Source organism: Staurois parvus, unplaced genomic scaffold, assembly GCF_062004578.1.
Source record: "Staurois parvus isolate SC_StPar_1 unplaced genomic scaffold, SC_StPar_1.0 ptg001509l, whole genome shotgun sequence".
In the NCBI taxonomy this organism is placed as follows: domain Eukaryota; kingdom Metazoa; phylum Chordata; class Amphibia; order Anura; family Ranidae; genus Staurois; species Staurois parvus.
Genome location: NW_028319305.1, coordinates 1 through 229,368, shown reverse-complemented (window position 1 = coordinate 229,368; position 229,368 = coordinate 1). Strand labels below are relative to the sequence as shown.

General features: G+C 49.9%; 1 protein-coding gene across 4 annotated transcripts; it reads right to left on the bottom strand.

The window, feature by feature from the left end:
• Window positions 1–39,597: 39,597 nt before the first annotated feature.
• Window positions 39,598–209,549, bottom strand: SLC4A5 (solute carrier family 4 member 5). Of its 4 annotated transcripts, none has more exons than XM_089662644.1 (27): window positions 209,452–209,549; window positions 187,917–187,978; window positions 187,646–187,834; window positions 148,980–149,109; window positions 141,614–141,774; window positions 139,781–139,936; window positions 137,237–137,332; window positions 134,814–134,869; window positions 134,352–134,509; window positions 123,148–123,235; window positions 118,569–118,723; window positions 113,927–114,070; window positions 110,477–110,651; window positions 105,499–105,632; window positions 100,391–100,662; window positions 93,762–93,823; window positions 87,808–88,008; window positions 87,568–87,681; window positions 84,392–84,505; window positions 76,879–77,040; window positions 76,138–76,316; window positions 70,536–70,608; window positions 65,561–65,629; window positions 60,498–60,671; window positions 50,655–50,810; window positions 45,377–45,444; window positions 39,598–41,330 (listed from the first exon to the last, which is right to left on the bottom strand). In XM_089662644.1, the coding sequence occupies exons 2-27, from the start codon at window positions 187,966–187,968 to the stop codon at window positions 41,165–41,167; spliced, it is 3,504 nt and encodes a 1,167-aa protein (XP_089518770.1). In that variant the 5' UTR covers window positions 187,969–187,978; window positions 209,452–209,549; the 3' UTR covers window positions 39,598–41,164. The 4 variants fall into 4 exon arrangements, with proteins under 4 accessions (XP_089518770.1, XP_089518772.1, XP_089518774.1 ...); XM_089662646.1 differs by having other exon boundaries at window positions 93,762–93,796; XM_089662648.1 differs by lacking the exon at window positions 84,392–84,505.
• Window positions 209,550–229,368: the final 19,819 nt, after the last annotated feature.

Below are 229,368 nucleotides of genomic sequence, written 5' to 3'. Positions count from 1 at the left end.
AGTCCAGGGTCCCCGCAGCCGTCTACCAGGAAATTTTGGAGCACTTCATGCTTCCTTCCACAGACCAGCTTTATGGGGACGCTGACTTCATTTTCCAGCAGGACTTGGCTCCGCCCACACTGCCAAAAGCACCAAAACCTGGTTCAATGACCGTGGGATTACTGTGCTTGATTGGCCAACAAACTGGCCTGACCTGAACCCCATAGAGAATCTATGGGGCATTGCCAAGAGAAAGATGAGAGACATGAGACCGAACAATGCAGAAGAGCTGAAGGCCGCTATTGAAGCATCCTGGTCTTCCATAACACCTCAGCAGTGCCACAGGCTGATAGCTTCCATGCCACGCCGCATTGAGGCAGTAATTGCTGCAAAAGGGGCCCCAACCAAGTACTGAGTACATATGCAGCTTCTACTTCTCAGAGGTGCGATATTGTTCTATCTACAATCCGTGTTTTATCGATTGCATGGAATATTCTCATTTTCTGAGATTGTGGATTTGGGGTTTTCATGAGCTGTAAGCCATAATCATCACAATGATGACAAATCACGGCTGGAACTATCTTGCTTTGCATGGAATGAGTCTCATATATTAGTGTCACCTTTTAAGTTGCTGCACTGAATTCAATGAATGAATGATGAATGAATGATGAATGAATGCACCAGAGTCTCGTTTCTCCACTTTCACCTGTATGTGTTGTGTATATAATGTGTGTATATATATATATATCTCTCCTCTCTCAGCCTGAATCTGGATCTATGGCCGTGGGCTCTCGATTGGCCGCCTTTACATTGTGAATTCTGCGTCATGGTTCCCGGCAGGAGGAGACTTGCGGCACAGATATGACTTGTGGTATACGGCTAGGCTGTGACATCATTTCCTGCTGGGGGAGGTGTGTGGTCACCCGGGGCTGGTCCTCTCCTGGGTTCAGGTTGGAGATATACAATCTATATATTCCGGAGAAGGCCGAGGGCCCCCGAATCTCTGGTACAGGATGGGTGACGCTCCACACCCCCAGATCTCTCTATAACACATAGGGCCCCCCATATCGGGGCCCCGGGGAACAGGAAGTAGAATAGTGAACCTTTTAGCCGCTTACAAGCAGAATCCGCAGAGGAAGCAATTACTAATATTATAACTGGGGATCTGTGAGAACTAACCCCTTCAGTACCAGGCACTCCCCTCCCCCACCACCCTGTCCAGGCCAATTGTCAGTTTTCAGGGCTGTCACATTTTGAATGACAATTGTACGGTCATGCAACACTGTACACAAATACGTTTTTGGTTTTTTTTGCAACAAGTAGAGCTTCCTTCTGGTGGTATTTAATTTCCTGGGGGGGGGGAGGGGGGTTAATTATTGCTAAACAAACCAGAAAGACCAAAAATTAAAAAAAAAAAGTTTTTCTTTTTGGTTATAAAGTTTTGTAAATAAGTGATTTTTACTTAATAATAATAAACTTCCTTTACAATCACTTTAAATTTGGGGTGACGATCCATTCTGATTGGTCAATGCTTCCAGATGAAGTTGGTTGGTCAGAGAGCTTACCCATAGCTCCTCCCCCCCACCCCTGCCCATCCAATCCTGCAGCTCTGTGACCTCACTTCCTCTCCCACTTCCTGTTTAATCGGCCCTTTCAGATTGGCTTAACAAGGTCATTAGCATTTCAAATGCCCCTCCCCCTTCCAAAGTAATCCTGACTACCTAGAAGACGTACTTGCCTGGTGTCTCGGGGCCCCTGTCCATCATGGACCCCGCCTGGTGGGGTACAGCACATGTGTAAGATGAGGTACGTGATTGGTGTGACATCATACATGTGTCCTACTGAGGACAGGCGTTCCCGGGGTCTCTGGGGTCCCTGAAATGTATTTTATATGAAGGGTGTCAGAGATGAGGTCATGTCCTTCCTGTCACCCTGAATGACACCAACCTGCACAATCCACTTCTTTGTTTTTCAAGGTCCCTCGGGAAGGAAGGGGATCGCCCTGGAGGCACTGGGGGGTTAACTGGTGACGTAGCCTTCCCAGGGGGCATCCATGTGGGTGGGGCTACATCACTGTGGGCGGGGCTACATCACTGCTGCCTTCAGTCACACCAGGAAGTGGAAAGGAGAACGGGCTTTCAATGAAAGAGGATTTCCTGGGACCATGCTGAGCTCCATACTGATGGGAAGGGAGGAAGCCCCGCCTCTCCCCTCACCGAAACTCCACCCTTTACCTCCCACATGGCGGCAAACATTCCAGATTATCATAAAATCACTAAACTCTCCAGAGTACCACAAGTCTCAGCATGGACCCATGGCGGCATAAAATGGCTCCTGTGCAAAGGGGTGGGGAGTTGTGACATCTCAGCCAATCAGCATGGCTGAATACAGCGAACCTGGAAGAAGATGGAGGACAGCAGAGACATCCGAGTACCAGAAGGAGCACCATGATGTGTGTCCACAACATGGCCGAATGCCCCCCGGGGCCACATCCAGGGTCATGTCCATGTAGAGTCAGGACCTGTCTGGCAGGAGGAAGGGGCCAGGAGCACCGGCGGGGGAGCCGAGTCAGACGGAACACAAGCGGACATCCATTGATAGCAAAACTGTCCACAGGGATGATGGTCGACCCGGGTCCCTCCGTCCATCCATCCCTCCGTCCATCCATCCCTCCGTTCCCCCATCCGTCCCTCTGTCCATCCATCCGTCCGTCCATCCGTCCTCCATCCATCCCTCCGTCCATCCATCCCTCCATCCATCCATCCCTCTGTCCATCCGTCCCTCCGTTCCCCCGTCCATCCATCCCTCCGTCCATCCATCCATCCCTCCGTCCATCCATCCCTCCGTCCATCCATCCATCCCTCCATCCATCCATCCCTCTGTCCATCCGTCCATCCATCCATCCGTCCCTCCATCCGTCCCTCTGTCCATCCGTCCCTCTGTCCATCCGTCCCTCTGTCCATCCGTCCCTCCGTCCCTCCATCCATCCGTCCCTCCGTTCCCCCGTCCATCCATCCGTCCCTCCATCCATCCGTCCCTCCATTCCCCCGTCCATCCGTCCCTCCATCCGTCCCTCTGTCCATCCGTCCCTCCGTCCATCTGTCCCTCCATCCGTCCATCCGTCCCTCCATCCGTCCATCCGTCCCTCTGTCCATCCGTCCATCCGTCCCTCTGTCCATCCGTCCCTCCATCCGTCCCTCCGTCCATCCATCCCTCTGTCCCTCCGTCCATCCAATGTGTGTGATTTGTGTCATCTAACAATAATCTGCTACAGCGCCCTGAAGAAGTCCCCCCCCAAAATACCCCCCCCCATGTTGTCATGTTACAATATATTCCCCCCCCCCAAAATACCCCCCCATGTTGTCATGTTACAATATATTCCCCCCCCCCCCGAAATACCCCCCCATATCATGTTACAGTGTATTCCCCCCCCCCTGAAATACCCCCCCATGTTGTCATGTTACAGTGTATTCCCCCCCCCTGAAATGTCCCCCATGTAGTCATGTTACAATGTATCCCCCCCCCCCGAAATGTCCCCCATGTTGTCATGTTACAATGTATTCCCCCTCCCCTCCCCTGAAATGTCCCCCCATGTTGTCATGTTACAATGTATCCCCCCCCCCCCGAAATGTCCCCCATGTTGTCATGTTACAATGTATTCCCCCTCCCCTGAAATGTCCCCCCATGTTGTCATGTTACAATGTATTCCCCCCCCCCGAAATGTCCCCCACGTAGTCATGTTACAATGTATCCCCCCCCCTGAAATGTCCCCCATGTTGTCATGTTACAATGTATTCCCCCCTCCCCCCTGAAATGTCCCCCATGTTGTCATGTTACAATGTATCCCCCCCCCCTGAAATGTCCCCCATGTTGTCATGTTACAATGCATCCCCCCCCCCGAAATGTCCCCCATGTTGTCATGTTACAATGTATTCCCCCTCCCCCCTGAAATGTCCCCCCATGTTGTCATGTTACAATGTATTCCCCCCCCCTGAAATGTCCCCCATGTAGTCATGTTACAATGCATTCCCCTCCCCCCATGTAGTCATGTTACAATGTACCCCCCCCCATGTTGTCATGTTACAATGTATTCCCCCCCCATGTTGTCATGTTACAATGTATCCCCCCCCCATGTTGTCATGTTACAATGTATTCCCCCCCCCTGAAATGTCCCCCATGTAGTCATGTTACAATGCATTCCCCTCCCCCCATGTAGTCATGTTACAATGTATCCCCCCCATGTTGTCATGTTACAATGTACCCCCCCCATGTTGTCATGTTACAATGTATTCCCCCCCCATGTTGTCATGTTACAATGTATCCCCCCATGTTGTCATGTTACAATGTATCCCCCCCCATGTTGTCATGTTACAATGTATCCCCCCCATGTTGTCATGTTACAATGTATCCCCCCCCCATGTTGTCATGTTACAATGTATCCCCCCCATGTTGTCATGTTACAATGTATCCCCCCCCCATGTTGTCATATTACAATGTATCCCCCCCCCCATGTTGTCATGTTACAATGTATCCCCCCCCCCATGTTGTCATGTTACAATGTATCCCCCCCCCCATGTTGTCATGTTACAATGTATCCCCCCCCCCATGTTGTCATGTTACAATGCATTCCCCCCCCCCATGTTGTCATGTTACAATGTATTTATTGGGATGGATGTGATGGACCGACACAAAGTGGCACATAATTGTGAAGTGGAAGGAAAATGAGAAATGGTTTCCAACATTTGTGACAATAAATCTGTGAGAAGTGTGGGGGACATTTGTATTCAGCCCCCTTTACTCTGACACCCCTAACTACAATCTAGTGGAACCGATTGCCTTCAGAAGTCTCAGTATAAATCCAGCTGTTCTGTGAAGCCCTCAGAGGTTTGTTAGAGAACATTAGTGTACAAACAGCATCATGAAGGCCAAGGAACACACCAGACAGGTCAGGGATAAAGTTGTGGAGAAGTGTAAAGCAGGGTTAGGTTATAAATCAATCTCCCAAGCTTTGCCCATCTCACGGAGCTCTGTGTTCAATCCATCATCCGAACATGGGAGGAGTACGGCACAACTGCCAACCTACCAAGACATGGCCGTCCACCTACACTGACCGGCCGGGCAAGGAGAGCATTCATCAGAGAAGCAGCCAAGAGGCTCATGGGAACTGTGGAGGAGCTGCAGAGATCACAGCTCAGGGGGGGAATCTGTCCTCAGGAGGACTATTAGTCATGGACTCCACAAATCTGCCTTTATGGAAGAATGACAAGAAGAAGCCATTGTTGGAGGAAAGCCATAAGAAGTCCCGTCTGCAGGTTGTGAGAAGCCATGTGGGGGACACAGCAAACATGGAAGAAGGGGCTCTGGTCAGAGGAGATCAACATGGGACTTTACGGTCTCAAAGTAAAACGCTATGTGTGGGGGAAAACTAACACTGCCCCTCCCCCTGAACACACCATCCCCACCGTGAAACATGGTGGTGGCATCATGTGGTGGGGATGCTTTCCTTCAGCAGGGACAGGGAAGCTGGTCAGAGTTGATGGGAAGATGGATGGAGCCAAATACAGGGCAATCTTAGAAGGAAACCTGTGAGAGTCTGCAGAAGACTTGAGACCGGGGCGGAGGTTCCCCTTCCAGCAGGACAACGACCCAAAACATCCAGCCAGAGCTACAATGGAATGGTTCCCATCAAAGCATCTTCATGGGTTAGAATGGCCCAATCACAGTCCAGACCCAAATCCAATGGAGGATCTGTGGCCAGACCTGAAAATTGCTGTTCCCAGACGCCCTCCATCCAATCTGACAGCTTGAGGGATCCTTCAAAGAAGAACGGGCAGAAATGTCCCTCTCTAGATGTGCAAAGAGACATCCCCAAAAAGACTTGCAGCTGGAATGGCAGCCAAAGGGGGTCCTACAAAGTACTGACTCCGGGGGGCCGAATACAAATGTCTGCCACACTTCTCACAGATTTATTGGTCACAAATGTTGGAACCATTTCTCATCTTCCTTCCACTTCACAATAATCTCTGTATTCGGACATCTCCAATCAGAACACTCAGCCAGTCTGTGGAGACGTTCGTTCATCACCGATCCTCTGCAGGTTCCACCAATGATAACGGGTCCTCGGTGACACCACTTCAGGATTTTCTATAATCGACATTTTATCACTCGGATTTTATGATCATCTTACTGATGGGTTAAAGTGGAACTCCGGACACAGAGACTTTCCCCATTTCTGATGAGGTCTCTCCCTCCTCCGGCTCCTCTGGAATCGAAGAATATGAGATTGGCAATGAAGAGCGGAGATCCGGGAGGGACAAACCTCAGCAGACAGAAGAAAAGTCTCTGCCCGGAGTTCCACTTTAGCCTCTGATGGCGACCACCATTTACATGAAATTCTAAGGACATGAATGGGGAGTTGAAAGGCCCTGAGTGGGCGAGGGAGGGGCAGAAAGGCCCTGAGTGGGCGAGGGAGGGGCAGAAAGGCCCTGAGTGGGTTGGAGAGTGATAGGCCCTGAATGGGGGGGGAGTAGAAAGGCCCTGAGTGGGAGGGGTGGAAAGGCCCTGAGTGGGCGAGGGAGGGGCAGAAAGGCCCTGAGTGGGCTGGAGAGTGATAGGCCCTGAATGGGGGGGGGAGTAGAAAGGCCCTGAGTGGGAGGGGTGGAAAGGCCCTGAGTGGGCGGGGGTGGGGTAGAAAGGCCCTGAGTGGGCGGGAGAGTGATAGGCCCTGAATGGGCGGGAGTAGAAAGGCCCTGAGTGGGCGGGGGAGGGGTAGAAAGGCCCTGAGTGGGCGGGGGTGGGGTAGAAAGGCCCTGAGTGGGCGGGAGAGTGATAGGCACTGAATGGGCGGGAGTAGAAAGGCCCTGAGTGGGAGGGGTGGAAAGGCCCTGAGTGGGCGGGAGAGGGGTAGGCCTTGAAAGGGCGGGAGTAGAAAGGCTGTGGAGGGGTGGAAAGGCCCTGAGTGGGCGGGGTAGAAAGGCCCTGAGTGGGCGGGGGAGGGGTAGAAAGGCCCTGAGTGGGCGGGAGAGTGATAGGCCCTGAATGGGCGGGAGTAGAAAGGCTGTGGAGGGGTGGAAAGGCCCTGAGTGGGCGGGGTAGAAAGGCCCTGAGTGGGCGGGAGAGTGATAGGCCCTGAATGGGCGGGAGTAGAAAGGCCCTGAGTGGGTGGGCAAGTGATAGAAAGGCTCTGAATGGGTGAATGGGGAGTAGGAAGGCCCTGAGTGAGCGAGGGAGGGGTAGAGATGCCCTGAGTGGGTGGGGGAGGGGTAGAAATGTTGGCTCCGTCCAATGAAATGCATTTCTATCCCATTACTGGGAGGGAGGTGGTGGAGATACGCTGGACAGGTGGAGCTGGTGATGGCTCAGCGTGTTCCTTCTCCATGCTCTGCATGTCATTGGCGAGGTCCATGGACTTGGTGCTGCAGAGAGTCATCCAGAGTTCAGTCATCTGTACACGGTGGACGGCCATCGTTGAGTTGGTGGACGGCCATCGTTGAGTTGGAGGACGGCCATCGTTGAGTTGGTGGATGGCCATCGTTGAGTTGGAGGACGGCCATCGTTGAGTTGGAGGATGGCCATCGTTTGTTTGGAGGACGGCCATCGTTGAGTTGGTGGACGGCCATCGTTGAGTTGGTGGATGGCCATCGTTTGTTTGGAGGACGGCCATCGTTGAGTTGGTGGATGGCCATCGTTTGTTTGGAGGACGGCCATCGTTGAGTTGGTGGATGGCCATCGTTGAGTTGGTGGATGGCCATCGTTGGTTTGGAGGACAGCCATCGTTGAGTTGGAGGACCGCCTTAAGACTGCATCGTCCCTGAAAGCACCCCCGCCTCGTCCCGGGGCACCGATGAGCACAGCGTTGTGAAGGAATCCCACATGTAAGGTGAGTGACCCCATCCAAGGTGCCCAGTGTGGCCCAGAAGAACCCACCCCAGGGTACCCCCTCCATGTGACCCACACTTGGAGGGTCTCCCATCACAGATCCAGATATCCGGAGTCCATTCCTTATTTTTGGGATGGTGGGCGGAGCCATGCACATCATCAGAAATAAAACCTGGATGAGCACCGAATGATCCATTCATTCCAATCAGTACATTGATGTATAGATTGACCTGGTATCGACTTCAGTCCTGTCCAGCAGGAGTCATGGAAGCACCGGGGACTGATCATGAGGAGCGAGCAGAAGGATGACCTCACCAGGATTCCGCTGCTCCTTCATTCCCCAATGACAGGCTGGGGGCAGGGAGGTGACTGCACTGTGGAAGGCAATAGTCAGGTCTCCAGCCTGGCTGTGTATATCAGAGGAAAGGATGGACAGAAAACACTTCCATCTGCTGGCTGCCAGGCCGGAGTTCTCCTTTAAGGTCTCAGCATATAGACTCTCCGGAGAATTGTTTGACTTTCTTCATTACATAACAAATGGCTGCAGAGCGTCACCTCCTGAGAACAAACATCTGCAGATGAAAAGTTCAAGGACCCCATTGATGTGGATATTCCATCGCTGTGCAAACACCGTCCAATGTGTGAGCGCGGCGCCGGGATCCTGTATACCATTCTATTCCGGGACACAAGGATACATTATATATACCATTCTATTCCGGGACACAAGGATACATTATATATACCATTCTATTCCGGGACACAAGGATACATTATATATACCATTCTATTCCGGGACACAAGGATACATTATATATACCATTCTATTCCGGGACACAAGGTATACATTATATATACCATTCTATTCCGGGACACAAGGATACATTATATATACCATTCTATTCCGGGACACAAGGATACATTATATATACCATTCTATTCCGAGACACAAGGATACATTATATATACCATTCTATTCCGGGACACAAGGATACATTATATATACCATTCTATTCCGGGACACAAGGATACATTATATATACCATTCTATTCCGGGACACAAGGTATACATTATATATACCATTCTATTCCGGGACACAAGGTATACATTATATATCCCATTCTATTCCGGGACACAAGTATACATTATATATACCATTCTATTCCGGGACACAAGGATACATTATATATACCATTCTATTCCGGGACACAAGGATACATTATATATACCATTCTATTCCGGGACACAAGGATACATTATATATACCATTCTATTCCGGGACACAAGGATACATTATATATACCATTCTATTCCGGGACACAAGGATACATTATATATACCATTCTATTCCGGGACACAAGGATACATTATATATACCATTCTATTCCGGGACACAAGGATACATTATATATACCATTCTATTCCGGGACACAAGGATACATTATATATACCATTCTATTCCGGGACACAAGGTATACATTATATATACCATTCTATTCCGGGACACAAGGATACATTATATATACCATTTTATTCCGGGACACAAGGATACATTATATATACCATTCTATTCCGGGACACAAGGATACATTATATATACCATTCTATTCCGGGACACAAGGATACATTATATATCCCATTCTATTCCGGGACACAAGGTATACATTATATATACCATTCTATTCCGGGACACAAGGTATACATTATATATACCATTCTATTCCGGGACACAAGGTATACATTATATATACCATTCTATTCCGGGACACAAGGATACATTATATATACCATTCTATTCCGAGACACAAGGATACATTATATATACCATTCTATTCCGGGACACAAGGATACATTATATATACCATTCTATTCCGGGACACAAGGTATACATTATATATACCATTCTATTCCGGACACAAGGATACATTATATATACCATTCTATTCCGGGACACAAGGATACATTATATATACCATTCTATTCCGGGACACAAGGATACATTATATATACCATTCTATTCCGGGACACAAGGTATACATTATATATACCATTCTATTCCGGGACACAAGGTATACATTATATATACCATTCTATTCCGGGACACAAGGTATACATTATATATACCATTCTATTCCGGGACACAAGGATACATTATATATACCATTCTATTCCGGGACACAAGGTATACATTATATATACCATTCTATTCCGGGACACCAAGGATACATTATATATACCATTCTATTCCGGGACACAAGGATACATTATATATACCATTCTATTCCGAGACACAAGGTATACATTATATATACCATTCTATTCCGGGACACAAGGATACATTATATATACCATTCTATTCCGGGACACAAGGTATACATTATATATCCCATTCTATTCCGGGACACAAGGATACATTATATATACCATTCTATTCCGGGACACAAGGATACATTATATATCCCATTCTATTCCGGGACACAAGGATACATTATATATCCCATTCTATTCCGGGACACAAGGATACATTATATATCCCATTCTATTCCGGGACACAAGGATACATTATATATCCCATTCTATTCCGGGACACAAGGATACATTATATATCCCATTCTATTCTGGGACACAAGGATACATTATATATCCCATTCTATTCCGGGACACAAGGATACATTATATATACCATTCTATTCCGGGACACAAGGATACATTATATATCCCATTCTATTCCGGGGACACAAGGTATACATTATATATACCATTCTATTCCGGGACACAAGGTATACATTATATATCCCATTCTATTCCGGGACACAAGGATACATTATATATACCATTCTATTCCGGGACACAAGGTATACATTATATATACCATTCTATTCCTGGACACAAGGATACATTATATATACCATTCTATTCCGGGACACAAGGATACATTATATATCCCATTCTATTCCGGGACACAAGGATACATTATGTATACCATTCTATTCCGGGACACAAGGATACATTATATATACCATTCTATTCCGGGACACAAGGATACATTATATATCCCATTCTATTCCGGGACACAAGGTATACATTATATATACCATTCTATTCCGGGACACAAGGTATACATTATATATACCATTCTATTCCGGGACACAAGGATACATTATATATACCATTCTATTCCGGGACACAAGGTATACATTATATATACCATTCTATTCCGGGACACAAGGATACATTATATATACCATTCTATTCCGGGACACAAGGTATACATTATATATACCATTCTATTCCGGGACACAAGGATACATTATATATACCATTCTATTCCGGGACACAAGGTATACATTATATATACCATTCTATTCCTGGACACAAGGATACATTATATATACCATTCTATTCCGGGACACAAGGTATACATTATATATACCATTCTATTCCGGGACACAAGGATACATTATATATACCATTCTATTCCGGGACACAAGGATACATTATATATACCATTTCTATTCCGGGACACAAGGATACATTATATATACCATTCTATTCCGGGACACAAGGTATACATTATATATACCATTCTATTCCGGGACACAAGGATACATTATATATACCATTCTATTCCGGGACACAAGGAATACATTATATATACCATTCTATTCCGGGACACAAGGTATACATTATATATACCATTCTATTCCGGGACACAAGGATACATTATATATACCATTCTATTCCGGGACACAAGGTATACATTATATATACCATTCTATTCCGGGACACAAGGATACATTATATATACCATTCTATTCCGGGACACAAGGTATACATTATATATACCATTCTATTCCGGGACACAAGGATACATTATATATACCATTCTATTCCGGGACACAAGGTATACATTATATATATACCATTCTATTCCGGGACACAAGGATACATTATATATACCATTCTATTCCGGGACACAAGGATACATTATATATACCATTCTATTCCAGGACACAAGGTATACATTATATATACCATTCTATTCCGAGACACAAGGATACATTATATATACCATTCTATTCCGGGACACAAGGTATACATTATATATACCATTCTATTCCGAGACACAAGGATACATTATATATACCATTCTATTCCGGGACACAAGGTATACATTATATATACCATTCTATTCCGGGAAACAAGGATACATTATATATACCATTCTATTCCGGGACACAAGCATACATTATATATACCATTCTATTCCGGGACACAAGGATACATTATATATACCATTCTATTCCGGGACACAAGGATACATTATATATCCCATTCTATTCCGGGACACAAGGATACATTATATATACCATTCTATTCCGGGACACAAGGGATACATTATATATCCCATTCTATTCCGAGACACAAGGATACATTATGTATACCATTCTATTCCGGGACACAAGGATACATTATATATACCATTCTATTCCGGGACACAAGGTATACATTATATATCCCATTCTATTCCGGGACACAAGGATACATTATATATCCCATTCTATTCCGGGACACAAGGATACATTGTTATAACCTTTTTGTGTTGAAATTACATAAACCTATTAATATACAAATCCCATAACAATGAAAACTCAAAAAGAAAAAACAAAAACAGAATTTGTAAAAAAATTCAGAAAAAAGTGTCCCAATAAAAATTGTCCCAAGAAACAATAATAATGTCCAAAAATATATCCCAATGTTCAAACTTTATCCTCCAGTAGAAAAAATCTCATTGCATCCCGTGGTACCTCAAAAAAAAACAAAATAAATAATCTAGTGCGTTACCTTTATAAAAGATAAATATTCACTCCGTGCAAAACACAAACAACAAAAACTGTGCAAAAACTGTATACATATATATCTCCTGTGCACGTATGGATAAACTGTGACCACTCTGTGAACACTGCAACACTGTGTATCCACCGACACCAATAGTATAAAATACTATTACCCTCTGTATCAATATACCAGCAGGGATCTTCTCATTCTCTCCAAAGAAATTTTCCAAGGTCCTCAAAAGACAAGAAGGGTCTCAAGGCTCATATTCAAGGTATAGGTAAAAGATTTTAATATCCACTTACATTAAAATTTCATATATCCAGCTCCCCACATGGTTCCTATGCAAGTTCTACCAAACAAATGCGGTAAACCATGTGTTGATAACCCACAAAATGGCCGCGGCGACACTTCCGGTCTGCGTGCGTGCGTCACGACGTCACACCCTTAACGCGTTTCGTCACTTCCGGACTTCGTCTGATCCCTTCAGACGAAGTCCGGAAGTGACGAAACGCGTTAAGGGTGTGACGTCGTGACGCACGCACGCAGACCGGAAGTGTCGCCGCGGCCATTTTGTGGGTTATCAACACATGGTTTACCGCATTTGTTTGGTAGAACTTGCATAGGAACCATGTGGGGAGCTGGATATATGAAATTTTAATGTAAGTGGATATTAAAATCTTTTACCTATACCTTGAATATGAGCCTTGAGACCCTTCTTGTCTTTTGAGGACCTTGGAAAATTTCTTTGGAGAGAATGAGAAGATCCCTGCTGGTATATTGATACAGAGGGTAATAGTATTTTATACTATTGGTGTCGGTGGATACACAGTGTTGCAGTGTTCACAGAGTGGTCACAGTTTATCCATACGTGCACAGGAGATATATATGTATACAGTTTTTGCACAGTTTTTGTTGTTTGTGTTTTGCACGGAGTGAATATTTATCTTTTATAAAGGTAACGCACTAGATTATTTATTTTGTTTTTTTTTGAGGTACCACGGGATGCAATGAGATTTTTTCTACTGGAGGATAAAGTTTGAACATTGGGATATATTTTTTGGACATTATTATTGTTTCTTGGGACAATTTTTATTGGGACACTTTTTTCTGAATTTTTTTACAAATTCTGTTTTTGTTTTTTCTTTTTGAGTTTTCATTGTTATGGGATTTGTATATTAATAGGTTTATGTAATTTCAACACAAAAAGGTTATAACATTGTATTACTTTCTGGGGAGAAAGTGTGACTTTTTGAGGAATTTTGAGGTGGTATACACATACACAAGGATACATTATATATCCCATTCTATTCCGGGACACAAGGTATACATTATATATACCATTCTATTCCGGGACACAAGGATACATTATATATACCATTCTATTCCGGGACACAAGGTATACATTATATATACCATTCTATTCCGGGACACAAGGATACATTATATATACCATTCTATTCCGGGACACAAGGTATACATTATATATACCATTCTATTCCGGGACACAAGGTATACATTATATATCCCATTCTATTCCGGGACACAAGGTATACATTATATATACCATTCTATTCCGGGACACAAGGTATACATTATATATACCATTCTATTCCGGGACACAAGGATACATTATATATACCATTCTATTCCGGGACACAAGGATACATTATATATACCATTCTATTCCGGGACACAAGGATACATTATATATCCCATTCTATTCCGGGACACAAGGATACATTATATATACCATTCTATTCCGGGACACAAGGTATACATTATATATACCATTCTATTCCGGGACACAAGGATACATTATATATACCATTCTATTCCGGGACACAAGGATACATTATATATACCATTCTATTCCGGGACACAAGGAATACATTATACTGTATATACCATTCTATTCCGGGACACAAGGATACATTATATATACCATTCTATTCCGGGACACAAGGTATACATTATATATACCATTCTATTCCGGGACACAAGGATACATTATATATACCATTCTATTCCGGGACACAAGGATACATTATATATACCATTCTATTCCGGGACACAAGGATACATTATATATACCATTCTATTCCGGGACACAAGGATACATTATATATACCATTCTATTCCGGGACACAAGGTATACATTATATATACCATTCTATTCCGGGACACAAGGATACATTATATATACCATTCTATTCCGGGACACAAGGTATACATTATATATACCATTCTATTCCGGGACACAAGGATACATTATATATACCATTCTATTCCGGGACACAAGGTATACATTATATATACCATTCTATTCCGGGACACAAGGTATACATTATATATACCATTCTATTCCGGGACACAAGGATACATTATATATACCATTCTATTCCGGGACACAAGGATACATTATATATACCATTCTATTCCGGGACACAAGGATACATTATATATACCATTCTATTCCGGGACACAAGGATACATTATATATACCATTCTATTCCGGGACACAAGGATACATTATATATACCATTCTATTCCGGGACACAAGGATACATTATATATACCATTCTATTCCGGGACACAAGGATACATTATATATACCATTCTATTCCGGGACACAAGGTATACATTATATATACCATTCTATTCCTGGATACAAGGTATACATTATATATACCATTCTATTCCGGGACACAAGGATACATTATATATACCATTCTATTCCGGGACACAAGGATACATTATATATACCATTCTATTCCGGGACACAAGGATACATTATATATACCATTCTATTCCGGGACACAAGGATACATTATATATACCATTCTATTCCGGGACACAAGGATACATTATATATACCATTCTATTCCGAGACACAAGGATACATTATATATACCATTCTATTCCGGGACACAAGGATACATTATATATACCATTCTATTCCGGGACACAAGGATACATTATATATACCATTCTATTCCGGGACACAAGGATACATTATATATACCATTCTATTCCGGGACACAAGGATACATTATATATACCATTCTATTCCGAGACACAAGGATACATTATATATACCATTCTATTCCGGGACACAAGGTATACATTATATATACCATTCTATTCCGGGACACAAGGATACATTATATATACCATTCTATTCCGGGACACAAGAATACATTATATATACCATTCTATTCCGGGACACAAGGATACATTATATATACCATTCTATTCCGGGACACAAGGTATACATTATATATACCATTCTATTCCGGGACACAAGGTATACATTATATATACCATTCTATTCCGGGACACAAGGATACATTATATATACCATTCTATTCCGAGACACAAGGATACATTATATATACCATTCTATTCCGGGACACAAGGATACATTATATATCCCATTCTATTCCGGGACACAAGGTATACATTATATATACCATTCTATTCCGGGACACAAGGATACATTATATATACCATTCTATTCCGGGACACAAGGATACATTATATATACCATTCTATTCCGAGACACAAGGTATACATTATATATACCATTCTATTCCGGGACACAAGAATACATTATATATACCATTCTATTCCGAGACACAAGGATACATTATATATACCATTCTATTCCGGGACACAAGGATACATTATATATCCCATTCTATTCCGGGACACAAGGTATACATTATATATACCATTCTATTCCGGGACACAAGGATACATTATATATACCATTCTATTCCGGGACACAAGGATACATTATATATACCATTCTATTCCGGGACACAAGGATACATTATATATACCATTCTATTCCGGGACACAAGGATACATTATATATACCATTCTATTCCTGGACACAAGGTATACATTATATATACCATTCTATTCCGGGACACAAGGTATACATTATATATACCATTCTATTCCGGGACACAAGGATACATTATATATACCATTCTATTCCGGGACACAAGGTATACATTATATATACCATTCTATTCCGGGACACAAGGATACATTATATATACCATTCTATTCCGGGACACAAGGATACATTATATATACCATTCTATTCCGGGACACAAGGATACATTATATATACTCAGGGGCCAGCGGTGTATTTAGGTTTTGTGCTGCCCTAGGCAACACAGAAATTGCCCCCCCCCCCTCCCATGGAGAGACCCTGACACCGACCAGCACCCCCTCCCCCACGAAGGGAGTCTGACATTGACCAACAACACCCCAGCCCCCACCTCCACGAGAGAGCCTTCCACTACCACGTTCCCCCATACACTGGCAACCCCTCCCCCGACCCTGCGAGAGAGAAGACACACACCTTCACAGCTCCGACATCCCCGGGAACAAGAGTCGGGCTCTGCATACACCGTCAAGCAGCCCGTAACCTCTCTCGGATCCCACCTGGTCCCCATGCCGCATGTGTCCCTTCTTTTGGGGGGTGGCTCTGTCCCCCTGAAAAATGTTGCTGCCCCCCCCTGAAAAATTCCACCCTAGGCAAATGCCTTGTTTGCCTTGTGGTAAATACGCCCCTGCGAGGGGCAGACTGACCATTCGAGCACTCGGGAACTGCCTGAGGGCCCGGGGTCAGAAGGGGACCCCATGAGATGCCCCTGGTACCTTTCATAGGCTTTTTTGGGTGTGGTTGGAGTGTGGGCAAGGACACAGGGGCCCCATGATCCTCTATTGCCTGGGGGCCCCATGAGCTGTCAGTCCGCCTCTGTATATACCATTCTATTCCACAAGGTATATATTATATATATTTATTATACGAGATTCTCCTGATCCGGGAATGACGTTCCCACTGAGCCACGAATGACGTTCCCGCTGAGCCACGAATGACGTTTATCCAGAATGTGTTGATGTCGGGTGGATCTTCTCTAATAATAATACTCTATGGATATTCCCCGGACACGTACCCCGAACACGTACCCTGGACATATTCCCCGGACAAGCACCCCGGACACGTACCCCGGACATATTCCCCGGACACGCACCCCGGACACGCACCCCGGACACGTACCCCGGACATGCACCCCGGACACGTACCCCGGACATATTCCCCGGACACGTACCCCAGACACGTACCCCGGACACGTACCCCGGATATATTCCCCGGACACGTACCCCGGACACGCACCCCGGACACGTACCCCGGACATGCACCCCGGACACGTACCCCGGACATATTCCCCGGACACGTACCCCAGACACGTACCCCGGACACGTACCCCGGATATATTCCCCGGACACGTACCCCGGACACGCACCCCGGACACGTACCCCGGACATGTACCCCGAACACGTACCCCGGACACGTACCCCGGACACGTACCCCGGACACGCACCCCGGACACGTACCCCGGACATGCACCCCGGACACGTACCCCGGACATATTCCCCGGACACGTACCCCAGACACGTACCCCGGACACGTACCCCGGATATATTCCCCGGACACGTACCCCGGACACGCACCCCGGACACGTACCCCGGACATGTACCCCGAACACGTACCCCGGACACGTACCCCGGACACGTACCCTGGACACTCACCCCGGACACGTACCCCGGACACTCACCCCGGACACGTACCCCGAACACGTACCCCGGACACGTACCCCGGACATATTCCCCGGACACGCACCCCGGACACGCACCCCGGACACGTACCCCGGACACGTACCCCGGACATATTTCCCGGACACGCACCCCGGACACGCACCCCGGACACGTACCCCGGACACGCACCCCGGACGCGTACCCCGGACATATTCCCCGGACATGTACCCCAGACACGTACCCCGGACACGTACCCCGGATATATTCCCCGGACACGTACCCCGGACACGCACCCCGAACACGCACCCCGGACACGTACCCCAGATATATTCCCCAGACATGTACCCCGGACACGCACCCCGGACACGTACCCCGGACATGTACCCCGAACACGTACCCCGGACACGTACCCCAGACACGTACCCCGGACACTCACCCCGGACACGTACCCCGGACACTCACCTCGGACACGTACCCCGGACACGTACCCCGGACACGTACCCCGGACACGTACCCCAGACACGCACCCCAGACACGTACCCTGGACATATTCCCCGCACACGCACCCCGGACACGCACCCTAGACACGTACCCCGGACACGCACCTCGGACACGTACCCCGGACACGTACCCCGGACACGTACCCCGGACACATACCCCGGACACGTACCCCAGACACGCACCCCAGACACGTACCCCGGACATATTCCCCGCACACGCACCCCGGACACGCACCCTAGACACGTACCCCGGACACGCACCCCGGACACGTACCCCGAACACATACCCCGAACACGCACCCCGGACACGTACCCCGAACACGCACCCCAGACACGCACCCCGGACACGTACCCCGGACACATACCCCAGACACGCACCCCAGACACGTACCCCGGACATATTCCCCACACACGCACCCCGGACACGCACCCCGGACATATTCCCCGGACACGTACCCCAGACATATTCCCTGGACACGCACCCCAGACATGTACCCCGGACACGTACCCCTGACACGCACCCCGGAAACGCACCCCGGACATATTTCCTGGATACGTACCCCAGACATGTACCCCGGACATGCACCCTGGACATATTCCCCGGACACGCACCCCAGACACGCACCCCGGACACGTACCCCGGACACATACCCCGGACACGCACTTTGGACACGCACCCCAGACACATTCCTCGGACATATTCCCCGGACACGTACCCCGGACACGCACCCCGTACACGTACCCCAGACATATTCCCCGGACACATACCCCGGACACGCACCCCAGACATATTCCCCGGACACGCACCCCGGACATATACCCCGGACACGCACCCCAGACACGTACCCCAGACACATACCCCGGACACGCACCCCGGACACGTACCCCAGACACGTACCCCGGACATATTCCCCCGGATATGCACCCTAGACACGTACCCCGTACACACTCCCCAGACACGTACCCCGGACACGTACCCCAGACATATTCCCCGGACACGTACCCCAGACACGTACCCCGGACATATTCCCCGGAAACGCACCCCGGACACGTACCCCAGACACATACCCCGGACACGCACCCCAGACACGCACCCCGGACACGTACCCCAGACGCGTACCCCGGACATATTCCCCGGACACGCACCCCAGACACGTACCCCAGACACATACCCCGGACACGTACCCCAGACACGTACCCCGGACATATTCCCCCGGATATGCACCCTAGACACGTACCCCGGACACACTCCCCAGACACGTACCCCGGACACGTACCCCAGACATATTCCCCGGACACGTACCCCAGACACGTACCCCGGACATATTCCCCGGAAACGCACCCCGGACACGTACCCCAGACACATACCCCGGACACGCACCCCGGACACGTACCCCAGACACGTACCCCGGACATATTCCCCAGACACGTACCCCGGACACACTCCCCAGACACGTACCCCGGACACACTCCCCAGTCACGTACCCCAGACACACTCCCCAGTCACGTACCCCAGACACGTACCCCGGACACACTCCCCAGACACGTACCCCGGACACATTCCCCAGACACGTACCCCGGACACATACCCCGGACACATACCCTGGACACGTACCCTGGACACATACCCCGAACACGTACTGTGATGGGAGTCACTTTGGGTGGGGGGCCCATGGAACACAGCTCACTTTGGACATATTCCCCGGACACGCACCCCAGACACGTACCACGGACACGCACCCCAGACACGCACCCCGGACACGTACCCCGGACACGCACCCCGGACATATTTCCCGGACACATACCCCGGACACGCACCCCGGACACGCACCCCAGACACATTCCTCGGACATATTCCTCGGACACGCACCCCGGACATATTCCCCGGACACGTACCCCGGACACGCACCCCAGACATATTCCCCGGACACGCACCCCGGACATATACCTCGGACATGCACCCCAGACACGTACCCCGGACATATTCCCCGGACACGCACCCCAGACACGTACCCCAGACACATACCCCGGACACGCACCCCGGACACGCACCCCGGACATATACCCCGGACATGCACCCCAGACACGTACCCCGGACATATTCCCCGGACACGCACCCCAGACACGTACCCCAGACACATACCCCGGACACGCACCCCGGACACGCACCCCGGACATTTACCCCAGACATGTACCCCAGACACGTACCCCAGACACATTCCCCAGACACGTACCCTAGACACGTACCCCGGACACACTCCCCAGACACGTACCCCGGACACGTACCCCAGACATATTCCCCGGACACGTACCCCAGACACGTACCCTGGACATATTCCCCGGACACGCACCCCGGACACGTACCCCAGACACGTACCCCGGACACATTCCCCAGACACGCACCCCGGACACACTCCCCAGACACGTACCCCGGACACACTCCCCAGACACGTACCCCGGACACACTCCCCAGACACGTACCCCGGACACACTCCCCAGACACGTACCCCGGACACACTCCCCAGACACGTACCCCGGACACATTCCCCGGACACGTACCCCGGACACATACCCCGGACACATACCCTGGACACGTACCCTGGACACATACCCCGAACACGTACTGTGATGGGAGTCACTTTGGGTGGGGGGCCCATGGAACACAGCTCACTTTGGACATATTCCCCGGACACGCACCCCAGACACGTACCCCGGACACGCACCCCAGACACGCACCCCGGACACGTACCCCGGACACGCACCCCGGACATATTTCCCGGACACATACCCCGGACACGCACCCCGGACACGCACCCCAGACACATTCCTCGGACATATTCCTCGGACACGCACCCCGGACATATTCCCCGGACACGTACCCCGGACACGCACCCCAGACATATTCCCCGGACACGCACCCCGGACATATACCCCGGACATGCACCCCAGACACGTACCCCGGACATATTCCCCGGACACGCACCCCAGACACGTACCCCAGACACATACCCCGGACACGCACCCCGGACACGCACCCCGGACATATACCCCGGACATGCACCCCAGACACGTACCCCGGACATATTCCCCGGACACGCACCCCAGACACGTACCCCAGACACATACCCCGGACACGCACCCCGGACACGCACCCCGGACACGCACCCCGGACATTTACCCCAGACACGTACCCCAGACACATTCCCCAGACACGTACCCTAGACACGTACCCCGGACACACTCCCCAGACACGTACCCCGGACACGTACCCCAGACATATTCCCCGGACACGTACCCCAGACACGTACCCTGGACATATTCCCCGGACACGCACCCCGGACATGTACCCCAGACACCACGTACCCCGGACACATTCCCCAGACACGCACCCCGGACACACTCCCCAGACACGTACCCCGGACACACTCCCCAGACACGTACCCCGGACACACTCCCCAGACACGTACCCCGGACACACTCCCCAGACACATACCCCGGACACACTCCCCAGACACGTACCCCAGACACGTACCCCGGACACACTCCCCAGACACGTACCCCGGACACATTCCCCAGACACGTACCCCGGACACATTCCCCAGACACGTACCCCGGACACATTCCCCAGACACGTACCCCGGACACACTCCCCAGACACGTACCCCGGACACATTCCCCGGACACGTACCCCGGACACATTCCCCGGACACGTACCCCGGACACGTACCCTAGACACATTCCCCGGACACATACCCCGGACACGTACCCTAGACACATACCCCGGACACATACCCTGGACACGTACCCTGGACACGTACCCTGGACACGTACCCTGGACACGTACCCTGGACACATACCCCGAACACGTACTGTGATGGGAGTCACTTTGGGTGGGGGGCCCATGGAACACAGCTCACTTTGGAGAGGTGGGGAGACCTCTGTCTCAGCTCCCCATATCCCTCTTATGTGTAAGTCCCCCTGTGCCTGTTAGGGGTACAGGGGGATCTGTCCTAATATTGGGTAGACATAGGTGGGGGGGGGGGTTGTGGATTGTTTAGTGTTACGTGGCTGTATCCCATTGCTCTATTGTCTGTCTTGCTTGGAAGCAAACTATTATGGGATGTATGTGTTTGTGTGTATCTGCTTAGTGGGGAGGGGGGGGGGTGTCTTCAGCAGCCCTCCCTCCTGATGGGACTGTCTGTTGGTGTGTCTCTTGTTACTAAAGGTAGATTGCCCCGCCCTGTGTCTTTATGCAGGGAGGGGGGATTGCCCCGCCCTGTGTCATTATGTAGGGAAGGGGGATTGCCCCGCCCTGTGTCATTATGTAGGGAGGGGGGATTGCCCCACCCTGTGTCATTATGTAGGGAAGGGGGATTGCCCCGCCCTGTGTCATTATGTAGGGAGGGGGGATTGCCCCACCCTGTGTCATTATGTAGGGAAGGGGGATTGCCCCGCCCTGTGTCATTATGTAGGGAAGGGGGATTGCCCCGCCCTGTGTCATTATGTAGGGAAGGGGGATTGCCCCGCCCTGTGTGATTATGCAGGGAGGGGGGATTGCCCCACCCTGTGTCATTATGTAGGGAAGGGGGATTGCCCCGCCCTGTGTGATTATGCAGGGAGGGGGGATTGCTCCGCCTTGTGTCATTATGCAGGGAGGGGGATTGCCCCACCCTGTGTCATTATGTAGGGAAGGGGGATTGCCCCACCCTGTGTCATTATGTAGGGAGGGGGGATTGCCCCGCCCTGTGTCATTATGCAGGGAGGGGGGATTGCCCCGCCCTGTGTCATTATGTAGGGAAGGGGGATTGCCCCGCCCTGTGTCATTATGCAGGGAGGGGGATTGCCCCACCCTGTGTCATTATGTAGGGAAGGGGGATTGCCCCGCCCTGTGTCATTATGTAGGGAGGGGGGATTGCCCCGCCCTGTGTCATTATGCAGGGAGGGGGGATTGCCCCGCCCTGTGTCATTATGTAGGGAAGGGGGATTGCCCCGCCCTGTGTCATTATGTAGGGAAGGGGGATTGCCCCGCCCTGTGTGATTATGCAGGGAGGGGGGATTGCCCCACCCTGTGTCATTATGTAGGGAGGGGGGATTGCCCCGCCCTGTGTGATTATGTAGGGAGGGGGGATTGCCCCACCCTGTGTCATTATGCAGGGAGGGGGGTTGTCCCACCCTGTGTCATTATGCAGGGAGGGGGGATTGTCCCACCCTGTGTCATTATGCAGGGAGGGGGGTTGTCCCGCCCTGTGTCATTATGCAGGGAGGGGGGATTGTCCCCTGAGTGTATATATCTTGTATCCGTGTTCAAATAAAGTAGTCTACTTTCTGGCTTACTTCCAATCTGTGGTGTCTGTGGTCGGTGTTCGGACAGGGAAGTGGGAGTCTAACGGAATTACCCAAGTGCGTTCTGGGGACGGTTCCATTACATTGGTGCAGTTGGGGTCCGGTTCCGTTACATTGGTGCGTTCTGGGGACGGTTCCATTACATTGGTGCAGTTGGGGTCCGGTTCCGTTACATTGGTGCGTTCTGGGGTCGGTTCCATTACATTGGTGCAGTTGGGGTCCAGTTCCGTTACATTGGTGCAGTCGGGGTCCGGTTCCGTTACATTGGTGCGTTCTGGGTCCGGTTCCGTTACATTGGTGCAGTCGGGGTCCGGTTCCGTTACATTGGTGCAGTCTGGTTCCGTTACATTGGTGCAGTCTGGTTCCGTTACATTGGTGCAGTCTGGTTCCGTTACATTGGTGCAGTCTGGTTCCGTTACATTGGTGCGGTCTGGGTCCGGTTCCGTTACATTGGTGGCAGTGGTGGGATTGTGCTTCCAAGCTGTGAACACGTCCAAACCACCACCAGGATCCAAGCTCAGGAAAGGAGACGTCGGTCACCCCAGTGGAGATATGGACCTGACATCAGAGTTCCCGGGGCTGCTGAGGATCGTTCTTGCACCATACCCCAGGACTGTGTCTGCGGATCAGTACCTGGAGCTCAGGCAGTGGATTTGGGAGGTGCTTTGGAGAGGAGCCCTCCAGGCTGCTGGTATGGACAAGGGCAAGTGCTATCCAACCCCAGGGGAACGGGCCGGGGACCATCGGAAGTTATGGATGCCATTCCTGGGACAGCGACCCCAGGAGCAATGGGTGACTGAGTTGGACAGGCTGGTCCAGCAGGAGATAGAGCTGGACAACAGATAGCAGGCTCTGCAATGGTACTCAGAGCAGGAATATTTCGGGGTGACAACAGAATGCTCTCCGGAGGGATATGACTTTGGTGGTCCTGGATTGCTGTGGGAGAGCCTTACAGATCTTTTTGTTTTTGGTGATGAAGGAGAACCTACCCTGGAGGACCTGCGAGAAGACAGAGAGGCTATGTTCGGTCTCACAGGGGTCTCAGAGCTTGAACCCGATCTGGAATACCTGCTGATGAAAGAACAGGATCTGGAAAGGACATACAGGCAACTGCTAGAACATGTTCAGCAGCATGCCCAAGAATCGGCAGTGGAAATTCCAGAGATTGCCCCAAACCTGAAGTGCTGACAAAAGGGCCGAGCTCTGCTAGCCTCCACCCAGCACTGGTAACATCTTCTGGGCTCCACAGACAGGAGATGGTGAACCCCCAACCCCAGACACCAGTTCCAGAGACTGGGGATTTGACTGACTTTTCTGCAGAGGAGGAAGCAGCCGGTGAGCCTCCAGCAGAAGAGCTGACATCAGGGCATGGCGTGGTTGACCTCTGCCCACAACAATCAGCACCACAGGAGCTACAGGAAGAGGAGGCAATCGGCACCTCACAACGGCAGCTTGAGCTGATCCATGGATGGGACTTCGGTCTCCACTGACACAACCCCAGAAAAGGGTCCGGCATTGGGACAGGAGGATGTCAGCCGTACTTTGCAAACACTGGGGGGTGTCCATCAAGTCAGAGTGGATGAGACTACAGTCACCACCTGGATACCCCAGGGATGCTGTGCAGTCGGCCCAGATCCCCCACCGCATGATGGAGTCGGCCCAGATCCCCAACAGCATGATGGAGCCGGCCCAGATCCCCCACAGCATGATGGAGCCAGCCCAGCCACCCTGTCTTCTCTCCAGCGGCTGAGAGGACTTCAGGGAGAAGGACCAGTCCGTACTTCTCCCCAGCGGCGGGTATGTTCTACGGGAGAGGCAGAGGTTGGCTGGGTGAGTAATGCTTTGTGTGGGACCATTTGTTTGGGGTACTGTGTGGGTGCCGGCATTGGGGGGCTGGAGGTACAGACTAACTTCGGGGTCCACCCGTCTGGGGTCTCCTCCTGTGTTAGTCTCCTGCTGAAAGGGGAGATATGTGACGGGAGTGACTTTGGGTGGGGGGCCCATGGAACACAGCTCACTTTGGGTGGGGGGGCCCATGGAACACAGCTCACTATGGAGAGGTGGGGAGACCCCTGTCTCCGCTACCCATATCCCTATTATGTGTAAGTCACCCTGTGCCTGTTAGGGGTACAGGGGGAATGTCATAATATTGGGGGGGGGTTGTGGATTGTTTGGTGTCATGTGGTTGCATCCCATTGTTCTGTTGTGTGTCTGGCTTGGGAACAAACTATTATGGGATGTATGTCTTTATGTGTATTAGCTTAGTGGGGGGTGTCTCCAGCAGCCCTCCCGCCTGATGGGACTGTCTGCTGGTGTGAAGTTTGAATACCTGTGTGTCTCTTGTTACTAAATGTAGTTTGCCCCGCCCTGTGTCATTATGCATGGAGGGGGGATTGCCCCACCCTGTGTCATTATGCATGGAGGGGGGATTGCCCCGCCCAGTGTCATTATGCAGGGAGGGGGGATTGCCCCACCCTGTGTCATTATGCAGGGAGGGAGGATTGCCCCGCCCTGTGTCATTATGCAGGGAGGGAGGATTGCCCCGCCCTGTGTCATTATGTAGGGAAGGGGGATTGCCCCGCCCTGTGTCATTATGTAGGGAAGGGGGATTGCCCCACCCTGTGTCATTATGCAGGGAGGGGGGATTGCCCCGCCCTGTGTCATTATGTAGGGAAGGGGGATTGCCCCACCCTGTGTCATTATGTAGGGAAGGGGGATTGCCCCGCCCTGTGTGATTATGTAGGGAGGGCGGATTGCCCCACCCTGTGTCATTATGCAGGGAGGGGGGTTGTCCCACCCTGTGTCATTATGCAGGGAGGGGGGATTGTCCCCTGAGTGTATATATCTTGTATCCGTGTTCAAATAAAGTAGTCTACTTTCTGGCTTACTTCCAATCTGTGGTGTCTGTGGTCGGTGTTCGGACAGGGAAGTGGGAGTCTAACGGAATTACCCAAGTGCGTTCTGGGGACGGTTCCATTACATTGGTGCAGTTGGGGTCCGGTTCCGTTACATTGGTGCGTTCTGGGGACGGTTCCATTACATTGGTGCAGTTGGGGTCCGGTTCCGTTACATTGGTGCAGTCGGGGTCCGGTTCCGTTACATTGGTGCAGTCGCGGTCCGGTTCCGTTACATTGGTGCAGTCGGGGTCCGGTTCCGTTACATTGGTGCAGTCTGGTTCCGTTACATTGGTGCGTTCTGGGTCCGGTTCCGTTACATTGGTGCAGTCTGGTTCCGTTACATTGGTGCAGTCTGGTTCCGTTACATTGGTGCAGTCTGGTTCCATTACATTGGTGCAGTCGGGGTCGGTTCCGTTACATTGGTGGCAGCGGTGGGATTGTGCTTCCAAGCTGTGAACACGTCCAAACCACCACCAGGATCCAAGCTCAGGAAAGGAGACGTCGGTCACCCCAGTGGAGATATGGACCTGACATCAGAGTTCCCGGGGCTGCTGCGGATAGTTCTTGCACCATACCCCAGGACTGTGTCTACAGATCAGTACCTGGAGCTCCGGCAGTGGATTTGGGAGATGCTTTGGAGTGGAGCCCTCCAGGCTGCTGGTATGGACAAGGGCAAGTGCTATCCAACCCCAGGGGAACGGGCCGGGGACCATCGGAAGTTACGGATGCCATTCCTGGGAGAGCGACCCCAGGAGCAATGGGTGACTGAGTTGGACAGGCTGGTCCAGCAGGAGATAGAGCTGGACAACAGATAGCAGGCTCTGCAATGGTACTCAGAGCAGGAATATTTCGGGGTGACAACAGAATGCTCTCCGGAGAGACATGACTTTGGTGGTCCTGGATTGCTGTGGGAGAGCCTTACAGATCATTTTGTTTTTGGTGATGAAGGAGAACCTACCCTGGAGGACCTGCGAGAAGACAGAGAGGCTATGTTCGGTCTCACAGGGGTCTCAGAGCTTGAACCAGATCTGGAATACCTGCTGATGAAAGAACAGGATCTGGAAAGGACATACAGGCAACTGCTAAAACATGTTCAGCAGCATGCCCAAGAATCGGCAGTGGAAATTCCAGAGATTGCCCCAAACCTGAAGTGCTGACAAAAGGGCCGAGCTCTGCTAGCCTCCACCCAGCACTGGTAACATCTTCTGGGCTCCACAGACAGGAGATGGTGAACCCCCAACCCCAGACACCAGTTCCAGAGACTGGGGATTTGACTGACTTTTCTGCAGAGGAGGAAGCAGCCAGTGAGCCTCCAGCAGAAGAGCTGACATCAGGGCATGGCGTGGTTGACCTCTGCCCACAACAATCAGCACCACAGGAGCTACAGGAAGAGGAGGCAATCGGCACCTCACAACTGCATGAGCTGATCCATGGATGGGACTTCGGTCTCCACTGACACAACCCCAGAAAAGGGTCTGGTATTGGGACAGGAGGATGTCAGCCGTACTTTGCAAACACTGGGGGGTGTCCATCAAGTCAGAGTGGATGAGACTACAGTCACCACCTGGATACCCCAGGGATGCGGGACAGTCGGCTCAGATCGCCCACCGCATGATGGAGCCGGCCCAGATCCCCAACAGCATGATGGAGCCAGCCCAGCCACCCTGTCTTCTCTCCAGCGGCTGAGAGGACTTCAGGGAGAAGGACCAGTCCGTACTTCTCCCCAGCGGCGGGTATGTTCTACGGGAGAGGCAGAGGTTGGCTGGGTGAGTAATGCTTTGTGTGGGACCATTTGTTTGGGGTACTGTGTGGGTGCCGGCATTGGGGGGCTGGAGGTACAGGCTAACTTCGGGGTCCATCTGTCTGGGGTCTCCTCCTGTGTTAGTCTCCTGCTGAAAGGGGAGATATGTGACGGGAGTGACTTTGGGTGGGGGGCCCATGGAACACAGCTCACTTTGGGTGGGGGGCCCATGGAACACAGCTCACTATGGAGAGGTGGGGAGACCCCTGTCTCCGCTACCCATATCCCTATTATGTGTAAGTCACCCTGTGCCTGTTAGGGGTACAGGGGGAATGTCATAATATTGGGGGGGGGTTGTGGATTGTTTGGTGTCATGTGGTTGCATCCCATTGTTCTGTTGTGTGTCTGGCTTGGGAACAAACTATTATGGGATGTATGTGTTTATGTGTATTAGCTTAGTGGGGGGTGTCTCCAGCAGCCCTCCCGCCTGATGGGACTGTCTGCTGGTGTGAAGTTTGAATACCTGTGTGTCTCTTGTTACTAAATGTAGTTTGCCCCGCCCTGTGTCATTATGCATGGAGGGGGGATTGCCCCACCCTGTGTCATTATGCATGGAGGGGGGATTGCCCCGCCCAGTGTCATTATGCAGGGAGGGGGGATTGCCCCGCCCAGTGTCATTATGCAGGGAGGGGGGATTGCCCCACCCTGTGTCATTATGCAGGGAGGGAGGATTGCCCCGCCCTGTGTCATTATGCAGGGAGGGAGGATTGCCCCGCCCTGTGTCATTATGCAGGGAGGGGGGGTTGTTCCCTGAGTGTATATATCTTGTATCTGTGTCCATATAAAGTTGTCTATTTCCTGGATTACTTCAAGATTGGTGTCGTCTAGTCTTGTATGGTCTCTGTGGTGTCAGTGGTCGGTGTTCGGACAGACTGATGTCGTCTAGTCTTGTATGGTCAGCGGTGGTGTCGGTGGTCGGTGTTCGGACAGACTGGTGTCATCTAGTCTTGTATGGTCGGCTGTGGTGTCAGTGGTCGGTGTGGTGTCAGTGGTCGGTGTTCGGACAGACTGATGTCGTCTAGTCTTGTATGGTCAGCGGTGGTGTCGGTGGTCGGTGTTCGGACAGACTGGTGTCGTCTAGTCTTGTATGGTCGGCTGTGGTGTCGGTGGTCGGTGTTCGGACAGATTGGTGTCGTCTAGTCTTGTATGGTCTCTGTGGTGTCAGTGGTCGGTGTTCGGACAGACTGGTGGCGTCTAGTCTTGTATGGTCTCTGTGGTGTCAGTGGTCGGTGTTCGGACAGATTGGTGTCGTCTAGTCTTGTATGGTCGGCTGTGGTGTCGGTGGTCAGTGTTCGGACAGACTGGTGTCGTCTAGTCGTGTATGGTCTCTGTGGTGTCAGTGGTCGGTGTTCGGACAGATTGGTGTCGTCTAGTCTTGTATGGTCTCTGTGGTGTCAGTGGTCGGTGTTCGGACAGATTGGTGTCGTCTAGTCTTGTATGGTCGGCTGTGGTGTCAGTGGTCGGTGTTCGGACAGACTGGTGGCGTCTAGTCTTGTATGGTCTCTGTGGTGTCAGTGGTCGGTGTTCGGACAGACTGGTGGCGTCTAGTCTTGTATGGTCTCTGTGGTGTCAGTGGTCGGTGTTCGGACAGACTGGTGGCGTCTAGTCTTGTATGGTCAGCGGTGGTGTCAGTGGTCGGTGTTCGGACAGATTGGTGTCGTCTAGTCTTGTATGGTCGGCTGTGGTGTCGGTGGTCGGTGTTCGGACAGATTGGTGTCGTCTAGTCTTGTATGGTCTCTGTGGTGTCAGTGGTCAGTGTTCGGACAGATTGGTGTCGTCTAGTCTTGTATGGTCGGCTGTGGTGTCAGTGGTCGGTGTTCGGACAGATTGGTGTCGTCTAGTCGTGTATGGTCTCTGTGGTGTCAGTGGTCGGTGTTCGGACAGACTGGTGTCGTCTAGTCTTGTATGATCAGCGGTGGTGTCAGTGGTCGGTGTTCGGACAGACTGGTGTCGTCTAGTCTTGTATGGTCTCTGTGGTGTCAGTGGTCGGTGTTCGGACAGACTGGTGGCGTCTAGTCTTGTATGGTCTCTGTGGTGTCAGTGGTCGGTGTTCGGACAGACTGGTGTCGTCTAGTCTTGTATGGTCAGCGGTGGTGTCAGTGGTCGGTGTTCGGACAGACTGGTGTCGTCTAGTCTTGTATGGTCTCTGTGGTGTCAGTGGTCGGTGTTCGGACAGACTGGTGTCGTCTAGTCTTGTATGGTCTCTGTGGTGTCAGTGGTCGGTGTTCGGACAGATTGGTGTCGTCTAGTCTTGTATGGTCTCTGTGGTGTCAGTGGTCGGTGTTCGGACAGATTGGTGGCGTCTAGTCTTGTATGGTCTCTGTGGTGTCAGTGGTCGGTGTTCGGACAGATTGGTGTCGCCTAGTCTTGTATGGTCAGCGGTGGTGTCAGTGGTCGGTGTTCGGACAGATTGGTGTCTAGTCCTGTATGGTCAGTTGTGGTGTCAGTGGTCGGTGTTCGGACAGATTGGTGTCTAGTCCTGTATGGTCAGTTGTGGTGTCAGTGGTCGGTGTTCGGACAGATTGGTGGCGTCTAGTCTTGTATGGTCTCTGTGGTGTCAGTGGTCGGTGTTCGGACAGATTGGTGTCGCCTAGTCTTGTATGGTCAGCGGTGGTGTCAGTGGTCGGTGTTCGGACAGATTGGTGTCTAGTCCTGTATGGTCAGTTGTGGTGTCAGTGGTCGGTGTTCGGACAGATTGGTGTCTAGTCCTGTATGGTCAGTTGTGGTGTCAGTGGTCGGTGTTCGGACAGATTGGTGTCTAGTCCTGTATGGTCTCTGTGGTGTCAGTGGTCGGTGTTCGGACAGATTGGTGTCTAGTCCTGTATGGTCAGTTGTGGTGTCAGTGGTCGGTGTTCGGACAGATTGGTGTCTAGTCCTGTATGGTCAGTTGTGGTGTCAGTGGTCGGTGTTCGGACAGATTGGTGTCTAGTCCTGTATGGTCAGTTGTGGTGTCAGTGGTCGGTGTTCGGACAGATTGGTGTCTAGTCCTGTATGGTCTCTGTGGTGTCAGTGGTCGGTGTTCGGACAGATTGGTGTCTAGTCCTGTATGGTCAGTTGTGGTGTCAGTGGTCGGTGTTCGGACAGATTGGTGTCTAGTCCTGTATGGTCAGTTGTGGTGTCAGTGGTCGGTGTTCGGACAGATTGGTGTCTAGTCCTGTATGGTCAGTTGTGGTGTCAGTGGTCGGTGTTCGGACAGATTGGTGTCTAGTCCTGTATGGTCTCTGTGGTGTCAGTGGTCGGTGTTCGGACAGATTGGTGTCTAGTCCTGTATGGTCTCTGTGGTGTCAGTGGTCGGTGTTCGGACGGGGAAGCGGGAGTCTACCGGAAGTACTCAGCGCAGGCTGGGATGGTTCCGTTAGACATTCCCCGGACTCCACACTCCCGGGCCGGGGATGTCATCCTTGTGATTGGCTCATATGACTCTACATTGCCTTCATTAGTAATATCTGCACATCTGGTATCCTCGGGACCCCGCTGGGGGGTCAGGAGGACAACACTTCAGATTTGCCCCAACAGACATTTCCTGCGGTGCATCCAGCTCAGCGTTGTCCTGCAATTGATGGAAGATCATTGGATAAAATACAACCTCCATTGTGTGTAGAGCCACCCTGAGAGGAGCCGCTGAATTGTGTGATTTCTCTGCACACCTGAAGATGACACACCCCACTCACCCAGCACTTACTGACACACCTCACTCACCCAGCACTTACTGACACACCTCACTCACCCAGCACTTACTGACACACCTCCCTCACCCAGCACTTACTGACACACTTCACTCACCCAGCACTTACTGACACACCTCACTCACCCAGCACTTACTGACACACACCACTCACCCAGCACTTACTGACACACCTCACTCACCCAGCACTTACTGACACACCTCACTCACCCAGCACTTACTGACACACCCCACTCACCCAGCACTTACTGACACACCCCACTCACCCAGCACTTACTGACACACCTCACTCACCCAGCACTTACTGACACACCTCACTCACCCAGCACTTACTGACACACCCCACTCACCCAGCACTTACTGACACACCCCACTCACCCAGCACTTACTGACACACCTCACTCACCCAGCACTTACTGACACACCCCACTCACCCAGCACTTACTGACACACCTCACTCACCCAGCACTTACTGACACACCTCACTCACCCAGCACTTACTGACACACCCCACTCACCCAGCACTTACTGACACACCTCCCTTACCCAGCACTTACTGACACACCCCACTCACCCAGCACTTACTGACACACCTCACTCACCCAGCACTTACTGACACACCCCACTCACCCAGCACTTACTGACACACCTCACTCACCCAGCACTTACTGACACACCTCCCTTACCCAGCACTTACTGACACACCCCACTCACCCAGCACTTACTGACACACCTCACTCACCCAGCACTTACTGACACACCTCCCTTACCCAGCACTTACTGACACACCTCACTCACCCAGCACTTACTGACACACCTCCCTTACCCAGCACTTACTGACACACCTCACTCACCCAGCACTTACTGACACACCCCACTCACCCAGCACTTACTGACACACCTCACTCACCCAGCACTTACTGACACACCCCACTCACCCAGCACTTACTGACACACCTCACTCACCCAGCACTTACTGACACACCCCACTCACCCAGCACTTACTGACACACCTCACTCACCCAGCACTTACTGACACACCCCACTCACCCAGCACTTACTGACACACCTCACTCACCCAGCACTTACTGACACACCCCACTCACCCAGCACTTACTGACACACCTCACTCACCCAGCACTTACTGACACACCCCACTCACCCAGCACTTACTGACACACCTTGAGGTTCTTCAAAGAATGTGAAATTACCAAAAGATTCTTGTGTTGTGTAACAAATGGCGTCCACTGAGATAACCAATCACTGACTATAATATATATATATACAACCACTATTGGACGTGTTAGCCGTTTTCAGCTGATGATTTCAACAGAATATTTGTGAATGAATTGACAACAAGTCCATAAAGAAATCACAAATAATTCCCATGAACTACATTGTCCATCTATTGAGTCATCCAGAGAATTGTGAGTTCCACCAAAACACAGCCTCTTACCAGATCTAAAGACCCCAAATGATAGGAGGTCCGATGTGGCTCCGGCTGTGTATTGCGATCCTGTGATCCCGCGATCCTGTTCTCCTGCGCTTCTGTGATCCTGCGATCCTGTGATCCTGCGATCCTGTTCTCCTGTTCTCCTGCGCTTCTGTGATCCTGTTCTCCTGCGCTTCTGTGATCCTGTGATCCTGCGATCCTGTTCTCCTGCGCTTCTGTGATCCTGCGATCCTGTGATCCTGCGATCCTGTTCTCCTGCGCTTCTGTGATCCTGCGATCCTGCGCTTCTGTGATCCTGCGATCCTGTTCTCCTGCGCTTCTGTGATCCTGCGATCCTGCGCTTCTGCGATCCTGTGATCCTGCGATCCTGTGATCCTGCGATTCCGCGATCCTGTGATCCTGCGATTCCGCGATCCTGTGATCCTGTACTCCTGCGCTTCTGCGATCCTGTGATCCTGTGATCCTGCGATCCTCGGCAGCTGTGAATTGATTGTCCAGTGAAGAGGAATTTATTTATTCCAAAGTATGTATTAGGCCAAGTATAGGCCAAGAGGAGGATTAGCAAGTGGAGTTCTACAACCAATCAGTCCCATATGGCCGGGATCTTATCAGAACCTGGACCGGATCTGTGTCGTCAGCTGGAAACGGGTCACAGGAGTGCAGAACTAACTGCGATCCGTAGGAGAAGTACAGGCAACATTGCTTTGGCGATTCTTCTCCTTTAACATCATAGAAGTAAATCTGATGCCTGATGGCAGCCCAGGGAGGGGGGGGTGGGGGGTTCCATCAGTCACTGGTCATTGGGACCAGCAGGGACTGTTATAGGAAGTCAGGGCCGTCTATTGATACCGTTGTTAGATAAAAGCAATTCAGTTCTGTCACTGAGAATACTTCCGGAGTTCCTCCATATCTAGAGGAATGCTAATGTCTGACTGATGGGAGAGATACATTCGCCTTTCATACACCACAGGAGCAGCCATGTCCTTGGCACACCAGGTACTACAGGAGCAGCCATGTCCTTGGCACACCAGGTACTACAGGAGAAGCCATGTCTTTGGCACACCAGGTACTACAGGAGCAGCCATGTCTTTGGCACACCAGGTACTACAGGAGCAGCCATGTCCTTGGTACACCAGGTACTGCAGGAGCAGCCATGTCCTTGCTACACCAGGTACTGCAGGAGCAGCCATGTCCTTGGTACACCAGGTACTGCAGGAGCAGCCATGTCCTTGGTACACCAGGTACTGCAGGAGCAGCCATGTCCTTGGCACACCAGGTACTACAGGAGCAGCCATGTCCTTGGCACACCAGGTACTACAGGAGCAGCCATGTCCTTGGTACACCAGGTACTACAGGAACAGCCATGTCCTTGGCACACCAGGTACTACAGGAGAAGCCATGTCCTTGGCACACCAGGTACTACAGGAGCGGCCATGTCCTTGGCACACCAGGTACTGCAGGAGCAGCCATGTCCTTGGTACACCAGGTACTACAGGAGCAGCCGTGTCCTTGGTACACCAGGTACTGCAGGAGAAGCCATGTCCTTGGTACACCAGGTACTACAGGAGCAGCCATGTCCTTGGTACACCAGGTACTGCAGGAGAAGCCATGTCCTTGGTACACCAGGTACTACAGGAGCAGCCATGTCCTTGGTACACCAGGTACTACAGGAGCAGCCATGTCCTTGGCACACCAGGTACTACAGGAGCAGCCATGTCCTTGGCACACCAGGTACTACAGGAGAAGCCATGTCTTTGGCACACCAGGTACTACAGGAGCAGCCATGTCCTTGGTACACCAGGTACTGCAGGAGCAGCCATGTCCTTGCTACACCAGGTACTGCAGGAGCAGCCATGTCCTTGGTACACCAGGTACTGCAGGAGCAGCCATGTCCTTGGTACACCAGGTACGACAGGAGCAGCCATGTCCTTGGCACACCAGGTACTACAGGAGCAGCCATGTCCTTGGCACACCAGGTACTACAGGAGCAGCCATGTCCTTGGCACACCAGGTACTGCAGGAGCAGCCATGTCCTTGGTACACCAGGTACTGCAGGAGCAGCCATGTCCTTGGTACACCAGGTACTACAGGAGAAGCCATGTGTTTGGTACACCAGGTACTACAGGAGAAGCCATGTCTTTGTTACACCAGGTACTGCAGGAGAAGCCACGTCCTTGGTACACCAGGTACTGCAGGAGAAGCCACGTCCTTGGTACACCAGGTACTGCAGGAGCAGCCACGTCCTTGGTACACCAGGTACTGCAGGAGCAGCCATGTCCTTGGTACACCAGGTACTACAGGAGAAGCCATGTGTTTGGTACACCAGGTACTACAGGAGAAGCCATGTCTTTGTTACACCAGGTACTGCAGGAGAAGCCACGTCCTTGGTACACCAGGTACTGCAGGAGAAGCCACGTCCTTGGTACACCAGGTACTGCAGGAGCAGCCACGTCCTTGGTACACCAGGTACTACAGGAGAAGCCATGTCCTTGGTACACCAGATACCACAGGAGCAGCCATGTCCTTGGTACACCAGGTACTACAGGAGAAGCCATGCGTTTGGTACACCAGGTACTACAGGAGAAGCCACGTCTTTGTTACATCAGGTACTACAGGAGAAGCCATGTGTTTGGTACATCAGGTACTACAGGAGAAGCCATGTCTTTGGTACATCAGGTACTACAGGAGCAGCCGTGTCTTTGGTAAACCAGGTACTACAGGAGCAGCCATGTCTTTGGTACACCAGGTACTACAGGAGCAGCCGTGTCTTTGGTAAACCAGGTACTACAGGAGCAGCCATGTCTTTGGTACACCAGGTACTACAGGAGAAGCCATGTGTTTGGTACCCCAGGTACTACAGGAGCAGCCATGTCTTTGGTACACCAGACACTACAGGAGAAGCCACGTCTTTGTTACACCGGGTACTACAGGGGAAGCCACGTCTTTGTTACACCGGGTACTACAGGGGAAGCCATGTCTTTGTTACACCCGGTCCTATGGGGGAAGCCATGTCTTTGTTACACCGGGTACTACAGGGGAAGCCACGTACATTTGCACTTAGGTGCCCAAGTAATTGGAATGTCAATAATCTGTTTTGTGGTCATGCAATGTGGATGGTCTCGGTCTTCCTTGTAGGTAGAAATAGGACGTTTGGCCATGTGATATCTACACTGACTTGTCAAGAATCGTTCTTACAGAACTAGATGGAGGACTCGGTCCAGATACTAAAATATGTTTTATACAAAAGTTCGATCATTTAAGAAGGATATACATTAGAAGCGGCTGGGTGAGGGTGTCTGGTCCTATCACTGACTATAGAATGATTACCTGGAAGGATCCAATGACCATGCTGAGTTCTTCTCCCGGTGGCCAGGTGTTGGGTGGGCCATACATATAGACATGGGGTTGTCTTCTGATGACACCATATCCACCTGGATTGAATGAACTTCCCATATAGATCTATATTGAAGGCCAGTCAGTATTCTTAAAGTAAAGGCAATTGTTTTTTGGATGGAGTGGCGAGGGGTTAGAGCTTCTGTCAGTTTTTCTGTCTGTCCTCTGGCCAGAGAGGTTCACCCTCTGTATTTGTCCTGGTGGCCTTTGACTGGAACCGAAAGTGAGGAGACATCGAAAATTCTGAGTAGTCACAAGAAGCAGAATAGAGGGAGATCCTCCAATGTGGGAACGTGGACACGTGTTCTGTGATACGTCTGCAGACCTCACATTGGGCAAAATACGTCTCACTTCCTGTTGTGCTTACATGCTAGGAAAGGAAATCTCTGATATGGGGCACGGATGGAGAAATAAACACCAGACGGGGATTTAACCCAACACAGCTGTGTGAATCTGGCCTCATTCCTTGTGAATCACCATCCATCATTCTGTGTGAGACATTCACCCAACGAGTCCTAAGGTGGCATCTCCTTATGGGTTCAATAGGCCGTGCAGACAGCAATCCTGATCTACAAAGTACATTGACAGATTTCTGTCACATTTCTGTTCTGAAGATCTGAAGTATGACGGAGTTCTCTGGATGCCTTCTATGGACTTCCCTTATCCTTGTGAGCAAACCATGAATGGTGGAGTGTCATGGAGGCTGGTTATGGGTTGGAGGCCTCATTGTATGCAGTCACTGACGGGGAAAAACACTGCAAGAAGAACTAACTGGGGTGCCGATGACTTGTTTCTATGTTCAGTGAAGAGTGGTGAGGGACAATAATGGCCGACACCAGGGCTGTGGGGTTCCAGCAGTCCTCCTGTACGGGGCCGAATCCAGCAAGGGGGCCCAGGCAGCTGGGTGAATTGGATGTGGGCAGGGAGATTGATCGACATGGTGGGGGGCAGTTACTGGAACCGATCCCCTGTACGGCTCTCACTGCAGCAGCTGAAAGCCGGTTTCTTCCCCTCCGCTTCCCTGCTGCAGAGAGAGCCATACAGGGAAGCAGTTACAGTAATCCCCCCCCCCGATGCAGCCATCACCCACCCAATACATACATTTCCCTCTGCTGCCCCCACCCCTGAAATGTTTCCGGCTTCCCTCCTCTCCTTCCCACCAGCAGCTGCAAGCACATAATAGGATCCTTCAGGATGGAGAGTGGGGGAAGGGTCTGGTAAATATGTCACATTCCCTCAATGAACACAATGAGCAATTGGTACCAATCAATCACTGTGTTCATTCATAATTGCAGCATCGTAAACTGTTTTTTTTTTTTGTGGGAATGGGGGGGGGGGGGGGGGGTTGTCAGGTTGGCTTTATGGGGCCCCATGGTTTGGAGGGCCCTGTAAAGTTGGCTGTATGAGGCCGCATGGTTTTGAGGGCCCTGGCAGGTTGGCTGTATGGGGCCGCATGGTTTGGAGGGCCCTGTCAGGTTGGCTGTATAAGGCCGCATGGTTTGGAGGGCCCTGTCAAGTTGGCTGTATGAGGCCGCATGGCTTTGGAGGGCCCTGTCAGGTTGGCTGAATAAGGCTGCATGGTTTGGAGGGCCCTATCAAGTTGGCTGTATGGGGCCGCATGGTTTGGAGGGCCCTGTCAGGTTGGCTGAATAAGGCTGCATGGTTTGGAGGGCCCTATCAAGTTGGCTGTATGGGGCCGCATGGTTTTGAGGGCCCTATCAGGTTGGCTGTATGGGGCCGCATGGTTTGGAGGGCCCTGTCAAGTTGGCTGTATGGGGCTGCATGGTTTGGAGGGCCCTATCAAGTTGGCTGTATGGGGCCGCATGGTTTGGAGGGCCCTGTCAGGTTGGCTGTATAAGGCTGCATGGTTTGGAGGGCCCTATCAAGTTGGCTGTATGGGGCCGCATGGTTTTGAGGGCCCTATCAGGTTGGCTGTATGGGGCCGCATGGTTTGGAGGGCCCTGTCAGGTTGGCTGTATGGGGCCGCATGGTTTGGAGGGCCCTATCAAGTTGGCTGTATGGGGCCGCATGGTTTGGAGGGCCCTGTCAGGTTGGCTGTATGGGGCCCCGTGGTTTCTAACAGCAGCCCTGGCTGGCAGATCTTCCATGTCCAGGAGAGGCCAGTCTTGAGCAGAGCTATGGATTCATGAGTGGTTCTGCCCGCTATGGATGGTTCTCTTTGCCGTATTGTGATGTTTTATAATAGAGCGGTATATAAGCAGCTCATTATCTTTATTCCTCAATTAATATGTGAGACTTCATTCGGGACCTGCGGCCCTTTTACTAATAATCAATAATACAGACATCACAAGTCACAGCATTCCTTCAGAGATATTTTTGTTCTTTGTATCCATTGTTCTCTATCATTCTGCAATTTCATTTCTATACAGAGATTTATCTTATACATCTTCTGTTTGATCTCATCAAAAACAAACAAGTATTTATATAAAGAATCACATTTCATGAGTCGCGGTGCCCATACAATTCGTGTTGCCTATCATTGCCTCATTGTGCTTGGTGGGGTTTGGCTTGGTGCTGCCCTTCGGGGGCCATTTCACATTGATGAGTTCTAGCCGGTGCTGCACCTCACATGTCATTCAAGCAAAATCAATTTACAATGTACCATCTGGAATTGTGGAATGGCCCCAACATGGAGAATGTTACTGAAATTAGGGAGATGACACCAGCCGGTGCTCTACACTAGAATATCGGGGAAGTGAGGAGTCTCACATAGTGTGAGGTTTGGGGTTTCTTCCTTCCATACACTCCTCCTAGAGCTCATTTCCTGAATTAAACTAGATGTGTCCAGAGGAGATCAGAAAAGACAAAAAATTGTAGTGAAAATGATCACTGATTGTAAATTTCCCCCTCTAGCCCTATTGCCCCAGGCCCCAACCCACAAGAGCCATTATGGTAAATACAGCCCAGGCCATGGTGGAAAGGTACGTATCTGTTTCTAAAAGTGTCTGAAGTAAGACCTGTCCTTGCTGCCATAGCAACCAATCTCTGCTTTGTCTTCAGCCAATGGGAGGATGCAAGGAGGAATCTGATTGGTTTCTATTGGCAGCAAAAGCAGTTCAAGGAACAGACACTTCCAGATCTCAGGACTGGTGGCAGATGTGTCTATGGAGTCATTCACTTGTTGAGTCATCTGAAGGCTCTCTGTAGGTTCCTTATGGGGAGATGCCAATCGTGAGTATTGTATCTGAATAAAATGTATTAGAAGCCTCTACTATGAAGGACGTGACCTCAACTAAGACAATCATTCGGGTCACTTATATAGAAGATAACCACAGAGGACAGGTTCTGTTCTCATTTCCCCTTTTTCAGATAGTCAATCATTCCCTTCATTGACAGGGAAGGTGGGTGACTGCTGACCCCAAAGTATGGAGCAGAAGACAGAAGTGTTGGTCATGAAGAGCCATAGACAATGTCCTTCATCCACCCTGGAAATATTGTGAAGATTGTAGAACGTCATGATTAGAAGACAATCAGTTCCTTATATGCAGCTTTCCAACGCGCCCAGCTTGTCCGATACGCATGGACAGGATTGGTCGTCATGGTGGTATTATTTTAGGAGAAGTTCCATGTTTTGGCTTAAAGAGCTCATTTAACTCTGAGCTGGAAAGTCCATAATAGAAGTTCTTCAGTCTGTTCCATTGCTGGGTAGGTGTTCCTTGCTGAAGTCACACGCAGAAATGGTCCATTCTCTAATAGCAGTTCCAGGTTACAATAGACCATCCTGCCGCTCAGGTGTGACTCTGTCATTGGTAAAGTCACTGCTATAAAGTAGTCTCACTGCCCCGGTCTCTGGGGTTCTTGTCTATGTCAGAGTCCTCATAGTCTGAGTCCATCTCAATCTTCACTTGGGGGACGGCATTCAGGGGGTTTCTGGGATAACTGATAGCAGGAGAGGAGGGACAGGAGATCTTCAAATGGAGAGTAATGCTGGAATATGGAAGACAGAGAGAAACTCAATTATAATGGATAATCACAACTCTACGGTCATATTTGATGGGATCACAGGGTGGTTGGTGCGAAGGTTGGGGCTATAGGAAAGATAAATGTGAGGGTTACAAAGAGGGCTAGTGTACGGGATTGGGGTTAGAAGGAGAATTAGTGTGGGGGTTGGAGTTGGAGGGATAGTTCATGTGAAGATTTGCAATTACAGGAAGAATAAATGTGAGTTTTAGAGTTCCGAGGAGGGTGAGGATTGTGTTTTGGGATGGTGAATGGAAGGGTTGGGATTATAGGGTGGGCTAGTGGTCGGGTTGGCATTACAAGGAGGGTTAATGTGAGGGCATTGTATCTCCCGATATCTGCTTGGAACTTACAGCAAAGTTTAGAGTAAGGGGAGATAACCGTCCTGATTGTTTTCGGGGCTGTGGTAGAACTGGCACATTAATACATATATGGTGGGATTGCCCAAAATTAAAACGTTTTTGGACGGAAGTTTACAAATGATTATATTCAGTTTTAGGTATGACTTTCCCTATAAAACCTAATGGGGTTTGGCTGAATTTGAACCCTTCTTCTTGTACCTCTAATCAGTTTAAATGACTTTCCTTTATTTTTATGGCAGCCAAACAAACATGAAGCTATAAAGCTTGGAAATCAGATCAAAAACAACACGGCACGGGACTTCACTAACGAGAAATTAGCTGCCATTCATGCAAATCCAATTGACCCAATATGGTCCATAGACCTTCTTATGTTACACAACTTTGTATTAATGGCAGGATATACTCTGACAGGCTCCACCCTTCCACTCTTCCTTCCCTACTCCCCTCCCTACTCCCCTCCCTCCCCCTGTTTTGTTCTTCCTTTTTATTTTCCATTCTCATATACACCATATTGCCCCAAGTATTGGTCCTTGGCCTTTCCACACACATGACCTTTAATGGCCCCCCAGTCTTAGACCGTAGGGTTCAATATTAAGTTGGCCCCGCCCTTCCCACACACATGACCTTTAATGGCCCCCCAGTCTTAGACCATAGGGTTCAATATTAAGTTGGCCCCGCCCTTCCCACACACATGACCTTTAATGGCCCCCCAGTCTTAGTCCGTACGGTTCAATATTGAGTTGGCCCCGCCCTTCCCACACACATGACCTTTAATGGCCCCCCAGTCTTAGTCTAGTCCGTAGGGTCCAATATTGAGTTGGCCCCACCCTTTCCACACACATGACCTGTAATGGCCCCACAGTCTTAGTCCGTAGGGTTCAATATTGAGTTGGCCCCGCCCTTCCCACACACATGACCTTTAATGGCCCCCCAGTCTTAGTCCGTAGGGTTCAATATTGAGTTGGCCCCGCCCTTTCCACACACATGACCTGTAATGGCCCCCCAGTCTTAGTCCGTAGGGTTCAATATTGAGTTGGCCCCGCCCTTTCCACACACTTGACCTTTAATGGCCTTCCAGTCTTAGTCCGTAGGGTTCAATATTGAGTTGGCCCCGCCCTTTCCACACACATGACCTTTAATGGCCCCCCAGTCTCAGTCCGTAGGGTTCCATATTGAGTTGGCCCCGCCCTTTCCACACACATGACCTTTAATGGCCTTCCAGTCTTAGTCCGTAGGGTTCAATATTGAGTTGGCCCCGCCCTTTCCACACACATGACCTTTAATGGCCCCCCAGTCTCAGTCCGTAGGGTTCAATATTGAGTTGGCCCCGCCCTTTGCAGCTATAACAGCTTCAACTCTTCTGGGAAGGCCGTCCACAAGGTTTAGGAGGGTGTCTATGGGAAGGTTGGACCATTCTTCCAGAAGCACATTTGTCAGGTCAGGCACTGATGTCGGGGGAGGGGCACTGATGTCGGGGGAGGAGGCACTGATGTCGGGGGAGGAGGCCTGATGTCGGGGGAGGAGGCCTGGCTCGCAGTCTCCGCTCTAATTCATCCCAAAGGTGTTCTATGGGGTTGAGGTCAGGACTCTGTGCAGGACAGTCAAGTTCCTCCACCCTAAACTGGCTCCTCCATGTCTTTATGGACCTTGCTTTGTGCACTGGTGGGCAGTCATGTAAGAACAGGAAGGGGCCATTCCAAAACTCCTCCCACAAAGGTGGGAGCATGAAATTGTCCAAAATGTCGCCTTAAGAGTTCCCTTCACTGGAACTAGGGGGCCAAGCCCAACCCCTGAGGAACAACCCCACACCATAATCCCCCTTCCACCAAACTTTACACTTGGCACAATGCAGTCAGGCAAGTACCATTCTCCTGGCCACCGCCAAACCCAGACACATCCATCGGATTGCCAGACAGAGAAGCGTGATTGGTCACTCCAGAGAACACGTCTCCACGGCTCTAGAGTCCAGTGGCGGCGTGCTTTACACCACGACATTCGATGCTTTGCATTGCACTTGGTGCATGCGCTGACCCCGCTCTGTCATGTGACGTGGCCTACCACTTGGTGGCTGAGTGGCTGTTGCTCCCAGTTGCTTCCACTTTGTTATAATCCCACTAACAGTTGAGCGTGGAATATTTAGTGGCCAGGAAATGTCACGGATGGACTTATTGCCCAGGTGGCCACCTATCACGGGACCACGCTTGGAGTCACTGAGCTCCTGAGAGCGACCCATTCTTTCACCAATGTTTGTAGAAGCCGTCTGCATGCCTAGGGGCGTGATTGTATACACCTGTGTCCATGGAGGGGATTGAGAAACCTGAATCACATGATATGGAGGGGATTGGGACACCTGAATCACGTAATTTGGAGGGGATTGGGACACCTAAATCACGTGATATGGAGGGGATTGGGACACCTAAATCACGTGATATGGAGGGGATTGGGACACCTGAATCACGTGATGTGGAGGGGATTGGAACACCTGAATCACGTGATGTGGAGGGGATTGGAACACCTGAATCACGTGATATGGAGGGGATTGGAACACCTGAATCACATGATTGGGAGGGGATTGGAATACCTGAATCACATGATATGGAGGGGATTGGAACACCTAAATCACGTGATATGGAGGGGATTGGGACACCTGAATCACGTGATATGGAGGGGATTGGGACACCTGAATCACGTGATATGGAGGGGATTGGAACACCTGAATCACGTGATATGGAGGGGATTGGAACACCTGAATCACATGATTGGGAGGGGATTGGAATACCTGAATCACATGATATGGAGGGGATTGGGACACCTGAATCACATGATATGGAGGGGATTGGGACACCTGAATCACGTGATATGGAGGGGATTGGAATACCTGAAGCACATGATTTAGAGGGATTGGAACACCTGAATCACATGATTGGGAGGGCGGGGCCAATACTTGGGGCAATATAGTGTATATAACAATTTATGAAATGTGTTTCCTCGGATTTGAATTGTTTGATTGTATCTATATGCCTTTTAAACATCTTATTGTGGTTTCTCATCTCTCCCTTCGATGTTATTACCCCAAGTGATGCTTCTGTTAAATTCTCTAAAACTCAATAAAACCTCATTGAATATAGTGTACGGGGAGGGTAAGGGGGAGGGTAAGGGGAGGGTACAGGGGAGGGTAAGGGGGAGGGTAAGGGGGAGGGTACGGGGAGGGTAAGGGGGAGGGTAAGGGGGAGGGTAAGGGGGAGGGTACGGGGAGGGTAAGGGGGAGGGTAAGGGGGAGGGTACGGGGGAGGGTAAGGGGAGATCTCGGGGTACAGTGTAGTTTGGAAATTTGCTCTGATAATGACCAGCGCCAATCTCACAGGCGGTTCCGTGCCAGAAGGGCGTGGCTACAAACGGGGGTCCATGGTCCAATTGTATTTCAATACTACTACTACAGGGCCACTAGAGGGGGTCATATTTCCAATGGGGTCACCCTTCCATCCCGTCTGAGGGAACCTCTCCAGCAGGGTAGTCATGTTACAGAATCATACGTTACTATGGGGCCACATAAGTGAACAAAGTACTAGGGGCTCCCGTTCCTGGGACTTTACCCTCCCCCATCCATATGGACACCTATCAGTGGATCACAATGGATCACTTTCCACATACCTGCGGTCCATGTCTGATCCATTGGCAGAAGAGTCTGAATGCACAGCTCCAGGGTGGCCGGCTCGCTCCTGCAATTGGAAAAAGGTCATTTTCCACCAATCGTACGATTCGGATTCTATGAACACATTTTGCAGTTGTACTGAGAGGGGTAAGTATGCTGCCATTGAAGACCATAAGAGGAGACCCAGACAGACAAGGAAGGGGTCTACAGACGCACCAACTTCTTGACCCCCTTGCGTGCACATTATGGGGGGGTCGAGGTCATCGGGGGTGGGGAAATTTGTTAAAAAACGACTTGTCCCGGGGGCTAAATCGGGGTCCCAATCTACTTGTCCTGATCTACAGAAATCTTCTTGTCCCAGGATGGAGGATCTGAAGGGTGTTATCAGCAGAGGAGCCCCTAGGAGTGTCTGGAGCTCTTTACCATTGCGTGGTTTATCTTCTTCCCACCCCCCCCACCTGTCTCCAGCCCCGCCCCCAAGGACTAGCAGGGAGGGGAGGGACCTTGCAGTGTACTGCAAACTGATTGAGTGCTCGTCAGGAAAGGGGCGTGTCTTGCTCAGAAGCACATCTGAGCAAGTAAATGAGGTGCCGGCTGGTGCCGGTTCACACATTGGGGTCCAATACCCAAGTGTTACTAAGAGCACCTCTGGGGTGACCACCCCCCCAGGGGGCACAGACACCGTGGACTTTCTGCCTCCCTGGCTCCTGGACAGACAAGGTAGACCCATTCAAACCAGGAGGAACTGGACCGGTTTTCCCGGGGGAATTACTCCCGGGCTCCAATACCCCAGTTCTTGCTTCAGCCGGTACTAGCCTTCAGAGCCCCCATCATTCCAGCGGGGGTAGTATACAGCCAGCCATTCTCACCTAAAAGGCCAGAATGCCGGCGGAGCGCCCCCTACTGGACATTGATAAGAACAGATACTACAGGTGACACTAATCTATGAGACTCATTCCATGCAAAGCAAGATAGTTCCAGCCGTGATTTGTCATCATTGTGATGATTATGGCTTACAGCTCATGAAAACCCCAAATCCACAATCTCAGAAAATGAGAATATTGTGAAAAGGTGGAATAATCTCGGCTCAAAGGGTCCCACTCTAATCAGCTCATTCAGCCATAACACCTGCAAAGGGTTCCTGAGCCTTTAAATGGTCTCTCAGTCTGGTTCAGTAGGAATCCCAATCATGGGAAAGACTGCTGACCTGACACCATCACTGACACCCTCCATAAGGAGGGAAAGCCTCAAAAGGGAATTGCAGAAGAAGTTGGATGTTCCCAAAGTGCTGTATCAAAGCACATTAATAGAAAGTTATGTGGAAGGGAAAAGTGTGGAAGAAAAAGGTGCACAAGCAACAGGGATGACCGCAGCCTGGAGAGGATTGTCAGGAAAAGGTGCACAAGCAGCAGGGATGACCGCAGCCTGGAGAGGATTGTCAGGAAAAGGTGCACAAGCAGCAGGGATGACCGCAGCCTGGAGAGGATTGTCAGGAAAAGGTGCACAAGCAGCAGGGATGACCGCAGCCTGGAGAGGATTGTCAGGAAAAGGTGCACAAGCAGCAGGGATGACCGCAGCCTGGAGAGGATTGTCAGGAAAAGGTGCACAAGCAGCAGGGATGACCGCAGCCTGGAGAGGATTGTCAGGAAAAGGTGCACAAGCAGCAGGGATGACCGCAGCCTGGAGAGGATTGTCAGGAAAAGGTGCACAAGCAGCAGGGATGACCGCAGCCTGGAGAGGATTGTCAGGAAAAGGTGCACAAGCAGCAGGGATGACCGCAGCCTGGAGAGGATTGTCAGGAAAAGGCCATTCAAAAGTGTTGGGGACTTTCACATGGAGTGGACTGAGGCTGGAGTCAGTGCATCAAGAGCCACCACACACAGGCGGATCCTGGACATGGGCTTCAAATGTCGTATTCCTCTTGTCAAGCCGCTCCTGAACAACAAAGAACGTCAGAAGCGTCTTACCTGGGCTAAAGAAAAACAGACCTGGTCTGTGCTCAGTGGTCCAAAGTCCTCTTTTCTGATGAAAGCAACTTTTGCATCTCATTTGGAAACCAAGGACACCGAGTATGGGGGAAGAATGGAGAGGCACAAGGACCCCGAGTATGGAGGAAGAATGGAGAGGCACAAGGACCCAGAGTATGGAGGAAGAATGGAGAGGCCCGAGGACCCCGAGTATGGGGGAAGAATGGAGAGGCCCGAGGACCCCGAGTATGGAGGAAGAATGGAGAGGCACAAGGACCCAGAGTATGGAGGAAGAATGGAGAGGCCCGAGGACCCCGAGTATGGGGGAAGAATGGAGAGGCCCGAGGACCCCGAGTATGGAGGAAGAATGGAGAGGCCCGAGGACCCCGAGTATGGAGGAAGAATGGAGAGGCACAAGGACCCCGAGTATGGAGGAAGAATGAAGAGGAACAAGGACCCCGAGTATGGAGGAAGAATGGAGAGGCCCGAGGACCCCGAGTATGGAGGAAGAATGGAGAGGCCCGAGGACCCCGAGTATGGGGGAAGAATGGAGAGGCCCAAGGACCCCGAGTATGGAGGAAGAATGGAGAGGCCCAAGGACCCCGAGTATGGAGGAAGAATGGAGAGGCCCAAGGACCCCGAGTATGGAGGAAGAATGGAGAGGCACAAGGACCCCGAGTATGGAGGAAGAATGGAGAGGCACAAGGACCCCGAGTATGGAGGAAGAATGGAGAGGCACAAGGACCCCGAGTATGGAGAAAGAATGGAGAGGCCCAAGGACCCCGAGTATGGAGGAAGAATGGAGAGGCACAAGAACCCCGAGTATGGAGGAAGAATGGAGAGGCCCAAGGACCCCGAGTATGGAGGAAGAATGGAGAGGCCCAAGGACCCCGAGTATGGAGGAAGAATGGAGAGGCACAAGGACCCCGAGTATGGAGGAAGAATGGAGAGGCACAAGGACCCCGAGTATGGAGGAAGATTGGAGAGGCCCGAGGACCCCGAGTATGGAGGAAGAATGGAGAGGCCCAAGGACCCCGAGTATGGAGGAAGAATGGAGAGGCCCGAGGACCCCGAGAATGGAGGAAGAATGGAGAGGCACAAGGAGCCCGAGTATGGAGGAAGAATGGAGAGGCCCGAGGACCCCAAGTATGGAGGAAGAATGGAGAGGCCCAAGGACCCCGAGTATGGAGGAAGAATGGAGAGGCCCAAGGACCCCGAGTATGGAGGAAGAATGGAGAGGCCCAAGGACCCCGAGTATTGAGGAAGAATGGAGAGGCCCAAGGACCCCGAGTATGGAGGAAGAATGGAGAGGCCCAAGGACCCCGAGTATGGAGGAAGAATGGAGAGGCCCAAGGACCCCGAGTATGGAGGAAGAATGGAGAGGCCCAAGGACCCCGAGTATGGAGGAAGAATGGAGAGGCCCAAGGACCCCGAGTATGGAGGAAGAATGGAGAGGCCCAAGGACCCCGAGTATGGGGGAAGAATGGAGAGGCACACACTGCAAGATGCTTGAAGTCCAGTGTGAAGTTTCCACAGTCTGTGTTGATTTGGGGAGCCATGTCATCTGCTGGTGTTGGTCCTCTGAGCTTCATTAAGTCCAGGGTCACCGCAGCCGTCTACCAGGAGATTTTGGAGCACTTCATGCTTCCTTCCGCAGACCAGCTTTATGGGGATGATGACTTCATTTTCCAGCAGGACTTGGCTCCGCCCACACTGCCAAAAGCACCAAAACCTGGTTCAATGACCGTGGGATTACTGTGCTTGATTGGCCAGCAAACTCACCTGACCTGAACCCCGTAGAGAATCTATGGGGCATTGCCAAGAGAAAGATGAGAGACATGAGACCGGACAATGCAGAAGAGCTGAAGGCCGCTATTGAAGCATCCTGGTCTTCCATAACACCTCAGCAGTGCCACAGGCTGATAGCTTCCATGCCACGCCGCATTGAGGCAGTAATTGCTGCAAAAGGGGCCCCAACCAAGTACTGAGTACATATGCAGCTTCTACTTTTCAGAGGTGCGATATTGTTCTATGTACAATCCGTGTTTTATCGATTGCATGGAATATTCTCATTTTCTGAGATTGTGGATTTGGGGTTTTCATGAGCTGTAAGCCATAATCATCACAATGATAACAAATCACGGCTGGAACTATCTTGCTTTGCATGGAATGAGTCTCATATATTAGTCAAATCAAAAATCTCTGTGTATCCCCAAAAAAAAGTAAATCTTTCACCCTTAAAAGTACAAATATCATAAACCTTTTCTGCACAATGGGTTCACCTCACACACATTGTTTATAATATTGTATCATTTGAGCTATTTATATTTATCATTTTTGTTTTATTTTACAAATATATTATTATCCCTTTTTTTTTTGTCACGAGTGTTTTTGCGTGACATCACAGATTATTATATTATTGGAAAGATAATGCGCTATATTCAGTTTACATTTTTTTGAGGTATCTTGGATTGAAGTGGCGAATTGGATACTTTTCACATTTGGAAGATTGAATAGTGTGGACATTTTGTGGACTTTGCATTCTGGACATTTCTTCGGATTTATTTTGGAAATTTGGGGTAGAATTTGAGTTTTGGGGAAGGATTGCAGAAAAGGTTTATGATATCTCATATATTAGTTTCACCTTCTAAGTTGCTGCACTGAAATAAATGAATTTTCACCAGATTCTCATTTTTCAGTTTCACTTGTACATCTGATCTTAGTCAAAAGTCGGAGAAGTTCACTCTAACCCGTGAATCTGCTCTACAGTAACAGCCGGAAGGTTCTTCTGGCCAAAGGTCCAAGGTGGTGTCAGCCGGAGTTGGGCTTCCAAAGTGGGCTCAGGGACCTGAAAACGACTCAGCGGCCCTTGGGGGGGGGTTGCTATATTAGGCTCTGCAACAATTTCACTGACACAGCACTCAGTCTATTCGCCTTTAGGACCCCCCGTGCCCCCATATGTGTGTGCTGAACGTACAGAATCAATGGGGGGATTTACTAAAGGTCAGACACTCTGCAAGGGAGCACACACTCACTTTCCCCAGATTTTGGCCTGATTTTTGTCTTTTTTGTATTTTCCTTAATTGGGTAATCTTTGTAAAGTGAACTTTTACCTCATTTACTGAGTTGTGGAGCTCCGACTATTTGCCTTTAGTAAATCCCCCCCCTCCCCCCCATTGCTCTCATTACATCTCGACCTTTCTTGTTTTGCTGAAGATGAATTCTACAGAGAAAGCAGATGAAACCGGAATGGAACTGCCTGGAACTGGAACACCCCTCCGGCATCACATCACCATTGTCACCATAATACCTCGTCACTCTCCAGATCTTCCTTCCCTTTCTTCTTCTTGTTCTTGTCTTCTTGTTTCTTCTTGTCCTTTTCAGGTAAGATGTCATCCAACCAGGCAAGGTCGTGCTGGCTGAACACCCAATCCAGCATCTTCCTCACCATCATCAAGCCAAGGATCTGTGGGAACAAGTCAAGGTGGTGAGGAGAGAACGCGTCAAGGTAGTGAGGAGAGTACGCGTCAAGGTGGTGAGGAGAGAACGCGTCAAGGTGGTGAGGAGAGGACACGACAAGGTGGTGAGGAGAGAATGCGTCAAGGTGGTGAGGAGGGAACAAGTCAAGGTGGTGAGGAGGGAACACGTCAAGGTGGTGAGGAGAGAACACGTCAAGGTGGTGAGGAGAGAACACGTCAAGGTGGTGAGGAGGGAACAAGTCAAGGTGGTGAGGAGAGAACACGTCAAGGTGGTGAGGAGAGAAAACGTCAAGGTGGTGAGGAGGGAACAAGTCAAGGTGGTGAGGAGAGAACAAGTCAAGGTGGTGAGGAGAGAACGCGTCAAGGTGGTGAGGAGGGAACATGTCAAGGTGGTGAGAGGACGCGTCAAGGTGGTGAGGAGAGGACGCGTCAAGGTGGTGAGGAGAGAACGCGTCAAGGTGGTGAGGAGAGAACGCATCAAGGTGGTGAGGAGGGAACAAGTCAAGGTGGTGAGGAGGGAACAAGTCAAGGTGGTGAGGAGAGAACACGTCAAGGTGGTGAGGAGGGAACACGTCAAGGTGGTGAGGAGGGAAAAAGTCAAGGTGGTAAAGAGAGAACACGTCAAGGAGGTGAGGAGGGAACACGTCAAGGTGGTGAGGAGGGAACACGTCAAGGTGGTGAACACATCCACAGCAACGTCTTCTCTATTAGTTTCCACCAAAGATGATCTCTAGACTAAAGGTGGCCATACATCATACAACCTCCTAAAACCAGCCGACTAGATCTATTCATTCTGCCTCAGGCCCACCAAAGACGATCTCCGGACTGAAAGCCTTCTCTGTCCACTTGAAGATTTACCCCTCCCTTCATTTTCTGCTGCACTACTTTACCTGACAATTGTGCGGACATGCAACTCTGTACCCAAACAAAATTTATATCATTTTTTTCACACAAATAGAGCTTTTGGTGGTATTTATCCCCACTGGGGTTTTTTATTTTTTATTATATAAACGAAAAAAACAGACAATTTTGAAAAAAAAAACCCAACATTTTCTTTAATTTCTATTATACAACATATCCAATAAAATCAAATTTCTTCATAACCTTCAACCAAAATGTTTTCTGCTCCGTGTCTTCGGTAAAAAAAAGAATCCCAATACGTGTCCGTTGATTGGCTGGTGTGAAAGTCATAGCGCCTACACACTATGGGATGGATACTGGAATTTTTATGTATTTATTTTCTTTTCTATTAGTAATGGAGACGATCAGCGACTTAAAACGGGACTGCGGCGGTCAATCCGACACGAAGGCATCAATTCACTAAAGGTCACCGCATGCGATAACACGGTCACGTGACTCATTTACATAACTTATTGCATGTGGTAACAAAATGTCCAATTCACAAAAAACAAAAAAACAAAACAATTCTGCGGTATTTAACACAAAATAAAAAATGTGTCGCAAATACCGCAAAAAGAAAAAGCATGCAGTGCGCTGTTAAAGCGACGTTCCAGTGAAAATAGTAAAAAATAAAAGTCATCAAAAACTACAAAAAAAACTGCAGCTGCTGACTTTTCAAAAATGGACACTCGCCTGTCCCGCAGTCCCACGGTGTCCCCCCGCCCCCTCTCCCCTGCAGCCCATTTCACCGGCTGCCCTGTGTTCCCGATGCCGGCATCTTTAGTGTGGGCCCCCAGCTGCGGCCTACGGGCTTCACTGCTCACTGCACATGTGCGAGAAGCGCTGCGCCTTGTGAATTGTCCCGTAGTCTGTCATGTGACCCAGAAGACTATGGGGAAGGGGGGGACCTGTCAAATTCGGGTACCCGCTCCCCCCCTACTCCCCAAAGGTGCCAATCCTCAGCAGGAAGCGGGGGACCAATCCTTCAAGTGGAATTTTCCCTTTTGGGTGGAGCTCCACTTTAAGTCCAATTCACAAACAGAAAGTAAAACAAAATGTGATATTTATCCCTAGGGGTCTGGTATGGATATTAAGGGGAACCCCACGCCAAAAGAAAAATGGTGCGGGGTCCCCCCCCCCAGATCTATACCAGACCCTAAATCCCTTAGCATTGTGAGGGACCCGCACGCCATTTTTTTTGTTTATTTTGGGGTGGGGTTTTTCCCTAAATCCATACCAGACCCAGATGTCCCAGTAGGGATGGGGGGGAGGGGGGCGCACGCTGTTTTGTTCATCATTTGTAATTGCCAGCAGGTTTGTGTACATTCAGCTGTCAGTGGGTCCCCCGCTGAGAACTGATGAATCATCCGTTGTTAAGGACGCGGCGGCCGGCTTCCTTAACAACCAGCGACCGTGCGATAAATTACCGCGTGAAAATATACAATAATTACCGCAATAACGATACTTTACCGTATGAGTTATTTACCGCCAAATTCTTTGTGAATTGCGCATCTGCAAACAGTGTACCACATGCGTTATTTTACCGCATTTTTTCAGTCTTTATTTAACTCTTAGTGAACTGACCCCAAAGTGATGCTGGGGGGGGAGGGGAACTAACTGCCACTGATATCACCTGTGCCATTCTGACAGTGATCAGTGTTCAGTGCTTGTAATCTGCACCGTCCCTGAACTAATGACACCACATGGAAGAAAAATATACCTGAAATGCTGCAATTTTGGCCGTATTCAATATATTTCAATAAATAAATATATATATACTGCATGTTGAAATGCGTTTTTATTACCAAATATATGAAAAATATGTTTAAAAATACATTTCACATATACTGTATGTCTTTACAAGTACAAATCTACATTTTTGGAATGGATTTACAAATATATGTTAAAATGACTTTTTATATGTAAAAAACAATTTGAAGAATATATTTAAAAAATATATATTTTTAAAAATGTTTTTCATATATTTTGTAATATATAAGAAACGCATTTCAACATACAGTATATATATATAGATTTATTGCAATATATTTTGAAATATATTGAATACGGCCAAAATTGTAGCATTTCAGGTATATTTTTCTTCCAGGTGGGTGGGCAGGAAGGGGTTAACATCAGGGGTTACATATGTGCCTAGTATGTGTGTTGCGTGTCGGTTTTATTGGGGATCTGATTGGCTTTTGTGCTGTTTATACTGACAGTCGTCTTCTATGAGTCTGAAAGCTGATCGCTGGGCATCGGTGGCCAATCAGCAGCCGGCAACTGGTGATTGGCATGTGCTGTGATGAATCACAGCACAGGCGGTTGGGCGGGCAGCCACACCTATGCGCCCCCTACCCAGAAATGCAGAATGGCGTCTATATACGTGATTGTGCGCAGAGCGGACGCCCTGTAGCAGTAAAGCTGGATATTACCTAATGGAGGAGCTCCTCAGATCTGATCACATGACAGTTAGCAGACCTCCTGAACCAGCCAACTGGCTTCAGGCCCACCAGGACTTGGAGGACGCTCTGCTCCCATGATTCCCTTCCTGTTCTACAGGAGGACATATTGGTGGTGGCTGGACAGACCAATGTCCAACCCGGCACCACCAATGGTGATGATTGAGGAACATACGGCAGGAACAGAAGGTCCCAGAGGAGTCATGGGAACTCCCTCAGCCATAACACACACAGAGGAAGGCTTCCCACATGCAGCTCCTGATTCTTTCAATCCCTCCACATGTATGTGGTTTTGTTGGTTGGTATGTATGGACATCAGTCAGCCTACAGACAGGACATCCTCAGGTTGCTATATGGAGCAGGGCAGATCATTGGCCGGGACATCCTCAGGTTGCTATATGGAGCAGGGCAGAACATTGGCCAGGGCATCCTCAGGTTGCTATGTGGAGCAGGGCAGATCATTGGCCAGGACATCTCCTCAGGTTGCTATATGGAGCAGGGCAGAACATTGGCCGGGACATCCTCAGGTTGCTATATGGAGCAGGGCAGAACATTGGCCGGGACATCCTCAGGTTGCTATGTGGAGCAGGGCAGAACATTGGCCGGGACATCCTCAGGTTGCTATATGGAGCAGGGCAGAACATTGGCCGGGACATCCTCAGGTTGCTATATGGAGCAGGGCAGAACATTGGCCGGGACGTCCTCAGGTTGCTATATGGAGCAGGGAAGAACATTGGCCGGGACGTCCTCAGGTTGCTATATGGAGCAGGGCAGAACATTGGCTGGGACGTCCTCAGGTTGCTATGTGGAGCAGGGCAGAACATTGGCCGGGACGTCCTCAGGTTGCTATATGGAGCAGGGCAGAACATTGGCCGGGACGTCCTCAGGTTGCTATATGGAGCAGGGCAGAACATTGGCCGGGACGTCCTCAGGTTGCTATATGGAGCAGGGCAGATCATTGGCCGGGACATCCTCAGGTTGCTATATGGAGCAGGGCAGATCATTGGCCGGGACATCCTCAGGTTGCTATATGGAGCAGGGCAGAACATTGGCCAGGGCATCCTCAGGTTGCTATGTGGAGCAGGGCAGAACATTGGCCGGGACATCCTCAGGTTGCTATATGGAGCAGGGCAGAACATTGGCCGGGACATCCTCAGGTTGCTATGTGGAGCAGGGCAGAACATTGGCCGGGACATCCTCAGGTTGCTATATGGAGCAGGGCAGAACATTGGCCGGGACATCCTCAGGTTGCTATATGGAGCAGGGCAGAACATTGGCCGGGACGTCCTCAGGTTGCTATATGGAGCAGGGAAGAACATTGGCCGGGACGTCCTCAGGTTGCTATATGGAGCAGGGCAGAACATTGGCCGGGACGTCCTCAGGTTGCTATGTGGAGCAGGGCAGAACATTGGCCGGGATGTCCTCAGGTTGCTATATGGAGCAGGGCAGAACATTGGCCGGGACGTCCTCAGGTTGCTATATGGAGCAGGGCAGAACATTGGCCGGGACGTCCTCAGGTTGCTATATGGAGCAGGGCAGAACATTGGCCGGGACATCCTCAGGTTGCTATGTGGAGCAGGGCAGAACATTGGCCGGGACGTCCTCAGGTTGCTATATGGAGCAGGGCAGAACATTGGCCGGGACGTCCTCAGGTTGCTATATGGAGCAGGGCAGAACATTGGCCGGGACGTCCTCAGGTTGCTATATGGAGCAGGGCAGAACATTGGCCGGGACGTCCTCAGGTTGCTATATGGAGCAGGGCAGAACATTGGCCGGGACATCCTCAGGTTGCTATATGGAGCAGGGCAGAACATTGGCCGGGACATCCTCAGGTTGCTATATGGAGCAGGGCAGAACATTGGCCGGGACATCCTCAGGTTGCTATATGGAGCAGGGCAGAACATTGGCCGGGACGTCCTCAGGTTGCTATATGGAGCAGGGCAGAACATTGGCCGGGACGTCCTCAGGTTGCTATATGGAGCAGGGCAGAACATTGGCCGGGACGTCCTCAGGTTGCTATATGGAGCAGGGCAGAACATTGGCCGGGACGTCCTCAGGTTGCTATATGGAGCAGGGCAGAACATTGGCCGGGACGTCCTCAGGTTGCTATATGGAGCAGGGCAGAACATTGGCCGGGACGTCCTCAGGTTGCTATATGGAGCAGGGCAGAACATTGGCCGGGACGTCCTCAGGTTGCTATATGGAGCAGGGCAGAACATTGGCCGGGACATCCTCAGGTTGCTATATGGAGCAGGGCAGAACATTGGCCAGGACATGCTCAGGTTGCTATATGGAGCAGGGCAGAACATTGGCCGGGACATCCTCAGGTTGCTATATGGAGCAGGGCAGAACATTGGCCGGGACATCCTCAGGTTGCTATATGGAGCAGGGCAGAACATTGGCCGGGACATCCTCAGGTTGCTATATGGAGCAGGGCAGAACATTGGCCGGGACATCCTCAGGTTGCTATATGGAGCAGGGCAGAACATTGGCCGGGTCCTTCTTATAAGTCCATATTATTACATTGTCTCTGTCACATACACAGTCATGCGTCTGAAATGCAGCAAATATATATGTATGTGCCCATTATAAGACAAAATAACAAAACACGCCTTTGCTGCAATATTCAGCTTCAGCCCAGAGAATTCCCCCGCAGTACTTTACTTCTGCTGCTAGATGTCCTCAATCTGATGGACAGCATCCATTGGCCCACTTCCTCTGAGCCCAGCTCATCCTGGACCCACCCTCTGCCTGTGATTGGACAGTGAAAGGAGAAGCAGCAGAAAGATGAGCTCATCCCTTTGTCACTCCGCTCTCTCCTCCTATCAGCATACTGGTTCCTTGTGCTGCTTCTTCCTCTGCTGGTCCATGGACTGTGAGAAGCTGTTCCAGGTCACAATCAGGAACTTTCACAGCTTACATTTCAAATACAATGTTCCAGAGCTCCATTAACCGCCTCCCACCCGCCGTATAAGGTAATGACAGGCGCAAGGCGGTTCTCTCGTTCATATGACGTCCTCCCTCTGTAACCGCGTGTGCAAGGCTCCGGGAGCGCGCAGTGCGGTGATTGGTGGCGCGCTGTGTCCTCGGACACAGCGGATCATGGATCAAAGAAAAGTGCCGAAGATGTCGGTTCGGTCATGTGATCAGCTGTGTCCAATCACAACTGATCACATGTAAATAGGGAAATGCCGGTTATCGCCAGTCCTCTCCTCACAAGCCGTCACGCTGACAGAGGAGAGGAGCAGAGAGCCAGTAATCGGCATTCCTCAGAGGGGACATCTACACTGATCATCAGTGTAGCCCCAGCAGTGCCACCTGTCAGTGCTCATCTGAGCTGCCTTTCAGTGTCACCTATCAATGCCAGTTAGTGCTGCCTATCAGTGCGTATCAGTGCCGCCTATCAGTACCAGTCAGTGCTGCCTATCAGTACCAGTCAGTGCTGCCTATCAGTGCGCATCAGTGCCGCCTATCAGTACCAGTCAGTGCCACCTATCAGTGCCAATCAGTGCCGCTAATCAGTGCCAGTCAGTGCCACCTATCAGTGCCAGTCAGTGCTACCTATCAATGCCAGTCAGTGTCACCTATCAGTACCAGTCAGTGCCACCTACCAGTGCCTCCTCATCAGTGCCCATCAGTGCCACCTACCAGTGCCTCCTCATTAGTGCCCATCACTGCAGCCTCATTAGCGCACATCAGTGAAGGAGAAAAATCACTTATTTACAAAATTTTATAACAAAAACTAAGAAAAACCGTGTTTTTTGTCAAAATTTTCAGAGGTTTTTGGTTTGTTTAGCACAAAAATAAAAAAAAACCCAGCGGGGAGTAAATACCACCAAAATAAAGCTCTATGTGTGTGGAAAAAATGATAAAAATGTCATCTGGGTACAGTGTTGCATGACTGCGCAAATGTCATTCAAAGTGTGAGAGGGCTGAAAGCTGAACATTGTCCTGGGCAGGAAGGGGGTAGAAGTGTCCGGTAGGCAGGAAGGGGGTAGAAGTGTCCTGTATGCAGGAAGGGGGTAGAAGTGTCCTGTATGCAGGAAGGGGGTAGAAGTGTCCTGTAGGCAGGAAGGGGGTAGAAGTGTCCTGTATGCAGGAAGGGGGTAGAAGTGTCCTGTAGGCAGGAAGGGGGTAGAAGTGTCCGGTGGGCAGGAAGGGGGTAGAAGTGTCCTGTAGGCAGGAAGGGGGTAGAAGTGTCCTGTAGGCAGGAAGGGGGGTATAAGTGCCCGGTAGGCAGGAAGGGGGTAGAAGTGCCCTGTAGGCAGGAAGGGGGTAGAAGTGTCCGGTGGGCAGGAAGAGGGTAGAAGTGTCCTGTAGGCAGGAAGGGGGTAGAAGTGTCCTGTAGGCAGGAAGGGGGTAGAAGTGCCCGGTGGGCAGGAAGGGGGTAGAAGTGCCCGGTAGGCAGGAAGGGGGTAGAAGTGCCCTGTAGGCAGGAAGGGGGTAGAAGTGCCCTGTAGACAGGAAGGGGGTATTAGTGCCCGGTAGGCAGGAAGGGGGTAGAAGTGCCCTGTAGACAGGAAGGGGGTAGAAGTGCCCTGTAGGCAGGAAGGGGGTATAAGTGCCCGGTAGGCAGGAAGGGGGTAGAAGTGCCCTGTAGGCAGGAAGGGGGTATTAGTGCCCGGTAGGCAGGAAGGGGGTAGAAGTGCCCTGTAGACAGGAAGGGGGTAGAAGTGCCCTGTATGCAGGAAGGGGGTATTAGTGCCCGGTAGGCAGGAAGGGGGTAGAAGTGTCCTGTAGGCAGGAAGGGGGTAGAAGTGCCCTGTAGGCAGGAAGGGGGTATAAGTGCCCGGTAGGCAGGAAGGGGGTAGAAGTGCCCTGTAGGCAGGAAGGGGGTAGAAGTGCCCGGTGGGCAGGAAGGGGGTAGAAGTGCCCTGTAGGCAGGAAGGGGGTAGAAGCGCCCGGTAGGCAGGAAGGGGGTAGAAGTGTCCGGTAGGCAGGAAGGGGGTAGAAGTGCCCGGTAGGCAGGAAGGGGGTAGAAGTGCCCTGTAGGCAGGAAGGGGGTAGAAGTGCCCTGTAGGCACGAAGGGGGTAGAAGTGCCCGGTAGGCAGGAAGGGGGTAGAAGTGTCCGGTGGGCAGGAAGGGGGTAGAAGTGCCCTGTAGGCAGGAAGGGGGTAGAAGTGCCCGGTAGGCAGGAAGGGGGTATTAGTGCCCGGTAGGCAGGAAGGGGGTAGAAGTGTCCGGTGGGCAGGAAGGGGGTAGAAGTGCCCTGTAGGCAGGAAGGGGGTAGAAGTGCCCGGTAGGCAGGAAGGGGGTAGAAGTGTCCGGTAGGCAGGAAGGGGGTATTAGTGCCCGGTAGGCAGGAAGGGGGTGGCAGGGCCTGGTAGGCAGGAAGGGGGTGACAGTGCTCGGTAGGCAGGGAGGGGGTGACAATGCCCGGTAGGCAGGAAGGGGGTGACAGTGTCCGATAGGCAGGGAGGGGGTAGAAGTGTCCGATAGGCAGGGAGGGGGTGACAGTGCCCGGTAGGCAGGAAGGGGGTGACAGTGTCCGATAGGCAGGGAGGGGGTAGAAGTGTCCGATAGGCAGGGAGGGGGTGACAGTGCCCGGTAGGCAGGGAGGGGGTGACAATGCCCGGTAGGCAGGGAGGGGGTGACAGGGCCTGGTAGGCAGGAAGGGGGTGACAGTGCCTGGTAGGCAGGGAGGGGGTGACAATGCCCGGTAGGCAGGGAGGGGGTGGCAGGGCCTGGTAGGCAGGAAGGGGGTGACAGTGCCCGGTAGGCAGGAAGGGGGTAGAATTGCCGGTGGGCAGGAAGGGGGTAGAAGTGTCCGATAGGCAGGAAGGGGGTGGCAGGGCCTGGTAGGCAGGAAGGGGGTGACAGTGCCCGGTAGGCAGGAAGGGGGTGACAGTGCCCGGTAGGCAGGGAGGGGGTGGCAGGGCCTGGTAGGCAGGAAGGGGGTGGCAGGGCCTGGTAGGCAGGAAGGGGGTGGCAGGGCCTGGTAGGCAGGAAGGGGGTGACAGTGCCTGGTAGGCAGGGAGGGGGTGACAATGCCCGGTAGGCAGGGAGGGGGTGACAGTGTCCGGTAGGCAGGGAGGGGGTGACAGTGTCCGGTAGACGAGGGGTTAATGAGCGTCTTTTATATCGGCCTGGAGTTCTTCTTTAATAGCTTCCCTTAAACTCTACAGGCAGGTGAATGAAGATCTTCAGACTGACCACACCTGACATTTCCCCGCTTTGTGGTCATATAACGGGTGAGGAGTGAACTGTCACTTTCGCTTCCATCATTCATTACACCTACAATGGATATGAAGAGATCCCATCCCGTGTATCCTTCTAGAATAGCAGAATAATGGGGGAATATATGTTCTCCTTACCATGACGGGGAAAATGATGGCGGCAACAGTAGACTTGAGTATCCACAGAACTGTCAGGCAGATGATCTGAACGATGGTGAATAGATGGACCCGGCGCAGAGGGACGTGCCGGAGATATGCATAGTCAGGCTGATGCTTTGCTGGCATTAGGAAGAGCTTGCAGCGATCCCAGAACTAAGAAACGATAAATACACAATTTACTTCATTTTGCTTTTCCATTTCTGTAAGAATATTTTTGTTTTCTTATTAAACTTTTTATTGAGTACAAACAGCAAATAATACAAAAGTAACGTGAAGACTGAAGGTCGGAGTATAAAGACGAAGGTCGGAGTATAAAGACGAAGGTCGGAGTATAAAGACGAAGGTCGGAGTATAAAGACTGAAGGTCGGAGTATAAAGACGAAGGTCGGAGTATAAAGACTGAAGGTCGGAGTATAAAGACGAAGGTCGGAGTATAAAGACTGAAGGTCGGAGTATAAAGACGAAGGTCGGAGTATAAAGACTGAAGGTCGGAGTATAAAGACGAAGGTCGGAGTATAAAGACGAAGGTCGGAGTATAAAGACTGAAGGTCGGAGTATAAAGACCGAAGGTCGGAGTATAAAGACGAAGGTCGGAGTATAAAGACTGAAGGTCGGAGTATAAAGACGAAGGTCGGAGTATAAAGACGAAGGTCGGAGTATAAAGACGAAGGTCGGAGTATAAAGACGAAGGTCGGAGTATAAAGACTGAAGGTCGGAGTATAAAGACGAAGGTCGGAGTATAAAGACGAAGGTCGGAGTATAAAGACTGAAGGTCGGAGTATAAAGACCGAAGGTCGGAGTATAAAGACGAAGGTCGGAGTATAAAGACTGAAGGTCGGAGTATAAAGACGAAGGTCGGAGTATAAAGACGAAGGTCGGAGTATAAAGACGAAGGTCGGAGTATAAAGACGAAGGTCGGAGTATAAAGACTGAAGGTCGGAGTATAAAGACGAAGGTCGGAGTATAAAGACGAAGGTCGGAGTATAAAGACGAAGGTCGGAGTATAAAGACGAAGGTCGGAGTATAAAGACGAAGGTCGGAGTATAAAGACTGAAGGTCGGAGTATAAAGACTGAAGGTCGGAGTATAAAGACTGAAGGTCGGAGTATAAAGACTGAAGGTCGGAGTATAAAGACTGAAGGTCGGAGTATAAAGACGAAGGTCGGAGTATAAAGACGAAGGTCGGAGTATAAAGACTGAAGGTCGGAGTATAAAGACTGAAGGTCGGAGTATAAAGACTGAAGGTCGAAGTATAAAGACGAAGGTCGGAGTATAAAGACGAAGGTCGGAGTATAAAGACGAAGGTCGGAGTATAAAGACGAAGGTCGAAGTATAAAGACGAAGGTCGGAGTATAAAGACTGAAGGTCGGAGTATAAAGACTGAAGGTCGGAGTATAAAGACGAAGGTTGGAGTATAAAGACGAAGGTTGGAGTATAAAGACGAAGGTCGGAGTATAAAGACTGAAGGTCGGAGTATAAAGACGAAGGTTGGAGTATAAAGACGAAGGTTGGAGTATAAAGACGAAGGTCGGAGTATAAAGACTGAAGGTCGGAGTATAAAGACGAAGGTTGGAGTATAAAGACTGAAGGTCGGAGTATAAAGACTGAAGGTCGGAGTATAAAGATGGTGGGTAGGAGGCGGAGACAGGGGGTGACTCAGAAGGGGAGTACCTGCACCTATTCTCTGAGTATAAGAAGCCCTGTGTGTTATCAGGGAGCTCCATACTCCGGTACCTCCATACTCCGGTACCTCCATACTCCGGTACCTCCATACTCCGGTACCTCCATACTCAGGTACCTCCATACTCCGGTACCTCCATACTCCGGTACCTCCATACTCCGGTACCTCCATACTCAGGTACCTCCATACTCCGGTACCTCCATACTCAGGTACCTCCATACTCAGGTACCTCCATACTCAGGTACCTCCATACTCCGGTACCTCCATACTCAGGTACCTCCATACTCCGGTACCTCCATACTCCGGTACCTCCATACTCCGGTACCTCCATACTCCGGTACCTCCATACTCAGGTACCTCCATACTCAGGTACCTCCATACTCAGGTACCATGGCTGCCTCTATTACCTGTTCACCTCTCCCCCCCCATTGAAGTTTGTCCACTGGGATCCTGGGATTGGAGGAAGATGCTGACATCTAGGGGACATTTCTTGTACTACATTTTGGGAATAGAACTGAAAGCGAAGTATGTTTTTTGGTTAGGCTTCTCAGTGGGGAGTTTTACTTTTTTGGGTTTTTTTCTCGCTCAACTTTCTTGCATTCTTTTCCTCTGGAAGGATAATTTACTACCAGGTTGAGGGGTTGGCGACCCCTTTTACAGACCTCCCAGGAGGACCCGAGGGGCTCATGTGATTATATGTCATTATTATGGATTTGTTCTCGTGGAATATTAGAGGCCTTCATAATAAATATGATCTGTGATGTTCAGATATCTGCAGGCCCATATCCCTCATATCTAATTCCTCCAGGAAACACATCTGACGGGTAATAGAATCCAAGCGCTTCGCAAGGCCTGGGATAAACAAGGTTTCCACGCCACCTATTCCTCCTACACCCAAAGGGGTCACCATCCTGCTTTATACATCTTTACCATGTACAGTTATGGGGGTCATGACTGGCCCTGGGGGTCATGATATTATTTTGTTGCTGGAAGTCAGGGCAATGGTAGGGGGGCATTTCTCAATATATACCTCCCACCCCCTTTTGATCCTACCATTCTCTATCTCCTCCAGGAAAAATTGGCTCCATATCAGCCCGCAAAGGTGGTATTGGGAGGGGATTTTAATGCCATACGTGATGAAGTCCTAGACACGTCCAGTCCTAGTAGGGGTTCTGCTCCAGACTTAGTGGGTTGGGCGGATGGTTTTCAGCTAACGAAGCTTTGGGGTTGGAAACACCAGGAAGAAACGTTTTATTCTCATCTCTGCACCTCATAGATCTGGGCCTCACATTGACTTAGTGTTTGGGGCCTCCTCAGTTCTACCAGCGGGACTGTCCGATCACTCTCCTCTCGGCTTGTCCTGAGGTTCGAGGACCAGCAGGACTCTGGTTGCTGGTGGCCAGCCCCAGGGTGGATTCAGGTCCCGGAGCTGGTCAGTGCACACTTGTCTGATTTCTTGCCTTTGAATGAGAGCTCAGCCTCCTCGATTATGGTCTGGGAGGAGCACAAAGCCACTTCCAGAGGGGAGTATATCTCTGCAATTAAAGCCACACGCACAGAATATCCTCCCCAGGGGCGGACTGACAACTCCTGGGGTCCCCGGGCAATAGGGAATCATGGGGCCCCTATGTTCCCACCCACACTCAAAACCACATCCAAAAAAGTCTATGAAAGGTACTAGGGGCATCTCATGGGGCCCCCTACTAACCCTGGGCCCTCGGGCAGTGCCCTAGTGCCTGAAAGGTCAGTCCGCCCCTGATCCTCCCAGACTACTTGGCTTGAGGAGCAGGAAGCCGAGGCTGCGAATGCCAACCCCAGAGAACTACTGCCACATGACATAAACCAGACGGGACTTGAAAATGCCCCTCACTACCCTTACTCACTCGGGCATCAGGGCCTTGGCAGGGAAACTAACCCTAACGAATCAGGAGGCAAGAATGGGAGGCTCCTTGCCAATCTCATAGCGGGCCCCTGCAACCAAAGAGTAGTGCCAGGTAGGTAGGTAGGTATGGAGGTGAGAACACCGACATTGGCCACTTACATTGGGTGGATGTGTCACATGGTAGGTATGGAGATGAGAACACCGACATTGGCCACTTACATTGGGTGGATGTGTCACATGGTAGGTATGGAGGTGAGAACGCTGACATTGGCCACTTACATTGGGTGGATGTGTCACATGATAGGTATGGAGGTGAGAACGCTAACATTGGCCACTTACATCGGGTGGATGTGTCACATGGTAGGTTTGGAGGTGAGAACGCCGACATTGGCCACTTACATCGGGTGGATGTGTCACATGGTAGGTATGGAGGTGAGAACGCCGACATTGGCCACTTACATTGGGTGGATGTGTCACATGGTAGGTATGGAGATGAGAACACGGACATTGGCCACTTACATTGGGTGGATGTGTCACATGGTAGGTATGGAGGTGAGAACGCCGACATTGGCCACTTACATTGGGTGGATGTGTCACATGGTAGGTATGGAGATGAGAACACGGACATTGGCCACTTACATTGGGTGGATGTGTCACATGGTAGGTATGGAGGTGAGAACGCCGACATTGGCCACTTACATTGGGTGGATGTGTCACATGGTAGGTATGGAGATGAGAACACGGACATTGGCCACTTACATTGGGTGGATGTGTCACATGGTAGGTATGGAGGTGAGAACACTGACATTGGCCACTTACATTGGGTGGATGTGTCACAAGGTAGGTATGGAGGTGAGAACGCCGACATTGGCCACTTACATTGGGTGGATGTGTCACAAGGTAGGTATGGAGATGAGAACACCGACATTGGCCACTTACATTGGGTGGATGTGTCAAAAGGTAGGTATGGAGATGAGAACACGGACATTGGCCACTTACATTGGGTGGATGTGTTCCAAGGTAGGTATGGAGGTGTGAACACTGACATTGGCCACTTACATTGGGTGGATGTGTCACAAGGTAGGTATGGAGGTGAGAACACTGACATTGGCCACTTACATTGGGTGGATGTGTTCCAAGGTAGGTATGGAGGTGTGAACACTGACATTGGCCACTTACATTGGGTGGATGTGTCACAAGGTAGGTATGGAGGTGAGTGTGTGCACCGGGGTATAGACAGATGTTCCATTCAGCTGCATACAACCATCATGACAAACTCGATGACAGCGGCTGTAAGAATCTTCCTGCACATCCAGTCTTCACATTCATACAGAGAAGGACACAGTCTGCTTTCTGTGAGCCCAGGTCGTCAATAACATCTCTTGGAGGTACATCATCATGGCGACCTGGGCTCAGAGGAGGCTGTTGGCTTCATTCTAGAGGTGAAATAGAGATGAGTATTAAAAATATGGAGACTTACCTGAATTCCATTGAGCGATGCGACTCCCATGTACAGAAAAATGCCGTACAGAACCGGCATTGGAATATACTGGAAGAAAAATGAAAAAATAAACAGATAGATCTACAGGAAGCTGCCTGATTGTCACGTCATCGGGAGCAGTCATAGCAACCACACGTGGCCCCATGGTGCTGGTCTGAGGGGGCAAATCCCAGACCTGGTTCAAGAAAGGTTGACCTTTTCTTCTCATTGGTCAGTGAATGTCTCATTATCTTCCTATGGCTCTCCATATGAAGGTCATACAGTGAGGAGACCTCCACATCGGGGTTCATATATGTTTTCTGGGAGGCTCACGTGAAATTGGAAAAGACTAATTCTAGAGAGTTAAGCAGATTTAAAATGATAAAACTATCAGGAAAGCGAATTTTATTGATAATATTTGTTATAAAAGGAGCTGAACGGAATTGTGTGAAATACGTCGTGACATGTTCCATCATTATCACCTCTTCTTCCAGCACGATGACGTCTTCTGATGATTCGGGATTGGGTATGTACAGTTGTGTTGAAAATACTACCAGACATCACTAACCGGATCAATCGCTGTTTTTGGTGGAAATGATATTTCTACATGGCAGATAATTTCCTAGCAGGTGTAGTAGAGTCATAGAAATCCAACAGACCCGACAGTCATGACATGCGTGCTGCTGATTCTGTGTCATTGAATCACTCATTGAGTGGCGTGTTCACAATAATAGCCGTGTGGAGTTCTATTAGTGACGTCATTCATTCTTTGAGAAACAGGAGGCAATTATTGCCCTTATTTAACTACCTGCCGACCGCAGATAGCCGAATGACGACTGCACTGCGGCCGGCCAGTTCTGAGTGGACGTCATATGGGGCGCGTACCGGGCGATCTCCGTGATCGCTGTGTCCTACGGACACAGCTGATCACGTGATGTGGTAAAAGGCCAATCACAGCGGCCTTTTACCACGTGATCAGCGGTGTCCAATGACACGCTGATCAGAGGGAAATGCAAGTGCCGGTTCTCGGCTGCACTTTCCTCACGCTGTCAGATCGTGAGGAAAGGACTGCTGAGAACCGGCAGTTGTCAGAGCGGGGATCGGCACCGATCATCAGGGCACTGATGATCAGTGCCTGATGATCGGTGCCCAGCAGTGCCACCCGCAAGTTCCGCCCACCTGTGCCCAGCAGTGCGCCCACTAGCTCCGCCCACCTGTGCCAGCAGATCACCCACCTGTGCCCAGCAGTGCACCCACCTGTGCCCAGCAGTGCACCCACCTGTGCCCACCCACCTGTGCCCACCCACCAGTGCTGCCCACCAGTGCTGCCAGTCAGTGCCACCAGTCAGTGCCCAGCAGTGATGCCAGTCAGTGCCGTCTATCAGTACCCATCATCAGTGTCGCCTATCAGTGCCGCCTATCAGTGTCGCCTATCAGTGCCGCCTATCTGTGCCACCTCATTAGTACTGCCTATCAGTGCCCTTTAGTGCTGCCTATCAGTGCCCTTTAGTGCTGCCTATCAGTGCCCATCAGTGCCGCCTCATCAACGCACATCAGTGAAGGAGAAAAAATACCTTGCACAAAATTTTTTGCACTTTTTTTATTTATAGCGCAAAAAGTAAAGCGCCCAGTGGCGATTAAATACCACCAAAAGAAAGCTCTATTTGTGAGAAAAAAATGATCAAAATTTCATATGGGTACAATGTTGCATGACCGCGCAATTGTCAATCAAAGTGCGGCAGCGCTGAAAGCTGAAAATTGGCCTGGTAAGGAAGGGGGTAGAAGTGCCCAGTAGGCAGGAAGGGGGTAGAAGTGCCCTGTAGGCAGAAAGGGGGTAGAAGTGCCCGGTAGGCAGGAAGGGGGTAGAAGTGCCCGGTAGGCAGGAAGGGGGTAGAAGTGCCCTGTAGGCAGGAAGGGGGTAGAAGTGCCCTGTAGGCAGGAAGGGGGTAGAAGTGCCCGGTAGGCAGGAAGGGGGTAGAAGTGCCCTGTAGGCAGGAAGGGGGTAGAAGTGCCCGGTAGGCAGGAAGGGGGTAGAAGTGCCCTGTAGGCAGGAAGGGGGTAGAAGTGCCCGGTAGGCAGGAAGGGGGTAGAAGTGCCCGGTAGGCAGGAAGGGGGTAGAAGTGCCGGGTAGGCGAGGGGTTAAGGAAGGAAGGCAGCAAATGTTGGACATGCTGGTTACAGTGCATTTCTCTCTGAAATTCTGAGGAAAATGGGTCGTTCCAGACATTGTGCAGAAGAACAGCGTACCGCGATTAACCACATGCCGCCCAATCACTGTATATATACGGCGGCGGGGCGGCACGGCTGGACAAAAGCACGTTTCAAAATGTGTGTTTTGTAAACAGGTAGAGGGCGCACCGCCGCCCTACCTGTCCCGCCGATCACAGCCGCGGATGTCAGTCGCCAGGTCACAGCCAGTCGTTACCGGCTATATCTTGGCGATCGGCTGTAATCACTGACAGAGAGCAGGGCTGCAGTAGTTGTGCTTTCTGTCAGTTCCCTGACAGCTCCTGACAAGCTGATCGGGACAGAAGAGTTTCTCTCTCCCGATCAGCGGTGTTCCCTGCAGTACACACCCCGCCCCCTAGTAAAACACTCCCCTCACACAGTTAACCCCTTCCTCCCCAGTGCCATTAGTACAGTGTCAGTGCTTTTTTTTTGCACTGATCACTGTATTGGTGTCACTGGGGATGTCAGTGACCCCAAGTCAGTACCCCCCAATGTCAGAATGTCCACCGCAGTCCTGCAGTCCCACCATAAGTCGCTGATCGCCACCATTATTAGTATAAAAAAAAACTAAAAATCCCCGTATCTTCCCCGCCATTTGTAAACGCTATAACTTTCATGTAAACCAATTAATTTACACGTATTGGGTTTTTTTTACCAAAAACATGGAGCAGAATACATTTTGGCCTAAATTTATAACCAACTTTGAGTTTACTATATATTTTTTATAGCTGAAAGTAAAAAATATAATTTTTCTTCAAAATTTTTGGCCTTTTTTTGTTTATAGCGTGAAAAATAAAAAGCGCACAGGTGATCAAATTACACCGAAAGAAAGCTCTATTTGTGTGAAAAAGGGCGTAAATTTCATTTGGGTGCAGCATTGCATGACCGCGCAATTATCAGTTGAATTAGTGCAGCGCCAAGTAGCAAAAAGAGGCGTGGTCATTAAGGGGGGTAAATCCTCTGGAGGGTGAGGGGTTAAAAAGTTGATTGGAGGGGAAAACATATAAAGAAGTGCAGAAAATGATCGGCTGCTCAGCTAAAATGATGGCAAATGCTTTAAAATGGCAACCAAAACCTGAAAGACGCGGAAGAAAGCGAAAAACTACCATTGGAATGGATAGAAGAATAGCCAACATGGGGCGGACTCAGCCAACAATCAGCTCCAGGAAGATGAAAGAAGGTGTGACGTTCCCTGTGAGGACTCAGCCAACAATCAGCTCCAGGAAGATGAAAGAAGGTGTGACGTTCCCTGTGAGGACTCAGCCAACAATCAGCTCCAGGAAGATGAAAGAAGGTGTGACGTTCCCTGTGAGGACTGTTACAATTAGAAGACGCCGATGTGAAGCCAAGCTATCTGCAAGAAGTCCCCGCAAAGTCCCACTGTTGGGAAAAAGACGTGTGCTGAAGAGGTTACAATCTGCCAAAGAGCACATTGACCGGCCTAAAGAGAAATGGGGCAACATTTTGTGGACTGATGGAAGTAAGATTGTTCTTTTTGGGTCTAGTGGGCGGAGACAGTTTGTCAGACGACCCCCAAACACTGAATTCAAGCCACAGTACACTGTGAAGACCGTGAAGCATGGTGGTGCAAGCATCATGATATGGGGATGTTTCTCATACTACGGTGTTGGGCCTATTTATCGCATACCAGGGATCATGGATCAGTTTGAATCCATCAGAATACTTGAAGAGGTCATGCTGCCTTATGCTGAAGAGGAAATGCCCTTGAAATGGGGGTTCCAACAAGACAAGGACCCCAAACACACCAGTAAACGGGCAACATCTTGGTTCCAGACCAACAAGATGGACGTTATGGAGTGGCCAGCCCAATCCCCGGATCTTCATCCAATAGAAAACTTGTGGGGTGACATCATAAATGCCGTTTCTGAGGCCAAACCAAGAAATGGAGAAGAACTGTGGAATGTGGTCCAATCATCCTGGGCTGGAATACCTGATCACAGGGGCCAGAAGTTGGGGGACTCCATGCAACACAGATGTACAGCAGTTCTCAGAAACAGTGCGACTACAACCAAATATTCATGAAGTCATTCAAAGGAAAGCAAAATCTTCAAACATTTCTCAGGTTATATAGTGAATGTTGGAGTTTGTAAAGAAGAATACAAACACGGCCATTTTTTTGAACCGTCTAATATTCACTTTTCTTCCATTTTTTTAGAGGAACAACACAAATTTGATGTATTTTTCTTCATGTTGTGATTTGGAATAGAATGTGTCGTGTTCCCAATGCATTTGTGTGGATGGAAATAAAAGGATTAGAAGGATTTGCAGCTTTACTCACTTTTTTCATCACACGGATATTATTTTCAACACAACTGTAAGTGAATACAGCTGCGTCAGCTCATGTCAGCTGCCATTCCGGGGAGGGGGAGGGGTGACTGTGATATATTCCCCTCCCCCATGACAGTGTGATCTAGTGTCCCCCCTTCCCCCCATGGTATGCTCTATATGGGACATCTATTGCCCCGTTGCCACCTCTCCCAACATTCTCTGGATGCTTCTCTTCCATCTAATTCTACGAGTTTGAAACGTTTGCCTTTGCTGGTGGCATGCTGTTAGGAAAGAAGCCTTTTAGGGAAGGATCTCCTTTCTCCCCAATGAGAAGGGTGGGGGTGGGGGCTTCCATCAAACAATCACCTTTCACTGACAGCTCTGAATGGATGAAAGTTTGGTCGGTCATAACGCGTCTCAGATACTTTAAACCAGACTGAATATAGAAGAAAGATACCTTCAGTATGGGAGCCAGGAAGACGGAGATTCCAGTGAGGACAAACACAATGATCCCGGTCACCCTCTGTTCCCTGGAAAGATAAAAAATGATTCTTATATATAAATCCCGCTTCAGCTGACTATAAGAAAACGTTAATGTAACTTCAGAGCCATGACCCCAAATATCCCATTACAATGGCTATATACGATAATTTGCAGAAGAGCTGAAGGCCGCTATTGAAGCATCCTGGTCTTCCATAACACCTCAGCAGTGCCACAGGCTGATAGCTTCCATGCCACGCCGCATTGAGGCAGTAATTGCTGCAAAAGGGGCCCCAACCAAGTACTGAGTACATATGCAGCTTCTACTTGTCAGAGGTGCGATATTGTTCTATGTACAATCCGTGTTTTATTGATTGCATGGAATATTCTCATTTTCTGAGATTGTGGATTTGGGGTTTTCATGAGCTGTAAGCCATAATCATCACAATGATGACAAATCACGGCTGGAACTATCTTGCTTTGCATGGAATGAGTCTCATATATTAGTGTCACCTTTTAAGTTGCTGCACTGAGATCAATGAATGAATGAATGAATGAATGAAGGCACCAGAGTCTCATTTCTCCAGTTTCACCTGTATACGTCCCTCTAGAAAGTCCATGGCTACACTATGCACATTATATATATATATACACTGAACTACCAGGATGAGGGTAAGTAGCACCCAGCACCTTGGTTACAAAATGAGTTCAGACTACAAAGGCCGCGTGTTCTTGGCCTGATCTTGGGGCTTCTTGAAGTTAAACTTTCCTTGTACTCCTACTGGAGGTCCTCAATGGTATTCATCATCAATCTTCACCGAGGTTCTCCTGGAGTAGCATCCACCCCTCGCCCCATCACAGAGACGGGTCCCCCTAACCCATGACTACCTTTATGAAATGTTTAGACTGGAAAAGCTGCCTCATTGTTCATTAATCGGTGGCGCCTCCTATAAATGATGTAATGATGAGTGTTTGTATATCCTTCTGAATGCAATATGTACACTGAACCTCTATATTCCCAAATCCATGATATAATCTCTTGGGAAAATGCCATTTCTCCTCTCAGATTTCATACTCCTCCATCGCTTCAGCATTCCCACTCTGCAGACATTCAGCTACTGCAGTTCAATGATACCTTCCATATCAATCCAGATTTCCAGCTTTGCCTCTCCCTTTGGGGGGTCAGTCACCAGGTATAGAAGTTTCTCGGGGTGCTTTTTCCTAAATTCTTAGTAATGTTCAACATTTTCCTGCTTTTGCTTTGCACATGTGAGGTTCCACCCTCCTTCACAAGACACCAAACCTTTTCTCAGAAAACCGTGTGGGCAGTCTGATAGTCTTTGTTTCCCAATCATTGAATTCCTGAACCTTTGCTTCTGTAAGATCTCCTGCTGCTACTTCCTTCAACCTCCAATATCTCTCTGATGACTCTGGAGACCAAAATCTGCTCTAAAGCCTTCCTTCACCCTGACAGCTTCCCTTATCTAACTCCTCTTCACCCCTGGGAGGCAGATAGGGACCCCCAGGCAGCTCAGCGGGACGGCTTATCAAACCCCAGGGCAGAATCATTGACTATTTGTGGGTGGAAACAGTGGATACCAGTAACTTTAAGAAGTTTATTATGTACAATAAAGTCGGGGAGAGGCTTTAGGGGACCTCTAGCCACAGTCACTATAGAGAAAAGGGCCTTCAAGCCGAAAACGGCGCTCTGTGCTCTTTATTCAGGCAGCACTCGTACCCCAAGGAGCAAGTAGTCATGGACCCCCTGCAATGTCCACTGGCAGCAGAGAGAAGCCAGCTCTCCAGGACACAGCAATCCATTGATAGACGTGTGTGATGTTCATAACAAATCAAAATTCTGACAAAAGTTTCATTATCCGGAGATTTGGATGTATCATCATTTCTGAATCACAAAAGTAACAAAATTTCAACAAATCTGAAATAAATGGTAAGGAAATACATTATTTGAATTCGAATTTGAAAATTAATTTGAATTTGAAATGGAAACCTATTGCAATAAACACAGTGAACGTCTCCAAAAAAAAACCGACCGTCCCGACCTATAACCAGCCTTAGCAGTAAGGTGCAAATGGAAGGATAACGCACATCACAGACAAAGGATTTCCCAGCAGCACTTCCAGCCAGCCTGGAAAACAACCAATATGGCCTGTCTATAAGTCTGCATTATAAACAGGGTTTTGTTTGCACACATTTGCAGATACATGTGTTAGCCGCAGTCCCGTGTACAGGGTCCTCCGTATACTGTGGACCTAACTCTAACATTTCCAGAGCCTCCATAGTAGGAGCACATACAGTGGGGCAAAAAAGTACTTAGTCCCCACCAATGGTGCAAGTTCTCCTACTTAGAGAGATGAGAGAGGCCTGTAATTGGCATCATAGGGAGACCTCAACTATGAGAGACAAAATGAGAAAACAAATCCAGACAATCTCATTGGCTGATCTGGAAAGAATTTATTTGCAAATTATGGTGGAAAATAAGTATTTGGTCACCTACAAACAAGCAAGATTTCTGGCTCTCACAGACCTGGACCTTCTTCTTTAAGAGGCTCCTCCTCCTGCACTCATTACCTGTATCAATGGCACCTGTTTGAACTTGTTATCAGTATAAAAGACACCTGTCCACAACCTCAAACAGTCACACTCCAAACTCCACTATGGTGAAGACCAAAGAGCTGTCGAAGGACACCAGAAACAAAATTGTAGACCTGCACCAGGCTGGGAAGACTGAGTCTGCAATAGGCAAGCAGCTTGGTGTGAACAAATCAACTGTGGGAGCAATAATTAGAAAATGTAAGACATACAAGACCACTGATAATCTCCCTCCATCTGGGGCTCCACGCAAGATCTCACCCCGTGGGGTCAAAATGATCACAAGAACGGTGAGCAAAAATCCCAGGACCACACGGGGGGACCTAGTGAATGACCTGCAGAGAGCTGGGACCAATGTAACAAAGGCTACCATCAGTAACACACTACGCCGCCAGGGACTCAGATCCTGCAGTGCCAGACGTGGCCCCCTGCTTAAGCCAGTACATGTCCGGGGCCCCTCTGAAGTTTGCTAGAGAGCATTTGGATGATCCAGAAGAGGATTGGGAGAATGTCATATGGTCAGATGAAACCAAAATAGAACTGTTTGGTAGAAACACAACTCGTCATGTTTGGAGGAGAGAGAATGCTGAGTTGCATCCAAAGAACACCATACCTACTGTGAAGCATGGGGGTGGCAACATCATGCTTTGGGGCTGTTTCTCCACAAAGGGACCAGGACGACTGATCCATGTACAGGACAGAATGAATGGGGCCATGTATCGTGAGATTGTGAGTGCAAACCTCCTTCCATCAGCAAGGGCATTGAAGATGAAACGTGGCTGGGTCTTCCAACATGACAATGACCCCAAACATACCGCCCGGGCAACGAAGGAGTGGCTTCGTAAGAAGCATTTCAAGGTCCTGGAGTGGCCTAGCCAGTCTCCAGATCTCAACCCCATAGAAAACCTTTGGAGGGAGTTGAAAGTCTGTGTTGCCCAGCGACAGCCCCAAAACATCACTGCTCTAGAGGAGATCTGCATGGAGGAGGAGATCTGCATGGAGGATGGGCCAACATACCAGCAACAGTGTGTGCCAACCTTGTGAAGACTTCCAGGAAACGTCTGACCTCTGTCATTGCCAACAAAGGATATATAACAAAGTATTGACATGAACTTTTCATATTCACCAAATACTTATTTTCCACCATAATTTGCAGAAAAATTCTTTCCAGATCAGCCAATGAGATTGTCTGGATTTGTTTTCTCATTTTGTCTCTCATAGTTGAGGTCTCCCTATGATGCCAATTACAGGCCTCTCTCATCTCTGTAAGTGGGAGAACTTGTACAATTGGTGGGGACTAAATACTTTTTTGCCCCACTGTATATCAATGGATAGGTTAAGGGCAGGTGGGCCTGGAGGAGCCCATCCCTCCTTAAAGGTAAAAGGACGCACGTGACGCCCAGCTATCATCACGTGTGCAATGTGCATCACCCTTCCATGTGCACCTTACTGCTAAGGCTGGCTATAAGTTGGGACGGTCGCCATTTTTTTTTTGTGCAGTTGGCTGAATTGGATTCAGGGATGCATTGGATGCCTTTGCTGCCATTTTGTTATAGTTGGGCGTCACGTGCGTCCCTGTACCGTAAAGGAGGAAAGAACCCTTCTAGAAGGTCATATTTATATCAGGTGACTTGAGCCCAGCAGCACTCTAGTAGTCTAGGGACACTGCTGCTTAGGGCCGGGTCTCTACATTTGTCACTAATGACTACCAGCAGTGTCATTGAAAGAAACACCAACTTCCCTCTGGCTGCAACTTTTCACAGCTGCTTTTGCTGAGGTTTTGAACTCGGCCCATATGAATTCACAGTCCCTGATCTCACTCAGAGCTCTGGAAATGATTGCTGTGAGTCAAGATTTGTTCTTTCACAGAAGCTTCCGTCAGGTGTTCCCAACAGACCATAGGAACGGACTATAAGGGATTGGCATGGACCTGCAGGGACATACCCTTGGAGCCAGGTTTGCTTTAGCAATGTTCAAGCAGAGTGCCTTTTTGTTGGGTTATCCACAAAATCTGAATCAGCTCAGCCCATAAAGGAGCCGTGGAGACACCTAACATTCCAACATTTAGTGTGAGTTGTGGAGATAGGATGGCAATGAGGTGGTACATTTGACCCTTGTCCTCCATACATATGGTGCATGCTGGAGCCAAAGATAGAATATACTGGGGTTAGACAAAAACATTACTTGTTTCCTGGAGGGTCATTAGTGTCCTTTTTCCTACTTGAGGACTTTCATCTAGAGGAACTCCTGAGTAGGTGAACATCTACAGAGGTTGGACCAAAATATAGAAACACTCCATGATTGGCAGGTGTGAAAGCGACACCATGTTTGGTGGTGAAAGCGAAAGTGATGTAACATTCTTTGACTTCCACTGTGTGATGAGACACCTAGCTAACAGTTGGGAAGCATCACTTTCCTCATTCACTGTGTGCGGCTAGTAATATGAAGTCACTTCAGAGCTTACTGAGCTTCACTGAGTCTTCCCTGGACTGAGATTGAGCTCTGCAGTCACTTTTGTTGTTTTCTTATTCCGGGTCACAACTGTATACACCGCCATAACCTTTGACACTGTTCCTGGCAACATGGCAAATAAATTGGTGACTGAGGCACCAGCTAAGCGGCACCAACAATTCGCCCTCTTTGAAGCTCATCAAGCTCTGACATGACTCTGTATTACTAGCAGCGCACGCAGCGAATGAGTAACGCAAAGCTTCCAACCTGTTAGCTAGGTGTCTCATCACACAGTAGAAGCCAAAGAATGTTCCATCACTTCCGCTTTCACCGGCAAACATGGAGTCACTTTCACACCCGCAGATCATGGAGTGTTTCCGTATTTTGGTCCAACCTCTGTAGATGTTCACTTACTCAGGAGTTCCTCTAGATGAAAGACCTCAGGTAGGAGAAAGGACACAACTGATCCTCCAGGAAACAAGTCATGTCTACAACATATAAGTCTGTTACTGACTCACCTCACTCCTAAAAACTGAGGCTGTTCTCCGGGGGCGCTGGTCTCTGTCTCCATTTTCAAGCTGTCAATGTGAGCGATGGAGATGACAGTTGCTGCCACATACCAAGGAAGACCCATGAAGGAGCAGACAGCCATCAGGATGCCGACCCAGAAGAGATCCAGGTGATACCCGCAGGCTTTCTGAAAAGAAAAAAAAACTATACTGCAAAAGTGTTTTTTTTTAAACGTACTAAATCATATAATGGACACTTTGATAAATGTCATATATTTAAAGCATATGTCAAGGCAAAGTAAACATAAAACATCTGCAGTACATATCTGAAGTACACATTTCCATCCATGTGTTTTATCTCTATACAGGACCTCCAAGTCGAGAAAAATATGTTTTGATCTGCTAGAAATGCACTCAGCAACTCCTGCTGCAGGCTGACAACACACAGCTTTTCTATGGACTGAGTGGTGTCAGCCCTGCCCAGTTGTCTTTTGCCAAGTTACTCAACCACTCCCACTCTCAGATCTCCACAACATAAAGGCCGATCGTTCTGTAGTCCAAGGTAAGAACTAGGAGAGCTCTTTGAGACAATACAGGGAGTGTGGAGAGAACATGGGACAGATCTGAATTGTTGCCAAGATCAACGCTTATCAAACAGATAAAACAAAATCTTTCTGCTGGGAGCCAATAAGAGAAGTTCATTCTTTTGGGTTCCATACACTTTACCTTGTTGTGAAGAGAACGGCATACCTTCAGCTTGTTCTCCTTCCTGTTGACTATGACGGCGGTGATCTGTTCATCCATGAAGATCAGAATGGTCACCAGCAGAGCCGGCAATGCACTGGCTAAATAGATCCACCAAGGGTTCTTACCAAACGGGAAAACAAACCAACCTCGGTCTGGACGTGTAGGCTGGTAATAGAAGGATACAGAAAATGTCTACCGTGAAATGAACTCAACACGAAGGTTTTATAGATCAGAAAGACAGGAGTACAGGAGCAGGAATACAGAAGCATCGTGCCTTGGCATACTGACAGCTCAACTTCATGGACCAACGTTTGTACACAACGTTTTGTTGAGAACTGTTCTAGAGCATGGCTTCTATAAAGACTGAACACAACCAGAATAGACAAGCCTTTCATGGAACCAAGGGGCACCATGATGATATTATGTCTGAATAATGACCTTGGCACAAAATAATACAGAAGCCCAATTTTCAGGAGATGGTCCATCACAGCCGAATTTCATGGCGGCTTGAGGGACCCTTCCAGAGATATCGGCAACTCATGGCGTGAAAGTGATTTTCACAGGCAGAGATCTCCTGAAACTGAGGAGTCGATGTGAATGTTGGGTGAATGTGACTTCATGGGGAAGTCTAACCTTCATTTTCAAACAATTAGATCCGAACGTTTGTGGGACGTTTTGCTTGTTAATGTATTTCATTGCTTTATGTGTTGTTTTTGAATTTCAACATTAGTAAGCAGTTTTGTTCCATTATTTCAGATGGGAGGGGTATCACATGCTGGCAGAACTGGTGTTGGCGAATGGTGGTATATAGAATTAGGCTTCATTTACAAAGCAGCGTACATTGGAAAGGTTTTGTTCAGATATGGATGGACGGCTCATAATAAAAGCTGAGTGACTGAGATTAAAATTGTGTTCAAAATAACGAATATTACACGGTATTATATCTCTTATCACTGGAGAACCTCCTTAGACCTGAACCCTAAGCTCATAGACATTAAAGAGTGCTTATCAGACTTGGGAACGTGCTTCAATGGCAAGATGGTGACCAGCCTCGCATCTTCAGAATGATCACTTTACCAGCATTGTTTCGGCCCATGGAGGAGCGAGAACCTGAATGCTGACTAAAATCAGGAAAAATAATGACTGGTTGGAAAATCCATCCCAACTGTTCATTCAATTTCCTGAGAGTACTCCCCGGACCAGCAGAGACAAGACACTTACAGTTGTGGCCAAAATTATTCAACCCCCACTGAAATTGAGTGTTTTGGCCAGTTTGACATTGCTTTTGATCATTCAGTCATCTTGCTTACATTTACATTAAAGAGGCACTTGTAGGTCAGACAAATATAACATAACAGTTATAATGAAATAACCACAAATGTCTTTTCTGTGCTCACAGCATTATCAGTTTTATTCAACCCCCAAGTGACATTCAATCTTAGTACTTAGTACAGCATCCTTTTACAGTTATAACAGCTTTTAAACGTGAAGCATAGCTTGACACAAGTGTCTTGCAGCGATCTACGGGTATCTTCGCCCATTCTTCATGGGCAAAGGCCTCCAGTTCAGTCACATTCTTAGGCTTGCGCACTGCAACTGCTTTCTTTAAGTCCCACCAGAGGTTCTCAATCGGATTTAAGTCTGGTGACTGCGATGGCCACTCCAAAATGTTCCAGCCTTTCCTCTGCAACCATGCTCTAGTGGACTTGGAGGTATGCTTGGGATCATTGTCCTGTTGAAAGGTCCAACGTCTCCCAAGCCTCAGGTGTGTGACGGACTGCATCACGTTTCCATCCAATATCTCCTGGTACTGAAGAGAATTCATGGTACCTTGCACACGCTGAAGCTTCCCTGTACCTGCAGAAGCAAAACAGCCCCAAAGCATGATTGACCCTCCACCATGCTTCACAGTAGGCAAGGTGTTCTTTTCATCATAGGCCTTGTTCTTCCTCCTCCAAACATAGCGTTGATCCATGGGCCCAAACAGTTCTAATTTTGTTTCATCAGTCCACAGAACACTATCCCACAACTTTTGTGGTTTGTCCACATGGCTTTTGGCATACTGCAGTCGACTCTTCTTATTCTTTGGAGACAGCAAGGGGGTACGCCTGGGAGTTCTGGCACGGAGGCCTTCATTACGCAGTGTGCGTCTTATTGTCTGGGCTGAAACTTCTGTACCCACATCTGACAAATCTTTTCTCAGTTCCTCAGCAGTCACACGGGGACTTCTCTCCACTCTACGCTTCAGGTAGCGCACAGCAGTCGAAGTCAGCATCTTCTTTCTGCCACGACCAGGTAGCGTTTCAACAGTGCCCTTTGCCTTGAATTTGCGAATGATGCTTCCTAAGGTGTCTCTTGGTATGTTTAACATCTTTGCAATCTTCTTATAGCCATTGCCCTTCCTGTGAAGAGAAATCACCTCTTCTCTTGTCTTCCTGGACCATTCTCTTGCCTTCACCATGTTTGTAACCACACCAGTAAATGTCTAGAAGGAGCTGAGTATCACAGTCATTTTAAAGCTGCCTAATTGGTGCTTATTATGCTTGATTGCTGCTCGGTGACATCCACAGGTGTTTTCAATACCTGATGGAAAGCACCTGTATGAACCTCTGTTCTTCAGAGTGGTAGTCTTTAAGGGGTTGAATAATTGTGGCAATGAAGAAACCACATAAGAACCATTTACTACTGTATTACATAAACAATTGATGTCATTTTAGTTGCATTTGGGTAGTTACAACGTCCTTGTAGGATTTGATTCTGAATACAATTCCAAATGTACACTATAGTCCCTAAACCCCTTTACAGCATTGGGGGTTGAATAATTTTGGCCACAACTGTAACTGTCTGGTTTGGGTGGATCTCCTCTTATGAATGTACCTTTAGACCAGGTCTTTCATTGTTAGCACTGGGATCTCAGCACAGGACTGTTGGCACCAGTGATTCCGGCACTTGATTATATACAGTAAGTATGTCCTTGTTGGGGATACTTCAATGTTTAACATTCAGCTAAGCATCTTAGAGCCGGTGGCTTAGGGGGTGAAGTAAAAGAGTTCAATAAACCCCATAAAGTCACTAAAGACTTCCTGCAAAAGAAGACCTCCTATACCTTCTGGCACTCCGTGTCCCCCATCTTCCCATGTTCCTGTGCTGCAACCTCCGCTTGTGTCTTGACATTCAACAAAGCCAGCTATGGATTGATTTCCCTTCCTCTGACCCCAATGACACTACAGAACTCAGCAGTAATGTGGGGGTCAGAAGAAGGTGCTATGGTTTCCAATGGTCAGTACAGGCACCTTGTAGGCAGGCGCCTAGCCGCATGCCACCCAGCCACTGTACATATACGGCGGCAGGGCGGCACTCGCAGGCAAAACCACTTTTTAAGACGTGTGTTTTGTAAACAAATAGGGGGCGCGCCGCCGCCCTTTCTGTCCTGCGGATCACTGCCGCAGATGTCAGTCGCCGGGTCACAGCCGCTCATTAGCGGCTATGTTCCGGCGATCGGCGGCAAACAGTGACAGAGAGCACAGCTGCAGTAGCTGTGCTGTCTGTCACTTCCCTGTCAGCTCGAGGATGAGCTGATCGAGAAAGAAGAGTTTCTCTTTCTCAATCAGCGGTGTCCCGTCCAGCACACACCCCCGCCCTCTAGTAAAACACTCCCCCTCACACACCCCCGCCCCCTAGTAAAACACTCCCCCTCACACACCCCCGCCCTCTAGTAAAACACTCCCCCTCACACACCCCCGCCCTCTAGTAAAACACTCCCCCTCACACACCCCCGCCCTCTAGTAAAACACTCCCCCTCACACACCCCCGCCCCCTAGTAAAACACTCCCCCTCACACACCCCCGCCCTCTAGTAAAACACTCCCCCTCACACACCCCCGCCCCCTAGTAAAACACTCCCCCTCACACACCCCGCCCTCTAGTAAAACACTCCCCTCACTCCTATAACCCTTCCCTGCAAAATAAAGTTAACCCCTTCCTCCCCAGTGCCATTAGTACAGTGTCAGTTTTTTTTTTTTTGCACTGATCACTGTATTAGTGTTTTTGGGGATGTCAGTGACCCCAAGTCAGTACCCCCCAATGTCAGAATGTCCGCCGCAGTCCTGCAGTCCCGCCATAATTCGCTGATCGCCGCCATTATTAGTATAAAAAAAAACCCTAAAAATCCCAGTATCTTTCCCGCCATTTGTAAACACTATAACTTTCACGTAAACCAATTAATTTACACGTATTAGTTTTTTTTTTTTAGCAAAGACATGTCGCAGAATGCATTTTGGCAGAAATTTATGACTAAATTTGATTTTTGCATTTTTTTTACTGGACATGTTTTATAGCAAAAAGTCCAAAATATTGTTTTTTTTTCCTCAAAATTGTCAGCCTTTTTTTTTATAGCGCAAAAAATAAAAACCGCACAGGCGATCAAATACCACCAAAAGAAAGCTCAATTTGTTGGGAAAAAAAGGATGTAAATTTCATTTATGTACCATATTGCATGACCGTGCAATTGTCCGTTAAACCAGCGCAGCGCTGTATAGCAGAAAAATGGTGTAAATTGCAGTATCTCTCCCATAGTTTGTAGACGCTATAACTTCACACAAAGCAATCAATATACACTTATTGGGATTTTTTTTACCAAAAACATGGAGCAGAATACATTTTGGCCTAAATTTATAACCAACTTTGAGTTTATTATATATTTTTTATAGCTGAAAGTAAAAAATATTGTTTTTCTTCAAAATTTTTGGCCTTTTTATGTTTACAGCGTGAAAAATAAAAAGCGCACAGGTGATCAAATACCACCGAAAGAAAGCTCTATTTGTGTGAAAAAAAGGACGTAAATTTCATTGGGTGCAGCATTGCATGACCGCGCAATTATCAGCTGAATTAGTGCAGCGCCGAGTAGCAAAAAGAGGCGTGGTCATTAAGGGGGGTAAATCCTCAGGAGCTCAAGTGCCTAGTAAAGGTATGATATTTGCCTGCTGTATCAGTTCTTTTGTGTTAAGTTCTGGCTGATAGTGTAAGGGGTTAGGATTTCGATGAAGTCACTTCTTCCCCTGTGTATGTGTCCCTTCCCCTGGTGAGGAGTATATACAGAAGGAACCAACCTCATGGTGCGCAGTCCAGGCATGGGAATGCCTCTAAAAGGACCGGTGCTGTGATGTACGTTGCTCTGTTGGAGATCTACCCTTTAGCAGGACCCTCTCCAGGTTCATGTGCATGAATTGATATTCAGAGAAGGGCTTTGCTTGAGATCAGGTATGGGCCAGCACCACGGGAGGGGGCAGAGTGCAGCCAATGGTAATAGAGCTTAATGCATCGCACAACCAGGAGGGATGTTATACTGGAATTGATTTGTTGTGTAATGTAAGCTTCCTCAGCATGTTACGTGATGGGAAACAGCAAAGATGATTCTTGAGAAAGAAAAAAAGTTCCCTGGTATAAATTACTTCTAAGGATCTGAAGTGTACTACCAATGGGTGTATTCAGAAGACCTGGGAGCTGGAAGCAAGCCATGGGTATCCCTCTGGATTACGAAGAAGGCTAACTATGCAGTAACAAGTCTAACCAAGCTAACCCTTGAGGTTATGTATGAACTTTGTGGTCAACCTTTATGGTTGCAGAAGTGTGGTGGTGTAACAACAAGGAGAAGCAACCATCTGGCAAAGGATATGGTGACAGTGGCAAGTGATGAGGACTTGGTTGTGAGGGAAACATTAGTACTTCATGTTCCTCTAAGTGGCAGGGTCCCCATATTGAAGCCCACTGCTATACAAGCGCCCTCCATAGACCAAGCTCCTGGTCATGGGGTGCAAGGCCTTGCAAAGTGAAGTATGTTGTCTTCCCTGTGTGCCCAATGGCTGGATTTAATTATAGGTATTGATCTGAAATGCGAGAGAAGCTACATCATTACATAGGTTGAAAAAGACACTAGTCCATCTAGTCCAACCAATTAAAAAACTGGTGAGATTCTGTACTTGTTCAGCAATACCTAACGCTTCAGAGTCAAATGTCCGGACAGGTAGGAACAGACTTAGCTGCCCACTGGAGAAGAGACTTGGTTCTTCTATAAGCGTGTGGGCCTCAACGGGTGAAGAAGCCTCTGGCCTGAAAGTGTTATCGCCCCATAAAGGTAATGGCTTGAGTGTAAACTGTGAAGAGGCAATGGCTTGCAGTTCCCCAATGTAAAATACCAGAACCATTGATTTGGAGGGGGAGGTAGGAGACAAGGCCATCAATGAGGTGAATATGCCAGACTCATTCACCTTTCCAACCGCTCCATTTCCGCCACCCCCCTCTGCCAATCCCTCCACTGGCCTCCACTCAGTGTCCTCCACCCCCCTCTGCCAATCCCTCCACTGGCCTCCACTCAGTGTCCTCCACCCCCCTCTGCCAATCCCTCCACTGGCCTCCACTCAGTGTCCTCCACCCCCCTCTGCCAATCCCTCCACTGGCTTCCGATTGCGCAACGGATCAAATTCAAAATCCTAACACTGACGTACAAAGCTGTCCACCATACTGCCCCGAACTACATCACTGACCTAATATCCAAGTACCGCCCAACACGCACACTCCGCTCCTCACAAGACCTCCTTCTCTCTAGTTCCCTGGTCTCCTCCTCCCATGCCCGCCTCCAGGACTTCTCCAGGGTGTCACCCATCCTCTGGAACTCCCTGCCCCAACCCATCAGATTATCACCTACTCTCCTCTCCTTTAGGCGCACCCTGAAAACCCATCTCTTCAGGGAAGCCTACCCCACCCCCTGCTAACTTGCTGACCTCCTCCACTCTTCCTACCACTCCATCCCCCACAGCTATCTCCTCCTGTGCCACCATCCCCTCCCTCCTAGATTGTAAGCTCGAAAGAGCAGGGCCCTCAATCCCTTCATGTATCACATTGTATTGGTATTGTTCTGTCACATGTTCTGTCCCCCTTTGTAATGTACAGCGCTGAGCCAACTATTGGCGCTTTATAAATACTGTATAATAATAATAATATACTACGTGTTCTCCTACAAGGAGCTGCCATTTCTTTAGTGATCTGTCAGGGTGACTTTAAATGTTATAATACAGTTTTTTTTAGGGGCTGGTGATGTGTTCAGGTTACATTTTGTGATCTGGTTGAGTATATGGGTTGGGTTAAGGGTTGAAGTTAAGTCTTAACATGCAGGATAAGAAAAAATGGTTAATTTTCGGGGATCGGTGAAGTGCCAGGACTCAGGTAAGGGGGTTGCTTAGGTGTTTGGGTTAACAGCTAGGGATAGGTTGGTTGCTGGGGACATATGGAGGTCCTGTATTATGTTGACTTAATAAAAGCTTTGCACTTAGAACGACCACAATGGGTTTCAAACTCCAAAAACGAACATAATGTAGAATGAGCTCTTTCTTCGAATGACTTTTCTTCTTTTTTTGGGCTGGTTGATATTCCGGTAACCCAAGCAGAAAGTAATGTGATCTAAATGGGAAGTCACACAGGACCACACCGTAGCATGCAATTACCATTGAAGGGGTGTTTACCTTAAACTCAGTAGGCACTTGTAGTTTAGGAGTATTTAATCCAGAGAGCATGTCCAGACCAACAAAGATCAGAATGGACACGAAGATGGAGAAGTCACTAATAAGTTTACGAAGCTTAAGAATGCAGCATGAACCAAAGAGAAGGAGAAGAAGGATAATATAGAGACAGTTAGTAGATCATATCAAAGACCAAACTGAGAAACAAATCCACATATTTGTCCTTGTCATCCTCACATTGAGCTGACCTCTAGAGAAAGCTTTACAAAGCCTTAATTATCAGTAACCAGTAACTCACAAAAACTCCAATGTCATTTCAGAAGAAGCCCTGATCCCTGATGGCCACAGTAGGATAGATGGTTACATTTCACCTCCCATTCTCTCCCATATGGTGGCATAGATCGTTCCCCCTCTTTCCTCCTCTTATACGCACCCAATGGTCAGATAGATGGTTACCCCTCCCCTTCCGCTCCTATACTCTCCCGTATGATAGAATAGATGTTCCCCTTCCCCTTCCACTCCCATATGGCAGGATAGATGGTTCCCTTACTCTTCTATATAGTAGAATAGTTGCTTCCTCCCCCGTTCATATAGTGGAATATTTGGTTCCTCCTCCCTTCCCCTGTCCATATGGTAGAATAGTTGGTTCCCCCCCCCTTCCCCAGTTCATATGGTGGAATATTTGGTTCCTCCTCCCTTCCCCCTTTCATATGGTAGTATAGTTTGTTCCTCCTCCCTTCCCCTGTCCATATGGTAGGATAATTGGTTCCTCCTCCCTTCCCCTGTCCATATGGTAGGATAGTTGGTTCCTCCTCCCTTCCCCTTTCCATATGGTAGGATAGTTGGTTCCTCCTCCCTTCCCCTTTCCATATGGTAGGATAGTTGGTTCCTCCTCCCTTCCCCTTTCCATATGGTAGGATAGTTGGTTCCTCCTCCCTTCCCCTTTCCATATGGTAGGATAGTTGGTTAATCCTCCTTTAACCCTTTCATATGGTAGTATAGTTTGTTCCTCCTCCCTTCCCTGTTCCATATGGTAGAATAGTTGGTTCCTCCTCCCTTTCCCCTTCCACTCCTATATAGTGGGATAGATGGTTCCCCTTCTCTTTCTCCTCCCTTTCCCCTTCCATATGGTAGAATAGTTGGTTCCTCTACCCTTCCCCCTCCATATGGTAGAATAGTTGTTTCCTTCTCCCTTCCCCTTCCCATATGGTAGAATATTTGGTTCCTCCTCCCTTCCCCCTTTCATATGGTAGTATAGTTTGTTCCTCCTCCCTTCCCCTGTCCATATGGTAGAATAGTTGGTTCCTCCTCCCTTCCCCCTTTCATATGGTAGAATAGTTGGTTCCTCCTCCCTTCCCCCTTTCATATGGTAGAATAGTTGGTTCCTCCTCCCTTCCCCCTTTCCATATGGTAGTATAGTTGGTTCCTCCTCCCTTCCCCTGTCCATATGGTAGTATAGTTTGTTCCTCCTCCCTTCCCGCTTTCATATGGTAGTATAGTTTGTTCCTCCTCCCTTCCCGCTTTCATATGGTAGTATAGTTTGTTCCTCCTCCCTTCCCCTGTCCATATGGTAGAATAGTTGGTTCCTCCTCCCTTCCCCTGTCCATATGGTAGAATAGTTGGTTCCTCCTCCCTTCCCCTGTCCATATGGTAGTATAGTTTGTTCCTCATCCCTTCCCCTGTCCATATGGTAGAATAGTTTGTTCCTCCTCCCTTCCCCCTTTCATATGGTAGTATAGTTTGTTCCTCCTCCCTTCCCCTGTCCATATGGTAGAATAGTTGGTTCCTCCTCCCTTCCCCCTTTCATATGGTAGAATAGTTGGTTCCTCCTCCCTTCCCCCTTTCATATGGTAGAATAGTTGGTTCCTCCTCCCTTCCCCCTTTCCATATGGTAGTATAGTTGGTTCCTCCTCCCTTCCCCCTTTCATATGGTAGAATAGTTGGTTCCTCCTCCCTTCCCCCTTTCCATATGGTAGTATAGTTGGTTCCTCCTCCCTTCCCCTGTCCATATGGTAGTATAGTTTGTTCCTCCTCCCTTCCCGCTTTCATATGGTAGTATAGTTTGTTCCTCCTCCCTTCCCCTGTCCATATGGTAGAATAGTTGGTTCCTCCTCCCTTCCCCTGTCCATATGGTAGAATAGTTGGTTCCTCCTCCCTTCCCCTGTCCATATGGTAGTATAGTTTGTTCCTCATCCCTTCCCCTGTCCATATGGTAGAATAGTTGGTTCCTCATCCCTTCCCCTGTCCATATGGTAGTATATTTGGTTCCTCATCCCTTCCCCTGTCCATATGGTAGTATAGTTTGTTCCTCCTCCCTTCCCCTGTCCATATGGTAGAATAGTTGGTTCCTCCTCCCTTCCCCTGTCCATATGGTAGAATAGTTGGTTCCTCCTCCCTTCCCCTGTCCATATGGTAGTATAGTTGGTTCCTCATCCCTTCCCCTGTCCATATGGTAGAATAGTTGGTTCCTCATCCCTTCCCCTGTCCATATGGTAGAATAGTTGGTTCCTCATCCCTTCCCCTGTCCATATGGTAGTATATTTGGTTCCTCATCCCTTCCCCTGTCCATATGGTAGTATAGTTTGTTCCTCCTCCCTTCCCCTGTCCATATGGTAAGATAGTTGGTTCCTCATCCCTTCCCCTTCCATATGGTAGAATAGTTGGTTCCTCCTCCCTTCCCCCTTCCACTCCTTTATGGTGGGATAGATGGTTCCCCTCCCTTTCCACTCTCATACTCTCCTATATGGTGGGATAGATGCTCCCTTTCTCTTTCTCCTCCCTTACTCTTCCATATGGTAGGATAGTTGGTTCCTCCTCCCTTCCCCCTCCATATGGTAGGATAGTTGGTTCCTCCTCCGTTCCCCCTCCATATGGTAGGATAGTTGTTCCTCCTCCATTTCCCATTTCATATGGTAGGATAGTTGGCTCCTTCCCCCTTCCATATGGTAGGAAGGTCAGTTCCCCCTTGCCCCTCCCATACGGTAGGATATCGGGTCTCCCCATACTATCTTTGCTGTTGTTAGAACATCCATTGTCAGTCAGTAGATTTGTTTTGTGCCATTTAACAGGTTCTAATAAAGTGCTTCCAATGATGACCTTATAACTAACATGCATGTTGTCAGGTGAAGTGGAAAGGGGTGACAAGAGTGGAACGGACAGAAGGATACAGAAGGGCCAACCTTAATTTTAATAGGAACATGCAATTTTGGGGTTTCCAGTTCAAAATACGCATCCACACCACAGAAGAAGAGGATGGCGACGACTATGGCAAAATCAGCCACCAGGGTGCGCAGCTGAGGAGACAGGTAAGACGGGGTCAGTACATGGAGAAGGACAAGATGTAGACAGCGACTTGTCATCTATGGAGAATCACTGAGAGTGATGAATGGATGTGGATCCAACCCTCAGCTAGGACTTACCTTGGTAGGAAAGTATCGGCTGAACTTGAATTTCTTCAGTGTCAGCGTCAAGGAATACGTTCCGAAGAAGAGGATGAAGGACATGAGCGCCAGGTCAGGAACGTAGTTGCAGGAATTTCCCAGCAGGCTGCCGCCATATTTCAGACATTCCTTCATACTCAGCTGGCTCCAGTCCAAGGCTGTATTATTCATGACATTGTACTTGGAATTCATGTGGGAAGATAATAACCGAAATATTGTTAGAACAGCACCAACCCAACAGATGGTACCCTGTCATCTCCGCCTGGCCTCCTGACCCCCTATGTACACCGTACTCCAGAGGACGTGCATTGTAGTCACACCTGTCATCTCCACCTGGCCTCCTGACACCCTATGTACACCGTACTCCAGAGGACATGCATTGTAGTCACACCTGTCATCTCCACCTGGCCTCCTGACCCCCTATGTACACCGTACTCCAGAGGACATGCATTGTAGTCACACCTGTCATCTCCACCTGGCCTCCTGACCCCCTATGTACACCGTACTCCAGAGGACATGCATTGTAGTCACACCTGTCATCTCCACCTGGCCTCCTGACCCCCTATGTACACCAAACTCCAGAGGACATGCATTGTAGTCACACCTGTCATCTCCACCTGGCCTCCTGACACCCTATGTACACCGTACTCCAGAGGACATGCATTGTAGTCACACCTGTCATCTCCACCTGGCCTCCTGACCCCCTATGTACACCGTACTCCAGAGGACATGCATTGTAGTCACACCTGTCATCTCCACCTGGCCTCCTGACACCCTATGTACACCGTACTCCAGAGGACATGCATTGTAGTCACACCTGTCATCTCCACCTGGCCTCCTGACCCCCTATGTACACCGTACTCCAGAGGACATGCATTGTAGTCACACCTGTCATCTCCCCCTGGCCTCCTGACCCCCTATGTACACCGTACTCCAGAGGACATGCATTGTAGTCACACCTGTCATCTCCACCTGGCCTCCTGACCCCCTATGTACACCGTACTCCAGAGGACATGCATTGTAGTCACACCTGTCATCTCCACCTGGCCTTCTGACACCCTATGTACACCGTACTCCAGAGGACATGCATTGTAGTCACACCTGTCATCTCCACCTGGCCTCCTGACCCCCTATGTACACCGTACTCCAGAGGACATGCATTGTAGTCACACCTGTCATCTCCACCTGGCCTCCTGACCCCCTATGTACATCGTACTCCAGAGGACATGCATTGTAGTCACACCTGTCATCTCCACCTGGCCTCCTGACCCCCTATGTACACCATATTCCAGAGGACGTGCATTGTAGTCACACCTGTCATCTCCACCTGGCCTCCTGACCCCCTATGTACATCGTACTCCAGAGGACATGCATTGTAGTCACACCTGTCATCTCCACCTGGCCTCCTGACCCCCTATGTACACCGTACTCCAGAGGACATGCATTGTAGTCACACCTGTCATCTCCACCTGGCCTCCTGACCCCCTATGTACACCGTACTCCAGAGGACATGCATTGTAGTCACACCTGTCATCTCCACCTGGCCTCCTGACCCCCTATGTACATCGTACTCCAGAGGACATGCATTGTAGTCACACCTGTCATCTCCACCTGGCCTCCTGACCCCCTATGTACACCATATTCCAGAGGACGTGCATTGTAGTCACACCTGTCATCTCCACCTGGCCTCCTGACCCCCTATGTACATCGTACTCCAGAGGACATGCATTGTAGTCACACCTGTCATCTCCACCTGGCCTCCTGACCCCCTATGTACACCGTACTCCAGAGGACATGCATTGTAGTCACACCTGTCATCTCCACCTGGCCTCCTGACCCCCTATGTACACCGTACTCCAGAGGACATGCATTGTAGTCACACCTGTCATCTCCACCTGGCCTCCTGACACCCTATGTACATCGTACTCCAGAGGACATGCATTGTAGTCACACCTGTCATCTCCACCTGGCCTCCTGACCCCCTATGTACACCGTACTCCAGAGGACATGCATTGTAGTCACACCTGTCATCTCCACCTGGCCTCCTGACCCCCTATGTACACCGTACTCCAGAGGACATGCATTGTAGTCACACCTGTCATCTCCACCTGGCCTCCTGACACCCTATGTACATCGTACTCCAGAGGACATGCATTGTAGTCACACCTGTCATCTCCACCTGGCCTCCTGACACCCTATGTACACCATATTCCAGAGGACATGCATTGTAGTCACACCTGTCATCTCCACCTGGCCTCCTGACCCCCTATGTACACCGTACTCCAGAGGACATGCATTGTAGTCACACCTGTCATCTCCACCTGGCCTCCTGACACCCTATGTACATCGTAATCCAGAGGACATGCATTGTAGTCACACCTGTCATCTCCACCTGGCCTCCTGACCCCCTATGTACACCGTACTCCAGAGGACATGCATTGTAGTCACACCTGTCATCTCCACCTGGCTTCCTGACCCCCTATGTACACCGTACTCCAGAGGACATGCATTGTAGTCACACCTGTCATCTCCACCTGGCCTCCTGACCCCCTATGTACACCGTACTCCAGAGGACATGCATTGTAGTCACACCTGTCATCTCCACCTGGCCTCCTGACCCCCTATGTACACCGTACTCCAGAGGACATGCATTGTAGTCACACCTGTCATCTCCACCTGGCTTCCTGACACCCTATGTACACCGTACTCCAGAGGACGTGCATTGTAGTCACACCTGTCATCTCCACCTGGCCTCCTGACCCCCTATGTACACCGTATTCCAGAGGACGTGCATTGTAGTCACACCTGTCATCTCCACCTGGCCTCCTGACCCCCTATGTACACCGTATTCCAGAGGACGTGCATTGTAGTCACACCTGTCATCTCCACCTGGCCTCCTGACCCCCTATGTACACCGTACTCCAGAGGACGTGCATTGTAGTCACACCTGTCATCTCCACCTGGCCTCCTGACCCCCTATGTACACCGTATTCCAGAGGACGTGCATTGTAGTCACACCTGTCATCTCCACCTGGCCTCCTGACCCCCTATGTACACCGTATTCCAGAGGACGTGCATTGTAGTCACACCTGTCATCTCCACCTGGCCTCCTGACCCCCTATGTACACCGTACTCCAGAGGACGTGCATTGTAGTCACACCTGTCATCTCCACCTGGCCTCCTGACCCCCTATGTACACCGTACTCCAGAGGACATGCATTGTAGTCACACCTGTCATCTCCACCTGGCCTCCTGACACCCTATGTACACCGTACTCCAGAGGACATGCATTGTAGTCACATCTGTCATCTCCACCTGGCCTCCTGACCCCCTATGTACACCGTACTCCAGAGGACATGCATTGTAGTCACACCTGTCATCTCCACCTGGCCTCCTGACACCCTATGTACACCGTACTCCAGAGGACATGAATTGTAGTCACATCTGTCATCTCCACCTGGCCTCCTGACCCCCTATGTACACCGTACTCCAGAGGACGTGCATTGTAGTCACATCTGTCATCTCCACCTGGCCTCCTGACACCCTATGTACATCGTACTCCAGAGGACGTGCATTGTAGTCACACCTGTCATCTCCACCTGGCCTCCTGACCCCCTATGTACATCGTAATCCAGAGGACATGCATTGTAGTCACACCTGTCATCTCCACCTGGCCTCCTGACCCCCTATGTACACCGTACTCCAGAGGACATGCATTGTAGTCACACCTGTCATCTCCACCTGGCCTCCTGACACCCTATGTACACCGTACTCCAGAGGACATGCATTGTAGTCACACCTGTCATCTCCACCTGGCCTCCTGACCCCCTATGTACATCGTAATCCAGAGGACATGCATTGTAGTCACACCTGTCATCTCCACCTGGCCTCCTGACACCCTATGTACACCGTACTCCAGAGGACATGCATTGTAGTCACACCTGTCATCTCCACCTGGCCTCCTGACACCCTATGTACACCGTACTCCAGAGGACATGCATTGTAGTCATTTCCAAAATTCACCCCTTCTTAATGAATGAAACCACCGAGATACTAATTCACTTCCCTGTTATCTCTCGACTTTTCAACTTCCTCCTCGTACAGATAACTCCCCTCAGTCTATCAAGGATGCTCCTGCCAGACCTATCTACCTTACCAACTGCTCAGTGTCCTCCACCCCTCTCTGCCAATCCCTCCACTGGCCTCCATTCAGTGTCCTCCACCCCTCTCTGCCAATCCCTCCACTGGCCTCCATTCAGTGTCCTCCACCCCTCTCTGCCAATCCCTCCACCGGCCTCCATTCAGTGTCCTCCACCCCTCTCTGCCAATCCCTCCACCGACCTCCACTCAGTGTCCTCCACCCCTCTCTGCCAATCCCTCCACTGACCTCCACTCAGTGTCCTCCACCCCTCTCTGCCAATCCCTCCACTGACCTCCACTCAGTGTCCTCCACACCTCTCTGCCAATCCCTCCACTGGCCTCCACTCAGTGTCCTCCACCCCTCTCTGCCAATCCCTCCACTGGCCTCCACTCAGTGTCCTCCACCCCTCTCTGCCAATCCCTCCACTGGCCTCCATTCAGTGTCCTCCACCCCTCTCTGCCAATCCCTCCACCGGCCTCCATTCAGTGTCCTCCACCCCTCTCTGCCAATCCCTCCACCGACCTCCACTCAGTGTCCTCCACCCCTCTCTGCCAATCCCTCCACCGACCTCCACTCAGTGTCCTCCACCCCTCTCTGCCAATCCCTCCACTGACCTCCACTCAGTGTCTTCCACCCCTCTCTGCCAATCCCTCCACTGGTCTCCATTCAGTGGCCTCTATTTCTTTCTGCCAATCCCTCCACTGTCCTCCATTCAGTGTCCTCCACACCTCTCTGCCAATCCCTCCACTGGCCTCCACTCAGTGTCCTCCACCCCCCTCTGCCAATCCCTCCACTGTCCTCCATTCAGTGAACTCCACCCCTCTCTGCCAATCCCTCCACTGGCCTCCACTCAGTGTCCTCCACCCCTCTCTGCCAATCCCTCCACTGACCTCCACTCAGTGTCCTCCACACCTCTCTGCCAATCCCTCCACTGGCCTCCACTCAGTGTCCTCCACCCCTCTCTGCCAATCCCTCCACTGGCCTCCACTCAGTGTCCTCCACCCCTCTCTGCCAATCCCTCCACTGGCCTCCATTCAGTGTCCTCCACCCCTCTCTGCCAATCCCTCCACCGGCCTCCATTCAGTGTCCTCCACCCCTCTCTGCCAATCCCTCCACCGACCTCCACTCAGTGTCCTCCACCCCTCTCTGCCAATCCCTCCACTGACCTCCACTCAGTGTCCTCCACCCCTCTCTGCCAATCCCTCCACTGACCTCCACTCAGTGTCTTCCACCCCTCTCTGCCAATCCCTCCACTGGTCTCCATTCAGTGGCCTCTATTTCTTTCTGCCAATCCCTCCACTGTCCTCCATTCAGTGTCCTCCACACCTCTCTGCCAATCCCTCCACTGTCCTCCATTCAGTGAACTCCACCCCTCTCTGCCAATCCCTCCACTGGCCTCAACTCAGTGTCCTCCACCTCTCTGCCAATCCCTCCACTAGCCTCCATTCAGTGTCCTCCACCTCTCTGCCAATCCCTCCACTGGTTTCTGATTTCCCAACTACTACAATTAAAGCACTGACAACATAGAAAGCCATCCACATCTCCTCCCGGAGCTCCATCACCAAACTCATCTTACAATATCACCCAAACCATGCACTCCACTCCTCCCGAGACCTCCTGCTCTCTGCCTCCCTGGTCTTCTCCTCGGAAACTCCCACCCCAATCTGTCTATCTTCTCCTTCACCAGCCTTTAGGTGATCTATGAAAGCTCATCTCTTCAGGGAAGCCCATCCCACCTAAGGGTCAGCCTCACATCTATAGAGAATGGTCAGTTCTGCTGAACATTACTTACCAAAGTTGTGTTAGTGTTGTTAGCTGCAAACATGGCTGAATCATTGAATAAAGTTGTGTTCACTGGAAGAGAGAGAGAGATTGGCTTCAGTATTTGCTTCATACAATCCATCACGGAACATATCAGTGGGAGGCAATGGGGGCTTCAATCATGTGATATAAAGAGGAACTCTAACATGTGTCTATGGTGTGGGCCTTGGGTCAATGTGAGAAGAGCTGGACAATGGCCCCTGGGACACACTGAGCTGGTTTTATACTGAACGGCGGTAGCCCCATCCTTGGATGTCCCCCCATACACAATATTCCAATGGGGAATCCATGGAGGTCCCAACAGCACTTGGAATGAAGCCAGACTACATGGGGGATGAAGCCAGACTACATGGGGGATGAAGCCAGACTACATGGGGGATGAAGCCAGACTACATGGGGGATGAAGCCAGACTACATGGGGGATGAAGCCAGACTACAAGGGGGATGAAGCCTGACTACATGGGGGATGAAGCCAGACTACATGGGGGATGAAGCCAGACTACAAGGGGGATGAAGCCTGACTACATGGGGGATGAAGCCAGACTACATGGGGGATGAAGCCAGACTACATGGGGGATGAAGCCAGACTACAAGGGGGATGAAGCCACACTACAAGGGGGATGAAGCCAGACTACAAGGGGGATGAAGCCAGACTACATGGGGGATGAAGCCAGACTACATGGGGGATGAAGCCAGACTACATGGGGGATGAAGCCAGACTACATGGGGGATGAAGCCAGACTACATGGGGGATGAAGCCAGACTACATGGGGGATGAAGCCAGACTACATGGGGGATGAAGCCAGACTACATGGGGGATGAAGCCAGACTACAAGGGGGATGAAGCCAGACTACATGGGGGATGAAGCCAGACTACATGGGGGATGAAGCCAGACTACATGGGGGATGAAGCCAGACTACATGGGGGATGAAGCCAGACTACAAGCGGGATGAAGCCAGACTACAAGGGGGATGAAGCCAGACTACAAGGGGGATGAAGCCAGACTACATGGGGGATGAAGCCAGACTACATGGGGAATGAAGCCAGACTACATGGGGGATGAAGCCAGACTACATGGGGGATGAAGCCAGACTACATGGGGGATGAAGCCAGACTACATGGGGGATGAAGCCAGACTACAAGGGGGATGAAGCCAGACTACATGGGGGATGAAGCCAGACTACAAGGGGGATGAAGCCAGACTACAAGGGGGATGAAGCCAGACTACAAGGGGGATGAAGCCAGACTACAAGGGGGATGAAGCCAGACTACAAGGGGGATGAAGCCAGACTACATGGGGGATGAAGCCAGACTACAAGGGGGATGAAGCCAGACTACATGGGGGATGAAGCCAGACTACATGGGGGATGAAGCCAGACTACATGGGGGATGAAGCCAGACTACATGGGGGATGAAGCCAGACTACATGGGGGATGAAGCCAGACTACATGGGGGATGAAGCCAGACTACATGGGGGATGAAGCCAGACTACAAGGGGGATGAAGCCAGAAGCCAGACTACATGGGGGATGAAGCCAGACTACATGGGGGATGAAGCCAGACTACAAGGGGGATGAGGCCAGACTACATGGGGGATGAAGCCAGACTACAAGGGGGATGAAGCCAGACTACATGGGGGATGAAGCCAGACTACATGGGGGATGAAGCCAGACTACATGGGGGATGAAGCCAGACTACATGGGGGATGAAGCCAGACTACATGGGGGATGAAGCCAGACTACAAGGGGGATGAAGCCAGACTACATGGGGGATGAAGCCAGACTACAAGGGGGATGAAGCCAGACTACATGGGGGATGAAGCCAGACTATAAGGGGGATGAAGCCAGACTACAAGGGGGATGAAGCCAGACTACATGGGGGATGAAGCCAGACTACAAGGGGGATGAAGCCAGACTACAAGGGGGATGAAGCCAGACTACAAGGGGGATGAAGCCAGACTACAAGGGGGATGAAGCCAGACTACATGGGGGATGAAGCCAGACTACAAGGGGGGTGAAGCCAGACTACATGGGGGATGAAGCCAGACTACATGGGGGATGAAGCCAGACTACATGGGGGATGAAGCCAGACTACATGGGGGATGAAGCCAGACTACATGGGGGATGAAGCCAGACTACAAGGGGGATGAAGCCAGACTACAAGGGGGATGAAGCCAGACTACAAGGGGGATGAAGCCAGACTACAAGGGGGATGAAGCCAGACTACATGGGGGATGAAGCCAGACTACAAGGGGGATGAAGCCAGACTACAAGGGGGATGAAGCCAGACTACAAGGCGGATGAAGCCAGACTACATGGGGGATGAAGCCAGACTACAAGGGGGGTGAAGCCAGACTACATGGGGGATGAAGCCAGACTACATGGGGGATGAAGCCAGACTACATGGGGGATGAAGCCAGACTACATGGGGGATGAAGCCAGACTACATGGGGGATGAAGCCAGACTACATGGGGGATGAAGCCAGACTACATGGGGGATGAAGCCAACTTCTCCAATAGAAATCTCCCCTTGGGATCCCCAATGTTCATGAGACGTGTAGTTGGATTCAGTGTCCAGTTATAAATGAATTTATCGTTTAATAGCAACAAATCTATGGAGGTAAAACATCTCCAGATCAGAAAAGGAACCGATATTGTTCACATTCCCCATAGAGTCAATGGATCCTATGAGGGTCTACACGTGACTGTAGAGGGGATTCGGTGGATCCTATGAGGGTCTACACGTGACTGTAGAGGGGATTCGGTGGATCCTATGAGGGTCTACACGTGACTGTAGAGGGGATTCGGTGGATCCTATGAGGGTCTACACGTGACTGTAGAGGGGATTCGGTGGATCCTATGAGGGTCTACACGTGACTGTAGAGGAGATTCGGTGGATCCTATGAGGGTCTACACACGACTGTAGAGGGGATTCGGTGGATCCTATGAGGGTCTACACACGACTGTAGAGGGGATTCGGTGGATCCTATGAGGGTCTACACACGACTGTAGAGGGGATTCGGTGGATCCTATGAGGGTCTACACACGACTGTAGAGGGGATTCGGTGGATCCTATGAGGGTCTACACACGACTGTAGAGGGGATTCGGTGGATCCTATGAGGGTCTACACGTGACTGTAGAGGGGATTCGGTGGATCCTATGAGGGTCTACACACGACTGTAGAGGGGATTCGGTGGATCCTATGAGGGTCTACACACGACTGTAGAGGGGATTCGGTGGATCCTATGAGGGTCTACACACGACTGTAGAGGGGATTCGGTGGATCCTATGAGGGTCTACACACGACTGTAGAGGGGATTCAGTGGATCCTATGAGGGTCTACACACGACTGTAGAGGGGATTCGGTGGATCCTATGAGGGTCTACACACAACTGTAGAGGGGATTCGGTGGATCCTATGAGGGTCTACACGTGACTGTAGAAGGGATTCGGTGGATCCTATGAGGGTCTACACATGACTGTAGAGGGGATTCGGTGGATCCTGAGGGTCTACACATGACTGTAGAGGGGATTCGGTGGATCCTATGAGGGTCTACACAGAGGGGATTCGGTGGATCCTATGAGGGTCTACACGTGACTGTAGAGGGGATTCGGTGGATCCTATGAGGGTCTACACGTGACTGTAGAGGGGATTCGGTGGATCCTATGAGGGTCTACACGTGACTGTAGAGGGGATTCGGTGGATCCTATGAGGGTCTACACACGACTGTAGAGGGGATTCGGTGGATCCTATGAGGGTCTACACACGACTGTAGAGGGGATTCGGTGGATCCTATGAGGGTCTACACACGACTGTAGAGGGGATTCGGTGGATCCTATGAGGGTCTACACGTGACTGTAGAGGGGATTCGGTGGATCCTATGAGGGTCTACACACGACTGTAGAGGGGATTCGGTGGATCCTATGAGGGTCTACACACGACTGTAGAGGGGATTCGGTGGATCCTATGAGGGTCTACACATGACTGTAGAGGGGATTCGGTGGATCCTATGAGGGTCTACACACGACTGTAGAGGGGATTCGGTGGATCCTATGAGGGTCTACACACGACTGTAGAGGGGATTCGGTGGATCCTATGAGGGTCTACACACGACTGTAGAGGGGATTCGGTGGATCCTATGAGGGTCTACACACAACTGTAGAGGGGATTCGGTGGATCCTATGAGGGTCTACACGTGACTGTAGAAGGGATTCGGTGGATCCTATGAGGGTCTACACATGACTGTAGAGGGGATTCGGTGGATCCTGAGGGTCTACACATGACTGTAGAGGGGATTCGGTGGATCCTATGAGGGTCTACACAGAGGGGATTCGGTGGATCCTATGAGGGTCTACACGTGACTGTAGAGGGGATTCGGTGGATCCTATGAGGGTCTACACGTGACTGTAGAGGGGATTCGGTGGATCCTATGAGGGTCTACACGTGACTGTAGAGGGGATTCGGTGGATCCTATGAGGGTCTACACACGACTGTAGAGGGGATTCGGTGGATCCTATGAGGGTCTACACGTGACTGTAGAGGGGATTCGGTGGATCCTATGAGGGTCTACACACGACTGTAGAGGGGATTCGGTGGATCCTATGAGGGTCTACACGTGACTGTAGAGGGGATTCGGTGGATCCTATGAGGGTCTACACGTGACTGTAGAGGGGATTCGGTGGATCCTATGAGGGTCTACACATGACCATAGAGGAGGCAGTACGTTGTCCAGAGATACTCACAGGTCAGGAGCAGCCAGAGAAGAGCCATGCGGGGAATAAGGAGAGATGTGGCAGATATCAGTTACATACGATATACAGAATCCACATGACCAATCATTTCCTTTCTCCGGTGACACCGCAGTCCCTCCACCATTCCCATGACCCGGCTGGCACCGAGACCCCATGACGTCACAGACGAATGTATGCATTAGTGACATGGGAGGAATTCCCACCACAGAAAAGGGGAGGAGATAACGGTGAGGAACGCCCCTCCCCCGCCATGTCCTACAACAGGATGGACCATATTTTGTGTCCTCCTCCTTACTGTACTCATGACTATAGAGGAGACCCATCTGGACTCAGCGCCCCTCATAACTAGGAAGCTGCTCATACATGGAGTGTATCTAGCGGTGGGAGCTTAGAACCCCCGTCAGGTTTTTATTACCACCCCCCATGGGAAGAGCCACCACCTCTATGTGCCCTGTGACAATGAAGCTTGAAGAGGAACTCCACTTTTGTTGAGGAAACCCCGCCCCCTCGGGGGATCTCTGTACATTGCAGGGATTGGAACACTTTGTAGCAGATTCCGACCTTTTGTTATTCTGAAGAAATCTCTGTTTGTTTCCCCGTGTCCTGTTCAGAGTGTGACTGGGAGGGGCTATATCATTATCAATCAGCTGCTGCACCTGCGGGGCTCTATTGAGGAAAGTGGCAGGGTCTGCATCCCTCCAGATCTGATTTCCTTTTCGGAGGATCTCACCAAAAATGACAATTTTGTTGCAGGGGATGCCCAAAATCTAATGTGTATCTGAGTGTAGACAGTGAAGCCAATCACACAGCAGGGAATGACATTTCTGGGGGCGGTCCATATACCATCTGTGTACAGAACACCTCCAGGCGGCCATATTGCATTTTACAGAAGAGGACGGCGGCTGCAGATTGCGAAGGGATTACAATACGACTCGAGTCGCCATTCTATACATTATGTTCTTTTTTTATTTGCTCTTTTTTTTCCCACAGAAATGGAGTTACCCTTTAATGTGACTGGAAATCCAAGGTGTCACCAGAGCAGGAACAGAGAGGAAATCATCCATTGGGGACACTGATCTGGTGCAGGGGGGGACTGACCATTTGGAAACTCAGGCACTGCCCGAGGGCCCGGGGTCAGTAGGGGGCCCCATGAGATGCCCCAGATACCTTTTTCATAGGCGTTTTTGAGTTTAGGCAAGGACACAGGGGCCCCATGATCCCCTATTGCCCGGGGGCCCCATGAGTTGTCAGTCCGCCCCTGATCTGGTGACTACAGGGGTCCTCTGACTTCCTGTTGTGTCTGGATCCCCAGCTACCAATCAGATGCAAGCTTTCATTCCCTATCCCTCATCTTCCAGCGCAGGTTGGATTGGTCGATGTGGAAGATTGCGGACGGTTCTGATTGAAGACAATTTGGTAAATGAAACACAAAAAGCAAAAAAAAAACCTGACTGGGGTTATAACCCTCCTGACTCCTCCCACAAATACAAAGGAACGCTTTGCTTGTAGATAATCTATAAAGACCATCATGGTGCCTACAGCGACCAATCAGATTCAACACAGACAGTTCATCTTTCAGAAACCTCCATACAAAGGTCTCAAATTAGTGAGCCCTTCTATAGAACGAACTGTGGGTCACCAGCAGCCAATCAGATGTCAGCTTTCATTTCATTCATTTTCCACCGAAGGTTTGATTGGTTGTTGTGGATCAGAAGTGGCAGTTTAGAGATCGATCGGCTTTAGGTATGGAAATCGTGTTACATTGCAGATTTGAAGATGTAACAAAGAATCTGATTGGCTGCTGTCGGCAGGAGGGATATTTGTGAAGCAGAATAATGGGTCCACTGACCTGGGTCCGGGGCCACACATTCACATCGGTAGGTGGTGACGTAGTCCGGCTTGAAGTCGGAATTGATGGGATAATACTTGAAGGATCCAATCATCTTCTTCACGGCGTCATAAATGAAGATGAAGCTGATGAGCGTAGAGAATCCCTCCTCGGTGAAACGCGTGATGTACTTGATGATGAAGCTGGCGTCTGTGGCCACCAGGATAAGGCACTGCAGGGCGGAGTGAAGACCGATCCACAAACGGAACTCCATGTAGTCGATGTCATTACCCCTGCAAGGAAACGATCATTACATCTATATCCTACCTGTCACAGCGCTCCTTCAGTGTTACCTATAATGCCACCACCCCCCCCTCACTCCCCCTCTCTGTTGGGGTCCCTCAAGGCTCTGTCCTCGGGCCCCTTCTCTTCTCCATCTACACCTCCTCCCTCGGCCAACTCATACACTCTCACGGCTTCAACTACCACCTCTATGCCGACGACACACAAATCTATCTCTCAACCCCCCACCTCACCCCCTCGGTCTCCACCCCCCACCTCACCCCCTCGGTCTCCGCCCAAATCACACACCTACTGAGCGACATATCAGATTGGATGTCACTCCACTTCCTTAAACTGAACCTCTCCAAAACCGAGTTTCTTGTCTTCCCCCCAGCCCGGACACCACCCCCATTGATTTCTCCGTCACATCCAACAACGCTACCATCAAACCCGCCCCGCAGGCCAGAGTACTGGGTGTCATTCTGGACTCCAACCTATCCTTCCAGCCCCAAGTCCAATCTTTAACAAACTCGTGCAGACTCCGCCCCCGCAACATGCAGACTCCGCCTCCGCAACATGCAGACTCCACCCCCGCAACATGCAGACTCCACCCCCGCAACATGCAGACTCCACCTCCGCAACATGCAGACTCCACCTCCGCAACATGCAGACTCCACCTCCGCAACATGCAGACTCCACCTCCACAACATCGCCAAAATCCGCACGTTCCTAACCCCAGAAACTACTAAACAGCTCATCCACTCCCTCATCATATCACGACTCGACTACTGCAACTCCCTCCTCACTGGCCTGCCTCGCCGCTGGCTATCCCCGCTTCAGTCCATCCTGAATACGGCCGCCAGACTCATTCACCTTTCCAACCGCTCCATCTCCGCCACCCCCCTCTGCCAATCCCTCCACTGGCCTCCACTCAGTGTCCTCCACCCCTCTCTGCCAATCCCTCCACTGGCCTCCACTCAGTGTCCTCCACCCCTCTCTGCCAATCCCTCCACTGGCCTCCACTCAGTGTCCTCCACCCCTCTCTGCCAATCCCTCCACTGGCCTCCACTCAGTGTCCTCCACCCCCCTCTGCCAATCCCTCCACTGGCCTCCACTCAGTGTCCTCCACCCCTCTCTGCCAATCCCTCCACTGGCTTTCGATTGGACAACGGATCAAATTCAAAATCCTAACACTGACGTATAAAGCCGTCCACCATACTGCCCCGAACTACATCACTGACCTAATATCCAAGTACCACCCAACACGCACACTCCGCTCCTCACAAGACCTCCTTCTCTCTAGTTCCCTGGTCTCCTCCTCCCATGCCCGCCTCCAGGACTTCTCCAGGGTGTCACCCATCCTCTGGAACTCCCTGCCCCAACCCATCAGATTATCACCTACTCTCCTCTCCTTTAGGCGCACCCTGAAAACCCATCTCTTCAGGGAAGCCTACCCCACCCCCTGCTAACTTGCCGACCTCCTCCACTCCTCCTACCACTCCATCCCCCACAGCTATCTCCTCCTGTACCACCATCCCCTCCCTCCTAGATTGTAAGCTCCCAGGATCAGGGCCCTCGATCCCCTCATGTATCACATTGTATTGGTATTGTTCTGTCCCCTCTGTAATGTACAGCGCTGAGCCAACTATGGGGGCTTTATAAATACTGTATAATAATAATAACATCTGCCAGACTCGAAGGAGAACTCCGGGCACAAGACCTGAACACTGCATTTTCTTCAGCTGCAGTTAGGTAACATTTGTTCCTCCCCCAGCCTGAGAAAGGAGAAGCAGCAGACTCATGAGATCATCTCTCTGCACATGAGTACTGCAACACAGCTGGTTGGCTGCATCTCCCTCTCCCAGTCAGAGCTCTGCTCGCATCAACAATCAATGACATGATGTATCCATTAATACAGAGCTGCAACAATTTCTTCACACCAACCAGAAGTCATAGAAACCTTCATGATGGAAAGGTTCCTCCCCAAGAAGAAAGTCCTTCGAAATTGTTCCAGATCCTGTATGAGGGAAGATCTCCTCTCTGGACGGTGAAGATCCCGAAGAACCATTTCTACCCCCAGCATTCTGGTATCTACCAACCATATGGGACCTTACAGCCAACATGTCTACTGACCCCTCCCCCCAGATCAATGAATCAAAGATGATTGGCTGTAATTGCAGCTGAGAACATCCTGCACTGAGCTTCAAAGACCCCATCCATAGACCCCATCCATAGACCCCATCCACTGACCCCATCCATAGACCCCATCCACTGACCCCATCCACTGACCCCATCCACTGACCCCATCCACAGACCCCATCCACAGACCCCATCCACTGACCCCATCCACAGACCCCATCCACAGACCCCATCCACTGACCCCATCCACAGACCCCATCCACTGACCCCATCCACTGACCCCATCCACTGACCCCATCCACTGACCCCATCCACTGACCCCATCCACTGACCCCATCCACAGACCCCATCCACTGACCCCATCCACAGACCCCATCCACAGACCCCATCCACTGACCCCATCCACTGACCCCATCCACTGACCCCATCCACTGACCCCATCCACAGACCCCATCCACTGACCCCATCCACTGACCCCATCCACTGACCCCATCCACTGACCCCATCCACAGACCCCATCCACAGACCCCATCCACAGACCCCATCCACAGACCCCATCCACTGACCCCATCCACTGACCCCATCCACTGACCCCATCCACTGACCCCATCCACTGACCCCATCCACAGACCCCATCCACTGACCCCATCCACTGACCCCATCCACTGACCCCATCCACAGACCCCATCCACTGACCCCATCCACAGACCCCATCCACTGACCCCATCCACTGACCCCATCCACAGACCCCATCCACTGACCCCATCCACAGACCCCATCCACAGACCCCATCCACTGACCCCATCCACTGACCCCATCCACAGACCCCATCCACAGACCCCATCCACAGACCCCATCCACAGACCCCATCCACTGACCCCATCCACAGACCCCATCCACTGACCCCATCCATAGACCCCATCCATAGACCCCATCCATAGAACCCATCCATAGACCTCATCCATATACTCCATCCACAGACCCCATCCAAAGACCCCACCCATAGACCCCACCCACAGACCCCATCCATAGACCCCATCCACAGACCCCATCCATAGACCCCATCCACAGACCCCATCCACAGACCCCATCCATAGAACCCATCCATAGACCTCATCCATATACTCCATCCACAGACCCCATCCAAAGACCCCACCCATAGACCCCACCCACAGACCCCATCCATAGACCCCATCCACAGACCCCATCCACTGACCCCATCCACAGACCCCATCCACAGACCCCATCCACAGACCCCATCCACAGACCCCATCCATATATTCCACCCATAGACTCCATCCACAGTCTCCATCCATAGACCCCATCCACAGACCCCATCCATAGACCCCATCCACAGACCCCATCCACAGACCCCATTCATAGACCCCATCCACAGACCCCATCCATAGACCCCATCCACAGACCCCATCCACAGACCCCATCCACAGACCCCATCCATAGAACCCATCCATAGACCTCATCTGTATACTCCATCCACAGACCCCATCCAAAGACCCCACCCACATACCCCATCCATAGACCCCATCCACAGACCCCATCCACAGACCCCATCCACAGACCCCATCCATAGACCCCATTCATAGACCCCATCCATAGACCCCATCCATAGACCCCATCCACAGACCCCATCCACAGACCCCATCCATATATTCCACCCATAGACTCCATCCACAGTCTCCATCCATAGACCCCATCCACTGACCCCATCTATAGACCCCATCCATAGACTATCCATAGACCCCATCCATAGACTCTATCCATAGACTCCATCCATAGACTCCATCCATAGGCTCATTCATAGAACCCATCCACTGACCCCATCCATAGACCCTATCCATAGACCTCATCCATAGACTCCATACATATATTCCACCCATAGCCTCCATCCATAGAACCATCCACTGACCCCATCCATAGACCTCATCCGTATTATCAATCCATAGACTTTATCTGTAGACTCCATCCAATAGACCCCATCCATAGTGTCCATCCATAGCTCCCACCCATAGGTTCCACCCATAGACCCCATCCATAGCTCCCACCCATAGGTTCCACCCATAGACCCCATCCATAGCTCCCACCCATAGACCCCACCCATAGGTTCCACCCATAGACCCCATCCATAGCTCCCACCCATAGACCCCACCCATAGACCCCATCCATAGCTCCCACCCAAAGACCCCATCAATAGCTCCCACCCATAGACCCCACCCATAGCTCCCACCCATAGACCCCATCCATAGCTCCCACCCATAGACCCCATCTTATGTCTCTCTTTCTTATTCCTCATTATTTCTCCAGATTGACGTGTCTCCATTGGCCTCCATCCCTGTGAATGTGGGAAGCCACGCCCGGTTTTGTCCTACCATCAGATTATCACAATGGAGTGTTTCCTCAGACTTGTCCGGGATTCAGTTATGATTGTAAGCCTCTGTGTACCCCAAATATTATAATGGACATGTGACCAGGTGAGGGATCATGTGACGAGTGCCATGGAAGTATGACTCTTCCATCCGTTTACAGAAGGTACCCCAGAGGAGAGGAGTACCTACCTCCAGCACCTATACACACTCTGCTAGGACCATTGAGGTCTATTGGATGTGAAGATGAAGCCATGATGGACATGTAGGAGGACGTATGACATCACTGGCATGGAATCACATGACCCCTCTGTGGGTTCCACTTACTTGCTGAAATCAAAGAGAAGCTTCTCGAAGATGAGGATGGGGCCGGTGCTGCTCAGGATGATGAGAGGTTGTCCAGCAAACAGACAAAACACGGAGCCCGTCATTGCTGTGCCCAGGAAGCTCTCCATCACCCCCTGCCGAGGCAAAACACGTCACATGACTGGGGAGCACGGAATGGGGGGGGCAAAACATGTCACATGACTGGGGAGCACAGAATGGGGGGGGAAACACATCACATGACTGGTGGAGCACAGAATGGGGAGGGGCAAAACACGTCACATGACTGGGGAGCACATAATGGGGGGGGGAAACACGTCACATGACTGGGGAGCACGGAATGGGGGGGGACAAAACATGTCACATGACTGGGGAGCACGGAATGGGGGGGGCAAAACATGTCACATGACTGGGGAGCACAGAATGGGGGGGGGAAACACGTCACATGACTGGGGAGCACGGAATGGGGAGGGGGCAAAACATGTCACATGACTGGGGAGCACGGAATGGGGGGGGCAAAACATGTCACATGACTGGGGAGCACAGAATGGGGGGGGAAACACATCACATGACTGGTGGAGCACAGAATGGGGAGGGGCAAAACACGTCACATGACTGGGGAGCACATAATGGGGGGGAAACACGTCACATGACTGGGGAGCACAGAATGGGGGGGCAAAACATGTCACATGACTGGGGAGCACGGAATGGGGGGTGAAACACGTCACATGACTGGTGGAGCACGGAATGGGGGGAGGGGCAAAACACGTCACATGACTGGGGAGCACAGAATGGGGGGGCAAAACATGTCACATGACTGGGGAGCACGGAATGGGGGGGGAAACACGTCACATGACTGGTGGAGCACGGAATGGGGGGAGGGGCAAAACACGTCACATGACTGGGGAGCACGGAATGGGGGGGGAAACACGTCACATGACTGGTGGAGCACAGAATGGGGAGGGGCAAAACACGTCACATGACTGGGGAGCACATAATGGGGGGGGAAACACGTCACATGACTGGGGAGCACGGAATGGGGGGGCAAAACATGTCACATGACTGGGGAGCACGGAATGGGGGGTGAAACACGTCACATGACTGGTGGAGCACGGAATGGGGGGAGGGGCAAAACACGTCACATGACTGGGGAGCACGGAATGGGGGGGCAAAACATGTCACATGACTGGGGAGCACGGAATGGGGGGGGAAACACGTCACATGACTGGTGGAGCACGGAATGGGGGGAGGGGCAAAACACGTCACATGACTGGGGAGCACGGAATGGGGGGGGGAAACACGTCACATGACTGGTGGAGCACGGAATGGGGGGGGGGGGGTGCAAAACACGTCACATGACTGGGGAGCACGGAATGGGGGGGCAAAACATGTCACATGACTGGGGAGCACAGAATGGGGGGGGAAACACGTCACATGACTGGTGGAGCACGGAATGGGGAGGGGCAAAACATGTCACATGACTGGTGGAGCACGGAATGGGGGGAGGGGGCAAAACATGTCACATGACTGGGGAGCACAGAATGGGGGGGGAAACACGTCACATGACTGGGGAGCACGGAATGGGGAGGGGCAAAACATGTCACATGACTGGGGAGCACGGAATGGGGGGGGAAACACGTCACATGACTGGGGAGCACGGAACGGGGGGAGGGGCAAAACACATCACATGACCGGTAGAGCACGGAACGGGGGGGAGGCAAAACACACAAAATGACTGGTGGAGCACAGAATGGGGGGGGAAAACACATCACATGACTGGTGGAGCCGGGAATGGCGGGGGGGGGGGCAAAACACATCAGATGACTGGTGGAGCATGGAATGGGGGGAGGGGCAAAACATGTCACATGACTAATGGAGCAAGAACCGGGGGGAGGGGCGGTATAACAAGTCACATGACTGGTGGAGCATGGAATGGGGGGGGGGTCACGGGGGCAAAACTATTCAAATGAATAATGAGGAGTGGCGCCGGCTTTGTTCTGCTGATAATATATGGAGGACTCAGCACATCTGATATCTCATAGAAGTAATCCATGTCGGCTCTATCCATCCATCCCTCCATGTCCCCATCCATCCATCCATCCATGTCAGCTCCATCCATCCATCCATCCATGTCCCCATCCATCCATCCATGTCCCCATCCCTCCATCCATGTCCCCATCCATCCATCCATCCATCCATGTTCCCATCCCTCCATCCATGTCTCCATCCATCCATCCATGTCGGCTCCATCCATCCATGTCCCCATCCCTCCATGTCCCCATCCATCCATCCATGTCGGCTCCATCCATCCATGTCCCCATCCCTCCATCCATGTCCCCATCCATCCATCCATCCATGTCCCCATCCATCCATCCATGTCCCCATCCCTCCATCCATCCATGTCTCCCATCCCTCCATCCATCCATGTCTCCCATCCATCCATCCAAGTCCCCATCCCTCCATGTCCCCATCCATGTCTCCATCCCTCCATGTCCCCATCCATCCCTCCATCCATGTCCCCATCCATCCCTCCATCCATGTCCCCATCCATCCCTCCATCCATGTCCCCATCCATCCATCCATCCCTCCATGTCCCCATCCATCCCTCCATGTCCCCATCCATCCCTCCATGTCCCCATCCATCCCTCCATGTCCCCATCCATCCCTCCATCCATGTCCCCATCCATCCCTCCATGTCCCCATCCATCCCTCCATCCATGTCCCCATCCATCCCTCCATCCATGTCCCCATCCATCCCTCCATCCATGTCCCCATATATCCATCCATCCATGTCCCCATCCATCCTTCCATCCATGTCCCCATCCATCCCTCCATGTCCCCATCCCTCCATGTCCCCATCCATCCCTCCATCCATGTCCCCATCCATCCTTCCATCCATGTCCCCATCCATCCATCCATCCATCCATGTCTCCATCCATCCCTCCATCCATGTCCCCATCCATCCCTCCATGTCCCCATCCCTCCATGTCCCCATCCATCCCTCCATCCATGTATGTCCCCATCCATCCCTCCATCCATGTCCCCATCCATCCATGTCTCCCATCCATCCATCCATCCATCCATCCAAGTCCCCATCCCTCCATGTCCCCATCCATCCCTCCATCCATGTCTCCATCCCTCCATGTCCCCATCCATCCCTCCATCCATGTCCCCATCCATCCATCCATGTCCCCATCCATCCATGTCCCCATCCATCCCTCCATCCATGTCCCCATCCATCCCTCCATCCATGTCCCCATCCATCCATCCATCCATCCATGTCCCCATCCATCCCTCCATCCATGTCCCCATATATCCATCCATCCATGTCCCCATCCATCCTTCCATCCATGTCCCCATCCATCCCTCCATGTCCCCATCCCTCCATGTCCCCATCCATCCCTCCATCCATGTCCCCATCCATCCTTCCATCCATGTCCCCATCCATCCATCCATCCATCCATGTCTCCATCCATCCCTCCATCCATGTCCCCATCCATCCCTCCATGTCCCCATCCCTCCATGTCCCCATCCATCCCTCCATCCATGTATGTCCCCATCCATCCCTCCATCCATGTCCCCATCCATCCATGTCTCCCATCCATCCATCCATCCATCCATCCAAGTCCCCATCCCTCCATGTCCCCATCCATCCCTCCATCCATGTCTCCATCCCTCCATGTCCCCATCCATCCCTCCATCCATGTCCCCATCCATCCATCCATGTCCCCATCCATCCATGTCCCCATCCATCCCTCCATCCATGTCCCCATCCATCCATCCCTCCATGTCCCCATCCATCCCTCCATCCATGTCCCCATCCATCCCTCCATCCATGTCCCCATCCATCCATGTCCCCATCCATCCCTCCATCCATGTCCCCATCCATCCCTCCATGTCCCCATCCATCCCTCCATCCATGTCCCCATCCATCCCTCCATCCATGTCCCCATCCATCCCTCCATCCATGTCCCCATCCATCCCTCCATCCATCCATGTCTCCCATCCATCCATGCCCCCATCCATCCCTCCATGTCCCCATCCATCCCTCCATCCATGTCCCCATCCATCCCTCCATCCATGTCCCCATCCAAGTCTCCATCCCTCCATGTCCCCATCCATCCCTCCATCCATGTCCCCATCCATCCCTCCATCCATGTCCCCATCCATCCCTCCATCCATGTCTTCATCCCTCCATCCATCCATGTCTCCCATCCATCCATGCCCCCATCTATCCATCCAAGTCCCCATCCCTCCATGTCCCCATCCATCCCTCCATCCATGTCTCCATCCCTCCATCCATGTCCCCATCCATCCATCCATGTCCCTATCCATCCATCCAAGTCCCCATCCCTCCATGTCTCCCATCCATCCATCCATCCATGTCCCCATCCCTCCATCCATCAATGTCCCCATCCCTCCATCCATCCATGTCTCCCATCCATCCATCCATCCATGTCCTCATCCCTCCATCCATCAATGTCCCCATCCCTCCATCCATCCATGTCTCCCATCCATCCATCCATCCATGTCCCCATCCCTCCATCCATCCATGTCCCCATCCCTCCATCCATGTCCCCATCCCTCCATCCATCCATCCATGTCCCCATCCCTCCATCCATCCCCCCATCCCTCCATCCATCCATGTCCCCATCCCTCCATCCATCCATGTCCCCATCCCTCCATCCATCCATGTCCCCATCCCTCCATCCCTCCATGTCCCCATCCCTCTATCCATCCATGTCCCCATCCCTCCATCCATCCATCCATGTCCCCATCCCTCCATCCATCCATGTCCCCATCCATCCATCCATCCATGTCCCCATCCATCCATTCTATCCACTTCTACCCATCCATCCATCCATCCCTCCAATGTATTTCTATCTCTCTATCTATTGGCTCATAGATGGCATCACCAGGACCTGACATTTCCTACTTAGGGGCCACAGGGGCCCCCACCCTCCCCCAATGGTTCCGGTACCTGGTAGTTGTCTGTGGCATCGCCCAGCAGCCCCCCGAATGTGATGGCGTTGGTTATACAGCCGAGGTAGATGAAGAGAATGGCGGAGATGGATTGGATGTGGAAGGCGTCATAGAAGTCACTGAGGAACCACGGGAGCTTCCGCTTCATGTCCAGATACAGTCCTCCACAGAACCTGGGAGGAGGATGGAGGAACAATCACACGTGGTCTACAGGAACAATCACACGTGGACTACAGGAACAATCACACGTGGATTACAGGAACAATCACACGTGGACTACAGGAACAATCACACGTGGACTACAGGAACAATCACACGTGGACTACAGGAACAATCACACGTGGACTACAGGAACAATCACACGTGGATTACAGGAACAATCACACGTGGTCTACAGGAACAATCACATGGACTACAGGAACAATCACACGTGGATTACAGGAACAATCACACGTGGACTCCTGGAACAATCACACGTGGACTACAGGAACAACCACACGTGGACTACAGGAACAATCACACGTGGACTCCTGGAACAACCACACGTGGACTACAGGAACAATCACACGTGGACTACAGGAACAATCACACGTGGACTCCTGGAACAATCACACGTGGACTACAGGAACAATCACACGTGGACTACAGGAAGATTCACAGGAACAATCACACGTGGACTACAGGAACAATCCCACGTGGACTACAGGAACAATCCCACGTGGACTACAGGAACAATCCCACGTGGACTACAGGAACAATCACACGTGGACTACGGGAACAATCACGTGGTCTACGGGAACAATCGCACGTGGACTACGGGAACAATCGCACGTGGACTACGGGAACAATCACACGTGGACTACAGGAACAATCACATGTGGACTACAGGATCAATCGCATGTGGACTACAGGAACAATCGCATGTGGACTACAGGAACAATCGCATGTGGACTATAGGAACAATCGCATGTGGACTACAGGAACAATCACATGTGGACTACAGGAACAATCACATGTGGACTACAGGAACAATCACACGTGGACTACAGGAACAATCATGTGGTCTACAGGAACAATCAGATGTGGACTACAGGAACAATCACATGTGGTCTACAGGAACAATCACGTGGTCTACAGGAACAATCATATGGACTACAGGAACAATCAGATGTGGACTACAGGAACAATCACATGTGGTCTACAGGAACAATCACATGTGGTCTACAGGAACAATCACGTGGTCTACAGGAACAATCAGATGTGGACTACAGGAACAATCACGTGGTCTACAGGAACAATCAGATGTGGACTACAGGAACAATCACGTGGTCTACAGGAACAATAGCATGTGGACTACAGGAACAATCGCATGTGAACTACAGGATCAATCGCATGTGCACTACAGGAACAATCACGTGGTCTACAGGAACAATCACATGTGGACTACAGGAACAATCACATGTGGACTACAGGAACAATCACACGTGGCCTACAGGAACAATCACACGTGGCCTACAGGAACAATCACATGTGGACTACAGGAACAATCACACGTGGCCTACAGGAACAATCGCACGTGGACTACAGGAACATGGCAGATATGTGGGATACAGATGGGTCATACACGGGTCATACATGGATCATACATGGATCATACACGGGTCATACATGGGTCATACATGGATCATACACGGGTCATACATGGGTCATACATGGATCATACATGGGTCATACACGGGTGTTCCTGTATACCTTTGTTAGGCCACGTTTGCACTGCCTGGCATTGGACGCTTTATTAAGCACCCTGAATGCCAATCAAAGCTCCTCCCTCTAAATCCAATGCTCACCGTACTGTCCTGTTCACACCTGGCTTTTGCTTTGCTTCAGATATTATCCCCCCCCCCCCGTGTCACTTTCCTGGTGCTTCAGATATTATCCCCCCCCCCCGTGTCACTTTCCTGGTGCTTCAGATATTATCCCCCCCCCCCCGTGTCACTTTCCTGGTGCTTCAGATATTATCCCCCCCCCCCGTGTCGCTTTCCTGGTGCTTCAGATATTATCCCCCCCCCCCCCGTGTCGCTTTCTTGGTGCTTCAGATATTATCCCCCCCCCCCGTGTCGCTTTCCTGGTGCTTCAGATATTATCCCCCCCCCGTGTCGCTTTCTCGGTGCTTCAGATATTATCCCCCCCCCCGTGTCGCTTTCTTGGTGCTTCAGATATTATCCCTCCCCCCCCCGTGTCGCTTTCTCGGTGCTTCAGATATTATCCCCCCCCCCCGTGTCGCTTTCCTGGTGCTTCAGATATTATCCCCCCCCGTGTCGCTTTCTCGGTGCTTCAGATATTATCCCCCCCCCGTGTCGCTTTCCTGGTGCCTCAGACATTATCCCCCCCCCGTGTCGCTTTCCTGGTGCTTCAGATATTATCCCCCCCCCCGTGTCGCTTTCCTGGTGCTTCAGATATTATCCCCCCCCCGTGTCGCTTTCCTGGTGCTTCAGATATTATCCCCCCCCCCGTGTGGCTTTCTTGGTGCTTCAGATATTATCCCCCCCCCCCCCGTGTGGCTTTCTTGGTGCTTCAGATATTATCCCCCCCCCCGTGTGGCTTTCTTGGTGCTTCAGATATTATCCCCCCCCCCCGTGTCGCTTTCTTGGTGCTTCAGATATTATACCCCCCCCCCCGTGTCGCTTTCTTGGTGCTTCAGATATTATCCCCCCCCCCGTGTCGCTTTCTCGGTGCTTCAGATATTATCCCCCCCCCCCGTGTCACTTTCTTGGTGCTTCAAAGTGTCTCCGAAGCCTCCATAGAAGTCTATGGCAACGCTCGCTAACAGCGCCTGCGGCATTTGAGGGGCTTTCATCAGCTTTCCCTCGGCTTTGTATTGCAGATATGAGACATCAGCTCACACACGGCATCTGCCAGGCTTCAGTAAAGCTTCAAAAAGGCACCGAAGCATCAGAAACACGTCAGAAATGCACGTTGAGGCGCTTTAGCGTGTGCTGAAGTCGAAGTGCGTGCAGACGAGCCCCAACACTGACTTATATCTGCCCCATACATGTACAGATCTGACTGGAAACTCTCGATGGCGGATGCAGCCGCTGTGCTCCGTACAACCGGCTATGAATTGTAATCAGCCAATTACTGAGCCGCACAACGCCAGGCTGTAATCCTTCAACAACTTTATTGAAAACAAACACTCCCCAGGATGCCTTCCTCCTGAGGTTGTCCTCTATCGGGACTCATCATGGGGCCAATTAAGGTGAGAAATCAGGACATCCACTCTATATGTATCCGGAGATGGATGTTCAGTTCCTGATTGGGTGAGAAGTGAGACTCCCCGAGATATTCGGCTGACAGCGAGCCCCCCAGTTCCTGGTGTTGGGGTCCCATGTCTGATGGACCATAGCCCACCTCCAGACTGGAGGACAGAAGACTCAGATGGAGGACTCACCTGCCTGTCCAGGAAAGTTCCTCTCCAATCTCATGGGCTCCAGGCATCTCACCGTCTTCACTTGGACCTCCTCCACTGCCGCCACCAACCCCTCCGGCTGATCCATTCATCTGCCCGGCTTCATTCACAGAGAAAACCGATTTCCTGTAGTAGAAGGTGGGAGAGCCAGAAACCGTCTTCATTAGTCTGATTGGTGGAATATTTCCCTTTATTGTACATGAAGACGAGAATCCAAAACACGCTATTATTATACAGCAGATATATGACGGGACACGGCTACAACACGCTATTATTATACAGCAGAAGAGAGCATGACGGGACACGGCTACAACACGCTATTATTATACAGCAGATGTATGACGGGACACGGCTACAACACGCTATTATACAGCAGAAGAGAGCATGACGGGACACGGCTACAACACGCTATTATTATACAGCAGATGAGAGTATGACGGGACACGGCTACAACACGCTATTATTATACAGCAGATGAGAGTATGACGGGACACGGCTACAACACGCTATTATTATACAGCAGATGAGAGTATGACGGGACACGGCTACAACACGCTATTATACAGCAGAAGAGAGCATGACGGGACACGGCTACAACACGCTATTATTATACAGCAGATGAGAGTATGACGGGACACGGCTACAACACGCTATTATTATACAGCAGATGTATGACGGGACACGGCTACAACACGCTATTATTATACAGCAGATGAGAGTATGACGGGACACGGCTACAACACGCTATTATACAGCAGAAGAGAGCATGACGGGACACGGCTACAACACGCTATTATTATACAGCAGATATATGACGGGACACGGCTACAACACGCTATTATACAGCAGAAGAGAGCATGACGGGACACGGCTACAACACGCTATTATTATACAGCAGATGAGAGTATGACGGGACACGGCTACAACACGCTATTATTATACAGCAGATGTATGACGGGACACGGCTACAACACGCTATTATTATACAGCAGAAGAGAGCATGACGGGACACGGCTACAACACGGTATTATTATACAGCAGATATATGACGAGACACGGCTACAACACGCTATTATTATACAGCAGATATATGACGAGACACGGCTACAACACGCTATTATTATACAGCAGATGTATGACGGGACACGGCTACAACACGCTATTATTATACAGCAGATACATGACGGGACACGGCTACAACACGCTATTATACAGCAGAAGAGAGCATGACGGGACACGGCTACAACACGCTATTATACAGCAGAAGAGAGCATGACGGGACACGGCTACAACACGCTATTATTATACAGCAGATACATGACGGGACACGGCTACAACACGCTATTATTATACAGCAGATGTATGACGGGACACGGCTACAACACGCTATTATACAGCAGAAGAGAGCATGACGGGACACGGCTACAACACGCTATTATACAGCAGAAGAGAGCATGACGGGACACGGCTACAACACGCTATTATTATACAGCAGATGAGAGTATGACGGGACACGGCTACAACACGCTATTATACAGCAGAAGAGAGCATGACGGGACACGGCTACAACACGCTATTATTATACAGCAGATATATGACGGGACACGGCTACAACACGCTATTATACAGCAGAAGAGAGCATGACGGGACACGGCTACAACACGGTATTATTATACAGCAGATGAGAGTATGACGGGACACGGCTACAACACGCTATTATTATACAGCAGATGTATGACGGGACACGGCTACAACACGCTATTATTATACAGCAGAAGAGAGCATGACGGGACACGGCTACAACACGGTATTATTATACAGCAGATATATGACGAGACACGGCTACAACACGCTATTATTATACAGCAGATGTATGACGGGACACGGCTACAACACGCTATTATTATACAGCAGATACATGACGGGACACGGCTACAACACGCTATTATTATACAGCAGAAGAGAGCATGACGGGACACGGCTACAACACGCTATTATTATACAGCAGATGAGAGCATGACGGGACACGGCTACAACATGCTATTATACAGCAGAAGAGAGCATGACGGGACACGGCTACAACACGCTATTATTATACAGCAGATGTATGACGGGACACGGCTACAACACGCTATTATTATACAGCAGATGTATGACAGGACACGGCTACAACACGCTATTATTATACAGCAGATGTATGACAGGACACGGCTACAACACGCTATTATTATACAGCAGATATATGACGGGACACGGCTACAACACGCTATTATTATACAGCAGATGTATGACGGGACACGGCTACAACACGCTATTATTATACAGCAGATGTATGACGGGACACGGCTACAACACGCTATTATTATACAGCAGAAGAGAGCATGACGGGACACGGCTACAACACGCTATTATTATACAGCAGATATATGACGGGACACGGCTACAACACGCTATTATTATACAGCAGATGAGAGTATGACGGGACACGGCTACAACACGCTATTATTATACAGCAGATGAGAGTATGACGGGACACGGCTACAACACGCTATTATTATACAGCAGAAGAGAGCATGACGGGACACGGCTACAACACGCTATTATTATACAGCAGATATATGACGGGACACGGCTACAACACGCTATTATTATACAGCAGATATATGACGGGACACGGCTACAACACGCTATTATTATACAGCAGATGAGAGTATGACGGGACACGGCTACAACACGCTATTATTATACAGCAGATGAGAGTATGACGGGACACGGCTACAACACGCTATTATTATACAGCAGATATATGACGGGACACGGCTACAGCACGCTATTATTATACAGCAGATATATGACAGGACACGGCTACAACACAACGAATACCGGATGGTGGGAGGAGCGCATGGAGGAAACGTTCCCCCAAGAGATGAGATTGTAGGGATCACTTACAGGTGGTCAGAGTAGGCGATAGCTGGAGAGATAGGGGTGCGGAGAGGCTCTGGAGAAGTCCTGGAGATGATCATGGCAGTCCAGGAGGTTGAGGGAGGAGCAGAAGGGACGGTTAGGGTGAAATTTTGAAACTAGAGGGGTCATGGAGCTCGGGGCAGAGTTGTAAATGGCTTCTTATGTTGTTTTTAATAAATTGAATTCCATTTGTTGGACAACTGGAGGCAGGTGGAGGGATTGGCAGAGATGAGAGGAAGACACTGATTGGAGGCCAGTGGAGGGATTGGCAGAGATGAGAGGAAGACACTGATTGGAGGCCAGTGGAGGGATTGGCAGAGAGGAGTGGAGGACACTGAATGGAGGTCAGTGCAGGACTTGGCAGGGGGGAGGGGGGACACCAAGTGGAGGCCAGTAGAAGGATTGGCAGAGAGATGTGCAGGACAGCGATTGGAGGTCAGTGGATGGATTGGCAGAGAGGGGTGGAGAGCGTTGAATGGAGGCCAGTGGAGGGATTAGCAAAGAGGGGTGGAGGACACTGAGTGGAGGCCAGTGGAGGGATTGGCAGAGAGGGGTGGAGAACATTGAATGGAGGCCAGTGGAGGGATTGGCAGAGAAGGGTGGAGGACACTGAGTGGAGGCCAGTGCAGGTATTGGTGGGGGCACTGAATGGAGGCCAGTGTAGGGATTGGCAGAGAAGTGTGGAGGACACTGAATGGAGGCCAGTGTAGGGATTGGCAGAGAGGGGTGGAGGACACTGAATGGAGGCCAGTGGAGGGATTGGCAGCGAGGGGTGGAGGACACTGAATGGAAAGTTGTGGAGGGATTGGCAGAGAGGAGTGGAGGACACTGAGTGGAGGCCGGTGGAGGGATTGGCAGAGAGGGGTGGAGGACACTGAGTGGAGGCCGGTGGAGGGATTGGCAGAGGGGGGTGGAGGACACTGAATGGAGGCCAGTGGAGGGATTGGCAGAGGGGGGTGGAGGACATGAATGGAGGCCAGTGGAGGGATTGGCAGAGAGGGGTGGAGGACACTGAATGGAGGCCAGTGGAGGGATTGGCAGAGGGGGGTGGAGGACACTGAATGGAGGCCAGTGGAGGGATTGGCAGAGAGGGGTGGAAGACACTGAATGGAGGCCAGTAGAGGGATTGGCAGAGGGGGGTGGAGGACACTGAGTGGAGGCCAGTGGAGGGATTGGCAGAGAGGGGTGGAGGACACTGAATGGAGGCCAGTAGAGGGATTGGCAGAGAGGGGTGGAGGACACTGAATGGAGGCCAGTGGAGGGATTGGCAGAGAGGGGTGGAGGACACTGAATGGAGGCCAGTAGAGGGATTGGCAGAGAGGGGTGGAGGACACTGAATGGAGGCCAGTGGAGGGATTGGCAGAGAGGGGTGGAGGACACTGAATGGAGGCCAGTAGAGGGATTGGCAGAGAGGGGTGGAGGACACTGAATGGAGGCCAGTGGAGGGATTGGCAGAGAGGGGTGGAGGACACTGAATGGAGGCCAGTAGAGGGATTGGCAGAGAGGGGTGGAGGACACTGAATGGAGGCCAGTAGAGGGATTGGCAGAGAGGGGTGGAGGACACTGAATGGAGGCCTTATGCTACATATATGAACCTTTATTGACCTCCCATGTTACATAGACACAGACTGAATGAAATCTTCAGACACAGAGCGCTCACCTCTGATCAGCAGATGGGATCTTTTTTGGAGGTTCTATTCGGATGGTCGGGTCCCACTCTCCAGGTGGGAGAACAATGACTTCATCTAAGAATTCGTCTATTCCGGCTATCAGATCCTCCCGGTCCCGGGCTTTGTATGCAACGTCACTGAAGAGCTAACCAATGAGAGGACAGAATTAGAGCAGAACTCCGACTGGGACAAACATCTCCCATAGACTAACACAGGCCCATTCCTTGGCTTGTCCCTTGAGGGCTGCAGAGGTTCCTGCACTGAAGGTTACAGATTACAAACCTGTTTCCCCAGCAGACTGAACATTTGGAGAGAGTTTTCTGTTGGATGGAAGTGCATTGTGTGTGGAGTCTAGTCTCTTGTATGTCCATTATTTCTACAGCCTAGAGTTCTAGGATAAGCAATGACAGGTGAACAATGAAATCAGGAGTTCCGTCTGCACTACCTCTGCGAGTAAAGAAGATCCAACACCTTTCTAGATGATTTGTGACAGAGCCAGCCGGGACAGGAGCTTCTGGAGGGGACTGCTTGGCATCTGCAGGGGCTCTGTTCTTTGGTGTGTTCCTGGGGGGGACCTTCAGAGTAGTTTTACTTCGGATTAAAATCCATGTCTCCCCAAAACACACAGACTCTGAGAACTGGAGGACCAGGATACAGATTTGGGGTCTTTGTGCCCAAACCAGCATTGACTGCTTCAACCCCCCTCCTTCCTAGACTCAGAGGCTCTAAGAAGATTATTCAGCTCACAACAAACCTGATGTGAGGAGTAAAGAGTACCTGTTTGGCATCTAAGCTAGTCTCGTCTAGACTTGGGTGTAATGCCCAGTTATAGTGCCTTGGTCTTGTGTCCCAGTGGCGAGGAAGCTGTTTTCTGACGGAACCACCCAATCAGGTGACAGGCATTCCGTCACATGCTTGTTACCTGCATATTCCTGAAGTAACCTGGGACACTGGGGGTATTCACAGAGTTATATAGTTAGGCTGAAAAAAAGACACAACTTCATCCAGTTCAACCAATAGAAAACTCCATATACACAATGCAAAACCTACAGCTGATCTAGAGGAAGGCAAAAAATCCCCTCAAAACATGATCCAGTCTGCTCCAGAGGAAGAAAAAATTCCTTCATGATCCCCCAGGAGACAATCAGATATCCCCTGAATCAATACCTGGAAATTCCCTGAATCAATAATCAGATATTCCCTTCCCTGAATCAATAAATGGATATTACCTGCATCAATAATCAGATATTCCCTGGATCAATAATCAGATATTCCCCAGTTAATAATTATATATTCTCTGGACCAATAACACTGTTCAACAGGTAAAAAGTTTTGGGCATAAAATTAGCTAATCTTACATAATTTTGGGGTGCTGAAAACGAAAATGACCCTAAAAACTGTTGATTGGCTCTAGTTTCCATGATATATTCACCCATCTAATGACGTAAGCCATTCAAAATTATGATGCAACTTCAGCTGCATATTGCGCAATTGATACTGGTGACCAATAGAAAATGTCATGTATACTGAGATGATGCAATATTAGCCTTTAATTGCATCACTTCACTGCATAGAAGCTGCAGTATCTGTAGCTGATTGGAGTTCGTCTTTACATTTGGTTTTCTGCTTATATAGGCTACTCAGTAATGCCTCCAACTTGTGTGAATAAAGCAGATAATTTCTGCTATATCTGCGGTGAAATAACTTTTATCTCACAAAAAAGGAGGATAACAGGAATGATTAAGAAAGCCTACAACTTGTATTTTGGCTGCAAGATAGGAGACCAGGACAAGAGCCGGGCACCACATATATGCTGCAATTCTTGTGGGACGGCACTGGAGCAATGGTTGAATGGAAAAAAGGCATCTATGCCTTTCGCTGTGCCAATGATTTGGAGAGAGCCAACAGATCATGTTAGTAATTGTTACTTTTGTATGGTGCCTCCAATTGTAAAAGGGCTAAATAAGAAGAAAAAGTTATCTGTGCACTATCCAAATATTCCATCGGCAATACGTCCAGTTCCTCATGGAGAGGGGCTACCAATTCCTAAAGCACCAGAATCCTTCGTGGTTGAGTCAAGTGAGGAAGAACCTGAAGCGTGTAGTCACGTGCAGTTGTAAGAGATAGCCCTTTCCTCGAATACAAGAGAAAAGCCAAGAGAAGCAAAACCGACACAAACTGAAGACAAAACTAGTGAGAATCCTAAGTATTAAAATGATTCAACTTAGCTTATGGCTATAATTGTTCTTGGTAATCCTATGCAATATATTATGCCATTTAGGCTTTGTTATGTATCAATATCACTTGCTTTATATTTGTGGAAAGACATCTATCTATATAATTATTGTGCATTATGTAGTCATTACGCCTATAGTAGAAAACTTTCCGTTTACAGAAAAACTAGAGCCAATTGACAAATTTCATTGTTATATTTGAACTCAGAATGTGAAATTCATTAAGAAATGGATCCTTTTGTTTCCAAAACTGGCAAAAAATAAAAATTTGTTGAACAGTGTAATTGGAATTTCCCTGGGTCAATAAACACATATACCCTGAATCAATAATCAGATATTCCCTGGATCAATAATTGGATTTTTCCTGGATCAAAAATAGGATATTTTCTATAACAACAATTGTATATTCCCTAGATCAATAAGCAGATATTACTTGGATCAATAAAATGATATTTCCTGGATCAATAATTGGATATCCCCTGGATACATAATTAGATATTCCCTGGATCAATAATCAGCTATTCTCTGGATCAATAATTGGATATCCCCAGGATCAATAATCTGATATTGCCTGTATCAATAATTGGATATCCCCTGGATCAATAATCGGATATTCTCTGGATAAATAATTAGATATCCCCTGGGTCATCGGATAATGTCTGGATCAGTGATTGGATATTCTCTGGACAAATAATTGGATATTCCCTGGATCAATAATCAGATAATGTCTGGATCAATAATTAGATATTCCCTGGATCAATATTCGGATGTTCTTTGGATCAATAGTTGGATATTCTCTGGATCTATATTTGGATATTCCCTGGATCAATAATCAGATATTCCCTGGACCAATAATCACATTTCCCCTGGATTAATAGTCGGATATTCTCTGGATCAATAATCAGAATTTCCATGGATCAATAATCAGATATTCCCTGGATCAATAATCAGATATCCCCAGGATCAACAATCTGATATTCCCTGGATCAATAATATATTCCCTGGCCCAATAATTGGAATTTCCCTGAATCAATAATCAGAATTTCCCTGGATCAATAATCAGATATTCCCTGGACCAGTAATTGGATTTTCCCTGTATCAAAAATAGGATATTTTCTATAACAATAATTGTATATTACCTGGATCAATAATCAGATATTCCTTGGATCAATAATCATATACTCCCTAGATCAATAATCAGATATTCCCTGGATCAATAATCAGATATTCCTTAGATCAATAATCAGATATTCCCTGGATTAATAATCAGATATTCCTTGGATCCATAATCGGATATTCCTTGGATCAATAATCGGATATTCCCTGGATCAATAATCGGATATTCCCTGGATCAATAATCGGATATTCCCTGGATCAATAATCAGATATTCCTTGGATCAATAATTGGATATTCCCTGGATCAATAATCAGATATTCCCTGGATCACTAATCTGATATCCCCGGGATCAATAATCGGATATTCCTTGGATCACTAATCTGATATTCCCTGGATCGCTAATTGGATATTCCCAGGAACAATAATAAGATATCCCCAGATCAATAATCAAACATCCCCTGGATCCATAATGAGATATCCCCTGGATCAATAACTGGATATACCCTGGATACATAATTAGATATTCCCTGGATCAATAACACAATATACCCTGGATTGGTAGTCTGATATTCTTTGGATCAATAATTGGAGATCTCCTGGATCAATAATTGGAGATCTCCTGGATCAATAACCTGATACCCCTGGATTGGTAATCTGATATTCTTTGGATCAATAATTGGAGATCTCCTGGATCAATAATTGGAGATCTCCTGGATCAATAACCTGATATCCCCTGGATTGGTAATCTGATATTCTTTGGATCAATAATTGGAGATCCCCTGGATCAATAATTGGAGATCTCCTGGATCAATAATTGGAGATCCCCTGGTTCAATAACCCGATATCCCCTGGATTGGTAGTCTGATATTCTTTGGATCAATAATTGGAGATCTCCTGGATCAATAATTGGAGATCTCCTGGATCAATAACCTGATACCCCTGGATTGGTAATCTGATATTCTTTGGATCAATAATTGGAGATCTCCTGGATCAATAATTGGAGATCCCCTGGATCAATAACCTGATATCCTCTGGATTGGTAATCTGATATTCTTTGGATCAATAATTGGAGATCCCCTGGATCAATAACCCGATATCCCCTGGAATGGTAGCCTGATATTCTTTGGATCAATAATTGGAGATCCCCTGGATCAATAATTGGAGATCCCCTGGATCAATAGTCCGATATTCCCTGGCCCCGCCCATTGATACACTCACATCGTCCACCATGAGGGTTGCGATGGCTCGGCCAATCTCGGTGTAGGATTTTCCTTTCCCCATCGGACCCAATAGAATAAACAGGAACCTGATAATCAGAGATCAATATGATCAATACTTATTGGCTATAATGGAAAAGTGTACATTTACTATGAAGAGAATACTGGAATGTGATTGGAGGTTGGATATTATAGGGCGGGGCTCATCCATTTATACATTTATTTAATCCCGATCTTCAGAATAATTATTGATTATTTGTAATCCTTTGATCCCGACTCCGGTACTGACAATCCTCCTGCATTAGAGAGGGCGGGAGGACAGACCTGAGGGGGGAGGGTTCTATATGGATGACGGAACGTATACGATGTGAGGAGGGGGAGGTTCTATATGGATGACGGAACGTATACGATGTGAGGAGGGGGGAGGTTCTATATGGATAACGGAACGTATATGATGTGAGGGGGGAGGTACTATATGGATGATGGAACGTATACGATGTGAGGAGGGGGAGGTTCTATATGGATAACGGAACGTATACGATGTGAGGGGGGAGGTACTATATGGATGATGGAACGTATACGATGTGAGGGGGGGAGGTTCTATATGGATGATGGAACGTATATGATGTGAGGGGGGAGGTACTATATGGATGATGGAACGTATACGATGTGAGGAGGTTCTATATGGATGACGGAACGTATACGATGTGAGGAGGGGAGGTTCTATATGGATGATGGAACGTATACGATGTGAGGAGGGGAGGTTCTATATGGATGATGGAACGTATACGATGTGAGGAGGGGAGGTTCTATATGGATGATGGAACGTATACAATGTGAGGAGGGGAGGTTCTATATGGATGATGGAACGTATACGATGTGAGGGGGGAGGTACTATATGGATGATGGAACGTATACGATGTGAGGAGGGGGGAGGTTCTATATGGATAACGGAACGTATACGATGTGAGGGGGGGGGGGAGGTTCTATATGGATGATGGAACGTATACGATGTGAGGGGGGGAGGTTCTATATGGATGATGGAACGTATACGATGTGAGGAGGGGGGAGGTTCTATATGGATGATGGAACGTATACGATGTGAGGAGGGGAGTTCTATATGGATGATGGAACGTATACGATGTGAGGAGGGGAGGTTCTATATGGATGATGGAGCGTATACGATGTGAGGAGGGAGGTTCTATATGGATGATGGAACGTATACGATGTGAGGAGGGGAGGTTCTATATGGATGATGGAACGTATACGATGTGAGGGGGGAGGTTCTATATGGATGATGGAACGTATACGATGTGAGGAGGGGGGAGGTTCTATATGGATAACGGAACGTATACGATGTGAGGGGGGGGGGAGGTTCTATATGGATGATGGAACGTATACGATGTGAGGGGGGGAGGTTCTATATGGATGATGGAACGTATACGATGTGAGGAGGGGAGGTTCTATATGGATGACGGAACGTATACGATGTGAGGAGGGGGAGGTTCTATATGGATGATGGAACGTATACGATGTGAGGGGGGAGGTACTATATGTATGACGGAACGTATACGATGTGAGGAGGGGAGGTTCAATATGGATGATGGAGCGTATACGATGTGAGGGGGGAGGTTCTATATGTATGACGGAACGTATACGATGTGAGGAGGGGAGGTTCTATATGGATGATGGAACGTATACGATGTGAGGGGGGGAGGTTCTATATGGATGATGGAACGTATACGATGTGAGGAGGGGAGGTTCTATATGGATGATGGAACGTATACGATGTGAGGAGGGGAGGTTCTATATGGATGATGGAACGTATACGATGTGAGGAGGGGAGGTTCTATATGGATGATGGAGCGTATACGATGTGAGGGGGGAGGTTCTATATGTATGACGGAACGTATACGATGTGAGGAGGGGAGGTTCTATATGGATGATGGAACGTATACGATGTGAGGAGGGGGAGGTTCTATATGGATGACGGAACGTATACGATGTGAGGAGGGGGAGGTTCTATATGGATGATGGAACGTATATGATGTGAGGAGGGGGGAGGTTCTATATGGATGACGGAACGTATACGATGTGAGGAGGGGGGAGGTTCTATATGGATGACGGAACGTATACGATGTGAGGAGGGGAGGTTCTATATGGATGATGGAACGTATATGATGTGAGGGGGGAGGTTCTATATGGATGATTGAACATATACGATGTGAGGAGGTTCTATATGGATGATGGAACGTATACGATGTGAGGAGGTTCTATATGGATGATGGAACGTATACGATGTGAGGAGGGGGAGGTTCTATATGGATGATGGAACGTATACGATGTGAGGGGGGAGGTTCTATATGTATGACGGAACGTATACGATGTGAGGAGGGGAGGTTCTATATGGATGATTGAACATATACGATGTGAAAAGGTTCTATATGGATGATGGAACGTATACGATGTGAGGAGGGGGAGGTTCTATATGGATGATGGAACGTATACGATGTGAGGAGGTTCTATATGGATGATGGAAAGTATACGATGTGAGGAGGTTCTATATGGATGATGGAACGTATACGATGTGAGGAGGTTCTATATGGATGATGGAACGTATACGATGTGAGGGGGTTCTATATGGATGATGGAACGTATACGATGTGAGGGGGGGTTCTATATGGATGATGGAACGTATACGATGTGGGTGGGGAGGTTCTATATGGATGACGGAACGTATACGATGTGAGGAGGTTCTATATGGATGATGGAACGTATACGATGTGAGGAGAGGAGGTTCTATATGGATGACGGAACGTGTAGGATGTGAGGAGGGGGGAGGTTCTATATGGATGATGGAGCGTATACGATGTGAGGAGGGGAGGTTCTATATGGATGATGGAACGTATACGATGTGAGGAGGGGGGAGGTTCTATATGGATGATGGAACGTATACGATGTGAGGGGGGAGGTACTATATGGATAACGGAACGTATACGATGTGAGGGGGGGGAGGTTCTATATGGATGATGGAACGTATACGATGTGAGGAGGGGGGAGGTTCTATATGGATGACGGAACGTATACGATGTGAGGAGGGGGGAGGTTCTATATGGATGATGGAACGTATACGATGTGAGGGGGGAGGTACTATATGGATAACGGAACGTATACGGTGTGAGGGGGGGGAGGTTCTATATGGATGATGGAACGTATACGATGTGAGGGGGGGGGGAGGTTCTATATGGATGATGGAGCGTATACGATGTGAGGGGGGGGAGGTTCTATATGGATGATGGAGCGTATACGATGTGAGGAGGGGAGGTTCTATATGGATGATGGAACGTATACGATGTGAGGGGGGAGGTACTATATGGATGATGGAACGTATACGATGTGAGGGGAGGGGGAGGTTCTATATGGATGATGGAATGTATACGATGTGAGGAGGGGGGAGGTTCTATATGGATGATGGAACGTATACGATGTGAGGAGGGGAGGTTCTATATGGATGATGGAACGTATACGATGTGAGGAGGGGAGGTTCTATATGGATGATGGAGCGTATACGATGTGAGGGGGGAGGTTCTATATGTATGACGGAACGTATACGATGTGAGGAGGGGAGGTTCTATATGGATGACGGAACGTATACGATGTGAGGAGGGGGAGGTTCTATATGGATGACGGAACGTATACGATGTGAGGAGGGGGAGGTTCTATATGGATGATGGAACGTATACGATGTGAGGAGGGGGGAGGTTCTATATGGATGACGGAACGTATACGATGTGAGGAGGGGGGAGGTTCTATATGGATGACGGAACGTATACGATGTGAGGAGGGGGAGGTTCTATATGGATGATGGAACGTATACGATGTGAGGAGGTTCTATATGGATGATGGAGCGTATACGATGTGAGGAGGGGAGGTTCTATATGGATGATGGAACGTATACGATGTGAGGAGGGGGGAGGTTCTATATGGATGATGGAGCGTATACGATGTGAGGGGGGGGGGAGGTTCTATATGGATGATGGAACGTATATGATGTGAGGAGGGGGAGGTTCTATATGGATGATGGAACGTATACGATGTGAGGGGGGAGGTACTATATGGATGATGGAACGTATACGATGTGAGGGGGGGGGAGGTTCTATATGGATGATGGAACGTATACGATGTGAGGAGGGGAGGTTCTATATGGATGATGGAACGTATACGATGTGAGGAGGGGAGGTTCTATATGGATGATGGAACGTATACGATGTGAGGAGGGGGAGGTTCTATATGGATGATGGAACGTATATGATGTGAGGAGGGAGGTTCTATATGGATGATGGAGCGTATACGATGTGAGGGGGGAGGTTCTATATGTATGACGGAACGTATACGATGTGAGGAGGGGAGGTTCTATATGGATGATGGAACGTATACGATGTGAGGAGGGGGAGGTTCTATATGGATGACGGAACGTATACGATGTGAGGAGGGGGAGGTTCTATATGGATGATTGAACATATACGATGTGAGGAGGTTCTATATGGATGATGGAACGTATACGATGTGAGGAGGTTCTATATGGATGATGGAACGTATACGATGTGAGGGGGGAGGTTCTATATGGATGATGGAGCGTATACGATGTGAGGGGGGGGGGGTTCTATATGGATGATGGAACGTATATGATGTGAGGAGGGGGAGGTTCTATATGGATGATGGAACGTATACGATGTGAGGGGGGAGGTACTATATGGATGATGGAACGTATACGATGTGAGGGGGGGGGAGGTTCTATATGGATGATGGAACGTATACGATGTGAGGAGGGGAGGTTCTATATGGATGATGGAACGTATACGATGTGAGGAGGGGAGGTTCTATATGGATGATGGAACGTATACGATGTGAGGAGGGGGAGGTTCTATATGGATGATGGAACGTATATGATGTGAGGAGGGAGGTTCTATATGGATGATAGAGCGTATACGATGTGAGGGGGGAGGTTCTATATGGATGATGGAACGTATACGATGTGAGGAGGGGGGAGGTTCTATATGGATGACGGAACGTATACGATGTGAGGAGGGGGGAGGTTCTATATGGATGACGGAACGTATACGATGTGAGGAGGGGGAGGTTCTATATGGATGATTGAACATATACGATGTGAGGAGGTTCTATATGGATGATGGAACGTATACGATGTGAGGAGGTTCTATATGGATGATGGAACGTATACGATGTGAGGGGGTTCTATATGGATGATGGAACGTATACGATGTGAGGAGGGGGGAGGTTCTATATGGATGATGAAACGTATACGATGTGAGGGGGGGTTCTATATGGATGATGGAACGTATACGATGTGAGGAGGGGGAGGTTCTATATGGATGATGGAACGTATACGATGTGAGGGGGGAGGTTCTATATGTATGACGGAACGTATACGATGTGAGGAGGGGAGGTTCTATATGGATGATGGAACGTATACGATGTGAGGGGGGAGGTTCTATATGTATGACGGAACGTATACGATGTGAGGGGGGAGGTTCTATATGGATGATTGAACATATACGATGTGAGGAGGTTCTATATGGATGATGGAACGTATACGATGTGAGGAGGTTCTATATGGATGATGGAACGTATACGATGTGAGGGGGTTCTATATGGATGATGGAGCGTATATGATGTGAGGAGGGGAGGTTCTATATGGATGATGGAACGTATACGATGTGAGGAGGGGGAGGTTCTATATGGATGATTGAACATATACGATGTGAGGAGGTTCTATATGGATGATGGAACGTATACGATGTGAGGGGGGGTTCTATATGGATGATGGAACGTATACGATGTGGGTGGGGAGGTTCTATATGGATGACGGAACGTATACGATGTGAGGAGGTTCTATATGGATGATGGAACGTATACGATGTGAGGAGGGGAGGTTCTATATGGATGACGGAACGTATACGATGTGAGGAGGGGAGGTTCTATATGGATGACGGAACGTATACGATGTGAGGAGGGGGGAGGTTCTATATGGATGATGGAACGTATACGATGTGAGGAGGGGAGGTTCTATATGGATGATGGAACGTATACGATGTGAGGAGGGGAGGTTCTGTATGGATGATGGAGCGTATACGATGTGAGGGGGGAGGTTCTATATGTATGACGGAACGTATACGATGTGAGGAGGGGAGGTTCTATATGGATGATGGAACGTATACGATGTGAGGAGGGGGAGGTTCTATATGGATGACGGAACGTATACGATGTGAGGAGGGGGAGGTTCTATATAGATGTTGGAACGTATACGATGTGAGGAGGGGGGAGGTTCTATATGGATGACGGAACGTATACGATGTGAGGAGGGGGAGGTTCTATATGGATGATTGAACATATACGATGTGAGGAGGGGGGAGGTTCTATATGGATGATGGAACGTATACGATGTGAGGGGTGGAGGTTCTATATGGATGATGGAACGTATACGATGTGAGGAGGTTCTATATGGATGATGGAACGTATACGATGTGAGGGGGTTCTATATGGATGATGGAACGTATACGATGTGAGGGGGGAGGTTCTATATGGATGACAGAACGTATACGATGTGGGTGGGGAGGTTCTATATGGATGACGGAACGTATACGATGTGAGGGGGGAGGTTCTATATGTATGACAGAACGTATACGATGTGAGGGGGGAGGTTCTATATGGATGATGGAACGTATACGATGTGAGGAGGGGAGGTTCTATATGGATGATGGAACGTATACGATGTGAGGGGGAGGTTCTATATGGATGATGGAACGTATACGATGTGAGGGGGGAGGTTCTATATGGATGATGGAATGTATACGATGTGAGGGGGGGTTCTATATGGATGATGGAACGTATACGATGTGAGGGGGGAGGTACTATATGGATGATGGAACGTATACGATGTGAGGAGGGGAGGTTCTATATGGATGATGAAACGTATACGATGTGAGGGGGGGTTCTATATGGATGATGGAACGTATACGATGTGAGGGGGAGGTTCTATATGGATGATGGAACGTATACGATGTGAGGGGGGAGGTTCTATATGGATGACGGAACGTATACGATGTGAGGGGGGGTTCTATATGGATGATGGAACGTATACGATGTGAGGAGGGGAGGTTCTATATGGATGATGAAACGTATACGATGTGAGGGGGGGTTCTATATGGATGATGGAACGTATACGATGTGAGGGGGAGGTTCTATATGGATGATGGAACGTATACGATGTGAGGGGGAGGTTCTATATGGGTGATGGAACGTATACGATGTGAGGGGGGAGGTTCTATATGGATGACGGAGCGTATACGATGTGAGGAGGGAGGTTCTATATGTATGACGGAACGTATACGATGTGAGGGGGGAGGTTCTATATGGATGATTGAACATATACGATGTGAGGAGGTTCTATATGGATGATGGAACGTATACGATGTGAGGAGGTTCTATATGGATGATGGAACGTATACGATGTGAGGGGGTTCTATATGGATGATGGAGCGTATATGATGTGAGGAGGGGAGGTTCTATATGGATGATGGAACGTATACGATGTGAGGAGGGGGAGGTTCTATATGGATGATTGAACATATACGATGTGAGGAGGTTCTATATGGATGATGGAACGTATACGATGTGAGGGGGGGTTCTATATGGATGATGGAACGTATACGATGTGGGTGGGGAGGTTCTATATGGATGACGGAACGTATACGATGTGAGGAGGTTCTATATGGATGATGGAACGTATACGATGTGAGGAGGGGAGGTTCTATATGGATGACGGAACGTATAGGATGTGAGGAGGGGAGGTTCTATATGGATGACGGAACGTATACGATGTGAGGAGGGGAGGTTCTATATGGATGACGGAACGTATACGATGTGAGGAGGGGGGAGGTTCTATATGGATGATGGAACGTATACGATGTGAGGAGGGGAGGTTCTATATGGATGATGGAACGTATACGATGTGAGGAGGGGAGGTTCTGTATGGATGATGGAGCGTATACGATGTGAGGGGGGAGGTTCTATATGTATGACGGAACGTATACGATGTGAGGAGGGGAGGTTCTATATGGATGATGGAACGTATACGATGTGAGGAGGGGGAGGTTCTATATGGATGACGGAACGTATACGATGTGAGGAGGGGGAGGTTCTATATAGATGTTGGAACGTATACGATGTGAGGAGGGGGGAGGTTCTATATGGATGACGGAACGTATACGATGTGAGGAGGGGGAGGTTCTATATGGATGATTGAACATATACGATGTGAGGAGGGGGGAGGTTCTATATGGATGATGGAACGTATACGATGTGAGGGGTGGAGGTTCTATATGGATGATGGAACGTATACGATGTGAGGAGGTTCTATATGGATGATGGAACGTATACGATGTGAGGGGGTTCTATATGGATGATGGAACGTATACGATGTGAGGGGGGAGGTTCTATATGGATGACAGAACGTATACGATGTGGGTGGGGAGGTTCTATATGGATGACGGAACGTATACGATGTGAGGAGGTTCTATATGTATGATGGAACGTATACGATGTGAGGGGGGAGGTTCTATATGTATGACAGAACGTATACGATGTGAGGGGGGAGGTTCTATATGGATGATGGAACGTATACGATGTGAGGAGGGGAGGTTCTATATGGATGATGGAACGTATACGATGTGAGGGGGAGGTTCTATATGGATGATGGAACGTATACGATGTGAGGGGGGAGGTTCTATATGGATGATGGAATGTATACGATGTGAGGGGGGGTTCTATATGGATGATGGAACGTATATGATGTGAGGAGGGGGAGGTTCTATATGGATGATGAAACGTATACGATGTGAGGGGGGGTTCTATATGGATGATGGAACGTATACGATGTGAGGGGGAGGTTCTATATGGATGATGGAACGTATACGATGTGAGGGGGGAGGTTCTATATGGATGACGGAACGTATACGATGTGAGGGGGGGTTCTATATGGATGATGGAACGTATACGATGTGAGGAGGGGAGGTTCTATATGGATGATGAAACGTATACGATGTGAGGGGGGGTTCTATATGGATGATGGAACGTATACGATGTGAGGGGGAGGTTCTATATGGATGATGGAACGTATACGATGTGAGGGGGAGGTTCTATATGGGTGATGGAACGTATACGATGTGAGGGGGGAGGTTCTATATGGATGACGGAGCGTATACGATGTGAGGAGGGAGGTTCTATATGGATGATGGAACGTATACGATGTGAGGGGGGAGGTTCTATATGGATGACGGAACGTATACGATGTGAGGAGGGGGAGGTTCTATATGGATGATAGAACGTATACGATGTGAGTGGGGGAGGTTCTATATGTATGACGGAACGTATATGATGTGAGGGGGGAGGTTCTATATGGATGATGGAACGTATACGATGTGAGGGGGTTCTATATGGATGACGGAACGTATACGATGTGAGGAGGGGGAGGTTCTATTTGGATGATGGAACGTATACGATGTGAGGGGGGAGGTTCTATATGGATGATGGAACGTATACGATGTGAGGAGGGAGGTTCTATATGGATGATGGAACGTATACGATGTGAGGAGGGAGGTTCTATATGGATGATGGAACGTATACGATGTGAGGAGGGAGGTTCTATCTTGATGATGGAACGTATACGATGTGAGGGGGGAGGTTCTATATGGATGACGGAACGTATACGATGTGAGGAGGGGGAGGTTCTATATGGATGATGGAACGTATACGATGTGAGGAGGGGGAGGTTCTATATGGATGATGGAACGTATACGATGTGAGGAGGTTCTATTTGGATGACGCAACGTATACGATGTGAGGGGGGGAGGTTCTATATGGATGATGGAACGTATACGATGTGAGGGGGGAGGTTCTATATGGATGATGAAACGTATACGATGTGAGGGGGGGTTCTATATGGATGATGGAACGTATACGATGTGAGGGGGAGGTTCTATATGGATGATGGAACGTATACGATGTGAGGGGGGAGGTTCTATATGGATGATGGAATGTATACGATGTGAGGGGGGGTTCTATATGGATGATGGAACGTATACGATGTGAGGAGGGGAGGTTCTATATGGATGATGAAACGTATACGATGTGAGGGGGGGTTCTATATGGATGATGGAACGAATACGATGTGAGGAGGGGGGAGGTTCTATATGGATGATGGAACGTATACGATGTGAGGAGGGGGAGGTTCTATATGGATGATGGAACGTATACGATGTGAGGGGGTTCTATATGGATGATGGAACGTATACGATGTGAGTGGGGGAGGTTCTATATGGATGATGGAACGTATACGATGTGAGGAGGGGGGAGGTTCTATATGGATGACGGAACGTATATGATGTGAGGGGGGAGGTTCTATATGGATGATGGAACGTATACGATGTGAGGGGGTTCTATATGGATGACGGAACGTATACGATGTGAGGAGGGGGAGGTTCTATTTGGATGATGGAACGTATACGATGTGAGGAGGGAGGTTCTATATGGATGACGGAACGTATACGATGTGAGGAGGGGGGAGGTTCTATATGGATGACGGAACGTATACGATGTGAGGAGGGGGAGGTTCTATATGGATGACGGAACGTATACGATGTGAGGAGGGGGGAGGTTCTATATGGATGTGGAGATCACATCCATAGGGATTAATGGGGGGCTCACATCTGTAGGGATCATATGAGGGGGGGACTCCCATCTGTAGGGATCATACGAGGGGGGGACTCCCATCCATAGGGATCTATTATAAGGAGGGGACTCCCATCTGTAGGGATCATAAGAGGGGGGGACTCCCATCCATAGGGATCTATTATAAGGAGGGGACTCCCATCTGTAGGGATCATACGAGGGGGGGACTCCCATCCATAGGGATCTATTATAAGGGGGGGACTCCCATCTGTAGGGATCATAAGAGGGGGGGACTCCCATCCATAGGGATCATAAGGGGGGGGGGACTCTATTTGGAGAAATCTATGAGCAGCTCAGTCAATGGAAAAGCTGGCCTCCCATTGAGATTACTGGTCAGTCTTGGCGTACTGCTGATCCCTATGGAGTCCCTATGGACATCTTCTAGACAACTCTTACCTTGTAGGTACCGGAACCTCGGTGACTCCGCCCAGCATGATGGACTGGACCAGCCGTACGAAAGCCACGAATGGTTTGTCCAGGAAGTCCACTTCTCCCACCAGAACATTGGAGGCCTCGGCGTCCCGCGGGATCTTCTTTATGAACTTATTCCTCAGCTGGAGAGAAGAGACGGAACGTTCCGTGACTCCGGAGTTCATGGGTCAGCTCTTCTACTATACATGTGGTGTTCCCCTCCCCCACCCTCCATGCTGTAGTGCCCATTTATCCCGGGGGGGGGGGGTACATTTCAGTACTGGCGCCCCAATGTCAGCGTGTCCCCCCACTGCCTGCCGTGTTATGTATGTCCCAATCCGTCCTAAATGTTCCCTACAGTAAGGATCCTACAGCTGGATGGGACCCCCGATCATAGAGCGCCTCCATCATCGGAATCCACGGATGGGGGTCCAGGAGGCCACTTACCTGGTCTGAGCTCGGCGTGTCGGCGATGTCATTCATACTCCTGCTCTGGGCGTGGCCTACAGAAAATACAGAAATCACGCTAAAAAGTCACATTTAGGAGAATTCAGTAAAAATCACCAGCTGAGGGGAGGAGGTGGAGGAATTCGTTCCTTGGGGTCACCAGGAACCCATCTAAACCAGCGTCTTCTGCTGAACTAACCCCAAACAATTCCACCCAAGGCATGACATGCATGACAACCATGACAGTTGCTTGTGCTCTCAAACCATCAAAGGGCCGGTGTCATAACTGATGACATGGGCAGCACCATGGAAAATGCAGATGGAACAGAGGCCAAGATGGCAGCTTCCGTGGCTGTATAGGAGGGGAATCCTGTGGCTGTATAGGAGGGGAATCCTGTGTATAGGAGGGGAATCCTGTGTATAGGAGGGGAATCCTGTGGCTGTATAGGAGGGGAATCCTGTGGCTGTATAGGAAGGGAATCCTGTGTATAGGAGGGGAATCCTGTAGGCTGTATAGGAGGGGAATCCTGTGGCTGTATAGGAGGGGAATCCTGTGGCTGTATAGGAGGGGAATCCTGTGGCTGTATAGGAGGGGAATCCTGTGGCTGTATAGGAGGGGAATCCTGTAGGCTGTATAGGAGGGGAATCCTGTAGGCTGTATAGGAGGGGAATCCTGTGACTGTATAGGAGGGGAATCCTGTAGGCTGTATAGGAGGGGAATCCTGTAGGCTGTATAGGAGGGGAATCCTGTAGGCTGTATAGGAGGGGAATCCTGTGACTGTATAGGAGGGGAATCCTGTAGGCTGTATAGGAGGGGAATCCTGTAGGCTGTATAGGAGGGGAATCCTGTGACTGTATAGGAGGGGAATCCTGTAGGCTGTATAGGAGGGGAATCCTGTAGGCTGTATAGGAGGGGAATCCTGTAGGCTGTATAGGAGGGGAATCCTGTGACTGTATAGGAGGGGAATCCTGTGGCTGTATAGGAGGGGAATCCTGTGACTGTATAGGAGGGGAATCCTGTGGCTGTATAGGAGGGGAATCCTGTGGCTGTATAGGAGGGGAATCCTGTGTATAGGAGGGGAATCCTGTGGCTGTATAGGAGGGGAATCCTGTAGGCTGTATAGGAGGGGAATCCTGTGACTGTATAGGAGGGGAATCCTGTGACTGTATAGGAGGGGAATCCTGTGGCTGTATAGGAGGGGAATCCTGTGTATAGGAGGGGAATCCTGTGGCTGTATAGGAGGGGAATCCTGTGGCTGTATAGGAGGGGAATCCTGTAGGCTGTATAGGAGGGGAATCCTGTGTATAGGAGGGGAATCCTGTGGCTGTATAGGAGGGGAATCCTGTGGCTGTATAGGAGGGGAATCCTGTGGCTGTATAGGAGGGGAATCCTGTGACTGTATAGGAGGGGAATCCTGTAGGCTGTATAGGAGGGGAATCCTGTGTATAGGAGGGGAATCCTGTGGCTGTATAGGAGGGGAATCCTGTGGCTGTATAGGAGGGGAATCCTGTGGCTGTATAGGAGGGGAATCCTGTGGCTGTATAGGAGGGAATCCTGTAGGCTGTATAGGAGGGGAATCCTGTGGCTGTATAGGAGGGAATCCTGTAGGCTGTATAGGAGGGGAATCCTGTGGCTGTATAGGAGGGGAATCCTGTGGCTGTATAGGAGGGGAATCCTGTAGGCTGTATAGGAAGGGAATCCTGTGGCTGTATAGGAGGGGAATCCTGTGACTGTATAGGAGGGGAATCCTGTGGCTGTATAGGAGGGGAATCCTGTGACTGTATAGGAGGGGAATCCTGTGACTGTATAGGAGGGGAATCCTGCAGGCTGTTTTCAGAAGCACCAATGGCGGTCAGTTTGTAGAAGATTTCTGGTCAGGATGAGATATAACATGCAGTATATATTATATATCTCTAATGTTGGATTTGCTGTACACGTGACGGGAGGGAACTCGGTGTACACGTGACGGGAGGGAACTCGGTGTACACGTGACGGGAACTCGGTGTATACGTGACGGGAGGGAACTCGGTGTATACGTGACGGGAGGGAACTCGGTGTATACGTGACGGGAGGGAACTCGGTGTATACGTGACGGGAGGGAACTCGGTGTATACGTGACGGGAGGGAACTCGGTGTACACGTGACGGGAGGGAACTCGGTGTATACGTGACGGGAGGGAACTCGGTGTATACATGACGGGAGGGAACTCGGTGTATACATGACGGGAGGGAACTCGGTGTATACGTGACGGGAGGGAACTCGGTGTATACATGACGGGAGGGAACTCGGTGTATACATGACGGGAGGGAACTCGGTGTATACGTGACGGGAGGGAACTCGGTGTATACGTGACGGGAGGGAACTCGGTGTATACATGCGGATATTCCGCACCAAGAGATCGTCATAAATACAAAACACCTACGCAATCTTCCATAGCTGGAACTCTGTCTCATTCTCAGATCTTCTGTAGATCGATGAAGATGAGCGCCAGCAGGAACACTTGGGGCAGGAATTCGATCTACAAATAAAAATAACATTCGTTATACGAGTAGTAAAAACAGACAAGAGAACCTGTAACAGGGCTGATGATGATTGCTGGGCCAAATTATGGGGCAATGACATCATAGGGTATTTCAGTCTAACTCCAATCCTAACTCCTAAACCTAACCATCAATCCTAATCACCAATCCCAACCCCAACTCTGACCACCAACCCTAACCACCAATCCCAACTCTGACCACCAACCCTGACCACCAATCCCAACTCTGACCACCAACCCTAACCACCAATCCCAACCCCAACTCTGACCACCAACCCTAACCACCAATCCCAACCCCAACTCTGACCACCAACCCTAACCACCAATCCCAACCCCAACTCTGACCACCAACCCTAACCATCAGCTCTAACCACCAACCCTAACCATCAGCTCTAACCACCAATCCCAACCCCAACTCAAACCACCAACCCTAACCATCAGCTCTAACCACCAATCCCAACCCCAACTCTGACCACCAACCCTAACCACCAATCCCAACCCCAACTCTGACCACCAACCCTAACCACCAATCCCAACTCTGACCACCAACCCTAACCACCAATCCCAACCCCAACTCTGACCACCAACCCTAACCACCAATCCCAACCCCAACTCTGACCACCAACCCTAACCACCAATCCAAACCCCAACTCTGACCACCAACCCTAACCATCAGCTCTAACCACCAACCCTAACCATCAGCTCTAACCACCAATCCCAACCCCAACTCAAACCACCAACCCTAACCATCAGCTCTAACCATCAATCCTAACCATCAACTCTAACCCCAATTCCAACCCAAACTCTAACCCCAACCCTAACCCTTATCCCTAACCACCAATCTTAACACTAACCACCAACTCTAACCCCGACCCTAACTACCAATCCTAACCCAAATTCTAACCACCATCCCTAACCACCAACCTTAACCACCAATGCTAACCCTTACTCCAATCCCAACCTTAAACCCAACTCTAACCTCCAACTTTAACTACCAACACTAATCCTCGTCCATAACCCCCAACCCTAACCACCAACCCTAACACTAACCCAACCCTAACTCCAACTCTAGCCCAAATCCTAACCCAACCCCAACCTTAATACCAACTCAAACCCCAAATTTAAGTCCAACATTAACAGCAAACCTAACCCCAATCCTACTTCCAACTCTAAACCCAAACCTAACCCCTACCCCTACCCCAACCTTAACTCTAACCTCAACCCTAATGCTAAACCTACCCCCAATCCTCCTTCCAACTCTAATTCCAAACTTAACTCTACCCCAACTCTTAACCCAATCCTAACCTCAAATCTAACCCCCGCACTAATGCCAAACCCATCCCCAATCCTACTTCCAACTCTAACCCCAACCCTAACACCAACTCTAACCCCAATACAAATCTAACTCCAACTGTAACCACAAACCCAACCCTAAACCCATTTTACCCCTAACCCCAACCTTAATTCTAACCACAACCCTAACCCTAAATCTAAACCCACCCTTAACCCTAAATCCAACTCTAACTCCAACTTTAACTCCAATCCTCCTTCCAACTCTAACTCCAAACTTAACTCTAGCACCAACTCTTAGCAAAAACCTAACCCCAACACTAATGCCGAACCTAACCCCAATCCTTTTTCCAGCACAACCCCAAACCAAACCTCAACCCTAACCAAACCTTAACTCTAACTCCAACCTTAAGCCTAACCCCAACTCCAACCCCAACATAACCTGACCCTAACCCCAACTCTAAACCAACCTTAACTTTAACCCCAACCCTAACCCCAATCCAAACCTAGCTCCAACTTTAACCCCAACCCTAAACCCAATTTAACCCTAACCCCAACCTTAGGACCAACTCTAACCCCAACCCCTACATAACCTGCCCCTAACCCCAACTCTAAACCAACCTTAACTTTAACCCCAACTCTAACCCCAACCCTAACCCCAATCCAACCCTAGCTCCAACTTTAACCCCAACCCTAAACCCAATTTAACCCTAACCCCAACCTTAAGACCAACTCTAACCCCAACCCTAAATCCAACCCTAAACCCAACACTAACCCCAATCCCAATCCCAACCCTAACCTTAAACCTAATGCCAACCCTAAACCCAACCTTACCCCCAACTCTAACCCCAACCTTACCCCCAACTCTAACCCCAACCTTACCCCCAACTCTAACCCCAGCCTTAGCCCCAACTGCAACCCCAACCCTAACTACAACCCTAACTCTAAGCTCAGCCCTAACAAGACCTGATAGTAAATTATAAATAATAAATGACACTGAATATGTATTCTTATAGAAATACCTCATTTACTGCATTTTTTTAAATAAAAATCCTCAATAGCTGCAATCCATGGGAAGGAAACCCTCATAATTCCTTCATAACAATGTCCTGGTATTGATGGTTTCCAGGTACTCACTGGTATTAGAAGAGACAGACTTCCCGATGTCCGCCAAGGAGCGGTGGATGGGTTTCTTGGTCTGGTGTCGGTGTTTCCTTAAAAGGACAAAGCTGATCTTCTCTCTGAGCTCAGGCTTGAGTATTCCATCTTCCACCTGCTTCTCTATGACATCATCTGTGATGGACACACCCCCATCAGGTATACTCTATGGTTACTAACCCGACTTAAAGGGCAATGCCTACTTAAAGGGCAAGTATCATGGTGGTCGGTCAGTGCCATGCAGAATTTTCATCTGGAAATGTTTATTTGGACTCCTTCACATTCAGAAGGTTTGGGGGTGCAGTGCACGACATGAAAGCGTGTATGAGAATGAGCCCCTTGTTTTCATTGGTTCAATTCTAAACCCCGCAGTGACATGCAGCGCTCCCAGGGACTCCCTACCACCTCTGAGCACTGCAGCAATCGGATGTGAATTAGCGCCTACAGTCTCTTCTAAAGTTTATCTGATTGGCTGAATACGGCTAATTAATTCAACGCCTCGGTGTCACTGAAGGATTCTGGGAAGAGATAAATCTGAATATATTTATCAGTGACAATGCTGGAGTGACCTTCATAGGGGATTCTTGGCCTACATGTGTGCTCCCTGTCTATAGGACAACCTACCGACAATCTGCAGGAGGGTCCATAGGACAACCTACCGACAATCTGTGGGAGGGTCTATAGGACAACCTACCGACAATCTGTGGGAGGGTCTATAGGACAACCTACCGACAATCTGTGGGAGGGTCTATAGGACAACCTACCGACAATCTGTGGGAGGGTCTATAGGACAACCTACTGACAATCTGTAGGAGGGTCCATAGGACAACCTACCGACAATCTGTAGGAGGGTCCATAGGACAACCTACCGACAATCTGTGGAAGGGTCTATAGGACAACCTACTGACAATCTGCGAGGAGGTCTAAAGGACAACCTACCGACAATCTGTGGGAGGGTCTATAGGACAACCTACTGACAATCTGTGGGAGGGTCTATAGGACAACCTACCGACAATCTGTGGGAGGGTCTATAGGACAACCTACTGACAATCTGCGGGAGGGTCTATAGAACAACCAACTGACAATCTGCAGGAGGGTCTATAGGACAACCTACCAACAATCTGGAGGAGGTCCATAGGACAACCTACTGACAATCTGCGGGAGGGTCTATAGAACAACCAACTGACAATCTGAGGGAGGGTCTATAGGACAACCTACCGACAATCTGTGGGAGGGAATATAGGACAACATGCTGACAATCTGCAGGAGGGTCTATAGGACAACCTACTGACAATCTGCAGGAGGGTCTATAGAACAACCAACTGACAATCTGCGGGAGGGTCTATAGGACAACCTACTGACAATCTGCGGGAGGGTCTATAGAACAACCAACTGACAATCTGCGGGAGGGTCTATAGGACAACCAACTGACAATCTGCGGGAGGGTCTATAGAACAACCAACTGACAATCCGCGGGAGGGTCTATAGGACAACCTACCGACAATCTGCGGGAGGGTCTATAGGACAACCTACCGACAATCTGCGGGAGGGTCTATAGGACAACCTACCGACAATCTGCGGGAGGGTCTATAGGACAACCTACCGACAATCTGCAGGAGGGTCTATAGGACAACCTACTGATAATCTGTGGGAGGGTCTATAGGACAACCTACTGACAATCTGCAGGAGGGTCTATAGGACAACATGCTGACAATCTGCAGGAGGGTCTATAGGACAACCTACCGACAATCTGGAGGAGGTCCATAGGACAACCTACTGACAATCTGCGGGAGGGTCTATAGGACAACCTACCGACAATCTGTGGGAGGGAATATCCATCCAAGTCCAGGAGGACGGTTCCAGTCTGAAGACACGTCCGCAGCTCGAAGAGGCTATGAAGGGACAGTGTGGAGACGTGGGGCTTACTCCACCGTTCTCCTCCTTCTTCAACCTTCTCCTCAAATTTGATCCACCTGTGTGAAGGGTCAGCAGTTATGACATCACAACTTACGTGTCTGACATCATAGAACACCAGAAAACTGTTATTTCTAATCTGTACACTGAAGACACAGCAACTCTGGAGGACAGAAAACTCCATGAAATTCATTTCCTCCCGAATAATGATTGCATTAGTCCCGGGGATGTGCAATGTGTAGCACTCAATAGAATCCTGGCTCCCCAGATAATGCTCTGATCTGATTGGCCAACAAACATCACAAGACTTTGCTGCCATCACAGATTATTGAATAGGCCGGCTTGTCTCGTACCGGGGGCCGTAGTCTGCAATTTCTAGAATCAATGGAGGTTGATGTACCGATAAAAGGCGGAGCTTTTGTAGGAAGTATTGCTCCTGTCTCTGTATATAGCAGTGTTTCTCAACTCCAGTCCTCATGGACCCCCAACAGATCATGTTTTCAGGATTTCCATTATTTTGCACAGGTGATTTGATCAGTTTCACGGTCTTAGTAATTACCACAGCTGTTTCATCTGAGGGAAATCCTGAAAACATGACCTGTTGGGGGTCCATGAGGACTGGAGTTGAGAAACACTGGTATATAGGGACCTGTTAGGGATTCGTACGGACCTATAAAGGTCCAGTCTGAGATGTAAGTTGTCAGAATCTTGTAGGATCGCCATTCCCAGAAATGTCTTCTACATTTCATTTCCTCCCACCAATATAATCCACAAACATCTCCTCTCTCTTCATTTCCTCAAAGTTGCATGACTCGTATTACAGATTACCGCAGGAAACAAGGGGAGGCTTGAAGGACCTCGGCATTTCTCAGGATTGCTAAGCAGATGTAGAACAAATCGTAATCCTAATCTTCCCAAACATTTCAGGCCATGCCCGGCATCACTGGGGAGAGCTCTGCCATACACTGGAAGGGTGGGAGAGGGATGGAGGGACAGATGATGAGTGGACTCCGCCACAGGTCATCCTACACCTGGAGCTGGATGAGGCCCAGTCTCATCTCCACCCACTGAATGGATGGCACAATGGGGGGACAGTTGGCTCTGTGGTTCACATGGTGCCCCAAGGCTTCATTTCTGCAGAGATTGCATGTTTTCTATGGGTTTCCTAATACTCTCCGTTTGGTGGCTTCTAGTGGAACTCCAGATCCTCTCTAATGGAAATAAAAGAATGTCACTGAAGCAGGTTTTGGGGGAGTGTTAGACCCTCTGTCACATCTGATTATTGGAGATATTCTTCATCTTCCACCATGCTGGCACCATGTAATGACCAATGTCACCTCCTCTTCTACCATGCTGGGCACCATGCAATGACCAATGTCACCTCCTCTCCCACCATGCTGGGCACCATGCAATGACCAATGTCACCTCCTCTCCCACCATGCTGGGCACCATGCAATGACCAATGTCACCTCCTCTCCCACCATGCTGGGCACCATGCAATGACCAATGTCACCTCCTCTCCCACCATGCTGGGTACCATGCAATGACCAATGTCACCTCATCTTCCACCATGCAATGACCAATGTCTCCTCATCTTCCACCATGCAATGACCAATGTCACCTTGTATTTCACCATGCTGGGCACGATGTAATGGCCAATGTCACCTCATCTTCCACCATGCTGGGCATCATGCAATGACCAATGTCTCCTCATCTTCCACCATGCAATGACCAATGTCTCCTCATCTTCCACCATGCAATGACCAATGTCACCTCCTCTCCCACCATGCTGGGCACCATGTAATGACCAATGTCAACTCCTCACCCACCATGCTGGGCACCATGCAATGACCAATGTCACCTCGTATCTCACCATGCTGGACACCATGCAATGACCAATGTCTCCTCATCTCCCACCATGCTGGGCACCATGCAATGACCAATGTCACCTCGTATCTCACCATGCTGGGCACCATGCAATGACCAATGTCACCTCGTATCTCACCATGCTGGACACCATGCAATGACCAATGTCACCTCCTCTCCCACCATGCTGGGCACCACCCAATGACCAATGTCACCTCCTCTCCCACCATGCTGGGCACCATGCAATGACCAATGTCACCTCCTCTCCCACCATGCTGGGCACCATGCAATGACCAATGTCACCTCCTCTCCCACCATGCTGGGCACCATGTAATGACCAATGTCACCTCGTATCCCACCATGCTGGGCACCATGCAATGACCAATGTCACCTCATCTCCCACCATGCTGGGCACCATGCAATGATCAATGTCACCTCCTCACCCACCATGAGGAGTACCATGCAATGACCAATGTCACCTTGTATCCCACCATGCTGGGCACCATGCAATGACCAATGTCACCTCCTCTCCCACCATGCTGGGCATCATGCAATGACCAATGTCACCTCATATCCCACCATGCTGGGCACCATGCAATGACCAATGTCACCTCCTCTCCCACCATGCTGGGCATCATGCAATGACCAATGTCACCTCATCTCCCACCATGCTGGGCACCATCCAATGACCAATATCACCTCATCTCCCACCATGCTGGGCACCATGCAATGACCAATGTTTCCTCATCTCCCACCATGCTGGGCACCATGCAATGACCAATGTCACCTCATCTCCCACCATGCTGGGCACCATGCAATGACCAATGTCACCTCCTCTCCCACCATGCTGGGCACCATGTAATGACCAATGTCACCTCCTCCCCCACCATGCTGGGCACCATGCAATGACCAATGTCACCTCATCTCCCACCATGCTGGGCACCATGCAATGACCAATGTCACCTCCTCTCCCACCATGCTGGGCACCATGCAATGACCAATGTCACCTCCTCCCCCACCATGCTGGGCACCATGCAATGACCAATGTCACCTCATCTCCCACCATGCAATGACCAATGTTTCCTCATCTCCCACCATGCTGGGCACCATGCAATGACCAATGTCACCTCATCTCCCACCATGCAATGACCAATGTCTCCTCATCGCCCACCATGCTGGGCACCATGCAATGACCAATGTCACCTCCTCCCCCACCATGCTGGGCACCATGCAATGACCAATGTCACCTCATCTCCCACCATGCAATGACCAATGGCACCTCCTCCCCCACCATGCTGGGCACCATGTAATGACCAATGTCACCTCCTCCCCCACCATGCTGGGCACCATGCAGTGACCAATGTCACCTCCTCCCCCACCATGCTGGGCACCATGCAATGACCAATGTCTCCTCATCGCCCACCATGCTGGGCACCATGCAATGACCAATGTCACCTCCTCCCCCACCATGCTGGGCACCATGCAATGACCAATGTCACCTCATCGCCCACCATGCTGGGCACCATGCAATGACCAATGTCACCTCCTCCCCCACCATGCTGGGCACCATGCAATGACCAATGTCACCTCCTCCCCCACCATGCTGGGCACCATGCAGTGACCAATGTCACCTCCTCCCCCACCATGCTGGGCACCATGCAGTGACCAATGTACTGATATTAGAACTCTTCCGCACTCTGGGATAAGATCCATGTCATAGAGATCCATGTAATATGTGTTGTTGGGATCTATCGGTACTATGTGCCTGCTGGGGGTTATGGATGGTAATAAAAGGCACCAAGTTGCTCGGGACTGTCGGGTGGTAAATCCGCGGTGACACCCAGAGATTACCCAACATGTGATTAATAGAGTGAAGTCAGGGAAGTGGTTTCCATCTGTAAATCCGCTGTGGTTGGTCAGCGGGGGATCAGCCGCCAGGGAATGGTGAGTACAATGCGGCATTGCTGAGCGCCGATGTATCCTGCCGAGAAATTCTTGCTGGATTTTCCATTCTGACTCGTTAATCTGCTGACTTAATAAAGTGAGTGTTGCTCGGGCTCATGTAATGCCTTCATTGGGGTTTAAGGAAAGATTTGGCCGCGTTAATGAAGAACGTTCGGTGTTGTTTCATCAGCGGGATAATTTGTTTCAGGTTGACACGTATTACTTATTGATGAACCTCCTCCTCCAATTACACGCCTGATAATTCAGCCGGGATCAAGCGTGTTATCAGGGAACACCTAGGAGCAAGGTTGCTCGGGCACCTGAGTGTGCACAAATCTGTGCTGGTGGCTCTGCAGAGTCAGGGTTAGGCGTGTGTCTGCTCAGAGTATTGCGTGTGTCTGTATGCGTGTATGCGTGTGTCTATGCGTGTGTCTGTATGCGTGTCTGTGCTCAGAGTATTGCGTGTGTCTATATGCGTGTGTCTGCATGCATGTCTGTATGCGTGTCTGCTCAGAGTATTGAGCGTGTCTGTATGCGTGTATGCGTGTTTCTGTATGCGTGTTTCTGTATGCGTGTGTCTGTATGCGTGTTTCTGTATGAGTGTTTCTGTATGCGTGTGTCTGCTCAGAGTATTGCATGCGTCTGTATGCGTGTGTCTGTATGCGTGTGTCTGTATGCATGTGTCTGCTCAGAGTATTGCGTGTGTCTGTATGCGTGTGCAGGGGCGGACTGACGACTCATGGGGCACCCGGGCAATAGGGGATCATGGGGCCCCTGTGTCCTTGCCCAAACTCAAAAAAGCCTATGAAAAAGGTACCAGGGGCATCTCATGGGGCCCTCTACTGACCCCGGGCCCTCGGGCAGTGCCTGAGTTTCCAAATGGTCAGTCCGCCCCTGTGCGCGTGTCTGTATGCGTGTGTCTGTATGTGTGTCTGTATGCATGTGTCTGTATGCGTCTGCTCAGAGTATTACGTGTGTCTGCATGCGTGTGTCTGTATGCATGTGTCTGCTCAGAGTATTGCGCGTGTCTGTACACGTGTGTCTGTATGCGCGTGTCTGTACGCGTGTGTCTGTACGCTCGTGTTTGTACGCGTGTGTCTGTACACGTGTGTCACAGTGCGCACATACAGTGGGGTATTTAGGTTTTGTGCTGCCCTAGGCAACACAAATTCGTCTGCCCCCACGGACACCGACCAACACCACCACCCCCCTTCCCCCTCCCGCGGAGAGAGCCGGACATTGACCAACAACACCCCGCCCCCCACCCGAGAAACCCTTCTACTACCACCCCCCCCCTCCCGGGGACAGAGAGAAAGACACTCCCCTTGACAGCTCAGATATCCCCGGGAAGGAGAGTCGGGCTCTACATACACCATCAAGCAGCCTTTCTCAGATCCCACCTGGTTCCCATGCCATGCGTGGCCCTTCTTCTGGGGGGAGGTGCTGCCCCCTGAAAAGTGCTGCCCTAGGCAAGTGCCTTGTTTGCCTTGTGGTAAATCCGCTCCGGTGTACACGGGTGTCATGTGTGTGCTTGCAGGCCGGTGCAGTCTGTTTTCTCCACTGCAGATGGCGCTCACCGCAGTGGCATTACATAGAGAGAGGAAGCCAGGAGGAACCTAGCACCTCTATGGCTTCCTGGGTCACAGGAGGCAGCTATCCGATTGGATGCTGGTGTCTCATGTGACTGTGGCGGCCATCTTGGATCAGGCAGAGTCTACTTAAGTGCATCCAAAGGAAACAAACACCAGCGCTCTAATCTTCATGCTCCACGTGTAAAGCGGTATCTGTCACTTGGTGGGGGGAAGCCCTCTAAAGATGGGGGAGTCTTGATACTAGCGAACGAAAAACACAAAATGGCGCACTCTCCTCGTGCGTTACCGCGGTTACAAATGAATTTATTAAAAATGTAACAAATGGATATTCACAAAACGAATGTAAAAAACAAACATGAAGTCAAATGGGTGAATGTCACATGACTGGAGTCCCGTGATGACGGTGCCATCGTTGTGGGTATCCATTTTTTACGTCTTTGTTGGAGTCTATTTCAGGCCCCGGCTCTCGGGATTGGTGCACATTTGGCGTGTGGCTAGAGTAAGGACAGGTCACCTTTCTTTCAGGGACAGAGCTTAGCATCAGAAGCTCCAGAGGAGTAGGGGAAGTGCAGGGACATGCCATTCTTTCTGGAAGCCTCTCCACTCAGGTACGGATCTGCCAGGCTGCATTCCGCTCCTTGAGACAGACGCTGTCGGCATCCCTGAGACCTTCAGCTCTGATAGATCGCTGTTCTACCTTGTGACTGTTCCCGGTCGGTGGCCCTCCTATCGGGCTTGTTGTGTATTACTGAACTTTAGTTGCAATGCATTCCTGATACTCTGAACCTGGACTCTTTTCTGCTGCACCCACCCATATGCCGGTCATTGGTGGTGGTGCCAAATGGCCTCTTACAAAGAATGGCCAGACCCAGTGTTGGTGCTGATTGGGCCTCAGCTTGTACCTTGTGACCTGACCTGCGTTCTGTGTGTGGTCCACCACTTCTGACCCAGGATGCTGCTGATCTGCTTTTGGATTCAGTTTGTTCTGCTGCTTCTCTGGTTTCTGACCTCGGCTCCGTCTCTGACCTTGACCCTCCCCAAGTGGTACCTTTGCTGACCCGGCCTGCTCTGCCCTTGATTTGCTCCCATTCTACTTGTCAAGTGCCAGGTCTGGTCTATGCCAAGATCCCACCGTGGACCTTGCTGACCATTCCTGATGACTGCCTGCTAGTGTCATTGGCAGACGTTTTGGTCCTGAACACTGTCTAGCCAGAGTTCCCCTTTAACCCCTGCTGGTGCTTCCTGTGGTCCTGCTGACTGCCTGACCCTCCGGCTCTAGTGGTCTTTCCTGGTCATCATCACCAATCAGAGATCCGGCACCACTTGTGTCCCTCAGAACCCTCTGTCTCACTTTCTGGCTGGAGATACGAGAGGCCACCTTCTCCATCTCCGTCCCGATCAGGTAAGTGACACTTATGAGCACGGCTCCAGGCTGACCCTGCCGGTGCTACTGTGGCTACCAAGGGCCCCCCCGCCCAACTCCCGCCTTACACAACCAAACAATGCAGTCCATCCTTGAGAACAAGGGTCTCCAAACTATGGCCCTCCAGCTGTTGAAGTACTACAAGTCCCATCATGCCTCTGCCTCTGGGAGTCTTGCAAGGCCTCATGGGACTTGCAGTTCCTCAACACCAGGAGGGCCATAGTTTGGAGACCCCTGCTCCAGAACATAGAAAGCTTTATTGTTCTTGACAGTACACTCCCACACTGCTTTACACATTTCACCATACATGGAAGGGGCTAAAGAAAGCTCACCGGATATTACCAGCCAGCGAAGGGCTTTCAGATAAAAGTGATCAGGTGGCTCTAGAGCCGCCTGATCCCTTTTCTGGGAATTTCCCCCCTTTTCCTGATGACTGTACCTGGCTGTCTCCTTCCATTCCAGCTCATCGCCGTCATACTGCAGGGTGTCCATCTCCGTGAAGAGGGTGGGATTTGGGGTGTCATCGTCGTCCCCCAGAATGTACCTCAGACGCTCTGCTGCTGGTGACACTGAGGACAAAACAAACTCATTAGTGTGCGCTGGCGCTAAAAACCGCTAAAATCTGCTAAAAACCTGATTAAAGCTAAAGCCAGCACTGTAATAAGAACAATATTCAGCGTTCTGAAAATAAAAAGTGCATAAAAAAGGATCGCAAAGTGAAAAAAAAACAAAACAGAAAAATCAGATCCCCCAAATACTCAAAGAATCCACAAAAATATAAATATACATCTGTGTTCCAGTGCAGCGCTGTAAGTGAGACCACCTGAATGAATATAAATGGTATTCTCCATCCCCCCAAATCATACAAAGAACAATTGCAGCGCTATGACTGAGACTACCTCCATTACCCAATCCTCACACATCTCCGGCATCAATACCTGTGTGCAGTGTTCCCAGACGTCCCTCAGCTGAGAACTCTCCACTGAAGGTGTCACCAAGGGAGCTGCGGTCCAATTGGACTCACACACTGGGTGACCTCAGTGGCCATCTTTAGTGAGGGCAATGCCAATAAATAGAAGAGCCTCACTGTGAAGTGGGCAGTGGAGGGACAGGACCCACCCTGGATAGGGACAGTCTAGAGATGGTTCCTGGTGATGAGGGGCAGAATAGGGACCCAGCTGCCCGCGCCGCCATTTCCCGGCTCCAGCGACAAGAGTTGGATCCGTTTATCTCATGTTTGGAACTGTCAGGACGAGTACTTTGCTGCTCTCCACGTGTTCTGCGTCACCTTCATCCAACCAAGAAATAACGGGGCCACTTCAAGAGGAACAAGCCATCAGAAAACCTTCCCAGCATGCCAGGACTGATAACTGTCACAGTTGCTTGTGCTCTCATCCAAACTGTCAAACCATCAAGTGACTGGAGTCATAACTGATCACATGTGCAGCTCCATGGCAACTGCAGACCAAACAGAGGCCAAGATGGCGACTTCCAGGGCTTATAAAGGAGAGTTTAGTTCCACTTTAATTGGAGTCCGTGTCATCCTTCCATATTGGGTACCAACTGGCCCCGCCCACAAGCTGCTGATGGACATGAAAATGAACATTTCAAACCCATTTCTTCATCCCCCCAAAAATGAAGTGTGAGAGTCGGAGTTGCAACTAGGAATCAGGTTCTGGGTTGTGGTTCAGGTTGGGGGTTCAGGCTAGGGTCAAGGTTAGGGTTGTTGTTCAGTTCAGGGTTCAGGCTAGGGTCAGGATTAGGGGTTCAGGTTTGGGTTGTGGTCCAAGTTGGGGTCAAGGTTTGGGTCCGGGTTGTGGTTCAGGTTGGGATCAGGTTTAGGGTTAAGTTTAGGGTTCAGATTGTGATTCAGGATGGGGTCGGGTTTAGGGGGTCAGGTTTAGGGATTCAGGTTGTGGTTCAGGTTTGGGTTGTGGTTCAGGTTGGGGTCAGGTTTAGGGGTTCAGGTTAGGGATCGGGTTGTGGCTCAGGTTGGGGTCAGGTTTAGGGGTTCAGGTTTAGGGGTTCAGGTTGTGGCTTAGGTTGGGGTTGGGTTTAGGGGTTCAGGTTAGGGTTGTGGTTCAGGTTGGGGTCAGGTTTAGGGGTTCAGGTTGTGGTTCAGGTTTGGGTTGGTGTCAGGTTAGGGTTCAGGCTGTGGTTCAGGTTGGGGTCAGGTTTAGGGGTTCAGGTTTAGGGGTTCAGGTTGTGGTTCAGGTTTGGGTTGGGGTCAGGTTAGGGTTCAGGCTGTGGTTCAGGTTGGGGTCAGGTTTAGGGGTTCAGGTATAGGGGTTCAGGTATAGGGGTTCAGGTTGTGGTTCAGGTTGGGGTCAGGTTTAGGGGTTCAGGTTTGGGTTGTGATTCAGGTTGGGGTCAGGTATAGAGATTCAGGTTAGGGTTCAGGTTGTGGTTCAGATTTGGGATGTGGTTCAGGTTTGGGTTTTGGTACAGGTTAGGGTCAAGGTTAGGGTTTGGGTTGTGGTTCAGGTTGGGGTCAGGTTTAGGGATTCAGGTTTGGGTTGTGGTTCAGGTTGGGGTCAGGTTTAGGGGTTCCGGTTTGGGGTTTGGTTCAGGTTTGGGTTTTGGTTCAGGTCAGGGTTAGGGTCAAGGTTAGGGTTTGGGTTGTGGTTCAGGTTAGAATCAGGTTTAGGGGTTCAGGTTTGGGTTTTGGTTCAGGTTGGGGTCAGGTTTAGGGGTTCAGGTTAGGGTTCAGGTTGGGGTCAGGTTTAGAGATTCAGGTTAGGGTTCAGGTTGTGGTTCAGATTTGGGATGTGGTTCAGGTATGGGTTTTGGTTCAGGTTAGGGTCAAGGTTAGGGTTTGGGTTGTGGTTCAGGTTGGGGTCAGGTTTAGGGGTTCAGGTTTGGGTTGTGGTTCAGGTTGGGGTCAGGTTTAGGGGTTCCGGTTTGGGGTTTGGTTCAGGTTTGGGGTTTGGTTCAGGTCAGGGTTAGGGTCAAGGTTAGGGTTCGGGTTGTGGTTCAGGTTAGGGTCAGGTTTAGGGGTTCAGGTTTGGGTTCAGGTTGGGGGTCAGGTTTAGGGGTTCAGGTTGTGGTTCAGGTTTGGGTTTTGGTTCAGGTTGGGGTCAGGTTTAGAGGTTCAGGTTGTGGTTCAGGTTGGGGTCAGGTTTAGGGGTTCAGGTTTGGGTTTTGGTTCAGGTTGGGGTCAGGTTTAGAGGTTCAGGTTATGGTTCAGGTTGGGGTCAGGTTTAGGGGTTCAGGTTGTGGTTCAGGTTTGGGTTTTGGTTCAGGTTGGGGTCAGGTTTAGGGGTTCAGGTTGGGATTTTGGTTCAATTTAGGGTTTGGTTCAGGTCAGGGTTAGGGTCAAGGTTTGGGTTTTGGTTCAGGTTGGGGTCAGGTTTAGGGGTTCCGGTTTGGGGTTTGGTTCAGGTTGGGGTCAGGTTTAGGGGTTCAGGTTGTGGTTCAGGTTTGGGTTTTGGTTCAGGTTGGGGTCAGGTTGTGGTTCAGGTTTGGGTTTTGGTTCAGGTTGGGGTCAAGGTTAGGGTTTGGGTTGTGGTTCAGGTTGGGGTCAGGTTTAGGGGTTCAGGTTTGGGTTGTGGTTCAGGTTGGGGTCAGGTTTAGGGGTTTAGGTTGTGGTTCAGGTTTAGGGGTTCAGGTTTGGGTTGTGGTTCAGGTTGGGGTCAGGTTTAGGGGTTCCGGTTTGGGGTTTGGTTCAGGTTTGGGGTTTGGTTCAGGTCAGGGTTAGGGTCAAGGTTAGGGTTCGGGTTGTGGTTCAGGTTAGGGTCAGGTTTAGGGGTTCAGGTTTGGGTTCAGGTTGGGGGTCAGGTTTAGGGGTTCAGGTTGTGGTTCAGGTTTGGGTTTTGGTTCAGGTTGGGGTCAGGTTTAGAGGTTCAGGTTGTGGTTCAGGTTGGGGTCAGGTTTAGGGGTTCAGGTATGGGTTTTGGTTCAGGTTGGGGTCAGGTTTAGAGGTTCAGGTTGTGGTTCAGGTTGGGGTCAGGTTTAGGGGTTCAGGTTATGGTTCAGGTTGGGGTCAGGTTTAGGGGTTCAGGTTGTGGTTCAGGTTTGGGTTTTGGTTCAGGTTGGGGTCAGGTTTAGGGGTTCCGGTTTGGGGTTTGGTTCAGGTTGGGGTCAGGTTTAGGGGTTCCGGTTTGGGGTTTGGTTCAGGTTGGGGTCAGGTTTAGGGGTTCAGGTTGTGGTTCAGGTTTGGGTTTTGGTTCAGGTTGGGGTCAGGTTTAGGGGTTCAGGTTGGGTTTTGGTTCAATTTAGGGTTGGGGTTAGGTAGACTAACAGCATGTGGGGCCCCATTGCCTGCAATGTGATCTGCGGTGGATCGTCTTTCAGAGGTATTTGGTAAATCGGGATCACATGTCACCTCCTCACTGCCTATGTCGTCCTCTGACAGCCCAGCACACGCATTGCACACAATATATGCAGATGGACAGAATCCTCATCGCTTCACCTCCATGATGTACAGATCTGCACCAAGGGGTGGGGGGAATTACATAAAGTAGAACTCCGGAGGAGACTTTACAGTAGAAGAACTTTTAGAAACATAAGTGAAGGTAAATCTCCTCCAATGGGGACCACTGACCCTCCCCCACTCTCCTAATAACTGGGCCTTATTACTGTTCTGGTGACAGGGAGTGCTAAGCAATCTCCTCCATGGGGGACATGGACAGCATGGTGTCGGGTCGGAGCCTTCGGTTCTGGTTGGAGCTGCACTGACAGTACAATACGGAACCGAGAAACGTCACACAAAATGTTGGGTGGAGAGAGATCGCCCTCTTCAGGTTCCTACCAGGATGACCTCTAGATCTGGCCGTCTATTGGAGAGATTTCCTCTCACTTCCTGTCTGGACCGGACCCAGAAGAGGAAATTAGGAGAAATCTCTTCCATGGGGACAATCTGCGTGTGTGGAGGAAGAAAACCATCCGGAATGTTCTCTGCTGTCCAATCACTTCAGTCTATAAAATGATTTGATGGAGTCCCCCCACAGACGGGTCCATAAATCTGATTGGAGATTGGAATGGTCCTATGGATTGTGTGATTGGATGATGGCATTGGATGACGGGATTGTAATGTTGGATTGGATGACGGGATTGTACTGTATGATTGCATGGTGGGATTGGTAGATTGGATTGGATTGGATGGTGGGTTTGGATGATGGGATCTGATTAGATTGGATGATTGGATTGGATGATAAGATTACAATGTGGGATTCATTTATGGTATTGGATGATGTAGTTGGATGATTGGATTTGATTGGAATGTGGGATTGAATGGTGGGATTGGATTGGTTGGTGGGATTGGATGATGGATTGGATGGTGGGATTGGATGATTGGATTGGATGCTGGGATTGGATGATGGGATCTGATTGGATTGGATGGAGGGATTGGATGATGGGATTTGATTGGATTGGATGATGGGATTGGATGATAAGATCTGATTGGATTGGATGGAGGGATTGGATGATTGGATTTGATTGGATTGGATGATGGGATTGGATGATAAGATCTGATTGGATTGGATGATAGGATTATAATGTTGGATTCTTTGATGGTATTGGATGATGTAGTTGGAAGATTGGATTGGATGCTGGGATTGGATGATGGGATCTGATTGGATTGGATGGAGGGATTGGATGGTGGGTTTGGATGATGGGATCTGATTAGATTGGATGGAGGAATTGGATGATTGGATGATAGGATTACAATGTGGGATTCATTGATGGTATTGGATGATGTAGTTGGATGATTGGATTGGATGCTGGGATTTGATTGGATGGTGGGTTTGGATGATGGATTGGATGGTGGGATTGGATGATTGGATTGGATGCTGGGATTTGATTGGATGATGGGATTGGATGATGGGATCTGATTGGATTGGATGGTGGGATTGGATGATTGGATTGGATGCTGGGATTTGATTGGATGGGATTGGATGATGGGATCTGATTGGATTGGATTGGATGATGGGATTTGATTGGATTGGATGGATGATGGGATTTGATTGGATTGGATGATGGGATTGGATGATAATATCTGATTGGATTGGATGATAGGATTATAATGTTGGATTCATTGATGGTATTGGATGATGTAGTTGGAAGATTGGATTGGATGATTGGATGATGGGATCTGATTGGATTGGATAGAGGGATTGGATGATGGGATTGGATGATTGGATTGGATGATGGGATTGGATGATGGGATTGTACCGTCTATGAAGAATTGCTCCCGTCTGGAAGCAGCGAGATCACAAACTATCTCTGAAAAGAACAAAACCAACTTGTGTCTGCAAATCCCGAGCGCCTAATCTGAAGATTTAGACATTCCTGGAGTGATGGGCTGAGCGGTATTTGTAGATTGTTCGTCCGCCGGCTCAGCGCTGGAATGTCGGAGACACTTCAATGTTCGTTCTTCTGCATCCCTGCCGCCCACCTGACCGATCTTCACTCCCGAATCAGGAGAATCCTCACCGTGTCAGAGATCCCACTCCTCCCATATTCCTCGATGGAGTCCAGGAGAGCCAATCACAGCGCGGCTTGTGACCTCATCAAATATTCATCGTTATGTTGTTATAATGAGAAGATTTAACGTCCAATTCATCGAAGATGATTCCCGAATGTCGGAGCGGAGACCCCCCCTCCCCCACTTCTATGAGCCGTCCCGGGAGCACTCCCAGCGGGATTCCCGGAACAGGAATGCAGAAACGTTGGGATGGCAGTGTGGAGACAAGAATTGTACATTGAAGGGCAGATTTATATTGGTCGAAGTCTTGCACCATAAACGCTCCAGAACACGGCTCCGTATTTCCCTGCATCTGGTGTTGTCTGCTGGTCTGTAGTGGGCGGGGCCTAATTCTGTGTGTAGAATATATCCACCATCCGTGTTCCCATCTGCAGATCTACTGTCACAGCAAAACGTTCTTCATAGTTTACGTATTTGATGCTCAGTGCACACTCCGGAGCCGGGAGACACTCAGGAGCCGGGAGACACCCAGGAGACACTCAGGAGCCGGGAGACACTCAGGAGACACTCCGGAGCCGAGAGACACTCCGCAGCCGGGAGACACTCAGGAGCTGGGAGACACTCCAGAGCCAGGAGACACTCAGGAGCCGGGAGACACTCCGGAGCCCGGAGACACTCCGGAGCCGGGAGACACTTAGGAGCCGGGAGACACTCAGGAGCCGGGACACACTCCGGAGCCCGGAGACACTCCGGAGCCAGGAGACACTCAGGAGCCGGGAGACACTCAGGAGCCGGGAGACACTCCAGAGCCAGGAGACACTCAGGAGCCCGGAGACACTCCGGAGCCGGGAGACACTCAGGAGCCGGGAGACACTCCGGAGCCCGGTGACACTCCGGAGCCGGGAGACACTCAGGAGCCGGGAGACACTCCGGAGCCCGGTGACACTCCGGAGCCGGGAGACACCCAGGAGCCGGGAGACACTCCGGAGCCGGGAGACACTCAGGAGCCGGGACACACTCAGGAGCCGGGAGACACTCAGGAGCCGGGAGACACTCCGGAGGCGGGAGACACTCCGGAGGCGGGAGACACTCAGGAGCCGGGAGACACCCAGGAGCCGGGAGACACTCCGGAGCCGGGAGACACTCAGGAGCCGGGACACACTCAGGAGCCAGGAGACACTCAGGAGCCGGGAGACACTCAGGAGCCCAGAGACACTCAGGATCCCGGAGACACTCTGGAGCTGGGAGACACTCCGGAGCCGGGAGACACTCAGGAGCCTGGAGACACTCCGGAGCTGGGAGACACCCAGGAGCTGGGAGACACTCCGGAGCCGGGAGACACTCAGGAGCCTGGAGACACTCCGGAGCCGGGAGACACTCAGGAGCCTGGAGACACTCCGGAGCTGGGAGACACCCAGGAGCTGGGAGACACTCCGGAGCCGGGAGACACTCAGGCTGAGTTACTGAAGATTGGAGAATATTCTCCCTCCAATTATCCGATTGTGGGAGATGAAATCCTGCCGACTTTATCTGCACGATTGGATCATTGAAGTGAATACAATTATTGGGTGTATATGTGCCGCTAATTGTCTGTCCTATCAGTGACCAAATGCAGCATTCAAAACACTAACAATCACATATAAAGCCATTTATAACTCCGCCCCCAATTACATCATCAATCTTGTCTCCAAATATCACCCAAACCGTCCTCTCCGCTCCTCACACCACCTCCTGCTCTCTAGCTCCCTTGTCTCCTCCTCCCATGCTCTCTCCAGGACTTCTCCAGAGCTTCCCCCATCCTCTGGAACTCACTACCCCAATTTATCAGACTATCGCCTGCTCTGCTCACTTTTAGGCGATCTCTGAAAACTGATCTTTTCAGGGAAGCCTATCCTGCCCTCAGCTAATACTGGAATCTTCTACTCCTCCTACCAGCCCCTCCCCCACAGTTACTAGATTGTAAGCTCCCAGGATCAGGCCCTACCTCTTAGATTGTAAGCTCCCAAGATCAGCCCCTCCCTCTTAGATTGTAAGCTCCCGGGATCAGCCCCTCCCTCTTAGATTGTAAACTCCCAGGATCAGCCCCTCCCTCTTAGATTGTAAACTCCCAGGATCAGCCCCTCCCTCTTAGATTGTAAGCTCCCAGGATCAGCCCCTCCCTTTTAGATTGTAAACTCCCAGGATCAGCCCCTCCCTCTTAGATTGTAAGCTCCCAGGATCAGGCCCCTCCCTCTTAGATTGTAAGCTCCCAGGATCAGGCCCCTCCCTCTTAGATTGTAAGCTCCCAGGATCAAGCCCCTCCCTCTTAGATTGTAAGCTCCCAGGATCAGCCCCTCCCTCTTAGATTGTAAGCTCCCAGGATCAGCCCCTCCCTCTTAGATTGTAAGCTCCCAGGATCAGCCCCTCCCTCTTAGATTGTAAGCTCCCAGGATCAGCCCCTCCCTCTTAGATTGTAAGCTCCCAGGATCAGCCCCTCCCTCCTAGATTGTAAGCTCCCAGGATCAGCCCCTCCCTGTTGTATTGAACTGTATTGTCTCCCGTTATATTGTAAAGCGCTGAGAAAACTGTTGGCGCCATAAATCCTGTATAATAATAATCCAATCACATGTATCCTCCAATCACACGTATCCTCCAATCACACGTATCCTCCAATCAATCACACGTATCCTCCAATCACACGTATCCTCCAATCACACGTATGGAGGAAACAGACTGAGTTCCCAGCACAGCTAGAGAACTGACCACGCTGCACTCTCATGCCTAGTGTGGTCAGTAATAGGAAAGATGAGGGACTGGAGGGATAACTGGGGATTTCACAGAAAGAAGCAATTCAGAGAGAAGAGGAGAAGAAGGGAGGGGATGTTGGTGGAAGAGATTTTTTAAATAAACAAAAAAAGAATAAAGAGTAAATACACATTGTAATAAAATAAAAATAGACATTTTTTTCAAAAGCCCCCCCTCACCCCCATACATACCGCGTATAAAAAGTGCAGCGCAGGATAAAACTAATAAACGCTTTTGGAAACAAAAAGAGCAGCGTAGGGCGGCATGAACTGCACCGCAGAGGGGAGGAGTCTTCGTGACCCTCAGATGGAGACCATCATTGACATCAAACTGGTGGCCTGGAAGGCTTCTAATCTGTCACCTATACGGAATTCGGTCGTTTTATTTCCATTTCTTGCGTGCGCGATTTTAAATCTTGACGTGTTTGGTATCTACTTACTCGGTGTAACATCATTTTATATGTTACAATAGAAGCGGCTGTGATATGGGGTTTGCGCACAATAATATTCATTTTGGTGGGTTTTTTTTCCCATGAAAATGTGTTTGATAAACAATGGTACAAATAATTGGGTGACATAAAAATCGCAACTACCAGCATTTTATTCCCCAGGGACTCTGCTTTCGGAAAACACATCATGCTTGAGGGGGGTCCCCCGGCACAGAAGGGGTTAAATAAAGACCCCACGTGTGGGTGAGCAATATTGACATCAATGTGAAGTCATGAGAGTAGCGAGAACGGCAATTTTCAGTCTTTAGGAGACCACTGAGCCATCAACCCATCCCTGAGCTCACCACACACAATACAATCTGATTGGAGATCCAGCAACAGCCATGGAGGACAAGGTCCTGTCTGATTGGATGGACATGGAAGGTCCTCCTAGTGCAGAGTTTTGATTGTCCGGTCAGATGTCGGTGAATAAGGGAGCAGCACATACGTCTCCATAGGGATGCCTGCCTTTTATATCTCTGGATATGAAGTTGTAATTGGTTCTGTTCTTCAAACATGACATCAACCTCCGCTAATCACCCCCCAGAAACAAGACGGACCCCCAATATAGCAGAGCAGAGCCCCTGGCTTCCATACATCTCACTGATGAGGAACGAGAACCCCCAAACTGCTGTGTGCCGATTGGAAGAAACGGCTTAGTGATGATGATGATGATGATGGGACTATAATAATAAATGGTTGTGTGGATCAGGTCTGATCTGACCAATCCGATCTTTCTTGGACATACATGTGCCTTCCAGTTATTTCATCCATAGAACAATTATAGTAATCGGTCATGTAGACCCCCAAGTCCCTTCCACCATCCCCCCTGAATGCTAAACATCCATCCTGCACCTCCACCCTCCCCGTCTACAGCCCATGGAGACACTTAATAAAACCATAAACCAATATGGCCGACGTGGCAAGAGATGGAGATCGGAACTCTTTATGTTCAAAAGATTTTTATTCTGATTTTCAAGATAAATCACCAGGAACAAGCTCTGGATATAGAACAATGATGACAGAACAGACTTCGGCCATCTTGGTGGGGTCAGGTCAACATACAACACAGCTGGAGATCAGCCAACGAATCCAATCATGAAGGCATTTGTGAGAAGAAGGTGTGTAGATCTGACATTGCTACTGAGATCTTAGTAGTGAGCCGTAAGTTCCTCCAATACACAACAAAGACATTTCGGAGACCTTTCTCATGGTGGGGTCCAGGGGCGTATTTTCCATGAGACAACAAGGCGTTTCCCTAGGGCAGCAATTTTCAGGGGGGCAACACCGGCCCTGGAAGAATGGACACATGTGGCAGGGATGGAGACCTGGTGAGGCTCCACCATGAAATCCGAGGAGGGTGTAAGCTTCCCGCACAAGGAAGGAAGACACTGGGCTTGGCTCCAGGGATGGCCAGCTACCTTCAAGAGAGGTTAAGGTTAGTGCATGACTCTCTCTGTGGGCAGGATGGGGGAGGGGGATAATTGGCGGAGAGTGGTGGTGGCGGGTGCTGAGGGTGGTTGGTGGAGAGTGGCAGCGGCAGGGGCCAGGGGGGGTTGGAATAGAGCGGTGGCGCAGGGGCCCAGGGGTGAGGCAGGGAGTGGTTTGGCAGAAAGTGGCGGTGGCAGGTCAGCCCGGGGTGGTGGGTGGAGAGTGGTGGGGAAAAGGGGGGATTTGGGGTGCTGGTGGTGGGCGCCCAATTTTAGTGGCAACGGGGGCTGGGGGGTGTGCTGGTGGTGGTGGGGGGTGCCCAAATTTAGTGTTTCCTAGGGCAGCACAAGAGCTAAATAAACCACTGGTGGGGGCCCCTACCTCTGAGAGTCTGTCACCTTGAGAAAGGGGACCGTGTCTCTGAAATATCTTTGTTTTTTTTATTCCCCGAGCTTTGTGTCACTACTAGGATCTCAATAAAAATTGGAGATCTCCAACTCTAGGTTTGGTGGCCATTTTTTATTTTACTATTTTGAACCCGATCTCAGAGAAGCCATGTGTGACCTATGCTGCTTCTTAGCAGTTCACCCCTTAAGGAGCCACAGGGCAAACCACAGGCCATTAGTATCTTCACATTTTTACAATTCTCCATGGCCGGAGGCCATAACATACTCTGGAACCCCGCACAGTGTCTTCTCCTCAGCCGGCGATATTGATCTGTTCCTACCTCTCCCGGCACCAGATTACAAAGCCATTTTGAGAAGAGTGACTTGTCTCCACCAGCTTATCGTGACACAGCATGCTGTACCATCAACTTTGGCCAGCGCGGAGGCACAGAGAGAAGGAACCATACTTCATCTGACAAGGCCCTGCACACTTTGACTTACAGGTTCGGTCCCTAGGAGGGTTCTGTTCCACAGTGGGCTCCAAAATAGAGACTGTGCTGCTAAGTTGGGTGCATGAAGTACCAAGCTACCCCTCACTGCCAGAACCTCCATCACCAGCCACTTCCATCACCACCTCCTCTCCCAAACTGGCTGCTCGTCTTTCTCATAGTTCTCTTCTGCATAACCTCAAGGGTTAACCATGACATATTCTCCTGGATTCATAGCCTCAAGGGTTAACCATGATATATTCTCCTGGATTCATAGCCTCAAGGGTTAACCATGACATATTCTCCTGGATTCATAACTTTAAGGGTTAACCATGACATATTCTCCTGGATTCATAACCTCAAGGGTTAACCATGATATATTCTCCTGAATTCATGACCTCAAGGGTTAACCATGACATATTCTCCTGGATTTATGACCTCTAAGGGTTAACCATGATATATTCTCCTGGATTCATAACCTCAAGGGTTAACTATGATATATTCTCCTGGATTCATAACCTCAAGGGTTAACCATGATATATTCTCCTGGATTCACGACCTCAAGGGTTAGCCATGACATATTCTCCTGGATTCACAACCTCAAGGGTTAGCCATGACATATTCTCCTGGATTCACGACCTCAAGGGTTAGCCATGACATATTCTCCTGGATTCACGACCTCAAGGGTTAACCATGACATATTCTCCTGGATTCACGACCTCAAGGGTTAGCCATGACATATTCTCCTGGATTCACGACCTCAAGGGTTAACCATGACATATTCTCCTGGATTCACGACCTCAAGGGTTAGCCATGATCTATTCTCCTGGATTCACAACCTCAAGGGTTAGCCATGACATATTCTCCTGGATTCACAACCTCAAGGGTTAGCCATGATCTATTCTCCTGGATTCACGACCTCAAGGGTTAACCATGACATATTCTCCTGGATTCACGACCTCAAGGGTTAGCCATGATCTATTCTCCTGGATTCACAACCTCAAGGGTTAACCATGACATATTCTCCTGGATTCATAACCTCAAGGGTTAGCCATGATCTATTCTCCTGGATTCATAACCTCAAGGGTTAGCCATGATCTATTCTCCTGGATTCATAACCTCAAGGGTTAGCCATGATCTATTCTCCTGGATTCATAACCTCAAGGGTTAGCCATGATCTATTCTCCTGAATTCATGACCTCAAGGGTTAGCCATGACATATTCTCCTGGATTCACGACCTCAAGGGTTAGCCATGACATATTCTCCTGGATTCACAACCTCAAGGGTTAACCATGATCTATTCTCCTGGATTCACAACCTCAAGGGTTAGCCATGATCTATTCTCCTGGATTCATAACCTCAAGGGTTAGCCATGACATATTCTCCTGGATTCACAACCTCAAGGGTTAACCATGATCTATTCTCCTGGATTCACAACCTCAAGGGTTAGCCATGATCTATTCTGGATTCATAACCTCAAGGGTTAGCCATGATCTATTCTCCTGGATTCATGACCTCAAGGGTTAGCCATGACATATTCTCCTGGATTCATGACCTCAAGGGTTAGCCATGACATATTCTCCTGGATTCATGACCTCAAGGGTTAGCCATGACATATTCTCCTGGATTCATGACCTCAAGGGTTGAGTGTGTTGTACCCTCTCTTCTGTATGACTTGGTGGATAATCATGACTGTCATGCAGCATCCCTGGTTCATCTGATGATTACATTTATTACTAACACCCTCAGTTCCTCCTTCCAAGTAACTGAGATCAGGAAACATCTTCTTCACCAAGAACTGTGTTTATGGAATAAATTGGTAGATACACCTCGAGGAAGTTCCCGGTATTTCTGGTTACAGAACTGTCCACCAAACCCAATCACATACCATGGACAGTCCTCACTACAACATTCCCATCCCCCGGACTGCACCACAAGGTACCACCTCCCCGGTATAGATCACCTCCAAAAGAGAAGTGACACACACAGGGTAGGACGTGTCACAGAAAGAAATACTGAACCCCTGAAACACCAGCCAATAATTAGGAAGACAGATATCACAGTAACCTTACATAGGCACCTGCCTACATGCTAAAGTAGTTCACAGCTTGGTGGGGGAGGGGCACCTTGGGTGGTCAGTGACTTTGTCCCACCACTGCAACCTTCTCCATCCCTTTTCCAGTTCCAGAAAAGTGATCTAGGACCAGGGAGGGGCATGTTAGCAGGTTTAGCAGATCACCCTCTAGGGGCCACTGGGAAAGCTGCAAACCATTAGCATTTTCACCGTTACAATGACCTCATGTAGGTTAGCACCACTCTCAGGTCGGAGGTCATATAAAATTCAGAGCCCCCCACACAGAAGGATTACGTCTCCTCTTCAGCTGATGAAATGGTTTGTTCCTTTCTGTCCCGGCAATAGACTTCAAAGTATTTTTAACAGAAGTAGTGCTGAACACTGACTTATAGAACCTCTGTCACCGGCCAACATCTACAGAACCTCCGTCACCAGCCACCACTTACAGAACATCTGTCACCGGCCACCACCTACAGAACCTCCATCACCAGCCACCACCTAGAGAACCTCCGTCACCGGCCACCACTTACAGAACATCTGTCACTGGCCATCACCTACAGAACCTCCATCACCGGCCACCACCTACAGAACCTCCGTCACCGGCCACCACTTACAGAACCTCCATCACCAGCTACCACCTACGGCACCTCCATCACCAGGCACCGCTTACAGAACCTCCATCACCAGCCACCATCCACAGCAACTCCATCACCAGCCACCGATTACAGAACCTCCATCACCGGCCACCACTTACAGAACCTCCATCACCAGCCACCATCCACAGAAACTCCATCACCAGCCACCATCTACAGAACCTCCATCACCGGCCACCACTTACAGAACCTCCATCACCGGCCACCACTTACAGAACCTCCATCACCAGCCACCATCCACAGCAACTCCATCACCAGCCACTGATTACAGAACCTCCATCACTGGCCACAACTTACAGAACCTCCATCACCAGCCACCATCCACAGCAACTCCATCACCAGCCACCATCTACAGAACCTCCATCACCGGCCACCACTTACAGAATCTCCATCACCGGCCACCACCTACAGAATCTCCATCACCGGCCACCACCTACAGAACATCTGTCACCAGCCACCACTTTCAGAACATCTGTCACTGGCCATCATCTACAGAACCTTCTTCACCGGCCACCATTTATAGAACCTCCTTCACCGGCCACCACTTACAGAACCTCCATCACCAGCTACCACCTACGGCACCTCCATCACCAGGCACTGATTACAGAACCTCCTTCACTGGCCATCACTTAGAGAACCTCCATCACTGGCCACCATCCACAGCAACTCCATCACCAGCCACCATCTACAGAACCTCCATCACCGGCCACCACTTACAGAACCTCCATCACCGGCCACCACTTACAGAACCTCCATCACCGGCCACCACCTAATGAACCTCCGTAACCTTGATATGCACTCTTCACTGTAGGAGTAACGAAGATCTCATTTACTAATGAAGTCATTTTTCCTCCTAATTTGTGTTCACATCAAACAACTATTTAGGTGAAAATAGAAACTTCTCCTGAACCTGAATGGGTTAAAGTCTCCGGTGGTCACCTGCCCCATTGGAAATGTTTTACAGGAGAGTTCTCCCTTTAAGTATAACCCCGGAAACGTCTTCTTGTGACTTGTGGGCAGAGCGGGGGATGGGTTACATACTCTGTCAGGTTTGTATTACTGTAAGCCCCTCAGCCCTTCTTCCCGGACCCTGGAACCCTGGGCAGAGGGCCACTTTAACATGGCGGCAGCTGATGGTTTAGCACAGATATGTTCGCTCTCAGCAGGGAACGCGAGCTCAGCATGAGGCAGAAGTAAAGACTTCTCGTTATTCCCAATCTCCAATACAAGGAACAGTCTCCTCTTTGTTTCTATGGCGGCTTTTCACGCATTGTATGTCAGAAGTTAATCCGACTTTATTTGTGGAGAATTCCTCCTCGTCCCACCTGCATTCTGAGCCGGTTTAATTACTGAGCCGAGGGACAGGGAAACGGAATAATGTTCGATTGTACTGAAGACGTGAAATTCGAGCGCGATACACAGATCGTATCCAATGTGTGATCCAGGATACACGGCGAGTCCGGAGATCGTATCCAATGTGCGATCCAGGATACACGGCGAGTCCGGAGATTGTATCCAATGTGTGATCCAGGATACACGGCGAGTCTGGAGATTGTATCCAATGTGTGATCCAGGATACATGATGAGTCCGGAGATTGTATCCAATGTGTGATCCAGGATACACGGCGAGTCCGGAGATTGTATCCAATGTGTGATCCAGGATACACGGCGAGTCCGGAGATTGTATCCAATGTGTGATCCAGGATACACGGCGAGTCCGGAGATTGTATCCAATGTGTGATCCAGGATACACGGCGAGTCCGGAGATTGTATCCAATGTGTGATCCAGGATACACGGCGAGTCTGGAGATTGTATCCAATGTGTGATCCAGGATACACGGCGAGTCCGGAGATTGTATCCAATGTGCGATCCAGGATACACGGCGAGTCCGGAGATTGTATCCAATGTGTGATCCAGGATACACGGCGAGTCCGGAGATTGTATCCAATGTGTGATCCAGGATACACGGCGAGTCTGGAGATTGTATCCAATGTGTGATCCAGGATACACGGCGAGTCCGGAGATTGTATCCAATGTGTGATCCAGGATACACGGCGAGTCCGGAGATTGTATCCAATGTGTGATCCAGGATACACGGCGAGTCTGGAGATTGTATCCAATGTGTGATCCAGGATACACGGCGAGTCTGGAGATTGTATCCAATGTACGATCCAGGATACACGGAGAGCCTGGAGATTGTATCCAATGTATGATCCAGGATACACGGCGAGTCCGGAGATTGTATCCAATGTGTGATCCAGGATACACGGCGAGTCCGGAGATTGTATCCAATGTGTGATCCAGGATACACGGCGAGTCCGGAGATTGTATCCAATGTGTGATCCAGGATACACGGCGAGTCCGGAGATTGTATCCAATGTGTGATCCAGGATACACGGCGAGTCCGGAGATTGTATCCAATGTGTGATCCAGGATACACGGCGAGTCCGGAGATTGTATCCAATGTGTGATCCAGGATACACGGCGAGTCTGGAGATTGTATCCAATGTGTGATCCAGGATACACGGCGAGTCCGGAGATTGTATCCAATGTGTGATCCAGGATACACGGCGAGTCCGGAGATTGTATCCAATGTGTGATCCAGGATAGACGGCGAGTCCGGAGATTGTATCCAATGTGTGATCCAGGATACACGGCGAGTCCGGAGATTGTATCCAATGTGTGATCCAGGATACACGGCGAGTCTGGAGATTGTATCCAATGTGTGATCCAGGATACACGGCGAGTCTGGAGATTGTATCCAATGTGTGATCCAGGATACACGGCGAGTCCGGAGATTGTATCCAATGTGTGATCCAGGATACACGGCGAGTCCGGAGATTGTATCCAATGTGCGATCCAGGATACACGGCGAGTCCGGAGATTGTATCCAATGTGTGATCCAGGATACACGGCGAGTCCGGAGATTGTATCCAATGTGTGATCCAGGATACACGGCGAGTCCGGAGATTGTATCCAATGTGTGATCCAGGATACACGGCGAGTCCGGAGATTGTATCCAATGTACGATCCAGGATACACGGCGAGTCCGGAGATCGTATCCCTCAAATGTGAGCAGGACCGATATACAATATATAATCAATTCTTTGAATATATCATTCAGTTTTTAACCCATCAATCAGCAATGTTTTAGCGATAACAGTCTGACACGGCCAGTTCCATACTGTCTCCAATGGAAGGTAGAAGGGTCATGGGGTAGAGTTTTTGTGACCCCTCCAATGGAAGGTAGAAGGGTCATGGGGTAGAGTTTTCGTGACCCCTCCAATGGAAGGTAGAAGGGTCATGGGGCAGAGTTTTTGGGACCCCTCCAATGGAAGGTAGAAGGGTCATGGGGCAGAGTTTTTGGGACCCCTCCAATGGAAGGTAGAAGGGTCACGGGGCAGAGTTTTTGGGACCCCTCCAATGGAAGGTAGAAGGGTCACGGGGCAGAGTTTTTGGGACCCCTCCAATGGAAGGTAGAAGGGTCATGGGGCAGAGTTTTTGGGACCCCTCCAATGGAAGGTAGAAGGGTCATGGGGTAGAGTTTTTGTGACCCCTCCAATGGAAGGTAGAAGGGTCATGGGGCAGAGTTTTTGTGACCCTTCCAATGGAAGGTAGAAGGGTCATGGGGCAGAGTTTTTGTGACCCCTCCAATGGAAGGTAGAAGGGTCGTGGGGCAGAGTTTTCAGGGACCCACCAATGGAAGGAAGAAGGGTCATGGGGCAGAGTTTTTGGGGCCCCTCCAATGGAAGGTAGAAGGGTCATGGTGCAGAGGTTTTGGGACCCCTCCAATGTAGGGTAGAATGGTCATGGTGCAGAGTTTTTGGGAGCCCTCCAATGTAGGGTACAATGGTCATGCTGCAGAGGTTTTGGGACCCCTCCAATGTAGGGTACAATGGTCATGGCTCTGAGTTTTTGGGGACCCTACAGAGATATAAGGAGTTGTGATAACAGAAATATCAGATTTCAGAGAATGAGTCGGATGGGTGGAGTTGTCAGAAGGTTCCTGTAGGAAGGTGTCATGGCGTCCAGCCTGGCGGTGTGGAGTCCATGTATTCACATATACACAGAATATAACTGGATATAACATTTATAGGGAACGTTGATCCCGGGAATATCCAATTGCCTCTCGGGGATCAGGGAGGAATTTCTTCCTCCGCTGGAGGAGATTGGATCGTGCTTTGCTGGGTTTTTTTGCTTTCCTCTGGATCAGCTGTGGGTGTAGGATGGTATATATGGGATTGTATGTTTTTTGTTCTTTTTATTGGTTGCACTAGATGGATTTGTGTCTTTTTTCACCCAGCCTATGTACCATGTATTGGTGGAGTAGAGAAGGCCGCATACAATGACGCTGTGTTGACGCGGAGTGCCCAGTCATGTGATCGAAGTGAACACAGATATGAGGATTGAGAACATTTGTTTTTTCACTCGATTAACTCCTTAAATACCGCACTATGGCAGCATGTTCAAACTCCACCAATCACAGCTCTGTATTCCAGGCTTGTATTGTCTCAATGTATTTATTGTATATCTATGGGATGGACAGTCATGTGACCTCGGCTTTTTGGACATTGTGCGTTCTTCTCATAGATCAGAGGGATCCGGATGTTTGTAGAATGTTACGATTGATGATTCGAAATTGTGATCTGTAGAATTTCCTCCAGAACCCAAACGAGGAACAATGTATGGACGGGTCACCTCCACTTTATTTCTGTTTTATAGAATATTGACGACAGCTCAAACCTTCATATTCTGCACAATATCTCATTGCGGATAGGCAGCCACATGGAGAGTCACTGATCATGTGACGGAACGCATCGGAGGAGGGGGCCGCTAGACGACGTCATTACGCCGGAAGTGTGAGTTTGGCCATTTTAGATGCTACTCCAGAAATATGCATCCTGAAGGGGCCATATACTATTGGAATGGAGATGCCAACAAGCCATCAGTCTGGTGCACTGGATGGTACAGGAGCCCCGTCCTTCGGAATGTTTTTAATAAACAATATCAGGTTCCTCTGATACGGCGCCAGGAGATCTTTGTTGTTTCATTTTCCCCTGATTTGGTTGGAGTGTGAGTGACGCACACCTATTACAAGTGAATTGGAGGAATATTGCCAGTTATTCCACCCGGAGTGTTGGGAATGCGTCTCTGACCTTACCTTTGTGTGGGTCAAACCTGGAGGTAAGCATTGGAAGGCGATGGATGGGTCACTGTGGTGGAGAACATCAGCAACTGTACATGGAGCACGTATGACACATGCATGTCACAAAAGACGATATTTTGAAGAAAGAAATTTCTCGCTGGATATTTTGGGACTTTTGATGAATTTTGCAGTTGTTTATATTAGTTTTATGTGTTCACATGCGGTTTTTATAGTATTTATTTAGTTTATAGGGGGATATGAATGACTGAGCTCTGTAGTTACAAGGGGGGTTGGGAATCATTGCACTGTATCCAGTCATATCAGCACTTATATCGCTAGTTGTGTTTGATGCATTTGCATGCGTTTGTCTTTTTATGAAAAAAAAGTATTTGCACATTTATATTGGATTATACACATTTTAGTTGCGCTACAACAGTGAGGAGCTGCAACATAATATATACGGTTATTGATATATATTTGGGTTAGCGCAGAGGTTTCCATTTGTTTGGTTTGTTAGATGCATGGAGTATGCTGTGTTCTATAACACTCTCTGAAGAATCCACTGACAACACAAGCGGCTGGGTAATGAACAGATCCTCATCTGATCAACAGAGGTGTAGACATGTCATTGATCCTCACCTAATCTTCAAAGGTCTAGACACACCATTGATCCTCACCTCATTTACTAAAGTCTAGGCACACCATTGATCCTCACCTCATCTACAGAGGTCTAGACACACCATTGATCCTCACATGATCAACAAAGGTCTAGACACACCATTGATCCTCACCTCATCTACAAAGTTCTAGACACACCATTGATCCTCACCTCATCTACAAAGTTCTAGACACACCATTGATTCTCACCTCATCTGCAAAGTTCTAGACACACCATTGATCCTCACCTCATCTACAAAGGTCTAGACACACCATTGATCCTCACCTCATCTACAAAGATCTAGACACACCATTGATCCTCACCTCATCTACAGAGGTCTAGACACACCATTGATCCTCACCTCATCTACAAAGATCTAGACACACCATTGATCCTCACCTCATCTACAGAGGTCTAGACACACCATTGATCCTCACCTCATCTACAGAGGTCTAGACACACCATTGATCCTCACCTCATCTACAGAGGTCTAGACACACCATTGATCCTCACCTGATCTACAGATTTCTAGACACACCATTGATTCTCACCTCATCTACAAAGGTCTAGACACACCATTGATCCTCACCTGATCTACAAAGTTCTAGACACACCATTGATCCTCACCTCATCTACAAAGGTCTAGACACACCATTGATCCTCACCTCATCTACAGAGGTCTAGACACACCATTGATTCTCACCTCATCTACAAAGTTCTAGACACACCATTGATCCTCACCTCATCTACAGAGGTCTAGACACACCATTGATCCTCACCTCATCTACAAAGGTCTAGACACACCATTGATCCTCACCTCATCTACAGAGGTCTAGACACACCATTGATCCTCACCTCATCTACAAAGTTCTAGACACAGCATTGATCCTCACCTCATCTACAAAGGTCTGCAAACACCACTGATCTTCACTGGTCTACAAAGGTCTAGACATGTCATTGCTCTTTACCTAATCTACAGAGGCCTAGACACCTCATTGATCCTCACCTAAACTTCAAAGGTCTAGACGCAGCATTGATTCTCACCTGATCTACAAAGTTCTAGACACAGCCTTGATTCTCACCTCATCTACTAAAGTCTAGGCACACCATTGATCCTCACATGATTTACAAAGGTCTAGACACAGCAGTGATCCTCACCTCATCTACAAAATTCTAGACACACCATTGATCCTCACCTGATATACAAAGTTCTAGACATACCATTGATTCTCACCTCATCTACAAAGTTCTAGATACTTTATTGATCCTCACCTAATCTACAAAGGTCTAGACACACCATTGATTCTCACCTCATCTACAAAGTTCTAGATACATAATTGATCCTCACCTCATCTACAAAGGTCTAGACACACCATTGATCCTCACCTCATCTACAGAGGTCTAGACACACCATTAATCCTCACCTCATCTACTGAGGTCTAGACACACCATTGATCCTTACCTCATCTACAAAGGTCTAGACATGTCATTGATCCTCACCTCATCTACAAAGTTCTAGACACACCATTGATTCTCACCTCATCTGCAAAGTTCTAGACACACCATTGATTCTCACCTCATCTACAAAGTTCTAGACACACCATTGATCCTCACCTCATCTACAAAGTTCTAGACACACCATTGATCCTCACCTCATCTACAGAGGTCTAGACACACCATTGATCCTCACCTCATCTACAGAGGTCTAGACACAGCATTGATCCTCACCTGATATACAAAGTTCTAGACACAGCATTGATCCTCAGTGATGCTGCAAAACTTCCCTTCATCATAATAAATAAAACTCTTTGTGAGGTAGGCGCACATGTGTGCTACTGCTGGATTGAAGAGGACAGACAGTTCACAGTCCACAGTCCCTAGTTCCTAGTTCACAGTCCATATTCTCTAGTTCCTAGTTCACAGTCTACAGTCCACAGTCCCTGGTGCCTAGTCCACAGTACACATCCCATAATCCATTGCCCCTAGTTCCTAGTCCATAGTCCCTGGTTCCTAGTAAACAGTACACAATCCATAGTCCCTGGTTCCTAGTCCACAGTACACAATCCATAGTCCATCTCAGGAACTATAACAGAGGGTGGCTACGGTCCTACACACGGGGGCCATGGAGAAGAGTGTAGTCACCCTGTAATAGGAAGTTAGATCACAGCAGCAATAAGTACGAAATGTGTAGATTTGGGGACTGGGAACCATAGAAGGGACTGAGATCAGAACACAGACTGGAATATTATCGTATTTTCGAGTTTGGTGTCACCTGAAGGAATGGTGTCATGGCTGCTATGTGGGAGGAGCTGCTGAAGATGCCATTGTCCTGGCTCCATGCTGATCCCCCGGGTTCAGTGATTTTTAGTAAAGCTTTACAGATCCGATTATCGGCCGTCTGGGGCGGGGCAGCCAAGCAGACAGCATTTTCAGGAGATGCGGTCTTCTTACTCCTCCAGGAGAAGTGATCTCTGTGAATGGAGGAGGGTCCTCGTCCTTTCTGGACACAATTCACAGTCTGGGGACAATCTCTGACCTTAAATTTGTAGAATTAATCGTCTGACACCTCAGAATCACCTTCACATCAAGCCCAGAAATGTCTCATATTCCATCTCACCGATCATTAGATGTGGCGGCTGCATTAGTTTTCTTTTTTTTAGTCTTTTTCTACTGTATTTTCACCTGGTGACCTGTCCAGTAACACACCTCCTGTATTAGAGCGCCCCCACTCTGGATGAAGGAGCACGGGGGGCACCTTTGGACAGCAGCATTGTCAGTCTGGGGGAGGGGAGTATTCGATGGACTAGCAGATTTACATACACTAACACATCGAAGCCAAACTCCAGATCACTGTTGCAGTAACAGTACTTCACTCCAGATCACACTTTATAATCAGTTACAGGAACAGTTTTCTTCCTGTTGGGATGAAGGTTTTCCATCAATAAATAAAAGCTGATCGTTGTAAGCCCCCCTGTCAGTGGGAAATGGTTTGTCCCAACCCTCTAAATGCTACATGTGCAGAACAGCTGGTTCTTTAAAAAAAAACAACAGACTTGCTGGCAGGATCACCAGGTAAAAATAAAAGAAAACCTAAAAAAAGAAAACAAATGCAGCCATCACACCTAAGAAGTGGTAAGCTGCAATATAATAAATGTCTGATTTTGGGTTTAAATATTCAATTCATGGAAATTCGTATTTGTTACAAATTCCCCGGAAGCCTATTGGATATTGAAGGTGATCACAGACATGGGCGGAGATTACCTTCCCTTTAAATTCTTTCAGGTTCAATAGACAATAATCAATGATCAATGATCGATCTGAATGACGACACTGAGAGCACAACGTTGGGAGAAAATTCCGAGATTGAGGAGAAGGTGAATGAAAAGGTCGGAATTCCCATCTCTTCCAATAACCAATAAAAGATTCTCCTTCACCTCCAACTATGAAATGGTCAGAAAGTTAGTAAATACATATCTCTGGGGGGAGGAGCAGCCCCCCACTGTGCGGGATCACAAGTCCCAGCATGCCTTGCGGTGGAGATTGCATGTCGCCCCCCAGACCCCTGTACTGGTGATGTGTCAGTTCTTAGGTCCTACCTGGTGGTGGAGATTGCATGTTGCCCCCCAGACCCCTGTACTGGTGAAGTGTCAGCTCTTAGGTCCTACCTGGCGGTGAAGATTGCATGTCGCCCCCCAGACCCCTGTACTGGTGAAGTGTCAGCTCTTAGGTCCCACCTGGTGGTGGAGATTGCATGTTGCCCCCCCAGACCCCTGTACTGGTGAAGTGTCAGCTCTTAGGTTCTGCCTGGCGGTGGAGATTGCATGTCGCCCCCCAGACCCCTGTACTGGTGGAGTGTCAGCTCTTAGGTCCTACCTGGCGGTGGAGATTGCATGTTGCCCCCCCAGACCCCTGTACTGGTGAAGTGTAAGCTCTTAGGTTCTGCCTGGCGGTGGAGATTGCATGTTGCCCCCCAGACCCCTTTACTGGGGAAGTGTCAGCTCTTAGGTCCTACCTGGTGGTGGAGATTGCATGTTGCCCCCCAGACCCCTGTACTGGTGAAGTGTCAGCTCTTAGGTCCTACCTGGCGGTGGAGATTGCATGACACCCCCCCAGACCCCTGTACTGGTGAAGTGTAAGCTCTTAGGTCCTACCTGGTGGTGGAGATTGCATGTTGCCCCCCAGACCCCTGTACTGGTGAAGTGTCAGCTCTTAGGTCCTACCTGGTGGTGCAGATTCCATATTGCCCCCCAGACCCCTGTACTGGTGAAGTGTCAGCTCTTAGGTCCTACCTGGCAGTGGAGATTTCATGTTGCCCCCCAGACCCCTGTACTGGTGAAGTGTCAGCTCTTAGGTCCTACCTGGCAGTGGAGATTGCATGTCGCCCCTCCCAGACCCCTGTACTGGTGAAGTGTCAGCTCTTAGGTCCTACCTGGCGGTGGAGATTGCATGTTGCCCCCCAGACCCCTGTACTGGTGAAGTGTAAGCTCTTAGGTCCTGCCTGGTGGTGGAGATTGCATGCTGCCCCCCCCCCAGACCCCTGTACTGGTGAAGTGTCAGCTCTTAGGTCCTACCTGGTGGTGGAGATTGCATGTCGCCCCCCAGACCCCTGTACTGGTGAAGTGTCAGCTCTTAGGTCCTACCTGGTGGTGGAGATTGCATGCTGCCCCCCCCCCCAGACCCCTGTACTGGTGAAGTGTCAGCTCTTAGGTCCTACCTGGCGGTGGAGATTGCATGTTGCCCCCCCCCCAGACTGTTGTACTGGTGAAGTGTCAGCTCTTAGGTCCTACCTGGTGGTGGAGATTGCATGCTGCCCCCCCAGACCCCTATACTGGTGAAGTGTCAGCTCTTAGGTCCTACCTGGCGGTGGAAATTGCATGTTGCCCCCCAGACCCCTGTACTGGTGAAGTGTCAGCTCTTAGGTCCTACCTGGCGGTGGAGATTGCATGTCGCCCCCCAGACCCCTTTACTGGGGAAGTGTCAGCTCTTAGGTCCTACCTGGCGGTGGAGATTGCATAACGTCCCCCAGACCCCTGTACTGGTGAAGTGTCAGCTCTTAGGTCCTACCTGGCGGTGGAGATTGCATGTTCCCCCCAGACCCCTGTACTGGTGAAGTGTCAGTTCTTAGGTCCTACCTGGTGGTGGAGATTACATATCGCCCCCCCAGACCCCTGTACTGGTGAAGTGTCAGCTCTTAGGTCTCACCTGGTGGTGGAGATTACATATCGCCCCCCCCCCCCCCAGACCCCTGTACTGGTGAAGTGTCAGTTCTTAGGTCCTACCTGGCGGTGGAGATTGCATGTTGCCCCTCCCAGACCCCTGTACTGGTGAAGTGTCAGCTCTTAGGTCCAACCTGGCGGTGGAGATTGCATAACTCCCCCCAGACCCCTGTACTGGTGAAGTGTAAGCTCTTAGGTCCTACCTGGCGGTGGAGATTGCATGTTGCCCCCCAGACCCCTGTACTGGTGAAGTGTAAGCTCTTAGGTCCCACCTGGCGGTGGAGATTGCATAACTCCCCCCAGACCCCTGTACTGGTGAAGTGTAAGCTCTTAGGTCCTACTTGGTGGTGGAGATTGCATGTTGCCCCCCCAGACCCCTGTACTGGTGAAGTGTCAGCTCTTAGGTCCTACCTGGCGGTGGAGATTGCATGTTGCCCCCCAGACCCCTGTACTGGTGAAGTGTAAGCTCTTAGGTCCTACTTGGTGGTGGAGATTGCATGTTGCCCCCCAGACCCCTGTACTGGTGAAGTGTAAGCTCTTAGGTCCTACTTGGTGGTGGAGATTGCATGTTGCCCCCCAGACCCCTGTACTGGTGAAGTGTCAGCTCTTAGGTCCTACCTGGCGGTGGAGATTGCATGTTGCCCCCCAGACCCCTGTACTGGTGAAGTGTAAGCTCTTAGGTCCCACCTGGCGGTGGAGATTGCATAACTCCCCCCAGACCCCTGTACTGGTGAAGTGTAAGCTCTTAGGTCCTACTTGGTGGTGGAGATTGCATGTTGCCCCCCCAGACCCCTGTACTGGTGAAGTGTCAGCTCTTAGGTCCTACCTGGCGGTGGAGATTGCATGTTGCCCCCCAGACCCCTGTACTGGTGAAGTGTAAGCTCTTAGGTCCTACTTGGTGGTGGAGATTGCATGTTGCCCCCCAGACCCCTGTACTGGTGAAGTGTCAGCTCTTAGGTCCTACCTGGCGGTGGAGATTGCATGTTGCCCCCCAGACCCCTGTACTGGTGAAGTGTCAGCTCTTAGGTCCTACCTGGCGGTGGAGATTGCATGTTGCCCCCCAGACCCCTGTACTGGTGAAGTGTCAGCTCTTAGGTCCTACTTGGTGGTGGAGATTGCATGTTGCCCCCCAGACCCCTGTACTGGTGAAGTGTCAGCTCTTAGGTCCTACCTGGTGGTGGAGATTGCATGTTGCCCCCCAGACCCCTGTACTGGTGAAGTGTCAGCTCTTAGGTCCTACCTGGCGGTGGAGATTGCATGTTGCCCCCCAGACCCCTGTACTGGTGAAGTGTAAGCTCTTAGGTCCTACTTGGTGGTGGAGATTGCATGTTGCCCCCCAGACCCCTGTACTGGTGAAGTGTCAGCTCTTAGGTCCTACCTGGTGGTGGAGATTGCATGTTGCCCCCCAGACCCCTGTACTGGTGAAGTGTCAGCTCTTAGGTCCTACCTGGCGGTGGAGATTGCATGTTGCCCCCCAGACCCCTGTACTGGTGAAGTGTCAGCTCTTAGGTCCTACCTGGCGGTGGAGATTGCATGTTGCCCCCCCCCCAGACCCCTGTACTGGTGGAGTGTCAGCTCTTAGGTCCTACCTGGCGGTGGAGATTGCATGTTGCCCCCCCGTCCTCTCCTCTGATGAATGAAGTTTCTCTTCTCCGACTGCACAGCTTAATGAACAGATTAGAGAATTTCAAGTGCTTTACAATGAAGAGGGGCTTAGAGAGTGAGGTCAGAGCAAAGCTGGGCCACGGACCACCTCCGACTCACATCACCTATTCATGGTCATTAATATCCCCACACAGTATTCATATATATCTTGTAGGTGGGACTGATACCCCCATACTGTGTACTTCAGGAATGTCGGTGTACTTCTGTATATGAGGGGCCACCTCCGACTCTGCACCTATTCATGGTCATTATCATCACTATATTCATATGTGTGGGACACTCCGTGTAGATAGGACTGATACCCCCATACTGTGCCCAATGTCGGAGTATTTCTATATATGAGGGGCCACCTCCCACTCTGCACCTATTCATGGTCATTATCATCACTATGTTCATGTACTGGGGCCCCTCCATGTAGGTAGGATCAATATCCCCATACTGTGCCCAATGTCGGAGTATTTCTATATATGAGGGGCCACCTCCCACTCTGCACCTATTCATGGTCATTATTATCACTATGTTCATGTACTGGGGCCCCTCCATGTAGGTAGGATCAATATCTCCATACTGTGCCTAATATTACACCAATGTCAGTGTATTATGTATGAGAAACAGAATCTAGGGGACCCCATGTATTCCAGGACCCACCATGTACGTCAATCCCTCTACCTGCGCTGTTCAAAACTAGAATTCCTATAACACGCTGATTGGTCATCAACCCACACAGCAGATCTGCCACCGGGAACAAGTCTGGATCTGGGCCCGTAGGAGTCATTTGGTCTGTTATATCTAAAACTACGACAATGGAGTCCAATTTAAATATAGAGCCCATAAAACTTAAAGATGAAAAGACTGTAAAATGGCGGCCTCACCTCTTCTCTTCCTCTGTATGGACCCTCACATGGCCAAGCCTTCTTCTCTATGGCTGAAACCGGTCTGAGGTCTTTATGAGTTGACTGTCTATAGAGTACCATACATAATAGAAAGAATGTTCTCTACAGTCAAAGCTCTACTACTCATAGAGGAGATGGTCATTATGGAGGAGGGGAGTTGGTCATTATAGATGAGAGGAGATGATCATTATAGAGAAGAGGAGATGGTTGGTATTGAGGAGAGGAGATGGTTGGTATTGAGAAGAGGAGATGGTTGGTATGGAGGAGAGGAGATGGTCAGTATAGAGAAGAGGGGATGGTCAGTATAGAGAAGAGGGAAAGGTCAGTATAGAGGAGAGGAGATGGTCAGTGTAGAGGAGAGGAGGTGGTTGGTATAGAGCAGTGGTTCTCAACCTTTCTAATGCCGCGACCCCTTAATACAGTTCCTCATGTTGTGGTGACCCCCAACCATAAAATTATTTTCGTTGCTACTTCATAACTGTAATTTTGCAGTAGGAGGAATAGTGCCACGTCATTGGTGTCAGTGGGAGGAATAGTGCCCCGTCATTGGTGTCAGTGGGAGGAATAGTGCCCCGTCATTGGTGTCAGTGGGAGGAATAGTGCCCCGTCATTGGTGTCAGTGGGAGGAATAGTGCCCCGTCATTGGTGTCAGTGGGAGGAATAGTGCCTCGTCATTGGTATCAGTGGGAGGAATAGTGCCCCGTCATTGGTGTCAGTGGGAGGAATAGTGCCCCGTCATTGGTGTCAGTGGGAGGAATAGAGCCCCATCATTGGTGTCAGTGGGAGGAATAGTGCCCCGTCATTGGTGTCAGTGGGAGGAATAGAGCCCCATCATTGGTGTCAGTGGGAGGAATAATGCCCCATCATCTGTGTCAGTGGGAGGAATAGTGTCCCATCATCGGTATCAGTGGGAGGAATAGTGCCCCATCATCGGTGTCAGTGGGAGGAATAGTGTCCCATCATTGGTGTCAGTGGGAGGAATAGTGCTCCATCATCGGTATCAGTGGGAGGAATAGTGCCTCATCATTGGTGTCAGTAGGAGGAATAGTGCCTCATCATTGGTGTCAGTGGAAGGAATAGTGCTCCATCATTGGTATCAGTGGGAGGAATAGTGCCCCATCATTGGTGTCGGTGGGAGGAATAGTGCCCCATCATAGGTGTCAGTGGGAGGAATAGTGCCCCATCATTGATGTCAGTGGGAGGAATAGTGTCCCATCATCGGTATCAGTGGGAGGAATAGTGCCCCATCATTGGTATCAGTGGGAGGAATAGTGCCTCATCATTGGTGTCAGTAGGAGGAATAGTGCCTCATCATTGGTGTCAGTGGAAGGAATAGTGCTCCATCATTGGTGTCAGTGGGAGGAATAGTGCCCCATCATTGGTGTCAGTGGGGGGAATAGTGTCCCATCATTGGTGTCAGTAGGAGGAATAGTGCCTCATCATTGGTGTCAGTGGAAGGAATAGTGCTCCATCATTGGTATCAGTGGGAGGAATAGTGCCCCATCATTGGTGTCGGTGGGAGGAATAGTGCCCCATCATAGGTGTCAGTGGGAGGAGGAATAGTGTCCCATCATCGGTATCAATGGGAGGAATAGTGCCCCATCATTGGTATCAGTGGGAGGAATAGTGCCCCATCATAGGTGTCAGTGGGAGGAGGAATAGTGCCCCATCATTGGTGTCAGTGGGGGGAATAGTGCCCCATCATTGGTATCAGTGGGGGGAGGAATAGTGCCCCATCATAGGTGTCAGTGGGGGGAGGAATAGTGCCCCATCCTTGGTGTCAGTGGGGGGAGGAATAGTGCCCCATCCTTGGTGTCAGTGGGGGGAGGAATAGTGCCCCATCCTTGGTGTCAGTGGGGGGAGGAATAGTGCCCCATCCTTGGTGTCAGTGGGGGGAGGAATAGTGCCCCATCCTTGGTGTCAGTGGGGGGAGGAATACTGCCCCATCGTTGGTGTCAGTGGGGGGAGGAATACTGCCCCATCCTTGGTGTCAGTGGGGGGAGGAATTGTGCCCCATCCTTGGTGTCAGTGGGGGGATGAATTGTGCCCCATCCTTGGTGTCAGTGGGGGGAGGAATTGTGCCCCATCGTTGGTGTCAGTGGGGGGAGGAATCGTGCCTCATCCTTGGTGTCAGTGGGGGAGGAATAGTGCCCCATCGTTGGTGTCAGTGGGGGAGGAATAGTGCCCCATCGTTGGTGTCAGTGGGAGGAATAGTGCCCCATCGTTGGTGTCAGTGGGAGGAATAGTGCCCCATCGTTGGTGTCAGTGGGAGGAATAGTGCCCCATCGTTGGTGTCAGTGGGGGGAATAGTGCCCCATCGTTGGTGTCAGTGGGAGGAATAGTGTCCCATCGTTGGTATTAGTGACACCAATGATGGGGCACTATTCCCACTGACACCAATGATACTTACCTTGCAGACCCCTGCTCCAGCCTGGGCTCGCTCGCTCCCTCCCTCTCCCATGGTACCGACACTTACCTGTCAGCTGTCTTCCTTCTCCGGCCGCTCTCCTCCTCTTCACTCGCTCGATCTTCGCGGTGCCGCTCGGCTCCTCCTCTCCAAGCTCCACCTCCTTGCCAGTGATTGGCCGCCTGTGTGCCTCTCCTGAGCTACAGTGCCGGCGGCCAATCACAGGCGAGGATTGATCTCGAGGTGTGTCCAGATGACAGGGACGGCATGTCATCCCGCCCACACCTGGAGACGGCGGCGGCGGCGGCGAGGAGCGGTGTCTCGGTTCCTAAGACCATCGGAAATATGTGTTTTCCGATGGTCTTAGGCGACCCCTGTGGAAGCGTCGTTCGACCCCCAAAGGGGTCGCGACCCCCAGGTTGAGAACCGCTGGTATAGAGGAAGGGAGATATCTGGTATAGAAGAGGGGAAATGGTCGGTATAGAGAGCCAGGAGAGCTGAGAGCCAGGAAAGCCCAGAGAGTTAGAAGAGCCCAGAGAATCAGAAGGAGGGGAGATGGTCAGTGTAGAGGAGAGGGGACGGTCGCTATTGAGGAGAGGAGATGGTCAGTATAGAGGAGGGGAGATGGTCAGTATTGAGGAGAGTATAGAGGAGGGGAGATGGCTGGTATGGAGAAGAGGGGTTGGTCAGTATAGAGGAGAGGAGATGGTTGAAGATGGTTGGTATAGAGGAGGGGAGATGGTCGGTATAGAGGAGGGGAGATGGTCGGTATAGAGGAGGGGAGATATCTGGTAGAGAGGAGGGGAAATGGTCAGTATAGAGAGCCAGGAGAGCCTAGAGAGCCAGGAGATCCCAGAGAGCTAGGTGAGTCCAGAGAGCCAGGAGATCCCAAAGAGCTAGGTGAGCCCAGAGAGTTAGGAGAGCCCAGAGAGTTAGGAGAGCCCAGAGAGCTAGGAAAGCCCAGAGAGTTAGGAGATCCCAGAGAGCCAGGAGATCCCAAAGAGCTAGGTGAGCCCAGAGAGTTAGGAGAGCCCAGAGAGCCAGGAGATCCCAAAGAGCTAGGTGAGCCCAGAGAGTTAGGAGATCCCAGAGAGTTAGGAGAGCCCAGAGAATCAGAAGGAGGGGAGATGGTCAGTGTAGAGGAGAGGGGACGGTCGTTATTGAGGAGATGGTCAGTATAGAGAAGAGGGGATGGTCAGTATTGAGGAGAGGAGATGGTCAGTATAGAGGAGAGGGGATGGTCAGTGTAGAGGAGAGGAGGTGGTTGGTATAGAGGAAGGGAGATATCTGGTAGAGAGGAGGGGAAATGGTCAGTATAGAGAGCCAGGAGAGCCTAGAGAGCCAGGAGATCCCAGAGAGCTAGGTGAGCCCAGAGAGTTAGGAGAGCCCAGAGAGTTAGGAGATCCCAGAGAGTTAGGAGAGCCCAGAGAATCAGAAGGAGGGGAGATGGTCAGTGTAGAGGAGAGGGGACGGTCGTTATTGAGGAGATGGTCAGTATAGAGGAGGGGAGATGGTCAGTATTGAGGAGAGTATAGAGGAGGGGAGATGGCTGGTATGGAGAAGAGGGGTTGTTCGGTATAGAGGAGATGGTTGGTATAGAGGAGGGGAGATAGTCAGTATAGAGGGGATGGTCAGTGTAGAGGAGAGGGGACGGTCATTATTGAGGAGAGGAGATGGTCAGTATTGAGTAGAGTATAGAGGAGGGGAGACGGTTGGTATGGAGGAGGGGAGATGTTCAATATAGAGAGGAGATGGTCAGTATAGAGGAGGGGAGATGGTCGGTATAGAGGAGAGGAGATGGTCAGTATAGAGGAGAGGAGATGGTCAGTATAGAGGAGAGGAGATGGTCAGTATAGAGGAGAGGAGATGGTCGGTATAGAGGAGAGGAGATGGTCAGTATAGAGGAGAGGAGATGGTCAGTATAGAGGAGAGGAGATGGTCAGTATTGAGGGGAGATGGTCAGTATTGAGGGGAGATGGTCAGTATTGAGGAGAGGAGATGGTCGGTATAGAGGAGGGGAGATGTTCAATATAGAGAGGAGATGGTCAGTATAGAGGAGGGGAGATGGTTGGTATAGAGGAGAGGAGATGGTCAGTATAGAGGAGAGGAGATGGTCAGTATAGAGGAGAGGAGATGGTCAGTATTGAGGGGAGATGGTCAGTATTGAGGGGAGATGGTCAGTATTGAGGAGAGGAGATGGTCGGTATAGAGGAGGGGAGATGTTCAATATAGAGAGGAGATGGTCAGTATAGAGGAGGGGAGATGGTTGGTATAGAGGAGAGGAGATGGTCAGTATAGAGGAGAGGAGATGGTCAGTATAGAGGAGAGGAGATGGTCAGTATTGAGGGGAGATGGTCAGTATTGAGGGGAGATGGTCAGTATTGAGGGGAGATGGTCAGTATTGAGGAGAGGAGATGGTCAGTATTGAGGGGAGATGGTCAGTATTGAGGGGAGATGGTCAGTATTGAGGAGAGGAGATGGTCGGTATAGAGGAGGGGAGATGTTCAATATAGAGAGGAGATGGTCAGTATAGAGGAGGGGAGATGGTTGGTATAGAGGAGAGGAGATGGTCAGTATAGAGGAGAGGAGATGGTCAGTATAGAGGAGAGGAGATGGTCAGTATTGAGGGGAGATGGTCAGTATTGAGGGGAGATGGTCAGTATTGAGGGGAGATGGTCAGTATTGAGGGGAGATGGTCAGTATTGAGGGGAGATGGTCAGTATTGAGGAGAGGAGATGGTCAGTATTGAGGGGAGATGGTCAGTATTGAGGGGAGATGGTCAGTATTGAGGGGAGATGGTCAGTATAGAGGAGGGGAGATGACTAGTATAGGAGGGACATGGTCCGTATAGAGGAGGGGAGATGGTTGGTATAGAGGAGGGGAGATGGTTGGTATAGAGGAGAGGAAATGGTCAGTAATATAGAGAGCAAGGAAAGCCTAGAGAGCCAGGAAAGCCCAAAGAGCAAGGAGAGCCCAGAGAGCAAGGAGAGCCTAGAGAGCCAGGAGAGCCCAGAGAGCCAGGAGATCCCAGAGAGCCAGGAGAGCCCAGAGAGTCCAGACAGTGCAGAGAGCCAGGAGATCCCAGAGAGCCAGGAGACCCCAGAGAGTCAGGAGATCCCAGAGAGCCAGGAGACCCCAGAGAGTCAGGAGATCCCAGAGAGCCATGAGAGCTCAGAGACTCAGAAGTGCCCAGAGACTCAGAAGTGCCCAGAGATCCAGAAGAGCCCAGAGAGTCAGGAGAGCCCAGAGATCTGAGAGAGGGACACAGGAACACAGAGGTGCTGCATGAGATGGTCTGAGGAACCAGCGATCCAAAATTTAATGCCTGAGCAGCATCTCTGCAAAAGAGAGCCAGGTGGCTTGGTATTATTTTTCATTTTGTGTGTTGATGGTGGAATCCCCTTCGTGGGCATCTGTGTTTCCTGTTGAACTTTGAGTTTGTTTAATAAAAGCGCGCTGACACGCCGTAAAACAAATATGGACCAAAAATGCTTCTATCACTGAGCTAACAGCATCAATGTCACTATATAGATCATTAAACGTTTTACCTGCCAAACAATTTGTCATTATGAGTAATCAGCTTTGTAATCCGGGTACCCCTGATAGACACCACAGCCAGATCCTAACCACCACATCCCACAGCTTGGTAACAAAACACGCCCTCAGCCTGCTCATTGGACAACGAAGGAGCAGCAACTCACTGGTGAGGTCATCTTTCTGCTCTCTGCCAGCACATTGGTTCCTAGTGCTGGTCCAGCCTCTATAGAGTGCTGCTCTGTAGTAGATTCTGAGACAACATGAAAAAATGAATGTAGCCCCCCCGGGTTGTCAGTGGAGTCATAGCCGGATTGTATGTATTCCAGTACGGTAAATACTTTATATGTGGAGTTCCTCTTTACATGTCTTTATGAAGGAAATCACTTTCCAGGTGCCCCCCATGTTCGATTTCATATAAAACAGAGACCTCCCATGGGGTGAATAGTGACCGACAGCCGACTTTCTGAGAGCTGACTGGTTGCTATGGGTTACCACACTCTTTATTTAGGTCTTTAGCTTACTAAAAAGGTATGAGTGAGTCCCAGCTTGGACTATGTATATACCCTACTTGGCCGATGCCCCATGGAAGCTGGAAATTACTGTATAGACACCACTACTACACTACTACACAGCTACTACATTGCTACTTCACCTGTACTATTCTTCTACTACTCCTTTACTACTCCTCTATTACACCACTACTACACAGCTACTACATTGCTACTACACCTGTACTACTCTTCTACTACTCCTTTACTACTCCTCTATTACACCACTACTACACAGCTACTACATTGCTACTACACCTGTACTACTCTTCTACTACTTCTTTACTACTCCTCTATTACACCACCACTACACAGCTACTACATTGCTACTACACCTGTACTACTCTTCTACTACTCCTTTACTACTCCTCTATTACACCACTACTACACAGCTACTACATTGCTACTACACCTGTACTACTCTTCTACTACTTCTTTACTACTCCTCTATTACACCACCACTACACAGCTACTACATTGCTACTACACCTGTACTACTCTTCTACTACTCCTTTACTACTCCTCTATTACACCACTACTACACAGCTACTACATTGCTACTTCACCTGTACTACTCTTCTACTACTCCTTTACTACTCCTCTATTACACCACTACTACACAGCTACTACATTGCTACTACACCTGTACTACTCTTCTACTACTCCTTTACTACTCCTCTATTACACCACTACTACACAGCTACTACATTGCTACTACACCTGTACTACTCTTCTACTACTTCTTTACTACTCCTCTATTACACCACCACTACACAGCTACTACATTGCTACTACACCTGTACTACTCTTCTACTACTCCTTTACTACTCCTCTATTACACCACTACTACACAGCTACTACATTGCTACTACACCTGTACTACTCTTCTACTACTTCTTTACTACTCCTCTATTACACCACCACTACACAGCTACTACATTGCTACTACACCTGTACTACTCTTCTACTACTCCTTTACTACTCCTCTATTACACCACTACTACACAGCTACTACATTGCTACTACACCTGTACTACTCTTCTACTACTTCTTTACTACTCCTCTATTACACCACCACTACACAGCTACTACATTGCTACTACACCTGTACTACTCTTCTACTACTCCTTTACTACTCCTCTATTACACCACTACTACACAGCTACTACATTGCTACTACACCTGTACTACTCTTCTACTACTTCTTTACTACTCCTCTATTACACCACCACTACACAGCTACTACATTGCTACTACACCTGTACTACTCTTCTACTACTCCTTTACTACTCCTCTATTACACCACTACTACACAGCTACTACATTGCTACTACACCTGTACTACTCTTCTACTACTTCTTTACTACTCCTCTATTACACCACCACTACACAGCTACTACATTGCTACTACACCTGTACTACTCTTCTACTACTCCTTTACTACTCCTCTATTACACCACTACTACACAGCTACTACATTGCTACTACACCTGTACTACTCTTCTACTACTCCTTTACTACTCCTCTATTACACCACTACTACACAGCTACTACATTGCTACTACACCTGTACTACTCTTCTACTACTCCTTTACTACTCCTCTATTACACCACCACTACACCACATGCCACCTCTACTACACCACTACTCCATCATTACTACGCTTCTACTAGAGTGATCTCCTTTTTCTTCCAGTATAACGATACTTGAAAAAACTGAGCTGCATGGTCGAGTGGCCAGACAGAAGCTGTTATGATCCGCCAGGTGGTGCCTCAGGCTGCCAACTGAAAGACCTACCCAGAGCGTGGGGTCTAAGCCCGGGCTGTGCTTTCACCAGGGCCCCTGATGGTGGGGATGGACTTGAAACAGTCCCAGACCAGGTCACGACCTCTGAGCAGGCCCACCAGTGGCTGAGGAGACCTCCGGGGACGTATGCAGGTACCGAGAGAGCCAGATGGGAAGAGGATGGCGGCCCCAGCAGGGTGGTAACGGATCGGGGTCCCGTGGGGGTAAGCGGGGTACAGAATCGGCGGGCAAAGAGTAGTCGGGTCACACGCAGGATCAGCAGGGTAAGTCAGTCCGTAGAATGGTCAGGGCAATCCGGGTCAATCACAGGGGCAGGCAGCGTAGTCAGGGCAATCCGGGTCAATCACAGGGGCAGGCAGCGTAGTCAGGGCAATCCGGGTCAATCACAAGGGCAGGCAGCGTAGTCAGGGCAATCCGGGTCAATCACAGGAGCAGGCAGCATAGTCAGGGTCAATCAGGGTCACTAGACGGGTGCAGGCAGCATAGTCAGGGCAATCCGGGTCAATCACAGGGGCAGGCAGCGTAGTCAGGGCAATCCGGGTCAATCACAGGAGCAGGCAGCGTAGTCAGGGCAATCCGGGTCAATCACAGGAGCAGGCAGAGTAGTCAGGGCAATCCGGGTCAATCACAGGGGCAGGCAGCGTAGTCAGGGCAATCCGGGTCAATCACAAGGGCAGGCAGCGTAGTCAGGGCAATCCGGGTCAATCACAGGGGCAGGCAGCGTAGTCAGGGCAATCCGGGTCAATCACAAGGGCAGGCAGCGTAGTCAGGGCAATCCGGGTCAATCACAGGGGCAGGCAGCGTAGTCAGGGCAATCCGGGTCAATCACAGGAGCAGGCAGAGTAGTCAGGGCAATCCGGGTCAATCACAGGAGCAGGCAGCATAGTCAGGGTCAATCAGGGTCACTAGACGGGTGCAGGCAGCATAGTCAGGGCAATCCGGGTCAATCACAGGAGCAGGCAGCGTAGTCAGGGTCAATCAGGGTCACTAGACGGGTGCAGGCAGCATAGTCAGGGCAATCCGGGTCAATCACAGGAGCAGGCAGAGTAGTCAGGGCAATCCGGGTCAATCACAGGAGCAGGCAGCATAGTCAGGGTCAATCAGGGTCACTAGACGGGTGCAGGCAGCATAGTCAGGGCAATCCGGGTCAATCACAGGGGCAGGCAGCGTAGTCAGGGCAATCCGGGTCAATCACAGGGGCAGGCAGCGTAGTCAGGGTCAATCAGGGTCACTAGACGGGTGCAGGAACTCAGGATCACAGATAGACCTTGCGTCAATCAGTGACAGTGCAGGGCATCTTTAAATAGTGCGCCCTGCACTGTCGTTGGCCGGTTAGGACGCGCCCCCGGCTGTCATTGGACGCCTGAGGCGTGCCCGCGGCTCCTACTGCGCATGCGCGGCGTCCTGTCAGCCGCGGCTCGCCGGGACCTAGTGCCTGTGTCCCGGCGTGATCTGCCGCCAGTGCGCATGCGCGGAGGAAGGCACCGCGATCCCGGATTCCGGAGCCGCGATCCCTGACAGAAGCCTTTACTGCACTAATGCCACAAGAAAGCCCGGTTACAACATGTCTGACAACACCTTGACACGCCTCACTGGGCTTTCTTGTGGCATTGGTGCAGTAAAGGCTTCTTTCTGGCCACTCGACCATGCAGCTCAGTTTTGTTCAAGTATTGTGCTCCTTGAAACAACCACACTATCTTTTTCCAGAGCAGCCTGGATTTCTCCTGAGGTCACCTGTGGGGGTTTTTTCTTTGTATCCAATTGTTCTGGCAGTTGTGGCCACAATTTTTCTTGGTCTACCTGACCTTGGCTCAGTATTAAGATATCCTCGTATTTTCCTCTTCCTAATATGTGATTGAACAGCACTGATTGGCATATTCAAGGCTTTGGACATCTTTTTATATCCTTTTCCATTATAAAGTTCCATTACCTTGTTACGCAGGACTTTTGACAGTTCTTTCCTGCTCCCCATGGCTCAGTATCTAGCCTAGTCAGTGCATCCATGTGAGAGCGAACCGACTCACTGACTATTTATACACTGACACTAATTGTAATGTAAGAAGTCACAGATGTGGGGAATGAACCTTTAATTGCCATGGTAACCTGTGTGTGTCACCTTGTGTGTCTGTACCAAAGCCGAACATTCCAGGGGGCGGAGACTCCTGATCCAGGGGGCGGAGACTCCTGATCCAGGGGGCGGGGACTTCTGTTATCATTATGATTTATAAAGGAGCCAAACAACTCTGTGAGCACAAATGGCGTCATGTCATCACCATCCTTCAATAAAAGACAGTTTTGTGGCAGATCCGTCACATTTTCACCATCAATGCCGATATTTCCCCGTTTCTGCCAGAGGAGGGAGACTTTGGAGCACAACCGTATGATATAAACTTTACGAGGATTCCAGTGTCCCTCCTGTCCTGGAATTCCACACCCCGGCCTCATGAGCCCCTCCGCCCCCCATAGATCTATGTAAACGGGTAAATGTGGAAGACGTACCGGTTCTGCTGATGTTGTAGTTGTCGTTGTCGTAGCTGAGCCGCCCCCCTTCATCGCTCTCCGAATGTTCGTCTTTTTCATGCTTCTCGTTCTCGCTGCTTCTGTCCCGGCTGGACAAGGACCGTCTTCGGCGCCTCTTCCTCCTGTAGCTCCGCGGGGCGGGCACCCCGATGTAGATGGAGTGATAATCTGCAGACGGAAGACAATCTTACTGTATATACCGTGATAGTCATGGAAACCCACCACAATGGGGGGAACCCTTCACACCTACCATCCTCATCCTCATATCTCTTCCTGTAGGGAGTGACATCATCATCCATCATATCCTCAGAGCTGAAAGACAATCAACATATGAAACGTTATCCAATATTGAAGAATCATGTATGACACCCTCCATCATGTGTGACACCCTCCATCATGTATGACACCCTCCATCATGTGTGACACCCTCCATCATGTGTGACACCCTCCATCATGTATGACACCCTCCATCATGTGTGACACCCTCCATCATGTATGACACCCTCCATCATGTATGACACCCTCCATCATGTGTGACACCCTCCATCATGTATGACACCCTCCATCATGTGTGACACCCTCCATCATGTGTGACACCCTCCATCATGTATGACACCCTCCATCATGTGTGACACCCTCCATCATGTGTGACACCCTCCATCATGTATGACACCCTCCATCATGTGTGACACCCTCCATCATGTATGACACCCTCCATCATGTGTGACACCCTCCATCATGTATGACACCCTCCATCATGTGTGACACCCTCCATCATGTATGACACCCTCCATCATGTGTGACACCCTCCATCATGTGTGACACCCTCCATCATGTGTGACACCCTCCATCATGTGTGACACCCTCCATCATGTATGACACCCTCCATCATGTATGACACCCTCCATCATGTGTGACACCCTCCATCATGTATGACACCCTCCATCATGTATGACACCCTCCAGGCTGCTCATTTCCAGAGATGTTGTGTTGTCACTTCTCTGCTACTAAAACGTCTCCAAAGAAAAAAAGGAACCTGCAAAGACTCTTCATACTGACCTACCTCTGTGGTGGGTGGTAAGTCCTCACTTCAAGATCTAGAACAGGGGTCTCCAAACTTATCAAACAGAAGACCAGTTTACTGTATTCAGACTTTAGCGGGGCCGGGCCCAGCACCAATGAGAATAAACATGGCCTCAGGCTTTGTGGTCAGTGGGAGGGGTAGTGCCCCATCATTGGTGTCAGTGTGAGGAATAGTGCCCCATCATTGGTGTTAGTGGGAGGAATAGTGCCCCATCATTGGTGTCAGTGGGAGGAATAGTGCCCCATCATTGGTGTCAGTGGGAGGGGTAGTGCCCCATCATTGGTGTCAGTGGGAGGAATAGTGCCCCATCATTGGTGTCAGTGGGAGGAATAGTGTCCCATCATTGGTGTCAGTGGGAGGAATAATGCCCCATCATTGGTATTAGTGGGAGGAATAGTGTCCCATCATTGGTGTCAGTGGGGGGAATAGTGTCCCATCATTGGTGTCAGTGGGAGGAATAGTGCCCCATCATTGGTGTCAGTGGGAGGAATAGTGCCCCATCATTGGTATCAGTGGGAGGGGTAGTGCCCCATCATTGGTGTCAGTGGGAGGAATAGTGCCCCATCATTGGTGTCAGTGGGAGGAATAGTGCCCCATCATTGGTGTCAGTGGGAGGAATAGTGCCCCATCATTGGTATCAGTGGGAGGGGTAGTGCCCCATCATTGGTGTCAGTGGGAGGAATAGTGCCCCATCATTGGTGTCAGTGGGAGGAATAGTGTCCCATCATTGGTGTCAGTGGGAGGAATAGTGCCCCATCATTGGTGTCAGTGGGAGGAATAGTGCCCCATCATTGGTGTCAGTGGGAGGAATAGTGTCCCATCATTGGTGTCAGTGGGGGGAATAGTGACCCATCATTGGTGTCAGTGGGAGGAATAGTGCCCCATCTTTGGTGTCAGTGGGAGGAATAGTGCCCCATCATTGGTGTCAGTGGGAGGAATAGTGCCCCATCATTGGTGTCAGTGGGAGGAATAGTGCCCCATCATTGGTATTAGTGGGAGGAATAGTGTCCCATCATTGGTGTCAGTGGGGGGAATAGTGCCCCGTCATTGGTGTCAGTGGGAGATTTAGTACCCCTTCATTGGTGTCAGTGGAAGAAATAGTGCCCCATTGTTGGTGTAAGTTGGAGGAATAGTACCTCATACCACTCGGAGGATTAGTGCCCCAAGGGCTGTTTAAAGGCTAGCAAAGGGCTGTTTATGGCCCTCGGGCCGCAGTTTGGAGAACCCTGACCTAGAACATTCTGCAGAACCTTCACCACTGACACTCTAAGATCCCAGCCCCTGACACTGTGTTGTGGTCCTCACACTAATGTGCAATGATGTGGCTGGTGGATGGAACCTCGGAGGTGTCAGATGGTGAACATGCTTCTGGGGGCTGTAGCTCCTCAAGTGAAAAAAGCATGGACTTCCCACCAGAAAGGTAAGTATTGAGGGTCTTGTTTTGCAGCAACAGAGTCAATTTAAGGTTGAATCCTCCAAAATGATATTTCAGTTTTTAGTAAATTCTAGATCCATCTTTCTCAGCCTTTTTTACTTGCAAGGAACCCCTGGAAAGTAATGACACCTACAGCGCTCAGTACATTAGGAATGTGATGAACCTGGAGAATCTGACACCCAGAACAGATCATTTTTAATGCCCACCTTCTGTATAACAACAAATAGAAAGATAGTAAAACGTATGGCGTGTCTTAGTAGTAGCGGTCCGTGTAGATGTGACTCCTATGTTGGTGGTCAGTGGAAACTTGCCTTCTTGCATTGCTTTGGTGGTGAGTTCAGGTTAGAGGACAATTATCAAAGGAACTCCTAGAAACCTCAGGAGGAACTCTGGTTAAGAAAACCTATTCTAGAAGGTTAAATAGGAATTTTTGCCACAATGTAAAATCACTTTTATATCCTCCGGGGGACGCCGGGCCCATAGCACTCGGCATTGTTCAAATACGTGATGAAATGAAACTTTTACTTCTGTTTGTGCTGACTGTGGCTCCGTCCCAGGCTAAAGACCAAATTATGGGCGTTCCCATGAAGGAGTTACAGCCAGCACTGAGGCCACTGCCCTCCTATCCTTTGTATAATGCATTTCCCAATCAAAATAATGTGCACAATCAGGGGTGGACTGACAACTCATGGGGCCCCCGGGCAATAGGGGATCATGGGGCCCCTGTGTCCTTGCCCAAACTCAAAACAGCCCATGAAAACGGTACCAGGGGCATCTCATGGGGCCCCCTACTGACCCCGGGCCCTCAATAGGGGATCATGGGGCCCCTGTGTCCTTGCCCAAACTCAAAAAAGCCTATGAAAAAGGTACCAGGGGCATCTCATGGGGCCCCCTACTGACCCCGGGCCCTCGGGCAGTGCCCAAGTTTCCAAATGGTCAGTCCGCCCCTGTGCACAATATAAACCATAGGATTGTTCTGGATTATCCAATCACACTACTCAGCAATCCCTGGTGACAGTGTTGGACCTTGCCACTGGGTAAAAAGAGGTAAAAGGCACACAGGACTCTCATGAATACAGGTTGAGGGGCTTCAGAATGGCTGTTCTAAGCAGAGAAATTTGGTCTTTCAGTTTTCTCCAGGTTCTATAGTTCATTAATGGGTTCTGGAGTTCAGGGGCTTTGAAGAGCTTTAGAAGCTGAAGGAGCCTCTAACCTATCTCACAAGAAGTACATCTTATGGTCATCATCTCCCACCCCTCATCCACTCTTGTTCTGATTTGTGTCCTCCTGGCCGTAGACTCACATCTCCCCCTTCAGCCTCACATGCCCCATGATCCTCCCCTGACATCATCCCATCTTCTTTCTCCAGCAGAGGAGAAAATGAGCAGCGCTGTGTGAAACTAAAAGCTCCATGCAGTTCTCCATCACTGACAGGATGAATTTCTACTTCAGGAGCATGCACAGCCTTGTCCCCTCCCCCTGCTGTAGTGAAAGGGGGTGCTTGTCTCTGGGTGCTCCTGCTACCATAAACAAGTGTTGTTGCCCACAAAGTCCATCTCCTTTCTGGCAGCGTGGTTGGACAGCAGTGGGGGCAAGAGGGGCAAGCTGTCCGAAATTGCTGCTCAGCCACTACAAAACGGTTTGGAACAGGACCAGGTCCTACATGTGTTAGGTCCCCTGGGGGGGTTAAATATGATTTTTACGTTGATGTGGTGCTTCGTCTTTATCCTACGTGATGGCGTCTCTCAGGGATTGTATTGTATGACTGTGGGGGGAGGATTACAACTTTTATTTTTTCTTTTCTATGGTTGAACTGGATGGACTTTTGTCTTTTTTTCAGCCAGACTAACTATGGAACAATGTAACTATATATTGGTGAGATGTCCCCAATGTTGTTCCTAGGTACACACACCTACTTCAGCCATTGTAAGGGGGTCTCCCTCTCATTTTTGGGGGTTTGATATACTTTTTATTTTGAATATAATAGGAGAACCCTAAGCATAGAAAGGTGAGAAGGAACACCCGCAACTCCCAGATGGACAGCAATAGAGTCTGGAACTGCAGCAGAAGTTTCGCTCAGAATATCAGTTCCATTATAACCAAAGAACTGAAATATCTTTTTGTTGGATATTAGATGCAGCAATAATATTCTTCAGAGTTGGTAATCATTGGTGTATTCAGCACTGAACTACTTGTGGATGTTCAGGACAAATGAATCTGAATGGGTTGACCAGGAGGGCCAGATTTGGGTCTTAAGCCTTCACCTTGACTTCTCTGTTTGGATATTGGTCACTTGATACCTCTAATTACCACATTTTCATATTGGGACCCTCAGGACAGCTCTTCTAAGGAAAGATAAAGCTACAAAGTCATATGAATGTAAAGACAGTTGAGGTCCCCTTATGGTGTGATGCCATGCAGCAATGAGACTGGTGGCTCTGGCACAGCAGAAGTCTAGGCCCATGGCCATGGACAATCGTCAGCAGTGGTGTACAGTCTGCTTGGGCTTGACACTTTGGGCTTTGGAGAGAGGAGGTTGAAGAAAACCTCCTGGGCATAGGAGAGCATTGGATGCACCTGAATGGAAATGTTTCTCCTCAAGCCTTCAAAAGGACCCCTTATGAAGATTAGCAGATTGAGCAGTGATTGGTTGTCCAGCAGGAGCACTCTGGTGACCTGGAGCTGCCAATGACAGGATTCCTCTGATTGGCACCAGACTTTCCTCTACACCAGCAAAACAGTCTAAGAATTAAACTAGGGTCAGTCACATATGCGGGGAAGTTCAGAGACCTTCATACTGAGCTGATGTGCCAAGTGGAGTGAAGGGCTTCTGGTATGGCTCTGTCCACAGTTCTGAGACTGTAGGTGGGAAAACCTGAGATAGTTGTCATTTTACAATGGATTTCTACGGCCAGCAAACCGAGTATACTGGATCTCCTTGAGCCATGACATAGCCATTGTTATTCATCCTGCATGTCAATCCTCACCCATGTCTCTGAGTCTTCTTTTGAAGGATGGAGCACCCATGAACCTATTACATAAACTCTCACCAGAAGGCATTTTGTCCCGGAGTTCTCTTTATAAATTTCAGTCCAAGAAGCAAAGTTCTATATGCCAAGTGGAGTAATCACAGCAATCTATTCTATTCCATCCATCACCAATCAGCACTCAGTAAGTGAATTGGGTTGGTTGCTGTGGGCACCTCCATAGGACGCTCTGCCCTTTGCTCCTCGCAGTGCATGGAATGATATTTGTCCTCATTACCATTGTGAAACGCTCCCTCCGCCAGGCTGCTGTGTGCCTGACTTGATGCCACTCATGCAGGCAGGAATCTTTCTGTCACCACCAGGATTACTAAAGAAAATACAGCCGAGCTAAGTAAGAGCACATGTTTCTACAGATTGTCCTCTTCTGTATACTGGGGATTAGGGACAGGCGAATCTGCCTGGGATCGATTCACGGGGTTAATCAAATCCTGACTTAAATTCACCAAAGCTGAATTCCACAGCAAATCCCATTAAAGTCTATGGGGGTGAATCGTAAAACTAAATTCTGGACATTTTCAAGGTTATTAGTGAAGTTATTGTCAAAAATGGGCATGAGGAGCTCGGAACTGGCATCAGGGACAATTATGGGGAGGTGGACACTGCCATAGAGTACAATTATGGAGAGCTGGGAACTGCCATAGAGGACATCTCTGTAGAGCAAGGCACTGCCATAGAGGACATCTCTGTAGAGCAGGGCACTGCCATAGAGGACATCTCTGTAGAGCAGGGCACTGCCATAGAGGACATCTCTGTAGAGCAGGGCACTGCCATAGAGGACATCTCTGTAGAGCAAGGCACTGCCATAGAGGACATCTCTGTAGAGCAGGGCACTGCCATAGAGGACATCTCTGTAGAGCAGGGCACTGCCATAGAGGACATCTCTGTAGAGCAGGGCACTGCCATAGAGGACATCTCTGTAGAGCAGGGCACTGCCATAGAGGACATCTCTGTAGAGCAGGGCACTGCCATAGAGGACATCTCTGTAGAGCAAGGCACTGCCATAGAGGACATCTCTGTAGAGCAGGGCACTGCCATAGAGGACATTTATGGGGATCAGAGCACTGCCATAGAGGACAGTTATGGGGATCAGAGCACTTCCATAGAGGACATTTATGGGGAGCCAAGCACTGCCATAGAGGACATTTATGGGGATCAGAGCACTGCCATAGAGGAGATTTATGGAGATCAGAGCACCGCCATAGAGGACATCTATGGAGAGCAGGGCACTGCCATATAAGACATTTATAGATAACTGGGCTTTGCCATAGAGGACATTTATGGGGAACTGGGCACTGCCATAGAGGACATTTATGGAGAACTGGGCACTGCCATAGAAGACATTTATGGGGATCAGAGTACTGCCATAGAGGACATTTATGGAGAACTGGGCACTGCCATAGAGGACATTTATGGGGATCAGAGCACTGCCATAGAGGACATTTATGGGGATCAGAGTACTGCCATAGAGGACATTTATGGAGAACTGGGCACTGCCATAGAAGACATTTATGGGGAGCCAGGCACTGCCATAGAGGACATTTATGGGGATCAGAGCACTGTCATAGAGGACATTTATGGGGGGCTGGGCACTGCCATAGAGGACAATTATAGGGCTCTGGGAAGGGGAGGGAAAGGAAAAAGGAAAAAGGAGAGGAGGGAGGAGAAAGGGAAGGGTGAAAGAAGGGAGAAGAGGCAAGGGAATCTGAAGCTACCAGGAGTCTAACACCTAGGAGGAAATACTATAGAAGAGTCACCAGCCAGCCTGACCATGGAGACTCTACAGTGTTAAATCTCTGGCTTTGACGTATGCTTCAAACAAAATGCATGTCCCCAAACCCCATCCACCCCTCCACCCCCAACCTATGACCCATGCTTCCCATATTTTATTACATTTCTTTGGGCAGTTTCGACCCAGATAGGTAAGCCTATATAGTGGCAAAACTTTGTTAACCAAGGACCGCCATTTCTGCACCGTGGGAGGATCCAATACCTTCTATTTGATAAGGATGGATTTTGTGGTGAGTCGTGTCAATCATATCGCATGTCCCCAACAATAGCAAGAGCGGGTCCATGGGCAGCACCAAACCACTAACTGCACCAACCTCAGCCACCACTTTACTGACAAATAGCTTGTACAAGACGGCAAGACCAATCTATGTGATTAAACATACCCAATTCAGTATGGGATCTACGGCCGGAAGAGTCCACATGGTATATTGGCTGAAAGCCTTTGAGGGGAGTTATACTCCCTATGCATACATTTCAGTTGTATCTATCTGTCCCTAGCTGAGATCATCGTCTTAAAACTTTAATAAAAGTGTAATAAAATGCACAAAAACCACAACCCCACATTCCCCAAACCTCCTCCCATTCCCATAATTCCAATGATTTTTAACCCTGGCAGACTGACCATACCAAAAATCTCAAACGTCGCAGCTGTGCGCTGGAGCGACTATGGCGCAAAACCAGATCCCAACAAGCGTTCACCAGATATAAATCCGCCTTCCTCACCTACACCTCCTCCCTTCACACTGCCAAGCAAGCCTACTTTGTTACCCTCATTAATACCTTCTCCTCCAGTCCTCGCTGGCCCTTCTCCACTTTTAATTCTCTACTCTCTCCGCCGCCACCTCCACTCAGTACCTCACTCACCGCCCACGAGATTGCTAACCACTTCAAAAATGAGATTGACGCAATTTGTAGGGACATCACCACTGCTCAGACTTCACCCCACCTAGCCTCCCTCACACTAAAACCCCCTCAACACTCCACTCCTTCAACCTCGCCACTGTCCAGACTCCCACCTAGCCTCCCTCACACTAAAACCCCCTCAACACTCCACTCCTTTGACCTCGCTACCACTGAAGAGGTCACTAAGGTCTTCTCTGAAGCCTCACCACCTGCCCCCTTGACCCTGACACCTCACAACTCCTACGATCTCCCTCTTCCTCCATCCTACACTCCCTCACATGCATCTTTAATCTCTCCCTCTCTACTGGCGCATTCCCCCTCATCACTCCCATACTTAAAAACCCTCCCTGGATCCCACTGACCTGAACAACCTTAGACCCATCTCCCTTCTGCCATTCACATCCAAGCTCCTTGAGCGCTTAGTCTATAATTGCCTGAGTTCCCACCTGACCGACAACAACCTCCTCGATCCCACCCTACTCAAACTCACCAATGACCTGCTAACCGCCAAAGCTAATGGCCACTACTCAGTGCTCCTACTCCTCGACCTCTCTGTCGCTTTCGACACAGTTGACCACCCCCTCCTCCTCAGACAACTACACTCTCTTGGCCTCAGAGACTCCGCTCTCTCCTGGCTCTCTTCCTATCACAGCGCTCCTTCAGTGTTACCTATAATGCTGCCACCTCCTCTCCACTCCCCCTCTCTGTTGGGGTCCCTCAAGGTTCTGTCCTCGGGCCCCTTCTCATCTCCATCTACACTTCCTCCCTTGGCCAACAGATACACTCTACGTCGATGACACACAAATCTATCTCTCAACCACTCACCTCACCCCTTCAGTCTCCGCCCGAATCACAAGCCTACTGAGCGACATATCGGACTGGATGTCACTCCACTTCCTCAAACTAAATCTCTCCAGAACTGAGCTCCTAGTTTCCCCCCCAGCCCGTGCCCCCTCCCCCACTGACTTCTCCATCAAGACCAACAACACCACCATCAGTCCCTCCCCTCAAGCCAGAGTACTAGGTGTCATCCTAGACTCCAATCTGTCCTTCCAGCCCCAGGTCCTATCGCTGACAAATTCATGTAGACTTCACCTCCGCAACATCTCCAAAATACGCCCGTTCCTAACCCCGGAAACCACTAAGCAACTCATCCACTCCCTCATCATATCACGCCTTGACTACTGTAACTCCCTCCTCACCAGCTTACCTCACCGCAGGCTATCCCTGCTTCAATCTATCCTGAATTCTGTGGCCAGACTCATCCACGTTACTAACCGCTCCATATCCGCCATCCCCCTCTGCCAATCCCTCCACTGGCCTTCAATCAGTGTCCTCCACTCCTCTCTGCCAATCCCTCCACTGGCCTTCAATCAGTGTCCTCCACCCCTCTCTGCCAATCCCTCCACTGGCCTTCAATCAGTGTCCTCCACTCCTCTCTGCCAATCCCTCCACTGACCTCCACTCAGTGTCCTCCACCCCTCTCTGCCAATCCCTCCACTGGCCTTCAATCAGTGTCCTCCACTCCTCTCTGCCAATCCCTCCACTGCCCCAAACTACATCACTGATCTGGTATCCAAACACCACCAAAAACGTACTCTCCGCTCCTCATAAGACCTCCTACTCTCTAGTTCCCTGGTCTCCTCTTTCCATGACCATCTCTCATCAGCCTCTGTATCACAGGGATGAAGGTAGCAGGCAAAGGATCCTGCCAGCCCAAAGACAACCACAAGACCTCCTCTTTCTCCTACTTCTGTGCCACCAGTCCCCAGTCTTGCAGGCCATGGACCGGGTGGTCCAGGAGGAATACAATAGGGATCATATCACTAATCCCTGCCTTGATTAGCCATTGAGGCAGTTACAAATAATCCCAGCTCCTCTGAGCCTGTCCTCTCACCATAACCATAGAGGTGCTGATTGACAGCACGATGCTGTACCCTCTGTAGCATGGCCAACGTTGAGTTCCAGAGTGTGGGGGTGTCACAGAAGAGGTAATTGGCAGGCAATTAATGTTGGTGCTGCATTACTGTCTGGTGAACCGAATGACCTCCTGGAGGCCAGGGTACTTCAAGTTGAACCACTGCACCACTAGACTGAGGATATGTTCCAGACAAGATACAAGATCCCAGGCAAAGGGGCAACCAGAAAGCTAGTGCTGTTGTCACACACCCCTTTGTCTGATTGAAGACGGTGCAGGGTCACCCATCGCTCAGCTTGGGCCTGGGGAACTACCAATAGCTCTAGCCTAGTGTGGCTCTGGTCCCCTCGGGCATATGAGCTACAACACAACATAACAGCATTTAGCCTGGGACATCGCACTTGTGCATATCTGGGGGTTCTTTGGGGGGAGAGGGCTGCTTTGCCTGAGGAATTGGAGCATGAGGCCAGTGGGGGGGGGGGGGGGGGGTACAGATGACTGTGATATCCCTATCAGACACGTGGTGGCACCACCATCTCCAGTGGTTTTTTATTCATCTTCCCAGCCACTAGAAGGTTGCCCCATAGTGTTGTGAAGGGTATGTAGCATTCCTGCCGATGTTTCCTGGACCACGTATCCAGGGCCAGTTGTACCTTTCCACTGACGGCATAGTCCACTGACACCATTACATTCTGCCTGCTGATGGAGGGCAGGAAAGACCTTCTGAGCAAAGTAATGGTGGCCGGGTACCTTCCTCTGCGGTGCAGCACAGGCCATGAACCCACAGAGTGGGACTGATTCCATGAATTACAATGGTAGCAGCTACACAGCCTGAAGATTTGTCCAGCTGGCATAAAGACGATGAGAATGGGATGATTTGGGAACATTTTGGTTTTTCATTTCAGCGGAGAAACCTGTCAAGAGAAAGATATTGCTGGAGGCGGCAGGTCGGGTGCAAGAGAATCCTGCAGAGGATTAAGGCTTTGCTGCCCTTCCTCAGCGTGGCCCCGGGACCCTCTTCTACAATTGACATGAAATATTCCGAGACATTGAAACCGCTTGTGACTCTTCTCTTCCAGTCACTAGAGGATGATACAGCGCATGCAGCAGGAGAATGTTATCAGGACTGGAGTGAGGAATGAGGAGGAGAAGGAGGAGGAGAAGGGGGAGGAGGAGAATGAGGAGGAGAAGGGGGAGGACAAGGAGAATGAGGAGGAGAAGGAGGAGGAGAAGGGGGAGGAGGAGGAGGAGAAGGAGGAGGAGGAGAATGAGGAGGAGAAGGGGGAGGACAAGGAGAATGAGGAGGAGAAGGAGGAGGAGAAGGGGGAGGAGGAGAATGAGGAGGAGAAGGGGGAGGACAAGGGGGAGGAGGAGGAGGAGGAGAAGGAGGAGAAGGAGAATGTTATCAGGACTGGAGTGAGGAATGAGGAGGAGAAGGAGGAGGAGGAGGGGGAGGAGGAGAAGGAGAATGAGGAGGAGAAGGAGGAGGAGGAGGGGGAGGAGGAGGAGGAGGAGGAGGAGAAGGAGAAGGAGAATGAGGAGGAGAAGGGGGAGGAGAATGAGGAGGAGAAGGGGGAGGAGAAGGAGGAGGAGAAAGAGGAGGAGAAGGAGGAGGAGAAGGGGGAGGAGAATGAGGAGGAGAAGGAGAAGGAGAATGAGGAGGAGAAGGAGAAGGAGAATGAGGAGGAGGAGAAGGAGAATGAGGAGGAGAAGGAGGAGGAGAATGAGGAGGAGAAGGAGGAGGAAAGGAGGAGGAGAATGAGGAGGAGAAGGGGGGGGAGAAGGGGGAGGAGAATGAGGAGGAGAAGAATGAGGAGGAGAAGGAGGAGGAGAATGAGGAGGAGAATGAGAAGAAGGAGGAGGAGAATGAGGAGGAGAAGGAGAATGAGGAGGAGAATGAGGAGGGGAAGGAGAATGAGGAGGAGGAGAAGGAGAATGAGGAGGAGAAGGAGAAGGAGAATGAGGAGGAGGAGAAGGAGAATGAGGAGGAGAAGGAGGAGGAGAATGAGGAGGAGAAGGAGAATGAGGAGGAGAAGGAGGAGGAGGAGAAGGAGAATGAGGAGGAGAAGGGGGAGGAGAATGAGGAGGAGAAGGAGGAGGAAAAGGAGGAGGAGAATGAGGAGGAGAAGGGGGAGGAGAATGAGGAGGAGAAGGGGGAGGAGAATGAGGAGGAGAAGGAGGAGGAGAAGGAGGAGGAGAAGGAGGAGGAGAATGAGGAGGGGAAGGAGGAGGAGAATGAGGAGGAGAAGGAGAATGAGGAGGAGAATGAGGAGGGGAAGGAGGAGGAGAATGAGGAGGAGAGGGGGAGGAGAATGAGGAGGAGAAGGAGAGAAAAGGAGGAGGAGATTGAGGAGGAGAAGGGGAGGAGAATGAGGAGGAGAAGGAGGGAGGAGAAGGAGGAGGAGAAGGAGGAGAGGGAATGAGGAGGAGAATGAGGAGGGGAAGGAGGAGGAGAATGAGGAGGAGAAGGAGAATGAGGAGGAGAATGAGGAGGGGAAGGAGGAGGAGAATGAGGAGGAGAAGGAGGAGGAGAAAGAGGAGGAGAATGAGGAGGAGAATGAGGAGGAGAATGAGGAGAAGAGAGGAAGGGAGGAGAAAGGAGGAGAAAGGAGGAGGGGAAGGAGAATGAGGAGGAGAAGGAGGAGGAGAAGGAGGAGGAGAGGAGGAGGAGAATGAGGAGGAGAATGAGGAGGAGAAGGAGAATGAGGAGGAGAAGGAGGAGGAGAATGAGGAGGAGAATGAGGAGGAGAAGGAGAATGAGGAGGAGAAGGAGAATGAGGAGGAGAAGGAGGAGGAGAAGGAGGAGGAGAAGGAGAAGGAGGAGGAGAAGGAGGAGGAGAAGGAGAAGGAGGAGGAGAAGGAGTTCGGGTCTTTTTCTGCCTATTTGATTCATTGAGCTGCTGCTAGAGTCAGGTGTTTCCTCATCTATGTGGTTCCCCAGTGTCTGGTATTGTTATAATGGCTGATACTCTGCAGGGAGAGGTTGCAGACCTCGTGGTGTTGTGGACAGCCGATACCATGATAAAGGCCCACGCTGTTTGGGGGGACAGCACTGACTTTTGGGGTACTGCTGCCAGATGGATCAGGATTGCTGCTCTTGGACAAAATCCTCCCTTACTGCTGTGCTGACTCTCCCTCAGAACTTTCCTCGTATCCTATTGGTGGAACCCATGGATGGTCTGCCACCTCATCATCCACCTCCTCCTCATTTCTGGAGCCCATCTTGTAGTACGCTCCAACTGCAGGCACATCACTGCCTCTTTCTGCTCCCCATTGATACCCCTCCCTGTATGATCGAGGTGCTATCTTCCTCATCCTTGATATGTGAAAGGTGGAATGATTGTGTATGTCCCAGATAGTCCACCTGCCGCAAGTCGTCTGTCATTGGGTCAAATAATTCCCTCGACTCCTCGTTGCCGGTGTGAGGGGTTTTGGTGGGATCAGCAGAAGAGGAGGATGAAGTAGAAGAAGACACAACAGCGGCAGCTGCAGACAACTGTCTTCTCTGCAACTAAGAGGTGGAAGAAGAGGAAGACTTTGTCAGCCACTTGACTTCTTCCTCTGCATGCTGAGGCTTCATAACACGGCCAATCTGAGATGGAAAAGGAAGAAGCGCCCGGCCTCTAGATGAGGCAACTCATCAACCACTTCACCCTGCAGAACCTCCTCACCCCCTGCAATCCATAGTAATGTAGTATAGCACCGAATAGCAAAAAAATCTCCCTACACAGACTACAAAACTCTCCCTACACAGACTACAAAACTCTCCCTACAAAGACTACAAAACTCCTCCGGCAAACGCTGACAAATGGCTGCTGGGAACCCCCTTTCTCCTTTTATAGAGAAGATTGCAACCTTGCAAAGCCACCATTGTTGGCCATTGTAACCCAGCTGAAGGGTCAGGCAAAGCATTATGGTCACAAGGAATTCAGAGTGGTAAATTTCCACATGAATTCACCGGGACCACAAATTCTGAACCTGCTGAGACTCGTGGTATCACTGAACCCCATCCCTACCGGGGATACAGGGAGTCCAGAATCTGAATATATGTCTCCATCCTCACAGAGATCAATGTGGATTTCCACATTTCTGTCCACGTTATTTGCTTCTAACTAGGCTGGTAATTAGTTTGTGGGAAATGTATGTTGACCTTCACACATGGCGCCCGGCTTGTTGGTGACTTGTTGTGACACCATAATCAATGTCCCCCAGGGTGACTTTGCTGTGCGCCATCTACCATAGACATCACATGCGTTGATTTGCAGTTGTATTCCGTGTGTCATTGAAGGAGAATTCACGTGGACATGACAGCAGTACAACCACAGAACAATCCAATGTAGATGAAGATCAGGAAATGGATTATCTCTGAAAGGCTTAAAATAACTCCCTGCGACTCCTACGAGGGTCAGATCTGGTTGCAATCATTTTTGGCAAAACTTCTCACTTTATAATCGTGAAGGAGGTTTGTCTTGGTGAATAGTCATTGCTCGGTCTGGTGTGTTTTCACATCTTGGATTCTTTTCTTTACCTGCTTTGCATAGTCTGTCAGGAGATTATTGATCTAATATGAGATGAGTGGAAGGCCACCCATAGATGGTAGATGATTGTCTTCCAGTCTGATATCTGTGGGGTGACCATTCTTGGTGGACAAAGGGATGGGATAGAAAACCTTGTCCAGCTGCCATTGTGATGCTGGAGATCAGTCAGTGCCAGGAGGGCCCCTGAAAATGTGTATCAATCTGGAAGGTCCACACAGAAGAGCACTTAGTGAAGAATTCATATGGTCTCTGATGTTGTGGTCCGGGGCGGACTGACAACTCATGGGGCCCCCGGGCAATAGGGGATCATGGGGCCCCTGTGTCCTTGCCCAAACTCAAAAAAGCCTATGAAAAAGGTACCAGGGGCATCTCATGGGGCCCCCTACTGACCCCGGGCCCTCGGGCAGTGCCCGAGTTTCCAAATGGTCAGTCCGCCCCTGGTTGTGGTCCCTCTTCAAATAAAGAGCTCATTCCAGAGGGACCATCATGATGAGCTTCAGAGACATGAAAGATGCAGAACAATTATGACCCAAATATCTATGGCTCCTGCAGCAAGATCGCCCCAAACAAGTTCCCAGATTGGCCCACCTTCATAACCAGCATGGGGGGGGGGTGTCTCCCTGTACCTGTGTGATGTTTGTGTGAGACTACCGATGGCACTGACACCATAATGGGCCAATCTAGCTGTGTTATCCTGAGATGTGTCACTCAGAATCTATCAGCCCTCCATTGTCCACCTAAAAAATGAATATTGCAGTTTTCGATGGAGTGACCATTCCAGTCACAATCGGTGACCTCCTCTAAGACTGATCTACTAAAGGACTTCAGAATGTTCAGACAATAAAATGAGTGAAGGTTCACCTCGGTTATCCAATCATGAAAGTTTACTTTTCCCAGTTAACTTATTTCATCTGCCTGTGATTGGGTCGTTGAAGATTCAGAAATGTCGTTGTGTGACCCTTCCGTCAGCGAATCGCCTCCTTGTACTAATAACAACGACTGTAAAACTACGAACCTGACAACGTCGGATCTTCTGGTCTGGAGAGGACGCTTCCACACATTGGCCATGGAGGCCGAACAAAGGGCACAATGATACCTAATGCCAGTATTGGGTCTCATAGACATGGGCTACTCCCAACCGTTCGATGAGCTCCACTCCTTGAATGATCCTGGAGATGATTTGTACAATGGACTACGTGTACAATATTCATCAATCTCATCCCGTGATACACCACCATCCAATCCATACACCACCATCCAATCCATACACTGCCATCCAATCCATACACCACCATCCAATCCATACACCACCATCCAATCCATACACCACCATCCAATCCATACACCACCATCCAATCCATACACCACCATCCAATCCATACATTGCCATCCAATCCATACATTGCCATCCAATCCATACATTGCCATCCAATCCATACATTGCCATCCAATCCATACATTGCCATCCAATCCATACACCACCATCCAATCCATACACTGCCATCCAATCCATACATTGCCATCCAATCCATACATCGCCATCCAATCCATACATCGCCATCCAATCCATACATCGCCATCCAATCCATACATTGCCATCCAATCCATACATTGCCATCCAATCCATACATCGCCATCCAATCCATACACTGCCATCCAATCCATACACTGCCATCCAATCCATACACCGCCATCCAATTCATACACCACCATCCAATCCATACACTGCCATCCAATCCATACATTGCCATCCAATTCATACACCACCATCCAATCCATACACTGCCATCCAATCCATACACTGCCATCCAATCCATACACCGCCATCCAATTCATACACCACCATCCAATCCATACACTGCCATCCAATCCATACATTGCCATCCTATCCATACACCGCCATCCTATCCATACACTGCCATCCAATCCATACACCGCCATCCTATCCATACATCGCCATCCAATCCATACATCGCCATCCAATCCATACATTGCCATCCAATCTATACATCGCCATCCAATTCATACACCACCATCCAATCCATACACTGCCATCCAATCCATACATCGCCATCCAATTCATACACCACCATCCAATCCATACACTGCCATCCAATCCATACATTGCCATCCAATCCATACACCACCATCCAATCCATACACTGCCATCCAATCCATACACCGCCATCCTATCCATACATCACCATCCAATCCACAGACTGCTATCCAAGCCATAGACTGCCATCCACCCCATCCACCGCCATCCAATCTATACACCACCATCCAATCCATACACCGCCATCCAATCCATACACTGCCGTCCAATCCACAGACTGCCATCCAATCCACAGACTGCCATCCAATCCACAGACTGCCATCCAATCCACAGACTGCCATCCAATCCACAGACTGCCATCCAATACATATACTGTATCAAACCAACACATGGCCATCCAATCCATACACCGCCATCCAATCCACAGACTGCTATCCAAGCCATAGACTGCCATCCAATCCATACACCGCCATCCAATCCATACACTGCCATCCAATACATATACTGTATCAAACCCACACACTGCCATCCAATCTATAAGCCGCCATCCAAGCCATACCGTGCCATTTAATAAATAGACCGCCATCCAATCCACAGACTGCTATCCAAGCCATAGACTGCCATCCAATCCATACACCACCATTCAATCCACAGACTGCCATCCAATACGTATACTGTATCAAACCCACACATGGCCATCCAATCCATAAGCCGCCATCCAATCCACAGACTGCTATCCAAACCATAGACTGCCATCCAATCCTTAGACTGCCATCCAATATATACACTGCCATACAATCGATACACCGCCATCCAACCCATACACTGCCATCCAATCCTTAGACCGACATCCAAGCCATACACTGCCATCCAATCCATACACTGCCATCCAATCCTTAGACTGCCATGAAATCCACAGACTGCCATCCAAACCATACACTGCCTGATTCTCGGGGGTGCTGGGGTCACATATTTAATCAGGTAACAATGATGTATAACGATGAAGGGAACCCTTAGCAGCCAACATGGATACCATCCAATGTGATCAGATCAGATTAATATCTGCTGATGGCGCCGGGTTCTGAGACATTTCTCCGCCCATTCCACGATGTGTTCTGTACCGTTAGGTGTAGGGGCTCCGGACGGCACACAGCGTACAATCATCGAACATCAGATATATACAATGTATACCGTCAGGTGTAGGGGCTCCGGACGGCACACAGCGTACAATCATCGAACATCAGATATATACAATGTATACCGTCAGGTGTAGGGGCTCCGGACGGCACACAGCGTACAATCATCGAACATCAGATATATACAATGTATACCGTCAGGTGTAGGGGCTCCGGACGGCACACAGCGTACAATCATCGAACATCAGATATATACAATGTATACCGTCAGCTGTGACTCTCCGGATATAGTTATGTAATGCGGCTGATTTAGTAACACTGGAGAGCTCGGAATCTGGCGCAGCTGTGCATGGCGGCCAATCGGCTTCTACCTTCAGCTTCTTCCATGAAGCTCTGACAATAAAACCTGGAAGCTGATTGGTTCCTATGCAGAGCTGCACCAGATTCTGCACCCCCCAGTTTTAGTAAATCCCCCCCCCCGATGTAATACAATGTGATTCTATAAGGAGATCACACTGATACAATGTATACGGTTTGGGTGGACGCACTCCCGATGTTACATTGTTACACAATGACGGTGATCTGTTATACAATGTGATTCTATGAGGAGATCACACTGATACAATGTATACGGTTTGGGTGGACGCACTCCCGATGTTACATTGTTACACAATGACGGTGATCTGTTACACAATGTGATTCTATGAGGAGATCACACTGATACAATGTATACGGTTCGGGTGGACGCACTCCCGATGTTACATTGTTACACAATGACGGTGATCTGTTATACAATGTGATTCTATGAGGAGATCACACTGATACAATGTATACGGTTCGGGTAGACGCACTCCCGATGTTACATTGTTACACAATGACGGTGATCTGTTACACAATGTGATTCTATGAGGAGATCACACTGATACAATGTATACGGTTCGGGTGGACGCACTCCCGATGTTACATTGTTACACAATGACGGTGATCTGTTATACAATGTGATTCTATGAGGAGATCACACTGATACAATGTATACGGTTCAGGTGGACGCACTCCCGATGTTACATTGTTACACAATGACGGTGATCTGTTACACAATGTGATTCTATGAGGAGATCACACTGATACAATGTATACGGTTCGGGTAGACGCACTCCTGATGTTACATTGTTACACAATGACGGTGATCTGTTATACAATGTGATTCTATGAGGAGATCACACTGATACAATGTATACGGTTCAGGTGGACGCACTCCCGATGTTACATTGTTACACAATGACGGTGATCTGTTATACAATGTGATTCTACGAGGAGATCACACTGATACAATGACACAGAACGGAGCCATTAGACACAATGGGGCCCAATGACTATCGATCGATTGGATCAATATGAAATTGGCTTCATCCTCTGATGTCAGGTCATGGTGGTGGAAGTGATCCTGCTGTGCAGCCATACACACTACAGATCCACATCTGACACTTCGGGAAATATAATCCATGTGGCCTTCCTCTGTACGGAATAGTCACCCGGCTGCTTTGTCTCCAATGACTGTCCTGGAAGAAGTACATTGTACACAGATTAGGAAAGTCACAGAAAAGTCGATAATCTGTATCTGTCTGCTTGTCTGGGTCAGAACCTCAGAGCGTGAAAGCCATTGGATCAGTATAGCAGCCAGGCAGTTAGTATGTTCAGAAGGAGAGGCCAGCAATGGCGGCCCGAGGACAAACTTCGCTCTAAACTCGTCTTCTCTGTAGAGATGTGGTCACAAACAGGAAGATCTGAACGATCTCTCACCGAGAACCATTGGAGGTGTTTGGACTGATCCTCCATCCTTCATCCCAACCTGGACAATGAATGAATCCTCCATCCCAACCTGGACAATGAATGAATTCTCCATCCTTCATCCCAACCTGGACAATGAATGAATCCTCCATCCCAACCTGGACAATGAATGAATTCTCCATCCTTCATCCCAACCTGGACAATGAATGAATTCTCCATCCTTCATCCCAACCTGGACAATGAATGAATCCTCCATCCTTCATCCCAACCTGGACAATGAATGAATCCTCCATCCCAACCTGGACAATGAATGAATCCTCCATCCCAACCTGGACAATGAATGAATCCTCCATCCCAACCTGGACAATGAATGAATTCTCCATCCTTCATCCCAACCTGGACAATGAATGAATCCTCCATCCCAACCTGGACAATGAATGAATCCTCCATCCCAACCTGGACAATGAATGAATCCTCCATCCCAACCTGGACAATGAATGAATTCTCCATCCTTCATCCCAACCTGGACAATGAATGAATCCTCCATCCCAACCTGGACAATGAATGAATCCTCCATCCTTCATCCCAACCTGGACAATGAATGAATCCTCCATCCCAACCTGGACAATGAATGAATCCTCCATCCTTCATCCCAACCTGGACAATGAATGAATTCTCCATCCTTCATCCCAACCTGGACAATGAATGAATTCTCCATCCTTCATCCCAACCTGGACAATGAATGAATTCTCCATCCTTCATCCCAACCTGGACAATGAATGAATTCTCCATCCTTCATCCCAACCTGGAGGAAGCTTCTCCGCCATAGGGAGGTACGGCACCGGATGAAGCTTCAGCGCCATAGGGAGGTACGGCACCGGAGGAAGCTTCACCGCCATAGGGAGGTACGGCACCGGAGGAAGCTTCACCGCCATAGGGAGGTACGGCACCGGATGAAGCCTCATCGCCATAGGGAGGTACGGCACCGGATGAAGCTTTACCGCCATAGGGAGGTACGGCACCGGATGAAGCTTCACCGCCGTAGGGAGGTACGGCACCGGATGAAGCTTCACCGCCATAGGGAGGTACGGCACCGGATGAAGCTTCTCCGCCGTAGGGAGGTACGGCACCGGATGAAGCTTCACCGCCATAGGGAGGTACGGCACCGGATGAAGCTTCACCGCCATAGGGAGGTAGGGCACCGGATGAAGCTTCACCGCCATAGGGAGGTACGGCACCGGATGAAGCTTCACCACCATAGGGAGCTACGGCACCGGACGAAGCTTCACCGCCATAGGGAGGTACAGCACCTGAGGAAGCTTCTCCGCCATAGGGAGGTACGGCACCGGATGAAGCTTCTCCGCCATAGGGAGGTACAACACCGGAGGAAGCTTCACCGCCATAGGGAGATACGGCACCGGATGAAGCTTCACTGCCATAGGGAGGTACAGCACCGGATGAAGCTTCACCGCCATAGGGAGGTACGGCACCGGACGAAGCTTCACCGCCATAGGGAGGTACAGCACCGGATGAAGCTTCACTGCTTCTCTAATACAAGTCATTGGTGTCTTCGGATAATCGGTGACAATTCGAATCCTATACCTATTAGACGAGTTCTGCAGCCAATCCGTATTCAGAAAATGTCACATCGGAATATATCATCACGCTGACCATACACGAGGGAAGACCTCTCCAGATCATAACATTCTCTGCAAAAATGTGCGCAAAGGGCAGAGACCCGGAACAGCCAATCATCATTCACCATTCATTGGTGTAGAGCAGCCAACACAATGAATGGCGGCTCCTGATTGGCTGCTCTAGGTTCCTCTATTTGTCTCTCTGCGAATTCCACAAACATTATCTAACAAATATTCAGTGATATCCCGACCCATTGTGGACTTCCTACAAATCCTTCCCTGGATCCGAACCCTGCTCATCCATCCATCCATCCCACTATTGTGAATGTAATCCTATGGAAGCATTACTAGTATTATCCATCATATAGAGCCAGCAGTGTGCGCAGCGCCTTACAATGCACCCACAATACATAGAGACATGCAGGGACATCATTCCATAGTATATATATATATACCTGTGTGCTGGTCGGGGAGCCGACTCGGATGGTCTGGACTCTGTGGGCAGCCGGGTGACAATGGAGAGAATTGACTGCTGATGCCAGAGCTCTGTCCCTGCCCAGATTACAATTTGGTTTTAGGCCATTGACTTTCAGAATGTATCCCATCATGCCTGTGGGCTCTTCACATTGATAGGGAGAGGAGGCAGCCGAGTGCTGGGGACATAGGAGGGGGGGGGGGGGCAGAGCTACACTGGGGGCCCCAGAGGACAAACCCCCCCTTTACCTGAGGACAAGGCTCCCCTAGAGAACAATCCCCCCTTCCCCATTGACAGGGCCCCCCCAAAGAACAGCTCCACCTTCCCCGAGGACAGGGCCAACCCAAAGAACAACCCCCCTTCCACGAGGACAGGGCCCCCCCAAAGAAAAACCCCCCTTCCCGAGGACAGGGCTTCCCAGAGAACAGCCCCCCAAAGCTGAGGACAGGGCCTTCCTAGAGAACAACCCCCCCTTCCCCAATGACAGCCCCCCCCAGAGAACAGCACCCCCTTTCCATGAGGACAGGCCCCCTCGAGAGAACAACCCCCCTTCCCTGAGGACAGGGCCCCCCCAGAGAACAACCCCCCTTTCCCCAATGACAGGCCCCCCCCCCGAGAACAACCCCCCATCCCCGAGGACAGGGCTCCCCCAGAAAACAACCCACCCTTCCCCGAGGAAAGGGACCCCCAGAGATCAGCCCCCCAAAGCTGACAGGACCCCCCCAGAGAACAGACCCCGAAAACTGAGGACAGGACCCCCCAGAGAACAGCCCCTTTTCCGAGGACAGGGTCCCCTCCAGAGAACAGCCCCCCCTTTCCATGAGGATAGGTCCCCTCAGAGAACAGCCCCCCAAAACCAAGGACAGGACCCCCCCAGAGAACATTCCCCCCTTCCCTGAAGACAGGGACCCCCAGAGAACAGCCCCCAAAGCCAAGGACAGGACCCCCCCAGAGAACATTCCCCCCTTAATTTAAACCAGGGACCCCCAGAGAACAGCCCCCAAAGCCAAGGACAGGGTCCCCCCAAAGAAACCCCACCAAAGCCTAGGACAAGGTTCTCCCCAGAAACAGCCCCCAAAGCTGAGGACAGGGCCCCCCAGAAAACCACCTCTCCTTCTCCGTGGACGGGGTCCCCCTAGTGAACAGCCCCCCAAAGCTGAGGACAGGGCACCCCAGAAAACCACCTCTCCTTCTCCGAGGACAGGGTTCCCCCAGTGAACAGCCCTCTTTCCATGAGGATAGGGCCCCCTAGTGAACAGCCCCCCAAAGCTGAGGACAGGGCTCTGCCTCCAATCAATGCCATCAATGACTGTGAGCTCCATATCTACTCCATTCATATTTCCACCAAAGGTAGACGTTTTGTTGTAATTCACCTCTCCTGACTACATGTATGCATCCCGGTACTGGATTAGATTGTAAGCTCTGATGTACAAGACCCACGTTCCTGGAGTACTGCGTAACACATTGGTGCCCCCTTTAGCCCAAACAAGGTCTCCCGTGTGGACTACAGTAATCTCACCTCCCCCTCCAGTCACTTACCTGACGTGTGTCCCCAACTCAGATCTCTCCAATCACAGAACACAAGATCTGGTCTCAGTAAATAAATATAGAAACCACAGCAATCCATCCCATCTCTGAACGTGGCATGGCGTGGCATGGTTGTTGGTGCCGGACGGGCTGGTCTGAGGATTTCAAAAACTGCTGATCTCCTGGGATTTCCTTCGCAACCATCTCTAGGGAGATCCAGACTCATCAGACCCGACAACGTTTCTCCAATCTTCTATTGTCCTATGTTGGTGATCTGTGCGAATTGTAGCCTCCGTTTCCTGTTCTTAGCTGACAAGAGTGGCACCCGGTGTGGTCTTAGCTGACAGGAGTGGCACTCGGTGTGGTCTTAGCTGACAAGTGTGGCACCCGGTGTGGTCTTAGCTGACAGCAGTGGCACCCGGTGTGGTCTTAGCTGACAGGAGTGGCACTCGGTGTGGTCTTAGCTGACAAGTGTGGCACCCGGTGTGGTCTTAGCTGACAGCAGTGGCACCCGGTGTGGTCTTAGCTGACAGGAGTGGCACTCAGTGTGGTCTTAGCTGACAAGTGTGGCACCCGGTGTGGTCTTAGCTGACAGGAGTGGCACTCGGTGTGGTCTTAGCTGACAAGTGTGGCACCCGGTGTGGTCTTAGCTGACAAGAGTGGCACCCGGTGGGGTCTTAGCTGACAAGTGTGGCACCCGGTGTGGTCTTAGCTGACAGGAAAGGCACCCGGTGTGGTCTTAGCTGACAGGAAAGGCACTCGGTGTGGTCTTAGCTGACAGGAAAGGCACCCGGTGTGGTCTTAGCTGACAGGAGTGGCACTCGGTGTGGTCTTAGCTGACAAGTGTGGCACCCGGTGTGGTCTTAGCTGACAGGAGTGGCACCCAGTGTGGTCTTAGCTGACAGCAGTGGCACCCGGTGGGGTCTTAGCTGACAAGTGTGGCACCCGGTGTGGTCTTAGCTGACAGGAGTGGCACTCGGTGTGGTCTTAGCTGACAGGAGTGGCACCCGGTGTGGTCTTCTGCTTCTGTAGCCCATCTGCTTCAAGGTTGGACGTGTTGTGCATTCAGAGATGGTATTCTGCACACCTTGGGTGTAACGAGGGGTTATTGGAGTTCCTGTTGCCTTTCTATCATCTCCAACCAGTCTGCCCATCCTCCTCTGACCTCGACAAGGCATTGTCCTCCACACAACTGCCACTCACTGGATATTTTCTCTTTTTCGGACCATTCTCTGTAAACCCTGGAGATGGTTGTGTGTGAAAATCCCAGGAGATCAGCAGTTTTTGAAATACTCTGACCGGCCCGTCTGGCACCAACAACCATGCCACGTTCAAAGTCACTTTAATCCCCTTTCCTCCCCATTCTGATGTTTGGTTTGAACTTCAGCAAGTCGTCTTCACCACATCTAGATGCCTAAATGCATTGAGTTGCTGCCATGTGATTGGCTGATTAGCAATTTGTGTTACCGAGCAATTGAACAGGTGGACCTAATAAAGTGGTCAGTGAGTGTATGTGGAGTCAGGGCTCAGAGAATAGGTACAGATACCCCCCCTTCCAAGTCTCCGCCCTCTCCCCACTTCCAAGCACCATCCCTTGGTACCACCCCCTACCCACCTCCTAGTACCGGCCCTTTAAGAGAAAACAGAACCAAGTATAATTTTGTGGTGCTCAGTAATTTGGATAGAAATTTGTGAAAACAAAAAAAGCAGAGAAATAGATCCCCTGCAGCCAGCAACAACAGATCCCCTACAACAATAGATCCCCCAGCAGCAACAGATTCCGCTACAACAATAGATCCCCCAGCAGCAACAGATTCCGCTACAACAACAGATCCCCCAGCAGCAACAGATTCCGCTACAACAACAGATCCCCCAGCAGCAACAGATTCCGCTACAACAATAGATCCCCCAGCAGCAACAGATTCCGCTACAACAATAGATCCCCCAGCAGCAACAGATTCCGCTACAACAACAGATCCCCCAGCAGCAACAGATTCCCCTACAACAATAGATCCCCCAGCAGCAACAGATTCCGCTACAACAACAGATTCCCCTACAACAATAGATCCCCAGCAACAACAGATCCCCCAGCAGCAACAGATTCCCCAGCAACAACAGATTCCGCTACAACAACAGATCCCCCTACAACAACATATTCCCCAGCAACAACAGATTCCGCTACAACAATAGATCCCCCAGCAGCAACAGATTCCGCTACAACAACAGATCCCCCAGCAGCAACAGATTCCGCTACAACAATAGATCCCCCAGCAGCAACAGATTCCGCTACAACAACAGATCCCCCTACAACAACATATTCCCCTACAACAATAGATCCCCAGCAACAACAGATCCCCCTACAACAACAGATTCCCCAGCAACAACAGATTCCGCTACAACAATAGATCCCCCAGCAACAACAGATCCCCAGCAACAACAGATCCCCCTACAACAACAGATTCCCCAGCAACAACAGATTCCGCTACAACAATAGATCCCCCAGCAACAACAGATCCCCCTACAACAGCAGATTCCCCTACAACAATAGATCCCCCAGCAGCAACAGATTCCGCTACAACAACAGATTCCCCTACAACAATAGATCCCCCCGCAACAACAGATCCCCCTACAACAACAGATCCCCCTCCAACAACAGATTCCACTACAACAATAGATCCCCAGCAACAACAGGCCCCACTCAGCAACAATAGACCACCCTCCAGTAATAATAAATCCCCCAGCAGCAAGCATTAATAGACCTTCAAACAGCCATCCACAACGGACCCCACCTCCACAACAGACCCCTCCCACCACAATAGATCCCTCCCAGCAGCAAGTTGACCCCCCAGTGACAATAGATCCCCCTGCAGCCAGCATAATGAGACCCTGTGGCACACCCCCCCACCCCTCACCATTACACCCATTCAGTGCTGGAGGCGCTGTGCTCCCGCTGTGCCCAGTATTGTGTCAGGCAGGTTCTCAATGATGCCGGCTGAGGGGATCCAGAATGTCTCAAAAGAGAAAATCCCATTTCAGGTTTCTTTGGGATTGGATTGGGTTCTGGAGTCTGGAGGAGTTGAAGAGTCCTGGGAGAGATGAAGCCTCTAACTCCGGGTCCAGATTTCTCTGGAGACCATCAGACTGGTGGCGCATGCTCGGGGCTTTCCTGGAGACAATTGCTGTAGCAGCAATGTAAGTATGAGGAGGAAGACATGTGCAGGGTGTCCACCCCGCCCTCAAGGAGCCAGGTCTGACCACTGCCTGGGGGGGCATTAGGTGGCATTAGGACCAGGAACTTCACAGGCCAATCAGGATTCCAGCCTAATCACTCAGCTACTCCTCACAAACCCTCCTAGGACACAGCCCGGGGCGAAGAGAGAGAACACATGGCCCTCCCCAAATATTTCTGCTCTCCCCCCTCCAACAGGCATCAGAGGCCATAAACCTCCTACTGGTTGGCTGAAGGAAACATAAGAAGTCATAACTCAGTGCAGCACTACCACCTCAGGAGCTGCTGAGCATTTGGGTCCCCCTATAGTCCTGCACAGCCAGGCAACACGCATTTCCCTCAGACTTGCATCCGGAGACGGTGACCAGTCCTTGAGCTTTGTTTTGAAGTTTTATAAGGGAATTAGAACTTGGATGGGGGAGGGGTTGTACGGGGTGCCCAAGGACAATGGCGACAGAGGACAAGCTCCTTAGCAGTTATGTAAGTCTTTACAGCAAACATTCTTCAGGAGAGCCGGCCAGGATCTCCCACAGTGCCGCCCGGATGACTCCTCTCCTCATCCAGCTGTTCTGGGGGAATCCCTGGGCAGAGGATCAAGTACCGGCCTCCACAATGTGAACAGTCCCGGCTAAAAAGATAATCCGGTTTCCCACTAGAATGCTCCTTCCCCTATCAGGCCCGGGGGGTTCAGGTCTACTCACTCAGTCCTTCTCCTGTGTTTGCTGGTGGGTTGGTGGCTGCTACCGGGCCTTCTAGCTAGGCCGCTCCTTCCCTGCCACGCAGGTGGTCCTCTCTCAGGGGACTGGTGAAATCCCAAGCTTTCCTCCTTCCAAGGTCCTCCTGCTTGGAGGTGAGCCCCTCTCCACCTTGGCCCCCTCCCAGGCTCCTGCTCTCCAGCCTCACACCCTTCTCTCTTTTCCATCCGAACTTTCCTGCAGCTCACAAGGCTCAGTTACTCTGAAAGGTTTTTCTAGCCCCTTGCCAAGCCTCCTGCTGGGGATTGGCCAGGATCCTCTAAGAGTATAAACCAGCCACTCCTCAGATGATCCACCCACTGCTTCTAGACCTTTCTCTGAAGTTCTAGAGCAGGAGGAAATTCCAGAGGGCTGCTGTTCAGAGCCTCTCAGCTCTGACCAACATTTGACCCTGCTAGCTATCACACCCAATCTGCACCTCAGCCCTCCTTACTAACAATTGGAGTCTAGCTCCCCCTAGCTGATTAGGAGGGTAATTCATCAATGTTACTGGAGCTTCTCATACTATTACCAGAGCTAGCAGTGACACCTACTGGCAGCAAAGAGGAACCACAGCTCCACTGAGTTTAGGGGAAAACCAAATGAACAAGTAGGCTAGGTTCATAGGGTGCAGGGACTTTTTTACACCCAGCATGGTGCATTGTTGGTTCGATAGACTTCAATGGAATTGCATCAAAAATGCATGAAAAACGTGTGTTTCCTGCATGACAACAGATGCCTCCTCCTAGCGACATATCCCAAAAACACAAAACGCATTAAAAACCTCTTAAACACACACCGGAAAAATGCAAAACGCATCAAAAAACGGGCCTCAAAAACGCGTCGCCCAAACATGTATAGACGTGACCCGTAGACTATAAATCCGCTAGGGTGTCACTCCCTGCTTAGGACAGGGAGGCAGCAATCGGTGCACGGTGGGTGAGGGCAGACACCGGACCATCCAGCTCAACCTGAGTGTGCGTGTATGTCGCTCTCATATACCATATCCCTGTTGTAGGGAGAAAAGACGAGGAAACCTGGCAAATGCACCAATATGGCCACGCCAATTCCCGCAAAAATGTGCGCATGCGTATAGGAAGGTGGCACGTAATTGTGCATTCCTGTGCGTGAAAACACACCGGCACACGCAGGGTGCGATCATTGCTGACGCTCAGTGTCCTTTATAAGGACTGCAGCTCTGCTCAATAATTGCTGGATTATCGTCAGCCCCCTTGTTCCCGTGTTCCGTGTTCCTGTGTTCCGTGTATACTGCTGATTACCCGTTACCGACCCGGCTTGACCCTGACCTTGCTTTAGCTCTCTTCCTGGCTCTCTACTCCAGCTGGACCCTGACCTTGCTTTGGCTCTCTTCCTGGCTCTCTACTCCGGCTTGACCCTGACCTTGCTTTGGCTCTCTTCCTGGCTCTCTACTCTGGCTTGATCCTGACCTTGCTTTGGCTCTCTACTCCGGCTGGACCCTGACCTTGCTTTGGCTCTCTTCCTGGCTCTCTACTCTGGCTTGATCCTGACCTTGCTTTGGCTCTCTACTCCGGCTGGACCCTGACCTTGCTTTGGCTCTCTTCCTGGCTCTCTACTCCGGCTTGACCCTGACCTTGCTTTGGCTCTCTTCCTGGCTCTCTACTCCGGCTTGACCCTGACCTTGCTTTGGCTCTCTTCCTGGCTCTCTACTCTGGCTTGATCCTGACCTTGCTTTGGCTCTCTACTCCGGCTTGACCCTGACCTTGCTTTGGCTCTCCTCCTGGCTCTCTACTCCGGCTGGACCCTGACCTTGCTTTGGCTCTCCACCCCAGCTTGACCCTGACCTTGCTCCTGTCTGCTGTTCCATATTGACCCGCTCTGGATACTGACTACTCTACTCATCCTCCGAAATCCATGTGTCCTCTGGAGAGACTCCTCCTGCATCTGGAGCAGCCACGGGTTCCGTCTCATCAGGCATCTCCAAGCAGCAACACCCCTGGCAACCCGTGCTTCTTTGCGCACTGCACCTCCTGTTTCTACCTCCAAGGGCGCACTGCACACTGCGCACTGCAGGGAGGTTTCCCGCACCGCTCCCGTGTGACCTCGGGTTGTCACACGCCTGCACTACACAGGAGCAGTAGGGGACACCGCATGTGATTTGGACATTTGGAATCGCATTCCTGTTCAAATCGCATGCTAATCTTTGTGCTGCAATTTGCGTCCATTAAAGAAAAGTATCGGTTAAGGTATTGGGAGTATTTTCACGAGTATAAGTACCCAAGAAAATACTCGATATCGGTGTATCCCTTCTTAGAACCCCCATCCACTATATACACGGATCCAAAAAATGAAAGGCAGACTTTGTAATCCGAGTCCAGCATAAAGTCAATGTAACTCCTGGGATATGGATCTGGTCAGGTAAGTAGCAGAGGATCTGGTCAGGTAAGTCGCAGAGGAGGTTGTTCATCAGTTTCAGCTGCTTTGATGTTCATGAAATTAACAACAGGGGCACTAGATGGGCAGCAATGAGACAACCCCCAAAACAGGAATGGTTTGACAGGTGGAGGACACTGACATGTTTTCCCTCATCTTTTCTGTTTTTCACTTGTTTTTTTTTTCACTCGGGTCAGTGTCACTACTGGTAGCATGAGCTCTGATGAAGAAGGGACCCCCTTTGAAAAGCATCAGCCGTACACTGAGAATCTACCCCCACAATGTGACTCGCACAGGCTTCACACCTCCAAAGTTCCTTTGAGGACTTGTATGCTTGATTTACTTCGTGGTTTGTGAGTATTATTCTGAATTTAATAAAAATTATGGTTTACTGAGGTAATGCGCAAGGTTGGTGCGCTTTCTTTTTGTTTCACTTTGCAGTACTGGTAGCTGGAGGCCATACCTGGACCCTACAGAGGTGGCACAGGCAGTCCAACTCCTCCAGGATGGCACATCAATACCTGCCATTGCCAGAAGGTTTGCTGTGTCTCCCAGCACAGTCTCAAGAGCACGGAGGAGATTCCAGGAGGCAAGAGCATGGAGGAGATTCCAGCAGACAAGAGCGTGGAGGAGATTCCAGGAGACAAGAGCATGGAGGAGATTCCAGGAGACAAGAGCATGGAGGAGATTCCAGGAGACAAGAGCATGGAGGAGATTTCAGGAGACGAGAGCATGGAGGAGATTCCAGGAGACAAGAGCACGGAGGAGATTCCAGCAGACAAGAGCATGGAGGAGATTCCAGCAGACAAGAGCGTGGAGGAGATTCCAAGAGACAAGAGCGTGGAGGAGATTCCAGGAGACAAGAGCATGGAGGAGATTCCAGGAGACAAGATCATGGAGGAGATTCCAGCAGACAAGAGCACGGAGGAGATTCCAGGAGACAAGAGCATGGAGGAGATTCCAGGAGGCAAGAGCATGGAGGAGATTCCAGCAGACAAGAGCGTGGAGGAGATTCCAGCAGACAAGAGCATGGAGGAGATTCCAGGAGACAAGAGCATGGAGGAGATTCCAGGAGACAAGAGCATGGAGGAGATTTCAGGAGACGAGAGCATGGAGGAGATTCCAGCAGACAAGAGCGTGGAGGAGATTCCAAGAGACAAGAGCGTGGAGGAGATTCCAGGAGACAAGAGCGTGGAGGAGATTTCAGGAGACAAGAGCATGGAGGAGATTCCAGGAGACAAGATCATGGAGGAGATTCCAGGAGACAAGAGCATGGAGGAGATTCCAGGAGACAAGAGCATGGAGGAGATTCCAGGAGACAAGATCATGGAGGAGATTCCAGGAGACAAGATCATGGAGGAGATTCCAGGAGACAAGATCATGGAGGAGATTCCAGGAGACAAGAGCATGGAGGAGATTCCAGGAGACAAGAGCATGGAGGAGATTTCAGGAGACAGGTAGTTCCTCTAGGAGAGCTGGACAGGGCCAGAGAAGGTCCTTAACCCATCAGCAGGATCGGTATTTGCTCCTTTGTGCAAAGAGGACCAGGATGAGCCCTGTCAGAGCCCTACAAAATGACTTCCAGCAGGGCACTGGTGTGAATGTCTCTGACCAAACAATCAGAAACAGACTTCATGAGGGGGGCCTGAGGGCCTGACATCCTCTAGTGGGCCCTGTGTTCACTGCCCGGCACCATAGAGCTGGATTGGCATTTGCCATTGAACCCCAGAATTGGCAGGTCCACCACTGGCGCCCTGTGCTTTTCACAGATGAGAGCAGGTTCCCCCTGAGCACATGTGACAGATGTGAAAGTGTCTGGAGAAGCTGTGGAGAACGTTCTGCTGCATGTAACATGGTTCAGCATGACTGTTGTGGTGGGTCAGTGATGGTCTGGGGAGGCATATCCATGGAAGGACACAGAGACCTCTACAGGCTAGACCAGGGGTGGGCAAACTTTTTGACTTGAGGGCCGCAATGGGTTCATATATTGGACCCGAGGGCCGGACCAAGAGTAGATGAATGATGTGTATGTGTCATCCATAGTAAGCATAGTAATTAATCCCCCATATAGTAATTCATCCCCCATAGTAATTCATCCCCCCTATAGTAATTCATCCCCCATATAGTAATTAATCCCCCATATAGTAATTCATCCCCCATATAGTAATTCATCCCCCATATAGTAATTCATCCCCCCTATAGTAATTCATCCCCCATAGTAATTCATCCCCCATATAGTAATTTATCCCCCATAGTAATTCATCCCCCATATAGTAATTCATCCCCCCTATAGTAATTCATCCCCCATATAGTAATTCATCCCCCTATAGTAATTCATCCCCCATAGTAATTCATCCCCCATAGTAATTCATCCCCCATATAGTAATTCAACCCCCATATAGTAATTCGTCCCCCATATAGTAATTCGTCCCCCATAGTAATTCATCCCCCATATAGTAATTCATCCCCCATATAGTAATTCATCCCCCATAGTAATTCATCCCCCATATAGTAATTCATCCCCCATATAGTAATTCATCCCCCATATAGTAATTTATCCCCCATAGTAATTCATCCCCCATATAGTAATTCATCCCCCATATAGTAATTCATCCCCCATATAGTAATTCATCCCCCATAGTAATTCATCCCCCATATAGTAATTCATCCCCCATATAGTAATTCATCCCCCATAGTAATTCATCCCCAATAGTAATTCATCCCCCATATAGTAATTAATTCCCCATATTGTGTCAATTCACTTACCTTTGCTCCGCGCGTTCCTCTCGCCGTGTTCCCGCGCCGTTACGGTCTTCAGGGCGGACTGTGAGAGGAGCCTAGCTCCCCTCACGTTCGTCACGCTGCCCCGCCTACACACATCCTGACAGTATCACGCTCCGCGGGCCGGATTAAAAGGTCCGCCGGGCCGTAGTTTGCCCATTGCTGGGCTAGACCATGGCACCCTGACTGCCATTAGGTATGGGGATGAAATCCTTGGACCCATTGTCAGACCCTACGCTGGTGTGGTAAGTCCTGGGTTCCTCCTGGTGAAGTGGGTCCTGGGTTCCTCCTGGTGCAGTGGGTCCTGGGTTCCTCCTGGTGAAGTGGGTCCTGGGTTCCTCCTGGTTCAGTGGGTCCTGGGTTCCTCCTGGTTCAGTGGGTCCTGGGTTCCTCCTGGTGAAGTGGGTCCTGGGTTCCTCCTGGTGAAGTGGGTCCTAAGTTCCTCCTGGTGAAGTGGGTCTTGGGTTCCTCCTGATGAAGTGGGTCTTGGGTTCCTTCTGGTTCAGTGGGTCTTGGGTTCCTCCTGGTGAAGTGGGTCCTGGGTTCCTCCTGGTGCGGTGGGTCCTGGGTTCCTCCTTGTGCGGTGGGTCCTGGGTTCCTCCTTGTGCGGTGGGTCCTGGGTTCCTCCTTGTGCGGTGGGTCCTGGGTTCCTCCTTGTGCGGTGGGTCCTGGGTTCCTCCTGGTGCGGTGGGTCCTGGGTTCCTCCTGGTGCGGTGGGTCCTGGGTTCCTCCTGGTGCGGTGGGTCCTGGGTTCCTCCTGGTGTAGTGGGTCCTGGGTTCCTCCTGGTGCGGTGGGTCCCGGGTTCCTCCTGGTGCAGACAATGCCCGGCCTCATGTGGGGAGAGTATACAGGCAGTTCCTGGAGGATGAAGGAATTGATACCATTGAATGGCCCCCACGCTCTCCTGACCTAAACCCAATAGAACACCTCTGGGATGTCATGTTTCGGTCCATCCGATGCCTCCAGGTTGCACCTCAGACTGTCCAGGAGCTCAGTGATGCCCTGGTCCAGATCTGGGAGGAAATCCCCCAGAACACCATCCGTGGTCTCATTAGGACCCTCCCCCGACGTTGTCAGGCATGCACAGAAGCACGTGGGGGCCACACAGACTACTGAGGACCATTCTGAGTTGCTGCAATGACATTTCACCGACATGGACTCGCCTGCTGCATCATTTCTTCACTTTGATTTTCGGGGTGTCCTGTGAATTCAGTCCTCTGTAGGTCCATCATTTCCATCCAATGATGGGGCGTCCTTATGTTCCTCACCATCCCCCATCCATGTCAGTATAGAGATCCAGCAGGAGACTCCTCCCCATTGGGATCTGATGGGTTCTCAGAGTCTTCCTCTCATTTTTCTAAGCAGAGGCTGTAGAGAATATCCGTGTGCAGACCGGCCCCAGGACATACAAGGTGACAGCGCAGCTGCTGTGCTGCATGACGTGTATATATGACCCAGCAGAAGGAGGAGCACCCACTGCCCCCATCATTCAGCACAAGATGATCAGCGGGTCCCAGCCAATGGTTTATGGCCGGCTGAGCGAATGACAGAAGAGAGCTCTGTGGTTACTAACAACACAGGGCTCTAACCATGGAGCAGCAATCTGACCTTGCAAAGCAGGGAGAAGAAACAAAGCGATCTGTAGTAAACGCATCGCACATTATTGTTCGGTACATCACTGAGCCTTTTATTGCCCCAAGATGTTAACCCCTTCCCAGCCAGTGCCATCAGTGCTGTGGTATCTGGCACCGAGCCGCCAGCAGCAGATCCTGTAAGGTGAGGCTTCCATGAATCAGACTTCCATGAATCAGTACATCCCACAGATGCTCAATTGGATAGAGATCTGGAGAATTTGGAGGCCAAGTCAACACCTCAAACTCGTGGTGTTTCTGAAATCATTGCAAATGTGGCAGGGTGAATTATCCTGCCTGAAAGAGGCCACAGCCACCAGGGAATACTGCGCTCTATGAAGGGGTGCATGCAAGTACAGTCTGCCTAGGAACACCCAGTGACAGTGTATAGTATGATCACTGTATTGGTGTCACTGGTGGTGTCAGATTACTCACCGCACTATCACCATCCCACTATAAGTCGCGGATCGCCACCATTACTAGGATAAAAAATTCCAGCATATATCCCACGTTGGGGATTTCACGCAAATCCATTATTACACGTATCGGGAGTTTTCATACCAAAGTCATGCAGCAGGATACATTTTGGCCTCAATTTATGAAGAAATGTGATTTTTAAAAGAATATATATATTTTATAGTGGAAAGTAAAGAATATTGTTTTAATTTCCACATTTTCAGTCTTTTTTCATTTATATAATAAAAAATAAAACCGCAGAAGGGATCAAATACCGCCAAAAAGAAACCTCCATTAGTGTGATATACATTTCATTGGTGTACAGCGTCGCATGACTGAGCAATTGCCAGCTAAAGAAGCACAGTGCTGAATAGCAAAAAAATGGCCTGATCATGAAGGGGGGTAAAACCTTCCAGAACTTAAGTGGCTGCAATTTTTTATGTCAAACAATATTTGCGCAGCGCGTTTTCAAAGCAATTTTTGGAGACAAAATAGACTTTGATGAATTTTATTTCACGCAAACACAATATAATATTCCATTTTTTAGCAAAATATAAAAAATGTTAGTAAGTAGAAACCAAACAAATCACACTTTAAAATGGCGTACGCCCGTGGAATGACGCCAAATCTCCATAGGCGACACTTGGCAGGTTACCCATTTAGCATCACACAGGAGGTCTGGCGGCAGAACGATCGATCCCGCATGGCGATGATACCGCACATGTGTTCACATCAGGGGGCGGGACTTATGTATGCATTCGTATTTGTGCGTGAGCACCGGGGGGAGGGGAGCTTTACATTTGTAATATTTATTTTACTTAAAACTTTTTTTCTTACACTGTTTCTTTATTTTTTTATGAACTTTATTGCTATCACAAGGGAGGAACAACAGCGTGGGCTGTAACAGGTCCTCCTTATGGAGCAATCTGGGGTCTCTCCTGTGGCCTCCAATGTAGGCGATCAGACAGATCGAGCTGATTGGCTGAATTGCTGGCCAAAGAGACGAAACCAGAGTGACCAAATCCAGCCCCCCCATAACTGAGCTCCTTCATCCCCCATAACTGAGCTCCTCCAGCCCCATAACTGAGCTCCTCCATCCCCAAACCTGAGCTCCTCCATCCCCCATAACTGAGCTCCTCCATCCCCCATAACTGAGCTCCTCCATCCCCATAACTGAGCTCCTCCATCCCCATAACTGAGCTCCTCCACCCCCATAACTGAGCTCCTCCCTCCCCCATAACTGAGCTCCTCCATCCCCCATAACTGAGCTCCTCCACCCCCATAACTGAGCTCCTGCATCCCCCATAACTGAGCTCCTCCCTCCCGCATAACTGAGCTCCTCCATTCCCCATAACTGAGCTCCTCCCTCCCCCATAACTGAGCTCCTCCACCCCCATAACTGAGCCCCTCCATCCCCCATAACTGAGCTCCTCCATTCCCCATAACTGAGCTCCTCCCTCCCCCATAACTGAGCTCCTCCCTCCCCATAACTGAGCTCCTCCATTCCCCATAACTGAGCTCCTCCCTCCCCCATAACTGAGCTCCTCCATTCCCCATAACTGAGGCCCTCCATCTCCCTATAACTGAGCTCCTCCATCTCCCTATAACTGAGATCCTCCACCCCCCATAACTGAGCTCCTCCATCCCTCATAACTGAGCTCCTCCATCCCCAAACCTGAGCTCCTCCATCCCCCATAACTAAGGTCCCCTGTTCCCTATCCCCCATAACTGAGCTCCTCCATCCCCAAACCTGAGCTCCTCCATCCCCCATAACTAAGGTCCCCTGTTCCCTATCCCCCATAACTGAGCTCCTCCATTCCCAATAACTGAGCTCCTCCATCCCCCCATAACTGAGCTCCTCAATCTCCCATAACTGAGCTCCTCCATCATTCATAACTAGGCTCCTCCATCCCCCTTAACTGAGCTCCTCCATCCCTCATAACTGAGCTCCTCCATTCCCAATAACTGAGCTCCTCCATCCCCCATAACTGGGCTCCTCTATCCCTCATAACAGATCTCCTCCATCTCTCATAACTGAGCTCCTCCATCCCCCATAACTAATGTCTTCCATCCCCCATAACTGAGCTCCTCCATCCCTCATAACTGAGCTTCTCCATCCCTCATAACTGAGCTCCTCCATCCCCCATAACTAATGTCCTCCATCCCCCATAACTGAGCTCCTCCATCCCCCATAACTGAGCTCCTCCATCCCCCATAACTGAGCTCCTCCATCCCTCATAACTGAGATCCTCCATCCCCCATAACAGATCTCCTCCATCCCTCATAACTGAGCTCCTCCATCCCCCATAACTAATGTCTTCCATCCACCATAACTAAGCTCCTCCATCCCTCATAACTGAGCTTCTCCATCCCTCATAACTGAGCTCCTCCATCCCTCATAACTGAGCTTCTCCATCCCTCATAACTGAGATCCTCCATCCCCCATAACTGAGCTTCTCCATCCCCCATAACTGAGGCCCTCCATCCCCCATAACTAATGTCCTCCATCCCCCATAACTGAGCTCATCTATCCTCCATTCCCCATAACTGAGCTCCTCCATCCCTCATAACTGAGATCCTCCATCCCCCATAACTGAGGCCCTCCATCCCCCATAACTAATGCCCTCCATCCCCCATAACTAATGTCCTCCATCCCCCATAACTGAGCTCCTCCATCCCCCATAACTGAGCTCCTCCATCCCCCATAACTGAGCTCCTCCATCCCTCATAACTGAGCTCCTCCATCCCCCATAACTGAGGCCCTCCATCCCCCATAACTAATGTCCTCCATCCCCCATAACTGAGCTCCTCCATCCCCCATAACTAATGCCCTCCATCCCCCATAACTAATGTCCTCGATCCCCCATAACTGAGCTCCTCCATCCCCCATAACTGAGCTCCTCCATCCCCCATAACTGAGCTCCTCCATCCCCCATAACTGAGCTCCTCCATCCCTCATAACTGAGCTCCTCCATCCCTCATAACTGAGCTTCTCCATCCCCCATAACTAATGCCCTCCATCCCCCATAACTAATGTCCTCCATCCCCCATAACTGAGCTCCTCCATCCCCCATAACTGAGCTCCTCCATCCCTCATAACTGAGCTCCTCCATCCCCCATAACTGAGGCCCTCCATCCCCCATAACTAATGTCCTCCATCCCCCATAACTGAGCTCCTCCATCCCCCATAACTAATGCCCTCCATCCCCCATAACTAATGTCCTCGATCCCCCATAACTGAGCTCCTCCATCCCCCATAACTGAGCTTCTCCATCCCCCATAACTGAGCTTCTCCATCCCCCATAACTGAGCTCCTCCATCCTCATAACTGAGCTCCTCCATCCCCCATAACTGAGCTCCTCCATCCCCCATAACTGAGCTCCTCCATCCCCCATAACTAATGCCCTCCATCCCCCATAACTAATGTCCTCAATCCCCCATAACTGAGCTCCTCCATCCCCCATAACTGAGCTTCTCCATCCCTCATAACTGAGCTCCTCCATCCCCCATAACTGAGCTTCTCCATCCCCCATAACTGAGCTTCTCCATCCCCCATAACTGAGCTCCTCCATCCTCATAACTGAGCTCCTCCATCCCCATAACTGAGCTCCTCCATCCCCCATAACTGAGCTCCTCCATCCCCCATAACTGAGCTTCTCCATCCCCCATAACTGAGCTCCTCCATCCTCATAACTGAGCTCCTCCATCCCCCATAACTGAGCTCCTCCATCCCCCATAACTGAGCTCCTCCATCCCCCATAACTAATGCCCTCCATCCCCCATAACTAATGTCCTCCATCCCCCATAACTGAGCTCCTCCATCCCCCATAACTGAGCTCCTCCATCCCTCATAACTGAGCTCCTCCATCCCTCATAACTGAGCTCCTCCATCCCCCATAACTGAGGCCCTCCATCCCCCATAACTAATGTCCTCCATCCCCCATAACTGAGCTCCTCCATCCCCCATAACTGAGCTCCTCCATCCCCCATAACTGAGCTCCTCCATCCCTCATAACTGAGCTCCTCCATCCCCCATAACTGAGGCCCTCCATCCCCCATAACTAATGTCCTCGATCCCCCATAACTGAGCTCCTCCATCCCCCATAACTGAGCTCCTCCATCCCCCATAACTGAGCTTCTCCATCCCTCAAAACTGAGCTCCTCCATCCCCCATAACTGAGCTTCTCCATCCCCCATAACTGAGGTCCTCCATCCTCATAACTGAGCTCCTCCATTCCCCATAACTGAGCTCCTCCATCCCCCATAACTGAGCTCCTCCATCCCTCATAACTGAGCTCCTCCATCCCCCATAACTGAGGCCCTCCATCCCCCATAACTAATGTCCTCGATCCCCCATAACTGAGCTCCTCCATCCCCCATAACTGAGCTCCTCCATCCCCCATAACTGAGCTCCTCCATCCCCCATAACTGAGCTTCTCCATCCCCCATAACTGAGCTCCTCCATCCCCCATAACTGAGCTTCTCCATCCCCCATAACTGAGCTCCTCCATCCCCCATAACTGAGCTCCTCCACCCCCCATAACGGATCTCTTCCAGCCCACTCATTAGCTTTGTGACCCTTCTCTGGGATCTCTCCAGTTCCAGCACATTTTTCCTGAGGACTGGTGCCCAGAACTGGACCTCATACTGAAGATGTTGCGGGTTTTGTAACGTAGTAAAGTTTCATTTCATTTTACGAAGGTTTGTTTTCTAGTTATTGGGGTCAGATTGACGTTGGTTGTCAGCCGCAGCACTGAGAACATGGGAAGGAGGGAACGATTTTCACAAATGAATGAATTTCTAACGATTTTGGTTTTCCTTCCAGGGAAGGGAATGAAATGTTAAAAGGAAAACAGAAATGTGAAATCCTTTTGTACGACATTTGTCATCGAATGTCCTGAGAGATTGTGTCCGAACGTTTGTTGGGAAGTCCCCCAATGTATGGCCAGATTTCCATGTGACGTTGTATCTAATGGTTTGGTCTCAGTTTGCTCTCCAGGTCCAATAATTGGCGCAGAAATCCGCGGTTCGGGATGATTCCTCGCTTCTCCTTCACCGTGTTAATCGCTTCAACCAAAGTCATTCGCTGGTAGATCATTAGATATGCGAGAACCAATGTGGCCGATCTGCTCACTCCCACCGCACAGTGCACCAGGATCTTCCCTACAAACCAGAAAGGAGGATTAAAGTGTAACTCCGGCCACAATCACACATGACATACATGATGGAGTCTGTCCCCCTCTAACATAGCTCATGCACTCACTGATCCTGCCAGTAAGTCTGTTGTTTTTCAGATTTCTTTAACAGACCAAGCTGTCAGCAAACGTTTCAGTTACAGGGATGAGACGAACCATTTCCCACTGACAGGGGGGCCCACAATGATCAGCTTTTATGTATTGATGGAAAACCTTCATCCAACAGGAAGAAAACTGTTCCTGGAACTGACTATAAAGTGTGATCTGGAGTTCGGCTTCAATCTGTTAGTGTATCTAAATCTGCTAGTCCATCTAACACTCCCCTCCCCCCAGACTGACAGTGCTGCTGTCCAAAGGTGTCCCCATTACTCCATAGACACAGAGGAGACACAGTGGAGGAGTGAATGGAGCCTCGGCCAAAAACAGGAAATGTGTCGCTGGATGATCACCAGGTGAAAAGAAACCCTAGAAGCTGAAAACAGAAAACTAAAGCGCCGTTATATTAGGTGTCTGCGTTTGGGTTTAGTTATACTTTCATGTCAGATCTTCCCACCACCAAAACACACCGAATTCAGGAAAAATACAAATGTAACCAGTCCAACCCATCGCTCCTCCTCCAGATCCTGCGGCTGTGATCTGACTTCCTGGTAGAGGGTGGCTACGTTCATTCTGCATGGTCCCTGTATGTAGGAAGGTAGCCACCCCATCGAATCACTCCTGAGGGGGACGAATATCACAGGCTGCATGCTGAACCCAATCTTCATTCATATCTGCTCATCGCTCTCCTCTCTCATCTCTCTTCTCCCCTCATCGCTCTCCTTCCCTCATCGCTATCCTCGCCTCATCGCTATCCTCGCCTCATCGCTCTCCTCCTCTCATCGCTATCCTCGCCTCATCGCTCTCCTCCCTCATCTCTCTTCTCCCCTCATCGCTATCCTCGCCTCATCGCTCTCCTCCCCTCATCGCTCTCCTCCCCTCATCTCTCTCCTCCACTCATCGCTCTCCCCCCTCATCGCTCTCCTTCCCTCATCGCTCTCCTTCCCTCATCGCTATCCTCGCCTCATCGCTCTTCTCCCCTCATCGCTCTCCTCCACTCATCGCTCTCCCCCCTCATCGCTCTCCTCCCCTCATCGCTCTCCCCCTTCATCGCTCTCCTCCCCTCATCGCTCTCCCCCCTCATCGCTCTCCTCCCCTCATCGCTCTCCTCCCCTCCCCTCATCGCTCTCCCCCCTCATCGCTCTCCTCCCCTCATCGCTCTCCCCCTTCATCGCTCTCCTCCCTCATCGCTCTCTTCCCCTCATCGCTCTCCCCCTTCTTCACTCTACTCCCCTCATCACTCTCCTCCCCTCCTCGCTCTCCTCCCTCATCACTCTCCTCCCTCATCGCTTTCTTCACCTGATCGCTCTCCTCCCCTCATCGCTCTCCTCCCTCATCGCTCTCCTCCCTCATCGCTTTCTTCCCCTTATCGCTCTCCCCCTTCTTCACTCCACTCCCCTCATCACTCTCCTCCCCTCAACACTCTCCTCCCCTCATCACTCTTCTCCCCATCACTCCCCTCCTCTCATCGCTCGTTTCTTCTCATCGCTCCCCCCCCCGTCACTATAATTGTCTCATTAATCTCCTCCCCTCATCACTCTCCTCCCTCATCACTCCCCCCTCATCACTCTCCTCCCCATCACTCTTCTCCCCTCATCACTCTCCTCCCCTCATCACTCTCCTCCCCTCATCACTCCCCACCCCCTCATCACTCCCCTCCCCTCATCACTCTCCTCCCCTCATCACTCTTCTCCCCATCACTCCCCTCCTCTCATCGCTCACTTCTTCTCATCGCTCCCCCCCCCCGTCACTCTAATTGTCTCATTTATCTCCTCACCTCATCACTCTCCTCCCCTCATCACTCACCCCCTCATCACTCTCCTCCCCTCATAACT

Excerpts from the sequence above, each read along its gene's own strand:
- SLC4A5 (XM_089662644.1), bottom strand. The coding sequence starts at position 187,968 with ATGATGGATGATGATGTCACTCCCTACAGGAAGAGATATGAGGATGAG. Across the intron at positions 88,009-93,761 it reads ACAACACTAACACAACTTTG|TACAATGTCATGAATAATAC; the intron begins GTAAGTAATGTT and ends ATGAATTCCAAG. Across the intron at positions 70,609-76,137 it reads CCTCAGTTTTTAGGAGTGAG|GGAACAGAGGGTGACCGGGA; the intron begins GTGAGTCAGTAA and ends TTATCTTTCCAG.